The sequence below is a fragment of the Calypte anna genome, chromosome 14 (assembly GCF_003957555.1).
Source record: "Calypte anna isolate BGI_N300 chromosome 14, bCalAnn1_v1.p, whole genome shotgun sequence".
In the NCBI taxonomy this organism is placed as follows: domain Eukaryota; kingdom Metazoa; phylum Chordata; class Aves; order Apodiformes; family Trochilidae; genus Calypte; species Calypte anna.
The window spans coordinates 10,518,811-10,804,441 of NC_044260.1; the positions used below are offsets into that span (position 1 = coordinate 10,518,811).

A 285,631-nucleotide genomic window follows, 5' to 3' on the forward strand; every position below is an offset into this window, starting at 1 on the left:
GGCTTTTTAAACAAAACAGAAAAAAAAAAGAAAAGTCCCTTTTAAATGAGGAAAATGAAAAGCAACTCTATTTTCTATGTAAAACATCAAAAATAAAGGGTAACTGCCAGTGAGCTGGCAATGCATAGTGCCTTTGGAAGTGCCATGAGAACAACTCACCCACACTTCAATGGATGGGCACAAATATGCTGCTGCAGTAAAGGGAAAGAACAAATCCTGAACACGAGCATAAAGCAGAGTTGTTCTCCCAGTTGATATTTTATGCTTGCAGCTACAGACAGTATTCCTGTCTGATGGCCTGCTCAAATGTGCAGGATGTTTTCAGCTGCTGAGGACAAAGAACTCACTGTGAGCCCGTTCAGTTACTGCAGATATGACCAAAAACACTGACCTCATGCAATGATCTCCTGGTATTTGATGTTCCCAGCCCTTGACTAAACTTAATGCATTTAAAAAAAAAAAAAAGAGATTTGTCTCTCAAATGCTCTTGCTCCAAGGGAGCAGTGTGTGATGGCCTCAGAGGCCACCCACAGCTTGGACAAAGGATCACATGAACACTTCTCTCTGTCAGCAGCAAATCCCACAACTGCTGAACCCCACAGGCATCTTCAGAGAATCCTTCTGCAACCACTGCCTTGAAGAGTATCAGCTTCAGCTGAGTTTCATCTACCCAGGCAAGTCTTGGGATGCCTTGTTCCATATTCAATATTGATGGAGAGACCAGGGAACACTCTGGCTTCGTTCCCAGGTTGACCACAAGACCACTGTTTTGCATGGGTGGGCAGCTTCTACCTTTGAGACAAATTGTACAGTGCCTCTCCCTCCCCACTTCTCATAATGGACTTAAAAAAGATGCTGCCCCTCTGATTAAAGATTTTACAATGGACTATTCAACAAGCAAGCTTTCCTTCCTCTTTTGCTCCATTATTAAAGCCTGTGACTTACATAACTGCATTGCATGGTCTTCCAATACCACTTGTCACTGTAATTAACCATCCTTTTGTGCTGATTTTGCTCTTATCCATATTACCTGTGAATTTTCCACATGCCAGCATATCAAACGCTCAGAGAAACCAAGGCAAGAACTCTGCCAGATGCAACTTTTGTTCAGAGAGTTGGTCAAGTTAGGGAAGATACCGTGCTAGTCTAATATGATGTAACTTGGGTAAACTCAAGTTTCCATGCAAGCTGTTCACAACTGTTGGGCTGAGGCAAGTAAAATGAGAATCCCCCAGAGTCATCTTCTCATTACACAGTTCCTGAGAAACCTGTGATTTCACTTTTAGTTCCTCAGAGCAAGCTATTGCAGTGGGTGTGCAAACCAGGCATAGACAACCAAACAGTACTTTGGAGAATACAAATACCCTCAGTGGTTTGAGGCCAAACTTGCAATGGTGTGATAGAAATTATTCCTGAAGAATGTACAAAAATGTCAATCAGCATAAATCAGACCAGAGTTCCTAGATTAAGATTTAACCTTCAGTCTGAGCTCTTTCACAGAAAAAAAAAAAGAAAAAAGGGAGGAAAATAATAGTGTTTAACATGTCTTTCACATCAAATAACACAACAATCAGTTCCTACAAACAATAACAGAGCTACTCAGAAAGGCAGACTCTGATGTACCTGGATTAAAAGCTGTCTGGATCCTTATCAAGCTCCTGGATGCTTGGATTTGAGATGCTCTGAGATGTTCCCAAAGGTCTTGGGTTCCTGGTGGTAATTCTGTACTTCTTATCCTTCTCTGGTCTCAAAGCAGCTACAGAGTCAGTACATTGCACCTGGCAGTACAATACAACAACCAGCACACAGCAAAACTTCATCAAATTACTTAAGCAGCCTCATTATCAGCTGTGTACCTTTTTCTTGTCAGGTGAAAGTCCAGACTGATATGGCAGTGATGGGCAACACCTGCTCCTGTTTTTGCTTGGTTTCCAACCCTTTAATTTTCTCCTAGGTTTATACCCATTACATCCCATGTCCACAGCTGACCTGCTCAATTAGTTATACCCCAATCCTTGGGCTGAGAAGCACTGATTTCTCACACATCACAGCCCTCAATCAGAAAACGAGATGCAACAAATTAGCAAAGCTTGACTGATCAACTAGTGGAATCTTATTTAAAAGAAGAAAAAAACAAAACAACCAACCAAAAAAACCCACAACAAAACACCACAGCAAACCCCACAAACCTCTAGAAATTAAAACCTGTAAAACTGAGGGGAAAAAGTTAGTTTATAGCAGATAAACCAAGCTGTGTCTCCCAGAGTTTTAGCAGCGTGGATATAAGCACAGAAATCTGGATACTTGTTCTCCATGTGACCCACAACATCATCTACAGAATTTCCCTGCCTGGCCACTAAGTATCAACAGACCCTGTTTCTCAGCTACAAAATGGAAATCTCTGAGAAAGACTTCACATGTTTGTATCAAAATATCTACATAATCCATATGCATTTGGAAAGCTATCCTGCTTCCATGATGATGCCACAGGAAGTCAGGAAGTTCTTAAGACATAAAGACACACAGTCTTGCAAGAAGTCCCTTTCATGCCTACCAGTTTAAAACCCCTGAATCCCACTGCTGTACTTTTATCATTTTAGATTAGTTTTTAACAGAACAGGCATGCACAACTTTGTCCTTTTTATTTTAGGTGCTCCATGCCAATCTAGTAACAGAAAGCCTGAGAAAAAACCACAACCCAAGACACCACAAACAAGTCTTCAAATCCAAGTTTCATCATACCAATCTTTATTCAAGACAGACTGAAAAGAAAAACTTACAAGAACTTAATTTACCTGAAAATAGAACTCAGAATCCTATTTATTCAGTATTAATCATTGTGAAGCTAGATGAGCTCCACCTTATTTCAAGTATATGACTTTGAAGGCAAGAGAGGATGTATTCAGCATTTTTATCTGTGTGTATATATGCACACACACACACACACACCCCCCTTTTAGGTATATACATATATATTTTGCTGCCACCTTGTGCACAGTCTCTGAATAACGTTTAGTTCACAGGGATTCAATTCTGCCATTTTTATTCAGATTCTGTTCAGCTTAATGTCAATGTAGACCCTTTGAGGAGTTATTCAGTGTGAGAAAGGCTGGCTGAATCAGACAGTTAATGAGGAGAATTTTAAAGTGCTAAATAAAATAACTATTAGTCTCCTGGAATTTCCATGCTCTTGTGTCACAGTTTATTGCCACAAACATTATGGAAAAATACCACTAGATTCTTTCTGATAGAAATATTGCACCTTTGCATCCAAGCTGTATAGCTTTCTTCAAAACTGAATAAACTGGTGCCTGTAAAGCAAAGAATAAGAGATTAAATATATCCAATGAGATTAAATACATCCAATGCAGCATGTTTTCTGAGCGAGATTTTAGTAAGGAAGAGAAAGTATTACCTAAAAAACCCAAAACAGAACCAAGTAACACCACAAACAAACAAACACACCAAAAAAAGCCTGTATTTGTAGTCTAATCTACTCTAGAGAAAACTAAATTTATCAGCTTTGCAGAATGTTCCCATTTCCCCACAAAGGTGAGTCAAGAGAAAAAAAAAGAAGTGACATATTCCTCATATGCTACTCAAGAGAGCACAGAATTTGCATTTCACATTTCCTACCACAGCCATTTGTCTGTCAAGTTGATTCCTCAAACTCCCAGCTGTATGGATAGCACTTATTAGCTTTCTTATTTAATCAGCCTTGAATATTTAATCAAGACTTAAAACAGAAGTAAAAACTATTCAGAGAAAACCAGTTTATCACTTCACACAAATTCCAACAGATCCCATGATGTTCTAGAAAAATGAAAGCTATAACATGCAGTGTCTTCTTACATTTATCTTTGGGAAAGAACACCAAGCACCTTGTCTTCTGTTTCTCAGAGAACTGAATCCCAGTCCCTGGATAAGGAAGGTGAGCACACCACACCCCCATCCCCACTGACACTGCACTCACCTCTTCTGCATCATGCTTAAGCCCAATGTCATGGTGCTCCAGTTCATCATCCCGAAATTTCTTTATTACCTTTAAAAGTAACAGTTAATTAGCAAGTTTACTTTGCAGTGAAATAAAGGCACCCAGTATACAAAGCTATAGGCAGTTACACAGCTTTATGTGAGGCCCAGGACTCTCAGAAGCTTCTCACAGACCTGAATCTCCAGTTCAGCAAAAAGCAAATTATTCACAGAATTCTGCAAACCTGAAGGTCTTTTAATATTCTCAAAAAAGTTCTCTAAAAATTAAGCTGCTGCTTTTTCACTGTTTCAAGAAAACCAATTAGCAACAGTCACAGTAACTGATAACATTAATTAGTTCCACACATACAAACTACTTTTACAATTTAAAGAGTGAAATTAAAGTCCCTGCTTTGCCAGATAATCAGTAAGGATGTTTCCCTGTAAACCAGCAGGGCCTTGGTCTATCCTAGCATACTCCAAAGAACACTATTTTTCCAATTCTTCAACTGGGACAAAAAAGTTTCAGTCATTTTCTCCTGGGATGCCTGCAGATGACAAGGATTGCTTCATGAAGAGGCTCAGAGCTTACAGACACCCAAGCACTCTCCCTAACCCAACAGGTCTCACACTGCTTTTGGTTTCACTGCAAGTTCTCATATTGACACTGAGAATAACCTCCCTGCTTACCTTTACCTTGTGCCCTCCCAAGTGCCCCACAAGTTACAAAGGATGTGAAGGTGCTCAAAGACACCCAGAAAAGGGGAAGAAAGCTGGAAGATGGGCTTTCAATCAACAGTAGTCAAAACTAAAGCATAGTTCTCCCCATCAAAAGGGAATGCAGAGTTACTGAAAGCATGCTGAACCTAATCCAACATTTATTTTAATGTTGGTGTTTGACCAGTCCTGCTGCAGGAAAAAAAAAATCCTTTGATCCAACATAAACTCTGTGAGCACATTCTTCTAAACCACTTAATTCACATTAAATAAATCAGTGGCTACAAAAAGCACTTCTTAAGTCATAGTTCAATACCTGCAATAGTTCTTTGTACTTTTCTGGATCCTCTTCCATAAGAGTTCTGATCTGGGTGTTGTAGTGATTGGATATGCTCTCTTCCACTGCCACTGTGCAAGCCATTGCACCCTTCTTGCCAAGTAAAGCACTCCCAGCCCCTGGGGTTGTGGTACCAAAACCAAACAAACAATGAACTCTGAAGCAATAAAAGTAATTCAGACATTTGAAGGCTTCACAAAACAGTAATAGTGGCAGCACAAACTCACCTAGAACAAAACCTGCAACATTCCAAAGGGGCAGTAAAACTGTAGGTCGAACTCTGTATGCAACCATCAGCTCATTGAACTTCTTCAGATGCTCTTTTTCTTGGTTCCACATTTGCTGCAAAAGAGCCAGATGACAGTAAAGTCTAAGCCCAGGAAAGTTAAACATCTCCAATAAAATTAATAAACACAAAGAAAAGCACAGCAGCTCAGGACACTCTCTCTTCAGCTGCAGAGGTACCACTGCTCACCCCACAAACATTGCTGCAGCTGAGCACAGCTATGAACAGGCAACACAAACACATCTGCAAAATAAATGTTTGTGACAACACGACTGCAATTCTAACGCTGGTAATTCCCTTACTAAGTAACCCTACCATGCTTTCTAAACCCACGAATTTAGAAAAAGACAGCTACGTCACCTTACAGCCTCATTTGGCCACTGTTACTCAAATGCCATCTAACCAGAGACTCAGCGGTCGCTTTTTCCCCCACTGACCTGGATAACCGGTCCCACGCTCGATCTGCCCAAGACGGCCATTTGTCCCGCATAAATCCGGTTCGCCCCGTACTCCCCGGCATGGTCAACCCGGATGATGCGGTCTATGACGGGTCTGTTCATGCCTTCCAGCTCCACCCGCCCGCTGCAGAACCGGGGGGAGCCCCCGACTCCGGGCAGAGCCCATGTCCCCCGCAGACCTGCCGGAGAGACAAAGCTGACCCCAGCTCCGCCCAAACCCCGGGCGCTCTGAGGCGGCCGGCGGCGCGGGGTTCAGGCCGGAGGTTCGGAGGAGGGCTGGGTGGGGGGTTGGCTGGGTGGGCATGCCCGGGAGCCGCCCCGGGCTCCTACCCGCCCCGCAGCGGAGGGACCGCGCAGCCGGAGCCCATGCGGCCGCCATCCCTCTGACCCCGAACCTCCTCCGACGCGTCGCACATCCGTGACATCATCACCGCGGGCCGCCTCCGCCCGATTCCGATTGGCTCCCCGGTACTTCCGCACCGGAGCTGTCGGTCAGGGCCGGCGTCCCCGTTGCCATGGGAACGGGAGGAGCGCTGGTAGCAGCGCCCCCTGGCGGAGCGGAGGGAACGGAACAAGGTGTGAGGCTGCGGTTTATTGAAAGATGAAATCACTTCTGGAACGCCAAGTTCTTTAACAGGAAAAGAGAAAACATTCCCAAACTTTATATAATCAGAACGGTACCTTAAATATGGACTGACTGTGCTACCGGAAAAGGTCAAGCAATAAACACACTTCTGTACAGAAAACTCTTAAGCACAACTTTTACATAAAGTGAACAGTCGGCAGCTTACTCACAAGTCACACGAGAAGAAACCTGAGTTTGAAGGGTCGAGGCACCAAAATTCCTGAGTGCTGTACTCCCAAACTACAGCTTAACTATGAAATACTCACATTTTAGAACAGCGAGAACAGAAGTGGAAGTATTCATGTAAGAATAAAAACACAAATGTCATGACAAGTCATAATGGCTTAACACCTGTTTTTTTTTAATAATAAAAATAAGAAGGCTACTGCCCAGCAGTGAGGCTGGTCCTGGGGCAATTGGGTTCCCTGTCACAGCTGAGTGCTGCTTACTGACCTGACCAGGGGTCTCCTCCTGCTCCCAGTCTTTATTCAAAGCTCTTTTATCCATCCACTTTCTCTGAACCATTTTGTGAAGTTATCCAGTGTTCAACTGCACTTGTTATTTCAGTGCAAAATAAACAATGAGGTCTCTTTTCTAAAAATATTTTGAAAACTGCTTTCAAACCCATGCTGCCTTATCTCTTCCTGTGTGCTATTTCAAAATACCAACCTACACATCTCTCTTGTTTTGGTTTTAAAAGAGCAGCAAGTCGGAAACATGCAAAAACCCTCCCCCTCCCTCCTGACTTGTAAAAACAGCACAAAGTTTCAGTTCTGATCACATTTTACCCAAAACTGCTGAAAAAAATTGGGACTTAACAAAACCCAACAATGCTGAAATTGTAGCACCAATGAAGTGTCCTACCACACAGTTTTTGGGCAGCTCTAACACATACATGAGCTGCATTTCCAGTCTTGGAAACAAGCATCATCAAGGCAAAGACATCAGAGTCCATTCCAGATGACAGTGCCAGGGTGCCAGTCAGCCTCTCAGTTTCCTACTCTTATTTAGTGGCTCAGGGAGTTCCAGGAAGTTCTTTTGGCTTTTCAAGACTGCCTCTGAGCTTCTGTTATCTTTCTGATTAGGAACATCTTGTCACGGCTCTCCTGGCAGGACAGAATAAAAAGCACGTTCTAGATGAACAGAGACAATACAAGGTATCTATGAACAGCTCATTTTTTAATTAGAAATAAATAGGTGCACTCACCACATTGTGGCCTAATAAGTGGCTCCCAGCACACTCACAACTACCTGAGCAATTTTAAGTTTACAATATTTTTTACTTTATTTATCCCATTGTAGGTCATATATCAACAGTTCTGCATTGAGCCTAGTAAGAACATCTCACACACCTCAGAACTTTAAACCAGGCTTCTGAGAAGCCTCACAGCAGTGAACAAACACCAATAAAAAGCACAAGGATTTTCAGAATTCCTAACTGATTTGAGAACCCTTGAAAAAAGCAATCACGTTTTTGCTCCTATGCTCCCTACTCTTCAAAACTCTTTGCAGAAGTGTTTTTCTAAGAATGGTTTGTTCAATGTTGTAGCTAAAAGCAGCACACACCAACAAATGGGCTGTGTCCTGAGAAAGTGGGAAGTCTCAGTAGTGAGGCTCTGAGCAGAGCAGTCTGACAGCCCCCAGTATGGGAACAATGTCAAATGTGGCAGCAGCACTTGCTGGCCAGAAGGAAACATTTCTGCACTAGAACTGTTCTCCTAACTCTAACTAACTAGCAGGACTAGTTAGTGGTGACCTGCTCCACTTCAGGTCCCCATTGCAAGTGGAGCAATACCAGAGAGGATGCCTGTTTGTGAGGGCAGAGAATGTAAGAGAGGGGGGAGTTGTGTAAGATGGTGGAGGAGACAGGAAGAACAAGACTCAGATTCTTGTCTGGGAGAAAAAAAACCCATGCAGTTGGGTGGATTTAAGCAAGGTGACTGATGAAGAACAGGGACAGCACTTCTCAGACCCTTATCTCATGCATGTGTGTTGCTTGATATAACCAGATCTTGCTGCAGTTGCAGCTGATGCTCAAGAAAACCAGACTGAGAAACACTGTAGTGCTTCAGTTATTTTTCCTGTGTAGTCTGCAAAACATTTTTTGCTGTCTATGCAAACACCAGATATCCAGAGGACTATGAAAACTGCTTTCCTTCTGCATGTCTGATTACTGACACAAGAAAGAAAACTTCAGGGGTACAAAAAGGTGGATCAAATCTTACCAAAACCAGCTGCTCCCTCAGCTGCTCAACCACTCGTTTGTGTGCTCCAGCCAAGGCAATACAATAGAACATAATGAGGCTGCAAACAACAAACCAAGGTTATATGTCAGCATCATGCAAAACAGAACTAGTTAGAAAAAGGCTGTGGTGAGCTAGAGGAATTGTTTGTCAGCTTGTGCATTTGTTTCAGGTATGAAGTTGTTGAAGACAAAAAACCCAAACCAAACCAAAACAAACAAAACAACAAAACAAAAAAGCAAAAAAAAAAAAAATGAATAAAGAAAAAAAACACAACATACACCTGGGGTAGGGTCAGCACAGCTCTGCTTAAAAGCATCTGCTGTGATACTTGTGCTGCCAGAAGGCAGGGACTGTACGAGGGGACAGAGGCCACTTTCAGATATTGCACCTTGTGTTCCACCAGCTTTGCCTGGACTCTCAGTTCCTGCCAAGCTCTGAGTCTCAGTATGGGGGAGTTGCTTCCCAGAAATAAAGTTTGGTAAAGTTTCACAGGAATAACTCTTTGCTCCTACTGCAGTTTTTAGGTATGGCAAGCAATCACAGAGCAGTACTGCAGCTATTCCAGATGTGATCTGTGACTCAGATTATCCACAATGCATTAAATGATGAAGAGCAGCTGCAAGAACTACAATGGCACAAAAGCCTCTAATGATGTATGTTCTTTCCCAAATACTAAATAACTGAGTAGCAACCCATCTTCCACTCTGCTGAATTTTATCCTACAGAATGACTGGTATAGGTTTGTTGTTTTGCTTTTTTTTTTTTTAAACCAAGGCTTGTGGATAGGGTTTGTGATCACCATCACAGGGCTTACAATACTAATTTACAGAATGATTCACAGTTAGTGCTTTTGAGAAAGACAAGTGTGGGATATGGGACATGCAAGAGGAAACAGATTAAAACCAATCAGTGTGAATACATGGGCAAAGATGTGAGAGCTGAGGTGCTTTTTACTTAAAATGGCAAATCTGGTCTAATAGTTGTTTGGTATCAGTTCAGTAAGGAAGGCAATGAACAATGCAGCTGCCTGATGGCATCAGGTTTCCACAGTACTCACCAAATGACCATAAAAAAAGGCACTGCAAAAGCTTCTGATGCTATGCCATGAAGGACCTGCTGCAGAACTGTTGGAAACCCAAGTATTGTATCTGGAACAACTGCCCATGATGTGTTAAAACTTCTGAATGGTCCACATGCCTTGGAGGAGGGAATACTGTCAAAGAAGCCAAAAAGAAAGGACTTCTTACCAAAATGTAAAGATAAGATAATCCAGCACAAGCCCAGTACCATTTTGCAGATGGGGTAAAAGTGTCCTTTGTCTCTAAAACTGCTGATTTTTTAATAGAAGCAAAGTTTAATTTGATTTATTATACCACTATATATTTCATTCCAACTTATCATTCCAATGTTGCATGTCTGTTTTTAGGGAACTGACAACCTTAGAACAACTGTCAGCTTCACAGAAGTTAAATTTTCACTTACAGTGCTATACTGATTCCCACAGGAATAAAAGCCAAGACGAGCCCAATCAACAGCACCACCAAGAAGAAAGAATTGGAACTTGATGCTCTGATAGGCCTAGCTGCAGGTTTACACGTGTGTGTCAAACTGATCTGAAGAAGGAAAGTGAACAAGAGTGTTACCAGTATATCTATATACAGACATCCAAGTAGACTTTTCCCCTCCAGCTGAATTTTCCCCTCTCCAATATGCTACCAGCTGCCATGTAGCCATCCTTCCTTTGACAGACATGGACTGAAAATGACTCAGATAAGAACATGTTACATTCTGGTTTTAATTAATGTCTCCAGTGAAAATTTATCCAGAGGACCTCATACACTTGCACATTAACTGACACAGTCACCTGGCTTAGGATGGTGGCACAGCTTTAGTTTTGTTCTGCCACACCTTCACTGGATACATCCCTTCTTGTAAGAAATAAAATGGCAGTGAAGAGTTTGATGCACAGAAGGAGCTGTGTGGTCACAGAGCAGAGCTTCTGATATGCAGAAATCACACCCTGACATCCAACCCAGCCTGTTTTTTTTTCCATTTTGCTTCCAAATTTTAGCAGTCCAAGTTCTCAGCTGTGTTGCTAGTAAATAGATTGCTGCAGAAAGTGTTATGGACTAGCTTGATTACATAAAAAGATTTCTTTAAAACAAAACCAAACAATGTTTTTCTGTTTACCACACACTTCCATTACCTTTTTAATGTAAAAGATGATGAAGTATTTTATAGTTGCTATTGCAGGGAGAAGTGGTGAAAAGAAGGTTCCAATCCAGCAGATAGTCTGACCATAAATGATCTCCAGGACGTTGTCAGAAATTCTGAATTCCTGCAATCCACACCACTGAACTGGCTTGCAAGAGCAATGAGTAACTAGCAGCCTAAAATCAAAGAATATCATTGATTCTAAATTGAAGTTATAGAGCTTAATTGAATCCTAACACATTTGGAACACACAGATATTTAGCATTTAAGTATTACACAACAGAAAAATCTCTGAAATAAATGAAAAAAAGGCTCGAATATAAAAAACTACACAGCCACCTGAATAGAAACAAGTGCACAAATCACCAGGAATGAGTTTGTTTTACTTTCAATTTGGTATTTCATATGCCCTTTGCCAATTCCACTGAAAAGGCAGAAATACTTACTTTCTAGGAAATTCCACAAACAGAGTCGTAGCAAGAATCATAATTAAATCAAATATCATCAGTTTATACATTTCTTGCCCAACATCAGATTCCCAGCACTATAAAAACAAGTCAGAAATAACAAGATGAGGCGTGTAAATAAACAAGTGAAAAACAAATCTGTCAGTCACTAAAGTAACAAATATCTCAGTCAGCTAACACCATAAAGTTCAAATTAACTTCCATTTCTGAAATATTTAAATATTTCAGGGCTTTCATGACTATTTTTGTTCATTTTTCTTTGGGGAAATACCATTTATCTTATTGGAGTGAAAAAGGCAGTAACACAATTGTCTCCAAAACAGAGTTACCTCAAATAATTAATCTGCCACTGGAGTAATTATAATAAGAGAAGCAGAAGATGTATGTATGAACTGTACTTGTTTGCAGTGAGCAGCAAGAACCAGCATTAGGTACAACAGGAATGGCAGCCCCGGGTTTGATTCCAAATGCCTCTGGACAAGCAAGTCTCATGGAAAATAAGTCTCTATTAAGTTGAGATGATTAAAGACCAAGATAAATCTGCTTACAGGATAGAGTTCATAGTTGTATCCACAGGCCTTACACTTGTCAGAGTCACAGTAGGAGATCTGGCCCCACAGTGAGAACAAGAGAACACCAATGCTGGCCAACCGCACGAAGACACACCTGGAAGAAAGGCAAAACCCAGTCCAAAGCCTGCCAGGAAAAAAGCCATTCTAACACCTGGCTCAACTTGCACAGGAGTCCAAGGAAGGTTTGAAACACAAATGGGTGGTACAGAGCTCTAATGGAACAGCCAGCTAGGTGAGAAACACGTATCTTTCTTTGGCAGCAAGTTAAATAAGTTTTCACCTTCCCTGCTTCCAGCAAGTCCCTTCTTCCCTCAGTATTGCTCCTAGATCAGTTATTTCAGCTGCACATCTTGATGCCACAATGGGCTGGGATTCTATCAAGTACAGTTTGAGAAGCCAGCCAACAACTCTGCGTGCAGCATTTCTTTGTCAGGTAAACCCAGACCTTCAGAGGCACTTAGCCAAATCAGAAACAGAAAGCACAGAGGCTTGACAGAGTTCAGATGCTTCAGCAAAGATCATAATGCCTTAAGTTGCCAAATGCTTGTTCTTTGTGCTCTCACACTGAAATATCTTTTATGCCAAAACTTTTAACTTCTGCCTTGAGCAAAGCCATGCTTCAGTCACTGCTGTACACACACACACTTGCTCATTCAAGGAACTGCTGCACACAAAGCAGTGTGAATCAACAGCTCTGCAGCTACAACTCCTCTACTGACCATTTATTCAGGTTGTTAGGATGTTCAGATCACACAGCTAGATGGGCCTGAGAGCAAAACCTGGAAGCTGAAATGACTGCACTGTACTGTCATCAAAAGAAGAGACTGTTTCCAGATTTAAAACTAACATTTTCAACTAATGTAAGTCAAACAATACATGCTTGGCTCTCCAGGGCAGAGTCCAAGCTCTCTGCTTCTTGATATTTCAATCTTTACAATACTTATAACCTACAAAGAACAAGTTGTTGAAACATACAAGGCCACAATAAAAACACCTTTACCTCATGAGCGTCAGCCTGATTTCAAAGGCTGGTGAATAATCTTCAAATCTAATCAGAAGTGAGAAGATCTGAGGAGCAACAAAGTTGGCCAATGTGATCACCATGGAAGGCAAATACTGCACTAGGAGATTAGACTGGGAGTTCATAGTGCTGACAACCTGTACAAGAAAAGATAAAGGTTACAGAAACACACCTTCCTGACATCACACTCTCTCCAGTTACCCATGAGGTTCTCTTGCCCAGGATTCAGGCAGCATCTTTTACACTGTCTTCAATCTCCACCTACATTTGGAACTACAAGCCTGATCCCTGCTATCTATCTCTGCAATTAGCTGCTGCACACCCTTGCTTTCTCCTGCTCGCTTCACCAGTAACTCTGCCTCCAGACAGGAGTATTTCTGAGCCTCCTCAATGCTTCTGTTTGAAGCAGCTCATCTCACCAAGGCTTGTGTCTGACTACGTTGTCTAACCCAGCACTAAGACTACCAGCTTTTACACACACCTCTTTATTCCCCATTTCCTGCATCTTGCTCTGCAATCCTACCCGTTTCTAGAAGCTAACACAAACAACTCTCCCCAGCCAGGGGCTATCACATCATCAGTGAACAGAGGGGAGAGTAAAAGTGGAGTTCCTGTTCACATCAGGCTAATTCAGCCCTGGAGTGTTATGCAGAAGTAAATCACTGTTGCAAAACTGCTGAAACTGTCACCTGCTTGTTTTGTTCTGCTACTGAACTGCTCTTCCCATCTGCTTGTCCTGACCGGGGTGAGCAACTCCACCTAACCTGATTCTTTCCAATACTGATGCAAGAACTTTTTCTTCTGCAGAGCACTCTGTGTTCAAAGCCTTCCTGTTTCCCCACACAAGCCACAATACAGATCATAACCTTTACTTTCCCTTTCCCTTGCTGTTCATTTTTGCAGTTCAGCAGCAAACGAGTTCAAATGATCACTAACAAGTTTGTTTAAAACAGATCAGTTCTCTCAGCCAGTTAACTGCCCAGACATACAAGCACTTGTACCAGCACTTCAGTGAGGTGAGAACAGTTCCACGGGAGGCAAAGTGAGGGCTGCTTTTTCTGTCAGCTGCACTGGGTCCAGGGCACACAACACTGAAGCCTCCACATGGAAGGGAAATATCACTGGGGTTTTATGAACATGGTTCTCAATCTTTCTCACTCTCTCCTACTAAAAAAAAAATCTAAATCTGTAGAAAGCATTTTCAGATCCCTTCCATGCAGGGTGCTATATTAAGACACTTGACTCTTTCACAATAGTTCCTCTTGCTGTAATCTCCAGCCCCAACTGAAGTTGTCCTAATATCATGTCTGATACTTACATTAGAGTTTTCTTGAGAGAAGACTGTTGCTCTATAAATAGAGTAAAAACATCCTGATAAAACTGCAATGGCAATGATATTTATAATTATTCTCAGAGAATAGATACGGAGCTTCTCCTTAGTTGTCCTGTCAGCTATTTTTCGCCTCAGCCTTTCTTCCTCCAAGTCTGTCTACAAAGAAAAGAAAAAAGGTGTGTGGTTTTCTGGTTCAGCAGCATACAACACTTGACACCATGTCTTCTACCTCTGGGATATGTAAATCCACAGCATTTTCTAGGAGCACACTGACACAAATAGGTCCATGCAGGAACAGAAGCTCCTGTGTGCTCAGTCTCTTCATGCTAAGGGCCCTGCAGCCAAAGACAAGTGTTTCTTACTCCTCTTATCTCTCCTATATCAGTAGCATATCTCCTTGAGGACAGAAAGACAACTTGTCTGTTTATCCTGACAGACTGATCTTGGATACCTTGGCACTAAACTCTGAAACTGGTAAATGAAGCCACCCATCTCCTTACTTCTGGAGGTAAGTAACCAGTCCTTCTTGCTCTGGCTCAAACTTCTTTCTCATACTCTTTGTAAAGGAAATTGGCAGATGGCACAGAGAGAAAGAAGTACAGTCTTCAGCAGTTTCTCATGTAAACTTGTCATCTTCACCTTAGCTGATGTGAACGAAATACAGCATTGCCTGCAAAGGCAATTTAATCTGGGCAAACCCACAGACTGCTCAGGTATTTTGAGGATTTATCTTCATCAAGCAGCAATATTAAGGGGCAAGCTCATCTAAGGTGTAAGTTCTAAAGACAAAAATATTGTTACACAACAAAAAAAAGATGACTGTGAAAAGAGCAGAAAGCAACTCACTGTGACTTTTGAGTTCTGTAATTACTGATTTGTGGAAGTATCTCTTCAAAGGCAATTGTGTCACTACACAATCTCTGCTTCCAGTGTATTGAGAGCAAAAAGGAGATTCTGGTTTCACCAGACAAGACTTTCAGATTCTCTTCTCAGAGATCTTTACAATTTGGGAAATCTATTCATTGCATCAGCATTTGCATGGGTGTCAAAGACACCTAATGAAAAACCTTCACCATCTTCTTACTACAACAATGCTCTCAAACTGTATGAAGAGTACCATCTGAATTTTTTTTCCTCCCTAAACTATTGCCTACCACATAGCAGACTTCTAACCCAGAATACTCAGACTGATTCCCTACAGCACAAAGGCTTTGCCCACAGCTGAGATAGCTTTTCCTGTTGGATTATGGAGAAGCTAACACAGGAAGCAGGACTGGAGTGTGAGGAGGACAGAGATAAGACAAGCAGCCAACAGACTGGCTGCAGTCCCCAGAGGATGGGGAAAAGTCCATCAACTTCAGGATCAATCTTTCTCATACTCCACATCAATCCTAACTACCTAGAAGTCATGCAAGAGGATGTTGCCCTGCTCTCAGCATAAACTACTTCAGTGTTTCCTGTCCTTATTCCATTTTCTGCAAAATCATACACCCCTCTTTTTAAGTCTTCTAAGCTATATGAAACCAGTCATAGAAAAAAGAGATTTACTCACTTGGAGCTCGTATTGCAAGCTGCGCTGTTTCAGCCGGGCTGCGTTTGGATCTGTGATGCAGAAGTCCCAGCCTGCAAAGACTTTGTTACAGTAACTCTGAAATTGATCTTCACTATGCACCAAGTTTTGCTTAAATCCCTCCACAGACCTAGAGAAAACACAATTTCACTTCACTCACAAAGAGACGTTATATCCACAGAGAAAGAAACACAAACCCACACCTTAAGCAACCTGGCTCATCAAAGACTGAATTACCCCACCCAGGAGCAAACAGCTTCATTTGCTTTAGGTCTGCAAGTCTCTGGGAAGCTTTCAGTGAGGTTCTGCAGCAAGCACAGTCAGCTCTGGTCACCAGGACTGACACAGGTGACTTGCCTTTGCACTTAGACACAGCCACAGTTCTCTGACAATGCAAGAGCTGATTCAGAAAACTGAGATGGAAAAAAACCCCACCCAAAAAACCCACAACAAAGTCTACTACTGAGGGTTTTTTATTTGTACCTATGAATACATATAAAAAGGTATTAATTCGAGTTGATTTCTTTTTATTTATGTTTCTGGCTCACTTTCCAAACACCAAGGCTACTGTGGCACTGCATCCTTTAGCAGAAGATTCTCCAGTTCCATATAAAAGCATTCTAGAACATAGCATGTTCTACACAAGCAAGAATGCAATATAAGCTGAAACATCAGGTAATTTAATTATACCAACATCTTTACCTTTTTATTATCCATATAAGACTTAATCCAAGGTAGGCAAACGTAGCCAGCAGATATCCTAGTGGTAAGTTGTACCTCATGATACTGACCCACACAGCATCTATTGTGTAATAGCCATAAAACAAACTTGTCACTTCAAGGAACCCCTGTGAAAAGATGAAGTTTAAATAGAATTTTTAATAGTAGCAACTGCTCAGTTAAATCCAAACTGGTATTATACAATCATTTTGGAAATTTAAAATTACTATTGAGGCTCCCAGCAAGCCACAACAGTCTGTAGCTTCTAAATGCTTCCATTGCCTCTACCAAACTGTGACACAGAGGCTTTGTGCTTAAAATCCCTCCCCTCTCCAGTCACAGAGCTCTGTGACAATGCCACTGAGACCCTACACAGAGAGCACAATAGGCAGCCTGCTATAGAATATGTAATGCTTAGCAGCTGCAGGGGAGAGGCACAGGCTGCAGCACATGTCCAACCAGGCCTTGTGAATACTCAGCAAAAGTCAGTTTGAAAACTCCCCTTCTCCCAAAGGGTAAATGCTAATTTTACCTCAGTGATACACATGCTTTGTCATTTTTCAAAATTCTTAAAGCTTCATTCCCACTTAAAATGTTCTTACATTTTATCTGAGACACAAAAACTTCATTTTAAAAAATTACTTACAGTGCCACTGAGCAGATCTTTGAGGTAAGTATAGAAGTAAACGAGACCCTTATTACCACTAGGTTTATAGACTGTGCAGTGAGACCCTGTCAAAAGAAAGGCAGGAAAGTTGTTCAAATGCCCATTAAATTGCAAGATCAAGTTAATTCAAACTTTCCAGGTTCTTACCTTAAAAAAAAAACAAAAAAACCCAACAGTTCTTTGACCCAGGGGGTGGAGGAGAAGCTGACGGAAAGGGGGAATCTTACAAGAAACATAAGAGATGTTTACCTGTGTTCTCCAGAGGAATTTTAGCAATGCTACTGTTGAATATTCCATAAGTGGAAAAAATGGTGGGTAGGGTAACAAAACTGAACATCAGGATAAAAATTATAAAATTCAGCAGGACCAGAAAACGCAGGAAGGAGAAGTAGGACTGGATGCCAGTACCAAATTTCCCTGGGAATGAAAAAAACATGCCAATATTAAGATGACAAAATCATTGAAAACACAGAATAAGCACAGAATTATGAATTCAATTACATAGAGTTAACAGATGAAACATTAAAGCTAGTTTTAACTACTGCTTCTAGCAGTATAACTGAAATGTGACCTTTTAATAATTTTCCCCACTATACATCCTTCTACCCCATCATGGGTTCTGCATGAGCTATAATAAAGGAAGCAGATGTCTCTCTAAAACCTGAAACTACACTCACATATGTAAAACTACCAATAATAAGAGCAGCATGAAACAGGAGAAACTGATGTAAGACAGTAGATACCTTCTATGCTGTGAATAGCATGGCGCCAAAGCTCCAGGTTGGATGACAGCTCCCTGGCTTCACTGAGGATTTTTCTCAATGATTTACTGCTAGATCTTTTCCACTGTTTCCATACAGATAAACGTTTTGTATCAGCCTGCTGGAAGTCCCTAAAAATCAAGAAATACAGTTACTGAGCACAAGAAATACCTGTCTGCAGCTTCAGAGGCAGTGATCAGTGCTAAAGGCTGGAGGAACACGCTGGCTGTCCCTATCTGTTCCTCCTGGTAGCTGTGACAAATTAATTGAAATATATCAACTCCTCTCACAAAATCCAGTTGACAATAGCACAATGCAGAGAAAATATGTAGCTGAAATTCCCCATGGAACCTCAGGGAAGTTGCCATTAATGATTTTTTGTATTTACAAATGGCTGGAAAACTAAAAAAAAAAAATTCTCTAAGGTATCTATCTTTCCTCCTTAGTGCTACAAATGCAACTGTTCAAAATAGAAATATTTTTTTCCACAGATCTCAAAATCAGAATGAAATTACAAAATATTTTTTTTTGGGGGGGGGGGGGGAGAAGAGCTACGAAAAAGCTTAAATATTTCAATTGGATTTTATAATTTTAACTTTCTCATCACATTCCAGTACACAAAACCCCACGTTACTAAAATTATTCATTTTTATAGCATTATTTGTTATTATAGCATTTTGGAAAGATAATCAGAAAGTGCCAACTCAATCAATTTGAGAAAGTACTTCTTTGCCAGCATGTGTGGGTCTGCTTTTTCATTGCAAATAAACATCAAGGATGTGCCACAAACTGTCTATAATTCTTAAACACTTCTTGCTTATAGATATTTACACTACATGCATACATTTGCATTTGTGACAGCATCAAGGAGAAGCATAAGTGCCTCAAAGTTTGAATTTCACTTTTTAAGAAATACTAAAACCAGAGAAACATCCCACAAACACAGCTTGAAGACTGACTTGAATGCAGCAAATGCTGTTGCAGCCTCTGATGCCACAGAAATAGGGGCAACAGTTAAGAACCCATGAGGACACTGTGCTACAGTAGAAGACAAAGGTTTCAATTTTAAAAGACTTTGTACACAATCTTACTCAAGGGGGTAACTCACCATCACACCATGCCCCTGCCATGTCTGCTGTACATTGACCATTTCCATATCCTTCTCAGCTTACATTAAAATTCACACTTTGGCAGGAAGGTGAATTAAACCCCATATGCAACAACCCAACAGGCAGCAGATGAGCTATTTTTTAAGTGTAAGTATAGCTACTCTCAAAAGACTTAATTTTGTGGAAACTACAGGCTGCAGCATGTAGTGCTTGAAGCAGACACCCTGGAGAACTTTCTGGCCTGCTTGGTCTGCATATTAGATAGGGGCGTGGGCTGCACATTCAGCTGTGTTACAGAAGTTCACTGTTCAGCTTTCAGGAGATTTAGTACATCAAGCATTTTGTGTTGGCAGCTGCTGCACAGCACACAGAGGTTGCTGATCTGTAGAAGTTCCAAGAAGCCCCACCAGAATCTCACAGTGCTAAAACATGTAAACAAGCTTAAAACACCCCAACTCCATTCCTGACACACACCTTGCTACACGCCTGCAGCTATTCTTTCTTGAAGAACTGAGTTTAGATACCCAACTTCAAATAAAAGAAACAACGTGTTGAGCACTTTCCTTTACCCTAGATCTTCTAGGATACCCTAGATCCTAACCTAGATCTTCTGTTCCTTGTGTCTAGACTGCAGAGCTCAACTCAACTCCAGGGCCAGGCTGTAACCCTTTTCCCAACTGCTACTGCAAGCCAGTAACAATTGAAAAAGGGATTCTAGGGGGGGAAGAAAAAAAAAAAAAAAAATGGCGTTGCAAATTTTCTTTTTCTGAACCATACCTGAGAGAGCAGAATGTATGCTGGAAGAACTGCCGAGAAGACTCAAAAGCTGAAGTACTGGCAAAGCATAAGGGGGTTACTGATAAAAGATAACCCAGTGACCCGTGAAAATACAAAACTCTGAGGTAAAAACCCAACCAAACAAAACAAAGACAGAGAGAAATATATTTAGCTGCTGCAGGTAATCCCTCGTTTTAACTAATTCCTTCCAGTTCAACCTACTCCTCCCCGCAGCCAGCTACTCCTTCACCGAGCCCCCAGCCAGGCTCCTGCAACTGGAAGTGCCAGGGGGAGCACTCCGTACTCAGGCATGAAAACCTGGGCAATTTTGTCAAAACAACAGATCACAGCATAAACCAGACACAGGTGAACTCAGTTCCGCTTCAGCCTTCTGAGCTGAGTTTAGGAAAAATTAATAATTTCTTTTTTTTTTTTTTAATTTAAAAAGGTGTAAAGATTAACCTTAGCCTCCTCTTCTCGGCGATGCTCAGGGGGTATTCTCTAAGGGGGCAAGGAGTAGCCTCACCCCCCTCCACCTCCGTCCCGCGGGCCTCGGCAGCGCGGAACCCCTCGGAGCCCTGCGGGGCTGCCCACCGCTCCCGGGTGCCCCCGCCGGTGGCTCGCCGCCTCAGCGCCGACTGATGGCTGGGCAGGTCCTGCAGGAAATCCACAGGTGCGGCGGCGCGGGTCTCCTCAGGAACAAAGACCTCTGAGGGAGAAAGCAGAGGGGCTGCGGCGCGGGTCTCGCCACAACATGGCCCCCGGCCGCAGCCCCGCGGGCACCCCGGCACGGCCGCCCCCCGGCACCCCGCAGCACTGAGGGAGGTGAGGCGGGCCAGCGCCGCTCCCTTCTCCGCCAGCAACCGGAGCCCCGGGGGTTGCCCCCTCCCCACCTAGCCCCGCGGAGCACGGTACCTGCCTCCTCTGCGCCCTTACCGCTGCTGCCCCGCTGCCAGCTCGGCGGCTCTCCGGCGGCCCTGAGCCCATTCATGTCTGTATGGGGGCAGCTGCCGTTTCCGGGCGTCCCGAACCCGGCGGAGTTGTGGGGCGGCGGCTGCCCGAGAAACGGAGCTGCGGGCGAGCCGGGGCGAGGCTCCCCGGCGGGGCCGCCTTCCCCCAGGCGCCTGTCCCGCAGGGGGCGCCCGTAGCCTCCCCCCCACAGGCGGTGAGCGGTGAGGGGAGGAGCGGGGCGGCAGCCCGGGCTGCGTTCCCCCCTCAGGCGGGAAGGGGTGGGAGGTCCCGGCCGCTCTCTGAGGGTGCCGGCTGTCCCCGGTTTGTCGCTGGGGTCGTTGGGTGCGCAGTGTGTCCGGCGCCGCTGCGAGGGGAGCGACTGAGGCGTGCAGGGCCCGCTCCCTCCCTCACTGAGCCCCCTGTCTTTAGTCCTGGCCCCTCTCCCTCCATGGCATGGGTTTGTGTCCTTTCACTTGTAGATTTGAAATAATGGTTTCAGATTTGGGGACATCACAGTCGTCTTATTGCTCTTGCCCAGGGCTTTCTTCAAAAATACCGAGAAGAAATGCAGCAGGATGTAAGTGCTGAGCCCATCGCTGCCTTGGGATGAGGCAAGGCCCAAGCACCCCACACACAGGGTCGTGGGGTGTGCTGGGTGTCTCACAGATGTTTGGCTTAGCAACAGGCTTTGCTTTGACGTCTTTTGTTCCTGTTCAATGTCCGTGGTGGTGTTCGGTGCTGTAAAAACTTGTTGCAGACTGGTATTTTGTCTCTTAGGTCATGGCCCCATGATCCCCAGCTTGTCTGAGTGACTGGATCCAGTGACCAGGCTGCAGTGGAAACAACACAGCTTTACACTTGGATGTGAAACATGAGGTGAACTGAAGCAAACAAAGTCAGTAGATGCTTGATCTCTTTTCCACCTGACACTGAAGGTGATGATTTGTGTGTGTATGTGTGTTAAGTTGTAGTAAACGTCCCTGAGAGACTTCTTTTGGAGTTAATTCTTGCCTTTTGTGTGAAAATAACAGGCCGCGTGACAAAAAAGAAAATTAAACCACCAACGGTTTCAACAATGTTATATGTGGACAAAAAAAGCATTTCTAACTATTCTACTGCTAGTTAAATCAATAACCAAACTTTCCTGAACGTTCCTCATCCACTTTCTATGGTACTTTTAAAAATAGGTTATCATTAAGTTTCAGGATGCTGAGTCAGACACGAGTACGCACATTTCTTACCTCATCTGTGTTTCACCAGCTCAGATACGTGATTTTTTAATTGCTTTATTGTGTGGCTGCTTAGTTTTTGTAACAAAACCATAAAATGTTGTTGAGCAAAATATAATCTCTCAAAGTAATCTGGGTGTACGTGTTTATAATCAGTAAGCTGATGTATTACAGGCAGCAGAGAAAAGTGAGGAAGGGAGAGGAGTTGTGAAATACTGAGACATGGAATTAAAGCAGAGGAGCTTCCTTATTGCACAGAACAACTTAATAACAACAAACCTCTTCAGTGTTTTTGCCCTTGTGCTGGTAGATTGGTCTAGAATATAACTAATATGTTTTTTAGCTATTTTTCTGTGAGAATAAGTTAAAGCTTGCCCTCACCCTTCAGTGGGTGACTCCGAAGGCTGGTAAAATAGGACAGGAATTCAAGTCTATGCTTCTTCACTTTTCTCCAGAATGACTTCCCCTAGGTGGGATTTTTTGAGTAGCGTGACTGCTGCCCTCCCAAGAGGCTGGGCTGTGCTTCAGCTTGAGAGCATGCAGGATCAGCTTGTTTGTGACAGAGCTGGACACCTCAGTGCTTACATGAGTGGTTTTTGTTCCTTGGTTGAGCATCACATTTCATGTGCTTCATTTGAACAGCCTCCAGTTGATCATTCCTGAAAATTCAGGAGATGGAAATTGAAACCTCTCACTGGCATTCATACTAAGTGTGTGTAAGATACAAATTGCACCCCCAGAGCCTCAGTACCTGGTTTTATTGATCCCTTGAAGCCAACCAAGCATGTGCTCTCTTTGTGTTTGGCTGTACCTTAAATAGGAATACTTATGTTGTAAGACTGCCCTAATGGTGCTAAATGGGAGGCCAGTTTTGCTTTTTATTTATGTTCCTTTTCTTACCACTGAGAATGGAAAGATAAAAGGTGAGTAATATGCCTACTGATCAATGAGACTTTCTGAAACTCTGTGTTCTGGAAAAGTATAAGGTTAATGACCCCGTGAGAACAAATTTAAACAATGATTGGAGGAATTGAAACAAGAAGGACTTTCCCAGGAATTTTGTGAGAACATTCTCAATCCTCTTTTGTTTTCTTTTGTTTTCTTTTGTTGCCTTTTTTGGTTTTTTTTGTTTGATAAAACTTTTTTAGACACATGGAAATGTTTCAGTGACCTCTATGGATCACAGTGATCCCTGGTGGGAGAACAGGAAGATGGGCAGTCTGAGGAGAGAAGAGATATTTCTGCCAGAGCCCAACAGTCACACACAGGGAGTGTGGTAGGTTCCTCTCATGTGTTATTTGTCCAGTGTATCCATGCACAAAACCAGCAGTTTTCAGTCTGTGCTGAGCATGAAAGCCAGTGCCATGTACTGTTTCCCATCTTCCTGGAGACCTGTCTGTCACGTGTAGTAATACCACGTGTTTCCACAACACTTTCTCTTTCACATGGTTCCTCTTCATCCTGCCACAACTCAAAGCCTCTTCTAAACATTCAGGGAAGTTCTGAGTGACTGGTTTAATTTTGGAGAGGGGGTTCTTGTGTTCAACTATTCCCATGCCTGTGAAGCATGCAGGCAGCTCCTGGATCAGTATAAGAGATCTGCAAGACAAGTCCTCTGCAGTCATGCCAGGAATGTTGCTTTGGGCAAAATGTAATCTTAAAGTAGTAGTAGAAAACTTCACTCAAATCCTTGTTGGATGTGTCTGGTATAAGGCAGACATGTTTTACCCGGTTGAGATTGATTTTGAGGTGGAAAATCACTAAACATTTGGTGAAAGGGATCTTCAGACATTAGAACAGCATGGCTTCTAAACAAGAAACAAATTTATTATCAATTCCCCACCGACTAGTGAGAGTATCTTTAATTCAAAGGCTGAGAGGAATGGTTTATGTGTGCTTGTTTGTTTGCTTTTTAATCTTGCTGACTAGACAAGTTACTTCAGAATAGTTGCTGAAAGTTCTAAGATGTGTTTTTCTAGGGAGATAAAATATGTCAAAATGGTGTAATGAGCTGTATTAACACAAAAGTGACTGGGGTTCTACAACTCTGCAGTATTAGTCAAAAGGAAAAAAGTAATGGGCAGAGCAGAGGTCTGGGACAACAGAGCCAGTGTTGTCCTTACCCCCTTTCCTTTTTCACCTGTGCCTGTCCCAGTGCTGGCTGTTGGGCCCCATTTTCAGTGTGAGGATCCTGCTCTGCTCAGGGGACAGCACCAGCCTGGCTGTGGGTGTGCTGGGGTAACCCTGAGTCTGGCAGCAATGCAGCTGCTTCAGAGTTGTTAAGGGAATGGAGGCACCCCAGCTGAGCTGCTTTGGGACAGGAATTCCTGCAGGAAGCACCACCCCAGCACTTCATTGGCTTCTCTGTACTATACTCTGCCTGGTGCTCAGATGTAGATTTGTCCATAGCTTTGTCCATGTTTGCTTGAAAGGAAGACATGAAAAATCAGTCTCTGTCACACTAAAGTTCCTTCTGATCCCTACAGAATACAGGGCTGGTATTGATTTCCCTCTCCAAGGGCTGCTAATTACTGCTCGTAATCGTGTGAACTAATTTTTCCACCCCTGGATGAGCCTTCTGTAATACAAATAAGAATGCAAGGTCAAGATCACTCCTTATCTCTGCTCTACCAATGATTAATCCAAGGACGAGGGTGTCTGAAAACCATTTCTTTTTCTTTAATCTGCTGTGGTTGTGATCCAGGCCAAAAGCAAAACCTGTTTTAATTCTTAGTGGGAAGAATAGTGAGTATCTGGGAGGTCAAACAGAAATTCGGTGATTTCTCTTTTTCCTTCTTTTTCCTTCTTTTTCCTTCTTTTTCCTTCTTTTTCCTTCTTTTTCCTTCTTTTTCCTTCTTTTCATTTCCTTTTTTTTTCTTTAATCTCTCCGTTTCCTTTCCTCTCTTTGAGTGGAAGAGCACTCAAGCCCCCCTCTCTGGCAGGTGCAATACCGTGCAGACCCCTTTCGGGGGGAAGGGAAGGGAAGCCGGGGGAACGCGGTGGCATCACCGGCATCGGGGCCGGAGGTGGGACCAGGGGACAGGTGGAGCCGTCCCGGGGGCGGGGTGCCGGTTCCCAGGTGTGCCGGTTCCCAGGGCTCCCGGCCGTGGACACCGAGGCACCCACCTGTGGCTGTCGAACCGGGCCCTGGCCGCCCTCCCCGGTTGGCAGGTAAGGGGCCGGGGCGGGAACCCGGTGTCCCGCGGCGCTGCGGTTCGGCAGCGGTTGGTGTGACCCGGGGCTGGAGCTGAGTCTGCGCCCGCTCCCCGGCTAGAAGGCGGCTTCTCCGTGCTCCTGGCCTGGGGGAGTCACCCGAACCGGCTGGCGACTGCAGTTCATTGATTCTGGCTGTTCATTTAGAGCGATAAACGACCAGGGCTGGACCGCATGCGTGCTCAGGGATGTAATCGGCTTCTGCTGTCTGAGAGGTAAATACCCAGCGGTGCCCTCGGTACCTCTGCGTGGCACCTCACAGCTTTACCACCCCCTTCCTCACATAGTGCCTTGGACTGTCTTCTGCTGAAAGGGTTGGTCCATACGGGGTTAGCAGCCACATCCTTCCCTGTTGGTAGAGTGGCTTGGGCTGGAAGAGACTTTGAAGATCATCTAGTTCCAAACTTCCACTAGATTTATTTAGCTAGTGTGCCACACTGCAGGCTGGGAGGTGTTGCAGGGAGCAGGCTGTGAGACTTTTATGTTATAACAGATAATGGGAAGCCGGAAAAACTTCTGTATTAAATAGGTGACAAAACTCTCGGCTTTAAATAGTCATGCATTTTGTGGTTATTCTGTTACACCCTTAAAACACACAGGCTTACTCTATATTTAAATACTCTCTTCAGTATCAGCAATACTTTTTTTGCTTTACAGCCTAACCTACAAAGGTTGAAACATTTCTAGAGAAAAGATTAAATATACATCTAAACCTCAAATCTCAACTTCCAAAATTTTATGGCTAAGTCTCTGTTCCTTAGTAGTGCTCTGTTAGTTAAGCAAAGCTGCAAGCAGTCTGCAGTACTGCATGGGTGCCATGCTAACTTCTGCTTCCACTCTGGTTCCTCTCTCCTCTGCTGGTTCTGGAGCAGCAGCAGCCCAACGAGAACTCTATGTTCAAAGTGTGACAGTTCAAGTGTGGGGACCATGTCTGTCCCTGCCCTTGTGACAAAATCCTGGGATGAGATGAGAATAGCATCAGGTGGCCTGTGCTAAGCAATTAGGTTGAAATTACACCTCTTCTGAGCTGATATGTCAGTATTCTACCCAAAGCAATTGTTTTCAGGGTTTTGGTTTTGTTTTCCCTCTCCAGAGTAAGCTTGTCTGGAGGACTTTTATTCTTGCCATGAAAGTGATAAGGTGGGGTGGGGTGGCTTTATGTGCTGACATAGCAGGAACTAAAACTCTTTGGTGGTGTCCCCTTTCATATTTTTGTGAAAAAGCCTCTGATTGTTTCTTGTATTGCCCATAGCTTTTGTGTGTTCACTGAAGAACAGAACCCTAAAGTATTAACACGTTACACTGCATTTTAAAGTAGCTGCATTTTATCTGGGAAAGATGTATTTAATTTCTGTGAAATTATTTGCCCAACAATTTGAGAACTGCATATAAGGATTTTGAAGAGATAAGAAAAACCTGTGACAAAACTGGCTCTGTTCTGACTGATTCTTCTCAGCCGTTTTCTAACTGCTTAGTTGGTTTGTCAGAATATTGTGAATAGCTTTTTGGTTTTGATCAGAATTGTTTTAGTAATGAGATGACAATATCCTAGCAGGAAATTAAGCTAGAAATTAAACAAAATAACGTGCTTCTTAAATTCAACAACATTATGTATCTTCAAAACCTTGTTTATTATCTAAAATGACCATATGTGTAGTTTTCATAAGCTTTTCCAACTGAACTTGTGACTGCGACTCCTGTAACTGATACTGCTCATTAAAGTATAATTTCAAGGTTCCACTCAAAGTGGATGGGTATCTATTGCAAGTACAGAATAAGCAGAGTTTTCTTTTTAGGCAAATTGTTAGAATTATTCTAGTAAACACTGTCTTGTGTGTCTAATAGACAATCTGTTTTTTTCAGTATGAAGTTGTGTGCAACATGCTAAGTAGGACAGGGAGTAACGAATAAAAATAACTTATGAAGCCCTGCCCAGTTATACCCTATAAAACTAAAAGATATTTATAAAAATAGAGCCTTCTGAATAATTTTTCGTTCCTTCATTCAATGCTATTAAGTCAACTATAATATAGTTCTGGAACTTACTGTTTACATTAATCTTCAAAATCTGTGGAAGGAGAATTTACATTGTGTAATCCTTTTGATTGAGGGGTTACAGGTAAAGGATTTGAATGTCTAAAGTGGCTTTCCTGAAACTTGATACCAGGAAAAAGTGCTGTTTTGATTGCTTGGTTTATATTCTAACTGAGGTTTACTGTCTATAGCAGAGAATTACCTGTATGGGAAGAGATGAAACTGACCTGTAATATTTTGTCAAGGCTGTTGGTCTGTGACGTGGAGGCTGTTACTGTTCTGGGAAATGATCCAGAAGCATGAGTTTACACTGCTTGGAATTTCCTGTTCTATATCATTACAGCATATGTTGCTTGATGTTAGCAGAAAGCACCCACTCCCCACCTATCCTGTAACTTATTTACATATTGATGATTATTAAACTCACTGAACTTAGACCCTTCCATCCTCCAGATGAGGAACACAGCATTTAGTTTCTTGCTGAAATCTAAAATGTCATCCAACAAAGGGATACCATTCTGCAATGGGAAGATTTGTCAAGCCCTTGCTTTTTATCTTTCACAAATGACCTCTGTCCTAAATTTGATATTCTTAAAACAAGTGGGGAGAGGGGAAAGGAGTAGCCTCAGATGCTGGGTTCAGTGTTACACTGCCAATGTCAATGTGGATTGCCATAAAAATCCTGGCCTAAAGCACATAAAACCAAAGGAAACAAAGTGGGTAATGGTGGAACTGGCATTCATCATGGGCTTATTAGAGTGTCTTTTCTGGATATTCCAGGAAGTCCTAAAATAAGTAAGAGGGAAAAATGATGGATGTAATTTTTAAGTCAGGCTGATATGCTTCTTCTGGTTGGTTGCACTTCAGTAGGTTTATTGTTAGAGCTGGTTAATGCTTCCTGCCAGCTTGCTCCTGAGTGGTGCTACACATCCTATACGTTTCCATCAAAATATCTGTTCTCTCAACAGCTTGAATGAAGACCAGGCAAGCTGATGAGCTGTCTAGATCAGTGGTCAGCTTTCCAACTGCCTTGTTGGCAAGCTTCCCATCTTTCTGGATGGCTGAGTCTGAGTTGGGCTCCTGGGAAACCAGTTAAAAAATAGAAAAATGTAATTTTGCACATTCTTCAAAGGAGGCTGAGCATTTTCTTCCATCAAGGAAGTTATGTTTTCCTCTTTAGCTTTTCATTATCATTTGAAATGTAAAACAGTTTTATAGGGGAAATTCAGTTTTCCAAGCAACTCTACAGAAGAACATTATTGTCTTTTTGAAGAATTGTTTCCATGTTTTTTTAAAAACGAGAACAAAATGTACTAATTCCTGAAGAGTTTGTATAAAACTTGATATATATATTCAAGCTCATCAGGAGCTAAGCTATTCCTGTCAAAGGAAACCAGGGACCTCTCAGGAGATCTAAACTTCCCATGACTTTTCTGTAAGATCCTTGGATTCCTGGTGTGCTTAATGTTTTTCTTTGGAAATGGGGGAGGAGGATCTGCAAACTGCTTTTCTGAATACATGAGGATCTCACTCTGTAGATGTGAAATTGTTGCTTGAAAAAATACAAGTTCCACCTAAGGAGTACTATGTTTATAGTCTCTTGTGGGCAGTAATCACAATGTACAGAAGGGGTGGGTGATCTTATATTCAAATTGCCTGATAGGCTTTTTTTTGAGAATGTTTGCTGGAGTTGTGGGTGTCAAAACATGTTTCATCCTGCTGTCATGAAAATGTATACAGTGTTCTGATTAAATGTATCAGAACATATATATATTTGAATATAACCAACCACCGTTGTTTCTGTGCAGATCTCTTTGCATGTCAGATGCTAAAATGAAGTTTCTTTCTTTCCATTTTGTGTATGTGCATCTGTTTTATAAGTAGGTCTGATTACCTGAAGCAGTAGAGATAAAAATAAGGAAGATTTCATCCCTCAAGCCAAGGAGTTGTCATGTCTTGCCATTACAATGAAGCCTTTGAAAATCCAGACTACCACTTCTCAGAGACATTGGAAATTGATAGGCAAGTTTATTTATTTATTTTTTGTGTGTTGTGACTGTGCCATAAGAAATTAAATTCTGTGTTTATGTGCAGGAGAAACTTTCTTTGGAATTTGAATTTGTGGAATTCTTTTAATGCCTCCTATATGCTTGCATTTTTGGATGCAATTTTTAAAGCTGTTATTAGGAAGGTAACATGCAAGAGAAATGGCACATTAGCTTTTTACACATTATATTAATTTATCACTTAAAACATGTTAGGATTTATGGCATCATGTCATGGATATTTTTTTAGTTCCAGTAATTTTCACAGCGTGCTGTAAGCTTGAAAAACTGCCTGGAAAATGAGGACATCTCTGCTCAGGTAGGGTCTGAGCTAATTTCAGGTGGAGAAAAGTTTCTGTACCCTGGAGTTCTAAATACAAAATACCTCTTAGTAACTGAGTTTGTTTCATAATGTACTCAAACTTTATGATGGGAGGCATCAATTTATTAAAGACATCTATTGAGAGGTTTTTTTGGCACTCATGGTTTTCCTTTTTGTTGCTTCCACAGGAGGACTTGTCAAAAGAAACTGATCTCTTACCAACCCCCTTCTGATTCTTCACACCATGGTTCCTATGGGGAGCACCATGGAAGAGGGGAGAATCACCCCCTGGCCATCCCCATGGCCTCCATGAGTCATGGCTCTCCATACAGGGAAAGTTTACCAAGAGTTAATGTTCTAGGCAGAAGTCCACGTAGAAATTTCACAGGTATGTAATTTCTCAAATGATCAGCTTGCAGAAACACTGGAACAAATAATGGAATATCCTGTTTTGAAGGAGTCCTGCAGCTCCAGAAAGCTCAACTCAGTATATATTACTCTCTGGTGGCAGTGAGTGTTTTGGTTTGTGCTTTGTTTGGTTGGTTTGTTTTGTTGTTTGTTTTCTAGAAGTAGTCCAAATGTTAAATTAACAGACTCATGACTTGTCTGTTGTGTTAACAGGTTGGTAAAAACTGACTTGGATGTTGAATACTAGGATGTCCATAGAGTGGGACAGGAGAGTTTTGGTAATGGGATATATTGCTGTGTTTGCAGTAGAGCTGTATTTGGTCCCTAGGGCTGATATTCTGTGTGTATAAGTAATCCATAGCAATATACAGCTTTCTGTTTAATTCTGATTCCCTTCAACAGATAATCTTTCCTTTGAGGCTGAGCCAGAGCTGGCATACAGACTACCTACTGTCCTCCATCGGCCAGATCGCCCCCATACTGACAGAATTCCCAGAGAATCAGAAGGTAAGACATCAGGATTGTGCTCTGTCCAAACATTGCATGTTTGCCCTCCATAAAATAATATTTAAAAGCCTTCTGACTCATATGTAAAGGTCTTCATAATAAAAGGAATCATAAAACACGAGCTCCCTTCTACTATCCTACACTGTTGTAGCTGAATTTTTCAATATATTTCTGAAGGTGATGATTTTTCTTTCTTAGGTAATGGGAGATGTGTGCCAACCAATTTTAACCCAAACTCTTTGCATCATAGAACAAACTCTGAAGAGGCTCATTGTAGGAGGAAATAAGAGAAGGATAGGATGCATTTTTAAGATTGTCTTTAGTGAATTGCTGCCCATGTTGTCTCTGTAAATTCTAGATTGTAATAGTAATTAGATATTTATTTTCATTAAAATGCAGGGGATATAGAATAGTATAACCTGGGTTTTGTTTTAGGCTGGCATAGTAGTTTATTGTTCATGTTCTGGGAAGGAAAAGTTCTTCCTGTATTGTGTAGGTTTTTTATTACCATCAGTTTGGTTCCTGTCTGCTGCTTCTAGAATGTAATTACAAGTTGGGCTTTTTTGGATGCTACCTAAATGCATTGAAAGAAGCACCTCTCTGTGTCTTCAAAACGGGAGATTTGGTTTGTTGTTTTTTTTCTCTTTTTCACCTTTAATGATATGATATTTAAGCTGAGATCTGATTTAGCAAAATCCTTTATTTGTATTAAAAAGCAACATTTTTTTTCATGGCTGAAAATGCCTCACACCATGAGTGACCACAGAAATAGGACATTTCCAAACATGGCTTTTAATACATGTTGAGAAGGAGAGTGCATTTCCAACACCATCAACTAGAAAATAGAAGTCTGGATGCTGAAAGTTCAAGAAGTACCTCCACAAGGAGGCACAGATGCTTTCTTTCTTCTTCTAATTCTTTTTAATTGCTACAAAGGAAGTTGACTCAGTAGAAATGACATAACATCAGGGAACCTTAGATCTAAACAGTAAATACAGTGAAGGAACCTGCACCATATGCATTAAAAAAGTGTTGCACCTCTCAGTTGGGGCCTTCTGCACCAGAGGGTCAGGCTCAAAAGAGGGCTGTAGCATTTCACAGCCTGGTCATTAGCTTACTGGGAAGGCAAGGCAAGGAAAGCTGTGGCTAAACTCATCTATTTCATGGCTCAAGGTGGATACAATTAAGAAATATTGCCACTCATGTTTGAGTCATTGGATGAAAGAAGGCTGAGAGAAGAGTTGCATTCTGTACCCAAGGAAATGGAAGTCTGGTACATACAACTTATTCAGTGATTCTAAAACAATCCCTCTGAAGTCAGTGGATGGACTTTTAAAGAAAGGACCTGCTTCCTATGAAGAAAGTCTTGAATAATCAATCTGCACATTTTTGAGTGGGTTAGATGACGGTTTTCTCTGACAGCTGAAGTCTGGGCTCAGCTCCCCTTTTCCAGCATATATCTGAAAAAGGTCTATGTTTGTCAAGCATGAGCAGTAAAGTAGGTGAGAGAGTATATGTTTACATCTAAGTAGTGAAATTGAAGGGTATACTTTCAAGTTGTTTCTTTGAAAGTAAGATTTTCATTTCTTAAATCAATTTGTCAGGAGTATCTGGTCTTACTAAAGAGCATATGTTATTTAGATAGATGGAACAGGCAGCCACCTGATGAGATCTTCATGCCTTCCTCCAGCCTGTTTGAAACACCGTGTAAAGAAGGTAGGAGTTTAAGTGGTTCAGTATTAAACAACACCTTGCACAAGTGTGATGTGAGTGATACTGTTCTTTGATTATCACCAGAACTGCATGTGCAGTCTTTGGTTATAGGCACAACTTAATTTTGTGTTCATGCTAATGATGAATCTTTTATATTCTTCTGGCACACTAAAATCTAATCATGACTGAACCACAATGCAGTGGGAAATTGTGGAGAAAAAAGCTAAACTCCTTATTAGAATTTATTTGACCAGCTAATGGATTGCTTTTCAGCCACTGTGTCTGGAATTAGCATCAAATTCCAGCTATGCAAAACCAGTCTGATTGTCATTAATAAAGTTTTGTTTGTTTTATAAGTAGTGCTGACTTTGGGAAGTAATATCAACTAAAATTATTGAATAAATAAAGCTTAGCTTTTGAGTCATATAGTGTCATAGAAATGTAACCACCAAACAGTACAGAATCTTGGAGTCTGGCAGTATTTTGTTTTCCATTATGTTGTAGGTCTTTAACATTAAAAAAGTATCAGACAAGTTTTACTTACTTTTTTAACTGTCAATATTGTGCTACTTACATACATATATTAGAGTACTGATGGAGCTGAGGATATTCTGGCCAGTATTAAGAACTGTCACAACATGCTGCAACTTGGTAGCAGTGAAAATGGAGAAGATTGTAATATCCATTTCATTTTTTGTAAAAGAACTACTGTATAATTATGCCAAAATTTAATTTTTTAAATGGCTTTTTTGCAGAGGAAAAGTTAGTTGGAAGTCTTGCAAGAATGTCCACCAAGGAAAGGATTAAAGAAATTCAGAAGATGCCAACGACCATTAAAAAAAAGAGAGAGATCAGGTAAATAAAAAATGTTTATTTGCTTTGTTTTATGAACACTACTCTTTGACCAACGAGCTATCAGCTGTGGGTAGTTACCATCTATTCAGCTTTGGCTTGTCATTTTGAAAAAAACTTAAAGTACTTTTAAAAAAAGTTAATATCTTGCAAGAAAAAATAATTTCAAGGTGGTTCATTGTCTTCCTGCTGGATGAAAGCAGACCCTCATATTAATATAAAACAGACTATCAGGCACTTGAGATTGGATTATGAAAGATGATTTGTGATTTCTTTTCAAAGGTAGCTTAGGTTTGGTCATTGAAAATGGAGGAGAGACTGCATGGTCTCAACCATCCTTTTTTCTCATCACAGAATATATTTAAATTTTGTTCCCAGAGTAAGTCAGTGGGGGGGTTACAACATGATGTCATATCACAGACAAGAGCCACGGTATCATCTAGCAGAAAAAGAACCAGCAGAACTTCATGGTTTACTAACCCTGTTCATGTGTGAAACTGTATTTGCAGTAACTTCTTTGGCAGCAATCACAATCCATACTATAATGCTTATCACCTGTTGCCCTGTTTTTCCACAGGAATGAAGTTCTTAAAGAAATAACAAAAAATTCAGCAAACCACAGTGCTCAAATTTCTTGCCACACAGAGTGTCTGCAGGAACCAGCAGTGGTAAGAGTCAAACTTCTGTCAGTCACCATAGAGTGAGCTGTGTGAGCTATGGCTGCAGTGTTGTCCCTCTCTCCAGAGGTATCTTGCTTTGTTAGTTACCAAAGAACCAATTAAATGCTGCAGTGTACATTAATAATGACTTGGATTATAGTAGCACATAGGAATTGTTAAATGTCTGGTGGTGCATGCAGTGAGGGAAATCATTTTTATCATCAAAATGGAACTGTAAAAAACGTGAGGCTTTATTATGTGAGTTTGAGTCCTGTTTAAGACTGGTTGATGAGATTCATCTCTTTCTCTTCTTCTGTGTTTCAGGCATTTCGGCGATTTAGAAATAGCTTGTCAGAAAATTTTGACAACCTGAAGTTCTGGCACAGGGCACTGAAGATCATTGGTGCAGAGTTTGGAACAAGTGTTCTCTCTTATTTTGTTTTTTTGAAGTGGCTGCTAAATTTCAACATCTTCTCATTTCTCATAAACTTCAGTTTCATCACAATCCCTCAGTTTGTTGCAGCAGAACCAAACAACCTCTCATTCACAGGCCTGGAGCTGTTCACTGGAGCTGTACGTATGTAACAACAGTTTTATATCAGTGCTGTGTGCAATGGATAGAGTTTAAAAACTCATGAAATTGTAAAAAAGTATTTCTTAAGAGGAGGAGTTGGAATTTTAGTTGACTAGAAAAATTATGTAGTATATATTTGAAAAAAGAAGCTGCAACAAACATTGACTCAGAGTGAGATGAATGGAACTCAAATAATTTGTCTCCCTGCAAATGATTGCTGTGTTCAGTAATACATTGAGACTTCTAGCTGATAGAAGGAAAACAAACTTAGAAATTTAATCACACCTCTGATTCACAGAAGGGAATGGGACAGCTCTGACTTCCATAAGATGGCTTTCAAATGATAATACTTCCTCCCTATGCAGATGGTAGCAAACATTGTAAATTATTTTTATATCTTCTCAGGGTTATTTTCAACAAACAGTGCTCTACTATGGCTTTTACACCAATGCTACAATCAGTAAAATAGAGAATGGTCTATCTTACAACATGCAGCTGGCCTATATTTTCACCATTGGAATATATTTTGTCATCTGTTTTCTTATCTTGGTGGTCAGGTAAAGTAACTATACATAATTTCACTTGTGTTAAGGGAAAAACAAGAGCAAAACACCCCGCTCCAACCACCCAGCCTGTCAGAGGTTAGCAGTAATAATCACCTGACTATGTTTCTGTGATTCCTGCTTTCCAGGCTTAGAGTTTAAGTAGAAATTTCTGCTCAAAAGTCTCCAGAAATGAAACCATTATTACACAACTGCAAAATAGTAAGGGACATAGAGAGAATCCCAGTTCAAACAAATTAATACAATCTCCCTTTTATAGTTGTTGCTTCTAATATTTTCTGGTATTGATGTGGCCTTTCAGAGAATGAAGACTCTCAGCAACAACTAGGAGAAGGAAATGTGAGAGCTGTTTCTTACATTGAAGTTTATTTTCCATGTTGTCTTATGTGACATGGTTTGACATAGATCCAGGAGCCTTGAGCTGTGATAGAAAAACAGTTTCACTTCTTCCCCTGCTGTGCAGAGTCCATGTCATTTCCTCATTACACATCTCAAATTTATTTTCATTGCAGCATGGCAAAATCCTTCTGCAGAAACTTCCTTGACCCTCAGACACATACTGGAAAAGCCAGCAGACTTCTCTGCACTTGGGACTTTAATATAACTAATGAAAAAGCTGTGAAGCTGAAACAGAAGAATCTTAGCACACAAATAAAGGTACAATACACAGGAGGTATAGAAAGGTAGAAGGGTACAAAACAAGCATGCATGTGTCCCTCTGCCAGAGACTTATTTGTGCATATGAAGTTGTGTATACATACAAATCTCTGGCAGAGCAACTCAAGCATGCTAGTCCTGTTTTTGATAGACTTAAGCCTTCCTGACTGTTAAGTTTCATTTGGTTTGAACTCCTGGAGTGGCTTAGCAACTTGCTTTTCTTTTCTCCTCTCTTTAAGCTCCATAGAAATACTTGTATGCTTATGTTCTACTGAATTAATTTCTGTGACTATTAAATATTTGTCAAAACACAATACAGTTTCTTTTGGTTTTCCTTCCTGCTGTTTAGCCATTTTGTAAACAAAAGGCAGGCTTGCATTGTAATCTCTAAAATGCAGTATGACTGCCCAGACAAAAGATTTTTAGAATAGGTACACAAAGTTGTCCAGTAAATGTTCCCAGAATATTACTCTGCCCATCTTGTAGAGAAATAATCTTTCCTTCAGTCTCTCAAGTAGTTACCTGAAACAAGGTTTGGTTTATGCTGTTGGGTAAGGAATCCTTCATTTGGAATTGTTGCCTTGCAGGAAGGCCTTGCTGCAGTAAATCGAGAAGTTCAGAATTTTTCTGTAAGAGAGAGAATTGTTCATTTTGTTATTCATCTCACTTCTTGGATTGCTTCCCTGGGAACAGCAGTAGCTGCTTGTGCTGTTGTTCACTTTTTCTCCATTAATAACTTAAAGGTAAGAGGACAGATTTTGTAGCTTGGTTTTGGAGATGTGTTTTCCCACATGGCTATCTTGTGCTGACTGCAAGCAGTGCTCTGTTTGCTACAAGGACTGCAGGGAAGCAAAGCTCTTGTTTCTGCCAGTGCAAACACAAGTTCTGATGTACTGACAAAGCTGGTTTGCAAAGGCTTACGCTGCTGGGAACTATGTCAAGGGTGCAGGACCTGAGTGATCTGAGCAAAGCTGTCCTCTCAGCCCTGCAGCTGCTTGCCTGGGCTTATGGCTAGTTTAGGGGTAATGCATCTGGTGACCTTGAAATAAGCAGCAGGAAGCAGCCTCAGCAAGGCCTGCCTAGGTAGGAGCTGCGTTTAGGCTGGAGCTCCCACCCTTGGCTCTGTGTACTGTAGAATGGGAGAGGGTTGCTGTGCTGCTGGACATGGATCCATAAAACATGGTAGTTTCTGACCTGAAAACATGCAGGAGGTGTACCAGGCATCTTCCCTGTAGATACAACTTGAGGCAGCATTTTGGTTAAGGCTCTAAGTTTGGGTTCTGTTTTGTTTTTTTTTTATTTCTCTAAGCTGTTTGTGAAAGAGCATAAAAATGACCTAGAGAGCCAAGCTGCCATGTTGGTGCAACCTATTGTTGTCTCACTCCTCAACGCATTCATCCCATTCTTCTACTCATGGCTTGGACACCTGGAGAGATTTCGGACTCCTGGACATCAGATATATGTCACTATTATCAGGTATTTGTTGCTACCACCTCTTGCTCCTTTTTGCCTGAAGATGCATGACTCTTCTTTTTGATGGCAAGCTATGCCTAGGTGGTGTGGTGGGCAGTAGGGAGCTTTGGAGGAGAATTCATCTTCTCCAAAGGTTTCTGTGCACTCTTCCCTTCATGGTTTGTTTGTTTCCTGTGAGTCTTTTGGGAGTGTTAGATCTTTATATTAGGACAGAGTATGGTTTCCCCCTCAGGCTTGCTATGACACTGAGCTTGGTTTTGTTTGTAGCTTCCCAGTATGGTCCCTGGGTTGTTGACTCTCTAAAGAAAGGAAGAGAAGTGGAGAGAGAAGTGAGGAGGTCTTAAATATAGATGCCTGTAATTAATACTGCATAACCCCTGGTGCCTCTCTGACCTTCCTCCCCTGTGGAGCTCACAAACCCAACCCCAGCAGCCTGTTTAGCAGAGGTTTGTGCCAAGGTTGTCATGCACAGCTCACCTTCTGCCAGGACAATAGATTAAAGCTGCACCTTAAGCTCCAAGGAGAGCTGTGTTAGTGCTGCACTGCAGTGCAATTGTTGTAATGGGAGGTAATAAAGTGTAACCCATGGTCATCCTGCCATCATTTCCTCCAGTGAGCTGACAGACCAGCTGTCAGTGCAGTTACTGTTACTTTTTCTTTTTAGAAATATCATCCTGAAAATGTCCATTGTTGCAATACTGTGTGAATACTGGCTGAACATTGTGGCTGCATCAGAGTCAGAGGTAAAGCTTCAAAAATACAAATCTTTGACTTGAGTGCCAAGTTAGGAACCACTTTGATAAGAGTCTTGCTTTAGCAAAGTACATGTAGTGACCTTTTTTTTTTTTCTTTATTAGCATCTTTAGAGTAATGAGCTGTAGGAAAAACTAAATTGCCCAACTCCTGTCTCAGCTGGTTTGCAGCATTGTTCAGTGAGAGGTCAACTATGATTAGTCAGGCTATTAGCAAATCTTTGATCAGTAGTTCAAGTTTCAGATGCCCAGGCATTTGGGAACAATGTTAGAATAGCATGATTTCTGACTTCTAGGTATGCACTTTTTTTTTTTTTTTTCTTCTCCTTTTCAAAGTGCTGGGAAACTCTGGTTGGCCAAGATATTTATCGTCTTCTTCTGGTTGACTTTGTATTTTGTTTGCTTGGCTCTTTCTTTGGAGAGTTTTTACGAAGGTGAGTGCTTTAATAAACTTTTTTTTATTTCTTAACCAAAGACAATCTTTTTTTCCGAAGTCAGAAAAGTCCAACAGAAGCATGGCTGTGGCACCACTTCATCTGTTTTCTCTGCCAGCCACAGTCTCTATTTTCATGCCTAGTATATATTGCAGCTTTTTAGGAGGAGGCCAGAGTGTTCTGCTTTCCCATTGTGTCCTTTTTTACCTCTGGAGATGGACAGACAGGAAAGCAGGAAGACACGTTATACTGCCGTGGATCTCCTGAGTGGGGTGTCAAAGGGACCAAGTGTCTCAAGCAGAAAACCTTGCTTTTCTGCATATGCACAGTGCTGGCTTTTCTTTTTCTGGGATCCCTCTAATTTTTTCCACTTAGTTATGTTACTCTACAGAGAGCACACAAGTTTAAATCTTATTTTAATCAGCCTTATTAAGTATATAAGGTAACTCCCAAGTGTGGACTTCTGCAGTGTGCTAAGTGAGAAAGTATTTTTAACTTATTATGGATACAGCTAAGCATGTAAGCAAAAATTAATTTACTTCTGACACCTCCTGTGTGCACCTTCCTCTTGCCAAATGTTAGTTGTAACTCAGGATAGTATTCAAGAGCTGCCAGCTCCACAGAGCATTTAGAGTTCCTAATGATGTCAGAGAGACATTGTTTGCCCTTTGCACACAATGCCAACAAAACTGGTTTACAAAGTAGAACTTTGTTAACTTTAGGTTAAATTAACACGAACTACAAACAACAAATTCAACATTGTTGAATTACAACACTGAGAAGCCCTTGAAGACCTCCCTTACACAGCTCTCGCCAGCACACTTCTTTCCTCCTTGTGCTCTCCTTCAGTTCAGATGGGAAACCACCCCCAAGCTAAAGGTCACAATACTAGAACTGTGGTGCCAGCTATGGTGAAAGTCCTCCACCAAGCTGTGCAAAAGCACCAGACTTACAGCTGTGAAAGTACAATTACTCATATTTATTTGTATGCAGTCAGAGTAATACCCTGAAACGTTGATGATGGAGCTGATAAGGTGGTACCAAGACCCATGTTCAAAGTAAGATGGGGATAGTTAACTAAATCTTTATTCTGGCTACAACAGAGAAACTGAATCCCCTCAGCTCAGGAAAAATGAGGTGATAAAAAGGGATTGCTGGGATCTTGTGTACATACTCACCTGTGCATTTCTCAGCTACTTACAACCTCAGTTAGCTTGAAGTAGGTTATACTTGAGGATATATTAAAAGTCTAGAAGATTCATTTTTTGAAGCTGAAAACTCTCATGACTCAAGAATTAAAAACTTATGTTTTTGTGCTGAGTTAACTTGTCATTTCAGCTGTTTAGGCATAAGCATACTTTTCTGATACAGTTACAAATCCTTTCCTCTCCCCACCCATTTTTGTTGAGCTACATGAAAAATATCCTAGGTCTTATTTCCATGCTGTGTGTAATGGGAACTGGCTTCTGCCAAACTCTGTTTCATTTTTGATGTGCTGTCTAATGAAAGAGCCGTGGTTGCTTTGCATGACAGGTGGTTAGTGCAGTCCCTGGATAATTTGTCATTGATGCTCATACTCAGGAGGTCATTTGTAGAGGCTTCTACAAAGGGTTTTATCATTAGCAAATACAATTGTGCTGTGTTGGTTTTGTTTGTTAGCTTGTTTTTTTTCCTCACAGGATTATTGGAACTACATTCTGTATGAGCCTGGGGCTACCAGAATTTGATATCGGGCGGAATGTTTTGGATTTGATCTATTCACAGACTTTGACCTGGTGAGTGCTACATTTACAGCCAGAACTTCATATACCCTTTAAAATACCATGGAATGTTCTTATTCTGACATTTCTGGGGGCTTCCCATCATGTGGTAAAGAAGAGGATAAATGTTTGAGAGAGGTGGCATATTAAGTACCTTTGTGTAAGTGTTGTGACTTGCCAGTTCTCTTTCTAATTATGCAGGTGAGAGTCTGGGAGAAGCCCCTGAAAGGAACATTTTTATTTTTTTTTTCCTCCTCCCCAGCCAGAATGGTATTCCTGTTGAAATAGTCTCAGTATCAAACCTTGGAAAAGATCCCTTATTTCTAAGATTGAATATTGCTCCAATTATAAGAGTTCTGCAGATGTGTACAGAGATGTGTATGCTTGAAGTTGCAGATGTTTAAAGTTGAGCTTAGCATTCCAGGATTGTCCTTACAAGACAGAAAATTAGCTTTATCCTGGCCCAAACCATGACAGAGGGTCAATGTTAATATAATTACACTTTCAAATAAGCAGACACTAAATATATATGAAGTCAGTGTGATATTTTTCTGCTTTCAGTGCACTGAGAGCTGTGTGGTGAATAGTGAAAATTTAACTGTAATAAATCCTTTCCTGTAGGATCGGTATCCTGTTCTCACCTCTGCTGCCTGGTATCCAGATTATAATACTTTATATAGTATTTTTTGTGAAAAAGGTAACAAGTTTTACATGTATTCCTCATAAACCTACACCATTTAAAACCTAGGCAGAGTGTATTACATTAAAGTGCTGGTTTTGTCTGGATGCTGTGGGAATTTGCATGTAGGGGAGCCATTTGTTTTTTGCAGGAGGATTTGAATTACAAACCTGTGGAACTTGAGCGAGAGGGGAAAAGTGTGGAAGGGTTATTGGAAGGGTTAAGAGCACAATTAGGGAGGACAGAAAAAGTAGTAAAATTAAGGACAGGGGTATTAACAGTGTACAAGTGCATATGTCAGTCAGTATAGACACCCAGCCTGCAGCTGTGACTTTGGTTTCCTGCTTACTTCCCCACATCCCTTCTCCCCCCCTCAGATTATCTTAAATGTAAGCAGGGTGGTGCAGCTAAAGATCATGGTTACAATTTCTTCTTTTCAGAATTCTTCATCTCAGTATTATGACCAGATGATAGATTGTTTGTTAGGGCATGGTGTAGTTTGAAGTGTTGATTGTAAAAGAGCAAACCTACAGCTAGAAAGATTGATTCTGTGGGTCTGTGTGTGTTACTAAAGCCAACAGAGTCCAGAAGAACCCATCAGAATCTCATTTTGCCTCCTGCCATTTAAAAATTATACAAGTTTTCTAGAGCATATCTATTGAATTTATATAAAAGAAGTTCTTGTAAACTTTTGATAGATGCTATTCCAGTGATTGCTGCCAGTAATTTTGGTGAGATTGACTTATACATGTTAAACACCACTCCAAGTCAGTGTATCTTCATCTCTTGAAAGACCAGCCTGATGATGAATTGCCAACCCCCCCGCAAAGTCTGGAGAACTGCTCAAATGACAACATCCTTCATATTTCTGCTGTTTTTTCCTTCCTTCCTTGGAGTTCTCTGTGTCATTGGAATCACTGTCTGGAGGTATGGACAATCACTGGAGTTCAAGCCTACTGTGTTATGCTGTGTAACTTGATACCAGGCAGAGGAATCTCAGATTTTTCTACAAAAAAACCCAAAACCAACTTATATTGATTGCTACTGGAAGATTTCAGGTGTTCACAAGATATTCTGTATTCTGAAAACAAAGATACCCTCAGTGGGTTTGCAGGAATGTGGTTAACACAGCAACTTGTCCCATAGGAAGGTGGGAAGAGAAACGAAGTTACCTTGAAGTTTTGGGTTCTCAAATATATATCACAGCAAATTTGACTTTTTTTTCCTCCTTCAAAGATTCTGTGACCTAGTCCTAGTTCCTGGACTTACATTACAGGCCATACTGGGTCTGCAGAGGAGAAATGCCTGGGAAAACTCAACTGAGGCCAGCTTCTGGATTGTTTATGAACTTCACAGGCTGCCCTTGCAGGCAGTGCTGGCCTCAGCAATAAATGCATCTGGTTTGTTATCAGATTTTCAAGCTGCTTTGTTTATGTGCATGTTAATCTCTTCACAGTAAGGGCAGAAGCATGGATCTCTTTTCTTGGTGATTCTCAGCCACATGGTTTAAATATTTAATGAGACAGGTGGTTGCACATGAAACATGGTGGGATGAAATATTTCAGAGCAAGCATTTCCAGATGGCAAGTGGGAATCTCAGACTGTCCGAGGTGTTTCAGTTTCAAAGCAAATACCATCTCCTTATTTCAGTCTACCTGAAAATGTTAATTCCTGCCCTTCCTTTACCACATCCTGTTGTTACTGAAAATCTGTAGTGACTCATGTCCCTGAAGGCAAGGTGAAATGATGGTTCCCTTAAGCACTTCTTGTGAAACTCTGAAAAGCCACGTTCTTAATTTGCTGTAGCACACCCTACAGTGATTGACTTGTTCATTCAGGTTAAGATTCTGTTTCCAGGGCTTGGTACTGACCCATTGCAATGGGGTCTCTTATCTCTCACTGCATAGTTTGAGGTGGGCATTTTAATGGCTGCAGAGTGATCCAGGTTGAAAATGGAAGCTAGATCATGGAAGTTCCCTGAGGATCCAAAGAGAGTGGAAGGTTATTGCAAACTAACAAACATCTTGTACAAAATCACAGTGTTAACTAAGTCACTGGTTAATGGATGAAGCTTTAAGTAGCAGTTTTCTCACATTTTCAGGTTAAAGCCCTCAGAGAAATGTGGTCCTTTCAGAGGTTTGTCTTCTATGTATGCTGCAGTCTCCGAGTGGATAAAAATACTGGAAAACCACACTACCTCAAAATGGGTGGTATGGATCTACTATAACTTAATTACAAGTGAACTTTTCTTCTTCATCCTCTCTGCTTTTATTCTGTAAGTACCTGCTAATGAAAAGCACCAGTAAAGGACCTGAAGTGGAAACTGGCTATGACAGCCATTTTTCATTTAAAATTTACGAAGTACGTTTTAAAGCATCAGAAGTGGTCAATATATTGGAAATTAGGTATTTCCAATTAGGTAGAATAAAACTTATTCTTTTTATGTTAGGATGCTCTTTACAAATCAGGTTCATTCTAACCCTAGCATGCATGGCGTTGAGCTGAGTATTGATAGTTTGCTGCTGCCTGGGGTCTAAATCACTAGGAAAATAGCAAGAGACTTTGACTGACATAAAAAAATAGAAGCTTGGGAAGTAGTTGCTTTGTCTTTTTTCTGACCACTTGTCATTGGTGGAGTCATTAGAGGAGATGATACCATGTAAAGAGCTGAACTACCACAGGGAAGGCTGTGGAAGGGCCTGGTGGTTCACAAGCAATGTGTTTGTGTTCCCCATCCCATGGGGAAAGGCTCAGGAGTATCTTGCAGTCTGCTTCCTCCTCAGCTCAGGTACATCCATTTACTGCCTCCTTGGGGTGAGGTAAATTATTCTGGCAAAACCAGTATGTGCATATTAATCTTTGCCCACTAACAGGGTTTGTTGTAGCTGTGCTGCTTGATATTTCAAGCATGGGCCATGTGCACCCAAGAGTCCAAACCTCTTCTCATAAAACAGGATCCCACTCATTCTAGTGGGACCAGGAATGTCTTGGAAGCAAGAACTGCTCAGTGTTGTGATTTAAGACCCAGGCTTGTGTCTCAGCAAATATTGGATAAGAGCTTTAGGTTATTATTTGTTATCTGAATTGTATACTTGACTTTCTTTTACTGTAGCTCTCATCTTTAACACAAATCCATAAATCTTTTGGTCTTTTGGAAAAGACTGTCCTATGAAACTAGTTATGTTTGCCATGCCTTGTGTAACTATATACACACTGTTTAATATATGTGTCCACATGTGTGTATATATATAATGTGTAGATATGTATCTTTTAATTGACAAAATAAACAAGGTAGTCACTGCCTAGAGAGAAAGATAGGAGAATCCTCATGGGTATGAGTGCTTGTATGTTGAACTTTCTGGTCTTTTTTTTTTTTTTTTTTTTTTTTAGCATTATTACTTATGTTTACTGGCAAATAATAGAAGGAAGAAAGACAATGACCAAATTGCTACTTAAGCAAATTATTAATGTAAGTTGGACTTCCATTTTTATCTTTTTTTAAATTTGGCTTCCTTGTTGTTTGTGTCATTCTGCTGTTGTGGAGCTGTAATCTGCTTTTCCTATGACGGCACAAGGGAGGGTGGGAGCCTTTCCCCATGGGAATTGCAGGGAAGTTTAAATCACAAATAGAATTGTTGCAAAGTAATTTTACCTTCAAGCTGTGTTGCTGCAGCTCCCTCTGTAGACAAATTATTTTAGAATAAAAGGAGTTTTAATTATTATTCTGGTCAAGTGTTACTTGAGCCTCTCAGACATTAGTCCATTCCAGTTAATGATCTAATATGTCTTGACCATAGGAAGCAAAAGACAAAACATTTTTACTTGAAAAACTACAGAAACTGCAAAAGGGAAACCAAAACTCATCTGTACCAAGAAGACAAGACCAACAGGTGAGTTTGATAGTTCAGATACTGTTGTTATGTGCTTGGTATGGTATCACAGTGTTCCTCAAGCTTTGTAAATAGGCTGCTATTTTGGGGTGTGTCTGTATTTATAGTTACACCTAAGCTGATTGATTTCTAATTAGCTCCAGACAGCAAAAAGGATACTGTGAAAGTTGTCTAACTTGTTCTAGATTGGAATTTAACCTGGGAAGGATATAGAAAAGTTCTCATCTAGACAGTGCTTTATGTTGAACTAAGAGGTTATCCTATACATACAGAAATAATCTTAGAGTACTCTGAACAGGTACAAAAATGTTATCACAATATCTGTTGGAATACTAATACTGCCAAATCTCCTTAAGATCTGGAGAGTGGTTTTGTCACAGAAAACTGGTATCTTTTTACATACAAGATAACAGGCACATGAGGGAAACATCAACCTAAACCTACTTGTGAATTTTGTTTTCAGTATCCCTATTCTGCTGGGGTCTTGAGAGGGCCTGGCTTCCCACCAGGTAAGCAACCCAGTGCTAAACACAGAAAGCAGCTCTTAGAAGCTCAGTTCAGTGAAAGTGTTACAGTACAGACACAGCCTTTAAGAGCTTGATTCAAAAGACACACCATTCTAGTACCTTGTGTGATGGGAAAACAAGATTAGGGGTAGGGGTAAACATCTTCTGTAGGATGTGCTACTCTGTAGCTTGTGGTGGTGGTGGTCAGCCACTTCTGAAGGCTGATCACAGGCTTCTGTATACCAGAGTTGCATTACTGTGGGTAAATGACCCATTTCATCTTATGGGAGCAACCACAGGCAAGAATGTTACATTAGAGAGCTACTTCCCATCTTGGTGTGATCTCAGAAGAGGTTATTAATGATGTGGAGCCCCTAGGACATTGTACGTCTGGAACAAAAAAAGCTGCGGAAACTTCCACGGTAGCTCGAACTATTCCTGGTTTACACAAACATGTAACCTCATTCCAAATGCTTGACAGATGAGACACTAAAATAGCATGGGGCTTTTTAAAGGAGGTGGGTTTATGCCAACATCAGCACAGTTCACGTTGCTTCTTTGGTGAAAAGCAGGTTCAGAGTCATCCCAGCTCGGCAGTCGGCTGCGCACGTCCGAGGCTGTGGCGCTCGCTCTGCGTGCCAGGGCAGCAGCTCAGGGGGAAGAGGAAGGTGGTGACCAAGATCATGGCCCATGAGCAGGATGAATAAATGTCAAGTCAATGGTTTTCTGCAGAAAGCAATACCTGTTTGCATTAGTGACCGAAAGGACCATTCACACATTGTCTTTCCATGAATGGAATTAAAAAGAGAAGAAAAATTTGTTACTGCATCCTGACTGCAGTTTATTATTATGATGGCTGATGTCCTGTGTGCTTGAAGTAGTGACATTCTGGTTGCCAGTCAGCCTTCCCCAGGACTGGTTGTTACCTTGACACAGTAAGGGTTGGTCCACAGCTGGCCACTTGTTTACTAAAAATAAGGAAACTTGTGCCTAATTGTAAATAAAAGCTTTGGTCTAAAAATATTTTTATCATGTATATTGTTCAAACTGCTTTTATCTGATCTAAACCACAACAACGTATTGGCCAAATAAAAATAGAAGGGAAATAAAATGTTAATGACTGCAAAGTAACTTGGGTGAACCAAGTTAAGCTTCTATTCCACTTTTCTGAATCATTTTACAGTTCATGACAGTCACTCAACAGCAACTTTGATAAAAGCTATCAGAACTCTTTTAAGAGTGACTATCACAGCTCTCATCTGTGTAAAACCACTGCCTGTAAACCGAGTTTACACATCTCTTTTCCAGTAAGGGATTGGTTGGAAGGAAAACAATTGAGATTTTTTTATCATGTATGACTTCAAGCCACTTGCTGGAGCTTCTGTTTATTCAGAGCCACAACTTTGCCATTATAATTTTTTTTTTTAAATATTTTTAGCTCATTTTCTACTACTGCTGTCTAGGTTATTCCTCCCTTGTTGCTGGGGCCATAAAAATGCCTTAGGGAATAGGTATCTTTTCCTCCTGATCATAATTTACATTATAGATGACCCAAAATCAGACGTTGAAGGTACAGAAAAAAAGGACAAGCTTTGTAAGGTTTGCAAACCTGGATATTTAGTTTTGGTATTCTGCAGGTATAGCTGTGGAGTCTGTCTGTGAAAAATTAATATGGACCTAGTGTTTACAGTGAGGGCAGGGACTTGGCAGTGCCAGGAACTCAATCAGCCACAAAATGGACCTTTGGAGCAAGGGTCATTTGATCTTCCCCTGTCTGCTTGGGGAGCACCAGTCAAACACAGTGGTGAAGGCAGAGGCTGCAGCACTCATGAAATAGCTGAGCAGAGACAGGGTGAGGGCATAACATGCAGACTCCTTAGTTCTGTGAGGCAGAGTGAAAGAATGACATGAACTGAAGAGGCTCTCAAGAAAAAACACCTCCTTGCTCCTGTGTTTCATTGTGCTTACACATAGCTTGAGATACAAGCAAAAACCCATTAGCCCTTGCAGAAGGTAGCATAAATCTGCTGCTTATTCAGAAGTTTGGGCTTATCTTAGTTGGGACAGTTGTGTCATTCTTTCCAATGATGACTGATTTAGTGGTTTGGTTTTTTTACCTTTTGCTTCCTTTTAAGGCATTTTTTTTAATATTAGTTGGAACTAATTCTGCCTGTGAGGCATACTATCAAGAACACTTCTATCCAAAGCAAAGTACCAAAATGCATCAGATCCATGCAATCTGCTGTTCCAGATGGGATAAGTGTAGCTTTGCCCTAGCACACTGCAGTGCTCACTCCACAGGTGGTGCAGAGTGTCAGCTAACACAGCAACACCCCAACAAGGAATCAATAAATTCAGCAACAGTGATGTAGCACAAGGAACTACCTTCCTAAGCTGATTATGTATGCTAGACAAACATACACATTTGCAGCCTAAGGGATCTTGTGAGATTACATCTGAATCACCTGCAGCCAGTAACTAAACAAGAGTTCAAATTCCTCATTTCTGTTGAAATAAGTATCATATTATTTTGAAATTATTAAATTTAGTTATTTCAAGTATTAGCCATTAGGAAATTCAAGTAAAAAAGTCCAATTTTCTATTAGCTCCACAAGGACTGTCTACTCTAGCTGATCTTGTTCATCTTCTCTACCTGCCAGCTCCCTCCAAAGCAGGTTGATGGTGTCTGTGATGAGAACACCTGGGGGCTTTACTTGCTAGAAAAAACCACAAGCAATCTGCACTAATGTTGACATTAAGTATGAATCTACTGGTGCACAGATAAAGAATATGGTACCCAGGAGCTATTAGATATTTTTTATTGTAACTGCAGACTCTTAATTTCAAGTGGAATCTGGATTAGTTTCCTACATATCCTTGTGAGTGCCCTTCAGTCATGCAAAAAACAAAGTAAAAAGCCATTTCAGCTCTGCCAGAATTCAATACATAGCTTTCTTTTTAAAATAAATACATTCTGTGTCATTAGAGGAAATAACCTTTCCTCCCTTGGCTCTTCAAAAACGGGGGAGAAAAGAAGACACTCAAGTTTTAATTAATGGTCGTGGTCTTCACATTGAATGCAGAAAGCTGTCTCTTTTTTCCTTGTCCAGATGCAGCAGAGACATCTTTCATGCAGAAGGGAAAAACACCCAACCTTGATTTTGGCACCATTAGTTACAGGTTCTGTTTTTTAGAACAGCAATGTAGACGTTTAAGACGCCATCAATCAGCCTCAAGTTATTACACAATTGTAGAACAGACTGTTTAAATTAGTAAAATCAATCTGTGATTTTAAATGTTGCCACCAAAAATTGATATTGACTTGAAAACAAAAATTTAAACAAAGCAAAGGAATAGTCTGAGTTACAAAGCACCCTACACATGTAGCACGGTGCCCAGTTAGCCTGACAGATCTGATCCTTTCACACTGCAGTGCAGCCTCAGACTCTGAATGTCTGCAGCAGAGGGATCTTCTGCATTCAAGATGTGACCATACAGCAGACATAAACCACTGCTCCTCCCTTCCCCAGAACTGCTGTTAATTGCCCTGTGTGCACCACTGGATCCCCTCTCAATGGTGAATTCAGGCCTGCCTGGGTGAGCTCACTTCTTGAGGCTGCTGAGTGTCTGCAGACCACCAGGTTACAAATGAGGCTCGCAGTCTTCCACCAAGCTGTCAGTGATGTAGCTGGACTGAAGGACAGTTTCATAGTAGTTTTTTTCAGCAAATGTGTTCACTGTCCAGGCAACCACTTGAATTCCTTTTGAAGACCAGTGTTCCACGTACTGCCTGCAAGGCACAAAGACACCACCTGAGGAAGGTTGTCACTACCATACAGAAGGCAGACAGTGCTGAGGCTACAGCTGGGTTTTATTTTTACATCAGCATCACATCACCTTTTTGTGTTTTATTGCTGTAAAAAGGCAAACCCAATGGTTTTCTTCCCCTTTGAGATTAAACTTAGGATCTAACGTAAGATAAAAATACAGACTGAAAAGATAGAGGCTTAAAATAAAATAGCATCCAGTAAATAAACTATCTAAATAAATTGACACAACAATAAATGGAACATATTGATTAACATATACTATGTGAACTCCACCTTTTTATACTACTAGACTGATGTGGTCTGCTGATGCATGAGGCAGCTTTAACACTTACTGAGAAATAAAGTTTTTCTGTATGAGGAAAGCTGAAACCCCACACAAACGCCACAAGAAACTGTGCAGGCTCCAATCTAGAATGACATCCATTGCAGCATATAAGTAGTGTTTCCAGGTGCAGTTGAAACGGGGTGACCCATCTCCAAAATGACTCAGTTGCCAAGGCCTGTGTGTCAGGGCTGTTACAACATTTCTGTCCACTTGTCTCATCTAGAAGATTGAGGAGAAAAGACTAATTCACACAAAAGTCAAGCTGCATTGGACAGAAACTGGGAGTGCTTAGCTGCAAAGTGCTAGCTGGCTCTTCCAGCTCTGCCAGAATCCTTCCCTGCCTCAGCCCCCAGATCCTTTTGTAACTCCTGTAGATGGCTGTTTATGGTATTTCAATATTCTGTCTTTAAAACATACTGAATATGCAACTGCTCTGACATTAAAAAACCTCTGCATGACAGTCAGGCAGTGAGATGAAGTATACAGTAAGTGGACTTGGCAATGAGCATTAGGAAACTCTTTTAAGAATATTCACATTTGCATCAGAATATGAGGTTGATTTTAACAGGTGCCTTGCTCACTTGCACCTGGCCACATGCCAACTGTAAGAGCAACATCTTTTTTCCTACATAGCTTTGGGAGTAGAGGGAATTGCTGTAGATTCAGATGGGTATCCAGTGAGTGCAGAGTGATCTAATAACATTATACATTATGCTTCATTTGTTTTTGAGTGCCTTGGCACTTTAACAATGCAGAAGTAACATGGAATTAGGAGTTGCATCTTAATGAAATTCTCAGACAGAATTAAAAAGATCCAAAATAAACTTTAAGGAAACATCACCTTATAAACAACAGCTGGCATGAAAGAACAGACTATGCTGCTGTTATACAAATGAGGGAATTCCAGGTAGATTTTTTTCAGGGCGTCAACTGCCTGCCAATTAGAGATACACACAAATGTTATATTTATACATGTTCTCATATTTATACTGCAAAGTAATTTTAGAATCATCCCCTTTAAAAATACTTTCCTGGTTTGTGTAGCAAGATGGGAAGGGAAATAAGGGAGAAGAAAACCAGCATCCTGTTTATATCATTAATAGAAATGACATTTTGTTTTCTGCAACAGATTCTGCTTACAGCAATGAAAAACATTCTCAGTGTTTGAAATACCCTTAAATATATTGTAGATAAAGTTCTGAAGTATTACCTATGGTTCAGTACAAGGGGAAAAATTAATTTATGTCTGTATTTTGCTATGCTAAAGAAAAAAAAATATACCAATTTGCATAAAAAGTTAATAACAGATCATCTGCCTCCAGTAATGCAAATTACAAACAAGCAGGATCCCTGGTTGGAGGCTGAAGATGAGATAATAGCTCCCCTCAGGACAGGCAGGGACACTCAGGCAGGACAGGCTCGCTTTGCTTTGTTTTGTGGTGGTGCTGTGAGCTGAGCTCACAGTCATGAAAGTCTAGGAGCAATTTTAAGTTGCAGCTTCCCAGGACAATGGAATAGGACGAGGGAACAAAGCTGTCTTTGCTTTGACAGCTGGATGACACAAACAGCAGACCCAGTTTCACTCATTTTAAGGAAGTGATTTTACCACACATACCAGTTTGAGACCAACAAAAAAGCAGGTTAGAAACTCAAAGGAAGGGGGAAGGAAGGTGTCTCAGTACAGTAGATGGTACCTGATTTGCACGGCCTTTGACATCAAAGTAGATGGTAAGATTGTGATGCATTGACTCCACAACAGCTTCTCTCAGAGTTGGCACCTTTTCACCCTGGAATTCATTCCTAAAGAAATGGAGGACTCCTCACTGGAATGCAGTCAGCACATGTACATGTGCACACACATGGGCACCCACATCCCCAGCTACACAGAGCAATTTCCTAAGGATTCCTAAACACAGTTTGCTGACACACTGGTATTAGAGGTGGAACCAAACACCACTACCAGTGGCAGCAGTGCCTCTCTCACTCAGGAGAAGGCTACACACACACACGTTTATTAATAAAGTTTTTTTCCACTGTTTAAACAGCAGTTTCAGAATAGAAATAGTTAATTTACCATAGCCGATGTTTTGCAGATGGATTAAGCCTCCTAATTTCAGCAAAAGTCAGTTCACACAATCTTCCAGACCCATCAGTTGTCCTTTCTACTGTTTCATCATGCATGAGAATGGGAACACCATCTGCAGTAAATCCAAGGTCCAGCTCAACACCCGATGCTCCATTCTCAGCTGCCTTAAAAAAAAACCACAACATATACACAACAGAACAGCTTTATAGCCTTAATATAGGTACAGTTACAATTAGTTTGTATTCTAGTAAAAAAAAATACACTAAAAAACAAGTTATTTCTGTTCTTTTGAGTAAACTTGATCTGCAGAACAAAGTAGGTTTCATCCAAGTTATTTAAAGAGGCATTCATAGGGCAACTGAAAGTATATAATCCATTTCACAGATAAAACCAGTGATAATTTCTTCATTTGGGGATTGGGACTGTTTCAGGATAAAAATGCAGAAAAGAATCCTGGTATCCCCCTCTGGTCTAAGAGCTCCCAAGTCCATTATTTCTTTTTCTAAAAGAAAAAGGAAATGCCTACAGTTCAGATAATTTATAGATTAACACTTAGAAGCCAAAACCAGAGCAGGCCATCAGAACATACGATCCTTTCTAGCACAAGGAAAAGCTCCTTTTTTACATAACACATTTTCTTTAAGCATCAGATTTGCCATTTATGTGCAGTATGGCTGATTCACCATATGCAGCAGATCCAGCACTTCCCAGAAGCACTACTTGCCTTGCCTGTAGTAAGTTGCAGATGCATGTAGGCAAATCCCTGCTCTTATCTGAGGAATTCCCATATCAGAGAGCAATAAGCAGCTGGGCTGCCTTAGAACATTTCTTACATCCTGCTCTTGCTCTGCCTCTTTGCCAGAAACTACTCAGAAAAGCACCTGAGTGAAATCAAGTGTTCTGAAGGACGGAGGCTGTCCTGGGAAAGGGGCCAATCCACCAGAAAGACAAATGTCAGGTATGCACTAAAGGTTATTTTAGATCTAATCAAAACGTTCTGAATCTGCTTGGGGATGAAGGACCGAGTGGGAAGAAACTGGAGCTACTGGGGGTGAGGAGGGGATGGTGCCTGACCACCGAACATCCCCCTCAGGTTTGCATTACAGTCACCGAGTCAGCCTCCCCCCCACCAGACCCGCGGAGAGCCGGGCTGCCGGGGATCGCTCTCCCTCTACAAAGAATTCCGCAGATTTCCCTCACACTTCCAGTCACCGGGCAGGGCACGTTCCTTATCGGCTGGGCTCGGCAAACGCGCTTCCAGCGCCCCCCGGAGCCCGCCCCGCGAACCGAGCCGACCCGGACTGGGCCGAGGGAGGAGGGGCTCGGGTAGAGGCGGCGGGCACGGCCACGGCGAGGTTCCGCCGCTCTGACCTTTCTGATGGCCGCCAGCGTGTTCTCGGGCGCGTCGTGGGCGCCGCCGCGGTGGGCGATGCGTGCGACGGTGCCGCGGGGCCGCAGGATGCGCTGTGCGGTCTGAGGCGCGGCGGGCTCCAGGCTGAAGATGTGCAGCGCCAGGTAGAGGCCGGCCGTCAGCAGGCAGGCTATCGCCGGGCTGCGGCTCAGCGCCAGCACCGCCCCCAGCAGCATCGTGAGGGAGCCCAGCAGGGACTCCGTGTAACACAACATGGCGGCGGCGGCAGCGCCCACCGGGCCGCACCGGAGAGGACGCGCCCGTACCGGGCACCGGCACGGACACCGCGGCCTCCCCGCCGGGCCAGGGGAACGCCGGCACCGCCGCGCTCAGCGCCAGCCAATCAGCGCTCAGCCTCCCGCCGCCGGCAGCCAATGGGCGCTCGCCGCTCGCCCGCCTCCAGCTAACCAGCGCGAGGCAGCTGCCGCCGCCAGCCAATCCGCGCCGAGCGCTCGCGGGCTGTGGGCACCTCCCGGAGGCGCTGAGGGGCGGCCGGTGGCGGGGCCTGGGCGGGCGGCTCCGGAACACTCTGAGGTAAGAAAGTGTGGATTAGTCCAGATAAAAACTGGTGCTAATAAAAGATAAAGGGTGTTAATTGAAGAAAAGGTGTAGCTGACTCACTGAAGACTTGTTTGTCTGGAAAGCGTGTTGGTTTTGTTTTTTTCTCCGAACTACCAGATAAGTAAAAAATATCCTATTTATATTTCTTATTTTCCGATTGATTATTTTATTTCTACATACTACATTACCTATTGTATATGTTACTTAGCTAACTATCCATGCACCCCTGCTCAAAAGTGAAACCAGAGACCTGACACCCTAAGGGTTTGAGGCCCCAAGAGCCACCCCAGGGACAGCAGGAATGGGACAGCAGGAATGGGACATGAGGTGAGGGACAGCAGGAATGGGACATGAGGTAAAGGACAGCAGGAATGGGAAACGAGGTTAGGGACAGCACGAATGGGACATGAGGTGAGGGACAGCAGGAATGGGACATGAGCTGAGGGACAGCAGGAATGGGACATGAGGTAAGGGACAGCAGGTCCCTCCTGCCTAAGGGAAGAGGCTTCTGAAGCTGGAAAGGGGAGTTCACTTTTACCACTGTGTGGGACAAAAGTGTAAACAACTGGAAAACATCCAGAGGAAAGAGCAAGGCAGGGAAACCAATGGAGGCTGAACAAGTTTATGTTTAGTCTAGGAATAGAGTAGGAAAGCAGAGGAAATAGCAGTTTGTTTTAATAAAAATGGGGATTTTTTGTGTGTGTGTTCTCTGTAGGAAGGATGGGAAGAAACTGACTTTGCTCTGAGAAACTCTTGCCAACCAGAGGTGGAACAGGCACCAGGTAGTCCTCTATACTGGATTTAATTTTAATAGCTGAGAGAAATATTTGTCATATATTGTCCTAGCTAGTTCTAAGCATCTCAGATGCTCTTTAGTGTCTGTGGTTCTGTGCTTCTGCTAGGCTGAGAAAAATCAGGCATACGTATGCAGACAGCATAGAACACCTAATGAAATGTCTTATATACTTAAAAATCTTTTGATAAACAACAGCGTTTGTTAAGATTAAAGAGAAAGATTAAGAAAAACCTCAGTAATATTTAACATTTTGAAGAGGTAACAGATGGAGTTGTTTCTTTACACAAGAACGACAGCTTTAACATGTCAGAATGTACACGTGGGGCTAAACCCCATAAATGTAAATTAATTCTACCTGGGCCAAGTGCTGGCAAACAATCCAGCATTTTCCATGACCTGCCTCTGGGTGAGTGTCACCTGCTCCTCTGACCAGCAGCTGGCTGCCACCTGGGCAGGAGGGACGTGTGTCTGCCCTGGCAGAGGGATGCTGTCCCCAAAGAGCATATTAACAAGTTCTCATGTTTATTTTTCTTATCACAGTGCCTTCAGTGAAACTGATACCTGCCGGCTGCACAGCTGTGGTCCTGACAACACACGGACTGCTCAGCCATATGATATTTAATGTGATAAAGCAAAGCAGACTTCACCCGTGCTAACAGATACCTGGAGAGGCTTATGGGCGGAGATCACTGGGAGTACCAGGAGTACCGCGATGGGCTGGGTCCCACCTCATACCTCTTACAATTGGAGCCACCTTGGCCTGGGAGCTCATCCCTAAGCGTCAGTTTCCCCGCGAGGCTCAGTGGCGTGCCAGGTTTGTAAATCCAACTCGCTGCCTTTCCTCGCCCAAATCCACAGGTTTGTTTTTTTTTTTTTCCCCTCAATTTTCGGCCCAAGAGAAGGCAGCACCTCCCTCTTGCCCAAGTCCCGCCCCGAGGAGGGCGGAGCGGGGCCGCGGTGCGCGATGGGGGCTGTAGTGCTGCCCTCTCCTCCCCCCGGAGCGGGGCCGGTTGCTGGGAGGCGGCGGGCTTGGTCGCGCCGGGGCCCGGGGAACCGCAGGACTGGGCCGGGCCGTACTGCACAGCACCGGAGCTGCGAGCTCCGCGCAGGTACCCAGCGGTTCGGCGGGAGCGCCAGGGCCCTGGGGGGCTGTGCGGGGGGCAGCGGCTGCGGTGGGCGCTGCCGCCGGGCGGGGAGGGCCGGGGGTCCAAGCGTGGCCCTGCCGGAGCTACCTGCATCCTGGTGTGGGGCAGCGCTGCCCCCGGGAGAGGCCGGGCTATCGCCCCGGCCCGGGAGCCGGTTGGGCTCGGCGAGCTCGGGGCGGGCGAGAGAGCAACAGAAATGAGGCAAAGGGGAGTGCGAGGGGAACAAAAGCGTTGCCAGGCCTTGGCAGGTGGTGCTCGGCTCTGAGGTGTTGCTCCGGTGGGGATGCGCAGTGAGAGGTATGTGGGCTGTTGGGAGGAAGCGAGGCTGTAATTTCTGCTCGGGTGTTTTTTTTGGCGGCAGCATTGGCGTCTGTTCTTACTGGGGTGTCTCGAGGAGGAGACGCATGAGAGGGAGACACAAATTCCTCTCAGCCACGTAAATAAATACAGAGGCTGGGTTTGCTTAATAGCAGCTTAATTAGTATTCTTTTCTTTTTTTTTTTTTTTTTTTGGCTGCAATTTTTTTTTTTTTTTTTTTTTGCAGCTGGTAGCATCTGTCTGATAGTCATGGGAGGCCTTAAAGGTTTAGCCTCAATGCTTGTTTTCTTCTCGACATACCTATGATCACTCCTTTTAGCTCATATATGCAGATTCTGTTTTTAAATGGAGTGGGGACCAAACCAGTTTGCAGCTGTTGTTAAGGATAGGGAGAAGGGAAACTTAATTGACTTTTCTGGTGTATAAATTGTTTTCCAGAATATAGTGATAATAAATTAGTTGTGGTTTGTTTTCCTTTCATAGAAAAGGAAAGTACATAGAAGTACATGTCTTGGAAGTACATAGAAGAATGATGTTATTATTCTTTGTAGTTTGATTAAGATGAAGATGGAGGACTATGAAATATTCTGTAAGAAGCATCTTTCCAGAATCCAAGAGGAGGCACTAAAAAGAGAAACCTCTTTTGCTCTTCAGCACAAAAATACCTCTCTCATTCAATTCCATGGAGTTCCTGTACTTTCCCCTCTGGTAAGGCATCTTTTTTTCTTCTTTTTCTTTTCTTCCCTGGTGTGCTTGTTGTGCTATTGGCTCTAGCTTTGATGTTCACATGTAATGAGTCTACTGAAGGTACTGCTCAGAGGTTTTATCTGTTCTGCTGCTCGGTGTGTTCTAAGCACCAAGGGGCAAAATTCAATGTTTTTTCTCACACTGACTACATTTGCTTTCATTTCTTTAAGTTTGTTCTCTTCACAAGAGAAATGTTTGTGGTACTAAACAAACAAATGTTGTCATTGGTCTTACCTTTATGTAAAGGCTTATTCCCATTCCAGATATTATCAGTTTGTTTAAAATGGTCAGCACAAAAAGGGCAAATAGCAAATACTGAGGTAGTTAAAAAGCTTTTATGTAAATTTCTTTTTTGCCTGCTTGTAGTTTCCTCTAATGTATTTCACAGACTCATAAATTATGGTAAGTCATTCTGTGCTTAATGCAAACAGAGCCAAGCAGAGGACGGTTGGTGGTTTGTGCACTAATGCAGATGACTTCCTTGTTTCAGTGGGGGGAAGTATGAATGGGGACTAACAGCCATCCCCCCAAATTGTGATACAGACATATATTGGGGTCTAAATGATACAATGTAGTAATTTACAAATCAGTGGGTATTTTAAGGTTTAGTAGAAAAAATGCATAATTTGACTTGAGACTACTTCATTTCGTGGAACTTTGTGAAGCCATTCCTTGTCTGTGTAGTTTGTGGATCTGGTTTTGACTTTTTCCAAACTACATACTCTAAGGTGGTAATTTAGAAGATATTCAGATTGCTGAAAGGCTCCAGAAGACTGCTTGCATACATTTCTGTCTTGTTGTGTAATTCACCTCTGCTTCAAGAGAGCAAGTGTGAGCCAGTGCTTCATAGAGCACTCAAACTGGAGTTTGGGTGGGAAGATGGCTCACAGAGAGCTCTACAGGATACCCAAACCTTGTCTTATAAAGGACTGAAAAAGACCAGTCTGAGTCAGTACTGTGGCATGTAATGTTCATGCAAATTTTTAAATAAATGACCTTTTACATTCATGTTCATTTGCATGTGTGCCAAGAAGGCATTAAGTGCATCCTCAAAATAAAAAAAAAAAAAGTGTAATTGATTAAAAGGAAGCTGGCATTTAAAATGTGTGCAGATTCTCCATGTAGTGATTGTTACTTTTCTGTTGTTATTCTTTCTAATTTATTTCTGTAATTCTGTTTTTGCATTTAGTGATTTAAACCCTGTTTTTTTCACCTTCTTTTGCAGCTTAGTCTTGAAAAGAAAAAGGAAATGCAACAGTACAAGCAGAAAGCACTGGACCTAGAGACAAGGAGGCAGAACTCTCGGAAAAGAGCTTTATTGAATCGTGTCCAGGAGATTCTAGAAAACGTTCAGGTAGAGTTAATCCAAAGGCTTCCTGTAGCTTTACAGAAAACCTCTGCTTATAGACATTTTGAGAAAGTGGTGGGCTTTCAGTGTTCACCAGTATAAACATGAAATTAATAGCAGTTAACACTCTGGAATCAGCATTTGCTAGGATTTCATGCTGCAACCTAATAATCAATTATTTAATGATAATATCTGTGTTCATTTTAATGCATGGGCCTTGCTTTTCACCCCCTGATGTGGTATGTGCAAAGGATAGACCACACCAGAGGAGTGACAATTGCTTTTGTAACTGTGGCTTGAAGCAACTAGATTGTAAAACCAAATTAACAAAACTCCCAGTGTTAGGGCTAGTGGATTGCTTTATTTCCAAGCTTAGAGTTTAATCAGGAAATAATCTCTATTTGACCTATTATAGCATTAAAATTAACTTTGCAACAACTTGTAATTGTTGTGTGCTTTATAATTTTCCTGCAACTGTTTTGTTTTCTTCACTAATTCATGCTTGAAATATTTAATACATCTACCTAAGTTGTGTTATTTGTCTTTGAAACAGTTGTAATCCAGTCTTTAACCTATTGCCTAAGCACATACAGTTAATGTTGTATTTGTTGAGTTACTAAGGTGTCAAACAAAAGGTACTGGTCTGCATTGTTTACTGGGGTGTACCTGGCAACAGGCATCTGGCTTAGGGTTTGAAGAGCAGACCAGAAACATATGTTCCATACAAAAATACTTTAGTTGGGGTTTTTTTTTTCTTTTTCAAAGGTATCCCCTTGATAATTTGAGCTGCAACACACAGGATAACCTAGAGGATGATTTAAGTGTGAAAATCCTTTAAGACAAATGTTGGCTAGAAGTAACATTTAATTCTCTTAAATTGGTTAACAAACAAATTAAAAGTTGGTTAACTTAACAAATGAAAATTCACATTTAATTGTCTCTGGATTGATTAGTACAGAAATGAACTAATTATTTTGTAGCTCCACAATTTTTATTACCAACTTTGTTGATTTTTTTTTTTTCTTAATTGTCTGTAGGTTGGTCTGTATTTGGTGCTGAAGTTTTTCAGTGACATTTCTTACTTCAGATAAACACATTTTCATATTTCAAGAGGAATCTTGTAAAATAATTTGAAGCCATAGAATTATTTTAATATCTCCAGATTAGCTTATGAAGAAAGAGCATCTTTGCATTTGAATACTAATTAAATTTAAATATACTAATTAATAGTTAATTACTTTAAATAAATTTAATTTAAATACTAATTAAATTTAAATTCCAATGACTTCTGTCTCATTGCAAAGAGCTCTGTATTGATAGTAATTTGTAGGAAATCAGTAACAGTAAAAGCTTTTATGAGTTCCAAGGTGGTAGCATTTTTTTTCTTAATTCAGATAAACCTTGCAGAAATCTGAGGAGATTTCACTGAAAATGTGTATTCTTTTTTTCCAATTCTTATTTGCAGATCAGGAAAGGACCTAATGCGAGTGATGTGAATACACAGGAGGCTGAGAATAGTTGCCCTGATTCAGATGCAAGAACTTCAGCTGACTTCACAGCTCCATCAGATGTAAATTTGACATGTTGTCCACAAAAGCATGGTCCCACAGAGCTTGAAAAGACACCAGAATTTAGACCAGCAGATACTACTGTGCAGGGGACATCAAACGTGACAGTAGTTAAAGCAGCAGAAGAAAATGGTTTTTCAAAGCAAAGTGAGAGTCACCTTTCAAAAGAGGTACCTTGTCCAAGGGCTGTGTCTCCTGACAACATGCATAATAATCCTGTGCCACAGGCTTTGCAAAAGCAAGAGGGGCCAGGAGTGTCACTGTCAGATGAGGAAGTACAAGATCCATACGTCACGAGTCTTCAGAACCTGATGAAGAAATCCAGGGAGTTGCTGGAGAAAGAGCAAACCAAACGGAGCTCAAAAAGTAATTCAAAAAGGAGTATGAGTGAAAGTCATTCAGATAAGGAAAATGATGGTGTTAAGACAACTGATTCAGTGAAAGAAAGAGCAAAGCTTACAGGCAGGAGTTGCACTGCTGTGGCACTTGATAAACCCAGTCTTAATAAGTCAAATACCCTTCTCCAAGGTGCCTCTACTCATGCAAGTAACCCAAGTGTTTCGACTTCATCCAGTTTTTCTAAAGTGGACATACCTATGAGAGTTGGAACACCCCCACTGGTGGATTCAGATTCAGATGAAGAATTTAAGAAGACTTCTCTGTTTGATCGTGACAGTAGCATTGTCAGGAGCCTCACAGGTTCTTATGCCAAACTGCCAAGCCCAGAACCAAGCATGAGCCCTAAAATGCACCGAAGGCGCCCGAGGCCCTTATCAATGGGTCACATTGTTATCAATAACCCTGTGAATGCTTATGAGTTAAGTCCTAAAGGCAAGGGTAGAGCGATGGATTTAATCATGCAAGATATTGCTGACAAAAATAATGTGTCTGAATCAGTGCCAAAGTTCATGCTGGACTTTGCTATGGTTTGCCCTAGCAGAGTTCATGGTGTCAACAGGAATTTTTCAGTCCCTTGTGATGGGTCAGGGGTTGGCAAACCCAATCGCCATTCCTTTGGGCACTTGGAAAGCAAGGCAACGTTGTCAGCTACAGTGGAAGGACAGGTGGTGATGGACAGCAGGGGGACATACAAAGTAGAGAACAGTACTAACATTGTAGCTCCAAGACTGAACGAGCCACTTGCCATCAGTCAGTCTACAGTCACACAGAAGATCGTAGCTGTGAATGAAACCAAACCATCCAGTTTGCTAGAAAATACTAAATGTAATTCTCCAGTAGAACTCAATAAGTCTTATGATGTAGAAAACCCATCCCCACTACTAATGCAGAGCAAGAATATGCGACTGCAGGTAGACACTCCAAGTGTCTCCCCAGCAAATGAGCAGTTTCCAGAAAATAATTTGGAAAAGGTAAAGCGTAGACTTGATTTGGACACTGACAGCTGCCAAAAAGAAAATGGTCCCTGTGTCCTGACACTTGGAATGGAAGAACAAGAGAAGCAGTGGTTGCAAGAGCAGAAATATCCCGTGGGATCAGTTTACATTACCAAGAATATCACCCCTGATAGTATGGCAAAAGGTAAAAGATTCCCTGTAGTTAAGGGATTTTCTTAAACTTATTTCACAGTTTATAATTCTTAGAAAAAAAAATCATAATCATCAAAATAATAAAAAAATCATTGGTGGTTTTAAGTATTTGTATAGATCACAAGGCTAAGAATTTCTTTTTTTAGCAGCCTATTCTCTAATTTTGAATTAATGAAAAATTCTGAAATTCAACTGCTACATAATGGAGTAATTGCTGTCGTAGTAGTTGCTTGAAGTAAAAAAATCATACAAGAGTTATGAATAACAAATAATTGATATAAGAATTTGAGGAAACAGCAGCTAAAACACTGTGTATCAGCTGTGCATCAGAATTCTGTATTTATTCTCAAGGGTATCGTTTGACAGCACAAATACTAATTGTCCATTTGAATGTAGAAATTGGAATTTAGTTTTACTAAGAAAATGATGTGTTATTCCATGAGGTCTAAGTAATACTACTGAAAGAAAAGGCAGCCTGTGCAAATTACAAGAAAATACCTTTTAATGGGTTGCAAATGACTACATAGGTATTCCTTTCTAACTCAAGACTATTACCTCTGTATGTGTCTCAAATCCAACTGAAGTGGCATAAATAATTTTAATTTTCTCAGGCAAGTGTAGGTATGTTATTCTTTGAGGAACATTCTTTGTGTCTTTATTTTTGTGTAGACTCAGTTGCTGTTACTGATGTTCCATTCACATGCTTATCCCACAAATACCAAAATGCAAATATTTTGAAGGACTGTAGTAACTGATGAGGTTCAATACTTAATGGAAACTTGATATGGAGCTTCTTTGCAGTACTTAACAGAAACCTGATATTGAAGATATGTTGTGGTTTTTCACTGATGATGCAAGTTATTCCTTTTAAAAGCATATATGTCTGCTGAAAAAATCATAGAAATTAATGCTGTATTCTTTGTAATGTATCTTCTCAGAAGAAGTTTTTAAAACTAAGATGTTGGCCTTTGAAGAAATGAGGAGGAGACTTGAAGAGCAGCATGCACAACAGCTGTCGATTCTGATAGCTGAGCAAGAGAGAGAACAGGAGAAATTGCAGAAGGTAAAAAGAGAAATTCCAAGCAAAGGCCACGTGTGCTGGATTGCAGTTTGTCAGATTGCACTTCATCCCATTGTTGGTTTTAAAATGTGTATTCTATTGCTTTTCAGGGGAAGAAAACTTGTCTCATGGTTGATTCTTTGTTTTGTAGGAACTGGAAGAGCAGGAGAGAAAGTTGAAGGGAAAGAAGGTCACTACAACAGAAATAGAAATTTCCAAAGTGAATATCAACAGTAGGATGGAGTTGGAATGGAGGAAAAAAAGTGAAAGTGGCTTGCTGGAAAGTGTGCAGTCCCAGCTGGAGACAATCCATAATGCAAACTCTACCAGCATTGGTAAAACTGTGAGGGTAGAACATAGATTCACTGTTGTGATACATTATTTTGCTATTATAGTGCTTGACTGGAGCAGCAGCCTCACTGTAAATGAGAAATTTAGTGTTCCTGTCCTTGGCTCTTGCTGGTCAGGATATGCAGCAGCTGCTGCCTTCAGCTGTTGGCAGTATATATAAAGCATTTAGCACAGTTTCAGCCATCCTGGTGCCACTCTCTGTATTGCATTAGTGTATTAATGTTAAAGGGCAGATTTGAGGAAAACAAGCTACAAGTGAACTGATTCTGATAAGGAGATGGATTTGCATCATGACAGAAGATGTTCATCCTCCTGCCAGGTAGCTGCACAGCAGTAGGCCAAGCATTTTCTTTTGTGTAGGCAAATTAGAGGGGTCTTGACTGCAAGGAAGTACAGCTGCAGCTGATGGAGCACCTCTCACCTGTTCTAGAACATTATGAAATGTTTTGGTTTGTCTTCTGTTCAGCAAATTTTGCTAGGAAATGAATCAGAAATACTCAGCTTGCTTCTTGCCTATAATTGACCTTATAAACAGAGCTGTGTACACACACATAGTTTTATATGGTCAAAGGTGTGTTGAACTCTTTACTTTCTGCTTTGCAGGTTTTGCTCATAGTACAACACCTAACACCTTTGCTTCAACAAGTGAAACTTCATTCTATCTTTGGGGACCAACGGGTAGTGGAGTTATAAAAACCTCAGTATCTAGGCCAAGTAACAGGATCAAAACCAGGTGGAGTCAGGTAAGGAAAAAAAACAAAAGGTTTGTTTATAGCTTAAAAAGCTCTCTAGCTTTTGTAAGGCACTGGTAACTTTATAATAACAGTGCAATAATAAATCTCACAGAAGAGTTTAGTATCCCTTCCTGTGTCAACTTTGATTACACAAGAGAACTGCACTGGATATTTTTCTCATTTGTATATGCAAAATAATCATACCACAGTGTATTGCTTCTGCTAAGTTAATATTATGGTGGATATTTCTGGCCTAGCCAGAGCATTTATTATTTATTTATTAACAGCTTTTCTCTTACTTGAAAACTTAATGTCACATGATAGTTGTTATTTGAGAAATAATTCATATTTCTTGCTTTTTTTATAAAACGTTTAGAAAACACTTATTTTCATTTAAGGTTTTCAGTCCAGAGATACAAGTGAAGTTTGATAAGATCACTGCTGTGGCAAAGGGATTTCTCACTCGTAGACTCCTGCAGACTGAAAAACTGAAACATCTCAAGCAGACTGTAAAAGTAAGATCAGCACTTTTATAAGATCCAGCTTCTCCTTCTGTTTGTGTTTGGTTTTGTTCCTGTCTCCAGATGACAAATGAAATAGTGCATATTCTACTTTTAGAAGAATTTTGGAATGTGTTTCACATGAACATGTTTGAGTGTTACATCCTAGCATCATAAAATCCAATTCAAACAATGTATGTCATGTGCATTCAGTTTGTTATTATCTCTTTGTTGTGAAGGTTTATGCTTGTGCTTAATTTTATTTTCCTCTCTTCCCCAGGATACAATGGAGTTCATAAAAAATTTTCAGTCTGAAGCCCCATTAAAGAGGGGAAGTGTTTCAGCACAAGATGCATCCCTTCATGAAAGAGTAATGGCCCAGGTGACACAATTCAAACCTTTATTTTTTTTTCCTTTCCTAGCTATTCTACTTTTGTAACATAAATATCTAAAGCCTTCACTGTGACTTTGTTGAAAGTAAAATGTTTAAACTATGTCTGTGAAGAGAAGATTGTGGTTTTATGCTCACACATTCAGAGAGATTTCAGAATTATCTTTTCAAGTGTTTAGTTTTGATTGAAAGAAAGAAGAGCTTCATGGTCAAAACCATGGGAATATTTTATTAAAATTAAATTATTCTTTCCAGCTACGAGCTGCTCTGTATGACATCCATGACATCTTTTTTACAATGGAGGCATCAGAAAGAATGAATATTCTGCGTCATGATCGTGAAGTTCGTAAAGAGAAGATGCTCAGACAAATGGTGTGTTATGGTTAAGAGAATCTAAAATGCTTTAAGACATTAGATATTCTAACTAGTTTTGCTTTTAAGAGATTCTTCCCTACCCAGTAAAAAGTTTTTAAAATCTAAATTGTTGTTTAATTATGCTTCTGTAGATAAGTTCCTTAATATAAAAATAAAGTCACTGCGGTAAGAGAGTAATATGTTGAGACTTAAAATGTTTAGGTGTATAAAAAAATTAGGACAAAAAACATGGTTAAACTAATAACAAAAAGTTCACACTTTAAAAAAGAACTTGTTATAGCACACAGTCCTTTTTTTATCCAGTCATATAGGGAAGAGCCTTTAATTTTAAAAGAGAAATCCATTAATTCAGTCTGAATGTGAACTTACTACACAGTTGGTTTTATTGTTTGGGGTTTTTATTTCCAATTATATTTCTTTCAAGTAGGATCAGGTCAGACTGGATTAAGCTCAATAAGAGCAGTAACTAGTGTTATTGTTGGTTTGTTTGCTTTTTTTAGGATAAAGTAAAGAGCCCAAGAGAGAAAGTGACACTTTCAACAGCCACACAGAAGTCTCTGGACAGGAAGAAATACATGAAGTAAGTGTGGTTCTCCCGTGGGGGTGGGGGTGGGCAGTGTGCAAGAGGAGGAGTAGGAGGTATCTGGAATAGTGAAAAGAAGCTTTTGGAGTAAGAGCTTCTTTGCAAACTAACCTCTCACCCAGGAAATATGAATAAAAAGTTGTGTTCAAGTGTGTGGTGTCTTACTACTAGTAGTTAGCTCTTCTTTTGAAGAGACATCTTGTTTGCAAGGGAGAAAAATGTTTGTCCAAGTTGTGCATTTATGCTGTAATCCAATGGTGAGCAAAATGATCCATATGCACTTAGCTTATGGCTGGTTTTTGTAGATCCTAAAAGGTGCTCCAAGTTATTTTATCAGTATTTTTAAGTTGCCTAGCAATAGCAATAGTGGCAGGTTATCTCTGGCAAAGGATTTTGGGGGACAGTAGCAGGCATTATCCTGCAACAGAGTGGACTGAAGAGTTGTGTAGCACTTGCTTACGAGTCAAAAGCGATAACGTGTGATAACACTGCTCTAGCAGTATTGCATGGAGATGCAGATCCTGATGTAGGTTTTCTCTGAATGTTTCTGTGTAAGACCTAGAACCTTATTTTATGTTTTAAATATGTTTCAATACTTTTGTTTCTCTAGGGCTTCAGAGATGGGAATGCCAAGTAAAAAAATAATCATAAAACAAAAAACTCCTGAAAGCCGGTGAGTGCAGATTACTGCTACTGGGGTGCTTTTAAAGATCTATCTGAGAATGATAGATTCTTTGATATGTGTTGCTGGTTTGCCAGTATTCAGCTCAGTTCCTACCACTATTATGACAGTGATGATATCTGATTTAGTGTGATCTGAGAAAGGGGTATATTACCCCATTAAAAGTTTGAAAAGACTCTTCAGAGTCAGTTCTGAAATTTTATCTTTAGGAATTACTTATGGCTTTAAATCTCTGTGCTCATGTTCAAGATTTTTCTCTGAGATGCACTATTACTCTGAAGCTTCAGTTTGACATTTTCTTAGGAGACTTTACTTTGCAGTGTAAATGCTTATCTTTAGAAAGCTGTCAGGAAAGAAATAGCTTTCTGTCATGAGGAAAAGTTCTTGCCTCTAGTTTGTTTGTCTGCTGAAATTACAGAAATGATGGTGTTTGATACTTATTGTCCAGGAGGACAGCAGCTCTGCAGGGGACAGCAGGCCTACCTTTTTTTAGCATGAAAAGTCAGATACCTGGTGCTTCTAAAACCAGTTTTTATCCCATGCTTACCAAAAGCTTTGTAGACATGCTGGCTGCTAATGCAGTTCAGTCTTCAGTGACTAGTTTAAGTGATCAAATCCTGTTTCCCTGTGTGTCCTTATCAGTGACTGAGCAAGGCACTGTTGAGATGCATTTTTGTTGAGAGCATTTTTTTCTGTGCTTTTTTTTTTTTTTGGTGTTTTTAAATAGTGGAAGCAGTAATCCCATTCTGGAATTTTAGTTCCTTCAATTTTTGCTAGCATGTTATCTGCATCAGAGAGTCTGTTTGCCTTCCTGAAATTATTTACATGAAACATGATGCCTAATTCAGTATCTCATGAGATTTCTTGTTAAAGAAAGGGAAAGAGTGCTAATAAAAGTTTGTGTTTTAACAGCATACTTCAACCAAATCAAGGACAGAATGCCCCAGTTCACAGACTGCTTTGCAGACAAGGGTAAGGGCACAGCATGTTTATAGCCTGAAGATGAAAGTAAATGCAGAGTGCAAGAGCATAATAATTTCTGATTAATATTTACACATAGTGGTGCAGCAGTTGTTCAAAGTAAAAAGAATTACTTTTTGGGATATTTTGAGAGAGTGGTGAAGCTTTGTTTTACCTTATACTGCAAAAAAAAAATTAGTGTTCTCATCCTCTTGTGTATTGTCTCCATTTACACTGTTTCAGCATTTCTATTTGTAACATTCATTCCATGAAGCTTTGCTTCCACTTAGTGAAATATGTATGTTTTTAAATGTAGACTCTAATGCCATAGTATCTGAACTGATCAGTCTCTTAATTAGCTTTTTAAAAATCTCTTCATGGGGTGTTGTTCTGCTATTTAATGTATCTACTTAAGCCATAATAATAATATCAATAGGAATTTTACACATACTCAAGAGGAGGTTCTGTGTGACACTGTAAAAGATGTTTTAATGCCAAACACAGTAGTGTCTTTATAATTTTGGATACAGCCTTTCAACTTTGATGCAAGTGACTTATTAACTCTTTTATATTTAATTAGAACCCCTAAGACCTCAATGAAGGGGGTTGAGCAAAATAGAAAGAAGGCTCCAGAGAGCAGAGTGTCTAACAAGGCTGTTTCAGGTGTGTAGAAAACTGGTGCTTGGATCTTATAGTAAATAAGTTACTAGCATCTAGAAAAACTTAATGGGCTATACATTGCTTTCCTTTTCTTATGCACCTGCTTTGTGATGTCTTCAACCTAACCTATCCCTTTAAACAAACATGCTCTGGTAACTTTACCATCCACTTACAAATTCTATAAACACAGTGTATAGAATGTACTGCACAGCTCATTTGCTTTCACTCACCAGAAGCCCAGTCATAAAGTTTGCCATATATATTCACTGCAACTGAGAAGCTCACAGGAGTCAAAACAGACTTAGATTAGAGTCTTACAGTGATTTGATTCTTAGTTCTGTACACGTGTGATTTGTCTTCAATACAAAGAAAGGACAGGAAGGACAGTGTCTGTCTTATCTGGGTGTGCAGTCATCATATAGTCCTAAAATTATGTATACTGCTGTAGCATCTTACTGAACACCTGAGCCTTAGTGACCCAGTTTTAAAAGTGGAGTATTCTTGTATTTGCATACAGAGTTTACTACTTGGTTACCTTTAATTAAAAGGGTTTGATGATAGTACCAAAACTGTTTTCAGCCCAATCAGGCATAAAGGGAATAAAACACCAGGAAACTTCTAATACGGTTTCAGTTTTTTAAATCAGATTTTAAGTTTCTTCCATGATAGGTCTGAATTTATCAAAAGGTGATTTATAGATTTTAAAACCATTTAAGATCTTAATTAGACTTTATTCTCAAAGGAGAGCTTCATAAGTCAAGTATAAAAATTGGGAACTCTTGGGCTCAATAAGGCAAATTGTAATGTGAGTGGGATTTCAATTGGTTTTCATAATGATATGAATTATCTTCATGTATAAAGTATTAAATTTTTCCTATAAGGGAAATTATTCATTTACTGCCCTGGAGCAATACTGGCAGGGAGTATCTGCAAGCTTTTTTTCTTAGGGAAAAGGAAAAAGCGAATGTTGAGATTCCAACCAAGATTTGTTAATTTATTTTTCTGTAGCTAATTCTCCTGGCAGTGCTGTCACCACTAAAGTGGAGCAAGGCGTTTCTTCAGTTGCACTCAGTGATTCTACAGAAAAATTAGCAAAGGTAGTAGAAATATAGGAGAAAATTAAATAAGGAATGTCATTTTAGCAACCATTAAGGTTGCTAAACATAGGTAGCCATTAAAGCAAGTTTTCACCTGGGAGTTTGCAAAAATGTCTTGTATGAACTAGTAAATAGTGCTGAAGAACAGGGTCAACACAACAATCAAGACCTCTACCAGTTACCAGGTTGTAGAAGAGTAGCAGTGTTGTTGGGATGGTGAGAGTGTCAAGTTCAGCAATGACTTGAGACTTGGGCACCATCCCCAATCTTGTGTAACTCATGCTTAGCTTGTAATGATCTAGAGCAGATTTTACATTTGTGTCTGGCATCAGACACTCAGTCCAAGCATTCTCTCTTTCTCTCTCTGTTCTATCTTGGCAGTGCCTGCTGCTCTGCTAAGGAGGTCCCCGAGTTCATGCTAGATGTAATTATGGAAGTCATGACTGTTACTTGGCAATGAAAAGAATCCTTTGGGATGCATCCCTAGATTTGCATTTGCCTTTCCTTACTGCTATTTGTTGAATATCTGGAAAGCTATTTAATGCTTTCTGTACTGGCCTTCTTGGAACATCAAGCAGAGGTGTCTAACCAATTGTATGCTGCCTAGTTGTGGGGCCACACCATAACCTCATTTAGTGTTTGGATGTCACGTGTGTTCCCGTGGCATGATGCCACTGCTTCTGCTTGCTCCTTTGTGAGTAGGACAGACTGCTGTACCAAATAAACAGAAATGCATTCTGAAATGACTAGATGAGGAACACTTGTCATGAAGGAAATAATATGCACAATTTTGCAAAAAATGAAAAAGCTTCAAGTTGAATATATAAATTGAAAATATGGGAATAGAAGTTGGTTTTCTTTATATATGGGTAAATGTGAACAGTGGAAGGCTTGGTGTAGTATGTTGAATAGGGTTTTCTGTTTCTGTTGGATTTTTCTGAGTAATAAAGTATCTTTTCCAGAGAGACCCTTGGAAGTCATCTGTAGTGAGGCAACAATTTATGTCACGGACAAAGAATATATAATCTGAAGTAAATTTGAAAAGAAAATCTAAAAAGCAAATGCATCTGCTCTTATTTTAGTAGCAGTTGTGCATGTCAGAAAACATACACTTGTAGCTGTGGTGCAGGCTAGACAATCAACTGGTGATCCTAAATTTAGTTTTTGTTGTTTTGTACTGTTTCAATCCAGAGTTCTCTGCTAAATAGAAAAGTACAAACTAAAAAGTCCTTAGGATGTCTTACTTTTTGATTCTTTTTTAAAATTATTATTATAAATAGGACAGAAAGTAGCCTGAAGGCTGTACCAGGCAGGGCATTTAATGTGGTCTGGTTGTGTTAGGAAGAAGGTGGTTGAGATCAGACTGCTGCTGCAACTAAACCTATTCATCTCCTTCATTCCTGCACAGTCTGAGTAAGTGTTGTGGAAAAGACACACAGGGCACAAGGTGTGTACACAGAGTAGTAGCAGCCTCGTGGGCTTTCCTGCACACCTGTCCAGGCTGAGCAGTGTGAGATGGAGTGTGCTGCAAAGTGTGTTAGCACTCAGGCAGCACTTCAGGAAGGTGTCAGGATTGCTCTGTGTGTTCAGCAGGCCAGTTGGATGATGTAGAAACCTTGTGTAATTGCTTCCTCTGCCACTGAAAAAGGTTGGGTGGTAACTGCATTGAGAAGGACTAACTCTTTTTAATAAAATTTGGCTTCAATTTCTTTGTCTAGCTTTCTGGGTTTTTTTACACTTCCTGTATGTTCCATATATGAGTTATTTGAAAATAACTTGGGAGTTAAGAGGTAGTTTAAAGCACTAATAAAGCATTGTGCTTGTCAGCCTGGTTGGTTGTCCTACAAGATCATAGGTGAGCTGAAGAGTGTAGAGCACTGGAGAGAATGCCTTTTTGTACAGTGAGAAGCAGTGCTCTGATGTGAGGGACCCTTCTGTGCTAAGGGAGAGCCCTTGGCAAGCTGCCTTGCTCTGTGCTGAGTGTTGCCCTTGGACAGCTGTAAGTAACTGCTGCAACTCTGACAGAGTAGCTTGAAGATGCTGAAAAGGACTGGCACACACTTTGTCATATTCATTTAATTGCCTGGTAATTATTTATCTTCCATGGCTGTCTTCCATTTCCACTGCTCTGCACCTTGTATGATTTTCACTGCTTTGTGTCAATGTTTGCTCACGTTGCTGGACACTCTCTGTAACTGCCTGAACCTAATAAATGCTGAGTTGTGCTATTTTTTTTAGCAGCCTGCAGTGCAGACCTCTATTGCTGGAAGATACTTGTGCTATGCATAGTATAATATGGCTTTCTAAATACATATATGGATATATTTGTTTCATGTGGAGAGATTTATTTCTTTCTTTTCATACTTGAGCAGCTTTCATTTACAAGGGCTCTGCCTGATGACCTCTTACTTCTGGTTTTGTATATGGACATATAGAAACATACAGCTGATTCTGGGTTTATGACAGCTGGGAAAAAGGAGTTACCTTAATTACTTCACTTGCATATATTTTTAAATTTATAGTTCTTAGCAGTCATTTAATTTTTGTCTTGGTGATGTTACAGACTAATCTTTTAAGAACCTGTGAACTATAGTTGCCAGATATTTTAAAGTAGCTGAATAGAAGAAGGATTAGTTACTGAGGAAGGAAATACTATTAACTGTTGTCACTTTAAAGCATACAGGTAGTTTCTATAAGGCTTTTTTGGTGTAATGTTATAGAAACTGTCGTTTTAAAAGTAGCCACTGAATATATAATAGTGATTTTTAAAAGAAATATTTTAGACTTCTCAGCTATTTTTGTTGGACAATCCTGTTACAAAAACCAGTACTACTAATTTTAAAATGTTAATGTTTCTACATCATTTCTAGGAGCATATGCAGGAAGAACCCAAAAAAAGAAGCTAAATGTTGTGACAATTTAAGAAGACAGCACTCGCTGGGATAAAATGGCTTTGCTTTAATGATGGCATTCTCAGTACTGATTCATTAATTGCATCTTCTATAACATATATGTATATTTACAAATGATAAACATACAGGGATATGTTATCACAAGCATATTGAAGTAATAAAGGGCTATGAAGCTCTAATACTTGTGGAGAAATTGCATGTTAAAACTTTATATTCACACTACTGTGTACACATAAGATTCATAATCTTTTTTATCTATATACCACAGTAGGGCAGCATTAAGCTAAATGTGTGACTTTTTCACACTCTGTATTTCTTGCATCTGACGTATGCATTTTGCATTACTTAGAACTGCAATTTCTGTGTCTGGTTGTCACCATAAATATGTCATGTGTGTGTATTTTTAGTTTCATACCATAAAGTTAAAGCAGTTAGATAGGAAAAAACCCCATAACTTCATCAAAGTGGGGCTCTTCCGTCAGTAATTGCCAGCAGCCTTTTTGAATGTACTTTCTGGATGAATGTGATTACCTCAATTTAAATACTAATGGCCCAAATGTTTTGCTTTTCTGCTGAGCTGGATAGACAGGGATCCAGATTAACATTCCACTGTGCTGGAAGAGACCTAGGATTTTTTTTTTTCTGCTTACTTCATTTTCTTACAGAAACAACTTCTGACCAAAATGAAGAAACATCTGTTCTACAAAACTTTCAGAATGCAAGATTTTAAATGTTTTACCATTTCAGACATACAAATGATAATTGTTAATAATTTAGATATCTTAGGTTTCATTAATGACAGTTGTATTTTTTCTGGGCACTTTCTCTTCTACCATGATCCAACAGGCCCTTGTCGAGGGATTTCTGGGGGAAAAAATAAATCCCGACCTAAGCCAAACATACACACTCTTATATTTATCAAAATTTACCATTAAAAGGTCATGGTCATATTTTGCCTTGCTCTTCTTCCCTGATGGATGTTATCCTTCAGCTTTAGGGGAGCAGAATTCTGTAATTGCTGCCTTTCAAGGAATTGGAGGCATGTTAACACTCAAAGTCCAACAGAGAAAAGCTTGGCTGTGTAAGTCTGAAGTGATTACAGTTTTGCTGTCACAGCTGTAGTAGTGAACTGACTACCTGAAGGTGAAGTGGGTTATATTTGTTGCTTTTCCAGTATGCACACGATGCAGTGCTCTACCTTCAGATGCTTTTTAACATGTTGACACAGAAAACAGACTGAGAATGCAGTCAGCATGAAAGAGGAACTTTAACAGTGGGCTGAGGTCAAGTCAATTGGCTTACTTGTGGCATTAGTTGTGGCTTTTATCTACCACCAGGTCTTTGCAGCTAGTGACACTTGTTTTGAATGATGTTTTATACCATCTGTGTAAGTTACCCAAAGTGCATATTTAGGAAGAGGCAGAGATGCTGCCTAAGCCCTTCTAAGAATGACACTTGGTGACTCTCTATTGTGGCATTTATTTGAAATCTTGAGGGGCTGGGGGCTCCCCCAATGGTGTAAAAGTGAAGAGTTTACACCAATGGAGCACCAGCCTTCTATATAAATGCTATGGTTCTGTACAGTTTCAGATGTAATACAGAAGATGCCCAAGGTCTTCTTTCTTCTCACATTGGGCATCAAAGCTCTGTTTGGTACCAAACTTCCCTTAGGAGTGGAAAACATCTCGAGAGAAAAAATCTATAATGGTGAGAGTAACCTGTGTCTCAGGTGACACAATGTGCTGGTATCAGTGCTAAAGATGGATGTTTTTAAAGGATGTTTTATGTGCTATATTTATTATTAGCATAGGCAATATGTTGAAGTGAAAATAGGTTTAGCTTAAGTATTGATAAAAATGAATGCTTTCCATCTGTTCAGGTCTCATCTCTAAACCTCTCACTTTAAGCATGCTTCCATTACCTGTAATGAAACACTGTAGCACAAGTTTTTTTTAACTTTTGTGAGGCCTTTCTCTTGACAAGTGCCAGAATTTGGTTTTGTATATGTTTTGTATTTATACATATTTAATTTCACGTTTGTGTGGAGTTGTAATATCATTAAAAAGGTGTATTTATTTTGTTACTTTATTTCATTTCCACCAGTCTTGCTTTTTACTTAAAACAGACTGCGCAATAAAACTTTAAATCATTGAAAACAACTGCATTTCTTCTCTTTTTCTGGGTTAAAAGATCTAGGAAAAAGCAAACCCTGTGGTGCAAGGCCTTCCACTTGGCAACTTGCTGCACTTTGCATTGCTCCATGAGGGTCTTTTGACCCGACCGTGAACACCCCTGTCAGTGGTGGTGTCCCTGTGCAGAGTTGTCAGGGTTTAACACTGTCCTGGCAATTAAACCCAATGACAGGTGCCCTCTATTAATCCCCTTCTCCTCCCTGATAAAGAAAGGAGAGAGAATAAGGGAGAGAGACCTATGGCTTTAATGAAACAGTAATGATAAATAGGAAAAATTACAAAATATATACAAATATACAGGAAGATTGATACCATGTTTCTCCCTTCTCTCCCCCAATAACTCTCACGTCACCACCGAGGCTGCAGGGCAGCCCTGGGAAAGTCCAGGCTGGTCTCCTGGAATCGGCAGCAGTTGGGAGCTGGAGGCAGGAATACAGATATGGGCTGGCACGGATCAGGACCACAGGCAGAGGAATGGACGGAATCCTCCCAGGATGCCGAAGCAAAACAGGGACAGGTGAAGGAAGGGAAGCAGGAAGGGGTTTGGCCCTCGTGATCCCTCAAATTTATACTGAGTATGATGTGTATGGGATGGAATACACTGTTTGGTCAATTCTAGCATCTAGTCCATTCCTCCCCAAGGATGACTGCAGGTGGGACTGCTTCACTCCTTCTGGACACCCGGAGCAGAGCCTCCACGGCCGCCGGGCTGCAGCGGGCGGGCGATCACACCTGAGGCGAGGCGCGTCCCGCCGCGGGGCGGAGCGGGAAATGGCGGCGTCATGTGACGGGGAGGCAAGATGGCTGCGTTCCCCTGGTGAGGCTGTGGGGGGTTCTGGGCTCTGTGTGCTCCCGTTCGGGGATGGCGGGGGCTGGGGCGGGGGGGGGAGTTGCGTTCCTCCCGGCTCCTAAAGTGGTGCTGGGCGCGGGCAGAGCCGGGGAACGGGCCCTGAGGGGCTTGCGACTTTCTGCGGCCGTGTGAGGCGTTGAGGCAGGGGGAAGTTGCCTTGCTGCGGGGGGGGCTGTGGCGCTGAGGAAGCTTCGCCCTCAGAAAGGCAAAGCGCTCGTCGTCCCCGGAGCTGCTCCTGGCGGGGCTCGGGGCCGCTCGGCCTGAGGAGAGGCTGTAACCTTCGCGGGGGTCGTGAGGGAGCTGGGGGGCGCGGTGCTTTCAGGGGAAAGCTGGAGGTACCGCTGAGACCCTGACCCGGTGCTTGTAGTTGTGGGGGTGCCGGGGCAGGGCACGGATTTCCCCGGGGTTCGGGGGGACGGAAGGCGCTGCCCGGAGGGCCCGGGCGGGAGTCTGTGCCCTCAGGTGAGCTCCTGTTAGTTCACTCTCAGAGGTTCCTGAGGAGCAGGCACGGTGCTTAAAGGCTGCCAACTGGAGAGGCCGTGTCAGCTTCTGGAGATGTGAAATATTTCCACAGAAAAACTTGATGGACAGCTGAGGAGGCTGCAGTGTGTAGGATGTGGGAGGATAACATGGTCTGGTGTTTTTTCTGGGAAGAAAGGATGAAATAGGCACTCTTTCTGTGGCAGAGTAACAGAAAATACATTCATGGTTCACTTTTCCCCAAACCTGGCCTTGTTAACGAATGTTTTTCTGTTTTGTTTTTCTGTTTTTGGAAGGCTTGCTCTCCTGAGGCTAATGTTTTAACACACTGAATCTATCTGACTTCCTGGTATTGATGTGACTGATGGGTTGTAGCCCTGAGCAAACTAGAAATCAAACCTAATGTGGAGCCAAGAAAAGTAGTGTGCAGCAATTAGAGTCAATCAGAGCATTAGGTTGCCTAGAAGTTTTCCCCAAATATACATGGTCACACTGAAAATCATCTGTCTTGCTTTTTCGTGTTGTTAATGTGTAAGCAAACTTTTCTGTGTAAATAAAAAGTGGAAATAATTTGTGGCTTTAGGAGTTTCATTGTTAATTAAATCTGTTGAGGTTTTATGGAAACATCAGAGTTATGTTTTTTAAAAGAAATTCACAAGGGGCATTAAGTACTTTAAAACTTGAATTTATGTAACTCATGGAATCAGACTGCGTAAAATGTCTCTTAACACGTTAGTTGGGTGTTGCAGCTGTTGGTATTTTGGCTGCAGTAATTTAGGTGGAATCTCTCAGTGTGGCCAGTGACCTTGAAGAAACAGAAAGGAATAAATGTGGTTGCAGATTTTGAATTTCCAGCAGTGCTTAAACAGTGAAAAACTATGGGGACTGCAGCCCTGGAACACAGTGGTAGAGATGGTGACAAATAGATTTTTACTTAATGCAGCAGTGAGCTGGCTAATTAGTAGGTCTGGTTCTACTGATGCAGAAGTGGCCACAGAAATAATGAACTGGAGTGAAACGTTTAAATGTGTTTTTCTGTGCTCTGGAGGGCTGGTGGTTTTGCTGTGCAGGCTGTGCTGAATCTGGAGAGTGAGGGAGGCATCTGGGCTTGTTGGGTGGGATGGAAGAGCTTCAGTAACTTGGGGATAAGGAGGAAGGACAGCAGTCCAGGAAAAAAGGTTGTTTACCAGGAGGAGAGATAAAGGTTGGCAGTCTGGCAAGTGTGGAAGACAGAGTGGTGGTAATTACAGTGATGCTCATGTGTGAAAAAAGGGTGAAACCCACTTGTAAAACACCACCTGCAAACTGGGGGGTGTCTTGCAGTATGCATTGGGGATCAACCCCAGCTTGGCCTGAGTCTTATTTTTATTTACTCTCAGAAGTTGGCTGTGCTGCCATGGCCAAAGGAATGTTTAATCTCCTTTCCCTGGAGAGTAAGTGGAACAAAATATCAGAACAAATTTGAACTTGTTCCCCAGAAATGTGTATTTCTGTGATTTATTTGACTTTATGACACAGTGAATTTTCATAGGTGAGACAAGGCTTTTATACAAGGACTTACCCACAGGGCAAATATATGAGTACTGATAGGTTGTTTTTTTTAACTGATAGGCATCTGTGTAGACATGGGATGCATTTCTCTGTTTGGAAGTATGTAACTGTTATACTTTCCCTTTACTCTTGCTTTTCAAGGCATGCAAGATCAAGAAACTATGCTTCAGAATCTGAAATGTGCAGGCTGGAATGTGTGCCCTTGGATTTTGGTGATTACCATCCACTAAAGCCAATTACAGTGAGTTTCTTTTTGAACTTTTGGAAAATGAGTGTGAATTAAATCTAATTCTGTTCCTCTTCTTACCTTTATTCCTTTATAACTAAAGGGCTTCGAAGTTGGTTGTGGTACTACTGAGGTTGTTCTCTGTGTTAATCTGTTGTTTTAGAGGCATCAAAGTTTACTCTGTTTGTCCTTTACAGAAATTTGCTGTGCTCTCATGTATCAAAAGCAGTCTCCTTCTGGCAAACAGTGTTCCCACTTGTGGGTTTTCTTGGTTGCATTAAGTGCTAAATAATAGATAAGTTTAAAATCAAATTGTTGCATTACAAGTAATCTGCATAATTGCTTGATGCAAGATTTGTTTGTGGGTTAATTTCCAGTCAGCTGTATGCTTTGAAACATTTAACATTTCTTTAATGTATGAGAGGCTTTTAAAATGTGGAGGTACAAAAAAATCCTGCTTCAAAGAGATGTCATACTCTAATGAATGATAAATGCTCAGCAGCTTCTACTCAGGAAGGTCAGTAAGGAGATAAGACAGAGGCCTTAAGAATGGATTTGATGTTCCAGATTTGTACAAGAAAAGTGAAGACGAGACTGGCAGAGGAAATCAAATAGCAAGAAAGAGGTTGGAGGAGAGGGAGAAAAACAGTGAAATGGTTGCTCTTATATTTCTGTAAACCTAGAATTGGAAGGCAAAAAAAAAAAAAAAAAAAAAGTAATGGAAATGCTACTAAAGAGTCTGTCCAGATTCAGGGGGAAATGAAGTGCTTCAAATTTAATGCTGATGCTTGTTCCAGAGAGTTCATTTGGTTGGTCCTTTGGTTGGTCCTTGCTTTCATTGCAACAACACAATTTATGTAGCACATATTTTGATGATTCATTAAAGAAAGCAGGGAGAAGGCCTTTTTGTTTAATAGATTTTAACTTTTCTTTTAGGTTACTGAATCCAAGACCAAGAAAGTGAACCGGAAAGGAAGTACTTCTTCTACCTCCTCTTCTTCTAGTTCTGTGGTGGATCCATTGAGCAGTGTATTGGATGGTACTGATCCCTTGTCATTATTTGCAGCAGCTGCAGATCCTGTGACTACTACTGCTACCATGGTAAAGCTGAAGGAAAGTTGTCTTAACTGAATAAAATTTTGTAAAAAGCCCCAAAACTATGAAGCCAGCTCTGGATAAAACATATTTGTCTCACCAGATAGAAGGTTAATGCAAATAGAAACATACTCTATAAATAATGCAATATTTAAAAATTTACCTATATTTGTCCATTTTATGTTGACATTCATTTAAATATGTATTTTAAAATTTGTTTTTAATAGTGTTACTTTTGGATGGATCAGTTGGCACTTGAACCATTAAGTTGAACTTTATCAGCCTTCTCTTTTTTTCCCAGCTTTGTATTTAACATTTGCACTCATACTCTCCTCATAGGATGGTACACGAAAGAAATGGGACAAAGATGATGGCTCAGCAGTAGGAAGTGACTTTGAACCATGGTCAGGCAAACGTAGTGAAATCCTTGCTAGATACACAACAACAGAGAAGCTCTCTATTGTGAGTAGCAGCTTCTTTGGTTTTTCTTATTTGGGATGTTGCCATTTTGTAATTATTTCGTAGGTAAATACTAGTCCTCTAAATTTCAGTTTCAGTGTTGCAGAAAGCTGCACCACTGGCTCTCAGCTGTAATGGTTGTTCTGCTCTGGAGTCTAAAAGTCTGTTGATAGTTAGAAACTTCAAGGTTTTGTAGCAATACAAATAACCTCTGGTGTTATGTCTGCTCTATACAACTTAGCAGTGTAATTACCATTGCATGCTAGCCAGTACACGTTTTCTAAAAGTCTGCTTTTTCTCTTTCTTTTCACAGAATCTGTACATGGGCTCTGAGAAAGGTAAGAAGTTTCTTTGGCAGCAACAGATTCTGCTGGAGGTAGGGTGGAGTAACAGTTTGGCAGTCAAAAGTTGACTGCTCTCCCCCATTCTGACATGGTTGGCTCTCTGTTCTTTTTGTGAATAATTAATCTGCTGGATTTTTGCTTAAAATAATTACTGAGAGAAAAAAAAAAATCACTCAACCATCTTCTCTTGTTTTTCTGTAGGCTACTGAATTTGTGATTGTGTGTTGTGGAAGGAAATGTGAGCCACTGCCTTCCACTTTAGTTTAAAACTTTCTTCCATGTAAAGTGAGCAGTGATATTTTGAGGACCATGCTCCTCAACTCTTCTGCTCGCTGGAAGGGAAAGTAAACAAGTCCTTTAGGAACTTGATCAGTTATTCTCTTTACATGCAAGTGAAATAATTTCAAGTGTATGCCAAGTGTTCAAAAAAGAACCAGATGTTAAATATTTATCATGTTTTCTAGCTAAGCAAATCTGGGCAAAGTAGTCATAGCTGATTGCATAACAAATTAGAATTTTTATATATGAGTAAACATACAGCATTTCAGCTTCTGCAACAAAATGATATACTTTTTTTGGAATGAGAATGACCAGGCACTGAAACATGATATCCAGGGAGCATGAGACATCTCCATCCTATTCAGTTGACGGGATATAACCCTGTGTAACTCTTACAGCTTGAAAATTGGACTTGTTTTTGAGGAGAAGAGCTGGACACAGATGTCTGTAGGGCTTTTCTGACCTGAATTATCCTATGCTTCTTTCCTTACCATCAAAACTTTCAAGAAACTTAATTTCTATTCAGTTTTGCTTACTTGTCCATTATCTGTTCAAAGTGAATGAACTGTAGGTACATTCAAATGTATGCCTTCAGGAATAGCCATAAAATGAAACAAAGCACTTGTTTTCTGTCTTAGAAGCTGACTAGTTCTCTGAGTCTGTCAAGCCCCTTCAGGCTTGTTTCACTTCTATGTCCCAAGCTTTTAAATGTTAAAGAAACTCAAACTTATAATTCTTTACAGGGAAAGCTACAACTACTGGCTCAGCAGTTTCTGAAAAAGTGAGGACAAGGTTAGAAGAACTGGATGATCTGGAAGAGGTGAGCAGGTTTTCTGATCCAGTTGTACCATTATGAAATAAATTTGTGAAATAAAAATCTTCCAAGAAACCTTTTAAAAAGGTTCTGATTCTGCATGTGCTTATGCAGTATTTACATAAACATATACTTCCCATGGAACTCTGCCACTTAACTAACTTCAGGTTGCCTGTTGCCTGAGCCAGCACAGTTCTAGTAGTTGCATATCACAAAAAAAGGATTAGATACTTGTAGCAGAAAAATAAAAGGACCTTTTATCAAAAGGAAATATGCAACCGTTTGTGAAAGTTTCATTGGTGTTTTACCTCTTCTTCTGTGGTTGTTTCTTTTGCTGATTCTTGTTTCCAGACTCTCAGATACTGTGAAATCTATTGTTTAATGCAGCTTAATAAACTTGTTAAAAGTAGTCCTGGAGGTAGTTCTTAATGTTGCTGATGCTTCTGTTGAAGACTGTTCGAGAGGAGTATTTCTGGTCACTTTGTTCCTCTGTCAGTTTGATTCTAAAGCTTAAAAAAATATTTCTGCTTCCAGTGTTCTATTAGGGGTTTTTTTATATATAACTTTTTTATAAGGTGTTTCAGTTCTTCTGGAAAAGAGATCACAAGAATGCCTCAGTACTGAACATGAAATGAACAGAGTTTTATTTACTTACTGAGGGTGAAGCACAGCCAGATTTTTCCTTTTTCCTTTTCCCTTTTTCCCTTTTCCCTGTTTTCCCTGTTTTCCCTGTTTTCCCTGTTTTCCCTTTTTTCCCTGTTTTCCCTGTTTTCCCTGTTTTCCCTGTTTTCCCTGTTTTCCCTGTTTTCCCTTTTTTCCCTTTTTTCCCTTTTTCCCTTTTTTTCCCTTTTTTTCCCTTTTTTCCCTTTTTTCCTTTTTTTCCTCTTCCTCTTTTCCTCTTTTCCTCTTTTCCTCTTTTCCTCTTTTCCTCTTTTCCTCTTTTCCTCTTTTCCTCTTTTCCCCTTTTCCCCTTTTCCCCTTTCCCCTTTTCCCCTTTTCCCCTTTTCCCCTTTTCCCCTTTCCCCTTTTCCCCTTTCCCCCTTTTCCCCTTTTCCCCTTTTCCCCTTTTCCCCTTTTTCCCCTTTTTCCCTTTTTTCTTTTCTTCCCCTCCTTCCTTCCTTCTTTCCTTGCTTCCCCTCCTCCCCATCCCTAATACACTTGTGTTTTCTTGCCAGGGGTCACAGAAAGAGCTGTTGAATTTGACTCAGCAGGATTACATGAACCGAATTGAAGAGCTAAACCAATCTTTGAAGGATGCTTGGTCCTCTGATCAGAAAGTAAAAGCTCTCAAAATAGTTATCCAGGTCAGTTTTTGCTCTACAGACCTGGTGAGTCTGGTGGTGTGTGTTGTCTGATTTCTTCCTTGGGAAAAAAAGGCTTTCTGTGTCTGCTATTTTTCTTCTATTTTTCTGCTGATCTGTTCTTCACTGAAACCAGTTTCTTTCAGAGTTTTATGACTTCTGACAACAGTTACATTTTCTAATGTCTTGATATATATTGATTTTCACCAGGGCATGTGGGGTGGAATTTGCATTAAAGAGAGTGGCCAAATGACAGATGTGGAAATTTTACCTTGTTAAGGATAATTAGAAAAAATAACACGTAGCTATATCAACTCTTGCTAGGACATGTGGTTTCTGTTCCACCTCTTACCTCATTGCCCCCCAACCCTCATACCAGAATGGCTTTTTGAAAGTCAGTGTTTTCCCATTCCCAGACCTACTAAGGGAGCTGAATAATCTGATTGAGGACCCTAGCAAAGTAAAGAAAACACCAACAGATTTTTAAAGTTTTTGGTTGTTTTGTTTTGTTTAAAAAAAATACCTCCACAGTCTTCCTCAGGTTAATTTGGGGTGATGGGCTGTAAAAGAGGCAGGGTGGAATAGGACAATTAAATGCTCTTTGGCTTGGCCTTTAAAAAAAAAGCCAGAGGCAGAGTGCATCAGAGGACAGAGGAGATAATGACATCCATAAAAGCTGTAAAACTGATGCAATGCCACTAATCATCAAGCTGGCTTATGTAAAGTCAGGATACTTTTTTTCATGCTGGATACTCCTGTGAAAACTTTGCAGTAATTTCAGCTTAAGTTGTGTTATAGACAATAGAGCAAATGAAACATTAATGAAGGGAGGTCAGAGAATTATGTGTCCCAGGGTGACTAATGTTCTATTGTAATACTATGAATACTTTGTAATACTATGAAACCAGCACTATTATTCTTTAAAAAGGAAATCCATGTATAGCATTGTGAAGTGTGATTATCTTAGTGAAAGAGAACACAATATAAGAGATCTGGAGGTGAAAAGGGACTTGAGTCTACTCTGCTTACATGTGTGTGTATATATATATATACAGTGTATACACATATGCAGAGATAATCTATGCATTAAAACTTTCATATATTCTTTTACTAATGGTTTCACAACTGCTTTTGAAATGATGTGGTTTCTAAGTTTGGGTTTAGTGCTTTCTTCTAGGAAAGTGGTGTTAAAAATGTATATACTTGTCTCAAAAGTGTTGTCTGTGTATTGTTAACTTTGTGCTTGAACTTTATGCTGCATATATGTTCAGCATTATTGAAAGACAGAGTTAGAATGAAATAAGTGCTTGGGTAATTAAGATTAATACAAAAATCTTTCCTAAAGGAGACCATAAGTAGTTAATAATAGTTTTATGTTTATAAAGCTGGATAGGGAAGAAACCTGACTGAACTTCCCTTGTGTTTCTTCCTAGTAAATAATGTAATTTTAAGAATGTTGTAGCCTCTTGAAGAACTATGCCATTTTCTTGACATTAAGCTGTGATTATATATGTAATCTATCAGTATCACATACCAATTAGTGTACAACAGGAGGAGTATGTGACCTTTTTTATTGTTTTAAGAAAAGTATGTTTGTCGGGAAAAAAAGAGTTTTAATTCAGATGCCAGAATTATTTTATTTTAAGAACTTGAATTTAAGAATTTTGAACTTGAAATGCCAGAAGAGTTCTAAGGAAGAGTCTGAATTTATAACACGGATTTCTCAAGTGCCTCTTTACAAGATGCTTTACTTGTCAAGATGGAATAAGCTAAGCTGCTTAGACTAAGCTGAAGTAAGTTGATTATGTATGTGAGCTCTAGAGAAGTGGCAAGTGTTCATGGTGTGTCTGAAGTCCTAAACAGCTCCTGAATTACATTCATTTGAAGGCATCTGGCTTGCCAGGGAGTAGGGAGGATTCTGTTCTGGTTGTAAGGTGTGAGTGCTCTTATCTGACTCTTTGGTGCACTCTTAAGTTCATCCCTGAAGAGTAAAGTTAAAACCCTGTATGTTTCAGCATGTTCAAATGTTATGTTTTTCTTGTTTAACTAAGCAGTCTTGTAGGTTATCAGCTTGATTCCTGGACTTTTGGTTTGTAGTAAAAACTTGGAACTTTCATTCCATTGAGACTGAAGAATTGTCTCCTAGTGAGACAGAAAAGGGACCAAATTCATAGAGAATACTTGTCAAGTCTCACATAGAGACCAGAGAAGACTCCATGGTTTAAAGTTGTGTTTGCCTTCCATAGAGAGAGGAGGATTTCTCTCCCCAGTCATTTCCCCATTTCCTTCAGGTGGAACTTGGTTCTCTATGCCAAAGTTTTTGGCTCCAGTTCGATCTGCAGTCCTTGCATCATCTTGGGAAACAAAAAAAATACCATCATTCCTCACTGTATTTTGAGTTAATATAATAAATGGCTTCTGTCTGGACTTGCCTTCAACAATAGTAGAACTGTTAGGTAGTATGTTTTCAAATGTGACTTTGCTTCAGCCATCATTACAGTTTGGCTGCCACCATCATGTTGGATGACTGAGGGTGGTGACTGCTGACAGATTCCTTCCTGGAGCTGACTGGAAAATCCAGACTGTTTCCAAAATATTTGAGCTGTTTATGTGAGCAGCTCATTAGCTAAACTGAAAAAATTGTAGTTTAGTCTATATAATTTTTTGTGCTTGATATGGATGTTTAGAGAGATGGTGAGAAACTGAAAAATGCCCTTAAAACCCCCTTGATTTAGAAAAGAAATGCCTCTTCATGCTTCTGTGACTTGTCTGGACAAACACACAGATCTGCATGGTCAGCTGAAATTCTTCATTGTGGATTAATTTGTAAAAAGGAAAAACAGATCTGGGACTTGCTGAAGCAGAGCAAGTGGTGTAGTGTGATGGAGGTTCTTGTACTTTCAGCTGGATAGTTCTTCATCTTGGTTCTTTCCATCTGTTCCAGCCTGTCTGAAGTGAAAACAGGAACTTGCAATGTCTTCTAAAATGTTCCTTTATTTTTTGTTTTTCTTCCTTCTAGTGTTCTAAACTTCTTTCAGACACAACAGTGATCCAGTTTTACCCAAGTAAATTTGTTTTAATTACAGATATCCTTGATACTTTTGGTAAGTATCTAAAGTACCAGGCATACTAAATAATGTTAATAAGATGGAATTAAAAGTGTTGAAACTACTGTTTTAAAACTGAGTCTTTCCAACATGAATATTTGGACAACAGTGGTATAAATGTAGTTGCTTGCAAACTCCATGAGCTAAGTAATTTTGTAGTTCTGTGTTTTGTATGTTAGTAAAAGTCTCAAACAAAACCTTGGGCAAAGTAATGCTATCTGCATTTTGGAATTTAAAACACACTATCATTTTTATGAAAATATTTTGATTTTGGAAGCCTCTTGACTCAATATTTTATTTGAAGTCAAAGTTTTCTTTAGCTGAATAGGGACTATGAAGAGAAAAAACCATAGTTTTGTGCTAAATTTTAAATCTATCTTTATAATTTTTAAATGATTCTTGTAGTGAGATTTTCATCCACTTCATGTGATTCTCATGTTTTTCTGTCCTGTTATGGAAAGAACTTAAAACAGCAAAGTTGAAGGGTGTTTTGATGTTTAACAGGATATGCTATGACATAGATTAATTTGTTTTTTCTGGTCTCACTTCCTCTTTGTACTCTTTCCTACTTACTGAAAGTTGCTAAAGATAATGTAACATCCAGACTCAGCAGGGGAAGGACCCCAGCTCTCCTTCCCTGGCCTGGCAGAAAGCTGACCCATGTGTTGCCTCTGCGCTGAGGGCACAGATCAATCTTTTGCAATGTGTAAAAACATTAAAGCCTCACTAGAGGGCAGCATCCTTTTAGGGTTCCAGGAGATCTTTCCAGCTCATTTCAGTGTATGTCATAGTGGGAACCTTTGTATTGACATTTTGTATTTTACAGTTTATTAGTTCGTTGTGAGTGATTTTTTTTTTTTTTTTTTTTTTTTTTTTTTTTTTTTTTAAGGAAAACTGGTGTATGAAAGAATTCTGTCAATGTGTGTGGACAATCGCATCTCTTTGCCAGGTAACTTTGTTTGTTTCTACCATGATCCTGGGAAAAATTGTGACTGAACTAATATGATTAAGGTTAAATAGGACCCATGCTGCTTTGTTTCCTATGAAGAAAGTCTTGATTTGAATCTAATAATTTTTAGTTTTTAACAGTAAAATTCATTGCATGCGACTTTCACAATTCAGAGTTCAAGTTTACATTTGAACTGTGAAGAATATACAAAGTTGAGAGCCTCAGGTTTCAGTAAATAGATGGTTTTGTTGCCACATTGGAAAGCATTGATGGTTTTGCTTTAATTAGGGAACAATTTTTGAAGGAGAAACAGGCTGTCAGTGTGAACTTACTAACTAGGGCTCTTTTCATTTTTTCACTTGAAGTTCTACTTTAATGTGAAAGTTTAATTTGACATTTATGGTACAAATGGATATGGAAGTACTTCTTTTGGAAGGCAGCAAAGCATTCCACTGAAATATGGGCTTTCCCTTGCAGTTTGGAGTACATTAAGTGCATGTCCTTGAAATCTGAAACATTTTAAGTCTGTGGTTGGCAGTGCAGCAGTACCACTAGGATACAGTTAAATTCATAGGATTTGAGCCAGGAGCCTGAAACTAGCAAATACTTAAATTTGAAGTAAACTTACAGAAAATACTTAAAATAATTTGGGTTGCTTCAACTCTGATAAACTGTTCTTACAGCCAGTAATGAAGGCAGACAGTTCCCATAGCATGTCATGATTACTGGGCATAGTTACTCCTGTTCTGGGGAGCTGAGCTCATGCTGTACTGTGAGCTGCTGAGAGCATTGCTGGTGGGAGCTTCCCAATCAGCTAGAAAAGTGGGAAGGAGAGAGAAGGAAAATCTGGTCTGTGCTTGCTCTGCATGGCAGTGTCAGCCCCCAGGAATTTCAGCCCCAAACTTTGTGCTGTGGGATCCAAGTGAAACAATGAAAACCTTTTTGAATTTGAGTGCTTAAATCTCTTATATTTATTAATTTGTTATAGATTTATCTAGATGCATATGTTATAGATTGCCTATGGTTTTTTTTACAATTTCTACTTTTTAGTGAATGCAGAGGTTACATTTCCAAGTAGCAGATCTGAGATGAGTTTTGAGTGCTTGACTGCAGGTTCTGAAATGTTATTTAATGCAAACCAGCTCTCTTGTTACCTTTTCTTACTTGCTGTGTACTCAGCTCTTACTGCTGCAAGAGAGAGCTGCGAAGCAAATATATTGCCTCGTTTATGATGGGGCATCTAATTGCTTGTTAAAAGGACAGTGAACACAATTTTAAATCTAGAATGAAAAGTAACTTGTTTCCAGAAAGAATGTAACTATTTCTGCTGGGGTTCTTGTGTTTGTTGCTTTTTTTCCCTCAGATAATTTTTCTCCAGAGTGTGTTCATGATACTGCCAAAGAAACTTGCTTAAACTGGTTTTTCAAGATTGCTTCAATCAGAGAACTCATTCCCAGATTGTATCCTTTTCAAATGAGACTCTCACAGCCTGCAGGTTTTAACAGACTTTTTAAAAAATGAGCATGTGTGTTTCAATAAAACCCACAGCAATCTGATGTTTATACTGCCTTTTGTATCAAGGAGTGTGTTTTACATTTAATTTTGAGTCATGTTTCACAGCAAACTGAATCCTCAATTACTGGCTACGAGCTGTATGGCAGCAATAATGTAGAGTTGGTGTGGGAGAACTTGAGAAGCAATAAAAATCTTGTAGATAAATTCTAAAAATCAACAAAGTGTAGTGAGGTTAATTACAGAAGGCCTTGAAATACTTTGTTCAATGTCTACTTGCTGTATAAATTTGTTTTTGTAGCTTTAAATGCCATGCATCTTAGTTTTGTTCCTTAACTTGGCTTCATTTTAGTTACGTGGAAGCAGCGATACTGAAGTGCAATAAGTTCCTATCCAAAACGTAAGAGTCAATGTTAAGTGTGGGAAAGAAGTGAGGGGGCAGGTTTATACCCTAATTCAAGGAGCTAAGCATGCAAGTTCCATGAAAATTGGTGGGTAGTCTCAGTAGGTCTGAGGAAAAGCAGTATGTGCAGCTTTTGGAGTTTTTGTGAGAATGCCATGGAATAAATTCAAGGTGAACTGTGTCACAAGTTGGAATGTAATGGTGCTTGCAGTTTTGGAATATATTGTGGCAGCAGGAGTTTGCAAATTAAAAACCAAGGGATTCAATTGGTGGAGGGGAAGCACGATTGTTGAGAGGAGGATTATGGCAAAAAGATGGGTTAGACAGCTGAAAGTATTGATGTGTTATATTGCTGGAAGCTGAGTTGGAGAAGCACTTGAGGAGCTACAAACCATTATCTATTGACAGTCTTGGTATCAGCTTCATATGTCACCAAACAGTTGCTGAGCTGAAAATGTTCCTTCACATATAATTTTCCTTTTTCAGTTCTGTTTTCAAATGTGTGTTGTAAGCCAAATTGCTACTACAGGATGACTTCATTATCCCTGAAAAGCAGTTCTTTTACTGGAATTGGTGGGAATTATCTCTAGGCACTAGTACAGCTCTGTAACAAGGACCCTGTGGGAAAATGAGACACAGGAGTGTTGCGGGAAGAGCCCTTCTTGCTCCTAGGGCTGATCCTGAGGCCTTGGGGCTTAGCCCATTCCTGGACGATGTCCTAGGGCTGTTCCTGGGGCTTCCAGGATCTACCCCTTCTTGCCTGCTCCTGGGGCTCCTGAGCTGTGGGCTTCTCCATCCTTACTGAAGAGTGAGAGCTCTCTCTGTGGGTGTCAGCTGCTCTCTTATTGGCCCCGCGCTCCTGCACATGCTCAGGAGGGAGGCCAGACACAGGTGAACCCACACCCACTCATCAATAACTCAGGGCACCTGGTCCTGTCTCACTACACAGGAGTTCTAGCAGTTCTGCTTTGAGCAGATGCTTTCCACTAGAGGAGGGGTGTTTCAGTTGTGCTTGACTGTTGCAAGCCAAGCATCCAACCTGGCTACATGCACTACTCCTGTTGGCACATACTGAGATTTGAATACAGGATATGTATCATTATACACATAAAATTTTAATTCTATGTGTTGATATGCTTCATATTTGGTAGGTGTTTCTATAACTCACACTCAGTTGTCAGTCTACAACAAAGCTAGTTATCAGTAGGTGATACAATTCTGTTACTGATTGTTAAATCTCATTTTCATTTCTGAAAAATCTTTAACAGGGGGATTTCAGAATGTCTCCCACGGTTAACATCTATGATTAGAGGGATTGGAGATCCACTGGTTGCAGTCTATGCAAGAGCATACCTGTGCAGGGTAGGCTGTCATTTAACACTTCAAATCTGTCTCAAGGATTTACTGCAGCTGAAGAAAAGTTTTTTTTAACTTGTCTTTTTGTCTGAGGAAGTCAGCACCCTGGTTGTTCCTTATATCAAACAAAAAAATAAAATTCCTTTCTTGTTTTAATAATTGGGAATATTTCTTTAACTGTTTTATTATAATTTAAATATCTTTATGTGCACATAATGCTAGTTTTTCATCTTCAGATAGACCAAAATATTAGGGACATAGGTGGAAGGAGAGTTTAGACATAGAGGCTATGTGCTGATTTTCATAGCTAGTATAAGTACTTTCCATATGCTTATCTTCCCCTTATATTGCCAGAGTGTATGTGGCATACATGCAGATTTTTATATTTTTAGCCTGTGTTACTGAAAATTGTCCTCTATGGGTTAGTTTCCTGTGCAGTTCCAGCTTTACTACATGGGCCTTGTGTTTGGCATCACTTTGTATTATTTATCAATACTTTATCTACATCTGTTTATATGTTCATATATTTGAGATCCTTGGAGATCCTTGCTTAATTATCTCCATGAAATGTATACATGTGGTTTTAAGCAATTTCCAAACTTTGACTTTTAAAATGTTCACTGTCTGCTCTCTGCATACAGTGAATGTAGGCTGCTGCTGTGCAGGTTCTAGGGTAGACACTGATTCCCTCACTACTTACATGGCTATAGTAATTAGCAAGGAAATAGTTAAAAGTGTATGATTCAGTGTGATTTGTTGATGTGGTGGGTGTAACTAGTTTTACTCCAGAAAATGCATTTTTATCTTATTCTTGAGGAATTGTAGGTGATGGATGCATATTAAATCTTTTTCTTTCTTTTAATACAGGTTGGGATGGAAGTGGCACCACAGCTCAAAGAAAGCCTTAACAAAAATTTCTTTGACTTTCTTTTAACATTTAAACAAGTAAGCAAACAGGAGTTTAATTTGCAAAGTCACTCCTTAACCAAATTTGTCTCTCCTTAACCAAACTACCACATATGTTTTAAAAATTGTTGACATTCTGAAGTCTAGATTTAGAGGTGTTCCTGTACCCAGATATAGTATGGGAAATTTTATATACGTTCTGATAAGCTACAACTACTCAATCCAGAATGTTTCCTTACTTTAAATATATATGCTATGAACTGGGTATTTTTCTCCAACGTGCAAGGAATGCTTCTGAGTGTCTGTGTATCTTTGTGATGTTTTCTGTAGTGTTTTCCATTCATAAACAAATTTTGTGCAGCTCATCACAGCCCTTATTAAATTCCTTTCCATAGTAACATATTTTTGTCTTTTATTTCCACAGATTCATGGGGATACAGTTCAGAATCAGCTGGTAGTACAATGTGTGGAGATTCCTTTGTATTTGACTCTGTATTCTCCTGCTATAGACTGGATTTTACAGTGCATTGCTTACCGTGCTCCTGAGGTAAGGATGTGTGATAATGCTTCGTATCAAAGGAAGTGTTGGGGTGAAAAGTTAATTATGCCTATTAAAAATAACATTAAAAATCCCTCAGTCAGTTCTTACATGAGTGTGAGAGTGAGTATAAAAAGCCCAGATACAACTGCCTGTTTCTTTTACATAAAGCTCCAATTAGACCACTTTAGATTCATAAGCAGTATTCATGTTTAATCCTTACTGTCCTTTAGCTACTTTGATCTTTATTTCCTGTGTTCATTAGTTTCTTCTGTCATATATGAATTATTTCTATCATTTCTCATATAAATGTCATATAAAAAGTATTTGGATAAACTGCCATTTTCTAATTTTTGTAGCATAATTAAACACAATTAATCACAGTCTGTCTGTTGCATTTTCTGGCTAAGAGTTGATAACCTTCACCTTTCCTGCCAGAGGTAATTGACCTGGATATAAAATAGTAATTATTTTGAGAAATGGCATGTCTGAATGATTTAAAATCTGACTACCATAAAACGGTGTTTTTAATTAAAATCCCATTGTGCCTATTCCAGTACATGTGTGTTATGTTGTACTACACTGTTTTCTTGTGTTGTAAATACAGGATAAGATGGGTTTATTGGAATGTACTGGGCAGGTAATTAAACCAGCTTTCAGTAGGCTTCATTACAGTAAATAAAGCTGAGTTTATTTGCAGCATCTACTCACTTATTTTAATAAATAATTCTTCCAGGTTCTGCTTACTGAGATGATGGAGAGATGCAAAAAATTGGGGAACAAGTAAGTATTGCACACTGTAGAAGACAACAAGTCTGTAATGGGTACTGTGAGTCTCTGTTTCTAAAATTCTCTCTCCTTTTGAAAACATTTTTGGAGCATAGTGTAGCTTATGTTCTCCCAGTAACTTACTAAATCATGATCATGAACATCTATTTCCCAGAGATGAGTTCTAGAATAGTATGGTAGGTTACTTGTAGAGCACAAGTTAAATTAATTAAACTGGTTGCTGCATTTTGGCTCCTGAGGCAAAGTCAGGACACGTAATAGGTTTGCCATCAGCCCAGTCTCTGTTTCCTGATAGTTCTTAATTTTTCTCTGTTTTCTCCTCTGCCTTCCTGTAGCTCCACTGGCCACAGTTGGCTCATACACACATTTTACCAGGGAAGTTGTACAGCAGCTGGCACGTGTGAAGTTGGGTAATATTTAGGCCTCTACTTTTTTCAGCATTAAATTAGTATCCAGAATGTCTCCTAGAAATCTGTGTGCAGGCTAAACACCTTCAGTGAGTAGTTCAGAAAGATGGTCTGAAAGTTCTGGGTGTACTTTCTGAGCTGTGGGAATGCAATGTGGCCTACTGATGAGCTAATCTCAGTTCATTTATTGGGAAGGTAGGATGAGTTCTGAGAAGTTTCAAGTTACATATTTATTCCTGATGTGCTTTGCACAGCTGAGTTCTGCTGTGGCTAAGGAAACTAAAATATGTTTAATCACTTTAGTGAGGAATGTTAGCATTAGCATTCTGGGACTGAGCTAAGGAGTGCAAGGAGAGCATGATTGTAAAAAACATTATATGAAAATGCTGATGTATCAGATCTTGTAATGTGGGTAAAATTATCCACATAATCTACTGTATTAACTGGTTTGTGTAGGTGTTGATTTGTTTTGTGGAAATTCACCATTTAGCATTCTTGTTGAGAAGATGGGCTAGGTGCTTTTTCTTCATGCCTGTTTATTCTTGAAGGAAGAACAAAATGTTGAGTATAGCAAGGTATTGTTTTTAAAGAAATGTTTTTGGGGCATCTTTTATTGTGAAGTTGAGTAAGCTGGATTTAGATGATTTATAAAGCCATGGTAGTTTTCTTTCAAAGTGGAGTTCTGAGTTTTTGTCTTCTCATGACTGTCAGAACATTACAAAGCAAAAGGCATCAGTATATAATCTTTAATCTCAGTAATGTTCCATGAACTACATTGCAGCCATCTAAGTGAAGCAGTTGACAACCTGCTTCTCTGTATTGCAAAGCCATAAACCTAGGGATCTGGAAGTACTTGTCTAATGATAAAATGAAAATTCCAGTCCAAATTGCAATGGGACCACTAATGCTTAGTAAGAAACAGAGGATGCTGGGCTATTTTAAGCACTCCATAGAATTTCCCTCAAGGTAAACTGCCCCGTGTTTCAGACTGTCAGTTTCAGACTGGTGAAGGACATGATGTTTTATGAGGCAGCTTCACTGCCAGCTCCTGGCTGTGTCTGCCCAAAGGACTTGCCTTTTGAATGATAGTAGATGTTGGTTTTTACATTTGCATAATAGTATCAGTAAACTTGGTTTTACATTAATGCAATGAATTCATTCTTCTCTTGACGTGACAGAAATACAAATACATTTCTAAATGATTACTCATAAATGTCTAAATGTGTCATTGCCAGTTACCATATGATAGTGACTCTTTGGGTCTGTTTCAATCCTAACAATGCAGCTGCTAGCAATCTGACTTTGATAACACATATATATTGTAATTCAATGAGAAAAACAGATTTTCCCTGCCAAAGTATACTTATGAAGTGTAGTTTAGAGAGTAAGTTTCTAAACTTGTCAGCTACTGCTGGTTTACTTGATCTTTCTAGCAAACATCTGGTAAAATGATGGCTTCAAAACCCCATGTGCAATAAGTATGCTCTGGGCTGAGTTACCTTTTCCATGTCTGGTAGCTTAATGTTGTCTTGGTTTGCTTCTGCACTGTTAGTCCCATCAGTTCAAGCTTGATTTGTGAGGGTTTTTTCTTCCTTCTCCTTATTTTTAAAATTTAGAATTGCTGCTGGAGAGTTGTTAATCTAAGAAATTCAGATGGATGTAAATGAAGGGACAACAAAATGGTAGTTGATGCTCAGCTATATTGATCTGTGTTATGTTCATTGTAGTGCTTTGCTGCTGAATTCAGTGATGTCAGCATTCAGAGCAGAGTTTATTGCTGCAAGATCTATGGACTTCATTGGCATGATTAAAGACTGTGATGAATCTGGATTCCCAAAGGTAACCTTTTGTATGTAATTTTTAACAGTTCCTGTTTGCTCTCTGACCAAGATCTTCATATTCTTTGTTACTTGCAGAACTTGCACATCATTTAAATAAAAGGTAGTTTCACTCCAAAAACTCTTTCTGCGTGGTATACTTGCTAGAGCAGTTTTAGAAGGACATGCATCTTCTGCTTTTAATTTAAAGCTTCTCATTTAACTTTCAGCATCTCCTCTTTCGCTCTTTGGGATTAAACTTGGCCTTGGCTGATCCTGCTGAAAATGATCGCCTGCAAATACTAAATGAAGCCTGGAAGGTTATAACAAAGCTGAAGAACCCACAGGTGAGTTATTGTCTGTTCTGTTTCACTCCTGATTCTGGGTTTAGGGCAGAGTTGTAACCAGTTGTTCAGTAAGCAGTTGCTTAGCATGACATGGTTTCTGCTTTCCAGGTACACACAGTTGACAAAAAATATGGTACCTGGTAATATCTTTCCATGATCTCTGCTTTTCTGAGCTCTTACATACATGAGGAACTTTGGGGCTTTGTCATTAGTCTTAGATCTTTAGGTCTGCATGATCCCTATTTTAGGACTTATTCTTTCACATTATTTTTTGCAAGTCTGTTCTCCATAACCTTGTGTAAACGTTGTTAATCACACGTGTATTTCTAGGATTATATCAACTGTGCTGAAGTGTGGGTGGAGTACACATGCAGACATTTTACGGTATGTGAAATTTGCTTCATTTCATCAGGATGTGTTCTGATACAGACTAAGTGACTGTATTAGCAGATTGATATTAAAAATGGAAATACCCTATGAGTATTTGATATAGATGTGTAGGATTTATGGCACTTAGTGCCATGGTCTAGCAACCGCAATGGTGGTTCAAGGGTTGGACTTGATGATCTCTGAGGTCCCTTCCAACCCAGCCAATTCTATGATTCTATGATTCTATGACTTCAATACTGAATGAAAGTGTATTTCCTTTCATGAAAGATGAATAGGCACAAAAGATGCAGCTTTGAAGAGTCCATTCTATGATTCTTTACCTCTATGATTCACCATCATGGCAGCTGCACCAATTTAAGTAAGGATTTACTGGAGCTGTGGCTGGAGCTCTTGGTTTAACTAGAGCTCCGTAGCAAGCTGATGCTTTGGCAAATGGAAGTAAATTATCAAACTTGTTTTCAGTGACTTGATTTATGTGCCAATTTCATTACAATATTTTGTAACTTGATGTTCCTGTACACAGAAGCGGGAGGTCAATACTGTTCTGGCTGATGTTATCAAGCACATGACACCTGATCGAGCCTTTGAAGATGCTTACCCACAGGTAAAGCACTTATTTGGTGAAATCTGTAATAAATTAATGTGCATTTTCTTAGATGAAGTGATCTCTTAAAGGTTCCTGATATCTCTTACCACAAAATTATTATTTTTAAACACTGTCTATAATTTGGGAAGCCTTTTGGAACAGTGTTGTTTGTTTCTCATTTTTTCCCTGCATGCCAATGTTTTAGTCCAAAGAAATGCTAAACCAGAATGATTTATGTATTTAGAAGTAACAGTAGTTAACTCCTGAATCAACAGTTATGTTCTGCTGAAGAAAATCAGCAGTCATGGCAGGCTGTTTAAACAGAGCTGAACCATGAAATAATCCATCTCTATGTGACTTTCTTAAGGCTTCAGTGAGTTATAGTGTTCAGCTCTTCAGATTGTATGCCAGGTGAGATATGGATTCATTGAAGAGGTTCTAAAAAGTTTTTGTGGTTACTTGGAAGGTAGATCAAGTACCTGCAAAAGAAGATTTTAAAAATTGGTTTATTTTTCTGTGGCTTTTTTGGTTTCATTTTAGTCTAGAGAACTGAAGAACATGCAGACTGTAATTCAGGAAATGTGCCTAACTATAAAAAGTAAAAGAAGGAATAAAGCCTGGACACCCTGATCAGCCTCTGTTCATAAGAGTTCTGAAAACCATATTGGGAAAACATCTGTTAAGAACAGCATGGCTGCATTTGATCCTGCTTTGGGGAAAAAAATTATATTGAGGAATAGTTGGTGTCTTCCAACTCAGTTTTCTATGAATAACTGGAGAAGAATAATCTCTGGTGTGGATGGTCTTGATTTAACCCATATTACAATAATTTCCCCCCTTTTTTTCTTTTAGTTGAAGTCAATTATTCAGAAAGTCATTAGTTATATCAGTGACTTCTCTCTACTTTTTTCAGTGGTAAGTGATATTCTATTTAATAAATTTTTAGGAAGAACTATTTTGGACTGTTTCTGCAAGAGAATTTACCTGACTTGGATATTTAAATGGTTTGCAAGCTCACACAGTGAAGCAGACTTTTTATCAAGTAGATAGCAGCAGAGAGTTTGCCAAACCTTTCTGCACTTTAGTTAAATATTGGTTATTCTAATTCCAGTTTTCAATACTTTTTTCCTTAGGCTGTTGGAGACTAAATTTGTTACTAAGGCATGAATGACAATCAGTGGAAATAAAATACCATTTATTAGTGTGTGTGTGTTGGTGTAATTGCTGGTGGCTGTTTCTGTGTTGTGGTATATACTTACACGTGCTGTCAGAGAGCTTAAGTTTAACACTGAAACAAAGTGAAGATTCAGGAAGTCAGAGGCTGCAGATGAGGTAGAGAAAGGAACAAAGACAGCAGGTGTCACAGTTCTGAGACAAGGTGAAAAGTAAAATTCAAGACTGACTGTGGATTTGGAGTCAAGTCTTGTTCACAAATTGCCCAGATAATATTGAAAAGCTTACTTGGACTATATTCTTGAGATGATACAGAAACTAACTATTTCAGTATCTTAATGACCTAAACCCTTTTCTTTATAGAAAATTTTAATGTCTTGGACTTTAATAAGTTGTCCTTGATACATGCAAATGGTTGCTAGCATGTGGCCTGGTTTTGTTGGTTTTAGTATTCTACCTCCTGTTCCCATAGGTGTCTGAGTGTTGTGATCTTAATTAAGCTGTTTCAGCCACTTGATTTCCTTTAAAAAGATTTGCAACATTGGATTCAATCAGCTCTGTGTTTTGTATTTTATTCTGGATCTCTGCAATCAATAAATTGATGCATCTTTCAGCCTCTGGTGCTTTTCCATTTGTTCCATTCTTCTCTTTCATCCCTCAAGATGAAATACTGTATTTAAAAAAGATTAAAATAATTTTAACTAGAACATCTATGATTAAAAAACGTATCTATTAAATATTTATTGTTCTAATGTGTTTTTTGTAAAATACCCAATCTTACTTGTTTATGTGTTTGTACTTTCAGGAGAAATTCTTGCCATTTCTGGATATGTTCCAGAAAGAAAGTGTGAGAGTGGAGGTTTGCAAGTGCATTATGGAATCTTTTATTAAGTAAGTGGAGAATATTCAGATAAATGGACTCTGGAGGATCTGAGGAATGGATTGAAAGATTGCAAGGGAAGATGAGTCAGTGTATAGGCCACTTAGCTTGTGAAGGTGTTCCATGCTATGGGAAAAAAATGAAAATGTGTCAGTTTTGTCCATTTATTGATTGACTGAAATCTGAAATTGAAGTAATCATATTGATGCCAACTTGCTGTGCCCATTTATGTTGCCTTACTTGGTTTGTGAAATTTATTTCTTATTCCTGCTGATGTGACAGCACAGAACTGTTACCTTTGTATAATGGAGGAAGAGACAGTCTCTTGTTAAAAGCTCCATTATTTAGAACAAGAGATGTTTCACCTGTTGAAAATGAACTTAAAAGATGAGGCTTCATCTTAAAATATTGTAAAGTCAAACAGTCCTTCCCATGTCAAATAATTAGCAGGTTCCTTGGAACTCTTTTTTTTTCACCTTCCCTTCAGGTATTTATATACTCTGCTAAGGCCCCCCCAGGCCATCTCATCTCTGGGCTGAACAGTCCCAACTCTGTTGGCCTTTGCTCTAAAAGAGTTGCTTGCAGCCCCTCAGTCCTTTTAGTGGTTCTCCACTGCAGGAGTGCCTCTCTGCCTGGATGTGACATTTAACCTTCTTGTCTGTCCATCAGCAGCTGATAAACTATATTACTATATTCTTGGTAGATCTAGAGTTGCTTTGTTTTGACATTCTTAGATGGCCTCAATATATCCCATGTCTAGCTTGTTGTGTCCCTTGAGGTGTCAGATTCTGTGGCTTGGCAATAAAGCTCTGTGTGTTAAGATAATATTTCTTGACTGGCATTTGTTGGAATTGTACATCTATTAACCATGTGATCTTTGGGGTTCTGTTGGTTAAAAAATGAGTATAACATTTCTGTAGTGCCATATGAATCTAATTACTGGAATTACTCATCAAATCAATGTTATTTGATTATTTTTTAGTTTGACAGAGAGGGGTTTTTCATCACTTTTTCTAAAACCTTTTTTAGGCATCAGCAGGAATCTACAAAGGATCCTGTGATACTCAATGCTCTTCTGCATATCTGCAAGACAATGCATGATTCTGTGAAGTAAGATTAACTCTACTCATACTAATAACTATTGTTTATGCAAAGTTGGACTTCTTGGTATATGTTTTCACATTTCTGGGGCTGTTTGTTTCATGGTGGATTAAGACATGAATCCAATTAGTGGTGAGGGAAGAGCTGTGCAGTGAAATGGCAGCACATAGCATGCAGAAATCACACAGAAATCAGTGTCTGATTGAAAACTGAGCATCACAATGCTGCAGATTTTAGATCTTAAGAGCAAAAATATAGTTGTTGGGGTTTTTTTCTGAGGCCAGACCCTCTTAGTGTGGCAGTAACTGTAAAAGGAACTTGTAACTTTCTCAGCCTTGATACACTGTGAATCCAAAACTGATTGCCAATAAAGAAATCAGGTTTGGCATCTAATTCCAATTTATACCAGCTAGAGTGCTTTATTCTGGGTTAGGGCACTTTATTTGGGTTAAAGCACTTTATTTGGCTGTGTATTGAACTAAAAGTCACTCCAAGCTTCAAACAAAACAATATATTGAAGCTAAACAAGCTTATTAACAAAAAAAAAAATTAAGCAGTTTGTGGTGATCAATATTTGGTACTTTTTCTGGTGTTCTGCCAAAACAATTCTAATAGTTTGCTGTGATTTTTAAAATCCCTTAAACCTGCAAAGTTTTTAGCTGAGATAAGATAGTATGCATCTCCAGCTTGGTTCTGTTGTGTCATCTCTTACTGGCAAATCATCATAAATTCTAACTGTCCTAAAATAACTCCTGCATCTATTTTTGCATCCTGGTTGAGGAAACTCCCAACCCATTGTGTAGGTCTCACTGACACCCATAGCAGCTGTCAGAGGATAACAGCCTCTAGGCTGGTAGGGGTCTGATGCAGAATTGAACTAGAAACCTGCAGCTGACCCAGAGATCTCATTATAGGTCTTCTGAGCCTTTCAGAGCCCATCAATTGACTCTTTTGATCAGCAATGCACTAATGAGCTAATCATGCTGAGGTTTTCTTGCCTCCTTTACTGAATTCGTATAATAAATCTATTTTCTTCCCATCTGGTGTCTGAGCTAGGAAATTGGTAACTGATATACTAAAGGTCAAAGCTAGAGCCAAGTATATACTAGTAAAAGGATTAAATTGTATTAGTTAATTGTAATTTAACTTTTTGTTCATGCATTTTCAGTGAAACAGATTTGATGTGTTGGATTTTCATATGATGTAAATTTATTTCATATCAGTTTTGGACTCTTGCTGTAGAGTTGGTATCTCTGATAATCATGAAAATAAACTTTTTAGTTCAGGTTGGTTCAGTTCTGACTGAAGCATCAAAAAGGAGCTCTGCAATAAGTTGATTTTAATGATGTTTTAAAATGATGTGGCCAGGTTGGTTTAAAAAAAAAAACAACTCTTCCCCAGGCTCCCCAGAAAACAACAAAAAAAATAAGCTAATCTTGTTTCTAAAATAAATGCATGAACTATTACATATACTATTTAAAATTTATTTTAAAAGCTTTTCTCCTTTAGTAGGATAACTTTCTGCCAAAAATATGTTTACTAATTTCTTTAAGTTTTTATAATCAGTTCCTACTGTAGTTCTCATGTTGTAACATAAGAGCGAAGCCATTTGCTTGCTGCAAAGAACATCAGCTTAGCTTACTTCTCCATATGCAAACTGTGATTTTATTTAAAGTCTAAAAACACTATTAACAATTTTCCCATTTAAAAAAGTTTGAAGTTTAGTTTGGTGCATTGCTGACTTTGTGATATTCATATTAAAATTAGTTTCTTGCTTCATAACTAAAGTTATGAACTTAGAGTTCTTAGTGTACAATGAGTATTTTTATAATGATGTTACATTATATAAATTAAATTATCATTTGAACCTTTGCAGATAAATGAGTGATATTCTAAAATTCACAGTGTAAATTTTCTCTTACAGTGCCCTAACACTTGAGGATGAGAAAAGAATGTTAGCAGCTTTGATAAATGGATTCATAAAAATGGTGAGTGACAGTTGTGGGCAACTGTTGGGGTGGACTTTATAGCTCAGATTTTCATTAGATCTCCATGAGAAACAGGTGCCTGCCTTGCTGAATCAGACATTCTGTGTCTGACTTGCTTAAGATCCCTGAAGCCCTGACTGGAGTGTTTCAGTGAGAGAGGTCTGCATGTGTTGAAGGGAATGTCATACAGTGTTGAAGCTGACATGGTGCAATGTGAGACTTTCAAGTAGGCATGTTGTTTATTTAATCGTATTTTCTGTTAGTTTTTTTAATATCACCTGAAAGATAGTAAATATTGACAAACTAAACAGCAATTTAAACATTTTAAATCTTAAAAGTCTTGCCTGTTGTAGCATCAGAGATGTCACTGATTTATGTGAATGCAGTTCCACCCCCCAGTTATAAATAGGATCAACACAAAATAGATATAACCTGTATGTTCTTATCTGTTTATCTTAATTTATAATTAAGATAATTTGTATCATCATATTAGTAGTCCCACAGAAACTTCAGTTGTTTTGTCTTTAAATTAATTTTTAATCCTTCCCTCTTATCCTGGCAATATCTTTTGTTCTTGTCTGTTGTGTTTGGAATGTCCTGTTGTTTTAGAGGGGTGTTCTCAAGCTTTTCTTTATTCTCAACACTTGGCTTTTCTTTCACATAGTCAGAGCTGACAGGCTTTGTCTCTGCTTGTCCTCTTTGTTCTTTGTTGCAATTCTATGGATTTATTTTTAGATGGTTGCTTTCTCTTCTGTTATAATTTGCTGTTAAGTATGTTTTTAATACAGTTTTGATTTATATGGAATCCAGTTTCCTTTAGGAGGATTTTCCATATTGAATAATATTTGGTGTGGCATTAGAGTCTTAGTTTAAAGGGGGGAAGAATCCATAGCAGGAAAATGACTCATGAAGAATTTTAAACCAGCACATGTTAAAACATGGAGGGAAAAGCACAACAGTTATTCTTACAGTCAGTCTTTTTTGTGGAAAAACTTGTATTTTTAGAGAAGCTTTGTTGAGACAAGGACTCAAGAATCAGCAGTTGTACAAACACAGGAAAGCCAAAGACAGTTGTCTTGAGTGTAAGAAGCCATCCATTGTGTTCTGGTGCAGTTCCTTTGATCTTTCACTGCATGGATTAAATGTAATTTTAATTTTAATTCTATAAAAAATTCTTCTGCATGTGGCTTGAGAAATAATAACAACAACATCAATTAATAATAACAGTAACAATAATAATGCAATCTTTACTTCTGTTAAAAAAACATTCCATTTGAATACATTAGTGTAGACTTCCTGGAGACTGTTTCTCTTGCTAGGCTTTTAATTGACAGCTGAGACACTCCAGCTGACAGCACCTGGGTTTTTGAAATCTGGAGGGCTGGAAGTACAGTATTCTCACACAAGGACTGGTTTAGACCACACGTCTTTCCAACCAACATGCAAGGTTGCAGGCTTTTGACATACTGTATAAGCATGTATTTATTAACCAAACTTGAGAACAACCTCATTTTCTTACACGTCTCACTAGAAAAATGCTGATTTCTCTTGGAGGCACTGTAGTTAGTGGAAACTACAGGAATCTGAATACAGATTCACCATCTATTCCTATTTTTCTGTGGGTTTTTTTTTGTTTTGTTTTCCTTTTTAATGTATGAACTGTACCAAGCCTTTGTCCCTGTTTCATAAAGAGAGTTCTGCTAGTTTTGAAAACACTTCACAAACCTAGGATTTAAATTTTGCTTTCATTGTATTAAATACTTGGTCTGTAAAGTAGAAGGACAAAGATTCTCTGGGTGCTATATTGTTGTTAATGTGTTGGGTTTTTTCTTACCAGATAAGGGTATTTTGACTTTTGAATATCTGTGGCCTAGCTGCATGAGGGTTTTATATTTCTTAAAGTTAATGCCCTACAATGGTAAAAATTTAGGGGGTTTTGTCTGTTTGTTTTGTTGTGTTTTTAAATTTTATTTTATAGGTTTCATTTGGCCGTGACTTTGAACAACAGCTGAGTTTCTATGTTGAAGCTAGGTCAATGTTTTGCAATCTGGAGCCTGTTCTAGTCCAGTTGATTCATGTAAGCTACAGTTTATCTACATTATCTTAATAAGTGGGGATACATTTGCAGTTCTCCCATTCTCTGCCCAGATGATTGGTCTGTCAAAATTAGTCTGAAGTCTTTTTATCAGGTGTTTTTAAAGCAGACTTTGATCTCCCCTTTCGTTTTATCACCCCAAACTCTCTCAGGTTCTTTTTTGACAGGTTTGCATGATATCATTGTAACAAAGAAAGTGGCTACCTTGCAAGAGATTTCATATTGAATAAAATAGATGTCACTTTAGTGCATGCAGAATTTGGATTCTCTCCTCTGTAATCCTCCATCCAGGAGAGATTAGACTGTGGCTCACTGCAGATATAGGCAGGGTCCTGCTGTGATAGGGAAGATTAATCTCTTTTTTAGTTGAGTCACATGTCAGGTGAGTATTAGTTGCATGTGATTCCTTTTCATCATTGTATTTTTTCTTAAATCATTTTATTACTTTGTTGTTGCTGTTTTTTTAATAATTGTGTTAGCTAGAAATGATGATTTTTACTCTAGGAAGGAAGAGATGACAGCACTGGGATAGCTGGGAAGCAAGGGATTGAAAGTGTTAAATAAGTCAGTAAATCTGCCTTTACAAGCCTCTAGAGTCATATTTGCTTTAAGGAACAGTCACTAAAATTCTCCAAGGAAAAACTAAATAGTACAATGAGGGGGCACCATACCAGGGACCCTTTTGACAGTCCCTGTCCTCTAAGTGAATGCTGTAAAACATGCAGTTTGTTATTTGCTGCTGAACTAATAAATCTTTACATTTTTCTTAATTGTTTTCTTCTGGTTTTTATGTGTAGTCTGTGAACCAGCTAGCAATGGAAACAAGAAAGGTGATGAAAGGAAATCATTCCAGAAAGACTGCAGCATTTGTCAGGGTAGGTCTGACTCTAATAAACCTTCTTAGCAGATAATATTCTCTGCTGGCACTCACATTTATAATTTTTACAAAACCAGTGTTAGTATTTTTGACCCTGTTTGTAGTCTCATTTTCTCTGACTACCATTTTACTCTCTAGAGCCAGATGCTGCCATTTGAGGGGAAAAAAAAAAAAAATAGACCCAAAGTATCAAATAGCAGCTTTGTGTTAAAAAAGAGCAGTAGGATCAAATCCCTCTCCAGAGGAAGGTTCATTTGAGAGGTGCTTTTGTGAATTCTAGAGAGCTCAGCTTTTCAAATTATATTTGAAATAGAATACTTAGTTTCTATGTAACTCAATCACAGGGAGAATAGGAGAGAGTGGGAAAAGAATATGTTCAGATTTCTGTCTCATAACATCAGTGTTGATATGCTGAAATCAGTATCTGAATTTCAAATGAATTGCTCCTTTTGGCTTTAGTGAGTCTGTATACAGTCAAAGGAGCTTTGCTCATTATGCACAGACTGTGCAAGTTGCTTGTGTTCCCCTCTTCTCACCTGAAGCGTAGCAACAAAGATGTCTTCTTAATCTTCATGAGTTTTGGAGGTGTTTGTATATAATACCATTAATAAATGGATTCATGTTCATGGCCCCTGTGCATCATATCCTGGACAGAGGGTCACCAGGGTGACAGAAGCCAACTTCTGTAGACCTGGGAGCCACTCACTCCATCTGGGTGCCTGGGCTGCCCCCGTGGGTTTGTTTCTCAACTAGCTGCAGTTTGTTTCTCTAGATCTGTTTCCTCCCAAATGCACAGAGTGCTCCTGCCTGGGCCAGCTGGGTTGATGGATTGCACCTGGGGACCAGCAGTCTGCTTCTCTGGTTAGATTTTGGTCTTGAGCTGCAAGGTGGTTACTTGAGGGGACAGGAACTTCCTTGAGCTAGAGTCATAGAGTAAATTTTGAGCTAAGCTGCTCATAATAACAATAATTAATAAAATAGTCAATATTGTGGTCAGTAATGAAATAACAAGAAATTGAAATTTGCTGGTTTTGGACATCACATCATATTTGCTTTTTATTGAAAGCCTTTCCCAAAACTGATTTACAGATTTTGATCCCTAATCATGTATAAAGTCAGTAATGACTACAATAACTCTCAGTTAGGTATTCTCTTCAGTTTCATTTTTTTATTTGCTTCAGGCTTGTGTTGCCTTCTGCTTCATTACAATTCCATCTCTGAGCAGTATCTTCACACGTCTTAATCTGTACCTACACTCTGGACAGGTTGCTCTGGCTAATCAGTGCCTTTCACAAGGTAAGGAACAAATTTGTCTGCTTAAAGAAAGGTTCTCTGATTTTAGTAATATTCCCAGCTGTGAGTAAACTTGATTGAAATCATGTCATGTAAGTATAATATGGGGTAATTAAAATACAACCCTGCACCAAGCACTGTTAAAGTGAAAACTTCTGATATTAAAACAACTCTTCAATTTTAACCCTAATCCTGTGATCTAAATAATCAAGACAGCTGACTCCAGTTGACATAGTCATGGCTATGAGGTTGGTTGCCCTAAATTTCTTAGAAATTATGGAATTTTCTGCTGCATAATTATGCAAGCACTCTGATCACAAATGATGTGCTTTATTGTAACTGTGGAAGAAGAAACAGTTGTACCTGTGTAGTAGCTCACACGGTGACAAAAGCCTGCAACAAGCTGAAAAATAATTAAAACTTATGTCAGTGCTACCAGAAACCTGCTATTAAAACATGTGTGATAAATGCTTAGCTAAGAAAGCTACCACTATATTAGAGAGAAACAATGGAGTAATACCAGACAATATGAAGAAAATAAATTTTTTTCTTTTTTTGAATTATTGTTTGAACCAGGGCCTGAATGCAGGACCTATTTTTTTTGTTATTCTGTTAGTTCAGTCTTAAGTAACTGGAAATTCTGACAAAAGTAATTTTGGGAAATTTTTTAGAGCTACTCTGGGACCAGAATGAGCATTAAGTCAGTATCACCTTTTAATATGATCTTGCTCCTGTTCATGTCAAATAGAAGACAGTTAACTTTTCTGAAAGTCTTCTTGTGCTTTTAACTGTTTGCAGTATCTTTCTTTTCATTTTTGAAGTTCTGTCATTACACTTTGTTTTGCAGTTTTAGTATTGACTTAAAAGTCTGCTTCCCAATGGTAAATGTTTTTCATTTACATGTTTTCAGTCGAGCTGTGGGACTAATAAATTGCATTACTTTGCAACATCTTTTGTTGTAGCTATTGATTCTTTGGTTTTGCTGTGTGGTTCTTCACCAGAGCTTGTTTTCCAAGCTCTGCATTTACCAGTAAGTTCCAGCTGCACAAACAAGCTGACTTAGGATGCTGATTAAAACCTTTTAGTACAGGGTGACTGCTGTATTTTTTTGTTCTGAAGCTGATGCTGCCTATATAGCAAAGCAGAGGGATTTAGAGTAAAGCTGGCTGTTGTGTCCAAGTATGTTTTGCAAATAAAAGATCTGCAATCTGTTGTTGTGCAATTAGTTCTGTGCAGTTTCTGTGTAGGTAACAGTTTACCAAAAATTAACTCATTTTTATTTCAGCTTACCTTATCTCTTGTAACAATTTTTGTTATTTTTCCTGTGCTGTAGTGCATCTCTTGTTGGAAGCAAATCCAAAGCAGTTTTTGTGTAAATACAGAGTCTTTGATAACTATGCCCTGCCATGCTGGGAACAGCTCTGTGGTTTAATAATCTTTCAGTTTATGAATTATTTTCCCACTAGTTTTGTCATCCAAGTCTTCTCTGAGTGAGACTCCTGGGCCCCAACAATTGTCTAGATTTTTCAGTGTAAGAATTTCTAAGTGTGCACAGCTGTTTTTTGACATGTGAACACAGTGCTCTCACTGAATAGGATTCCCATTCTGAAACCTTTTAAAGTAGCAGGTAGATGTAAAGTGTTATGTACTCAAGTGTCTGAAATAGATATTTATTAATCACTTTCCTGAGTTTGGACCCACAAGCCAGAGAGAGGAGTATGTGGTCCTTCTTAGCTTCTGTTGACTTAAGGCGTGTACAAAACTCTTTTATTCAGTAACTCATTTAATTTACCAAGGTTTTATTGTCGTACACTTCTTTTCTTACTTAAATATGCTATTTTGGGCATAGTTTGTGTTCAGAGACTTGTGTGAATAATTTATCATGTGTTAAGCAGTTAGGTAAAAGTGCTACCAGTCTTGGGATAGTTTTTGTGAACTATGTCTGCATCTTCTGGTATATTGTAGTCAGATGACCTGTCCTTGGAAGTTACTTTTAGCACAGTTTAATCCATATCTCAAGTGAATGCATTCCATGTGTGTAAGGAGTACTGATTAATTCATAACAGCAAATTCAAATCCAGTCAGCTGAGTTAACTGATGCCAATTAGATTCTGATCTAATAAAACCAATGCAGCATGAAGTGAAGTTTTAAGAGTGTGCAATTAATGATACCATTAGGCTGGGAAGTGAAATTGTCCCTTGTGTGTAACCTTTATTTCATGCTGATTGGAATTACCTTAATCAGTTTAAAATTGGGAAGAGAAATAAATCTGAAAGGTAATGTACCTGATCTGATGGGTCACTCAGTGCATGCCATTTCTCTGTAAAGATTCCAGCTGTTGTTTTTAGTAAGTTAAATTCTTGAAATCTTTTAAATTTTAAGTTCCTACAGGGAGTCTGGCTATTTCAGTAAGCTGAGTTTTCACTTAAGCATGTAACAAAATTGGAATTGCACAGGGTAGACTTCTGTTGGCAATAGGATGACTGATCTAAATCACTGATATATCTAAGTTGAAAAAAGGAGTAAAATTATCTATTGGGGTAGGTAAGGCAAGTTTAAGATTGTTTTTTTCCCTAAAGAAAAAGATTCCAATTCTGAAGTATACAGTGCTTAATGTACTTCTAGATATTTGTTCTGTTCTTCAAATGTAGCTGTAACACAGTTTCACTAGTAGATTGCAAGAGGAATTTCTTTTTCTACTTCAGAAAACATCACTTTTTCATGAATGTTCTCTAAATGTCACAGGCTTCAGCCACACTTTGGAGAACGTATGGAATGGAATATTTAATTAGGAATTTTTAATCATATTCTAATAATGTTTGATGTATTTTCTTGGTTAGAATCAGATAACAATTTGTAGTGATCCTTCCTAATCTTCTGATATCTTTATAGATCTGAAGAATATAAATGGAGAAAATTTGAGATTAACAATTAAGGAAAATAAGAAAAACTTGAACAAAATGATGACTTGTTCTGTTAGTTGGGCTTTCTGCAGCTCAAATCTTCTCCCAGTCAATTAACTTTTTCTTGTGCCTCTCTTTATGCCAGCCAATAGTTTTTCCATATGATTTGAGAGAGATGACATTTCTGTAAGCTTTTCAGACAACATTTCATATCAGTTTGGCAGTTCTTCAAGCCTGTCTAGCCCATGACCTGTTTTTGAAAGTGTCTGGTAGCTTGTATTAAGGGAAGATAAAGGAAACAATAATGTAGAATGATGCTTCCTAGCTTTCAGCTGGGGGTAGTCTAAATACATCCTCTACCAAAGGTTGCATATGGACCATGGCATCTAATAAAACAGATGGACAAATCCTTAGGAATTTAATTGTTTTAGCAATGTTTGATTTTTGGCCTTTGTAAATACAAACATGCTGGTTCTTTGGAAAACTTGAGAGACTTCTGAGTAATGTTTTCTCTCTGCAAAACCTTTATTGGCTCTTCATTGTTATATTATGTTTTTCTGTGTGTCTGCTTGTTTGGTTTTGTTTTTTTTTTTTTTGGTCACCCTGTTTTAACCAGAAGAAAATACAGAATTTAACTCTAGAATTTAGTAGTTGGAAGTTTTCAGTATTACTAAGGGACTTCTCTTTAAAGACTGATGATGATGTTTTATCTCAGAGTCTTTAGGGATTACATAGAATTCAGAGAGGCATGCTGAAATGTTGGGGTTTTTCTGAGGAGTGGTGTGTGTTGCATTTACGGATTACAGCCTAAGAATAAAATATCTTTTATCCAGTGTTCTTGTTCATATTCTATCAATCTTCCCTTCCAGTTATGCCTCTGTATGACTTTGTTTGGAAAGTACTCAGGCTGTGCTCACAATCTGTAATCAAGCAATTCATAAGATGAGCACTAGCAAGCTCCATCCACATAATTCCCTTTTAATCTGCAGCTAATTTCTAGCATATGATCAAATGAGTTAACACAGTACATTCCAGTTCACCGAGCAGCAGTGCATTCATTTTCTTATTTTATCTTTGTTACTTCAAATAATTCTTTTTAGTTTCTGGATTGAAAGTGATGTATATGGTTGGAGGTTGTTCAATAGCTCAAGGGAAAAACATGTTTCAACAATGTGATGAAACTCTCACGGTGACCTCACCAATGAGAGGAAGAGCTCCAAATGTTTGCAATACTTGGTTGTCAAAACAGAAATGTGTTAATTATTTAACAAAAAAGAAAAAAACACAAGAAGCCTTATGCTTGCTTCCCATTAATATTTTGCATGGGAGCACAAGGCTTTGTTACATTTCAGCATCTGTTGGATGTGCAAGCAAAATCCTTGCAGTACTAAGATAAACTTGAACGTGTTGTGGCACACGAAGGTGTTGTGGAACACAGAAGATGGCGTATGGTCCCTGGTTTTGTCCTTTGCATGGGCTCAGCCTTGTGTAATTGTATCCATGACTAAAAATAGTTTCTGTAGATATGTCAAACTCACTCCCTTTTGCTCTTTGAAGATGGACTTAAGGAGCTTAATTCTTCTCCTGTCTCTAATGGCTTTGTTCCTTCTTGGGTTTTGCCTGCCTGAAGTATTAAATTAATGCAGTTTAATTGACCATCATAGATTCAGCACATACACTGTAAGCTAAATTTTTGTATGTAGAGATATTGCTATACAGAAACATGTGGAGGTATATATATACATATATATATATTTGTGTCTATGTACAACTAAGTGTATGTGTTCAGGTGCCAGCATGAATATCTGCAATAGCAAAACATTCAACACCAATTTCACTTTTTTTTCCTGTAGTAGAGTATTACTGGAAGTGCTGACTTGGATATCTGAGATTGTTAGTTTTTGTATCTTGAAGGTCAGCATGTAAGCTCAGGGGAAAGATTTATAGGATTTTGGTCAACCAATATGAAGGAGCTGCTGTGAAAGGATGAATTTAGTGAAGCATGAAGTATGTCATGTTCAGAGCACTGCACAAGATATTAACAGCTGTCTGGGAAGACTTTATCATGATGATTTCTTGTAATGCACAGGCAGTTTTCCTCTTATCCAACCTAATGGTGACTTCTTTTAAGAGTATTGTACTTTAGCAAATAAGAAAACAGCATCCTTCACCAGAAGAAGACTTTTAAAATCTTTTTATTTGTAATCAAACAAAACTGTTGGCCTTTTTAACTGGTTCCTTATACTTTTTGGAAGACAGAAGTAATGGGTGTATGGTTTTCTCTTGAAACATCTCTACAGTATTAGCTTTATAAATTGACTTTTAAAAGATCTAGAGAAAGCTGTCTGTGCACCTGCTGGTAATGGCAGGTCCAGGGAGGGAGCTGATGTCTCTGGAGGTGCTCAGCCAGGTGAGCTCTGCTGCTGCTCGGGTTTGCAGGAGCGGCAGGAGGGCAAGAAGAGTAAATTGAAGCAAATTGAAGTTATTCCTAGTGCAGATAAGAGGGTTGGGTTTTGTGCTAAGGCAGAAGTTGAGAGGACAATGTCTAGAATTGTGATTGCAGGAGAATGGGCAGTAAATTGAGGTGAGGTACCTTGCAGCTCTTCTCTTTCATTTAGGAGAGTGATTGCTGAATGGCTCATTCCTGTCCTGTTCACAAAATAACGTGAGAAGGCTGGAGTGTTCTCTGCACAGACATGTGTATTTTGGTATGCAGACTATTTTCTGAGACATGTCTTTTCATTTGTCTGCTCACATGTTTTGATTGTATGGTGATGTGGGGCATGCTCTTTTTTTTTTTTCTACTGAGACAACTGTGGAAGTGACAGCAGTTCATTTACTTGTGCTAGAATGAACATCTGCTGTTTCCTTCCTCTAAAAAAGCTCAGAGAAAGATTACTTGCCTTCCTTTGAGTTATTTGTGTAAACTTATATGTCGCTTGAAATAAATAAAAAACATTCTGCCACTATAAAATAAAAGTGCAGAATTAAAGGAAGTGTGAAGTTTGACTGAAGGGGGGGTCTCTGTTCTGAGCACTGAAAAGTTCAGAAGGGCTTGAGCACTCATGCTGAAAAGAAATGAGTCAAAAGAATTACAGTTTTTCCAAAGCACGTTTCTCTGGTATTCCTCATAAGCTTAAATTAGCTATCAGTTGGTACTATATTTAGCAAATTTGCTTGGAGTCTCATGTGCTCAAATGAATTTTTCCAGAGCAAGCTGTGCTCTGGGAAATGCCCATGCATGCCTGTCAGTGCTATCTTCATTGCAGCCATTAACACCTCTTGGCTTTCACCAAGAATTCCCTTTTTCTCTTTGCTAAAATTTGATTTCATGACCTTAGTCTCTGTTCCTGTAAAATGGAGATACAGTAATAATGCTAAAGGAAGCTTTGAAGTATATGGCTAAACAACTTGAATGGGTTTTGGATATTTCAAAATGTGCAAAAGAAGGCTGTTCTCAGAGCATTTTTTTCTGTGAACTCTTAGCATACATGTACATAAGAGATCTTCTAGGGTAAGAGGGATAATATTGTTTGTAATTTGTAATATTAATAAACTGAGGAATAGATGTTCTAATATTTTGTTAGTTTTTTGGGGTTTTATTTAAAGATTGAAGACATAACAAAGAGTATGACAAACCTCCTAAATAGCTGTCTTGCCAAGGCCGTATCAGTGAATTTTTTCTCTAATTCCTGTGTTGTGATTCTAGGAAAGAATCATTTTTATCTAAGTAACCATCAATACCTCAGGTTCTAGTACTAAATTTCTGGTTTACTTTTAGTGACTGTAAATACTTGGAGAAATGAAATTGTCTGTACTTCCTTATAACTGTTACACCCATTTGTTAATGAAGTTGTGAACCAGTTAGCATGATCTACTACTCTTTTTTTCACCTGCTTGGGATTCCCTGTTGTCCCAGCACAAGCATTTCTTCAGATAAATCAATTTTTAACTGTGTGCTTTTATTTTTTAATTACATATGCAAACTATTTGAAACAACGCTGTCCTCTTGTTATGCAAAGGAGAAGAATTCTAATTTCAGAAGTCTTGAGTGATGTGGAAACTTGTTTTGGAAAAGCAGTATCACTTGAATTAGCACAAGTTTTGACTGCTGCATCTCAAGTTTCTTTGCAGTCAAGCATACCCTGGTTTTCTGTTGTCTGTTTGAAACTGGAAGCAATCAGGGGATCACAGCCATGACTGCCATCAGCAGCAGGAGTGATAATACAGCAACTATGTTTTTATTTTGTAGCTGATGCTTTTTTCAAAGCTGCAGTGAGCCTTGTTCCTGAAGTGCCAAAAATGATCAGTGTAGACGGCAAGATGCGACCTTCTGATGTCTTCCTCTTTGAATTCCTTTGTAATTTTTTCTCCACGTTATTGGTTGTTCCGGTAAGTTCTCTGTGTGTGTGAATACCACGTAGGCTACTCTGGCTATAGCACATGGACTAGTTTGACTCTCCTGTTTAAAAATTAAGAGTACACTGAGCTTTTGGGAGTGGTAGATGCAGTGGTTAGTTTTCCATGGGCAAGATGAACCAATTGTCTCATTGGCTGCAAAGTCCCTCACTCCCATGCAAAACAGGGAGACAGAGCAATTGTTCAGAGGGGGAGGTACAGCATTGCCCCTCTCAGTAGCACCATGCACTCAGCTGCATTTGGGGTAGAGTGAAATCTCACCATCATTTAACTGTGTAAACTTCATTTACTGTTTAATAGATCCTTGCATACAACTGGTATTTCAGCTGAGCTCTCAGAATCTTGTACTTGAGGGGGGAACAAAGATAGAGCTCTAGTTTCTATTAATTTTAGGTAATGCCTTTGTTACAGATTGTCTAATCCTTAAAGTGAAAACAATAATGAGAAGATGAACCTTTTGATGTTTATTGATTTATTTTTGGAGGAAGTAAGTGACAGGTGGTTTGTTGTCACTGAAACATTTAGTCCTGTTTCCTCCTTCCTTTTTTCTTTGACTACATTCAGTGCAGCAGCACACAGTATAGGGCTGTCCAGATCCTCATGATCAGAGCAGTGTATTTACCCTTTTTCCAGTGGCAGGGTTCTCCCAAGCCATGCCTGCTCAGCAGCATGGAGGTGCTCTGTTGTTAGAAGGGAAAGTCAAGCTGCCACTCTGTTCTTGCTGTCCACTGACTGCAGAATCATAGAATCATAGAATAGGCTGGGTTGGAAGGGACCTCAGAGATCATCGAGTCCAACCCTTGATCAGCTACCGCCACAGTCACTAGACCATGGCACTGAGTGCCATAACGAGTCGCTTTTTAAATGTCTCCAGGGACGAAGAGTCCACCACCTCCCCAGGCAGCCCGTTCCAATGTCTGATCACCCTTTCCGTGAAAAAATTCTTTCTAATAGCCAATCTGAACTTCCCCCGGCACAATTTAAGACCATGCCCTCTTGTCTTTTTGAGAGTTGCCTGGGAAAAGAGACCAACCCCTGCCTGGCTCCATCCTCCTTTCAGGTAGTTGTAGAGAGCAATGAGGTCTCCCCTGAGCCTCCTCTTCCTCAGGCTGAACAGCCCCAGCTCCCTCAGCCTCTCCTCATAGGATCTGTGTTCGAGTCCCTTCACCAGCTTGGTTGCCCTCCTTTGGACCTGTTCAAGGACCTCGATATCCTTCTTGAACTGAGGGGCCCAAAACTGAACACAGTACTCAAGGTGTGGCCTTACCAGGGCTGAGTATAGGGGCAGAATCACCTCCTTGGACCTGCTGGTGACGCTGTTTCTGATACATGCCAGGATGCCATTGGCCTTCTTGGCCACCTGGGCACACTGCTGGCTCATGTTCAGCTTCCTGTCAATCCAGTGACTGTCAGAACTGAATGCTTCTCAGAGAAATGACTCAGATAATGAACAGATGATTGAAGGAGGGAGGTCCATCCTCTCAGATTCAGTAATGAAGAAGGACTTGCAATCTAGGATTCAGAAATTAGCTTCCATAATTTTTCCTCCTATTGACTTTTCAGGATACATGACCAGAAGGAAGTGTCCTCCTCAGTGGGATGTGGTTTGTCCTGTATAGATTTGCATTATTGCACCAACTGCCTTCACAGCTTATGTAAAGCAGATGTCTCTAAAATTTTATTCCTTTCATATTAAAAGATTGTTGATTGTTTGCAACTTTGACTTCCCAGAGTAGGTGTTCTTCTGAAACTCATCATTATATGAGTAATATACTTATTTCTATAGCTTACTGGTATTATTTTAATTTTAAAAAATTCTACCCAGTGTGTTTAATTTAGAAGCCTAGCTGTTAAGAAGCTGACTTATAATTTTGTACTACTCCCCCATTACTGGAAAACAAAGCATTTCAAAGTTTGTCTGTGGAGGCTTCATGGATCAAGCTTGTGATTATGGACTGAATGAGTATTTTAGAAAGAAACTGGAATGAAATTTTAAAAGCATTTGTAGGAACTTACTTCAGAAAATTGATCATCTTTAATTATATTGTAGTTTTTGCCTTTATACAGCTAATATTGTCACTCTAAACCCTTGAATGACCACAAATAATCTCATTTTTGTTTGGGGTGCTTGTGTTCTTGTTTTTGATTTATCCCTTTTCTTTTTTGTAGGACCATCCAGAACAAGGAGTGTTGTTTCTTGTGCGAGGATTACTGAATGTGATCCAGGATTATACTTGGGAGGATAACAGTGATGACAAAGTCAGGATTTATACTCATGTTTTACATCTGCTGTCTGCAATGACTCAAGAAGCATACATCTACCATGTAGATAAAGGTAATAGCCAAGGGTGGCTCTGGGTCTTTGCATTCCACCATGGAATTTGTAGTACTGTGTTAACACCTTTTGTACTGAATTACAGAATCATAGAATGGTTTGGGTTGGAGGGGACCTTAAAAATCATCGAGTTCCACCCTCCTGTATGGGCAGGAACACCTCCACCTATGTCACTTTTCTCAAACTCCCATCCAACCTGGCCTTGGATGTCAAAATGAGCAATGACAGTCTATCCTACAGAATGGATTCCTTCCCTTTGCAGGTTCAGTTATTGTAATTTAAAATAATCACAAGAGATGGCTGCCAAATGGATGTACAGTCTGTTCTTTAAATCATAGAATCATAGAATTGGCTGGGTTGGAAGGGACCTCAGAGATCATCGAGTCCAACCCTTTTACCACCGTTGCGGTTGCTAGACCATGGCACTGAGTGCCACGTCCAGTCTCTTTTTAAATATCTCCAGGGATGGAGAATCCACTACTTCCCTGGGCAACCCATTCCAATGGCTGATCACTCTCTCCGTAAAGAAATTCTTTCTAATATCCAACCTAAACCTCCCCTGGCACAACTTGAGACCCTGCCCTCTTGTCTTGTTGAAAGTCGTTTGGCGAAAGAGCCCAACCCCCCCCTGGCTCCAACCTCCTTTCAAGGAGTTGTAGAGAGCGATGAGGTCTCCCCTGAGCCGCCTCTTCTCCAGGCTGAACAACCTAGGCTCCCTCAGCCTCTCCTCATAGGGTCTGTGCTCGAGTCCCTTCACCAGCCTGGTTGCCCTCCTTTGGACCTGCTCCAGGACCTCGATATCCTTCCTGAACTGGGGGGCCCAGAACTGGACACAGTACTCGAGGTGTGGCCTCACCAGGGCTGAGTACAGGGGCAGTGAACCCATGCAGAGTGGTTTCCTTAGTTTGTTCCAGATAGTGTTGATTCAAATACATAAAACTATGAACTGGTGGGAGCAGGGACTCTGTGGAAGAACTGAAAATTGACTGGATATGTTGCTTGGCATTTAATGTGATCCAGTCTCACAGATTTTTGAATGTGGCTGTATCCAGGAATATAGTGATTAGTGTTAAGCTAGAAGATTCTTTTCAGTGTTTTGTTCCTAAAACCAAGAGGACATAGTAAGCAACCAAATGGTAGGCACTCAAACAAGATGGGTTTGTTTGTGTTTCGTGGAGGAGGGACACTTGCTAACTTGAAAAAGGTGGTCTTCTATAAATAGCTGTTGCTTTCAGTATCAAACAAATTCATAGCTCTTTAGTCAGACCTAATCTTGAATTCATCTCTGCAGTTGATTCCAATGATACCCTCTATGGTGGAGATGCTAAGTTCCTGGCTGAAATTAATAAACTTTGTGAAACAGTGATAGCACAGATCCTGGATCATCTGAAAACCCTTGGAAAAGAAGAGGTATGTTCTTACTCTGCTTAATTACTTTTGAGCTGAATAAACACACCACCTTTTTTACCAGCACTGGTCTTTTACTGAGCTCCAGGAACCTTAAACAAGAGGAAATTGGGTAATTTTGTTTCAAAAGTGAGTCAATCCCATAGGCAGACTTGTGGTGGAAAGGCCTAATGATATGAAAGAGATCATGTAGCAGTTATTATAAATTTTAAGGTGCAGTCTAAAGTTAACTTCTTAGTTTTATGCTGTACATGGAGTGTCAGCTGTGACTGAGCACCACAGGATGTGATTGTTCTGCAGTGCAGAATGATGGTTTCAGAGCAGCATAGTGAGGTAGGAGTTAGCTTTAAATTAACTGGCTTGAGTCCTGGTGTGGTCTGGTTATGGAAATACAATGCTCAGTGTGGTATAACTTTTTTGTTTACAGGAGTGTCTGCCTGTAATGAGCTCCACAATGCTGGTATTGCAGTTACTGGCCTAAGATAAAAAATTGGAGACAGTGCCACAGTCACTCCTTCAGTTGCAGTACAGTTGTGCCTAAAATCTGTTCCGTGTCCTTCTTGCTTTTTCTTCCTGTCAGCTTTCTCTCTCTGTAAATGAACAGTATTTTATTGATATGTTGATTATTTTATTGACAGCCAAGTTCACAGTACCCTGAAATGTCCAGTTCTTTAATGGGCACAGTGAGAATTGATGGTTAGCCTTTTACTAACAAAGTAAATACAATAAACACAATGGGTAAAATACAATGGAAACCACCTTTAATTGCTAAAAATTTTGCATCCCAGACTCTGGGATGAAGTCAGGAGGGAGGTGGAGAGGCAGATGAAAGGCATTTTGGTTTTACTTTGGTTTTAGTACAGATTTATATTTGTTCAATATGCAGTAAAGAAAAGTCTAGGCAGGTTATTGGATTTTTCAGTTGGAGTTCAGAGGCTCTGAGAGATCAAATACAGCTTAATGGATTCTGTGTGAAAGGCAGGTGACTGATGTTTTCAGTATTACTGAAATAATGAGACCTTACTGTTCTGCTCATGTACCTCTTTCTGAGATTGAACCCCTCTGCAGCTTCCTAATCACCCCTTGCCAATCTGCTGTGTAATGATAGAAATCTTGAGGTTTGTAGGCTGCAAGGGGGAGGGCAAGGGATGATTCATTTGATGGAGTTTTTGATAGCCTGTTTGCACAGTAGCCTGTAGTGTCTGCCAATACAGAATGTGTTAAGTGATATGAATTTGGAGGACACTATTCTAAGTTCAGCCTTTTTTCTTCTTTTATTATCCTGTTTATTTTTCCATAAGCAATTGTAGAGATGTAAAATCAACTAATCCTTTGCTCAAATGCCTCTGCATCATTGTACACATCACCACACTGAACAGCAGTTCTTTTCCAGAGCAGTAATAACATAAACCAACCATTCTTGCACAGAATGCTCAAATGGGTATCGGAAAGAGATTTTTAACAGTTTTCAGAACTGTGGGTTCTATACAGAGGATTTTTTGCATCTGACTCCTGTATATGGAGCATGTGGGTGGGGATGTTTGTAGGGCTTGAAATCCGTGGTTTCTGAAAGGCCTTTTTTTTTTTTTTTCTGCTTTCAAGCTTAATACTTTGAGTGATGAGATCCTGTGTTCTTTCACTGAAGCAGTTATTTCATTGAAAACTGGATTTAAAGCTAAGCAGCATGGATATAGGTCCTTGCCCTGTCTCTGTGGCCTTGGATTTGCTCCTCCATCCATCCCTATTTACAAAGAAGGGGAACATTTATTTTGCTTTGTTGAATAAAAGTCCTTGAGAGATTTAGATTAAAATTGTTTTGTAATAGCTTTTTTGAGGAAGCTGCTGTTACTGAGAAAAGAAGTGATGAGAATTCTGTCTGAGACTTCCATTTGTGCTTAAGTAGAACTGATCATAAAATCACTGTGGTATTTGGATTGCTTCAGTGTCTGTGACCTTTCATTATTAATCTGCTTGGCTGCTCATTTAAATGAACAAGCCTTTGATGATACTGGATTTTTATTGGTTCCTTTCCTTTAAAAGCTATAAGGGAAAATAAATTTTTCTTACAATAAAATGCTTTCACCAAAATGGCAATTTGGAAGGGAACAATGCATCTTGTGTTATCACAGGGGGGTCTTTTCAGAGTCTTAGAGAATGCTTCATTTATGTTACAGTGCTTGAATGGAAATTTTCAGTTCTGGACAGTTCTGTAGAGTTCAAGCTGTTTCTTGTCATGAGAGAGGGAGCATCAGTGAATCCTCTCTGCATTGGTGTGGGTGGAAGACCAATCATGCTCCAAGTTTCTTAGAAACAGAAATACTTTGTCTCTTGCTAATCAGTGGTAGGTGTCCAGATGGAGTGTGTTTTATTCAAACACTGCTTTTGATCCAAAACATCAAGAGCATCTTGTTGTGTCCTTGGCAGTGCCATGTGGGGATGGCAGTCTTCCCATGTCACAGGTACAGGTATCAAGAATGAAGCAGTAGAAACATATTCCTGGTCACACTATTGAGGCTTCTCTTAATACATCTGATCTTTAGTTTTCTATAAACTTATAAAAAGTTCAGTTGATTTCATATATGTTTGAAAACTGAACTACAAGCAGAGCTGGACATAGTTCTCTGTTTGTATCTGGGTGTGTTTTAAATTAAGAAGCTGCAGCTTGGTTCCTGGTGTTTTCTCAAATCATTATTTCCTTGTATTATAAATGAAGCCATTTGAGCTGTTGTTAGTGTTGGCTTCTTCATTGTTACCATGTTGGGACAGGAGTGTAATGAGAATGGAAAACCTGGTCTTTGCCAGGCAGCTCATGATCTTTTTCAGTCAACTAACAGATGTTAAAAGGTTCCCAAAGGGCTTCATAGGAGAGACTTTAAGGAAAAGCAAGGCTGCCTGTCATGGCTTTCTTTAGGAATATCTAGACTTTGATCACCAGGATGTAACCACCAGCATCATAGTGATGCTGGAATTAATTTCAGGCTAGGTAGTTCAGGTAGTACTAACAAACAGCTGCTATATCAGCATGAAGACTTGGCCTAGACTGGTATATTTAGTACCTTGGAGGAGCCTTACAGCCCATGCTGAGGTCTGTGCTGCCACAGATGGGACTCTTAACAAGTGTCAGAGTCAGTTATTTTAAAGCTGTACCTGGGAGCAGCAGCAGGTGAGCATCACCTTCAGAGGAGCAACATACATTTCCAACAGAAAGCTCAAGGTACCCTTCTGACATACATGTCTGGCAAAAGTCACAGAAAGACAGGAAGGAATATTTTTAATTGCTAGCTAGAATTTTGGGAAATAGAAAATTACATGGTACATTATATGAAAGATCCTGGGGTTTTTCTGTTAGGCTTTATGAAGTTTGCTCTGTACTTTGGTGGAAGGGCTGAGACAAAAGGGGGTCACATTTTGGGTTGATGTAGTTTGTTCTTTGTCTCATTGTCATCAGCATTACTCCAGAGATTATGGAAACAGAGCTGCCTAGAAAGCTGGCAGTTCTTTTTGGTGTGGGAATTACAAGTCCCATAATGTAGGTGCCTGCCAAATAGCTGAGCTGTTGCTTTCCCCTTGCTGCCTGTGCATACATCCTGTGAGTTGGAGTGTCACCCACAGTTCTGCCTTAGCCATGGCAGCAGGTTTGGCAGCATGCTGGCACAGATGTCTCCCTTGGGTTGAAGGTCAGTGCCATGTTACACAAACATTCTGCTCATCATCAGGTGAAGCCTTGTCTGACTCCTGTTCATTTTCAGACCTGGTGAGATTTACTGCATACCTGAGCCTGCCTTTCACCTCACTTTGCTTTGTGTAACTGATGAGTAGATGGTCAAATCCTATCTGTTGTATCTACCCCAAAACAATGAGAATCAGTGTGCATCTCATTCTTCCAGCTTTTTAATGAGCTTTTTCCAGCTTTTTTTTTTTTCTAGATCCTTTCTAGAGTAGATGTGTTTCAAATTAGTCAAAATGTCATTTTTATTTCAAAGAATGGATTCCATATTTCCATTGATACTGCCTGGAAAACCTTGCTAGTTGATATTTAGAGCTGAGTACTGCTGCTTTTCCACCCAGCCCAATAATTTGACTGCCTTGTGAGGAAACTTCCATGCAGTTCCTGGAAGCCTCTCTGTAGTTTGTGTTCAGCAGAAGACACACAGCCATTAGCTGGTCAGTGGGAAAAAGAATTGTAGGCAACACCTTATTTTGCTAATACAGGATGGCTTCCTGGTGGAAGGCTGTATGCCTGGTGAATAACACCACAAAGCATGGGCTAGCTGGCTGTATCCTGTGTCTGATCTTCCCTGAAGGATGTTAGTCCTACAAGAGAATGCTACAATAATATTGGAGCATTTATGCTTAACTGGTTTGCCTTTTATGGTCTTTTAAAGTTTTATTTCTCAGTTTGTGTTAGTGCCACTGGACTGGGCTGATCAATTGTATTTCTCTGGCAGGGAGTACAGCTGAAGGCTCCCAAATGCTGGCAGTAGTGTTAGCCTGTGTAAGGTTCTGGAGCTACTGGGGTGGAAATTGCTAATACAGATAACTGTTACAGGAAGAGCTGTCTTCCTGGTAGTTTCATGTAATTAATTTAGTGCTTCTGGGGCCCTGAGCAGCTCTGGGCATTGCGTATGTCTATGCGCATGCACACGGTTTCTGATGTGTCAGGTTTGTTCTGCATACACAAATGTACTCTGTGTGTCACATGTACAGGCTGATGCTTCTAGTTTGGGGCATGCTGTGTCCTCTTTTCTAGTTAGCCAATTCTCTGATGGCATGGTGTTTTCTGTGTTTATCTGGAGGACTCAGTGTGTGCCATTTCTTTGATTAATAGCCTCTGACCTCTCCTGCTGGCAGTGAGAAGGAAAATTAATTTACTTTTGGTCCCTTAGGGAAAGGGCAAAGGCTCCCTGTCTGCATTGGTGTCATGTCAGGAGAACACAAGTCACGGAGTTTACTTACTCCACTACTTAACTGCACTCCTGTTACCCAAATCTCTACCTCATTGCTTTTGTATCTGCACACTGTATATTAGGTATCCTAATGTGTATTGAACTGAGAGGGGCTGGAGCAAAGCATTCAGTTCATTAATGGAGGTGCTCAGCTGACAGTTTTAACTCCTGCTGCTCTGGTTTCTGTGTAAGATGCTTCTATCAATGGTCTTTCTTGAGCAGAAACCCAACAGCTGCAGCCAAGCAGTATAAACGAATACTACATCTCAGATGCATCCAATAATAATTCATCTGTTTAGCCTTTAAAAACTCGTTTTGTAGGAAGAGGCAGGATCTAAAATGGCATTTTAATTACTTCTGTTTTCCACTCACCCCATATCAGGGTGGTAGCACCTTGTAAGCTTACTACAGGATTGTCTGTGCCCCAGAACAACTCCACAGAGGCTCCTCCGTGGTAGTTTTACCATGAAGCAGGGGTCTTCCTCAGGGTCCCTCCTCAGCAATTTTAGGGAAAGTAGCTGCAAATATGGAGCAAATATGTTGGTATCATGAAAGTTTCAGTGAAAGAACAGCAGGGGGAAAATGTCTTTGGTTCAATAAATTAAAGTAGAACAGACTGCTGAAAAAGCCTGAAGTTGCACTCACCTAGATTGATAATCATGGTCTCTCTAAAAAATTACAGCCCTGGTGATATAAGTGCAGGGTTGGTTGGTGGGAGGGTGATTCCTATGCAATTGTAGGGAGTCTTTAGTTAAAAATGTGTCAGAGCTACATACTGTGCTGTACCAAAGTGGTATGAGATGTGGGAGTCTTGTGTAATTGCTTCATTTACAGCAGCTTAGGTTGATTCATGTTATCACTACTTGTTGCATTTTGAACAAAACATGGAAACTGTGCCCATATTCTTGTGTCTGTAATGATTGCTGTGTGTGTGATTGCTGCCCTTGCCCATCTGAGAGTTAGAGAACCCAGAGGGGTTATGCTGGATGTTTTGGAATGACTATATGGTAATACCAGAATTTTTTTCATTTATAGACTCTAAAACGACAGAGCCAGTTGGCTCTCTATTTCTTTAACACTATTTTAGCTCACGGGGATCTACGAAACAACAAACTCAACCAGCTTTCAGTCAATCTCTGGAATCTTGCTCAGAAACATGGCTTTGCTGACACCAAGACTATGGTAAGGAAAACAGCTAGCACAGATGACTCCTAGTTTTTAAGGCTTTTTTCAACTCATTTGGGAAGAGGTAGATTTTTCTTGATCTGAATAAGCCTAATCTCTTTACAAGTTGCTCTGAAAAAAAATTACATTAGCTTAAAGAAAACCCAATTTTTTAAATGCTACTTTATGAATAAGAAGCTCCTCTTATTTCAAGTGGTTTCTGCCTTTCTAGCACTTTTAAAAATATGTCACAAATTAAAGAACCTGGAAATGTTGGGTGTTGTGATTTCTATTCAGTACAGAAAGCTATCTTTAAGAGAAATACAGCATTTTTATATAGTGGAGGAATTGAATGGTGTATGGAAAGCAGGCAGTCCAGAGCCTTTTAGAAAGATACACAAGATAGTGAGCTCTGGAGTAAGAAATGCAAGTGCTCGTGTAGTCTGTGAAAACTAGGGAAGAATCATGAGTGTCTTTTAGAACACGTTCACCTTTTCACACTAAAAATTCTCAAAATGCCTTTCTTTTCATACCCAGGTGAAAATGCTAGAATACATCAAGAGGAGAAGCAACCAACCTGAAATGAGTCACTTCTCAGACGTGGCCCTGAGGCTTTCTCTGCAGTCCAGGACCTGATGAGTGCCTCTTTTCCAAAGAGCCTTCTGTACAAGAGAACATGGAGTGGAAGCCAAAAATCACCTATTCAGATTTTGCCTGGAGGAGTGAGTTGTATTATTTACTTAGTGTGACAAATTTACTTGGACACAAGTAAAACTTCTGTGCAGTAATTTAACCTGAATTTCTGTGTCTGGTTTTCCACTACCTTCTTATTTTAAGTGCTGATTTAGAGTCAGTAAGGGGTATTTAAGAATGTCTGTGCTTGCAAAAGCCCTTCCAAATCTAATCCATTGTCATTTTAGCTAGAAAGGAAGAAAATAATCTGCACAGATCAATTCACAGCCTCCAAACTTTATCCCACTTGCAGAATAGTCTTTCTCCTGTGTAGAAAGCAGCTTTTCAGTATAACAACCCTACTGAGTCTTACTCTTTCTGCTTTGGGATGCAGCCAACATTTGATTGGTCAGTTACACTAAGTGAGAAAAATGGCCAGAGTGTTACTGTTCTAATTTCTAAAATACATTTTCACAGACATGTTTATACTTTCATTTTAGCTCAGTGGTGTTTTGTAAAATTGAAGGAATCTTTAAGTGCTGTCTGCACAGGAAAATGGAAATGTATGCAAAGGACTCTGTATTTGCCAAGTACATTGTATCACTGATTAAAACAATTTGCAGTTCATCAGTTTGTTCTGGGGAAGTTTCTTTGTGTATACAAATTTTTTACCTCACCCTCATGGAATTTAGTTGTATGTACTGCTATTACACCTAATATTTTTCACCACTTCTGTACGATGGTAAGGAACTTGTGTTGGGACTTTGCATCTATTGCTGCTTCTGCTTAGTGGTAAGTATCTTAATGTGCTAAGCCCTTGTATGGATAGGAAGATACATTTTTGCACAAAAATACTTTCTGTTAAGGCTAAACAAGTAATCAGTTTTGCCAGAACCGTATACTTAAGGAGTTAGCATATTGTTATTAAAACCACCTAAATTATTAAATCATTCTGGTTGCTTTTTTTTCATCTCCTCGGTGGTTATTGAAGGAGGGTGCATCTAAAATATGTATTTTTTGTTAAGGTTGTAAAGAACTGAACTAGGACCCTGGTACAGACTCTATATGTAAGTGGAGTAAAACTGCAGGAATGTCAGATATTTATGAAGTGGTATCAACTTGGTATAGAACCTTTCCAACCTTTAGTACACAGATACTTTAGTTACACTGAGTTTCCTTAAATAATTCTATATAAAGCACAGCAACTAATGCAATGATAGTAAAGCATGTTATGGTGTCCCACTTTAAGTTTCCTTCTTGCTGCAACTGCACAAAACAGCTCTGAACAGCATGTAGAGGATTCTTCTTGTTGGGTTTGGAAACGTAAACCACAAACTGGGCAAGTGGGATTAAAACCTGAGCTCCCTAAACCACCAAGTGTGTCACACAAAGCAGCTGTGGTATGGCAGGAATTGCCCTCTAGGGGCAAATGTTCTGCTCCAAGACTTCTGTGGAGCTGTTGCAGATTTTGCAAAATGGAAACTCTTATGGCAGGCTTACAAATGCCCCAGCCCTTCCTCTGCCCCATGCAGCCACCAAGTTTTGCCTGCTAAGCACAGCATTAACATCAGTTTATTGAAGACTGCCATCAGAAATATTTTAAAATGTTTTATTACTGTTACTATTAGTGCAAAAATAGCTCAACAACAGGCAGAAAGCTCTGGTTAGTTATTGGGAGCAAAATCTAAACATCTATATTAGAAGCTAACAGCCATTCTAATAAACTTCTTTTGACTTACTTCTGTGTTAGAGCAGAATTAAGTTCAGTTAAAGCACTCTACTTATTACAGACCTCCTCTTTCTCTGTATATAGCAAACAGATACACCAGACCAAGTCTGACTGCTTGAAAAGAGCAGTCAGTTTTTTCCCCAGGCATGTGTCTTGTTTTTCAAACTTGACATTTTCTCATGCACAGTGCTAGCAAGAGCAAGGTGCCAGGCCATCCACAAAGCTATAGTCAAGCAACACACTGGTATACATTATGGAATTGGAGGTGTGCAAAGTCCTTCTACAAAGAGGAAGCCAGGACTAATACCACCTTCAGCATCCTTGTCAGTGCAAGATCAGTCACTACCCATCCAAGACTGCAGCAGAAAGCAAGTACATGCTGTCCCTCTCCTCCTAAATTAAGTCCCTAGTTGATATTTTCCTACCTGTTCCTTTATTTTTTTTCAGGACACTAGTGAGGGCCTGAATTCACCATTTGTCTTCAATCAGAAGAGTAAACAGAACCTCCACTACCTGAATTTAAATAAAGCAACAGCTGAAGCTGAGAAGAGCTGGCTGAAGCCAGTTGCTGAGCTTTGAGAACCCTGGTAGAAATGTGACTCACCCTGAGGTAGTTTTAAATAACACTTTAAAGGAGATGGTTTCTTCAAAGCAAAGTTCAGACCCTGCAGGAAAAGGTTAAGTATCTCCCTTTTTCCAGGTAGGGAACAGATTCATGGCAACCCCTTAAGCTGGAGCCTCTGCATAATTTTCACTTTCATTCATGAGTTGCCCAAAATGCACTGGAATCAACTTAAGTCTATTTTGTCCTGAAGGCAACTGCTTTCAGGTGGAGTGGTCCACTGGAAAAGACTAGGAAAGTGAGATTGCCTTAAAAAAGCAATAAATTTAGTAGATCAGTTGGCATGACCTTATAAAAAAGCACAGGCACAGGCAGATTGGCAGAAAAACAATGAGCTGGCTCAGTAGAAATAATAACCTCATTCTGGGGGCCTGGGGTTCCCCTAAAAGTTGACCACTGTAACACTACAGCAGACATGGACATATGAGATGGTCACACTGCTCTGCTAAAGAACCAGAGCTATGGTGGAACTTAACACTGACAATTTAACAAATGGCACAGCCAATAATAAAATACATGACAGTTTTTCACTGTATTTTTGTAGCTTCAAACAAGACTGCTTTGGACCATTGAATTCTGAACACGTGTAGTCTCATTTTTTTTACTATAAAGTGAAAGTGCAGGTTGTCTGAAAATCCAAAGATTGGAAATTTCATTCAGACTAATGTACAGTGAACCAAATAAGCACATTATTAAATTACCTTGCTTTCTATAATTTAGGAAGTCTTGATCCATATATTTGGTGCTGCTATCCAGCAAGTATTTCATTTATAGGGAACAGCTGCTGCTTGAAACCCAACTGCCAGAGCATAGTTAAAATACAGAGGATGTTCCACACCATTATTGTAATGAAGATGCTAATATTTAAGAAATTTCTGAGTTGTCATCTCATCAGATTTGTGAGTATATTAGTAGTGTTTCTTCAAAGTTAAATACCAAGGCTTTCTCTTTGTCTTGCAGAGAACACTGTCTAGGTTTCAAAAACATACAGTTCAGATGAAATAAGTACCCAGCTCCACATAATCTGGTGTATGCATTTGAAAACTTGTACTAAAAGTGCCTGATAACTCAAATTTCTTAAACATTTTGCATTTCAAGTTAAAAGATGTGGAAAGTGAAAAGAAATTTGCCTGTTGAATTTTCATTCCTTTTATTACCTCAGCGTTTTAATCCTCAAACTTTATAGATCTAGATGTATATTTGTCTATGTATACTTTTTTGTTGGCAGCAGGCTGAAATCCAAGACCAATCCCTCTGTGTTGCTTCAAGTCCATTGCTTTATCAAATTCCATCTTCAGAGCCTGCTGTAACTTCTCCTCCCCTTCCCTGTTCAGAGCCATGTTTGGTTTGTTCGTAGTTGCTGCGAGATTTTCCATAGGCACAGATCCCTTTTTAAAGCCACCCATCAGTCTCAAAAACTTCATTTTTTCCTCAGAACTTTGAAAAGCAGCTGTGCTCCACTGGCCAAAATTTGTATCCTGTGAAACAAAACACTGAGATTAAACACCAAGACCAAGGAAGCCAATTTCTGGCTGTGTACCATGAGAACAGAACCAGTTACAAAAACCCCAACCAGGGTTGGCCAAGGTGAGAAGCAGTCATTCCATGGGTAGCACCTTTTGAAGGATGTGATAAAGAATGACAGAATGATTTACACCTGATTTACAGAGTTGATGAACTTTTGGCTTACCTAAGAACAAGCTTCATTTTCCAAGGATCTTATTTATCTCCTGAGCTATAGCTAGGAGCTATGCAGTAATTTTTAGCTATTTTGGGCAGGACTGTTACCCCAAATTTTTTCTTCAAAATTGGGGGTGATAGTAAATGGAAGATTGTTTGGTCTTTAATTAAACAGACTGAGCTGAGTACACCAAAGGAAAAAATGTGAATTTTGTGGTGTGTTTATATAAGCCCCAACTGAACAGCTGTAGCTTCCATGAAACAGCCATTGTCTGCTAGACAGGCAACGTGACACACAGCATGCTACACAGTATTGCAGGCAAGCTGCAGTTGGTTTTTAAGTTAAAAAAAGCCACAAGGCTGGAGTATCATTCACTATCACAGCCCAGAATACCTGCTATTAAAAGAAATCTATCCAGGATACTTCAGTATTTTTCCCTTACTTAAATACAAGTTCTGTGTGAGCCCAGGTGTGTGACACAGACACAGATACGTGTTCTTCCTTTGGAATGGGAGATGTCTGCATGGATGCAAAAATAATTATGGTTTGTCAAACCCTATAATTTTTTTCAAGTGAATTGTTGGCAGGCACTACCCATAGCTTTTGTTACAGCAGTTCCAGCTCACTCTTTTGTGAAGCTGATGAGTTAGTTTTCATAGCTTCTGTTCTTCTGCATACTACTAAATAGATCAGCACCAAAGAGCTGAGATTCCCTGCCAAGCATGTCATTTTCCTCAGTGCTTTCAGAGTCTATTAGTTGCAGTTCCAGAGCTATTGTAGTCTGCCTCCCACTATGTAAAAACCTAAAAGAGTTGTTTCTGGCAGTTGTTTGAGGTATATTCCAACTTCCCAGGCAGACTGGCAGTCTTGAAAAACAACCAAGAATCCTGAATTACTCGCAAAGCTTTCTCTCCTCCTGAATCTCATTACCACTGCTGAACAGGGGAGTACTGTAACCATCTCCTCTAGCTTACTGTAAACCTGTCAGGATGCAAAAGCAAAGAATAAAGGCTGATCTTTCAAAGAGGTGGAGGAAAGATGTAGCAGTCAGGAGAGAGCTGACTCTATGTACACACATGCCTTATCAATTCTCATCCCTTTTACTTGTGCACCCTTCTTTCTGAATGTCTGCAAAGTCTTCCAGATAACAATGGAGTGACTGCTATATTCATAGCCTAGAATTATTTATATTTCAGAGTAAGCAGAAAATGCTTCTGCAGCAATTTGTCGTGGCTCATTCTCCAGAGGAACCAGAGAAAATGTTGCTTTTGAGGCCTGATGATGGGGAATTAGAGCTGTGTACAATGCCAGCTGCTTGTTAGAGTTCATTGGTCAGCTCCCAGACTCTCTTGGGATTGTACTAACATGTTCTATACCATGACCTTAAATTTACAGTCTCATGGAAGACAGTTGTGCCAAGCCATGCACCTAAGCCAAATACAAAAAAAGAATGCAGTGCTTTTTTTCAGAATCTTGCACTGAGACACAGTGTTTCCATCAGATCAAGGTCTAAATTCATACATACCTGTTCCACTTTGAGACTGAAAGCCTTAGTTTTGCCAGATTCTCTATCAATTTCTTCTTGCAGAGCCTGTCGCCTCACCTAGCATGCAGAAAAAAACAGCACAAGATACTATCTTCTCTGTGTTAAATCACAGCTCATTTGATTCACAGTGAAAAGGGAAGAGTAAAATAATTAGTTATTTTCAGAACTTTGCAACCTGAGAACTATGATTTTCCAGAAATATTTTAAATTAACATCTTGCTGTATCAGATGTGTGTAATCCCTTAACTGCAAGTAACAGCTACACTTGAACTGCCAGCATTGACAAGAGACAAAGAAATCTGTATTTAAACTAGTGAGCTACTTAGAAGCTTCTGACATTGACCAGAGATGGACATTTTTGGACTTAACACATGGAACATAAAGCACATTTTAAGCAGGGCTCTATTTGGAGAAATCTTGGCATAGATAGGCAGTCAAGCAGGTTTTTTCTGTGCATATGTTAAATGCTGACTTGCTTTAAGTCTTACATGGTTAAAACAAAGCATACCTTGTCTATGCTAACTTCATCACAGTTTCCTTTCTTTTCCTGCACAATAGTTATATCGTCCCCATGTTCCTGTAAAACAGGAAAAAGCTTGCATTAATATCTTCATCCATTCTGGTGAATTAGAATTTACACAGCTCTAACCACAAAAAGAGTACAAACCCAGTAACACTATTTTAGGGAAAGAAGAAATAATCAGACCTAAGCTAGAAATGCCAATTAAATTTAGGCATTTCTTTGGAAAGACCTTCTCCCCAACGCTTGCATAACAGAAACTTCAGGAGTTGTTTTTTTTTTTAGCAAAGAGGATAAGAAATTATTTTTTTTTAATTCATACATTAAACTGGACCTGACAGCATCACTGGTACATACAGTAATGTTGACAGTGTCATTTCCACTTAAACAGTTTCATAAAAGTTAAAATTTATAGTGGAAATGAGGGACAGAAAGAGTGAAATAAGAAAATAAAATTTTAAAATGGTGTTATGATGATGGCCCCTCTGAATGCACAAAACAAGCTTGAAGAATGTTTATTACAACAGCCACTTAAAAACAAATAAAAAGACAAGCTAGAAGCAGCTGCATTGTTTTCTGTCCTGTACAAATGTAGGGTAGATGATGGTCTCCATGGAACTTTGAGGTCTGGAAAGAGCAGGAGAAGGTGTGACACATACACCAAGTGTCTCCTACAGTGGCAGCAAACAGCACTTTAGTTCCACGTTTGAAAGCAAGGAACAGGGAGCTGACTGAAGAGACAGAGCAGCTATGGCTGGAATGGATGGGCAGGATGGCAGGAGGTAGATCAGTGGCAGAGGCCACAAGTACTCTCTCTGCCACCAAGTGCAGCCCTTAAGCAGCTTTTGCTCCCATTGTCTGAGGTCTCTAGATCATTGCTCTCAGACTTTCATTTCCAAATTTGTAATAAAGACTTTGGGGCATCCGGTGGAACAGGATAAGTAATAAGTCCAGGACAGTGGTAAATTAGAGCCATAAGCTTTAGACCAGCCTGGAAATGTGGCCAAAGGGAAGATCTATTGATAACAGCTAATGTAACAATCCAAGCATGAAATAGCCAGGGAACACTAAGACAAGGGAAAGATTTGTAAGGTACTTCTGTCAGCAGAAGCTGCTGTTACTTTTTTTAGGGTTTATAGTTTTATTTAAAGCCTTGAATGATTTACCTCATTTTCCCAAACTACTTTTTATACATTGATTTCACACACACACACGAGTACATGCACCATTAGAAATGTGAAAATACTGCAATAAGGACAGCTCATTCTCTTGGCTGAAAAGAAAAAACCCAAACAACAAAGCCCAAACTCAAGTTTACTTCTAGATGGCCTGGTCCTGTCTTTTCAGATTTATTAAAACAAGCAGGAAAGCTGTTATGGCTGTTATGACAGGATTCTGCAAACAGCTGCAACATTTTTTTTTTTTTTTTTTTTTTAGCTGTAAGGTGAAGAGGCAGATGGGGAAGGAAGGAAGGAAGGAGGAATCACCCATGCTGATTCACAGCATGCCACTGACCTGCTGAGGGCTACTGCAGAGCAAACACTACAGGCTCGGAGGTGTGACAGTCTTCCCCCAGCTCCAAGGAAGGGGAGCACATTCACACATGGTAGGATTATGCTATCTGCAGGCAAATTATTTCAAAAAAGCAAACCAAGGCCTTGCTCCTCCTCACTCTGCCCACATTGACTGTAATGGCATTTAATGGGAAACATCAATTAAGTATCACTGATATTAATATCACTCCACATTTTTTTTATAATCTTACTCCTTTGCATGCTGCTCAAGCCCACCCAACAGGGGTTTTTCAAGGCATGCAGCAGTGTGTGTGACACACTGCAGACTATAAATGGTTTGGGACTATGGCACAGTAAAATGCCAGATTGAGTTTATCAGCCATTTATTTCAGCAGTGCCTTTTGTCCTAGCAGGAACTCAAGTTTCTCTAAAACTGATTTACCCAGACTTCTCAATCTTCAGGAGAATTCACCCAATCTACTTTTTATTATTTAAGGACAGAGCTTAATATGGCAGAGGAACAAAAGATGCATCACCCTACAACCTCCTCCTGAACAGTTTGCAAGGTATTTGCTGTTTTCCATTGTAATTGGTCATGCAAGTTTACCTGTCATTGTCAGGCTTATCTTGCCTCCACAGACTGTGAGCAGCCCAAATAATGTCTAACAGTCTCAAGAAGGGAATGTCAATTTAATTAGAAAATATATCCCAGCAATAAAACCACCTTGTCCTTTGACAGGTGAAAAGGAGAAACCTAAGTAAAAAGCCCTAAACATCTACTCACCCAAAGACTGATAAGGCTTTTAAACAAGCCACGCATTCACAAGAACCAACAGGAGTGCAGTTTCCCATCACCTATGAAAATTTTTAAAAAAAGCTCCTAATGACTTGCTGGTTTTTAAGTTGTTTAAGCAGCTAAAAATACAGATACTTAATGGATTTCTTAGCACCTCACAGCTTAATTCCCAGTGATAACAACAAAGGTTATGCATGTAGCTACTAACTTTAGGAAATTACATAGCTTTAAAATATGACCCCAATCAGAGAAAAAAAGAAGAGAGGTTCAAGCAATAAACCCAGATCTTAATTGTCTATTTTGGAAAGAAAATCAAAGAACAAACCTCTGAATTTCAAATCTTTCATCAGTTCCTCTTCATGTTTGTTTCATCTCAGAAAAGTCAGTATTGCAAAACTCTGAGATGGAATTTCCTCTGCCAGTCAATCTGGCTACAACTACAGTTACCTTCAGTTATAATTAACACAGCTCTTACATGTATTTATTTTCTTGCATTGATTTATTTTTCAATGAAGAATTTGTGTTTAGGTTGTTCACTAGTATATTTCAAGCTGAATTTATAGTTCAATACTCTAGGCCTAGTCTTAACTTCGGGTTCTTAGGATTTTCTCTGAAGTTTTGTCCAAAATAGAAGTTTTGGCTAGATTTCCCCCTTGTTTCTAATGCTACACAGCTGCACTCAAGGCTGCCAGTGTTACAAGCAACAAATGACATGGTATTAAAATCCTGTTCTGTAAAAGAGTTGCCACTTTGTTACAAGCAACTGAAGGACGGACAGAAAAACATTCAGGGATGTTCATACTAACTTTTCTTTTTGTGCCAATACTTATTGCTCATCCTAAAATTTATATTTTCACACTCAAAGACTAGAGTAGTAGACATTAAAAGTTACACTTTCCTGTGTTTCACAACGATTTCCTGCTGAAATCAATAGATCCTGCTCCTCAAAACCCAGAGGAGGCCTCTGTCTACCTAAAAAGCTTCCAGTTGGTTTGCAGGAGGGTACACAGGTACCATTTTCTTTACAACTTACCTCACTGCCCAGCCCTTCACTTTTTCTCTCTTTCTTGTTTCCTTTTGAACCTGGTTCTTCAGCAAGCTCCTGGGGTGCTTCTTTTTTCCTTCTTCTCTGTTTTCTGTCACAGAGCATATGATTACTATTACATAATACCCTATCTACAATGTCCCCTCTGACACATTCAGCTCTCTTCATTTCACTCTCTTTGTTCTTTTTATTGCTTTCTAATAGTGTTATTTTTTCACTTTTAGATGCACTGTCAATGTATACAGAAACTTTTGAATATCTTATTTCCTCCTTGTTTTTCTGTATCTTCTTTTTCTTTTTCTTCTTGATGACTTCATTATTATCCTTTATATTCTTCTTGCCTTTTTTTCCAGAAAGCTCTTCTACCTCAGACTCAACTTCTTGCTGTGCTGGGAAATCCTTATCAGGACCTCTGTGACTGTAGTCTGTATTATCTTCATTTGTTAAGAAAGAAGTATCGTTTTTTTTCTTCTTCCTCTTGGTCTCTCTGATCCTTCCAGAGTTTGCAGTGGTGTCCTCATCCTCTCTATATGACAATGGAAATTCCTGGGAACTCATTCTTTGCATTTTTCTGAAGTCACTTAATGCAGTGGGGCTACCAGGAATTCCATACATGTTGTGCTTATTATCTAACAGTGGTAAAAAGGAGTCAGACTTCTCTTTATTCTTCTTCCTCTTCTTTCTTCTCACATTACTCTCTCCATCATTCTGGATACTTTCTGTCTCCTGGTTTTCCCTCATGAAAGCTTTTTCTTGTGAAATACATTTGTGTGGCTTTTTACAAACTTGTTCAGACTGTTTATGTTCACCATCCTGCATGTCCTCTTTCTTCCTTTTTTTCTTAATTACTTCACCATCCAACTCCAAATTCAAAGCAGTATTCTTTCTGCTTTTTTTTGAAGCAAATTCATTTTCCTTAGTACCATCTGTATGATGATTTGAAAGGCCCACATCACTTCTCTGATTGTTCTCCAATGGTAAGGAAGAATGACACTGGAGTTTTCTTTTCTTCTTCTTGAGAATTTTTATTTGTTTCTCTAATTCTTCTTCAGGTTCTGCACCCAGATGGTGTTTTACATTCACATAGCTGTCTGAACATTCTACTTCCCATAATTCAGAGACAACTTTCTTTTTCTTGTTTTTCTTCTTCTTCTTCTTCTTTTTCAGTTTGAATTTGTCTAAATGTTCATTACCTTCTAAATCTTCCTTTTTCTTTATCTTTGTTTGTGATTCAAGCTGGCCATCAACCTCAGTCTTAATGACAGTTTGAACATCTTCCTCAATTTTAATGATAGTCTGGCTCCAACTACTTTTCACCTTTTTCTTTTTCTGTACAGGTTCCTCATGAGCTTTTCTCTTTTTCTTTATTATCATTCTAAAAAACAAAATGAAGATGTTAGTGCACTGCTTCAGTAAGATGATGTAAGTCCTGGTCTATTTGGTCTTCCTTTATTATATGCCTCATTATCCCTGACAACCTTTTTAAAATTTCACAACCTGGTTTCTGTGATGCAGGGCACCAGAATTGCATGCAGCACTGAAAATATGGTCTGATGGAGTGGTCACAGGGTGATTTTTTTGTCTTGTTTTTGTCTTGTTTACTCTACCCTAGTTAGTTTGTAACCTTCTATTTGTCTTTTTGACAGCTGCCAAGCATGACATTTTCACTGAAACATCTACTCTAAAAATCTCTCCTAAATGACAAAACATCTGTATAAATCCATACGTATGGATAAGGTGGTATTCCACACATGTACAATTTTTCACATATTGAACACTGATTTTCACATCACTTTACTGCCCACTTAGCACTCCAAAATCCTCAAGGCATCTTAGTTACTACCTGGAATTTGCTCGTTGTGATTTCTCGTCCCCACTCCCCAATTCCTTTCCCGGGACACTGATGCCACTGAGCAGGTGACAGCACTGAACCCTTTGGTACCCACCCGGGGACACTCAGGGCCTTGGCTGAAAAAAACTTTTTATTCCTACTTGTTCTCCGGTCCTTTAATCAATAACTAATCCACATTGCTTTCATTGCCTCTTGTCAAGCACCTCCCAAAGGCCCTTAACGCCCCCCCCCCCCCCCCCCCCCCCAGTCCCCACACCCCTTGCCCTCCAGGGCTCTCAGGGAGCGGGGAGACCACCCCTGCCCCTCGCTGCGGCCGCTGCCAGACCCTGCTCCCCGGGGGCAGGGCTGACGGGACCGGGGCCGCCCTGGGAAGAAACCGAACCCCCGACTGACCCCAGCCCGACCTCAGGGGAGGTGTGTGTGTGTGTGGGGCGGGGAACCCCACGTCCCGCTCCGGTTCTGCCACCGTGAGATGGACGGAGCGGAACGCGGGGGCAACACCGGGTTCCGGGCCGCCCGGACACCTCCTCGAGAGGAGCCCCGAGAGTGACTCCGAGGGGAAAGCCCCGCTCAGCCCGGGCCCCGCCGCCCCCTTACCTGCCACGGCCACGTGCAGCGGGCCGCCCCGCCGACCCGGAAGGGGAATGGGAACGCTCGGTGCCCGCCTCGCAGGGGGGTTCGGCCCGATGGTTGCCGTGACAACGCGGTTCGAAATGGCGGAGGGCGGGAGGGACCCGAGCCTCTGGGAGAGGGTGTGCGCAGGTGGGAGAGCCTGCCCGCCGCTGCCGGGCCTCCGGGAGAACCCCTCCAGGAGAACCCCTCCTGAGGGGGCTGCGGGCACCGTGAGGGCGGCCCTGGCCCCAGCCCCGCTCCGCACCTTGTGAGGAGGGAACCCCTCACCCCTCACAAGGACTTCTCGCTGCCACCCGGGCTGTGGAGGCGGGAAGCCGGCCCTGCGGAGGGGTTGGGTGCACCCGCCTCAATAAGGGTGCTAAAAACCACCCCTCAGAGCAAGACCACAAGCGTTTGTGTTCCTGAGCGTTGTGTTGTGTTATATTTTATTTTATTGTTGTCATCTTCTGACATAAACAGCGGTGTTTCTGTAACGTAGTCAGAGCAGGCCCGGGAGGATCCCGGTGATTGTTCGCCCTGAGGTAACCTGTGCCCTGCAGGAGAGCAGCCTGGGGCCGGGTCCTGGTCCTGGTCAGGGATTTGGGCCGTGTCCTTGGGATGGTGTAGGGGTGACAATGTTGTTGCTGTTACACACGTTCAATTAGTATAGAACTTGTGTTATCAGTCTGGTTCTAACAGCAGAAATCTTGGACTTTGTTCCCAGAAGTCCAAGAGCCCTGAGGGACAGCGTGATAACCAGCGTGATAGTTCTGTGCTGCTGGGGTGCTCCTTTCTTAGTCTTTTGTAGGAATTAGCCTTAGCTTTCTTAGCCTTAATGTAGGAATTTTGTGTTAAAATGGGAATTTTAAATGTACGAATAAAGTTGCATATTGTAATGAGGCTCAGCTGAGGCATCTGTACTCTAGAAGAAATGGTGATACCAGAAATGTAACTTATGGCAGGATGGGGAAGCTGCAGGGCTTAGCTGTAAGTGTTCTGTACTGTGTAGCTTGTAAGGGTTTCTTCCATATCAGGTCCATTGTCCTCTTCATCTTTAAATGTATTTATTTTTCTTAACCTGATTCATTACTGCTTTTTATTTAATTTTTTTTTTTAATTATTTTTCCAAAGTGGAGACAGTAATACTTAGCAGTGTCCTGGGGATTTAATGGTTTGTAGGGGAATTCAAGCTGAAAAGCACTACTATATAGTAAAAGCAATGGTTAATTCTGTGCAAGCATTTGTATTTTACTTGAAGTATTTAAAATCATTGTTTGGTTAAAAGTCTTTACCTCAGTAAAGGGTTCTTCTCTCACTGGGAACCTTGAGCTTGACTTAAAGCCAAGACAGGAGGCTCTGAAGTTCTCATTTGTTTAAAAACATTAGATTTCATATGGAACACATATTTGTTGTAATGTTTATTATTTCAAATCAGAATAATTGTCTTTAGAAAGTAATGTTTAAGAGAAAAATAAGTAAGAGAAATAAGAGAGAAAAATAAGTATCATCACAGCACAAATGCTATACTACTTTTTACTTCTAGAGTATGAAGCAGAGCAGCCTAAGTTTCCTGGTGTTCCTAAACCAAAACATGGATCTGTGAGTACAATTCAAGTAAAAACTCTGCATAGGCCTGGTTTTAAAAGATTTTAAATAACTAAATGGGAAAATTAGCTACCCAGAGAGCAGCCTCATGCACGAAATGAAAACAAAACTACATCTTGCAAACAATTTTTGTGAATCAACAAATGTAATAATCCAAATCATCGCTTCTATTTAAAGCAGCTTGGTTTGTGCTCTCCTAAAATTAGCGTGGCAGCTGTGTTTGGTTTGCACATCTCGCTGCCTTTCCTCGGTTGCTGTGGGCTGGGCTGGGAGCACTCCCGAGGCTTCCTCTGGGGGTGGTGCGAGCAGGGTGAGTGCAGTGAGGGAGTTACACATAAATAAATGGTCATTTAGATGTGGCCGTTGAAATTAGTGACATTAAACACGATCAAAATCGCTTGAAGTCTAATTTGGTCTTTACAAATTCAGTCTTGGAAGATTTAAAAAAAAAACAAAACAGAATTGAAGAAGGACAGACCTAGGAGCAACAACATTTATTGTCTTGGGCACCACATGCAGCATTAGCTTTCATATAAATTGGGCATTTTGGTAGACATTTTATCTTAATATTCTGTGTTTGGGTTACTTGGTTATTTTAAAACTATTTTGAGATATAGTTACATTGTCTGGCAGTTGGTCTCTTTGCACATATCCTGTTGCCCAAAATTTATCTGTATTCGTTTGCGTTACTGAATTGGAATAGTGAGCTCTGCTTGGGGCATTAGGCTGGGCATAATATATTGATGTATTTGAGCATTAAAATAAAATAATTTACTTTTTTATGTTGATGCACTTTTTATTTTCTAATGGATAGAATCTTGGTAATACGTTAATAGAGGGTTTCTTTGCACTCATTGGCATATTATGAGGGAAGTGGTCTGATCCTACCTCATGTTTTTCAGTAGCTCATAAATCCAACTGAATTTTGAAGTGAAACTTTTCAGTTTATATTGTTTTCATAGCAAACTGTCATGTGGACATTTTGGAGTTAAAAGATGTATCTGCCTTTCTTTGACAATACTTAGAAAATGCTGCCAGTTTTAATTTTCAAAGAATTATTTCTTACATGGCTGAAATATTTCTTAAGTTGTGATATCTCACCATATTCTCTTAAAAGCAGTCATATACCCTCTGTAAGGCTTGGATGTTTTCATTCTGCTGAAAACTGTGGAACTTTTAAAAGTGATTATTTATTTTAAAGTTCTCAGACAATACTGTAATAAATTAATATTAGAATTAGAAATTATAATTCTGTATATTTAAACTTAAAATTTTTCCAGTTGAATTGGCTTCTGAATTATTCTTTTTCAAGTGTGATTGGGGTATTTCTATAGGTTGCATTTATCTTGAACAGGTGTCTCTGGAAGCAGGACTATTTCAGCCACCACATATTGAACAATTTGGCTCAGCTTCTGCAGCTGATACTGTTGTCAAAGAGTTGTTCCCCACACCTGAGGCAGCCTCTGTTACAGAACCACCTGATCCAAAAACATGTGAGTAGGACTATATTATCTTGAATCTTACTGTGACTGGGTTTTTTGCAGTTGCCAAGGGTTTGTCATTTGTTGAATTCAAAGTGTTAACAGCTGCAACACCTTCTCCTGAGTTAAATTTTCATGATCACTCCCCTTGCCTGCAAACAGAGAGCCAGCATTGCCTCTTGGTCAGTGGAAGAAAGCTTAAATGGTGCATTGCAAATCAGTAGCATTGTCTGTCTGTTAAGGTAGGGCTGTTCTCTTCTGAATAAGTAACTTTTTATCTAGCCACTTAAATCTGAGAAAGGGAAGCATTTCTTCCTCTAATGTAATAATGCAAAACTAGGATCAATAGACTAAATAGATAATAGATTTGAAAACTGCTTTCAAGTATTATCTTTGCCTCTGATTACAAATTAGAATAGAAACAGCTGTAAAGTTTGGTTCTTCCATTTCATCAATTGCTGTCCTTTATAAAATTTACCGAATAGCAATGTATTTTTATTATGCATTTTAGCTCTCCTTTTTGACTTTTCTTCCACTTATTCTTGTTCATTAGTAATTCCTGTTGCTAATCAGGAGCAGTGTTACCCTTGGCTTTTCTATATATACATATATGTAGAGAAAGAGTGTCTTCCAACTAAGAACATTTTCTGGCAGTGTATGAACCAATTGAATTTATAAAGCAGAGAATAAATTCAGTGTTCCAGCTGTGTTGCCAAAAGAGAACACTTCTATGACTTACTCTTTACTGACTACACCAAAACCTGAACACTTACTGAATGGTCTTGCTTTAAATCCAGGACAGCACCTGAGCCACTCTTGCTCGTTTAGGGTTGGGTTTGTACCTTTCTGAGGCAAGTGCTCTTGTGGCTCCATGAAGGGTTGTCCTCCCTTGAGACTCAGCTGAGCAAGCAAGCAGCCATCAGGCCACACACAGAGCATGGGCAATAGCACTGCTGGATTTTGGTGATGCTAATAACTGCAGCTTTTCTTTCTGTCAGGGTAAATCAGCCCCCACTGCTTTTTCATGTATGTGGCTAAGCTGCTTCTGGCATCTCTGAGGCACATTGTAGTTTGTAGTGCTGATGCCTCTTTAGTTTGAAATTTACTCCACTTTATGTTGTTTTGGCTGAAGAGACCTGAAGACACACCTGTGGGTGTACCTGAACTGACTGAATCTGTTTAGTTCAAGCTGTGGTGGTGTTGATAAAATGACTGATACTTAGTTTATGATAACTGATGTGTGGGCTTTTTGTGAAATCTGAGTGCTTACCTGTAAGTGAAGGCTGTACTGTTTTGCACAGGTTCTGCTAAAGAGTACATAGAGCATTACATATTTCCAGTACTCTTACCTGGAATAGCTGAACTTCTGCACCACGTAATGAAGAGGAAGTATCATGAGGTTAGTTTTTACTTCAATGTTCAGTTCAAATAATTGGCAGAAAATCACAGCCTTTTATTTCACAGGCAGTATTTCATTATTTAGTCTTTTTTGAGAAAACCAACCACAACATGAAATAACATATCATGAGTTGTTTTGGATCTGGTCTTGAATGTTGTTTTCTCCAGTAATTCAGAACAGGTTGCATACTACACACACTTAATCATTATGACAGTCTCTAACTCACAACAAATCCTCTTAAATATCCAGTTCTAAGTTGTATCTAGCCTAAATAGTGTTGTATTTTAGAGAAACAGGCTTCCTCTCAGGTTAATGTACATCACTCATTTGAGGGTGATGTAAAGAACTTGAATTTTGCTTCATTACTCAAGTGTTTTTGCTGGTCTGTCATCCTAGTACAAGTACATTTTGTATTTTGCTTTTTAAGATTCTGTGTAAACTCCATTTAATTGCAAAGCAGGTTATTCAGCATTAATGATCTTATAAAAATTGTACACTTAAAAAGTCACTGTTTGCTATATGTACATTTATACTCTTTTTTTCAGTGTATCTGTGCATAAGAATATCTAGAGAGACATTCCTCATGGTGTACAGGGAGTGCTGTAAAAAACATTATAACTGGTGCATTGTAAAGCTTGCTGCATCACCATAGCCTAACTCTCAGATGCCCAACAATATATTATGTACAGGGGGGGTGGGGTCTTTCATAATTTCTAATGTTTTCTCCATCCATGGAATTGATTTTTTTCTTTCTTTCTGACTTTCTGCCTGTTATCCATGCTTTTCAATGTAAAATGTTTCTTTTTTTTTTATGCCTGCAGCTGAGCTTAGTTGCAGCTTCATATTATGAAGAGCAATTATTTTAAAGTGAAAATATCTCACTTTTTCTACATAATACACATCTGAGGAATTTAGACTATGCTCTTGGGGTTATAGATTAAAATTATAGCAAAGTGAAGTAGACTTTGTATTGCTGGTGGGTCATTAATCTTGTTAGGTCTTGATCTACCTCCACTCCACCTCCTGACCCTGACTTCCTGCTACAGACGTGTGTGTATATTTAGTGACAGATATTGTGGAACAATTTGTAAAAATTACATGTTCTGTTTGCCACTGATGTACCCATGCCTGGCACAGCCAAAAAGACACAACACTTACCATGCTTGAATAGACACTCCAAACTTGCATTTCAGTTCCAAGTCTGTACATTTAATAACAGAATTATAGAATTTTTTTCTCAGTCTTCACATGATTTTTGTGTGTCTATAACTGATTGATATATAGATGTGTGTATTTGTAATCTGTGATTAATACAGGGAAAATGGTTCATTTACATGCTGTTATGGCATGACATCTTTGTTCATCATTCCTGCCATCACTTTTACATTACTTAACCCAAAACACTCTGAACATATATATTATTTATCAGACTCATAATGAAATCTGTATTGATTCATGTCTTTTAAAGGAAGCACATAACCTTTACAGGAAAAAAGCTTAAAATACAGTCCTTGATAGATGTTACGTATTTTGGAAGGCAGTAAAACAGCACTTAATTTAAAAAATATGAATTCATAGAAATAATTGTGTTTCAAACTTGGGACATATCTAAGGGTACTTTGTCTATTTTTAATCTGAGAAATTTTGCAGAGCTTCAGTGGTATATAGATTGGAAACTGTCTCCTGAAAATGGATCTGGGTCTGTGCTTTATAGTAAACTAATAAACCAATCATTTGCTAACGCATAGAAACTTCATAAAAATGAGCACATCAAAAAGACAAAGTGATTTTTGTTATACCAAGAGGTATCCTGCTATTGGGAAGGAAGTTGAGGAAAGCAAGCTTATGTCAAAATGATCATTTTCCACTGTGACATCATTACTTTTTCCTTTTGAACAATAACTAGTAAAACAATAGCTCTTTATGCTTGCCACATGACTGAATACTCTTGGGGTTTTTTTCACTACTGTACAGGTGCTTGTACTGGGGCATTCTGTTCCCTTATCTGACTTACATACATGATTTCTAATTATACTTTTGTTTCTTAATTAGATTAGATCTATTAATCTTTAGATTAGATCTATTCATGCAATAGATCTATTCATGCGATAACTGGAACTGATTTTTAGGATCAAAAACAGAGCCCTTAGAAACCCAGAGAAAGGCAGGGACAAGGAAAAAGGATCATGTGGTAAACACACCAGAAGGCAGCTTAAAAAATGGGAGGCAAACAAAGAGTAAAAGATGAATGGAATTTGTAAGAGAGCATGAGAGGAACATTTTGTTATTAAACTAACTGGAATCATGAAGGATGGGAAGAGAATACTGGGTCTGAATTTTGGCTAGACATGAGCATTAAAGCCTGTAAAGGGCAGCTCCAATAGAATAAAGTGGTGGGAAATAAATGGAAGAAGCACTGGAGGAAAAAGGAGGGGTAATCAGACTGACTGTGGTCAATGTGGATTGAACATGAGAATTGCAGGGGAGAATGAAGAGTGGAGTTTTGATGAGAGGGATTTTTGTGTTCTCAAGGGGAATTGAGACAAATGAGAATGAAAAGTCCTTAATTTATTTAAATAGAATAAGCAGGAGAGTTGCTTAGCAATTGAAATAGGGGAAAGGGAGTTCAGATCATTGGACCAAGAGGAATTTAAGGAAGTGATAAGGAAAGATGCATCCATGTCTGCAAAGGAAGAACTGTAGAATCAAATGGAAAAATCAGGAAAGGGAGAAGATTATTCTGGAAGCAGTCATTTGCATAGGAAAGAAATCTGCAAGGTCTTGTTTGGAAAGTGATGTAGGAACATATTTTAAACAAAATGTTTAAGTAACTGGGCTCTATGGAGCACATATGAAAAATCTGAAAAGCATAATCTTAAATCACCAGCTCCTAGATATATTTGCAGACTTCAAATTGACATAAATATCAGAACAGTCTGCAGAAGATCTGTTTTTAAATTAGATGAAAGATTGCCAAGGGTATTCCCTTGCTGACTTTTTTTTCCCCTACCAAAAGTTCTCCTAAACCTTATCCTGTCTGCTGTCAAACAGCTCTATGGGGAAGACTATTTAGGTAAATCTTGTCTCTCATGAACACTTGAACATTTGTTTATCAGCTGTAAAATTGAGCAATGTTTAAATGTTTTTATTAGCAGAACTCTCTTTTTTGTTGTTAGAAGCCACAGAAAGAGGGTGGCATATCAGACTCTCTAATGGAATACTTTATATTTAAAAGTATGATAGATCAGGGAAAGTGAATGAAAGAATGTTTCCTAATGACTTTGCCATCTTCTGATCACCAGTGTTTTTGCATTATTACCAGCTACATTGTATTTAAATGGAAAAAAAATGGAGAATTCTGAATATAAATAGTTTATAAATGCAGGTTAACAATGCACATTGTACAGATATTTCCTGTGTTTATCCCAATTCATGCAGCACAGGAGGAATGTGTCACAGGCAGGTCAATTTATGGGTTTTTTCCCCTTCTATACATGTTCATTGTTGGGCAACTTAGGTTTTAATTCATTAGCAAAGTGAACTGTTTCCTGGCAAAAAAAACCCAACCATACCCAACATTAAAAGGTACTCAGCTTGACTGAACTCCTCCCTGATAAATTCACTGGATCTAAGAAGGACAAAAGATGAATTTTCATTCCTTTGGTGATGACTGTTTTGACAAGACTGTTCTGATAATTTTTTTTCATGTTGCTAGGGAAAAGCAAGTTACTTAAAACAGATTAAATTACAGCTGCTGGATTAAATTGAATTTTGTTGTCACAGTATAGAATTTATTCTTTGAAACAATTCAGCAGGGACCCAGTTTCATGCTGTGATTGAGAATAACTGAACCATTTGACTCTGCTATTTGTTTTCAGATCCTGTTCAAGTCAAAATTTTTCCATTTAACATCTAAAGTGACCTGTAGAAAGCTCTCCAGTGAAGGTGTTGGTCTCTAAAAGCTTCTAGGAACAGTAGCTGTTTTTCACCTGTTTCTCTGTAATGTCCATGGTACCCAGGGGTGTGAGTAGACATTGGCCTTGTTTCCCCTTCCTTTCTCAACTGCCCCACAGAAGATTTTTCCTGAGCAGCCATAAAATGCTCTGTTGTCTGTGTCTGAAGTGCTCACACTGCCTTCAAGCTGGAAGGAGGAAACAATATTCCATCAATGTTTTATCTGTGCCTTGTAAGCAATGTAGTATTTTAAGTATAATAATAGAGCTTTGAACAAAATTGCAAATAATTCACAACACATTTTCATATATGAGATCTGTTAATTTCTTTGCAATGAAAATGCCACTTAAAAAGATCACATCACATTTCAGAGGTGTTTGTCATGGCAGCAAATATGAAGAAAGTATATGTAGAATTTTTTACTCATTTTCTGACTTGACTTGAAAGCATTCCACAAAAATTCTAAAATTTTGACTGAGCCATTGACTGTTGGCAGTAGCAACACTGAAGTAGACAGAATAATATACTCTATATTTAATTTAACAACCTCAGTCAATTTAGCTTCTGTTCTTCTCTAGTAGTAAAAATGTGTAACAGATCCAAAGATAATAAATAATTTTAAACTATCTTCTATCTTTAGAGAAAAAGGACCAGTTTTAATGCTTGTGATTTCCTAATCGAGTGGTTATACAAGTAAGTTTATCAAGACTTTTACTATTAATTATGCTCAGTGATTCAAAGGCATTAATTTCCTAATAGAATAGCTGACATTTAAATTAATATTTTTTGTTTTCTTCTTTTTCTTACTACCAGCAACGACCCGAAAAGGAAGGATAAGCCATTCACAGAATTCTTTTCCATTCCTTTTGTTAAGGACTGGCTAAAGGACCAGTAAGTTATTGCAGTACTTGAAGTAATCTTTACTCCTTTTATTCTTTTCCCCTGTGTTACAACTGAGCACTCTAAATGCCCTTTACTGCATGCAACAAAGAACTATGGTATGCTTTCTAATTTGGTAGTATATTTGTGGGACTGTCTTTTGTACCAGAATTGTTCCCAGAGAAATTAGTTTAGAAATCCTAAAAATGTTAGTTGCAGAGTGCAGGGCATTCATACAGGCTGGTAGTGTTATTAATATCTTTGTACTAAGAAGCAGAAGAGTGTTTCCAATGCATCTTCCTACAATGGAAATCTCTGAGGTTATGTAGTCTAAAATCCTTCCTCTAACTGTAAGCAGCTGTTTTAAAAATACCTGAAGCAATCTTTGGTGTCAGGATGCATTTCTGCAGATGTTTGTATGAATGTCTGAGAAATGAACACTTCTTTTGGCAGTCTTGGTTGTGTATTCCTCATTGTTCCTGTAGAACCCAGGTAGACAGTAGTCTTTAAAAAAGTGTTACTATCCTTGAGACTGTGTTTTGTTTTAAAATGTAGCTATTGTATGAGAGCAGAAGTAAAGTAATAGTTCACAGTATGAAAATGAGAAACCAGAGAAAATTAGAATTAGAGGTCTTAGATAGATGTGGTCAAAGTTGTGTAGGGAGTTTCTGCAGTGACAGAGCTGCACATCTTTGGAGAGTGACCCATTTCATCTCAACTCTGATACCTTCAGGTATCTGCTACTGCATCATCCTGTCCAGCCACTGTTGTTCAAACTTACCAGTGCTGGGACACTGCTAACAGTTTCCTTCAGTAGAACACTTGGTCTTGCCAATAAGATTCCTGTTTAAGGCACTGAATTTTGTAGTTTGGAAACTGCTTATGAACTGCAGTGAGGTTTTCATACTTACTTTTTAAGAATACTGAAGAGCCATCAATTAGTATGGCAGTTCTGATGGCACTGACTTGTGAGGATGAGTATTTTTTCCTAGGATTAAAATCTTGTATCAGAGTTTTAACAAATGTTTCTCTTAGAAGTGATTTTCCCTGCTCTCTCCTCTTCTTCACCCCAACCTGCTTGTAGACAACTTTGTATCACTTTGTCAGTTTGGCAGGATGCTGGGTTATTCTGATCAGGGATATACTCTTGAGTTAGAAATCTTTCTTCCATAATGTGGAAGGAGGGATTGTGTAGCTATTTAAATGATAGATCATTTTTTCCAATCTGGTTCAGCCTGACAAACCTTTGTATTGGCACAAATGAAAGATTCAAATGAAGGGCTCAAGGCAAGGTGAAGAGAATAAATGAGCTGTTAAGATACAGAGGTGGTGGTAGCAGGAATTGCTTAAGTCAGCTTTGCCAACAAGAGAAATACTCTGTGGAGTCACAGCCAGAATGACTCATAGCTTCTGTTGGTACTTGTGCTCCTAAATAATGTAGTGACAGCTCCACAAGGGCACTGATGTGTCCAAGTCCTGCTTAAATTGATACACACTTGATCTGAAATCCTCTAAAAAATAGGCCTTTAAAAATATAATTTTTAAATAATTAATAAAAACAACCTTTTTGTGGACTTAATCTGAAAATTACAGATTTCTTAGCAAATATTGCTTATGAAGTAAGCATTGTTGGAGCAACATGAAAGAATGAAATATTAACTAAGAATAAAAATAGAGAATTTTATTATTATGTCCCTCTGGGTATGTCATAAATAATTTATTATTTATTCTTCCAGATACCACATTTAATATGTAATTGATTTTATGCTTTTTATTGTCTTTTCTGTTTTTGTTTTTAAGGGAGTTTTCATCTTTTAATAGGATTTATGAATATGTGAAAGAGAATATGCTAAAAAGTGATGGTCAGATTTTTTGGGATGATCCTTATCCCAACTATTTAGGTGCTATAGTTAAGAGGAAGTAAAAAGCATTGCTGCAAATTTTGGGGAAAACTCCTGTGTTACTTTTTCAGTTAGTTTTCTTAATTTGAAAAGCATTCTATGAAGTCTGTTTGCTAGGAATGGATTTCTGTACCATTTCAAAATAGGGTTTGCCAGAGTAAGGAAGTCTTCATGCTTAAAAACTAAAACCAAACCAAAATAAAAAACCAAGAGGGATTAATTTTTCTTGTATCAGAGATTCTGCTTTTTTAATATAAGCCATACTTGAATAGGACTTTTTTGGCTCTCCTCCAGTGCCTCCAGTTTTTTCTTTGAAGCTCTGTTGTTCTTAATAGTCAAAGCCACAGTCTTATGATCCTCACTCTTTGTATGATGTGTTTCTAAATGAGATCTTGCAGCTTACTTTCCTTTATAAGGAGACCCAAACGCTGCACCAGTTCCCAGAATTTTAAATGCAAACATTGTACCTTCAAAAGCTGGTTCCTGTAGGTGAAAGAGTTTATAAAATTTGAATTTGTTCCTAGCTTTAGTATGTGCAGCATTTGTTACGACATAAGTAAAGAAAAGCCTCAGTATCTTTCCCTTGTCTTCCACTGGATTCTGTAGGTTCCCAGCAGCACTGACAAAATATTATATCCCTTGGGGATTCTTGATTCCCAAAGTAGATTTCAAAAGCAATAGGAAGAGCAGCCTCACCTCTGGTAATCTACATTTCATGTCCATGAGCACACAAAACCTTGCTGTTGTCTTAAAGGGCTGTTGAACCTTTCAGAGGGCCAGAAACTGGAGATTATCAAGCAACTAACAAAAGTTTTTGGAAACCTCCTGAGTGTATGTCCCTGTTTCTACATTCAAGACTGCTGATATAGCCAAGTGAAGTAAACAGAATTAGAGCCTTGAATGTTTTGTACTCCTATAAATATGCTAATGAGCAACACACTTGCCTTTTGTCAGCATTTTCCAGTGGTGTTTCTGGCTGAATAGCAGGAGCAGCAAGTATCCAAGCTGTATGTAGTAAACTGGGGGCAGAGAAGGAGAGTGATCTCTGTTTATGCCCTGATCTCCCTTAAATTTTTGCTTTTCTGTCACAGTTTGAATCTTTATTGCGAATATCATGGCAGTATTATTACCCAACCTTATTTGGCATATTAATAAAAGACCTATGATGAAACCAATGAAAAAGAGTTCCACTGCTTTGAAAAATACTGATACTATAAAAATTTACTGTCACTTGAATTTAATAATATGACACAATTGTTCAAGTTCACTTTCAACCCTTATATTCAGTGAAAGAGAATGGTGTATGGATCCAGGCCAGGAATAAGCCTAAGTATTTCCCTGGCTGTTGAAGATTAGTCTTTGTGTGCAATGTTTTATATGGGTTACAAGAACTGAAGGTGTATTTTATAAATAGAAGTTAATTCACAAGATATTTTTTTATCTGTATTTTCTCATTCTCTGTATAGAGGTATTTACTTGATACTCAGTTCAGAAGAACACATTTCTTGGTTTGTCTGTGTGTACCAACACAAATGTGCAGATACAGAGAAAATGAATTTATCATGGCTTTAATGAAGTGGACAGCTAAGATAAATTTATATGTCTATAAATTATTACTTAATCTGAAGTAGTGGCTTTTTGCCAAATATCAGTATCTGCATACCTATCAAATACACATTGATTTTATTTTATGGCCCACAATATTCTAATTATGTGAAGTCTGCTGGTCTCAGCTGCCTTTACAGTTGACTTCTTTGTCAGCCCTCAGATGGCTAGTAGGGATAATTTTGCATGGCTGACTGATTTCTTTCTTTCCATAATATGTCCAGTTCCTACAGGCTTTGATTTCTGCACACTGCTGTATTTCAGTGATTTGTCTCTAAACCAGCCACATTTACAGTGTGTTTGACTTGCATTATGTTTTTTCTTTCATTTCCTTAAATAATTTGATCTTGAGGGTTTTGTTGTTGCTGTGTTTTGGGGTTTTTTGGGATGCTTGTATGGTGAGCAGCACATTTAGTTGTAATAACAGAAAAGTAAAAAAAAAAAAAAAAAAAAAGTCTGTATGGATGTTATTCTATGTAGATCCAAGTAAAGAACTGCCATTCCAGTAGCATCACAGAATTAAAGGAAACAAAGGAAAAATTACTTAAAAACCAACAGCTTTGTGTGGAAAAATTTCATGAAGTCTCTGTATAAAGAAACTTACCATGCTGTGTCACAATGTTTTATGAAGTTTTATGGCTACAAATCCTGATGCAGTGATGAAACTTGCTTTAATATATATAAAGATCATCAAAATGGCAATAAGAGAACTGAAAATGTATTGGTGGTTTGTGACATCTTCCTGTTAGAGGACTAACTAGGGATTGTTTTGGTTGCTGTGGTTTTTATGTTAACAGGATACCATTTCTGATCTAAAGTACCCAAACAGTGATGTAAATTTCCCTATGGACATGAGTGGACTTCTGAGTAGGTCCACATTTGGTTTCCTTCAGGCCAGGGCCACAAACAGAATACCTAAATATTGGTCTCACAAAAAAGGAAACTGAGGCAACACATTGTGACAAAACATGTAGCAAATAGGCAAGCTCAGGAGGACTGAGTGTTATCATTAAAATAATGGTACTCCACAGGTAGAGAGCATGTTAAAGGGCAAGAAAGGCAGTAGAATTCTCAGAGCTTAAGACAAAAGATTCTTACTCTGTTAATGTTCTGGTATGTTCTTGCTCTTAAGACTTCTTGCTGTGCTTTCTGTAATTCCTCCCACATTCTTGTTATCTCTGCTGCCACATTCTCCTGTCCCTTATATGACTATGCCTCTCCACTTGCTGACTTTCTCATTTTAGTTCCACACTATCTTTTATTTTTACCATGCCTTTTCTTCATTACAAAAAGGTGAATAGTAAACAAATAGTTTGTGTATGTTAACAGTTGTATGCATAGTACCACTATGGCCACTTTGTATTTTTATAGTTTTTATTATGCTGCAATCTTTTGCATCTTCTGTGTGTATGTGGCTTTTTGTTGTTAGAATTGTGTCTGAGACAGAAATGAAATAGGAGATTTAGAAGTGAAATGTTTTGTCTGTTCACAAGCTATAATCTTTATATGCCATAATATTTAAAGTACAGAAGTGTATTCCAAAGACCAGCAAACACTTTTTTTTTAAAATAAGGATTGTAAGGATTTTTTACTCCTTTTTTTTTTACAAGTTACGTAGATCACTGGTCATTTACTTGTATCTTACATATAGCACTGTCCTTTGGTCTGTTCCCTTGTCTTTTGCATTGTGAATATTGCAGGGACTTGGCTGTTGCCTGTGTTCATGCGTGACAGAAATATTCAAGAGCAATAATCATCCCAGTCAAATGAAAGGTGAAGTGGCTGTGGGTTGTGGCTCCTTAGGATGGCAGAGCCTCTCCTATTGAAACTTACAGGCCTCCAGAAGGTCTGATTCTTGTAGCTGGGGCTGCTTCAGTATTTCTGGACTCGAGCTTTCTAAAACCAGATAGAAACCCTGATAGGTCATGGCCTGCTCCTGGCTGTTCCCCTGTCACCTGTGTGCCATCTGCCCCAGGCACTGATGCTCTCTGAGCTGGAACTGTGGTCCTGCAGGCAGCTGGCTGTAAGGCTGGTGGTTAAACTTGATGGTTGTCTCTTACTGTTAGGGAACAAATTTGAATTAAAAGAGAAATTGCAAAATCCTGAATTACACATGGTGAAAATTTTGCCTGAATAAGTTTTCTTCTTACATTTCCCTTTTGAGAAGGGAATGAGACATATTTGTAGGATGGATTTGGGATTTAATGAGAATTGGGGTTTCTGGACATGGCTGTGTAAAAATGCTGTCCGTGTACAGTGTCTGTCAGTGTGACTTTAAACCCCCGTAGGTCAGCTTGGTGACAAGATAAGGGAGGCTCTTTTTCTCCCTCCTTGAGTATCCACTGAGAAACCCTTCTGTCCCCAAGGAACTCAGATATGCATCTTAAATAACAACATTTCTCAGTACCTCATGTATTTGTTTAATCCAAGTCTGGTTTATATCTTGTGGGTGCCAAATTCTACCTACTAATTAAATATAATTTCATAATTAAATAATTAAATATAATTTAATTAGTATCTCACATTTTCAAGATCTGTACAAGTTTGTTCAGAAAGCAAGAAATGTGTTTCTAGAATTTAACTTTCCTCTGGTCAGGGTCTGCTTTATTCAGATTTGGTAAAATATAATACTAAAGGAAAAACATTTTATTGATTCTCTTTTACAGGTGCAACTTACATTAAACAATATATCATCTGCACATATCCAAAAAGATATCAATACATTTAGCAGTCATGCATAACCAAATACTAAATAAGCAGAATGTAGTTATTGTATGTTTTACTGTCAGTTTTGATCTTCTTGGAGGGATACAGCTGTCTTTTGCCACAAATGACATATTCCCTTTTCCTAGCTCACTGCTGAGGGGTGATTGCCTCTGCTCAGATTCTATTTTTATTTGACATGAAGCCAATTGCCTATATTCTCTCAGACAAAACTCAACCTGGCATGACTTCTGTTCTTTAAAGCTGCCATGTTGAAATGATTGATGTTTGCCAGTGACTGTCATACTGAAAATTATGTCCTGTTCCTTCTCGATTTTATATTGGTTCCTAAAATGTAATGCTGGATTATAAAGTAGAGATTTTTGTAATCTGAGAATGAAAGCAAGTGCATGTTAGAGCTGGCCTTGCAGGCTGTGAGAAATCTGAGGTTGTTCTTTAAAGATGTACTCCTTTGGAAAGAAAGTTCAATGTCTTTGATATAACTGCTGTAAAATATGTAGGTCTTTCTGCAGTATTCCCACTCTTAAGTTTTGGTTTTCAGAAAGATCAAAAATAGAACAGAGGATGAAAGCTTGTCAACTGAACCAGCACAGTCCAACTTCATGTTTTTAAGTCTGATTGTAAGAAGCAGTTAACTCCAGGAGCCTTCCTTGTCCAGCACTTACCATTTTTCTTGAGCAGTTGCAATGTTAATTAACGTTTACTGGGCTAAACGAGTTTAACTTCATGGAGAGATTGCTTGTTATTTTTGCCTTATTTCTACTCTTCAGAGCAAGGTTTTCTTTGACACTGAAATACATGTATGCCAAAACCCAGCTGCCATGAGGATGAGATCAGTTTAGCTGAGTACACAGACCAAAATGGTGCAGCTGGGGCAGTGTTAGTTAATAGTTTAGATTGTGCCCTGTGTTGAAATTCTCTTTTAGTGAAGACAAGCCCTAAGAGAAGGATGTCAGGGAGTATTGGAAGCTTACTAGGGCAGAGACTAATATGAATGAAATTAAGTGAAAGGAAAATACAAGCTGTCAAAGCTTTTAACTTGAGCTGTAATATTCTATAAAACAAATTTCCAAAAGGAATTGCAGAAGTAATGTTTTAGCCAGAAAGTGTAAAACTGCATAAATGACTTGCTAATGGATGATCTTTGCAGTGTGAGAGTCTTTACAGCATAAATACTGTAAATATGTGCCTGCATGGGTTGCTTGTGTCTATAGATGATTGCTGCATCCAAGCTCCTAATGTCATGGTCTTCCAAGTCAAAGCTGTGTTCAATCTGTGTTCAGTCTGTGTTCAATCTGTGAGGAGAGTGCCTCATAGCAGTTATTCTAACACTGCGCCAAGTCCACTGTTTTTAACTGGTATTTTTATGAGTCACAGCAATGTTACTCTGTAGTTCATTAGCTATAAGTTACATTTGTTATAAAATAAGCTATATAAGTGGTTTTTGTCTTGTCCTTTCCAATGGACAGTTTCTGATCATTGTGTGTGAGAAATTAACGCCCATAGAAAATGGCTTTTGGGAAGCAGGATTTGATACAGTGATTGGAGTTCTTGTTGGTGATGGCTGAATTGTAATTACAGTTTAGATTGTTTCCCATTAAAATGGGTCGCAACAGAACCCCCAAATATGCTTTCAAATTACTGTATATTTTGATTGCAAAATGTTAATTTCACAAATGTATTACTTTTTATCACCAAACAGTGTATAAATTATATACGAAGTAAAATTTCAGCCATTTAAGAATTATTTTAGGCATTTCTAAAGATGGATCTGTGCCTATGCGGATATAAAAATTGTTTTTCATTACACTTTAAGTGAAATCATAACACAAATTATGTGCTAAAATATATTTACATTGAGTGTTTCATAATAAATAAATTCTTATAAACATTTGTGTTGTCTGTTCATTGCTCCATGCACACTAAAACCCCCCCTGCTTCCCAAATGACAAGCCCACTTCTCTCACCCACCTCCTACTGCCACCTCAAACCTCACCATAATAGTGAAAATGTTTAATCCCTGTAGGAGAATGAGAAGGGGCACTGCAGCTGATGTGCCATTTGTATGCTGCTGTTTTAAAGAAATTATTGTAGTGTGCATATTGCAGAACAGATTTTTAAAAGGAGATATTGTTTACACCTCTTATCTTTGGAGCAATAAGAAATTGTATCTTTTAAGCTCCTGACCAACCTTTCTCTTTTTTATAAAATATAGTTTTAGGGAATTAAGTATTTTATATTTACAGGCTGTTTACAAAACACTACTTTTTTTTTTTAAGTCCTAGGCGACCGGTTCCACTATCTCTCCGTCTTTCAGAAGAAGCAGCAAGCATCATAATTCAGTCCTTCTGGAGAGGTTATCGGGTAAGAGGAATCTATAATTATTTTGCTTGATGTTGAAAACTGTGAAGGCCTGAGGGAAAATCCTTACATAAATTTTAAGTAGGAGGTACTATAAATAGCTCCCGAGACCCCCATGGTTCATTGGCTTTGGATGTTCCTCTGCCTTATGCCCAGTGACTCCAATTTTTTCACAGGAATCTATGCTGATGTGATCTCACTGTTTTCATCAGCAACAGAAAATTCACAGAAATTTGTTTTTCAAAAGTACAATTAACACTGAACAATTTGGGAGATTTTTTGTTTGTGTTGTTTTTTTGTTGTTTGTTTGTTATCTAGCTACAGAGATAAAGTGTTGTTTTGCTTCAGGCAGGGATAGGTGAGTGAATGTGGAGATGCAGAGAGAGGCCTGGTGAGGGCTGTTAAAAAATGAAAGCATACAAAGGAGAAAAAATTGAGACCAAGAATGAGACAGGAGATTTAGGGGAAGCATAAAGGGTGTTGCTGAAGGAAAGGGGAAACAGAATGGCAAGCAGATGTTGCAAGTTGTACAAGTAATTCAACACTAACACAATACCAATTTAAGGCAGAAAAGCAAGGCTCATAAAACAAATACAAATAAAAGTGCTGTTGCTATTATTTTGGCTGAGCTTAGGGTATGAAATAAATTATTTTGAAAATCCTGAGCAGATTCTGTCAAATACTTCTTTCAGAGGGTCTAGCACCTTCACACCTTGGGAAGAAGTGAACTTGAAATTTGTGAGACTTTGGTGACAAACTCTTTGCCTTCCTTGAAGTTAAATCTTGTAAATAACCTTCAGATATATCAGTAATTTTGTTGTGATGGAAGGTGAGATAGCTGAGCACATCAGGTGTTGTTTAAATAACATATAGTGTAAAATACTCTGTTAAGTTCTTCTGTACTCCTTTTATAACAAGCATGTATATATGAGTGGCTGCTATAATGAGTGCCATGCAGCCAAAGATTATGAAAAACCTTGAAATGATCATCTCGACTGATAGATTTTTGTGATGCTTTTCTTTACTTTTCCTTTTTTAAGCAGAGATAGCATTGACACTAACATTAATTAGCACTGACAGTATCCCTGCAGGCATCCTTCCACTGGAGGGGCAAGGCAAATGTTAGCCACTAACAGGGAGAGGCAAACCCAGGAGCTCACAGATGTATTCCCTGTTCTTTACAGCAAGTGTAGATTTAATCCAAGTGGCTTGGAACTCTCTTTTCAAAGTTTTCTCCAGTGTTTCATGCATTGCTGGTCTGCAGGAGATTCACATCTCTTGTTTAGACAAAGATTCTTGATACTTTGATTATTTGCCTGGTGATTTTGCTGCCAAGTTGTGGCTTTTTATTCATGGTAGAATCTCACTCTGATTACAAAATAGAGACTACTTTCTGAGAAATTATCACAGCTATACTAAATTCATAATAATTAAAATTAATAATCTGTTTAGTGTATTTGGGACGTATATTGATAGTATTTTGTTCAGTTTCTGTTACCTGTTTTACTGCAGGTGTTGTATCTGTGTTTCTTTTTCTCTTTCACTTGTCTAAAAATTTTTTTTTTGTGGGAGCTCACATTCACTGCTTGGATTTAATGTTGGACTTTGGAGTATTTGATTATCTGACCATGCTTTAATCTCAGAGCCCTGTATTTTGCTGTGTCTTTCCCTATTCTTTCACTGGCTTATTTATTATACTTGTCTTTTATCTGTTAACAGTTAAAAGTTGTCTTAATTTTCAATATTTAGAGATAACTGTGATCCTGTCATGGGCCAAAATACAGGTCTGGCATAGCTGCAGTTGTAAATCAACACTTCATTTTTTCAAAAATATTACATTTAGACATAGAGGTAGTAATTTATCTTCCTGCCTCTTTCTGTTGCTGTCATTTATGTGTACCATAAGCACTTCCTTGACCCTTCCTGTGCAGATAAACTGCAACTCCATGTAATAGGAAATGATGGATTTTATATAAGCATACGTGACACTATAGAGGAAAAAAATGCTCTTGCAACCAAAAGAAACTATCCCATGCTTAGTATTATATTTTGTTTTTGAAAATAATATTTGATGGATTTAATAGAAAATAGTTTGGGGTTTTTTTTATGGAGCTGGAAAACAGATCACTAGTAACAGTAACTTTTAAATATTTTTTAATTTTCATATCAGCCTTGTAAGAACTTCATAAAAGTTGTATAGGAGGCAATACAGAACTATATTGGTATAATGGGATATTATTAGACACCTAAGAAGTATCTGAAGTCAAGTCACTGAATAAAAGTCTTGCCTGTCTTTATTGATCATGGAGCCTTTTACTCTCTTTCTGCTGTGCCAGTGCACTATCTGAAATACAGCAAGTTATCTTCTAAGTGGATTGAAAAGTGCTGTGTGAGTTCAGCTGCTGTCCATTGCATTCTTAGCTGTACCACAAAGGAGAAATTCTGGGTGGAAAAGAATACTTTTGATAAATAATTCATGTTGTTTTCTTTAAAGTTTGAGTGTTTGGGGGTTTGATTTGTTTTGTTGGGGTTTGTTTGTTGTTTTTTTTTTTTAAAATGTGTCCAGTAGAAACCAGACTTATTGCTTCTTTGTTCTACTGTGTTGTTCAACTTTAGCCTGAATTACTAGGGCATCAAGTCCCAGAACAAAGACATGTTGTATCTGTAACATTTAGAAAAAAGCAGAACCTGCATTTTTAAATAAATATAATAATTTGAGTATGACACTAAGAGAGTAATCACTTACCAATGTCTAAGCTAAAACTAGCATGTCCCCTTCCCACTGCTGTCAGAGGGTCAGTCTCTCTCTTGGATTTTTGCTCTAGAAGTGGAGGCAGTAATTCTGTGAGTGCTGAGGTAGACAACTGACAACCTAATTAACCAAATCCTGCTTAGAACAAATCTAAGTAGCAGAATGGTAAAAGCTGTTGATGCAAAGCTACCTCTTTCTTATATTAGTAGGATCTACACCAGTGCAACAGCAGTAATAGAAGAATTCAACTTACATCTTAAATGGAGTTAAGGCCTGGGGCTATTGTCATTTCATATGGAAGCAGAATTACACTGTTCATAGGGGTGATTGACAAAGATAAATATAATGTAATGCATTCCAATTTCTTCAAATAACAGATTAATGGCTCTCCTGTTGGTGAAAATTGTACAGCTGGGGTTGTCAGTAAGCCTATTTGCAGCTGGTAGCAGGTGTGAATCAGTTTGCTGGAATAAATTTCCTGCTGTATGACCCTTCATGCTCTCCTCTGCTCTATTATGTTGGTCAATGGGTTGTTTTTATAGTGATCTGGTTTTCTAAAGGCACTAATACCCTTCAGCATAATGCTTTAAATCTTAATTAACTTAGAGAATAAGCATCTCACTGCAGCACATTCTCATGAGTCCTTGCTAATCAAAATGATCCCTTAATTGGCATTTATTTTCAATGGGGTTTGACAATTACGTGGTTTTTATTTCTTTTTAAGTTAAAAACTGTAGACCTCTGAGGTTGGGCTTTTATATCAGGCCCTGAAAAGAGGATGGATGTCATGTATTTGACCAGCCTCAGCTCCACAAAAAGAATTGTCTTATTGTCTTGGGTACATGGATATACATAATTTTAATTTTTAAATTACATAATTTTAATTACATAATTTTAACTTAATTACATAAGTTTAATTTTTAAACTAAGATTTTTTCCCTTTCTCAGGTCCGTTGCAATGATGAAATACAAGAGTTACGTCAGTGGCAAAAGCAGCTGAGAGAGAAGAACAACATCCGTGAAACAGTGAAGCAGTTCTGGGCTAAGCAGGAAGCCAAAGGTAGGTGAATTAAACTGTATATTGTAATGATTTTTCTTTTTACATGAAGTGGTCAATTTTTATGTTTTGAGTTGTATTAAGAAATAGGACACACACTAAGACACAAATCACAGGTGAGAAGGCAGTGTCTGTTGGAAATGCCTGGCTGCTTCTGTACAGTCACTGCTAACTCTAAGTTAGTTGCTTAGTGGCAACCAAAAAGATAGGACTGGGTCAAAGCTCAGTAATTTGAGGGGACTACGACTGTGCTGGCATAGTATATCCTAAGGCAGGATCAGACCTCTACTGGCTAAATAACATCTAAACACTGATTTTAACCAGGAGAGTTGTACAGTTTCTTTGAACTGGGGGATTTCTATCTGGTAAATGTTCTAGTGGCATTTTCCTGCAGTTATTTATAGCAGAAGTTGGCTTGTACAATGTAAAAATAGAAAACAAACCCAAACAACACAGTATGATTGCCAAGGGAAATGAGTCAAGATTGCTTTAAGAACTGATGCAGGATTATGTTTCCTTTTCACCCTGACTGTGGATTAGGCATTACTGACAGGGCCAAAGTTATCATTCACTGCCTCAGGCACAGTGGTGTAATAATGATTATTTCCCAGCCTCTCTGTCTGCTAATGCAGGAGGATTCAGTAGCTCCTTGATCATCTATATTTTGTCAGTCTCTATGGGTTAAACTTAAATATGACACATGTAGGGATGGGAACTCCATGCCAATAGGTAGAGGTGAGAAGAGGTTCAGCTGTATTGTTCAAGTGTTGAAGAGGGAAGATTCTGTTGTACCAGGCACCACTGGTGGCACTGGTGGAGATCTATTCTCAGATGAATGATCTTTGTCCTGAACCCCATAACACCATTCAGGGTGCAGTTTCACAGTCAGTTGGATCAAACTGGGAGCTTCCAAAAGGGTTGGGCCCACTCTGTAGCTCTTGCATCAATTTTTGTAACTAGTTTGGGTCAGTGAGGGGCTTTATTATGGGACAGGTTAGTTTTTCACCATGTTGTTACCACACGCTGTATCTAACCCACAGCTTGGTTAAATTGAGCAGAATGTGAGGTGGCATTGTGTCTGAGGATGTGCCAATCTGTTTAAAAGGAGTTAAAAGCTGGGGTCAAGTCATGGCTTAGACCTCTTCACCTGAGTACACAAAAGCACATGTATCCATGCTCTCATTCTAAGCCTTGTTTTTATGGGACTTCACTGAAAAAAGAATGAGTTAGTCTTGAATCCCTGCAGTGTGAGTGAGTATAGAGTCAGGTTTCTGTGAAAGGTTTTAAAATGCTGAATCCTGGTCAGTTAGACACCTACTATCCAGAAAAATCTACAACTCTGGGTTTCAAGTGACAGAAAATTGCTGATGTGGAAGCTGGAATTAGGCAGCTTCATCACAATGGGAGGTTTCTATCCTCTGTGTTCCCTAATGACCTAGGCAGCTTTCACTAGGCATTGAATGTAAGTGGGTCACCATTTGGAGATTTCCTCTATGCTGTCTCTATAGACCATGCCATTGTTTCAGTGGTTCACCTTCAGGTGCCCAGTTTCTACATATTTAAAGTCTAAGCTGCAACATGGAATATTTCCTATTGGATCCTCCTCCAAATGCTTTTTTTTCTTTCCTTGTTTGCTATGCAGCTTAAGTGTTCTTTTTAATTAACTGGAGTTACTGTACTTGTGCACAGATCTGAGAGAGGGTATTCTGGAGCTGTTTGACATCTTCACAGTATACTTCATGTTGACTGTAGTTTTTAAAATATCCATACAAAATAATACTTATCATCCATGCTGTTGCAATGGCAGTTTATGACTAGAGTGTTGCAGTTCTTTGATGACTTCAGTCTTCATGATGGAAGCAGTACTTGAACACAATTCTGTCAGCTGCAAGCTTAGAGCTAGAAGATGAAACAAAATACTAACAAGTAGCAGCATACAAAAATTAGAAGATCTGCAATCAGTTGATTCAAATTTACTATCATAAAATTAATCACATTATAAATTTAAAAAATAAAAGTCAAACTCTTCTCCTTGTAATATGTCTATAGTTCTGTCAGTGTTAATTGCTGAAAAATTGCATTCCTGAAAGTGATGATAGAAGATGACTTAGCAGGCTTCCTAATTCATTTTATATTATTGCAGTTTAATCTTGGTAGGTTTGGCTCTTTGCTTTCAATTTATTATCTTTCACATCATTTCATCAAGCCATGTTTTTTCACATATTCCATTGTCCTTCATGCAGAGTTGCAAATGCAAACTTTTCTCATTTATTTCTATGAAGTAAAACTTGTAAAGGTGGAAAAGGATGTGTATGCTCTTAGATGATTACACACTTTTTTTTATAGTCTTTATATGTGTGAAATCTTAAAGGTGAAAATGACCAGTGCATTTTTAGAGGGCAGGATTAAACCATTTTTGAAATGTTGCAAGTAAGAAAAGTGGGGGCTGAGAGATGTGTGGACTGTGTCATTTGACATTTGAATTGATTTAATGAAAACCTGTCTCTGAAGAAGTTTACTCTTTTTATTAGTTGATATTTATGTTGTTTTGGAAAGTAATGTGGTGCTAAGATTTCTTTTGCCTTCTTTGCCAATTGTTTCAAGAGGAAAAACATATTTCCTTTTAATCACTCTCATGGAGCTTTTCTGTCACCAAATCAATTATTTTAGGACTCCAGGACATGCAGCTGTTTCATCACTTCAAAGAAGGTTGTAAAACTGCCCCTTCTCAATTTTTTTCATAAGCTAGTGCAGGTTCATATTGCTTATTTCGTGTTAGCTTTCAATATTACCACAATGTTTCTGTAATTCCTTAACTGGGCTCTGCTAAATTAAGAGTATCCATACATAAAATTCCCTTGGGGCCCAGACAGATGGCTATTTGGAAACAGCTGTACTACTTTGAAAGTTACTGTCCAGGGGTCTTCATTATCAGTCTCAGTTATGATGCCATCATTAATTTTGTTAGTGCTCCAGCTGCTCTTATTTCTGCTATTATTATTCTGCTGTTTATTAATGTCACGAAACCCTATTTCACTGTGAAGTCAGCTAGAGCCATTTAAACTGCTTTTATTCAAGCTAACCCAGCTGACTTTTTGCACTGAAGTGGATTGTGAACTCTCATACAATGATGAATAGCATAATGCAACTACTTCTTAGCCTTGTCTTTCTGTGCATTTGGTTTGATCAAATTAATTAATTCAGTTAATTCAATTAATCCCCTTTAATTAAACTGCTGAGCTCTTCACATCGAGCAGGACAAAGCATTTATTGTTGCTATAAACTCAGAAGTCACAAATGAAGCATTAAGATTCATGATCAAAAGAAAAATAAGAAAAACATTTTTAAATAGATACAACAATTCATTATAAAGTTAACTATGTTAAGAACAGTAATGAAGTATCTCTTCAATTTGTACATGACTTTAACCCTGTTTATTAGATGTTGTAAACAGTGGTGAATCTAACTGTAGGGGATGAATGGTGAGCTGCCAAATAGCTTTTAGAAAATGCTGACTGGAGCAGTAATGTGATTCTATTGACACTACTAGAAAGATCAGCATACCTTCCATGAAAATATCAGCCAGAGACTCAGTTAGTGTGAGCTAACAGTCAGATCCTGCTTTGTTGTGGCTTTCAGCACAATGCTTTGTAAACCTTATTTCACAGATGCATTTTAGGCAAAGATATATAATTTTATGGAAGTATGTTTGTCTATTCTTGACCAGTGTGATATTAAAAAAGGATATTAAGAGGAAATTAGGAGTGTAAACTGATCATAATTAAAAAATCCAAAGGCATACCTAATTGATTTTTCTGGTTTCAGAAAGTGTTAAAACATCCTCTTTGTTATTGAAGCAAACAGTGAAGTTTTAGTTTTCTTTAAAACACAGTCAGAATGAAACACTTCCAAGGATTGTTTCCATAGAGACCAGCAGTATATTTATGGGGCAGTAAAGGTGATCCAACAACTTCTCATTAAAAAGTCAGTCTGGTCCTTACTTGACCAAAGTTTCTGCCATCCTTTCTTTTTCTTGATGTAGCAATGATGGCTTCAGGGTGAGTTGGTTCAGCTGGCAGACCTGACTAACAACTGCTCTTCAGTTCTGCTCTGCTGTGCTTTGAGCTTGTTTTCTGCTGGATCAGCCTGGCAGACTGACTTGCCTGTTAATGACACATCCATACATCCAACATAAGGGAAGAGGTGGAACAGTAACAGAGGGAAGGAAACCTGCCTGGCTGCGAGGGCCACTCGCTTTTGGATCATCTCATCTGTCCTGTGCCCTCTGTGTCATGTGAAACCATCCCCTACATGGTCTGTCTGCTTGGTTTGGTCAGCCAGGCTGTAACCTAGCCTCATATAATCCACTGATTCTCCCCCTGCCTCACAGCATGTTTAAAGCATCTCTTTTTATTTTGGGTGACCTCTTTAATTCAAATTCTCACTGGTGCAAAGAAAAAGGTGTCTTCTTACAGCTTTCAGCTTTTACCTAGGATCACAGAGCTACAGCATTCTAAGCTGATGTTGTTTGATATGCAACTCCACTGCTGCAATATGACATTCCACCAAATGGTCTGGATTTGAGGTGTAATAGCCCTTACTTTTAAGAGTTTTTGCTTTCAGACCAAAAATGGAGAGAGGAGCACAGTGCTGAAGACTCAGTTTAGTATCTTACAGCTTTAGACAAGTAAGGAGGAAGAGAATTCTTTCCATTATTGCACAACTGATAGGATAAATTTATTCCAGAGTATTTTATAGATTTTTTTAAAAAGATAACCTTCTACAAAAAATACAACTAATAAAAAGACAACCTAGTGACTAGCAGATGGGCAAGGGCTTTTTTTTTTTTCTTGTTTTTTTAAGATTATGTCCTTTCTGATTTTGTTATTCCGATGTGCTGAAATGTATTGAAATTGGTGATTTAATAACCTGCATGTTACCATGCATGAGATCATGTTTGGCAGGATGTGACACAGTGGCATACACACAGCAAGCCCTGATTTTGGTTTCATGAGGCTGATCATCTACCATGACATTGTCTGTGCAGGAGAACTTCTTTTCCCAGTGTTCATTTATCTAGGGCTGTCCCATGTTGATTTTGTCACTATCTGCAGCCTAAAATATCCATTTCAAACTGAAACTAGTTGCTACATCTTCTTGTTATCTAACTGGTATTCTACCTGCTCCAGCTGTATTTTTGTTTTAATAATCCCAGAAAGAAATCAGACCTTTGTTTTTTGGTTAATTTTATTTGTGTCCCCATGCAGTGGACAAACCCCATCCAGTTATGATTCTGAGCAGTGTGTTAGGCAGGTGCAGTACTGATAAAATGTCACTGGATATGAAAAATATCTGGCCCACAATGAAAGGAACTTGAAAATATTTCACCTTTTTAGTGAAAATGCCTGAATCTTCATTCATTACTAAATAAAACACTCTTTTGCTACTGTAACAATGGTAATTTCTCTGCTGATGAGCTATTGGAAAGACAATTGGTTCTGTATACAGTGTTAGTGCTTTCAGCTATTTTATTACCTAAGGGCTTTCTTTTCTTCTTACCTGCATAACATTTGTAAAATTTTATTTTAATAACTGGTGTTGTTAGGGAAAATAGTAAAAGAAAATAATAATCCTGGTTTTATGGCAAAGCCAACTGTGACACTATTAGCTGGTAGTTCAGAAAGATCAACCATAGTCTGGGCTTTGCAAGATACTTCTGTAACATTGAATGCACAAAGTGTGTGGAAAATCTAGTTTAAACTGAGACAGAAAATTATCTTCACAGCAGGTGGGGGGGTTCATTTCCAGATAGAGGAGGGAATACTCCTTTACATTCCATTCAGTTTGCCAGCTGTATTTCTCCTTTGTCAGTAGAAATTATTACTCACCTGTGCTGAGAGATTGAAAGTACTTCTTTCATAGAAGGAATCTTTTCATTTGGGAAGATGCAGCCAGCAAAATGCTGAAGAGCTGAAAATGTAGGTGTTCTGTCACTGGAAAATCCTTGAAAATATGAATGAGCTTCTAGATAAAGAGGAGAACATCTGTATTTATTAGCACTAGAGCAGGAACAGATGCACGGAGTGGAGAAGCAAGGAAATGCAGTAACTCATACAGCTGTGATCTGTCTCCACCTGAATTAGGAGGAAGGAGTCAAAAGCAAAACGTGGTTACCCTAGGTAAGCTGAATAGGGAAAGTCTAATCTGCAGGCTATTGAAGGATGGCTGCATGTAATCATATCAACATAAATAACCATATCACATCAAAGCAGAATGGATTGAGGAAAGGAAAAATGTTCAGTACCAAGAAAAAAAGCTATGCTGAAACTGACTAGAATTAATTCCATAACAAATGAACATAATATTCATGTGCTCTAATGGATCCTCATTAATGGAGGAAATGAAATTAAATTCACATACGTGTTTGCAGGACTGCATATTTCCCAAGGAAAGACTGAAAATGTGATACATATATATATAAATGGAATGTCTTACATGAGGCTTAAATTAAAATATACTGTGGGTAGTAATGCTGGATTAGGGAAAGACATAGTCCACATGTAGGATTTCTTAAAGACTGCACCTGTCTGGTTTATTTAGGAAAATTCAGCTCAGTAAACTGAGCTTGCTTGCTTCCTTTCTTTGTGTCTTTTTTCCACTTCTACCAAAGGGTTGAAATGTAGTAATTTTTGAGGAAAATTTTAAATAAAAGATTTTGTCTGTAATTTCATCTTCCATCATTCTACTGTAGCTTTAATTCTTTAATATAATTATGGATTTCTTTTAAGTGGTGACCTCCCTGTATCCAAGGGTTTTACACTTTTAATATATATTATATTATATAACATATATGCATACACATCTCTATTAATGTCTGACATTCTGTAGGTAAGATTTATTTTAAACTAAGCTATATAGAACAGTTTAAAGTGGAAGGGTACTTGGCAGAAGGACACTGCAGTTAATTTAACTTTGTTTCTTTAAGGGAAGTTACTTTATTTACATGTAGTCAGTTATTTCTTTCTGAAAACAAAAGTGTTGCAGTCAAAATGATTGAAAATGAGTCATATGTGTGATTGCTTCTGATTTAAAAGCACATGTGTAAGTTTTCAGTTACACAAAAGACCTTAACATTTATTAAAAAAAAAATAATCCAAGAACAAAGCCATGCTGATAGCTGAGTATGTGGTGGTTTTCATCAAGCCCAATTCAAGATGCTTGAGATGTTTCTGAAAGTTTAATCTTGGCACTAACAGCTGAGAATGTAGTGATAAAAGTCATAAGACTCATGATGCAGATTCCACTTTATTCATCCACACCCCGGACTCAGACATCTTTGAAAAGATTACAGTAACATTTAATTTCTGAAACTACGTTGGGAATGTTTGGGGGAAAAAAAAAGTTAGATGATCATTTACAAAAGCTACAAAATACGTGAGCTTCTGAACTGTGCTTGTACAGACACAGCAGTGCATCTGTTAGCACAAGTCTGAAGTAATCCTCCAGTTCCAAAGCTGTATTTTTACCAATCAGTCTGCACTTGTTAATAATGTTTTGTAACAAAAGACAGACAATTGCACTTTGTCATTTCTGTGATTATTTAAACGTAAATCTTTTAGTTTGCTTCTGTAAAGGAGAGGAGAAATTCTTCATGGGTTTTGCAGGTTTTTTTCTTCTGTGTTCAATATACTCATGAAAAAATGGGAGCATTTTTGCTGACTAATTCTGGTGTTTTTTGTAATCATTTAGGTGTGCAAAACCAAAATGGCTATTTAAATCTAAGAGATTAGTTAAAAACCTCAAGAAAAGGGTGTCACTAGTTAAAATGTAAAACCTACAAAGAGTTCTGCAGCAAAACTAAGCTTAAATTAAAAAAAAAAAAAAAAAGGAGGTGAGGAAGGAATGAAAAGACCATGAACTGTTATTATCTGAAAATATGATTCAGAGATTAGCAAAGAAGTGGGCAATAGACTGCAGAACATACAAGCCACCTGCCCCAGGCTCTTCTTTAAACCTAGACTGCAGTATTAGTCACTCAGTCTTTTTCAATATAGTTGGTTTTTTTTTTTACTTGATTATTTTTTTTAATGTGTGTAGGAGTTTAAATTTGGTGACCTTACAGAACCTTTCATATTTTCCAAGTAGGAAGCATTCCAGAAACAAGAAGGGCTGATGGGTGCAAATGCTGTTTTCATGAAGCTGCCCAGCAAATCTGGCATTCTGGTCTTCTGCCTATGTTGATTTCTCCTTGTAAATCCCAAAATGCTTTTTGCAGAGGATTTCCCACTCTAAAGGATTTCTCTCCTTTTCTGGTCAGTTCTTTCTATTTTCACTGTTCTCTTTCTCTCTTGTGACTATGGACATGGAAAAACCCTGCATCAGTCAGATGCACTGAAGATGGACTGGTTGCCTTCATTCTCTGCTCTGCTCTAATTCCTGATCTGTCTGTGAAAATATTAGGAGAGCCTCGTGCATTGCACAAATTCAGCTGGAGCTGTTTCAGTCCTTTTTTCCCATCTCCATTACTGGATGCTCTTGTTTGGGAGTCTCCTGTATGTCAGTTCTTGCTTCTCAATCTAATCCTGAGTGATTTAAATGCCTTGAAATTGTTTGTTCTCTAAAGTCATAGAGGCAAGATGAAAAGTTTTGCAAATTCTGTTGCTAATTTGGAGAAGTAGGTTTCTCCTGTCACTTCTGTACATTCATTTTGCAGAAGCCTCTCTGATGAGTGGTCCTCTGACAGTTCCATTTCAGATTCATGAGTAGCAGGCATGTCTAGGGGTATAAAATTTTTGCCTTATTTTTGGGGTTGTTGGTTTTTTTTTAACGTATCTTTTCCAATACATCCTTTTCCTCTCACTAGTGGCTGAAGATTTCCTGAAGTGAAAAGTGAAAAGTTTCACTAATAATTGCCTACATTTCTACATCCAATAGTAAAAGGCTAAAATTAAACATGCTTTATTAAGGAACTGTCTCTTTAAAAGTCAGGTCTTATTTCAGACAGATTGCTGGTGACTCCAGTTTCATGTTCAGGCTTCTTTGGCATTTCATTGGGAGGCTAGGGTGAAACTCCTTTCTATATATATTTTTTACTCTAAGCCCCTGGTAATAAGTTATTCCAATAGATTTTCTTTAATGGATTTTCATCTTCTTAGGGTCTGAGTCGATGATATTTTTCATTACTGATTTCAAATGTTTAAATTACCAAATGTAATTCTCAGACTTCCTATTTAAGCAGCATAAAGAGTGTGGGTGTATCAACCTTTCATAAGCTACTGTCACAAACCAGTTGTATCATACAGTGTTGTATAAAGTAGGTCATAGTTTGTTCAGTGTTCTGCTGAAACAACCAAGTCTCAAACCAGAATGTCAGTCCTGATTCTTTATTAGAGCATTAAGATGAGAAAATTGCCTTTGTTATTCAAAATAGATGGTAAAGACATTTGAACTCAGTAGATGTATAACTAGGACAAAGGCCAATCCTTTGATGTCTAATAGGACTTTAGCAGATTTATGAGTATTCCACTCCCAGAATCTGACCAAAACAGTAAATCCAGATAGATTCAAAGCTAGTGCTTCCTGTAGCTATCATCTGTGCCTCAGCATTGCAACACATACATGATAAACTCTGTCAGATGAGCTGCATTGCCAAGGATCATGACAAGGCAATAGGTAACATTATTATACTCAGAGTAGCAAGTTAAAAATAATAGTTAAGAGTTGTGTTATAACCTCTTCAAAGCAACCCCCACCTCACTTCCAAGGAAATCCTATCACAGTCTCCACTATTGCTTATTCCTGAAATAATGGTCATGGTGTCCTAGGAGTTAGAACGTGTGTGAGTGAAGCACAGTCTAATCAGGTTTGCTCTGTATTAAAAAAAACAAGGCTAATGAGACTGAAACATGAAACAAATGCAACTGTCCTGACAGTGGAAGCCACATGACCTGTATCAATAGAAGCCATACTGGGAGTGAGATATGGGATGTTTTTTTTAAAACTTAACACTATCACAGCACTTACAGGCCTCACTTGCTCTGTGTATTAGGACTTAAACCAGCAGCTGATATTTTAAACCTGTATGAAATACTGTGATGATGCAACCAGTGATCATAATTATATTAATTCTATTTAGATCTTGCATTGCACCCCCTTAAATTAGTGATGAGGCATTCTCTGTAGATAATTTGCCTGCATTCTGTTACACAAACATCTTGGGAGTTCAGGTACTTGTAATTTTCATGGGAGCTGAATCCAGGCTCCTGTGAGAACAGTTATCTTGGCACTGCCCTGAGACAGACAGCACTGCACAGCTGCAGTTGCCACTGAGTAGCTGGCATCCTTGGGCAGTTTGTTCTGCCTGGTTATGTCCATACACCTTTCCCCAGCATGCAGGAAATCTCTGTAAAGAAAAAGAGATGGTGTCTGTGGCAGTAAAATCCTAGTTCATCAATGGCAGGAATCTGTCAGCATAACCACACTGGGAGCAGGGACATGGAGAGTTAAAATGGGAACTGTGATGTTCAAGTGCAACTTGTATTATTTTTGTAAATGCACCTGAAATGAGAGATGAGTCTGTCTCTTACTGTTGGATGAATGACAGGATTCTGAAGTGGTTAAAATTCAGCATATAAATGGTAAGGCTGTTGTTCAGTTTGACATTTACAGTTACCATTGCTTTTAGATGTTGTCTGAAAGAAATGGGCTGGATTATCAGCCAGTATAAATTATTCTAAACTTCATGGGAGCTACGCTGATAAAGAAACTAAACATCTTCCTTGGGCTTTAGATGTTCAGTTTGGGGTGTCACAGCCTGAAAAATACATTTTTTCAATGGAAATTTCTAGTGAAAAGACTTAGCCAGGCAGCTTATTTCCCCATCTTTCCAGCTTCTCTGAATCCTAGGGACATCTTGCTTTTTTTATCTGCATAGGAAGCAAGTATATGTCAAAAACTATTTAAATAACTGCCTGAAACCCAGATTTATGCTGACAACCTGTGCTTCCTGGTTAGTGTGATGTGATTTGAAATTGTTATGCTTAAGTAACACAGGTTATGATAAGACATGGATGCCCCAAACTAAAAGCACTGCTGGCAGCTGCCTAGAACACCTGCTCATTTTAATGCATGCAATCCCTGGGTTTTTTGAACTTGTTGCAGTTTTTGTGAAATACTTGCAAAGGCCAGCCCTGTCTCATCAAGGCATAGCAGGTAAAATTCAATGCAATAATTGGTATTTTGTATATGGGAAATTCATAGTCACATGGGATATTTAATCCACTCTGATTTTTCTCCTAACCAGATGTACAATCAAAAGCCCTAAAATCCAGCAGGGTCTTGTGCCAGCAAGGCACTGGACATGTATTGCCTTGACCATTGTAGAACAGAGGGCACATCCTGCACCTGCAATCAAATCTTGGCTTTCTAAGGTATTGTCTGTGCAGGACAATCATCATCATCCATCACTTTCCTGTATCTTGTCTGTAGGCTGAGCTTCTCCAGGCTGGTAGGGCTTTGAGCCTCTTAAAATTAGCTCGTGGGCCTGTTGCAGCCCAGTGTCCTGGGGAGGTACCAAGGGAATTCTGTTTGCTGGTTTTCAGTTGTATGCCTTGGCAGGGTAACTAAGCTCTCCCAAAACTGTATGCACAAAAGGGGATTTTCTGGGTTTATGGGGCCTTCTTTTTTATGTATAAAACTCCCAACAAACTTGGTTGATGTGAAAGGTGTAGGGTGCAGGTGCATCTCCTGAAGTGCAAGAATTAGAAAACCAGATTTCTGTCTTCATTGACAAAAGAGATTTTGTCTTAAAAGACAAATCATAAAATATTAAGAATGAAATATGACAGCTGAAATAACAGAAGTAGACTGAGGAACCAGACTGTTGTATCAGCAAAAGAAAACATTAGGTTAATCTGTATTACAGTACTCGGAAAGAATACAGAGCTTTGAAAATAGCTTTTGCTAGGGGGTGGGACGTTGTACTTTTATGTAGAGCTTTTGTTCATTTAGAATTGTTTACTCCAGCAAGCAACCCTCTGCTCTTTGTTTGACTTGATTTTTCCCATTTGGCAGACCCTTTGCAATCACATGTATAACATTCTTCTTTCCACTGAGACACAGAAAAACTATTCTTCCTTGACCTTGCTTGTTGTCCTAATGACAAAAATATATTTATATACTAGGTGAACTGTATGACTTCATCACTGACTTTTAATTGAAAAGTCTTCAAAGGAAAAACCTCAAAGAGCTCCTTTTATTTTTTTTTTAACACTCCAGTAGCTTCTTACTAGCAAACAGCTCTGCCCTCAGCTACTTGTGCAGCTCCCACAGATGGCCCTGAGAATTGTGCACAAGTATCTGAGTGCTGAAGCTGTGTCAAAACAAAAAAATGACATGCAGAGAAGAAATAGGTCTTTTGGGTTAGGTGGGGCTGTTCTCTTTATTTATTTATTGAATAACAGACATGCTGTGCAAGTATGGATGTTTACTTTTTTGTTTCTGTGAGGGTTTTGGAGAGTTAAATATACAATATTTTATTTTGTCTGGTTGCAGTGGGAAGCAAAATGGAAGACTCAGGCGAGCAGACACGAGACAGTTCAGCATCTCCATTTTAACCATTTTAACATCTCCATTTCTAACCCTAAGATTTCTCCTCAAAATGACAAAACACAGAGCTCAGGAACTGAAGTTTGTGTTAGAAACACTCTTAGCGGTGTAGCTTAAATTTTTTGTGTTGTAAATCAAAGACAGGTTATTTAAGTACACAACAAGCCAAGACAAAATTCAGTCCTGGTATAAGTTAAAACAGATGGAATTGAACACATGTAGCCTAAAATTTTGCATCTGTGTTTATTTTGTGTACTTGAACACACACATGCATGCTTTTCTGACAGGGACAAAAGTTGGACAAGCTAAAGGGGGTCACACACACATGTAGGCAAGTGTTAAACTAAGGCAGAAATTTTAATTTGGTATAAGTTGGAGTAACTTCACTGACTTCTGCAGACCTGTGACAATTACACACATCCAGGCTCTGTTCATAACTGTCTGATTTTCAGAAACACTGAGCCTCTGCAATTCCAACTGAAGGCAATGAGGGCTAGGATTGCTCTGCACTTCTCCAGGGGGAAAAAAGTCAAAGGCTCTTTTGTTACCACTTATCACATGTGCTGGGAATGTGTAAAATGAAGATCACAGTGATAGCATTTTCAGCAATTTTGTGTGCATGTACTTACGTAAGGTGCAGGCAGAATAAAAACCAGATTAGGTCTTCTGCTAAGGATCCCTTATTACTTTTTAACTCAGTCTTGTCAAGCATAGCCCTATTTAGGCTTCTGTAATCTCACAGAGAAGATATTTGCAGCTCTACTACTAATTCCAGGCAAGTCCATTCCAGGCAACTCCATTCAGCCTCTAGGAGCCAGTTTCCTTTAGTTTAACTTAGTTTAGGTTAACTTTAGTTTAACTTAGCTTATAGTGCACCCACGTTATCAGCATAGGACAGGGCAAAGTTTTAGATGGATTTTAATACCAAATTAACACAAACATTGTAAGTAAATAGTAAAGCCTTTATTCTTGTTAAGAACAGCATTTTGAAAATAAAACATTTGCCCATGCTTTACAACCTTTGTAGTTTTGTATATTTATGTACAGTCATCATGGTACAGATTGATTGTCTTCAAAATCCTTTCAAGATGTACTTAAGATACCAGTATGCAACAATCAGAGGAAAAAAGGGTACGTTATAAAACACACATTAATACATTTAATAAATATATATTATCTATCAAAAATGAGCTTTAGCTCTCATCAATTAATAAAAAGCACCTGCTTTGTAATTCTGTAAGTTGGTAAATAGTCCAATTGTTTTATTATAAAAGCTACAATGCTCCCTTTTGCATGGCCTCTGGTTAGACCCATGGCATCAAGCTCAAACAAAGCCAACCAAGATGCCTGTGTTTCATCTAAGAACAGAATCATCTTGTTCTAGAATATTTCATGTACCTTGTTGACAGACACTGTATGCATTGAGAGTGTTCTTATGATGATGTTACATATTTGCTGGGAAGTGTCAGACACCCTCAACTCTTCTGAATTCAGGACAGGATCTGTAAAGTCTGGCTTTGAACTTTTTTCCAGCCCTTGATCAAAAGCCACTATTTTAAGTCTTATTTCAGTAATAGTTTTTTTCAGATGCTTTTTTGTTTCCCTTTTCTGCATGGAAACACTATGAGCACATAACCATCAAGGGACAACATAGTAGCTTTTATAGTATAAAAGCTAATTATGATTAACTGAACTGTGAAAGGCTTGTGCTTACTTACTTACTATGTTGTTCACAGATGCTCTACATTCTAGATAACTTTCATAAAAGGCAAAAGCAAACAATTTGTTTATTGTAACAAAAATATAAGTTAACATAAAGGTGCCTTTCTTCAATTAGTTTTATTTAGGGCACTTTACATCACAGACTAGGGACCTAAAAAAGAAGTTGCTTATTTCTAGTGGTATAAAGTTGGAAAATAAAGACCCTCCTAATCTATTGCCACACCTTCACCACCACAAATTAAACCCAATCCTGCTAGTTTTTAATTTTGTGAATAGTCCACATGACTAACCCCATGAGTCTAGTCATGGGAGTAGCAGTTTCTAGGATCTGGCCATATCTTTGCATAAGACCTCAAATTCCAAACAACGTCATCAGGAGCAGGATTGGGAACTCTACTTATCAATTCAGTCACATCTAGAAAAAGAAAAAAATGTTTCTTAAGATAACTGTCTTGTACACATTTTGTCCAAGGTCTGTTAAAGGGTTTATTATAAGTCACAAATCTTGGTTGTAGCATGTTATACTTTTTAAAAGAAAGCTGTCCTACCATTTCTGCCATGGTCATCTTATATGTTTTTATAATAGCATTTTAGGAGGATGTCTTTAAAAGCAAAATTCTGCAGGCAAGTGATGGTGAGGTCTTTTATGGTTCCAAATGATGCATCTTCCAGGTAAGTATCATAATCTTAAATACAATCCTATTTGATCAAAGGTTTGCTTAAAGTAAGTCACTGGATAGCATGCAATATCCACCCCTACCCTACTTGGTTACTAAGGCCATTGAGTTACTTACAAAATAAACTAAGCAATCCCTAAGCAAGCACATGCTTCCTTTGCCTCCAGGAGGGAAGGGCAGGGGGGAGCTAACATACTCCTTTACTCATGCATGAAAGAAAAACATTGCTTCTGGAAGAGAAGGGCTTTGAAATAATACCCTATAAGATGATCATGGCAAGAATGGCCATATATATTTTTTTTCCATATATATAGATATATACACATATATTTCTGTGTGCAACACTTAGGGACTGGTCTTGCAGCCTCTGTACCTGTATGTAGGCCTACTGGTGTCGATGGAACTACTCGTGGGAGTACAGGTCTGCAGGACCTAGGTTCCTAATTCAGTAGAAATGGAGGTACATGAAGAATCAGGAAGACTCTTGAAAAATAAAAAGCTTGTCTTTCTTTTGCAGTATACAGCAAGTAACTTCTTTCTGTGAAGCTACTTAAGCTATTCAGTTATTTGTACATTATATTTTTTTTAGTTTGAAAATATCTATTTTTTATTACAGCATATGCAAAGTTTAATTGTTACATATTTCCTATGCCCTCAAGTAGAAACAGTTAGCTTTTAGTACTGAGGAAAGCTAAGATTAAGATTGGCCAAACAGTGAGGATACAATGATGCTTTCAATGTCCGATATGTATTAAATGTTAAATAAAGGAATGATTGCTTCAACATAATGAGAAACCATGGCACAAACAATGGGCAATGAGAGCCTTTTAAATTACCTGGAGAAAACAAAGATAAAAAGCTTTGAGAAAATCTGCCTTATATCAACTCAAAAGAGTGGAGAGGAGGGGGAGGGGTAGGAAAGAAACCACCTTAAAAAAAAAAACAAAAAACAACAAACCAAACCCACCAACAAACCACCTCCAGCATGGAGATTCTACTAGCTAGGCACTAAAATGCACAACCACATTTAAATGCACAAACAACTGCAGTCAAGGGCACTACTTTTATGAACAGGGACTAAAAGGGAGGTCTTGACCCTGTGTGCTGCCACCTTTCTCCCAAGGGGTGGTCAGAGCTTCCCAGCTGCCACTGCCACCCCCCTTGACAATCCTGGCCCAGCAGGATGCTGCCTTGGTCACCTCCCATCCACCATCACAACAAATGAACTCCTGGCAAACTCGAGTCACGTTCTCTCCCCAGCTAAGTCTTTCCAAAAGTAAATCCCACACTTTGACTTTGTGCCTTCTCCTGTTGGAGAGGTGACAGCGTGTGGCTCTTTGCTTCCACCCGGGGCTGTGGCTTGAAGAACAGGGAATGGATCCCACCAGGCTGAGGAGAGCTGCCTCTGTGCCAGACCTGTGCTTTTCCTCTCTGCCTCTAAAAAGCTCCATAACTCACATGTAACACAAGGAGCCCTTTCATCCCTTCAGAACTGCATTTCCTACACCAGCTTTTTAAAGACTCTCAGCCTGCAGTGTGTGGTGATCTGCCTGCCACAGAGTGACAAGGTTTGACTGCACGTAACCACCTGACTGCACAGTACAGGGAGATAACGAAGCCAACAAGGTACTCTTCATGATGTTTGAAATGAAGGGAAAAGGAGCAAAATGGAAAGAAATCCTGCATGTTTTCATCCTGTAGTGGCAATCTCTTGTGGCAACACGGATTCGGTTTAGGTAAGAGGAGGATATTTTGTGAGCAACTGGCAACCAACAAAACCAGGCTTGCTTCAGACACTAGTTACAGACAAGAGAATATCTTACACTTCAGGATACAATATCCCCCTCTTCCAATTTAAGGTGTGCCTACTTCTATTTCAGATTAGATTTAGCTTCAGTTTTATTTTGTTTTTTGCAATTATCAGTCCAATGATGTTCACATTTTGACAAAATCCTATGTAGGATTTTGAAAGCTCCCGGATGTTTTCTTGCTTTGTTCTGGTACTGTTATGGATTCCTCCCTCAAAGACACACTCCCAGGGAACAACATCTGCAACAAGGATTCTTATTCTCTACAGCCTACAGCCTTTCACCAGAGGTGTCGTCCAGTGTAACTTGGCGGAGCGGTTGGTATCTGGAAATAAGGATAATAAACCCATAACTGAGAGATCTACTCTGTGCAAAAATCAGTGTTGTCATGCTGCATGTACACAACAGCTTTCCAGACAGAAGTTCCAGAGCAAAGTGATAAAAAAACCCCCTCATCTTACACCCATACAGTGCATTTACCTCTCTGTAAAAGCCAGGACCATATTTGTGCATTAATCTCTTGCTTTACTATCTCATGTTCTCCATTAATCTCTGTATCCATCCCAAAACAAAGCAAAACAATTGAACAAAAATCCTCAAACAAATTTTCTAGGTTTTCATCCTTAAACTGTCTTGTCTCTGAGCTGCACATTCTGGTATCAGAAAACACAGCATGGATGAATCCAAGCATCAGAAGGACGCTATTCATTACTGACAGCAAAGCACAAGCCTTTTAATTTCATCAAAGTTTATTTTTCCACTGTCTTACCCACACAGGAGAATCTTTGTATCTAGTGCTTGTTGTTCCCTACAATCAATCAAAACTTATTTTAAAACAAAAAATGACCTGCATCAGCCTAGGTTACTTGGGTTTTTAAATGCAGAGGTTGAGTTATGGAATCAGCTCATGATTCAAAATAAAGAAAACCCAACTCACATGAGTATAAGCTGTCTCATGGGTAGATTTTTAAGAAGCATGTAGGTATGCATGAAAAATATGGAGATGAAAATTCTTCTTTTCCAACTATTCCTGCTATGCCTTCAAGTGAGAATTACACATCACGTGAAAAACATTTAGAAAGTCTCTGGCATCAGATAACTGAGGCATCCTTACAACAACCAGGCTGCAGAAAAACAAGTGTACCTAAGAACTGCATGTCAAACTCTTGTCTAAGAAAGAAAAATCAATGCTATTAACATTAAAATGTTCTGTATTCCTCTTTTGTGAACCCCTTTGCCAGGCATGTACACATTTGTAACATACTTCTAAAGGATCACATAAATTTTAAAAGGATAATTTCAAAAGCATCGTTATCTGCAGGAATGATTCTTTTTTAAAGTAATGCACTGGCCTCTAAACATTTGTGTGACTTACATCATCTTGAAAAAAAATCAGGTTAGAAATTGTGTCACTTAATGGTTATGTTAAATACCTTAACATGGATTTAATTTGAATTTTAATCTCACCAAGGAACTTGGTTCACTCAAGCTATGCTGCAAAATGTGAATGGCCAAGTCAAGAAATGCAGACTGCTTTGTAATTACATCTTTTCTAGAGGGAAGGGGAGCATCACATGCACACGTGCTGCCTGAATTTTCATTTATAGCTTGAAGAAGCTAAAAGCAGGTTTTTCATGTAGTAGGGGTTGTATATCTCAGTGCATATCAAAGATTTCTTAATCATCACATTTTAATACTTACAGTCCCACCATTTAGCACAACTGCCATCTCAGTTGGCTGATAAACATTGCTTCTAAAAGGAGCACTAGGTCGGCTTCCCAGACTCCCATTTCGAAATCCTGCTGTTCTTAGTGCTGTGGTTAAAAAAGAGAGATGGGTCTTAGGAACACAGTCAGTGCTGCCTGTCTGCTCTGCAATCACACAAGTATCTTCTCCAAGTGTATTTAGTGGGAACGTTGCCACTGATTTTAACTTTCATGCTGCCATACCAGTTTTCACTTTGCTGTTGAACAGCAGCTTTTCTTACAGAATGGGTCTCAGAAGAAGCAGTTTTGTGGTAAATTAACTGTTTGCTGTGAAATGGGAAACAGTATATCAGAAGGAAATTTTTTTTTAGTATCGTATCAATAGGAGTTGAGTGTCTTCAGTTACAGAACCTTTGATGTATCTTGTGCAATGTGTCTTGCAAAGCGTTTACTGTGCTGGTCTGGAGACTGTGGGGTTAAGCAAAATGATTTTACGTTTTGCTTTCTATCAAATTCAGAGTCTAGGGATCCAAAACATTGCTCGAGCCAGTAAGCATGCTCACAACCCCCCTGAGCATTACTTCAGCATGACTAGCATAGAAAGATTTTCCAGATGTTTCAGATTTACTCTGAGAAACTGGAAATACAAAGTAAATATTGCTTTTGAATAGCTTAAACTTAGCAAATGACTGAAGCAAAAGAGAAGATACTGATTGTCCTGAATGTTTAGACCAGAAACACATCAGTCTCTCCACTGATTTTAGCCCAAGTTTGGATTCAAGATGTATATTCTGCATGACAGATTTGTACAGTTATGGATATGCTGCTTTCTCTCTAAAGCAGACCAGGGACTGGCACATACAAACTCTCTTTTTACTTTGGGGGTGAATAACATTCACTGAATTCAGATGTGGCCAGGGAACAGAGCTCATTTATCCCTGTGACTTGTGTGGTTACAATGGGCAATACTCATCTGTGAGCTGGTAAATAGAAACATGCTGAGTTCAGGCACCTGGGGCAAGAATTTCCCTTAGATTTAATTCAAATTACAATTCTACACTGTCTGAAATTGTAAGTGAGATGAAGTTTACAAGAATTTCAGCACAGACTTTAATGAAGCCAGGATTTAATATAGTTGCACTGTGTGGAACAAGATTTAAATGGATCCTAGTGCCATATGCTGTCCTCTTTCCACTGCTACTCCTTTTTCTGGGGAGCTGAAGAGATGAATAGTACTGATTTAGCACAGATATTTAGAAACCTATCCCCACAAACACTCAGTTGCTGACTTCAGGTACACACAGACCCTCGTTTGCTCTATATTATAAATCAGGTATTTTTGCAGAACACTGGGAGAACAAAAGATGAAAATGCCTCTACTAGAATAATGTAACTTTATAATGTAATTTCACATTTAACCATCTTAATAGTATTTTTTCTCTGCACTTTGGCTTCTTACTGTGTGATAAACACAAATGACAGAACTGGTATTTGCTAGTACACATAAAGAAAATGATCTTTTTATAAAGAATACTATCATTAAAGTGTTTACACAAAATGTTTACATAAAATTTCCATGGTGATTTCAAACTTATCTTAAAGAGCCAGAAAATTAAATTTCCTATTGCAAAATTGCCCTTCCTTATTATTGCAATAATTTTAGAAGTCTTTTAACATGGGAATCAGAGACAAAGCTTGTGGACAAAATACTCATTTTGGAATTCTTTCTTATAGGAGTTTTACGATTTTTCCTCCTAATTTTTTCCATTACTATTAAATACATCTACTTGCATATAGAAAGTATACATAAAAAAATAGTGCCAAGAAGATCTGAGCAAATGTAACTTCAAAGTCTCCTTTTTCATGTATTATAAATTTTGTTAAGTTTGGTTTTAGGCACTGGCTCTGAAGGTGACTTGTAGTACTAAAAGTTATTAAACGAAACTCATTAATGATGAACTCTTGAATTGAGGTAAATTAAATGAATAAAAGAAGAGAACATTCTCCACATACCTGCAGAGAGCCAGCTGCTAATAGATTCCAGGTGCTCAGCCACTGACAACCATCCCTACAGTGATCTGACTTCCATTAACACTTCAGCAACCATAGGATGTGACTTGAATGTTAGTACCTCTGTCTACCATACTAGCAAGTTTTGTCTCCAGAACCCTGTTGTCACACGTCTTTACTTAAAGAACCAGTGCAAAGAAGTAACAGCTCTGTTTTTCTTTACTAAAAACACATCTATCCTTTTCCCACATGCCACAGGACTAGGAATGACACACATGTATTATGATGGATATTAATAAGGGCATCAGATAAGGAAATCTGTTTTGTATTGTACTGCATAAGATTCAGATCAAAGCAGAACTGCAAACGAAAATAGATTAAAACAAAACTGCACTATAATAGATACTATAATGATTTTATAGCTATCATACCTCTATCCATTTCACTACAATACTTAATCACTCAATGATTATATCAAAATGGAGTTTCTGGTTCCTTTAAAAAATGGCACAAATGGGTATAATACAGAGGGAAATAACCAATTTTGTTCTTAGACCTGCCTTAGTCAGAAATAGCTCCACCAAAGTCACTACAATTACCTTACTATGAAATTAATTTAATGGGGGGTGGAAGATAGTAAAATATAGAAAAAGAGGAGTGCTTTTACTGTCCATCAGGAAGCTACCTCTGCAGCTCTAGAACATTAGGAATAAAGAACCATTATTTTATTCATATGATTTTTTGTTTGTTTCACCATTGCACTTGATATCACAGGATCTTAAATCTTTTTTGGTCAAAGCTTTCATAGTAGGAGACCTTTAAAGTTCCTGCTAAAATGATTAGAGGAAATACACCTTCCTGACTTGACACTGTGACAAACATGAGTGGTGTCTTCCTCCACGTCTGATCTATATCCAGAGGAAACATCAAACCCAGAGGAAATCAAAGTACATAAAGATGAACAGGAAGGTGAAGTGCTGGGACAACATGTCCCAAGCCTTCTTTCAGGAGCTGCTAAAGCAAAATGGCAACAACTGATTGGGATTCCCAAGTCAATTCTCAGGGAATAACAAACAGTTTGATCAGTACTGAAATCTTTGACACACCTATGGGATGGCAACAGACTTCAACCTGCACTACAGAACATCACTGGTCAGATAAGCAGCCCTAAATATTTTCTGATGAGGGTGAAATGCTCAGCAATGGTTTGGATCTCTAAAGTGAATGGTTGTTGCTGGCCCTTGCAGTAACCACTTAAAAACATTTTCATTTCAAATTTTAATGATGTGTCATCACATATTGTTCCATGTCACCAAACAGCTATGACAAGGAAAGCAACCATTACCTGGAAACCTCTATGTATGCATATCTGTGCTGATGTTAAAGCTGTCAGAAGAGAGACTGTCTTTGAACTTCTCTGGATGCCACTTTGCATTCCCCTCAGTGTCACATAAAAGTGGCACTAACTCACATTTTAATTGAAATATAATTAATATTAATTATTTTGCTGCTCAAGAGGCTTAATATTTTGTAACATGGAGTACTTAATTTTTTTCTTGGGTTTTCTGAAAATATTTCACATTAAATGTTGTTAACTGGTAATGACAAAAAATGTCATTTAAACTACTTTAAAATAGAGGCTGTTTTTTCTACAGTGAATTTTTATGCTCGGTGTTGCCTTTGCATTTTAAACTCTTCACCTTTTAAATGAAAAAATAATGTGCAGAAGAATAATTTTAACCAAAGGGGTATTTTCTAACCCTAACCCTAACCCACTGTGTGATACCTTAATGCAAACTGTAAAAGGAACAATATGTAGTGGGAAAAATATGCCATTTGTAATGACCCTTATTTCAAACACCTGAAAACCATCTCATACAGATGATTTTCTTGGCTTCTGTAGAATAGTCCTCTGTGGTCAATTCTTACCTGCATTATGCTCATCCATGGAAAACCCTTTATTTTCCATGTAGCTCCTGGGAAGCTGTATATCTTCCTCAAAAGCAGTTTCACGCATCCTCGGCTGCGACGTATCAAAATAATTGGGAGTGTTTTCCTGCTGTGAGGGAAGGATGGTACAGTGGACCTCCGGGATGGCATGGAAAATAATAAACACCCAACCACTGGACACCAGTGCGATAGCCAGAGTGGGATCACTCCATTTGTCTCTTCTCTTTAGCTCAGCATTACCAAAGAGGTACATAGTCATCCAGGCTACCCAAATCAGAATGGAAAAAAAAAGTGTTATAATGAGGCATACTCCGTTTTTCTTCCATTTCTTAAACTTCCCACAGAGAGTGAAAAGAGAAAATCCCATGGTAAAGACCATCAGGAACATAACGTAAATCAAAGCCATAGCAAAATCCATGGGTTCGTAGCTGCAGGCCCGCTTGTTATCTCTGACAATGGTCAGTATTAACCACTCGGTTGCAATAATGACCTGAACGAGCATCAGGCAGATGGCCACCCCAGCTAGATGCCAGCCAGAGGGACTCTTCCCATGTCGAACCAGTCTGCGAAGTCTCCAGGCTTGAGCTAGCAAGCAGGAGAAGCACAAAGCAAAGATAACTCCCCAGAGGAACCTTCGGGCAGAGCACACCGTCTCATCTTCCTGGATGATGAAAGCAAACGTCAGCCCAAACAGTCCCAGAGTCCCCAAGAGAAAGAGGAAGTGCATTCCCAGGGGGCTTTTCTTCTCCTTGTCCTTGATGAAGGGCAGCCTGACCAGCAAAATCAGCATCAGCAGCAACGTTGTCAGCACACCTGCCCCTGCAACAGCCTCCACAACGATTCCCCAGATGGCATCCAGGTCACACAGGTAAACGTACTGAGGGAGAAGATCCAGTCCACATCCTCTGGATGTACTTGAGTTTTCAGAGGAGCCATAGCTGATCACGAAGAGGAGGCAGAAACCAATGGCTGGGTAGGTTTTCATTTTTCTGTCTGGGACAACAAAATATTTGTTTATTTAGCTGCAGTTCACTATGGAGTATTTCACAGCAATTGGGAGCACAGCGTGTTCCAGTAGCCCATGTTTACTGGTTTTTAGCACTGGATGTGCAGCTGGCACAGCCTACCCGGGCTCCCCTTTGCTGCCCTCCCAGAAACTTGCTTTTCCCTTCTGTACTCAGAATGCAAACTGATTCCCTTCCTGTTTGCATAAATGGAAAACAATGTTTCCAAACACTGCCCCTATTGAACATGGTAAACGCAGCCAGGAGAAACACTGCATCCTGTTGCAAAATTGTACATTATCTACAGTACTGGATTTTTCAAATTCAGGTGCTTAAAGTATGTGTAAATTGCAGCAGGCCTGATGCAATTGTAAGTTGTATTAGAATTACACTATTTCACAGCCTTGCTCCTTCTACAGGAATAACAGCACAGTCAAACCCACTTTTTTTGGGTTGGTTGGTTTGGGGTTTTTTGGGGTTGTTTCGTTTTGTTTTGTTTTTAAGGATAGAACAGTCCCAGGAAAAGACATTATGCTTTTTTTAAAAAAGAAAAATGTTGTTTTCATGCTCAGTCAATAGGCAGTCATAACATTCACTCCTTTCATCCTCATCCAAAGCTCAGGTATCATTTGCATTTGCAAATGGCACTGGCTGGCTCAGGAGATCCCATATTCTGAAACAATGGTGCACACATGCAGTATCATCAGTCAACTAATCAAAAATGAATGACCCACTGTGCTTCTTAAAAAGTTGAAAGCCATTCAAAAGAAACAAACAACAAGAAACAGAGCATCACTTTCCCTGACCCAGTGTGAGCAATGGTGAACTCTCTAGGAACACAACACATCCCACTGTACCATCAGGACCAAAAACCTGGACAAATTCCAACTTAGTTTTAGGGAGAACACAGATTAGGTCTATTGGGAAGATAATCTGTTATGGCATTTGATTTTATTAAGCAAAGCTGGGCAAAAACTGTTAAAAGCACAACGTTTAAATGAACAGCCTGCAATAGCTGCCCTGTAAGGACAGTCTGCAGCAAACACCATATGCACCAGATATGAAACCTGACACTGTTAACCTTCACTTCCAAAGTCAGTGCTGCAGGTTCCAGCAGGATTCTGCTCATTGATGTGAGCAATATGCCCAGGTGAAAACGTTCAGAGTAATACTTCCATTTCTATGGTATTGCCACATGGGTGAAAAGCACCATATAAACAGACAGTAATGTTAGTCACACAGCTCAGGTGATGTGTTTGCGATATAAAGCAGGAAGCAGAGAAACTATTGGTAGCTCTCTTATAAATGAGACAAAGTCCTAAATGATTAACCATCTGAAGATATTTCATAAATCAGAAATTTGTTTAATGAAAACATTGAAACTTTAATGAGAGTTGAAAATGGTTTAATATAATGGTGCAGTGTTGTTGTACTGAACATGAACAGTGATAACCAATACAAAAAGCTTTAACACAGACTGTCTGAAACTGTACAGTCTGTAACACCTGAGAGCTATGGGTTTTCTCTGTGTCCTTTACAGTCCTGTAATGATCCAAGTTAAATGTTGAGGGTCTCAAACAAATGTTCATTCACCTCTCACTGAGTAGTGGCCAGTGCCCATTTTCAGCCTCTCCCAGGAGAGAGATGATAGAAATTTGTTTCCTATCAGGTGCACCAAAACAGCAAATGTGCTTATATAAATGTGTAATGACTTTAGGGTCTTCATTCATACAATAGACAAAAAACCCTACTGCAAAACTTCATCTCAGAAGTGAAGCTGTGACAATAATGTGATCTGAGAGTGAATAAACAGGAAATGGGGGTTATCAATGCTCTTTGCCTGGCCATAGAAATTACAGTCTCCTCACACTGTTTAAAGGGCTAAAATGCTCTAATGATGCAATGACCTGCAGCTAATGACTAATGATTTTTTTTCTATCTAGCTGTAATTTACTCTATGGTGAATTGGTAGAATCTTTACATGTTTGTATTTGGTTTGTATAACAGGTTTTTCAATGACTCTCCCACAACACTCACTTTAAAAACAGACTTTACAGACAGAAAATTAATCATCAATGGACTGCATTAATTCTCTTTATTCAGTATGGCTACACTCAATGAATCTCCTTGCCTTAAGAGTAAATAATTACCTGGAAGAAAACATTTGGAAGGTAATTTTGTAATTCCTTCTATGGACAGGTGGTTCCTACTTCAACTGGTTCATTTCCTCTTTAGAATAAAATAACCTAAAAAGTGTTAAATCAGTGCCTGCTGACACAAAGGGAGGAGATCCACTAGGATCTATAAAGGCAACAGTACAGACCATTGGTACCAATTTCAAGAAGCATGAGGCCATGTGGAAAATAATCTGAAATTCATTCTAAATGCCTCCTAAACTGTTTACAATAAACAGCTCTTAAGTGAGGATCATGTCAATTTTCCACTATCCTATCACTTACAAATTGCTATATGCCCATACTGAGGATTGGCTTTGTTTATTAGCTATACTCCAAAGGCCTTGGGGGGTAATGAATTAAGTGCAAATATCTCCAGTTCTAAGATACTGTCCAGTTTTCTGGTTACTTTATTCATGTCATGTAACCCTCATGTGATTGAGCTATTCTAGGACAGACTGTTTCCATGGAGATTGTGCTGCATGGGTAAGCAGTCATATTGTCAGTCCATCATTTGTTTCCTCTTCCTATTTGGAAGTGTTTGGGAGGGGGGAAGGGAGAGTTGATGACTTTTGAGGATGAAGAAGTAGTTTATTTTGGAAGGGGAAATTAAGCTCTGTCAAAATATATTGAGAATTCAGACAAAATACATATTCAGAACTGCTCAGATGTTAAGAGGAGTTAACCTAGGTTACTTCCATTTGTGAAATTACTTTTGGGAGAGCTGATGGAAATAAACAGTGATTCTCTTAGAAATCTCCTAGATAGCTGGAGTATTGACCAAGAAATCTCTATAACTGCTGACAGGTATTCTTGGCATGAAATCATACTCCCACCAAATGTCAGCAAGTCTCACTAAACAGTAGGTCCTGTGCACACCAAACCTTGCAAATAGAGCTTGAAATCTCCATTTCTTCCTCTCTACTACTATCAACATAGCCAACGTGTTTACTAAGTATTTCTGCCTGACCAAGTGAAAACTGGCAATGTTAATAATCAACCCCTGTGATGCTACCAGCCAAAACCCCCCTCCTAGGACTGATACTCAGCACTGAACTCACACCATTGCATAGAGAAGGGAAAACACTGCATTACAACAGAGAGCTTTGGCAAGGCAGTAACCACACCTTTACCTGAAACCATAGATTCAATAAATACAAGGGAAAACTAGAAACTTTGTCAAAAACATTGTTTTGGAAAAGACAAGTTGTATATAAATGTGGCTTTGCTGTTAAAATAGTGTCTTTCCCAAGCCTGTGCTGTCAGTAGAATGGCAGAGTTCTGTCTCTCAAAATTCTGCAGTAAAGTCTTCTGTCTGCACATGATCCCCAGTAGCTCCCTAAATCAGTAACTGTAGAGGAACAGCATTTTTACCTGTCTAGATTACCTCTTAGCAAAGTTATGCAACCTCACAGTAGTAACAATAGTGCTCTATTTGACTGGCACTTCACTTTACAGTTACCAGAGAGCTGCAGCGATAGTAATTCAGAAATGTCACAGAAACATTCCCACACAGATACAGTAAGTGATGCTGATATTTCCCCTGCAAAGCTGAATGGAACCATTCTTACAGAAGGAAATCAACTTGAGACTATTTTTTTTTCTTCCCAGATCCCCCTCCAAAACTGTATTTCATTACAAGTAGTTAAGCCAACATACCTGAACCCAGAGCAATCACGAGCACCCAGAATGAATCACCAATAAGCTTTACACATTAAAGGCAACATCAGCAAACAGCTTGCAAATCCAGTTCTCAATTTCTGGTTCAAAATATGCTCACAATGACAATAGTAATAACTCCACTGTTTTCATCAGAGTGCAGTTCTCTACAGGAGCTGGTGTAGAATCACTACAGAAATAGCAGAGACAAAGCTGCCCCAGCGGGTATGAAGTACAATTACAAGCAACTAAGCAGAAACTGAAAATCTCTCAGTTGTCATCAAAAAGTTTTCACAGCTAAAAAATATCAATGAGGCTTTCAAAAGCTAAAGTCTTCGGACCAAAGATTACAAATATCTGGTAGAAAAGATATTGCTGCATGCTCTAGGGAGTAGGTATTAAAAATAAACCTCTAACCATGCAAAGATTTAAGGTTAGTCTGTTCATGGGTAAACTTGTCCTTTTTAGAGTCCTAATGTTAATCAACTGATACAGTAAAATGCATCCAATCACAAAGTAGAAAAACAATCTAGTAAATAAAAGCAATAGTAGCACAAAAAGTAACCTGCTCTGCCACACACTGACAGAAGACTGGTTCACTGTATGATTTCTGAAATAAAACCACCCCCACCATGAAGCATTGTGGAGAGATGCTAGTGAGGAATTAAATCTCTGCCAGCTCCTTTTGATCAGATCTGAAGAATGAGCTTCAGGACTGATAACAGAGTAGCAACAACCAAGCCGAGATCTGACTGCTGAGGAGTTGTATTTCCAGAATAATAATTAATAGTGCAATTGTGCTTTGTATGCAAAAATGCAGCAGTGGTTTAGACATCCCCTGCATTGGAATAATACACATCATGCTATGTACAGCCTCATGTTACAGAAAGCAAGACCCTATTCCAAAAACAGCACACAGAAAAAGTACTGTTTTAATTTAGAAATGCTTTGCAATGCTGAATATAATAGGAAATTATAATGTCCTAGAATCTCACAATTCCTTTTGGTTAGATCCTGTGTAATACCTGTGCCTAGATACTTCTGATTATAATGCCCGATATTCATTAGCCTACTGATAGCAATCAATGCTTTGCTTTTCTTTCCTGTTTCTCAGGCTGTTTCTGTTCATATCACAGCCTCATGACAGATGGGTTTCCTTCACCTGATTTCTTCTGATGCACCCAGAGAACACCTCAACACCGATGCTCACTGCTGGTAAGTGGCAAGCACATTCGCGACACACAGACACTCAGTACGAGAGCGATGATAACCAACCTCGGTGTTTAGGTTCAGCACGCAGGAAATCCTTTTAGCCTTGGGATAAACATTAGGTCAGGTGTAAACAAAGGGTTCACCTAAGTGCTAAATCCTATAGCTCTCTGGCTTCGGGGAGGGGTAATACAGAGACGGGGCTTTTAATTAACTAGAGAGAAAACTGGTAACGCGGGGCTGCTCTGCACCCTCGGCTCCTGATGGCTCTCCGGGTGGCTCAGACCCCACCACCGCTGCCCTGGAGCTCGAGAGGCGAGGGGGGACCCGCGGGCTGCCCGGTTCTGCTGCACCGACCCCGGCCCCCCGTACCAGCCGAGCAGCCCCCTCCGTGCAGGCCGGGGGGCACCCACCTCCGCTCCGGTCTCCCCTTAATCCGCTTGCAACCCCTCCTCCCGTACGATGTCTGACCTGATCCAGCCTCCTATCTTTTGTCCCTTCGCTCATTTCTCCCTTTGGCTTCTTTCTCCAGGCTCTTCCTCCCCCGCCTGACCCCGCTTTCCTTCCCCATCCTATCTCACAACTCCTCTACCCTCCTCGCCAGTCCTCCCCGCTCTCCGCCGCGGTGCGCAGCCCCCTGACTGCCCCAGCCCCCCCGCCCTGCCCTTTATCCCGTCTAATCCCCCCCGCCCCCGACTCCTCCATTCAGCCCGTTGTCTGCTGGCGGCCACCGGGCTAATTCTGCGGGCGGCGCAGGGAGCGGAACCGAGCAAGGAGCTGCCCGCTCCGCCAGGCCCGGGGGCTGCCCCGGGGGGCGCGGTGGGGAACGGGGCAGCCCCGCGGAGCCGGGACCGGGGGCCACTGCACACACACACGTCCCCCCCCTCCTTCCCCGCTCCGTCACTCACCCCTTGGCCGCTGCGGCCGAGGGCGGCGGGGCAGCTCTGTCCGCCACCCGCCGCAAGTCACATCCCGGCACCGGCGGCGCGGCGGCTCTGCGGCGGGCAGCGAGCGCAGCCACCGGCCCCCCCGGGACGGCGGCGGCTCATGGGGCGCCTGGACCCGGCGTGCGGAACCGTCCCGAGCCGTGCGGAGCCCTCCGCGTTCTGCGCCCGCCGCCCCGCTGCACTACGGCCCCGCTGCCAGCCCCCTCCCACCGCCCCGCCCCGGCTCGGCTCCGCACGGCTCGGGCAGGCGGGCGGGGGGACCCCGGCGGCACCCCGGTCCCGGCACCAAGGGAGAGGGGTGTCGGCACTGCAAGGGTGCGCACACACGGACAGACAGACAGCAGAGCTGCGAGTGCAGCCTGGCACGTATACGCCGCTATAAGCGTTGATCTGCACAGTCGGACAGACGTATGATCGCAGCTCTGCCTGTTCCTACAAGGTGACGGGAAGGAAGGCGTGAGCGGACACACGGGCATTCCCCGGTGCCGCGCAAGGGAGTCAGGGAGAAACCGGGCAGTGTGGGTTAGGAAAACTCCGCTCGGGCGGCTGAGCTGCGTATGCACAGCTGAGGCCAACTTGACGATTTCAGGTGAGAAGTTTTGCAGCCCTGTGACAGTGGGGATTTTGTAAAGAGCTGGATACGTTCAGCAAATCTGCCCCAAATGCATGTGTCCCACGTGCTAAACATTTGGACAAGTGAAAGGTTAAATAGCTCTTTACTGTGCAAGTGACATTTTACAGTCTGCTTATGCAGCAAAATCCAAGAGCAGGCCCTGGGAGCACATGAGGCCCTGCAAAGGTGATATTAGGAACCACCCAGTATCTGCCTCCCAACATGCAGCTAACCTCCTGCTTTCCAGCTTCTCAGTTCAGTTCTGTGCAGGTGTAACACCTACACACGGAACAGAGTGTCCTACAACTCCAGGAGGAATTACCAGCCTCAGCCTATCATGCTGATGAACAGCAGAAATTTGCTTGCCTTTCCAGCTGGTTAGAGTACATCTGCATGATGCCCCTGTGACTGGCAGCTCCACTGTATCCTGCATCCATGGCTTTATGCTTTCACTTAAACCACTAATGAGAACCTGGGCAGCTACAGCTGACACTGGGATACCGGGGGGAGCGACTGACGCCTGCCCTTCCTGAGCACAGGCAGCACGCTGCCCTGCTTGCCAGGTTTCCGTATCCAGAGCCTTCCAAAGGGAAATGTCTGGTCTGAAACCTGCTTTCCCCATCACAGAAGAACCGTAACCTTTAAACAGACTCATCCTAACCTGCGTGGGTTTCTTCAGATGTCACTTGTTATGCCTTAGGGGGTTACCTGAACTTCTCAGCTGACATGGAGTGAATCCGATGGTGCGGTTGAGCTGTAATTGCCCCTGTTTAGGCAGGGCAGCAAGGGGAGAGCAGCTGAAGCAGAGGAACAATTTCACATTTCTTCTTTTCTCTCTGAATTTTTCTGCCTTGCTGGTTCTCGATTGTAGGCATTGGCTGTATTTGAGTCACTTGTAAGCAATAATACCCTGCCCTTGGATCAGTCGATACCCATGTGCTATTCAAAGCAAAACAGGATAATTTTACAGAAACTGAGGTGGTGAGAGGTGAAGCAGCTGTAGACTGCCCAAGGTCACTCCACAGTCTGGCAGGAGTGTAAAAAATACCATTTCACCAACTCAGTCTGTACAGCCCGTGGCTTGGGAGCCTGAGCCAGACACTCAAATATGATTGCAACAAGCAAAGACCTTTCTGTGTATAAAAAAACCACATAGAGTTCTCTGCATCATGCTGAATACAGAGAGGTAGACCAGAGGGAAGGATGAATCACATTCATGTGCTGAAGGTCTTGGCCAGTTCACAAGGGAGAAATGTACTGAGCCCTTCAGCAAATGCAAATCTTGGTCATTGTTTCCTCCTTTCTGTTTGTCTCGGACTGGGAGAAAAGGAAATGTCCTCCCCCAATTGTCTTTTACTGATACAACAGGGAAGATAATGCCCCTCTCAACCATTACTAGTGAATCATCAGTGAGTATGGCTGACTTCTGTCCTGCTAAAGCAGTTTATAGTATTAGCTACCATGAATATCAGTAGGACAGAACACAGAATCACCAAAGAAATTACAGGAGGACTTCGTGGTGTAGCTGGACTAAATTACAGCTCCCACTGCATTACTTTCCTTAGTAGTTAACTTAAAAAATAAGCTCGTAAAAATAAGGTTTTTTTAAGGAGAAAAGTATTTACATCAGTCAACCACTAACTCACTAACAGCTTCAGCATTTCCTCATCTTGAGAGATCTGGTAAAAGAATGGAGTAGGTGCTATAACCCAGGTGGACTGTGAATTCTCTGATTTTACATGGTGCTCCCACCTCCTGCAACACTTTCTGTGACCTGCAGTGGCTGCAGCCAACAACTGCCAGCACTCGTTCACTGCTTAGAGAAGTCTGGCAAAGGGGCAAGGGGTGCGAGGCCAAAGTAAGGGTCAAATTGAGAGAACTCTTGTTATGCTATGCAGTACTTCCCATAGCCAGTGACTTAAAAAGATGTAAGCTCAAGGCTTTTGTTCATCTCTGAAAGATTGAAGAATATACATATTATCAGTTTGACTTATTTTACACCGGGCATATAGTATGCTCTACTTTAAAAAACCCTCCACTTTCCAGTGATTTTACTCTATTTGCTGCAACACATATTTGATCATTTAACTCTTTTTAAACTTTCTCCTTTTTCTCAGTATTTGATTTTCTGCTTCTGACAAACAATGCCTGTATGATGCTGCATGGCTGCAGTTTTGTCTCGTCTTGCAGCAGCACTCCTGGCAGGATTTGACAGCAGGGAGTGTGTTACGGCAGCACTGACTGGATAGCACTCACCTATCAACAAGTGGCAAATCCATATTGCCTCAGACTGTCATCCTCATTTCAGAACTTCTTCTGGATTGTAACCTGTGATTAAGGCAATTCCCATCCTCTGTTCTCTCCTGTCCCTTCAGGATGCCAGGAAGGCGTCACGCTTACTGCAGAAGCAGGAATTAAAACAGCCAAACAGCATCTCACCAGCATCTTTCCTGTTGTACAGAAGGTCCCACAGAACCTTTCCACATGGTAGACTGATTTTGTGACTCCTGCCAGCATGGAACTGCCTGCACAATTGAAACAGAATATTTCATGAAGAGAGCAACTTTGCACATGCAAATGACAGCACTTGTTAAGTCTGCATTGCTGCTGGTTGCACCAGGGAGCACAGAGAGGCCTGGGCAGAGGCAGATAAAGCCAACTCTCTTGCATGCAGAGCTGTCTATAAACCAGATTGCTTTCCAGCAGTCTCTGAAACAGTAGCTGGAGACAAACCATCTGCCTTAACCAGGCTGTGGTGTTGCTTCCTGGATGTTCAGGTGTCCCAATACTGAGCGTGGCAAAAGAAAATAAAGAGCTACCGGATGGATTTGCCTCAACCAATGGCGTGTGATTGGTTTGCACCATTTCTGACCCACAAGCAGAGGTACTTTTCATTACACAAATCCCTGCAGCATGATTAGTTTGCCTAATACTTGCCCTGCTTTTCCTCAGGGCAGGATACAAATCCTGGTGCTCCCATTGGTTGGCAGCACCAAGGAGATGGTGAGATTTGTGTGACCACTGCAAGATGATTTCTCTGTAACTGCAGAGGGTTTCACACATTGCTCCTTGCACTGCCAAAGGCAGAGTCCTCTCTCCACAGTGCTGTTAAATGGGTCTGAGTGGCCAAATGTGGTTAGTGAGAAGAGTGGAAGGGGAAATGAAAGAAAGGAAGAAAGAGTTTTAAAATCAATATGAAGCAAAAAGATGGATGGCAAGAAGGAGATGGATACATGGAGGAGAGAGAAAGGAAGCATTATTGAAAAATTAAGGAGAAATGTAATCCAGAAGACTTTATCTCCACTGGATAAAAGAAAGGTGCTTTCAGGATGAATAGTGTGGGTAAATGGCCATAGTGTTGGATGTCATGTCTGTGTTCAGATCCAAAGTATATATGTTTTTCAAACTGGGTAAGACAAACCAAAGTAAGAAGACACCTTTTGTAGCACTGCAGCTACTATAAACTCTCTGAGTGATAATAAATACAACCTGTCCTGTGGTTCAGCCCATCACTTGCCTTGACATATGCTGTATGGAAAGGCAATGAGTCTTTTCCACACATCATTCAGCTCTTAACACCATGACAAGAGAGGAGCAATGCAGGCAAGATTTACAATGCAGTCACTGTGAATTACTTTGTTTTCTCAACACATTTCTTTATCACACTAGTATAGCACATAAATGCTTACTTCAAACAGGGAGATAGAGAAACATGGGTAAGTTTTAAGATTTAATGCAGCTGGTAGAATTAGATTATAACATTATTTGGATCAAGATGGTCTGTGACACCAGGAACATGTAGTTAAAATGTTTATGGTTGGGAGTTTGTACACCTTCAAATCATCATTTCACAAGGAAAACTGCCAGAAAGATATTTAAATCAGCGTATCTCTGGTATATTGAATTATTATTATATGCTTTCTGAAGCTCTAGTTAGTTAGATACCATTTAAACTGGTGACATACTTTTAATTTTAAAAAGCTATACTTGGCCTTTGATCAGGCAAAGTCTCAATTGTGTTAAAATAAATTTGACCAGGTAAATGATTTGTGGCTTTCTGTTTCTGGCATGAGACATTTCCCTAAAGCTGCACGTGCTGGGGACTGAGTGAACCTTGCCAAAACTGGTGACTTCTGCTTGAAAACCTAGAGCTTCTTTCTAGTGATCAGTTGAGGATGACAGTGGGTGCACTGAGGTTTCCTAGAGTGACAGCTCCACAGTAGGGAAATCCTCCATCTACTCTCTGTGGGTTTTCATTTTTCCCTTACATCACATATCCTGGTTCTGACTGAGCCACTTGAGCAGTTCTTGTGTTCCTTTAGATTTTAAAGAAGATGCAGCCATACCAGTAAATAATATATGTGGCTAAACGAACAAGGGAATATTTTCCTAACTTTTGCTACAAAGGCCACCTTGGTCAGCAGTCCTGCCTTAAGCACTTGCCCATGTCCACAGGAGGTGATTTTGCTCCAAGCTGTTCACACAGCCCTGCCTGGTGCTGCTGCAAGGAAAATGCTGCAATCACCTCAATGCACATATAGATTTTCTACATCCTGTTCCCTCCTGGAAACGCTAAAGGTATCACCTGGTGTAGCTGCTCCATGCTTCAATGTACTTATGTTTCAAATGGGCTCAGTCTGTAAGTATTTTATTTGGATTTGCTAGTTTCACACTTGCACTGAAATGTAAAAGTCTTTTTCTGAATGCTGCTAGAATCATGCTGGTACCTCTTGAGCACAGTATCATTAATGCCCTCATCTTCTTAGGGAACCACCTTCAGGAATTTTGCCGGACTTCCTCGTCACTGGCATGTTTGGTGAAAAGTATAGTGGATTGTCTATGTGTCTAAAACCAAATAAATAACATGGACATCATAGCAAATACTGAACAAAACCCCTCTGCCTGAGCTGCCCAAATTTTTCTGTTGCTGAGACTGTCACCTACTGGCCGTGGAGAAGCTCACCAGGATCTCGGGAACAAAGAGTCTCATGAATCAACTCTTCAGCGTTGTCGTTAGTAATTAAATGTTAATTCTGTAAATGAAGCTAGAGCAAGAATTCAGAAAGTTTCTTCGTTTATAGAATGTCCAGATTTCATGGAGTTCTAGAGCAAAAGAAAGCAGGATCTCACCACGATGGAGACACGGGGTAAAATGCCAGTTCCAGTAAACATCATGGGAGCAAAATGTGCTATAACCAACCCCCCCTAGGAAAAAAAAAAAAGAACAACTATTCTGTCTGTGGTGGTGTTAGATCATGGATAGAACACGACCTTAAGAGAGGGCTACATCTTAGTATTGACAGCAGAGCTCAACAGGAATCAAAGGATTTTTAGTGAAGATCTACATTACAGCTTTATACAGGAAAGGAGAATTGCCCTAAAATGCTGCTTTGCTGTTTTAGCTCTGTCCTTGTCCTCACCTTGCATCTGTTGTCACTGCTAGCTCATTTTCTGCCAGTTTTTGGGCCAGAACCTGCACCAGTGTGTACAAGAAAGAGTATAAATTCATAGCTAGAAGATGGAACTGAGGGGTACTTTACTCTCCCTGTTTTGAGGAGTGGTCCCCCTGTTGAGAGGGGTTTAGTGAGAGCTGGTAATGTTCTGCCTGAAGTGCTCTGCTCAGATGGGATTTTTTTCTGTTTAGGACACAGAAATGAGTTGCTGAGCTGGGCAATAGGTGTTGAACTTCAAAGCTGCATCTTTACTTTATTCCAATGAAGCATCATACTCTACAGCTCTTCCTAAAATCTCTATATATTTCATGTATGTTTAATTGAGCTGTGCCACTGGCATTCTGCAGGGCTGCTGATAGGGAAGGAAAGCTCCTGCCATAGAGGCTGTTTCATGACAAGTATCCTTAACTCACTTGGTGTTTCACAAGGGTATTGCTGCCTGAAAGCACATCTAAAGCAACCCTCAAGCTCACTGCCATATGTTGTACTGAAACTTTAAAGAGGAGAGTGGGTTTTTAAAGGATGTTTTTCATATGCCTCTTAATTCACATCTGTGAAAAATAGATTCCCTGTACTTTAGAAATACTTTTTCAGTGAGTCTAGAGCAAATCCTAGCACTGAATTTGTGCAAAGTGGCCATATTTTTATTTCTTAGTAGAATTTTTGTGTGTGTGTGTGTGAAATGGGTACATTATTTATCTGTGTTTCCCTTCACTTCATTCCTGTGGACATTTATAAGCCTTAATTGTTATCAGAGAAGACTGGGTGCCTGGATGTCTCTCTTTTGAAAGCAAGGGGCAGGTTAAAAAAAAATCAGTGAGATTAGAATCTGCATGAAATGCCACTAAATTTGGTGAAAAGGTAATTTCAAAAAATCTGGGGTGCATAGGGTGGCTTTGGTCTGGTGGGTTCAGACAGGATGCTCAGTTGTAGAGGAAGGATGATGGTATTTACCTCACTACTCATTTCTTGTGCATTGTTGTAAAAGAGCAAAACCTCCAAGGCCATCCAATGTCAAGAGGACTTGGAAGCCTCTGGCTCATGACCAAGAAGACCCTGGGGCCCACTCGTGCAAACATCAGTGGTGATAAACCATGGCCTTTGCCTGATAACGTTCTCTGTTCAAATTTGTGAATGCAAAACTAGAAAAAAATCCCCCCTGGCTTCCTTCTCTCTTCTCAGTAAGTCATTTCCTTGGAGCTGGTGGGGTCTTTATTCAGACAGGAGCTGGCTGAGGAGTGTTGCCTCTGTGTGCACCGTGGAGGCTTGGGAGCACTGGCTGGTTCTTCAGTCCCATTTATCAGTTTACTTATCACATGGAGATATTCTGTCCTATTAAAACTGCTTTTTTTTTTCTTTTTTTGGTAGATTTACTTTTCACTGAGACATAACATGAGTTAATATTGTTTTTGAGGGTAAATAAAGGGCAATGAAGATTCCAGTCTAAAAAATGTAGCCTATGAATTTCATCCCTGCACTGTGCATTCGTTTTAATGGTCCTTGCTGTGTGTTTTATTGAAGGCTGAGTCATAAGCAGATGCTTTGGAAGGAAGGAAATGGAGTTTGGGCAAAAAAAATTATGTGTCTCAAATGGATCCATCAGAGACTGCTCAAGCTGTGAGATACAATGATGTATCTCAGCAAAAGGGAGAATTGAAGGTCAAAACCAAATTCCTTGTACTGTTTTAGAGTTTTCATCACCTGCAACTTGTCTGGACTCGTTGGTATTTCTGGTGACAGGTCCATCACAGTGAGAAGAGCAGGTCCTGCTCTTGTCCCTCCCCTCAAAAAAACAGTCCTGTAGTTAACAGGACTCCTCCCTGGGTTTCGTGTTTATGATGATGAACTCTTGGTCACTGCCTGGGGCTGACACTGTTGTGGGACTTGGTCAGGGCAAAGTATTTTCAACTGAGGTTGTTGAGGAAAGAGAGAGAAGCTCTTGTGTTAAGGCAACACCTCTGCAGGATGTAGGCTGGGACCTTTGCAGATGTCCTGAGATGCGTTGCCTTGGGCTGAGGAGGAGCAGGAGGAGCCACTGTCTACTTAGGAGTGTGCAGCAAAACATCCAGACAGTCATTAGAAGTCACCTCCATCTGACATCATGAGTGGGACTGCAGAAGACCTGAGATTCAAAGGGGGATTTTTCCTGCCCTTTATGACCAGCAATATTTTTTTCTTCACTTTTTTCTTGCAGTTACATTTCTGTTTTTTAGGGTAGGGGCTGGATCAGGTGTTACCCCTGGAAGCAGAAACCTTTTCTCCAAGGTGCTGCTGGGCAAGTTTGGGGGGAAGATCTGAGACCTGGGTAGGGAACTGAAGGTGTGGAACACAGCCCAAGAGCAGGAGAAGCTTGAGCACAGAGATCAAGAAACTGCAGAGGATTGGGCAGAAGGCAGCCAGGCTCAGGGCTCCCCAGGGATCCACTTGGACAGACACAGCTGGCTGCAGCTCAAAAAGTCACTGACTTGCAGCCAAGCCTTGAAATAGGGTAGGGAGGGAGCTGCATGTTCAGTCACTGACAGTTTGACTTTGAATTTGTTTAGAAAGTTAACTGTCTTGATTTTTTTTCAGGTAGAGCCTGGCTATTTGAGGTCAGAAGCTTTTTGATCTTTAGGGAGAACACCACAAAGGAGAGGTTTAGGTGTACCTAATTCAAAGCCCTGGACCTTCCACCCTCTTTCTTTGGTGCTGTCACACTGCTGTCACACTGTTAGGGGCAGTTAAAGGCCAGACCTTGATTTGGCAGGATGCCTTTATAGGAACCACAGTCCTGCTGACAAGGGGCAGCCCAAGAGCCCCTCCTGACTCCTGGGCAGGACTCTCTGGTCCTTCTTCTGCCTCCCCTGGAGTTATGGTAGGACAGGTTGTTCTCTGATGCAGTCAGTCTGTAAAGTGAAGGCTTGCAAGCAGACAGCAGCTTTTGAGGGGTCACTTGGGACTTCTAGATATGGCCAGACTGGTGAGGCTATTTATTAAATTATTATTAGCAAAACTACCTGTCAAATACAGCTGTGAAAATATGGTCTTTTCCTCCCCCTTCCTGCTGGTGTTCCTCCTACATGGTACAAGGGAAATTTATTTTGTTAAGGTTCAGGCTCAGGCTGCACATCTGGCTGAAACTCAAAGGGCTTCTGGAGAATACCTGAAGTCTCTGAGAGTCCTGGCCACTGAGAGCCCTATTTCTCCAGGTACCTTCTAGTTTCTAGCCTCCTTTAGGTTCTGTGTTGCAGTAGGGAAGAATGAAAGGCCCTTTTCATCCTCAGGATGCAAGATGAAGGAACTGAACAGGAAGAAAGTTATAAACTTAGTTATAGAAATATTAGTGGTTGAGTTTCATTAAGTCTTGTCCTTAAGGAATGATATCCAAATAGCTGTTTCATATGCAGAAAGTCTCTGGATGTGTGCATAGTGACAGTCTGTAGGATCCCTGGAAGGGAGGCATTTGTCTGCCTGTGTAGCCCAAAGGCTGCTTACAGCTAGCAGGAAGGACTGGGAGCAGCAAACCAGTAGATCAGCATCTTTAAGTGCATTTAAGATACCTTGATTTTGCAAATATTTCTGCAAGTAACATTGGTTTTAGTTAGCAAGCTCCTCAGGTGTCATGGCACTTCAAATATTTTCCAGCTCTGACTTTGTATCCTGGTACACTGAAGAATCCCATTCCTGATGGTGAGCAAGGGGCCTCCAGCTGGTCCTGTGGTACAAACACTGCCCCAGGTGCTGCAGTCTGCTGTGTACAGGAATAATATTTATACTTTTCTAATCTGGCACCTGGATTTGTATACCCATATAGAAAAACACAACATCCTCCCCATTCTGTTTGGGTTTGGGAGGATATTTTCATTTGCCTATTGTTTGTCGTTGTAATCTCAGAAGATAAAGGTCTTTAGCCAACAGGATGAAGTGTTGCTTTGTTTGACTATTTACAGTGTTACATTTGTCTGGAGAATGTGATGCTGTAAGCGTGAAAAAGCATGCAAATAACTTGTTTATCCTCAGAGATGGATGCTTTGTGCTGTAACAAGCTGTGCTGTCGGCTTGACCCAGCTTTACTTTCCCAGAACTGGGGAAGCTGACAGAGCTTGCTGAGGAAGGCTTCAAACCAGCTGGCTTTTGATTTCACAGAAGTGCAGCTCCATAAAGCATCACAATGCTTTGATCTAATGGTATTGGTTACATGAGAAATGAAAGGAAGGTGAGAAATAAAGATATTAAAATAAAATACTCAAATGCAGATTTAAAGATCCCACAGAAAGATTTAGTAGTAGAGTTGAATAAACAGGTGAGGACTGTGGAGTAAATGGAGAAGCTGATGACTGCAAAAGATAGTTTGTTAAAATATTTGGGGTTTTTTTGTGTGTTCAACCTAATGAGACTTTTTCATACTGAAATACATAAAAGTGGTGTGAGTTAAATATTTTAACCTTAAAAAAATGCTCAGTACCTTTTTGCTTGCTGCTTGGCAAGCTCTGAACAAGGCACTTTGCACCTCTGCTCCTTGTCTTCCTTTGTGAAATAAAACTCTTGATGCTCTCCACCAGAGCTGGTTGTGAGCCTTAACCTTGTCCTTATAAACTTCATTACAGCAGGTCCCACACGAGCAAGATTACAATATAAGAATTATTCAGTTGGTTAGAAACTCCTCCTGTGGTGGGGTGAGAAATAATTAATCTCTTAAATAGTATCCCCTCTGAAAAGAGTCCTCTCTGGTAGAAAAAGAGTTTCAGTGCTTTGCCATGCTAATATGTCACCAGATGTCCTTAGGGAGGACTTAGAGCTGGGTCACTGTGTCCATGAACCTGTGCTGCTGGGCTCCCTAGGGCAAGTGAAGAGAGACCCAGATCTGAGACCAGAGCTTGCAGCTCGTACCTGGTGGCCAGGATTGTTGTGCTTCAGGAGGACATGGAAAACAACTCACTTCTCTGCTGTTTGAAACTGAGACCTGCTTTCTCTTGTATGAGCAACTCTGTGCTTTATTCATGTATTTATTTTCTGTAGATATGGCAGGGTAAGCACATCTATCTGCTTGTGTGGTCCTACCTACTGCGCAGTGCTCCTGCATTTATTCCATGGCATCCCTGTGCGTTGGAGCAGGGATGGGGAGGATCTGTGGGAAGTCAGGAGCCCTTCTAGAGAAGCAGGATTTAGTTTAAATTTTGGTTTGTGTGCACGGTATTGCATTTCCCAGTGCTTGTTTTGCTTTAAAACAGTTGCTAGCAAATTATGTCTTTGGAAAACGTAAAAGAAAATGATATGCAGTGCCTTCTCTCATTGCTGACAGAAGGAGGATATGCTCAAATCAGTGCTTAGCCTGCCGGTGCTTCAGAATAAGGAACTCTCTACAGAGAGTTTAACTTTTTAAGCAAAATAACTTTGTCAGCATTATCCTGTCAGGCAAACTCACTGCTGGGCCTGAGCAATGAGCTCCCAAAGCTTCTGGCAACTTCCTCACCTCAGACCCCTGACTCGTTGCAGAGATGTCCCGGTGCAATACTGGGAAGCTCAGCTCCACCTTCCTCCCCAGGAGGGAGCTTCTGGCACTGACACAAACCCTGCGCTTTCCCGCGCTTTCCCGCCCTTCCCGCTGCTGCCGCGCGAGGGTCTGCAGCCTCCTCCTGCCGGCAGCCATTTTGCGGCCTCAGGCTCCTCCCCAGACACCTGACTGCTCTGCAACTGGGAGAAAAGTGATCCAAAAATCCCTTACTTCCCTCACAGCGAGCATTTGAAGCGTGTGAGAAGCTTAATTAATCGCATACAAGGCAGTGAACTCCCCTGAGGAAAAAAAAAAGCTGTGAGGGGGTGTGGAGGTGACAGCCGAGAGCAGTTTGTGGGGATGTCTGAGTTTTCATGAGAGGTGGCTGAAAACTTTATGTCAGAATGTGCATCTTTAGGAGCCAGGGCCAGGATTCAGCATTCCTCTGACATTTCCAAAGAAGGGGATTATTGTCATGTCTGCATGGTAAGGAGCAGCTGCAGGTGCCAACCCGAGCGTCCACGTGTCTGAGGTAGGAAGTTGAAGATGTGGTTGACTGAGTTTTTTCAAAGGAACACAATGATTCTGTGCCAATGTGGTGAGTTCGCTAGCATGGACAATCTAAATTGTTTTGACTTAGTTCTACCCAAATCACATCCTTTAAATTTAAAAATTGAAAATAGCAAAGCAAAACATCTCTGCAGGGAACAGTGGGTCTCTTGTGTGCAAATTCCCCACTTTCCTGGAATTTCTGCTGGTGTAAGTGGGAATCTCCACTGGCCTGGATGGTGCTTCAGGGGCTGACACTCTGCTGATGTCCAAGCCTGGCCAAAGCCCAGCTCTACCAAGATCCAGGCAGGAGAAAGTGACTGTCATTTCTGTGCCAGCAGGATTGCTGGGCTGGAAAAACCATTTCTTTAGGTAAATAATTAGTAACTGGTCTCTATCTGCTCACTCCATGGTCACCGTGGTTGTACTCCATGGTCTTGGAGGTCTTTTCCAGCTGTGACAATTCTGTGATTCTGCAATAACCCTGACACTATCTGTGATCATAGCCCAAGAGAAAAGTAAAACAATTTCCTTCCAAAAAGGCCATAATTAGCTGGACTGATGTCAGCACAGCCTTACAATTCCAAGGCTTTCACACTATCTCATAAATTAGGAAGATTTTCAGGCCAGACAACGCTTTATTAGTCTATGTGGGCATTGAAGGGCTGTTGTAATGAGCCTTGTAAAATAAAGTGCTGACTATAAAAAGGAGGAAACAACTAGTTGCCTTCAGCATTCAAGAACATGTATGGGACTAAAATCACCCTAACAGATGTTACCAGCTCCCTGCTGCTTTTTTGCATGTATCTGGAGTGAGTAGCTTTGCAGTAACTGATGGCAGGAGTGAGAAGGGACTTCTGCCCAGGATGCAGGGTAAGTGGTAGCTGAGTTAACCAACAAAGAGAAGAAGAAAATACAAAGTTTTGCTGTCAGAGTGAAGTAATGTTGCAAAGACTAATCAAGTGGAATAAGCACCAATTTGCTTTGCAAACAAACCTTAGTTTGTGGTCATGACCTTATTTATCTAGGAGCTGATCTTGCTTTCCTGAAGTCAGTGCCAAAGTGCTCCTTGCCTTCACCACTGCACAACAGACTTAAGCCTTTTTGTCTGTGAGTGACAAAACATTTGCCCCTTGCAAATGATCCGTGTGAGCTGAGTGGTGAGCAAGTCAATAGTGTTCCCTGTGCCTGTGATAAAGCTGATCTCATGGGAACTTTTTGTGCCAGTGCTTTTAGCCAGTAAACTTTTGCAGTCATGCAAATGTTTGGATTCATTTACCTATGTAAGTAGCCCAGGAAAATCAATGGAATCACTTAGATGATTAAAATTACTTTGCCCAAAATGTGTCTAGCCTCTGTACAGGTCATTGGTATGTGTGGATGGCTTGTTACAGATCTGTGCACTTGAAAAGATTAAAAAAATAATTTTTCATTAAGAGAATGTACTCTGCTTGAATGCAGAGAAGGTGGCTATGAGAAAAGCAAGTTATTTTCCCACTGGCATGCGTTGCTTCCATGTCTTTTTGAGCTGTAATATGCTGTCTATGAGAGATGTGGAAAACTGTCATACCAAGCTCAGTGAGTCCCTGATGCTTGCAAGTGTGTTTTCTTTATTTTTAGTATTTCCTGGAGAAGGGTTGAATCCATCCATGTGCAAAATATTGCAGTTGACAGCGGGGGGAGGCATGCATGTGTTCCAAGACATGTGCCTGGGGTGGCTGTGGTTATATAAGGGCTCTTCTGACATGGCCAATTACATAAAATGGTAACAGTGGATAGAAGGCAGTAAATGAATGCAGAGAAGGACTCTGTGTCATCACAGGTGACAGGAATGAAGTGAAAGAAGGGTCCCCAGGTTCACTGTGGTTCTGCTGGTCCAGTAATCCTCAGGTGCTGCTGACCTTGAGCAAGTGAAGCAGGAATCCTCAGCTGCAGCCCCCACATGGGATGGACATTGGCAACCTATGGTCATGCCTCTGCAGGCACTGGGGAGGAATGAGGACACAAAGCATTCCAGTTAATAAGATCCAGTCCTTGCAAAGCTGTTTCCTTCACTCCATTTTTAACAAAAATGTCCTCCCTGAGCTGCAGGACGTGTGGCACAGCCAGTTCTGCCACTGCAGCTGTAGGACAGAGAGAATACTGATGCTTGTTCAGTGATGCTGCGTGTGCAGGAGGATGTACACAGGGATGCCCAGTGAAGCATGTGCTCTGGCTGTGGGAGCTGAGCCCCCAGGGTAGGATCCACAGCTCTGAAATCCCCAAAGCTGGCACATAAGATTGTGAAAGGTTTTTCTCCATGAAAATGAAATTCGTACTTGCCTAGGCAGACACTGAGTGATCAGCCCAAATCCAAATGTAGACTCAGCGTACAAGGAGGGCTCCTCTTGCTCCAGGAGCATCACCACTGTCTCAGTGGTGCAGTGGGACTCATGTCTGTGTCAGGAACAAAGAGAGGAGGGAGGTTTGTGTCACTTGGCCTGTGCTGTTTTGCATGCAAGAAATCAGAGATCCCCCATGAGAAAGCCATAATGCATTTATACTTAATGTGTTTTAACCTGTATCAACCGCTCCAGTCCAGCACTGTGACCAAGCACAGGGCCACAAAGGGATAATTTTTGTCCCTAGAGCAAATATATCATTTGTGCAGTTTCCAGTGAGCCATTCTGTCTGTGTAGCTGAGAGCATGGATTTAGGGCATAGTGACCTCTCTGTGACACAGCTCTTCTTCAGGGGACTCCTCAGGGCCATGTTTATGCCTTTGCATCGTGCAGTCACCAGGCTCAGGAGGGGAAAAGAGCACCCCAGTGTGGGGTGGATGTCACATTTGGCTTCAAGAGGTTGCCTTCCCCGGGAAAACACACCTGGAACAGCTTTTGGTTGGTAACCCCGGGGGTGAACTGGGGCATTGGGGCTTTTCTCCTAAACTGCCACTCACACGTGTGTGATACGGCTGTGGCTCAGCATCAGCTGGGGAGTTGGAGTGCAAGCTGGCCGATGGCAGTGCATTGCCAGCAGATGGTGTTGCAATGCCACCCAAAGCCACCTGCCTGCATGGAGGGGAAGTTTTGGAGGCAGTTCCCTACCACCCACACTTTCCCCCACGGTTTTCCAGTTGAATTGCAGTGTTTGTGTTTTCCCCCCAGCAATCTGCACAGACTGTCCCTGCCATCAGTGTTTATCCCTCACAGCCCAGCAGGCAGGACCCAGCCTGCAGATCTCCCACCTTTCTGGTCACTCCGTTTATTCCACCTGCTGCTGCAGAGGAGCTGCCACTCATCACCCCCTCACAGCAAGCTCTGTGTGGACATCACTGCTGCAAAAAATCCAGTGCTGCAGGAGCAGCTCTGTGATGTGTCACCAGTGTTGGGGCTTCAGCTAGCCCCTTGCCACACTGCATGGCTGTGTTCTGGTGTTGGCCACTTCTCCTTCCATCTGAATGTTTTTTGTGGTGGTGTTCTTGTGGCAATATGATAGTGGCAGAGGTTTTGGTGTCTCCAGGCTTTGAAAACTACTGGGTTTTAGGGTTGTCAGCAGTGGAGTCTTCATGTCAAGCTGTGGTGAGTTTCTGTGGGTAAGTTGTTTTGGCAAAGGAGACATCCTTGCTGGCATGGTTTGGCTCATAGAGGGACATTACTTATGTCTTTTTTTTTTTTTTTTAATTCCTGATCCATTTAAATCTTCTGCCCACCTGCATGTACTGGAGAGGTGATAAGATCCTGTGGCATGGACCTTTCCCAGGAGACATTTCTCTAGCTCAGTAGTTGCTGGGGAACAATAAAGGTCAGGTACCATCTGCAGCCTGTGTGAAGACTGATTCTCCTACCAGCTGCTTTTCAGGGCCTGGGGATTATAAGAGGGTTGAGTTGGCCCTGACCAGCCTCACCTGGGGCCTTCCCATCCCCCAGACGTGGGCTGGGAGCTCTATTTAAGCTCAGACCAGAGGGCTTAGTACCTTCCTGAGTTGTGTTGTAGGGGTGGTAGTCTTTAGCTCTTCCATAGCAATACCCTGCCTGGCTAAGGAGCTGTTTTCATCGTTGTGAACTTGCCTGCTAATCTCAAGTCTTGCTGGAACCTTCCCACAGGCTCTGCACCTACCTTGTTCACCATGTTCAGGTACTGGGGAGTGATCCCTCTGTCCTGCCAGCTCTTACCGTGTTGGTCCTGAGGGTGCTTGTGCTCTGGTTCTGAATCCAAGTGATGATGCCAATGCTTTTGGCAAGGGAAGAAGCTGTTTTTACGGGGAGAAGGTGGTTTGTTTTCATTAGTGCTTGGGGAGGGGGAGCCTTGGGGAAGCCTCCACATGTGCTATTAGTTTCTACCTGCCTGCTCCCTGTTGTTACTCATAAGCAGCTCTATGTCTGCTTGCTTTTGGCCTTGTTGGAGGTTCAGGGTGCCTGCCTGGTGCTACACACTCTGAACCTGCTCCTGTTTTGTGGTTTTAGAAATGTAGCTTCTCTCTGATCTGACAAAACTGTGCCAGGGAGCAACGCTCACAAAGTATTTGTAAGTGGTGAAGAGCTTCCCTCTTGAAAGGGGGGGAATTGCTTCTGGGATTTGCTCTGGGATGAGCACCCAGCACTGTGCCAAGCAGTTGCTGGGGCCCCAAATGAAAACTTGGGTGTGATACCAGCTGTTCATGATTTTGAGAGATTGTTGGGGTCAGTGTGTAAGTTTGATTCGTATGTTCTTCATTCAAAACTGATATTCTTTTATACCTTTTCTCCTGAAAGATTTTATACTTGCAAAGCACTTCATAAATAAGTAGTTTTTAGGGGCTGCAAAGAATGAGCCTGGGCAAGTGAACTGAAATAGAGCTTTTTGATAAGGACTGGAGACTCTGCTTCTTGCCTCAGTCTCAGCAAGCACACAGGTAAAGCCAGCAGTGCTTTCTATTGCTGTGTAACTTTTCTACAGCTTTGGCCAGGACTTTGATCTAAATGAGCACCCCATCTTTCAGATCCATCTTTGTTATCTCGCCAAAAAATGAAATTTCCCTTTTGTATCTGAAGGATATGAAATTAAGTGATTTGTTTTTAGGTCATACACTCTTGAAAAGCAGAAACCCAGGGGAAACCTTGGGTAAATGTACACTCAAGTGACTGGTTTTCATGATTAATGTTGACAGTAAAATTTGATCCCCATGTTCATGTAGAGGAAATGATACTGAAATCAATTCATGCTAATTTAATTGATATTACCTTGGATGTACATGTGGTTGCACTTTTGGAATTTTAAGTCTATTTTGGCAGTACCCTTGCATGAATATTCCCCAGTGGATGCAGTCTCATTGCCTTCAGAAAAAAATGCTTTTGAATACTGTATCCCTTTAAATAAATGACTGTTAAAATTGTCTTTAATTTCTTGGGCTGAAGTGCAGCCCTGGAGGGTGATTCCTGGTAGTGGGGATGGGGTTTTATTGTATATTTTTGTGGCAGGTGAAAAACTCAGCAAGGCAGCCACTCTCTTTTATTCTTCTGCCTTTGAGCTCCAGCTTACATCACGATGAGACCCAAGGAAAATACCTGCATCAAGAGCCGGCCTGTCCCGTTGCAGGGCTGGTGGCACTAGGTGGCACCATTGAATTAGGATCGAGGAGATGGGCTGTGCGGGGCAAACAGTGGTCTCCCAGGGAGAGCTGCTCAGGCATATGTTCTTCTGGGATACCTTCTGCCACAGCTTTAGTCTGTGCACCTTTTCCTAGTTCTGAGAGTATGTGTAACTCTTGTGCTCAGAAAAACTGAACACCAGAGCTGCCTTTTCACCCTCACCTTGCTGTGCTGGCCCTTGGAGCTTCACCCCTCTTCCCTGCCAAGCAGTGTGGGGACAGGTCACATCATGGCTGGAGGAGTGGTTGGTTCATCTGAGTAAAACAGCTGAATATTGCTGCTTCCTCTTCATCCCTTACCTGCAGCCCTGTGGTCCTGCTGAGTAATTATCTCTTCTGTGTACCAGTGGCAAGGAAAGGTTTTTCCTTTTACCTCTTTACCATCTTTCAATTTCTGCCCTTCTATCTAGTTCCTTTCCAGCATTACAGGGTCTTTGCTACTACTAGTGCTTTGCTCAAAGCCTGTACTGAGGGAACTTGCTGTGGGCATACTGACACTGATACAAACTGCTGCAGGCAGAGCTACTCCAGAAAGTTCGGGTTTTTTTTCCTACAAGATTTGTACTAAAATATCATTTTAATCAAAACATTCACTGGTACATGTAGGGTTTGAAATTGGAAACCGATACTTTCTTGGGAGTATTTTGGTTGTAAATATTTAATGCCCCACTTCTGCTGCAGAACCCAAGCGTAAAGTAATGGAAAAATAGTGCTGGGAAGCAATGATAGAATACATGCAGAAAATTTGAGACTAATTATCAAAACTAATTAAAATAACTAGTTGTTATAACTGAATAGTGATTGATTAAAAATTGCTATTAGGTTATGAGAACAAACATACATAAAACATTCTTTTATTGCCAAAAAATACAAATATTATTGTTGCCCTCTTGTTCCCCTTTGCACTGTGATCAGGAGCAAACCCAGTGGAGCAGGGTCCTGGCTGCAGGCAGAATGAGGCTTGTGTTTCTGGAGGATGCAGGGGCTAGAGTTAGTGAGGCTCCTTTGGGCTGGTGGAAGCAGCAGTGTGTGGGGCAATGTGGCCTCGCAGTCCTGCACACTGATGAGTGTTCTTACTTGGGAGTCAGCTGCAGCTTTTGGTGTTCTACACATCTTAAAAACGTTGCTCTTCACAGCTGGCTCATCAGAGGTTGTGCTGGTGAAGGTCCTGTTGGGTGGTGGGGATCAGTGTCCTCTGCTGTGTACTGGTGGAGACTTAAGAACAACTTTCTAGGTCTGGGTATAATCCCAGCCTCAGAAGGCAGCTTGTGCAGGGGCTGACAGCCAGCAAGTCTGTCCTGCTCTTGCTCTGTTTGCACTCAAGCTTGGGAGTGCTCATGGACTGACCCAAAGGTAAGAGGTGGCTTCCAAACTAGTGAGTACATGAGTGCCCCTGGAGTTCAGATGAGCTCTACATAGACAGCCCAAGTTGAAGTGAGCTGCAGAGTTCAGTGCTGAGTCTTTCCCAGAGTCTGAGTTTGTCCAAGTCAGTGTTCTGGTTTGGATGAGAATCAAACCCTCAGGCAGGTGGCTGTGTTGTAGCAAGTATTGCTGTTGATCTGCCCAGTGTGCTCCACCTAACAGAGCCTGGTGTTAAATGTGCAGTGCTGGTGGCCAGTGTCACAGCACCTGCTGGACTCTCTCAGCTGGCAATAGTTTCCTTACAATGAATATTGAGAGCTTCTAAGTCCTGGGGAGTTTGCCAGCTGTTCCTAGTGTCTTAGTGACAAAGGGCATCCCCTGAAGCTGTGTGACTGACAGGAGGGCAGTGATGGCAGGATCAGGGGTTTCCATGGTGGATCTAGAAAACTGTATTTGTGCTTTGCTGCCCCCATAGAGACTCTGAAGCCTCAAGGTGGCCTGGATGGGGGGACTGTACCCATCTTTCCTGCTATGCTTCAGGCTTCAGTCAGTCAGACTGTCCCTGTCTGACTTGGGACAGTCCCAGATCTGCCAAGGAAGGACCTCGGGATGATGCCAAAGAATGCAGTGTGAAAGCCCTATACTTACTGCTAAGGTGGCTATTATATTTATTATATAAATACATTAGCCTATTACCCATTATAATACTTTAAGTATATACTGATAGTATATTACATGCTTGGGTAAGCTTTTCTGCTTCTGATTCAAGCTTGTGCCTCTATGGAAAATAACTCCAAACTCTTTCCTCTTGGTCTGCCTGCTGTCTGCTCCTGTGTGCCCACCACCAACCCCAGCCTTGCCTGACTCCCATCCTGCTTTCTCTCCCTTGGAAGGGCACCAGCTGAAATACAGCAGAAAACAAAATCATTTCCTCCTAAAATACAAAACATGACAGTGATTTAGAGCAGTTGCTGCTGTTGACGACAGTGCATGATTATTTAGGTTAAAATGTGTTCAGATTTTTTACTTCCCATTCAGAAAATGTGCAACAGGGAATAATAATGGATGAGTAAGCACAAGTTTTGGCAGTTGGAGTTAAAGATGTTGCCTGAGATTTGGCATCCGGAGCTTTTTTAAAAAAATGTATGTTAGCTCTTTAATGCCAGGAAGCATCAGTTAATTCAGTGAACAGACTGTCATATAGGGTACCAGGACCATGATTAGATAGTTTCTCAGAAAGAAATCCTATCAGCAGAAAGGTATGCTTTTGGCATCTCTTCCAAAATAGTTCACTTTGTTTTGGTGAGAGACAGATAAATGTTTCCACTGATTAGATGGACTTCAGAAACCAAGTGGCAGCAGTGATAAAAAGTAATGCATGATGTTGGGGAAAAATTCTAGAAGGGGCAAGAGCTAGAGAATTCTGGTGGAGATAGAGAGAATCTGAAATGAGCTGAAAAAAACTAATTGGCACTGTTTGTTCATCTTTTTTTCCCATTTTGCTCTTTGCCTAACCCCTAGCTGATTAGACAGACTGAGCCATTCTTATACCAGTAGGCTATTTAATCTAAGAAATTCAGAAGAGACACTGAAATCAGAACTGGTGTCAGTGACACTGGCTGATGAGTCTGTGATCATAACACTGCTTTCTGTAGCTGCTGCTTCCCAAGGGAATTTCATTTGGCTGTTGCCTATGCCTGAGCAATGCTGTCTGCTGTGCAGTTCCCCTTGAATGTCACTCCTAAGAAGCCAGTGTACAGCAGTGGACAGTTTTTTATTGCTGGAGAGGTGCAGTGGGGTACACCTTGAGTTAAAGAAGCTGATCCTGAGGTCCCTGGGGACTTGTTTGGGGGTGGGTTGACATCAGATGATACTTGACCAAAGCACCAGGCACTTGTCCCAGTGTGGCAACGGAGGCTCTAAGGAGAGCACAAATGGCTCAGCTTCCCTATGGAGTGGTGGTGTTGGTGTCCAGCATGAGCCTCAGCAGGATGTTGCACAGCATGTATGTTCCAGAGTTTTAGGCTAAAAGAGAAAAAAGTGATCTTGTCAAGCTCCCTGTCTCAAACATCCAGTTTTGCTCTACTAAGGCTCTGGTGCACTGAAACTGATAGTTCAGGAGCCACCTTGATCTACCCACAAACAGGCTGTGCTGCTGAAAGCCTCTCCAATCTCAATCCATCTCATTTTATGGAAACGTTCTCCATTCTCTTCAATAAGATGCTCTCCTATTTTTACCTCTTTTCCTTTCAAATAGTGCCTGTTTTCAGATCAGAAAGATAGGGAATGGGTCAAAAGACCTTGAACTGTAAATGCTGGACTAAGGGCCTCTCAGTCTGGTTAGAACCAGGATGAATCTTCTGTGCTTTACGTGTGATGAGCTGCCTGGTTTTGGGAGTATGTTCCTCTACTGAGACCTTGTACCTAACGTTGTTGTCATATGATTGACACCCCTCACCTTTTCTAATCGAGCTCAGACATTTTATAGTGCATACCAATTTAAGTATTGTTCTGTTTTGTACCAGACCATCATTAGATTAGCATTAACTAGAGTATTTCCTTTTTTTTCTTTTAATCCACCGAGATATTCCTTATAGGATGCTTCAGTGCAAGGGGTTTGTGCTTTTTAAAATTCAGCCCTGAGCCTCTGTTCAGAAGTCAGTGGAAGCTTTGTTGCCCCAAGCCAATGTATATGTGCAAGAAATATTCCAAATGAGAGCACTTTTCAATACTGCCTGGTGTGGTTTCAATACAGAGAATGACATCCTCATGTGTTTGTTCCTTCTTTGATTATGGGCCAATAACTCAGTCTTCCCTGTAGCTGTGTTAACCTGCCCCTTTTCTACAAATCTGGGGTCAAATGTGGTGCTTCCAGGTTACCCTGTGCTGCCAGGAAATGTTTTCAGAGAATAAATGGTGGTTGTTGCAGCCTTATGGGCCTTCCCCCATAGTACCTAATGGTGTTTTCCTCAATCTTCATTCAGATGGGTGTTTTATTCAGAGCTAGTAACAAACTATGAACTTGCCTAAAAATGACAATGAGTAGAACAGTGGTGAGGAAATATCTAGGTGGAGGATAGCAAAAGAATTGCTGTTGAAGAGATTGTGATCTGGAAGGCAGTCGCTGGCAAAAATTATTCAAGGCTGATTCTGATGGCATTGAATCATTTGTTAATGAAGTGGTGGAATGTTAAGGTAATGAAGTTTCTTGATGGAAAAAAGAAATTGCAGCCTTCTGGAAAGGGTAGGGACACACCCACACATGCGCTGCCCTGGACTGACCTCCTGCAGACAGACAAGTCAAAGTCAGTATGTGCCTTAGCTCTAGGAAGAGAATCCAAATCCCTTGTTATGAGCTCTGCAACCCAGCTCTAGCCCAGCTATGCAGCCATGTAACCCTGCTGCTGTTTTCTCTGCTAAGTTACAAATGGAAGAGGTAAATGGGGACCTGGCCCTGAATGGGTGGACAGAGCCATGGCAGTGCAACTGCTGGTCCTGAGGCAAATCACTGCTGGCTGCCCAGGAGGAAGGCAGAGGGGAGGCAGTCTGTAGAGTCCATCTGCACTCTGCTGGAGATGCACAAATGTGTTCAGCTCTTCCTATTGCATGCAGGTCACCTCCTTCATGCCTCCACCTGCCTCTGCACCCTGTAAGCTGCACTTTGTTATCAATCCTGCTCTCTGTATCCTAAATAAGACCACTTGCCACAGGCTTTGGGGCTGCTGGAGGCCTTTTGGCAGTGGTTTTGCTTTCCCTCCCCTCTGAGGGCTATAGGCTGCCCTCCCCACTCTGCCTCTTCTCTGCTCACTTTGGGCCATTGTATCGCAAGGGGATGAGGGAGGCTGAGTCCTGTTTGCAAGTGGCCCACAAAGCCAGACTGAGGTGTTTATGTGTGGTTTGGAAGGGGACTAACCTTTGGACAGCAGGTTTGAGCTTTATTAAAACAGTTGGAGCTATTCTGACTATATCTTCCCAGGCACTGGAGGCAGATAAAAGCAGTATGTGCTGCTAATTGCAGATTCTCACCTTGCCAGTATCTTTTAAGGGATCAAGCCACTCCACTGTCTTCAACACAGGCAGAGCATGGCAGGTCACTATAAGCAGGAGGTTTCTGCATCCCTATTCTCCTTGCTTAGCAAAAAGTGCTGGAGAAGCTTTGGCTGTTTGCAGTTGTAATTATTATAGGAAAAGTTCAGTACAGATGTAGACAGGGTTTGGATCCTTCTGATGCTGTGACTGGGCCACTCACAGAGATGCTGGGCAGAAGTTCAGCTCCATGTTCTGATGTTTTGAAACCCTGGGGAGATGTAGATCTGGTGGCTGTGCTGCCACATCAGAGAGGTGTGGGTTTGCCTTGTAGAGGAATAGGAAAAAATAGGGAGTGCAAAAGCTGCTGAAGCATTAATGAACTTGGGTGTTTCCTTTGAATTTTCTGTGTATGCTTTGCTATGCTGATCCCCAAGTGTAAATACAAATAAAATATAAGTACTTATTCACTACTTATTCCTTATTTTGCCTACCCAAACTCACCCTGCTGTGGTGTGAACCCCATCATGTTGTTAATTAGGAATGGACTCGTCTGTCTCCATCATTAAAATTCTTCCTACTTCTTTTAACTAACTACAGTGTCTTTGGCCTTGTGCCAGCTTCAGTTTTAAACCTTTGAAAAATCTCTAATCTGCACAGTGCAGACCAGCCAATTAGTTTATAAACAGTAAATGTCAATTGAAAATAGAACTTTTTGTTGCTGATGAGGATGATGCTTAAAATGAAATTCACTTTTCCCCCCATATCTTGCTAGGGTGACAAACACTTAGGAGATTCACTTCTATCAGCCTTCTACTAAATGAGTGGGAGAAAAGGTGGTAGAAAAACTGCTGTTCAAGACAGGCCTTTAGACTGAATGCATCCATGATGGACATTTTTAGTGCATTCATACTAGAATAATTTATCTGGAGAGGTCAGATGTGCTGCATTGTTTTTATGTTAATACTGGAAATACAGAGCAGGGCTGTGACTTTTTCCAGATGGGTGTCTTTGTCTGAGCCTGATCCTGGGTCAGATGTAAAGCATGACATCTCAAAAAGAGAACTCTGTGGGCACCCAACATTTGCTGCCTTATTGGGTGGGGTTTGGGTTCACTGTAAGTCTGTAAGAGCTTAACCATTTCAGGTAAAAGTTTTTCATGTCATCTTTGCATTCAGAGAAAGGTATAAATTTTTGCATGGAGGAGAAAGAACTGAGATTGAAGTAAAATTGTGCCTATCTGGACAAGCCACCTGATGGGTATCTCACATCACCTTTAAACTACAGTATGTACTGCAGGTACTGTTGGTTCCTAACATAGTCTTTCAGAATGTTATTTTCTTAGCTGAAAAGGCAATTTTTGTTCTCTTGTATTTTCTTATGTAAGCAAGGCTGACCTCATTACTTCAGATTTGTTCTTATTTTATTCTTAGGAGTTTTGTGCCATAGCAAAACATTGATTGGGGAGTAGATTCATACAGATAATGAACAAGAAAGCTCAGGTAACCCAGAGGAAGGAGCAGTGTTGACCTGTGGAAAGGTATTTTTAAGCTGTTCTTGCTTTGTAATATGTATGACTGAGAAGCATTGACCTAGTGAAAGTCCTGAGGCTGGATTCAAGAAAGCTTTGGTGATGCTTCCCAAAACTGGTGCTGGGTGCTCAAAACGTCTTCCTGAAAATCTCTGGCTTTATTTTTCCCTTTGAATATGTAAAATTTCACCACAAAACTGCAGTCTAGACTGTCTTACCCACTTAAGATAAAGCTAACCTCAAGAAAATGCATTGTCATCTGTTAAATAAGAACAGTAAAGAGGCAGCTGAAGGAGGAATAAAATTCCTGCTCTTCCTACCTTCTTTGAAACTAATTGCACTTTATGCTTTTCTCCAGATCTGCCACAGGACAGTAGCTCTAACAAGAGTGTCAGTCAAAGCACTTTGCTGCAACAAATAAGAACTTCTTTTATCTTTCCATCTGACAGCAGGATTTAGGAGGCTTAAAACTTTTCCAGAGGAGTAGGTAAGATGAGAAAGTTCAACCAGAGCTAGTACAGTCTCCTGTCTTGCTGATGTGATGAATCAGGATGGTGGGTCTGAGGACAGATCAACACAGGTGCTCAGTGGGTCCTGAGCCCCAAAAGGTGCCCTTGTTGATGTTAACATCATGTGTGATAAAGCATCAGGACTCAGTTCACAGATATTTGTTCCATGTGAACATCCACACAAACAGTCAAATCCTTCCCTGAAGTGAAGTCATCTGAGGAAACTGAAAAGACACAATTAACAAGGTGACTTTAGTCTTAGTAGATTAAAAATAGGTCTGAAAATGCTTTTAAGGACCTGGGAAGACTTATGTCATCTCACTGGGGCACTGTGGGCTGTGTAGGGGAGAAAGCTATATGAAAAGGTAAAGCAGGAAAGTAAAATGGAGGACAGTTCTTATTTAGCTGTTAGTGGTTGTTTTAAGTGTTTTGGGGTCAGCAGAGATCCAGGTTTTTTTGCTGATTATAGCACTGAGCAGGTGGTTAATCATGCAGATGAGAACCTTGTGATGCTTTAAAATAAACAATATATACAATTTAATGTTTGTGGCTTGTAAGCACTGTACTTTGTTACTGTCTTTAGAGCATGGATGTGTGGTTTAGAGATTGGTGCCAGTGGTGCTCTTAACTCAATGGGAGTTGTGCTAATGAAACCTAAATGCTCCTGTGGCATCAGGGCTGTTCTCCCTAGGAACAAATTGTGATGGCCTCCTAGCTCTTCAGAAGCCCTCTGTAAAGCCCTGGAGAAGTTCAGGTTCATATTTAAAGGTGTTGGGACCCAACTGCTTTGATAATGACACCTTAATTATGTTGTTTCTCAGCATATGCTTTTGAGGGGTAAACTTGCTATGCAAGTGATCACAGGTGGTTTCTTTGGTACCAAAGGACAATTTTCATACAGTTTGATATGTGATATGCAGGTAAAGTACAGACATGGAACTTGTGGTGTGTTGTGTGTGCTCCATATGCAACCTAAGACTGTGCATCTTCTGTGTGATTACATGTTCACCATCACATGGAAAACATTGAATATATTCAATTTAGTGTGTTGGTGTGTCAGCTTGTTCAAGGTAGCCACTTTCAGCTTGGAGAGAGCCATGTAATTAGAGGGGAGAAGCAGAGGGTTGGATGTTGGGTGAGTGGATCTGCAGGTATCTCACTGTAATGTTTCCTGTCCTATGCATTAGTTGCCCTTAAACCTGGGGACATCAAGGATTCTGACCTTGCTAATACTTTCTGTTTTGTGATCTGTGGCCACCTGCTCCTCCCATCCCCTCCTCTCTCCAGTACCCCTGTTGTTTAGGATATCAGCAGGAACCAGCTCACACAGCTATAAATTGAGATGACCTTGCCAGAGACCTGTTTCTCATCTGGCTTTTCCAAACTTAACTGCTTTTCTCTGAAGAATTTTACTTTCCCTTCTCTTCTGGCATTCAATACAATTCTCTAAGATGAGAGGTGGGCTTTTTTTATTCTGGCAACTGGAGCCAAAGTACTTAGAGAACTGATATTAGTATTTTTGTCCCAGGCTTGTTGTAGCTCCTCTGTGTTCATGTTTTCCCATCAGCTTCAGTGGCTCTGCAGGTTAAGATGAACTTCTGGTCAGGCCTGTGGGCAGGGGCAGAGCTGCAGGGGACTTGTGCACATCACATGACCATCATAAAAGGAGGAATTTATGGAGCTGAGGATGGTGTTACACAAAGTTTGGGTCCACTTCTGTCTCTTGGTCAATCCTGTCCCTGCTGAGAGCAGAAGGGGTATCTGATCTGACCTCCTGCACTACGGTGCCCTCTGCTGTCATCCAGCCTGTGCTGGAACAGCAGCATCACTGTGAGGCTGGTTGTACTGCTGAGGTGCTGACTCTGGGTGGTGAAGGATTTCTTAAGCCAGTCACTCAGTTTTTCTTTGCTGCTAGTCAATGATACTCTGCTCTGTCTTTAGCTCACTGAAGTCTTTCTTGCAGGCCAGATCACAGAATTACTCAGGCTGGAAAAGACCTTCAAGATCATCAAGTCCAACCTCATCCTAACCCTATTACCCTATTTCTGATGACCCATGACTAAACCATGTCCCCAGGCACCACATCCAAATGATTTTTAAACACATTGAGGGATGGAGACTCAACCACCTCGCTGGGGAGCCTGTTCCAATGTTTAACAACCCTTTCTGTAAAGAAATTTCTCCTGATATCCAACCTAAATTTCCCCTGATGCAACTTGAAGCCATTTCCCCTTGTCCTGTCATCAGAGAAGAGACCAACCCCACTCTCACTACAACCTCCTTTCAGGTATCTGTAGAGTGATAAGGTCTCCCCTCAGCTTCTGTTCCTCCAGATTATAGAGCCCCAACATCCATCCTAAGCTGCTCCTCAGAAGGGATGTTTTCTAAACCCTTCATTAGGTTTGTTGCCCTTCCTTGGATTTGTCCTTTTTGTATTGAGGTGCCCAGAACTGAACACAGTACTCGAGGTGGGGCCTCACCAGTGCTGAGTACAGGGGCAGGATTAATTCCCTAGTCCTGCTAGCCACACAATTTCTGTTACAAGCCAGAATGCCATTGGCCTTCTCAGCCACCTGGGCACATTGCTGGCTCATATTCATCTGACTGTCAATCAGTACACCCAAGTCCTTTTCTGCCAGGCAGCTTTCCAGCCACTCTTCTTCAAGCCTGTAGAGTTGCCTGGGGTTGTTATGGACCTGACAGTGCTGGTGGCAGGAATGTGGCTCAGGAGTCTGGGCACAGACACTTGCATCCTGAGCTCTGTGACAAACACTGTGTGGTGGTAATGCCACTGAATGAGTTGGCTGGAGAGCTGGGCAGGTTGACAGTAATTTCCCAAGCCAATAACAGGCAGCTGTGGCAGGAGTCTGTAACAAATTAGATGAGTCTCTCCTCTTTCCTTCCCCCTTCAGGCCCTTTTACAGTAGTTTGTAATTTATATTGAAGACCAGAGCCTTTCACCTTGTGCCCTGTGGGGAGGTCTTTGCCCAGAATGAATGGTACCCTGGGTGCTTTGTTGCCTTTTTGCTTTTCCTGTATGAAACAGACAGTGAGAATGGGAAGATATTCCAGCACAATGTTCAGTTTTCACAGAGAAATGGAAACTAGCAAATGAGACAGCAAAATGTGCTTCCTATCAGCATAAAGAGAGTAGAATGGAGCAAAAAGCCCCATAACAATAAAATAAGGTGGTAGGCAGAAGTAGGAGAGGAAATCAAAAGTTAAGCGAAACTCAACCCCTCCCTAATGATTTAGGCTAATGCAGGCCTTATTTAAAACAATGAATGGTCTGATTTCTGGGTCCTCATTCCCCTAGGATCAGGTAGTGGGTGGCTAGGACTGTCTGGGAAGGGCCAGAGCAGGTCCCAGTATCCCCTAAGAGCAGTGGTGCTACTGACAGGTGTGTAAGGTAGGAACTGAGCTGGGACCAGAAATGCCTCCTGACTTCTGTTCCCCCAGCACTGCAGGGAGTACAACCCAGGGGTTGCAGGAGAAGCCTTGTCTGATGGCAGCAGTCTGTGTCTTATTCCCAGTCCCACAGAGTCACCCAAGCCCCACTTCTCCACTTTAAACTTTTTCAGGGCTAAACACAGAAACAGGAAACAATTTTTCAAGCCCACATTCTGGTGCCAAGTCCTTCCTCTACCTTTTGGGTTTTATCCTTTCCTATTTGTTATCCTTGCCTTAACCACTTGCTGCAGCTGCCAGTAAATGAGTGCTCTCAGTGCCTAACTGTGCCAAATAAGCATTTTATTGCTAAAATGATTTTAAAACATAATTTAGTTTACTCTCCATCAAAGAAAAATATCCTCCTTGGTAAGGAGGACACAATAAATTTGGGGATGAAGAAATTGTACAAAGGAAGGCAGAAGCTTTGAGTTTCCTGGTGAGTAATGTCCCTCAAGAGCCAGTCCAGTGCTCTATTTCTGCTGTGTGACCACAGGACCAGCAGCCAGTCTGAATCCCATGTTACCTTGTTCTTTTGTCTAGGCATCAGTTCACTGTGTCTTCTCTTGAGCTGGTTTCCTTTGATCTAGGGTATTTCCCCTATTCTAAGCTGTGAATTAATGAGATGAGCCTGGAGGACTCCTGGTTTGCAGGGTTTTAAGAGAGCTGAATTCTGCCTCCTGTGCTCAGCTGTCTCTGCCAGGTCCTTTGAGTGGGTTAACAGCTGGAATGCACAATGTCACCCTGTAAAGATTCCCTGGGCAATGAGGTGGGCTCCCTAAAGTCTAAAGGTGTGAATCACCTCCTCAGATCTCTAAAGAGCTACTGCAGTGCTGGGAACCATCACTATGAAGGTGGAAACCTGAGGACTTCACCCCTGGAATACCAGGACAAAAAACTTCCTGGATTTTTATCTAATCATCTTACCATCCCACAACTAGTTTTTGCTCAGCTGATAAACAGGCAGAACATATGAATAAATGGGAAGCAACCATCTTTTAGGGTTTTTGCCTTTCTTTGTCAGTGAAATCTTCCATCAAAGTTGTCCTGTCTTATTCCATTAAAGTTGTAAGAAACCTGACCCTGCATTTTGTCTCCCTAGAACAGAACTGCAAACTGGGAGCATGTGGCTGAATTAACTTCCTGCACAGAATCACAGGATAACTTTTCCTTGGAAACAATGGCTAGGAAATGCTACTAGCAACTTGTGAAAAGTACTTTAATTAATCGGACAAAATCTGAGCTTTAACTATTCTCTGTTCTAATTAATAATTAAGGTTAATATTGGTTATGGCACATTTTTGCATGCTCCAAAGTACCTGTGGCAGGGTGGTTCTAGAAATTTCTCTGACACATTTATAAACTTTAGGCTGCAGGGACCTTTATGATCCACTTGTGCCATCCTGTATAAATAACCAGTCCTATATGATGAGTGAACTGAGATATTTAGCATAGCATAGAGCAGTCAGGTGTGTGGAGTGTGTTGTTACGCAAGGTGTAGTAAATCTGGTGGGGCAGATGCTACAGCTGCTTCACAAGCTATTTCTACTGTTCAGCCAATCTGTTACGCAGTGAAAGTGCAAGCTCTCCTAAGTTCCATTTATCACCCTTTAGAGTGCTGCAAACCTCCTGCAAAATATAGGCCAGAGGGTGCTGTCTGGTGATTTTTTAATTTATTTTCTTTAATCCACCTTGAGCTACAGGCTATTTTCCAGAAACATTTGATTACAAGTCAGTGTCAGTGCTTGTGGAGGCTGGGTGGCAGCAGGTGTGTTTCCCCATGGTTTGTAGTGGCTGTGCTTTTCCTCAATGAAGAAAATAAGCACTTCTCTCAGCTTTCTGTTTCACATGGACGGTTTGAAAGTGCTTCTCCTGTGGGTTCCTGTCTTGTGTTAATGCTTCCTTCAGAATGTACCTAGGAAATTAGATTATGTGAAGATGTACCTAAAGCTGATGGGTGCTCAGAAGTTAGAAGCGGGTCTGTAGCACTGGGGGTTGTAAGGAGAAAGGATGGTTAGGAAACCCATGGGCAAAGCTGGTGGCCTGGCAAGGAAAAGCACTTAGAAAATGGCAGATTTTATTTCTAAGACCTCTACTTCAGAGCTCTGATGGTGCATAGTTGGGCTGATTGATATTAATGACAGTGAAGTGTATTTGATGGCTGTGTTTTGTCTGGAACTCTTGATGGATGCATGGGAGCCTGAGAGGAAGCAGTCTTTTTTTTTGAAAAAAAAAAAAAAGATAAACCAAGTGGAAAAATATCAGTCCTAGGGTATTTAGAAACTCAAGAGGTGAGGACTGTACTTCTGGTTGCCCAAGGCTGGATGGAGCTGAGGGGATGGAAACTGGGAGAGTTTCTGTGCTGCAGTGCAAGGGGCTGACAGAGGAAGGGATATGTTGTCCCCTTTGACCTGCAGTGTGACAATACCTCTCCCAAAATATAGGCTTAGGTCTGACCAGCTGAGGGGATTGTAGAAATACTCCTGCACCTCTTCAGCAGGCTGTCCCCCACATGGAACATGCCTTGCTTATATTTGCTGTGCTTTCAAATCAGTCCATGCAATGAAACTGGTATATGGCACAGAGGTTAAAGGATGGGAGATGTAAGCTGAAGCCATCATCTACTAAATAGACTTCCAGGATGAGTGGTCTTTCTAAAGGAAGCCATTCTTATTTATGCAGGAAAATGGCAGAGATGAACTGTGCTGAGAACAGTTGTTTTCAAAGGCCTTTTTGTCTTCAGGTGCTTGTGAAGTCTTGTATTGCATTAATCCAGTGAGGAACATTTTATTTGGAAACATACCTAGGAATAGCTCAACTCTGTTTCTGGCTTCCCAGGAGTATCTTCAAAAATTGCAGTAATCTTGGATAATTCCTTACCTATTCCTCCAACCTTCAAGTTTCCTTCCTGTTTGTACTGCTTCTCTGTTCCTTGAATGGTTGAAAAGGAGTCCTCCCAAGTTGGTAGAAAGTGAGAGTTGAGTCTGCAACTGCAGACATTAATTTTGGGATGGTGATTGGGTTGTTATTTAGTCAGGGAGCAAACCACAGTTGAGATACTTGTCAAATCTAAACTGTGCACCAAGGAATTGAATTTCAAATCTCAAATGCTTGCATCCCAGAGCTAATAAACAAGTTATGGATCAGGAATTAGTCACCAAAACCATTGTGACTAATTTTAAATAAATTAGATATGAGGAGGAGAAAAATCTACTCAGAGATCATTTGCAAGCTGAAGAAAATAGTCTAAAAATTATTCATCAAGCATTATTCTTGAGTAATGTTGTGTCATCACTAGCAGGTGGTGGGAGAAATGGCAGAGCATACCATAATTAGTAATAGCTGTGTATTTTTGATACTGGTTTATCTGTGTGATTTATGTCCAGATGGTTTTGAAAATGGAATCAAGATAAAATACAACTTCCTGGATCAGAATTTGCTTTCTTGTTAATGAGTTAATTCAAAGCTCATTATTGCTTAAAAAATTATTCTAGATTACTCAAGAATAGTATTAAATGTTGGGATCATTCCAACATTATAATTGGTTTTATTTTCTAGATTAATATTGCACAGGGGCATCAACATCTTACTGTGTGCCTGCATACAGAAATGTATCTGCTTGGTGCAGATGCTCACCATGTAGCCTTGCCAAATCTTACCTGCTAACCCTCAAAACTTACCATGTAACTGCATGACCTGTGATAGGAAGTTCTATCAGCCTTGGTCCAAAGGATGCTTAAATAGCTATTATCCCAGGCAGGATTGCTGGATAACACAGTATTCAACTGGAAACAGCAGGAACTTCCTTGGGGTCCAGCCCTCATGTAAAGAAACTGCTTATTCATGGTGTATGTTTGCTGGGTCGAAGCTTTTGCTAGTACAGTTTGGCTTTGAGAAGCCTTTGGTTTCAGTGAACATCTCCAAGCTTTGTCTGAGTCTCTTGACCTGGCATACTGTGGCATCTTTTGCAGCAGAAATGCTCTGTATTCTAGGAAATCTCCAAGTAATTACTTCTTTCCCTTTTCATCCCTAGGGGCAAGACTATATAGTCTTGCTGACAGACATCACAGTGGTATTTGCAGACAGCATAAATGGGCAGAATTTAGTCACTGTTCTAGCTGAAGAACAATGGATTTCATATCACCCTAAGTTTAGGCATCTGATAAGTTTAGGATAGTCATCTACACTGCTATAGCCAGGACAGCAACCACTCCAGATCCATCATACCCTGAGAGCAGTGTCTGAATTGCAGCTGCTTGCTTAGGTTGTGATAACTATTTGCCACTTGAAGTTAGATAAAATGAATTTCATCCTAGATTTCCAGGTGATCCCAGTCCGTGACTAGTTAATATCTAAACATGAATCTTACATATTTTTTAAAAAGCAGACCTGGCTCTGTTTTGAGCTTTGAGTTTATATTGGAATCTAATGATGCTTTGCTTTGGGGGGCTACAGGAATGGAAAGGGAAATTCTGTGTTATCTGGTGTTCTCTGTTTCTCTGTGCCAGCCAGCAAAGGTAAGGAAACCTTGGAGATCTGGATGTTTGTCACGAAGTGCTTGTTACTGGGAGACAAATCCTCTCTTGGTGCAGCTGAAGAATATTGTGTCTCTTTCAGTGCTGGCAGTAAGGAAACACTGAGGAGCACTCTAAATAGACCGGACTCTTCAGACATTGTCCTTGAAAGCAGGCTGCTTGTTAGAGTCTATCTTAACAATCAGAGCTCTGTGTTGTCAGAGTGACTGCACATTTATTTCAGCAATTGGTAGCTTAGCTAGTTTGGAAATCCCTAAGACTGAAGTGGGTTCTGAGTGTGAGAAATGCTTTTGAATTTGAGATTGGGAATAGCTTTTCAGCTAGAGTAGGGATGTCAGAATGATGTTCCTATGTGTTTCCTGAAATTGGTGTAATATACTCTTAATCTCCCTTTAATGCCCTAAATAATATCAACTGGTCATGTGAGGCATGGGGCCTCTTGCCAAGGAGCCTGCTGAGAGTTGCAGTGGGTTGGTTCTGGTGCTGACCTCCTTTTCTATGCTGAGACCTGCTGAGACCTACTTTCTGGTCCTTCTCAGTGTGTGCAGCACCCATCTCTACTACCCAAGGTAGCTGGTTCTTTGGAATAAAATCAGAATAGCTTCACGTTTAAAAAAATAATGTATAAGAAGTTATGATGTCCTGGAGGAGGATCAGTAAAAAAAGAAGTAACCTATAAGAGTGCTTAAAAACAGTTGGGAGACAAAAATACCAGACTATGTATGTCTTATGCTGCAAAAGGAATCCAAGTGAAAAAGTTTTACAGTGAGTGGTCAGATTTATGGGAGTTGTGTAAGTTGGCATCCTTACTCTGCCAAGAAAAGGAAGGTTATGCTTACATCAGGCATCCCTTAAGATGGGGACCAGGACCACTCTGGTGCCGTTGCTCAGTTCAGAGCAGAAGAGGGATGTGTACTGAAAGATGTGGCTTTGCAACCCCTTGAGGTTTTCTTTCTACCTCCCATAAAAGAGATGAAGTAATGAATGTGTGTCCTTTTCCAAATGAGCTCAGTAAAGTTTGTTCACAGGAATTCAAACCTCAGGTGAATAACTCTTGTTCTGCCCAGGAATGAACAAAGCAAAAATAACCCAGGGAATGTGTCCTCCTGGAACACAGGAGAGGGAGCAGCTTCCCTGGGAACCACTGTCCTTGTAGCAAAGAAGGTTTTACTTTCTGGTTTTCAACAGGGACAGCAAATGCCAGCTTGCAACACATTTCAGTGGGCAGGGTGAAAAATGCCTGCATCAGATGGAACTGTGGTTCTGGGGATTTGTTTAATCATGTTTCTATTTCCAGTGATTCTAATGCAAGAAATGTTATTTTCTAGAAGCATGAGTTGGATGTGTTAAACCTGAACTTGGTGGAGAGGGGCAGGTCACCAGGGAGAAGTAAATGAGAAGAATTTATTTATCAGAAAGTGGAGGGTGTGAGGGAAATCCCTGTATCTCTGGACTAAATTTTGAAAGACACAAACCTCAGCTCATCCTGAAGCTTTTTTCAGTACCAGTTACTTTCAGCAGAGCTGTTTGTCAGAAATGGAAATGGATTAGTACAATTTAAAATAGATATGCCACAAGTCTCTGTAAAACATCTGCCTTGTGTTTACATCATGAATTAGCAAAGATGAGCTTGAAAGAAATGTAATAAATTATTAAAAAAACTCCTATGCTTTTGAAATGCTAACAAGTCAAATCCTTTGAGACTTCTTGATCAGATAATGGTGTATCATGGAGTAAATCTAATTGGTTGTGTCCAGTCCTGAATTACCAGATTTACTGGTTTGGCCAAAATAACTTAAATAGGGCAGATAACATGAATGCTATATATAAGTGAAATCATGCCCAATTATATTTAATTAAAACAAATTTTACAGAACACAGAACTCTACCCAAATTCTTTGCAGTTTGGGAGCTGGGTAGCTTTTTTTTTTTTTTAACCAGACATCTGCTCAGCAGCAGTGCTCATAGTTTCCTTCTCACATTTTGAGTGCCCATCTTGATACTGTAAGTGCCCCAATTTATTGAGTTGGTGCCTAGGACTTTCTGAGAGCCAGATTTCTTTTAGCACAAATACACAGTGGCAATACAGACTAAAAATTCAAATGGAGTTGAATTTGTTTCTAACCTAAGTATTAGCATGATACATGTGCTAAGTACTTGGCTTCAGCAACATTGTGTGGGGGAGAAATAAGCTTGGTGTGGGACCCATATACCTTAGAATCTACATACATTGGTTAGGACAGATCCTTCAGCATTCTCACTGGCCCGTGAATCATGTTCTTCATAATGGAACAGTACTTGTATGTGTATGTTCTTTACTGAGGAGAGCTGACTTCACTGAGTTACAGACCAAAGCAGCAGCAGAAGTCCTGCTCTGCACTACATGGGTTCTGTCTTCTCTTCAGCAGCCACTTCAGGGTGCAGCTTCCAGCCAAAGCTCCTCATGAAGGAGAAGGCTGTGAGTAGTGCTGCTGGGGAAATCCACAACCATGGGTTTTCAAGGAATTTGTGTATGCTGCACGAGGCCCACAACGATATTTGTTTTCCCTGGAATATTTTCCCTGCTGAGAAGGATGTGTAAGACAGGGTGATTGTTTCCAGAGCTGTTGGATTGCTCAGCAGGCTTCCTTCAAAATCTTGAGCTGTGTGGGTGGTCTGAAGCCAGCAGAGCCTGGCAAAGGCATTCCTGGCACTGTTCAGCACTTGGTTCTTTCTCATTTAGTGCCTTTTTCTTCCCATCTCTTTCCCAAACCTTTGGGACAGACAGAGATGAAAGAGCACCCAGGTCTTAGCTGGGGCACAAATGTTGGGTAGGTGACCCTGTTGTGGTTTCTGTCCCCAGGACAGGCTGAGCAGTGGATGGGCAGGTGAGCTTGGGCTGCAGGGAGGGAAATGGGGGGCTCAGCAGACCCACCCTCTCTGCTAGGACAATTATTACTGCTTACTTTCTCTAGGCATCCCAGGGGGAAGCTTTAGTTCTTTCTCTTCTAAAGCAAATAGCAATGAACAATGCTTAAGAGCCCCTTCTATGCTTGTGAATACTCTTTATGGGATCCTCTGACTATCTCTGTGCAAAGAAATAATAAAGCTTGAACAGTAAAACCATTCCCCTTTGGAAATGTTTCCCAAAGCTTGACCTGTATTGGTTTGCTATACATTTACCAAGTGAACAAATTCTGTTACCAGGTGTAGCAATCCCACTGACAACTGCACTTGTTATTTGGGAGCCCATTGCTCTTTTCTCACTGCTTGGTGAAGGGGAAGGATGAATAGCCCAGACTTGTCTGGAAGGCAAACATTCAGTGTTGGAGAACAAGAGCCAAGGAGAAGTTGCTGTCCTTTTCCCAGACTGGCCACCCTGCTGGGGACAGAGGTCAGGACTTTTTAGTGTCTTGGGAACAGAGGTGGGGGAAATACCACAGCTACACCCAGAAACTCTGCTTTCCTCCCTTACCTTGTCCAGGCCCTTTGGCAGAGGTCGCATTGCTCTTGTCAACAATAGAGAAATTAGGATTAAAAACTGAATTACAGAGGAGCCTTTGGACGTTCAGAAAGCTTTGTTTAAATGAGTACTTGGTGCTAAATTACCAACTCCTTAAAAAGCTTTGATATGAGGAATAGGATGTTGGGAGGAAATGGGGTTTTGGTGTAGAGACAAGTTTCCACTGGCAGTGCCCATCGCTGGGGGAGGTGTGGCAGTCCAATAGCCAGTTTATCTGGCTGTGAAGCTTTGCCAGCTCTGACAAAGATGGCAGAGCCAGGCTGTCCCTCTGCCTCTGGTGTTAAGCCCTCATCTTCAGGTGCAGTAGAGTCCCTCCAGGATCTGGATGCTGTTTCTGAGCTCCTGCTGTGGTGTCTTAGCCTGAAGTTAAAACCTTGGAACTGGTGTAATCCAAGGGTGGTAAAGTTAATTGCTGCTGGGTTAGTGTACAGTTGGTGTGGTAAGAGCATCTTGGCCTGGATAAGTCCTTTCTTGGCAGATGATAGGGCAGTGCCTGATCTTGTATGCAAAAAGGAGAGGGTATATAAACCAGGAGCAATTTCTATGGTATGTCTCAGTCCCCAGGGAAGAGGCTCTGCAAAGACAGCAGTGAGCAGCACGGAGAACTAACAGCTTGTGTGTAAACAGAGTAATGTGTAATGAGACAGGCAGAGAGAGGCACAGCTGGAGTGGTTTAAGACAGGCCAGGGTGTTAAAGGCAAATATTGTGATGAGTGCTAATGGAGCACAGGGAGTGCTCCAGCACAGCCCATGCTTAGGAGCAAACACAGACCTATGGAGTGGTCTGAAGTTCCTCCTGAGGTTTTGGAGACAGGTTTGGACAACTAGAGAGGAACAAACCAACTGGTATGCTGCCCTGAGGTGGGTATGTTCAAAGGTGGTGTGCAGTCCTCAGAGGTCCCTGTAGCTCTGCTGCCCAGTGCTGTGTGGATTTGATGGGGACACTGGGTGAGTGTGAAGGGAATGCAGCCTGAACCCTTGGTTTGCTCTGGGTAAAAGGCTTGTTCTGAGTGCAGCAATGTGTTTGTGGATGCACCAGGGCCAGACCTGCCACTGAGGCAACCTCCTGCTGCTTCCTCCTGTGGCTGTGAGCCATGGGGCCCAGGTTCTGACCTGTAATATACTGGTGTTCAGCACATGGACTGGTTTGTTGCCATAAAATGAGTTGTTAGGGTTTTTTTGTTATTTCTTTTTTTAATGTGGCTAGAGACAAATTTGGTATTTGGACACAGCTGGAAGGAGAGGAATAAAAAGGCCACACCTGAAGCCCTCCCTGAGGGAGGAACAGAGAAGGTAGATGCCAAAATTGACCAGAGTGTTCTACCCCATACACATCATACTCAGTATAAATTTGAGGGATCACAAGGGTCAAACCCCTTCCTGCTTCCCTTCCTTCACCTGTCCCTTTTTTGCTTCGGCATCCTGGGAGGATTCCGTCCATTCCTCTGCCTGTGGTCCTGATCCGTGCCAACCCATATCTGTGTGTTCCTGCTTCCAGCTCCCCAACTGCTGCTGACTACAGGAGACCAGCCTGGACTTTCCCAGGGCTGCCCTGCAGCCTCGGTGGTGATGTGAGAGTTATTGGGGGAGAGAAGGGAGGAACATGGTATCAATCTTCCTGTATATTTGTATATATTTTGTAATTTTTTCCTTTTTATCATTCCTGTTTCATTAAAGTTGTGTAGTTTAGTTTCCAACCCATAAGTCTCTCTCCCTTATTCTCTCTCCTTTCTTTATCAGGGAGGGCGATTAATAGAGAGCATCTGTTATTGGGTTTAATTGCAGGGTCAGTGTTAAACCCTGACACTTCTGATAAAGCATGAATGCTTACAGGGATATCTAATGATGCACAGCACGGGAGAAAATGGGCTTGGGTGTGTTTCAGTGGTGTCTTTCACATGTCAACCAAAGACAAAAAGCTGGTCCCCTGCCTCCCCAGCAAGTCATGGTTAAACGTTGGCCATCTGCAAGGGAATCGCAGGCTAGTGAGTACTGGCAGATGTTTATTAAGTTTTTTGATTCTGCCCTTTCCACTTAATTAAAAATCTGCCAGGTTGCAAACCTCTGCTGCTCCTTTTGTGCTTCTGTTGGGGAGATGTTTGTGTTTTGCCATATTGAATTCTCAGAGTGTAGAGTAATGCTTCAGTCTGGGGTGTGATGGACTATTGAAGTTTTGAATTAGTGACTGAATATTACATTAAACTGGCCTAGTAGAGCTGAATATTCCCACTCCTTTGGGTGGAGATGTTGGCCAGTAAGAATTGCTTGTAGATACACTTTTGCTTTGTCTGTGAAAAAGATTGTGAAACATTTTTATCTAAGGGCAAGAGAGCCCTTTTGCAGGGAGTTGGAGTGGCTGCAGAAAGCTTGAGGTGCTGCAGAAGGATGTGATGGCCATTTCGTAGTGGAAGGTCTCCAATAGTTGTCTGTGGGGTGCTTTAGGCTGGGGTTAAACCTCTGTGGGCAATTGGACAGATCTTCTTTGAATATTGATGGGATTGATCTAACTTCAAAGAAACCTGGCAGAAGTGCTGGAGATCAGTAGTAAGGTGACATGGAGCTGACCTCTGGGGACATGGCTGAAGTGCCAACTGCAGCATTTCTGAATGCAGCTCCTCCTAAGCAAGAGGTGGTTTTGTTTTACAGCCCTGGGTGGTGTGAGAACCTGGTGTCAGTGGTGATTTGCTGCTGCCTGGGTTTTTAACTACTCAAAATTGCAGATGTGGCAGATCTTACTTTGCATGTGGTGTGAAAAGAATTAAAAATATTCAGGCTTCTAATGGGAAAAGATGCTGGTCCAAACCTTTCACCTAAGTGCAAATCAGTGCAGTCTTTGGCAATCTTAACTTCATAGTATAGTTATCTTTACTAGCTGACTAATCCACAAACAGAAAAACTCTGGAAGATAAGGCATTAGTCACTGGCAGAGTATTAGTTCACCAAAGCCACTTCCAAACCACATTGCAGTCTTTCATAAGTTACCTCATCGTTTCAGTAAGGTTCACTCAGGCACACACAGAGCAAATGAAACTTTTTGCTTGTTGCAATGAATGGAAGGGCAGGTCTCTCTGGGGTGATACCTATGGAAAAATTGCTGAACGCATTGCAGTAAACCATAAAATGTGTAATTCTTTAATGGTCTAAATTAATGCTCAAAATGGAATTGCCCACCCTTCTCCCACATCAGAGATATTCAGAAATATTTAAATCACTGCTGGTGATTTAAAAGAAAAACTATTGGAATTTTGTAGACTTGAATTTTCAACAGTAGATGCCACTCCAAGTGCTAAAGATTATAACTGTGTGTGTAGTGGGTTATCTTGAATGTGTATGGATATTCCTGAAAACCTGTCTGGCCCCATCTTGGAGTTGCAATTTTTACTTACCTCTCATTTTTGTATGGCTATGGAACCATACCAGAAATCCACCTGTCGTGACCTATTCCAGGCAGTGATTAGCAGGTAGGTAAGAGTCATTAGCTGCTGCTTTTGTTGCTTGTATTGCCAAGGAATGGATTACCAAATCCATCCACTATCAGCAAATGAAGGCAGTGTTTCTCTTTAAAGCTCTGTGGTGATTGCTGAGGCATTACACATTCAGTGCTCTTTGGAAAGGTGCATTTGCAGGAGTGAACTTTCCCATCTTTATCAGTTTTTGCTGTTTTCCACTGGAATCCAGTGCTTGGATCCTCTCTACATGTAGGTGCAGCCATGGAAGGAGCTTTGTGTATGCATATATGCAGTAAATATGCTTTTTTCCCTGTGTCTATTCATTTTGCATATAGCCACATAACCACACTGCTGTCATTTTGCTGTTCCATATTATATTTCATTTTTCCCCAGATCCTGGCAAAAATTCATTTGGGATTTTTTTCTCATTTGTTTCCTCCTTCAGACACAGTAATTTTCTCTTGTCCCAGGATCTATATTATTGATCTAGCGTGGTCCACTTCACTCTGGCAAATGTTTCTATTCCAGTTCCAATTGGATTGACTTTGGTTTGCTGGCCAATTTGAGAGCTGGCAAGCTCCTAAGTGACTCCTGGTGTCTGTGCAATACAGTGAAAAGCCAGATTCAGCTGTAATGATTCTGAAGGGGGCTGTTTATTAAGACCACTTTGTGTTCAGAGAATCTTGTATTACTCTCTGACTTTCTAACCCTCAGGCAAATTGAATTTTTGGCTATTGTCAGTCTCCCATAGTTTCCTTTGCCTGATATGGGTCCTGGGCACTCCTTAGGTTACACAACCTTTTTTGTGTCCTTAGAGCAAGAGCTTAGACAGAAAATCAGGAAAAAACTTTGACTATAACTGTATAAAGCAATTTTGAAATTGTTACATAAGGTCCATTTGTACCAATAAAGTATTTCCTACACAAAATATTTGCCCTTTTCTATTAAGAATGGTATTGCACTTAGTGGTGCTCATAGCAATGGTGGTGTGGTTGGTCCCTTCCCAGGTCAGCCAGCACTGCAGAGCAGGAACAGGACAAAGCAGTTCTCAGCACACCACTGAGAAACAGCCCTGTGCTTTGAGCCACTGAGTAGCCTTAATTTCTGCTCCCAAGTTGCCTTTTTGGGGTTTTCCCTCTGAATTTCCACTCTTTTTAGCTTAACTGGTAGTGTGTTTCCTTTACAGAATGGAAAACCTGACTTTGTTTCCCTATCCTGAAGATGTGCAGCTCTGTTGCAGGAGCTACATCCAGGCACCATCATCCCTAAGAACCTGCAAGTAGGGTCCATTGAACTTGTCTGTGTGTGTTTTCAAGGAGAGGCACCAAGATCAAAGTCTCAGAAACCATTTGATCTTTCAGCTGTAAACAACTATTAAAAGAGAACATGTGCTATATTTAATTACTATCAGTTGAGGTACTTGTATCCAAACTCTGACAAGCTGGTTGAGTTTGCCCATTTCTTAAGGGGGAAGGAAAGGAGATGGGCATTGTGAAAAAAGACCAGTGAAAAAGGTAGGAGAGTTTAAGCAAATTTATCCTTTAGCCCTTTTAGTTTTCTGGTTGAACTACTAGAGGACAGCTGGGGTGTTGGTTTTGCTGTGGGAGTGTACCTACAGGTGCTGACTCCCCCATTCTCATACCCACTGTCTGTCAAAAATTGACATCCAGGAGGCTGTTGTCAGCGACTCCTTTTTCTGAGAAGTTTGCTTTGAAATGCACCCTTCCCACAATAAAGCAGTCAGATGGCTAAATCTGAGCAGCAGTCCTCAGTTTTATAGTTAAGTATCAAAAAGACCTTGCTTTGCTTCCCTACTCCCCACTCAAAACTTGAAGAAGATGAACTGGTGATCTGATCTCACCAATACTGCAGGAGGCTTTGCAGTGAAGGTGGCATCAGGCAGGCCTAGAAGAGCTTCTGTTTTTGTTGAATTATCAGCATATCAATCCTTGACTTTTATGGAATTATCTGTATGCTGAAGCTCACATCTGCATGTACATTTTAGAGCATTTCTCAGATACTAAAATTCAGTAGAAAGCACTAGATTTGTGTGAAATATTGAGTCATTACTGTAGTGAAGAGTAATTATCTCCGTTACTGGGTAACTGATCAATCTGGAATATTTCCGGTAGCTGGGAGCATTGAAAAAAAATACAGGCAACCAGATAAAGATCCAAAACAATGAATGCTCTTATTTCTCATCAGGAGAGGTGCTGGGTTATTCACTGGGTTTATATCAACTAAATTTACAAGACTCAAGTTTGGCAAATTCTGCCTCTGTTTGGTAGTCTTGAAAAGTAAGTAGTTGGGGTAAATTACATCCTTAGAAAACTCTTTCATTTCCCCCCCTCCAAAACTACTTAGATATGACTTTGTTCCAAAGCAATGATGCATAACCATGAAATGGCTTTGTCCTTTATCACTCCAGCATAGGAGAAGATAAACTGAACAGACCTGTTTATTCATTTTGGAGGAAAAACAAAATTAAAAGGCTTCTGTGTATTGTGGTAATGTAATTCTTAATCAGTGACAGTGGGTTAAGCAGAGATTTATGGGTTTTTAACTTGTAAGATTAATGGCTACATACATTGATGTTGTCAAAATGACAGTATTATGGTCACGTACCTCATGGAACAGATAGTAACCTCCTGCCAGACACATCCTTAAGGAAATGCAATTATTGCTGCACGTTTTACAGTGCTTAACTTTTTTTCTCTTGGTAAGTGGCAAGAGAATAGGTTTTGAGCATAAATTAATCTTTCTAGATGAGCTGTTAACCCTTCATGCTTTGCAGCCAGTGTTATTAACTCAATGCCTGCATACAGTTTTCTGGGGTGGCTCTGGCAAATAAAATAAAGCTGTGCCAGAGGTACCATCTGGCTGCTCTCTGGAGCACTCTGCTCCAACAGCCACACAGAGGATCAGATCTTCAATGTGACTGTCTCAGATTGGACTTTATTACCCTAGCAGTCACTGACATTGTACTTGGCAACACAACTTTCAGATATTTATATATGTGCACACTGAAGCTTGCACTTATATGTGCACAAATGCATAGGTAAAGCATAGGGGTAAGCTTCTGCCTCTGCAGTGTAGTTCCAGTAGGTAGCCAGCAGATGCAGATTTGGGGGAATCTATGCTCTAGCTGTGGCTATTTCAAGGACAGCAAAGTTATGGTGACATCTGGTTATGTGAGATTACAAGATTATCTGACTGCCTGTGTCCCAAGAGCTGGGTGAGGTGCCAGGTCTGGGACGTGGTCCAGGCTGAGAGCTGCCATCAGTGTCACTGGTCTGCTGGTGGATAGCTGAGATGTCCCATGCTCACTTCTGGATCTCTCACCTTGTGCTGGGCTGCAAGGCATGCTGCCAGCACAGTCTCTTCTCAAGGCTGAAATTTGATTAATTTTGTAAATTGTATGTGAAATGTGGTGAAGGGACATGATGAAGTTTTAGTGGAGGTTTAGATATCCCAAGTGATACCTTAAAGGTCAGCCAGAGAACAAGAGGGCATTCAGGAAGCTGAACATGAGCCAGCAGTGTGCCCAGGTGGCCAAGAAAGCCAATGGCATCCTGGCATGTATCCGGAACAGCGTCGCCAGCAGGTCCAAGGAAGTGATTCTGCCCCTGTACTCAGCCCTCGTGAGGCCACACCTCGAGTACTGTGTCCAGTTCTGGGCCCCCCAGTTCAGGAAGGATATCGAGGTCCTGGAGCAGGTCCAAAGGAGGGCAACCAGGCTGGTGAAGGGACTCAAGCACAGACCCTATGAGGAGAGGCTGAGAGCTGGGGCTGTTCAGCCTGGAGAAGAGGAGGCTCAGGGGAGACCTCATCGCTGTCTACAACTCCCTGAAAGGAGGTTGTAACCGGGTGGATGTTGGTCTCTTTTGCCAGACGACTTTCAACAAGACAGGAGGGCATGGTCTTAAGTTGTGCCAGGGAAAATTTAGGTGAAATATTAGAAAGAATTTCTTTACGGAGAGAGTGATCAGGCATTGGAATGGGCTACCCAGGGAAGTAGTGGATTCTCCGTCCCTGGAGATATTTAAAAAGAGACTGGATGTGGCACTCAGTGCCATAGTCTAGCAACTGCAACGGTGGTAAAAGGGTTGGACTCGATGATCTCTGAGGTCCATTCCAACCCAGCCAATTCTATGATTCTATGATCCAGTGCTAATGCCAGAGTTCTTGGTCCCTGATGCTGATGAGGACCACTATGCTGTCCTCTGTTTCTGAGCTGATTTAACCTTCTCATGTTTCTGCTTCTCCTGTTGCTATAACTCCTGAATACTTGAAGTGCATCACTTTCTTTTCAGGCCATTTATTTTTGGGGGAATGATCAAATTCATTTCAGCAGGCATTAAAGTATTTCCAAATAATAGCCTGGTACTGGCAAAGGAAATGTAATGAGAAATAAGAGTGTGCTTGTCCAGAAGAATTTCCAGCTGGTGTTAGTTGAAATTTTTTAATATTTATATATCTCATCAGCAGTCTGTCAGCAAGTTCCCATGTTGGGTACTAGACTCTACTCCATAAGTAGGTCATCAAAATGTTATAACTTATGGGGAAATCTGCTGAGAAAACACAGCCAAAAATGTCAGGGATAAGTACTGGAATGCCTTAAAGGTTCTGTGGAGCCAGGAAGCAAAGCCACTGATGATTGAGAGACTTAATTAGCATAACTTCCTGCCTCTTTTTCATGTCTATGGTACTTACCTCTCAGAAGTGAAATACTTGTGTGTGAAGGAAACAGTAGTGTCCTAAAAATCCCTCTAACAGGTAAGAAGCGTGTTCAAGGTTACCTGAGGAGTCAATGGAAGTGCTGGGAACTGTGAGGAACAAAATCCTCATGGGACCATTAAGCTGCTATTCCTTCATCATTTTACATGTAGGAATTTGCAGAAATCCTACAGGGATTTTGCTGTAGTTACTGACACCTGCCAAACTCCCTGCAGAAAGCACCTTTTTGCTGTGTGAATTGTTCTCCACATGAACTCAGTACCAACTAAGGTGAAACAGTTGTTCTTGGGCCTGAACAAACTCATGCTGTGCCCAGAAACAGAATGGTTTTTGTAAAGCAAGAGTGGGAATCGAATACTCAGTCAGCTGTGTTTGGATGGTGGACAGTTCCCTAGGGACAAGAGATCTCCTGCAATCTTTGTTGCCTTTGGTGAGGTGAGGGGAGGGGGAGAATACAGCATGCTCAGTGTTCTTACATGATATGAAAACTTAGGGCTACTTTTTAATGCATTTGAGGTTTTGAAATTACACCCTGAACTTGTTGAAGCTGCAATTGGTCTCCTTGAGTCTCCTTATACACAAATAAGCAATTTCCTTGTAAGCAATGCTTTAAGATGGCAAGAAATTATGTATTTTTTGTGCTTGAATGTTGTGTTTGTTCAGCACCCTGTCCTCCCAGGTATTTCAGTAGTGTGGGAACTCTTTACCAGTCTGTTAATAGCTATTTTGGAAAAGTCCATCAAGTCCTGGTTTGGGTTTTTGCAGCCCTGACTCCATTTTCCCAGACTCTACTCATGTCTCATTTGTAACTCCTCTATGTGTTTCATATTCCTCTTTCACATGCATCCAGCACAAAAAGCAAAGTATAAAGTCTTTGACTTTTCTCAGTTAATGACCTGCTTTGAGGCAGATTGAGGCCCTGTCCTCTGGAGCCAGCTGCTTGTTTCAGAGCAGAAGACAGGAAGGTAACAAGGCCAGCATGACCTACATTGCTGCCCTGGATGCTGGTATGTGTTCCCTGGAAATACACAGACTGCTTTTTCCTGAATCTTTCAACGATTGGGAAAAGAGCAACTTCTTCCTCTACAGCTGGACTACAGAGTCAAGTGTGCTTGCTACAGAAACATGTCCCAGATGTGGTGCTAGCAGCCTCTTGTGTTGATGGAGCCATGGTCACCTGGGTCCAGCTTTGTCAGGTGCCCCTGCATTCAGGGCACACATTGTGGTTTCCTGAGGGTGGGCAGGGGTCTTCTGGAAACTGTGCATTGGCTTTGAAGTGGCTGTTCAATATTGGATCCTCTATTTGCTGTAATACTTCCAGCAGGTTTCTGCAGCAGTCCAATTCTCAAAGCAAAGTATTTATATTAAAAAAAAAAAAAAAAATCAAGGTGGTGCTCCTGGGTCATATCCCTGCAGTCCTGGAAGGCAGCTGTCTATCCTAACCCCAGGTCTTGAAGCAAAGCTCTGTACCTGCTGAGAAGCTACCCTGGCCAGCAAAATCTTACTAGTGTGCACAGTTCATTATAAACTCTATTCACAAACTGTTGGTGTGCCTGTAGAGATCATCACATCCTTTGAACTTAACTCAGCCTTCATCTCCTGCTTCTTTATTTACAGGAAGGAAAGGCTGGGGTTTAGGAGTTGTAAAACTGAGGTGTCTTGGTGAGGACAGTGATTTTAAAGGCTGTTATAGATGGGTTGCTTCTGAAATATCATTTTGGTGGGTAGATATTCTGATCATCCATTGCTTGGCTGGGAGTTCACTGGACATGAGCAGCTCAGATTCCTGAGCCCCTTGAATGTCCGAACTGGGTCATGAACTTCACCAATGAGCATCTCATGGCTGGTGGCAGTTTAGTGCTGAGTGAGAAGATGGGGCTTTGCAGGTGCAGGAAACAGCATTGCCAGGAGGCAAGGTTGAGGTGGTGACACTTACAACCATCAGGAGGATGGTGCACCAGTGCTCATTTCTCCACCTGCAAGAGCTGTGCTTGAAACTACCAACTTCTCATAACCGACCAGGTTCATGTTGAGTCAGTCAGTTTGCTACAAAAGGCTGACGTGGTTCCAGGTAAGGGTGGTAGCTGCCTATGAGGGTGCTGAATATACAAATCAAATCTTAAGGACAAGGTTAGAAAGTTAGAATATCTTCTGTAAGACTTCAAAAACTGAATTTTCCTTATATAGTACTTATTGCCATAAGCAGTTGATAAAAGCAAAAGGGTTTGTGTTCCTTCTCAGGCACCACTGATACATTGGAGAAATGTGAAGAGAATGTGCTACAGCCCCAGTCTGACTGAAGGAGTGTGGCTTGTGAATCAAAAAGGGTGTCTGAAGGCAGCAGACATGGCAGGAATATATGGTGGAAACTAAGGGCACACTGAGCTTTGCTTGTTAGACAAAGGGAGGTATAGCAAAGTCTTAACTTTATTAGTTTGTTTTCCAGAAAATTACTAGAAAATTTATGTAGTGTAAGCTCTAGATGCTCAGTCTCTTGTGAGCATGTAAGGATGAGTTTTGTTGAAGCCACTTAGTTGTTAATACTTTCATCTCTTGGAACATTTACAGTGTTAAACTGCTATCAGACCTTGTAAATGCTAGGACAGAAGGAGAAAAACTGCTTTATTTTCAAACTCAACTTGCAGTTTCATCTTTGGAAAGGAATTATTCTCCTGAACATATTCAACACAGAAAAAGAGAAAAATGGTCATAACTCAGTGCAGCCCTGGTCCCTGGTGTTAGAAGCCCAGATGCTAGGAGACATTGTCACACACTTGGTGTAAACACTGAGCCCTTTCACAGTGATGTGTACAGTAGATGATTTGTCTACATTTTTTTTTTTTCTGCAAGGTTTTGTAATTATGTCTGTTGCTTGATGGCAGCTACAAAATCAAGGCTGTGCTCACCTCCTTACTGTGCTGGTGCCCTGCACTGCTGCTCAAGGGTCCCATCAAAGGAGTACCCAGAAACTTGATGTAGGTCTGGGCCCACACCAGTTTGTAGGTTGGGTGAGTGCATCTGCTGAGTCTGAAAAGATGAGCTTTGGCAGTCTGCACATGAAGTACTGGTGTGCTAGGACAGGGGCATGGATTTCAGAAGTGTATAGACCTGATGTGAACAAGGTCTAAAGATAGAAAATCCATTATTTGAAGGTTTTGTATACATTTTTTTCCATGAAAGAAGCATTAAAATTCTCCAGCTTCCCCTCAGTCTAGCCATTATATATGACTGATTTCTTAGAGGCACCCAAGCATGAGGGGCTGAAGAAGCAATTTCCCTTTGCAATTTGGTTTATGAATGTTTCTGGTAGAGTGAAGAACCATCAGGCCCAGACTCAGAGGTGGCTCCTTGCTGAGTCAGCATTTCTACCCTGTCTGAACGCAAGAAGAGGGACTCATCTGCTTTTGGCAAGCCCTGGACACATGGTGGCAATCAGACCTTTCACTGAATCTCTGTCCTTCATGGTGCTTTTCTCCTGCTCTGGCCCTGATGAGGAAAAGCCTGTCCCAGCAGCTGAGGTAGGTTGTGGGGCAGCCCCTGAAGTGGAGAGCTCCTTCTGCATGATCTGCATTGCCCTTTGCCTCTCTGGGGGTCTGGTAAGACCTTTCCAAATTGGTGATTCTGCTGCTCTGGACTGTGGTTGGACTTGATGACATTAAGGGTATTTTTCAACCTAAATGATTCTGTGGTGGCCTAACTCTTGCCCTTGTGCCTTCTGGATTCCTGCCTCTAGAGTCCCACTGATGCCTTTAAGATTCAGGTTTCTTTTATGTATGCTGTTACACTCCTGTATTAGGTGATATCTTAGCAAAATGGCCACTGCCTTCTGCTTGTGGACTCCCCTGTGTTGTTTCTCTGTTTTCTCCACTTTTACAATTCCTAGTAGTTTAATTAAACTGCAAATTTCATCCCTTCCCTATTCATTCTCCTCTCTGAATCACTGGTGCAGTTGCTCACATAGAGCATGGTGGGCTTGCATGTTAAGCAGGTCTCTTCAGCTCATCTGCAGATGTGTATCCTTATCCTCACCCCATGAGCACTGCTACACTCAGTGCTTGTGGATGCAAACAAAGTGCTGCTTTCCTCCTTGGTGTACTCTGGGTTTGGCTGTGAGCAGGAGATTGCCAGGCAGGAGCCTCCCCCCATGCAGCTGCTGAGCTTTAGTGCTGCTGATTGCTGGAGTTTCACATACCCACTCCTGGAAGAGGTCACACCAGTGCAACACTGGCTGAAATGAAAATTGGTTTATTATGCATGTGGCTCACCCTGCAGGCAGCTAATTAAGCAACCAGCTGTGGCCAGATGTCTGCTGGAGATCCTCTGGGATGCAGGCAGCTTTATAACTCTGTTTGGGTGGCTTGTAGTTGAGTCTCTGTGTGTGCTCAGTAGGACTTGTGGTTCTTCTTCGCCCTCTCAGTGCTGCTTCTCCATGCCCACAGGGCTGCCTATCACACCTGCTGCTGGGCTGCAGAGCATCAGGAGGGGAGGAACCACCTCTGATTCACTTGTTGGAGTGCATGGGGTGTTCTGGGTACTGAAGGAGACTCAGTTCAAATGCTTTCATTTACCTGGATGTATCAGGAGCAAAAGACTGGGAAGAACTTGATTGTCTTTATGTAGGCTGTACTCTTCTAACCTGAGGCAGTGTAACCTATAAACCAGCTTTCAATTATTTTTCCCCGAATAATCTCTATTAACAGTTGTCATAAACAACAATAGATGCTTTTTTTTTTTAAGGGACTAACCAGAAAAATGTATTCATGTGATTCATCTGACATCTATAATTTAAAAAATAGTAGCCTTCTGGTCTTGGTTTTTGCACTCCATGACTCTGGGTAGAGCTTTGCGCTTTCCAGTTTAGAGACAAGGGGCTGGAGCAGGGCTTGGAGCTCAAAATGATCAGGAGCTGCTGGGTTAACCAGGGCATTCTGTACTTACAGCTCAACATCACCATGGACTTGTAGACCTGAAGACAAGGAGGGCACTGATCATTTGACATGGCTCGATACTACTTTGGTAGAGCCTGTTTAGGATTCATGGCATGACCCAGGGTTGGGTTGTTTCAGTTTAAACTGAGCCCCCCAGGGGTACAGCTACTGAACCATCCCTCCACTGAGCTCCTGTGTTATTTGGCGTAATTATCTCTTCCTTGAAACTGCCTGCAGTTCAATTAGGTAATTTTTTTGTGGAATTCTTAAGTAGCTAGAAGAAAGGAAAAAAGGAAAAACTCCACAGTGCTTCTTTTTCATAAATAAAAGGTTTGGGGGAGGGGAGGTCCCTTAAAAAACATATAGGAGAAAATCAGGGAAAGATCTCTGCTGAAGGCTGTTTTGAACAATGTCGTCTACAAAGCATGATTTGGTTTGGCTGCATCCCTGTCATGTGTTGTCCCAGATACCCCAAAACTGATGCATGGTAGTCAGCCAGAGGCACTGATGGATTTCCACATGAACACCACAAATGAGATTTGGACTTTTATTTTACTTTTTTTTTTTTTTTTTTTCTCAAAACAGCAACACTGGTGAAGGGACAGAAAACTGTTGTGAGCTGGATCACTTCCACTTGCCAAGATGAGTGTGACATGGCTGGACAGGTACTGCTGGGAACCCCTGCCTGTCACAGGGTTCATGGCAATACTGAACTCCTGAGGCTGGATGTCTCCACTGCTGTTGCTGGGAGGCCTGGCTGTCCTGGGGGCTGCAAGCTTGGTTGTGAAGTGCAGCAGGGAAAAGCTTTGACTCAGCTAAATTCTGCCCACTTTTCCAAGTGGACAGCTGGTGCAAGCAGGGCTTGTTTGCCCTCATTTCTGCAATGCCAGGCAGCCACTCCTGAGTCCCAGGGCTGTGGCACACAACTGTTTTGGGCTTTTCCTGTGGCCCAGATGAATTTCCCTCTGCTGGTGGGGATGAGCAGCTGGTGGGGAGCTGTCTGCCTAATAGGCATCTCCATCTGGCAAGGAGAAACACTGCCTGAGAGGCACATTTTTGGGGATGGCAAGAGGAACAGGCTCTTCTCCCATGTGTGGGCTGCCTTGCTGTGCTGAGACCCTGTGAGGGTGGGAAGTTGGTGATGTTTTCAATCCCTGAAGTTGATCCATCCCATGACACTCAGTCCCACTGATGCTTTCTGATTGAGGGTGCAAATGTGATCACTCCTCCCCAGTGCTGTGCCCACACCTGTGGGTCACTGCTCCATTAGGAGCTGAGCTCCAGTTGCAGAACCTGTCCCAGGGTTTCTTTCTGTCCCTTCCATGTTATTTTATTGCCTTTCCCATTATCTTTTTCCAGGCTTAGCCTGCACCTGATGGGCCTTCTGGAGCAGCAGGCTGTCTGCCTGGATGTTGTGTCCCTGCAGAGCCCTCAGGCCTGGGGCTGTTTCATTGTGCTGCTGTACAGCAACAGACAGGTTCCCTGAAGGCCTTAAGCACTGCTGTGATAGAGCAAATGTATCTTTTAACTATAATATTCAATATCATACTTTTGCCCACAGGTTGTCTTGTTCGCTTGGTCTGCTAAAAGAAGGTGCTGAGTGAGAAAGAGGTGGAGCTGGGCTTCTAGCCTGTCGGTGAGGCAGGAAAAATGAACCTTTAATTTTTCTGACACAATTTTGTAATTGTAAATAAATATTTATGTATCTTTGGTCTCATGTAGCAAGCTAATAGTAAATTAATTTGTAATGCCTATCTATTACAAAAGGCTGGAGCCTTTCAACCTCCTTGTTGTGTCTGGCAACTCCCTGTGATTAATTGCATACTGTCAGAAAGGCAAATCTCACAAATCCAGCCCCAGCCTGCCAATAGTGGGATTATTATTTAACAGCTCAAGACTGCATGAGGCTGTTTTTTATTCTACTTTCCTTGGTGGGTTTAAAGAGCTTTTCAAAGAACGGAACAGCTGAGGTAGAAGCCAGTGTCAGTTCAACAGGGAATGCATTAGCAGTGGTCCCGTCTGTAGCATCCTTGCCAAGTGCTGCCAATCTGATTATAGCTGCACACAGGAGTAATTTTGAACAGCTCCCAGGACCCTGTTCTTGGCCATCACCCTCCAAGCAGCCCCTGTAGGGTAAGCAAGCTTGGGGGACATCCCTGCTGTCCTTTGAGCTGAGTTGGGGATCTTCTGAACTGCTTAGGGTTGTGGGGGAATACACAGTCCCAGTTTATTTTGCTGCCTGCCTCATCTCATTGTCTTGTTTGTGAACCTCCTGAGCTCAGTTTAAAGCCACTGGAGATCTGGGCTGCTGGAAAGACTTTGGCTGAGCCTCCCTGCTTTGGTAGTCAGAGACTGTCCTCTAACTTCCAGGGTACAATTACCTGAGGAAAGTTTGTAACTGCTCTTCTTGTTCCAGCTTCAGTTCTTTATCAAGTTCTGCTCTAATTGTTGTTTACCCCTTGAGATAGATGTATGTATATATATATATATATATATGCATATGGCACATGAAGTCCTGCAAAATGCAATTAATTGTATGCTGTATCTTTAGAAATGACTGTGATTAAATTCTGGGATTCTTCTTTGCTGCTTTCTGTTGGTGACTCATTATCATTCAAGCCCAGCTGGCACAACTGGGTTCTCAGTGGTTTCTGACTGCTGAGTTTTATTGCAAATGTATTGTTACAGGCAGACAAGTGGAGAGTCTCATGTTTATTACTGTTGAATTCATCCCATTTTTATGACTTGATTCTTCAAGGTCATTGGGTTCTTACATGCAATACCTTTCTTTAAGTTCTCCTGGCAGTACAATGCCTTTCTTAATAATCTGTACACCTCATCAGTACTTCCCATGCCATAGCTGTTAATGAAGGTACGGAGGCAGATCCCAGGCTCCCTCCATAAGGAACAACCCTGATAAGCTCCAGCAAATATGACACTGTCCCTTTCAGCCCTGCCCCATTCCCTCTTATTTCTCTTGGAAGCTGCCCTTAAATCTATTCCCAAGCCTTCCACATGAGTGAGATCTGGTGACTGGGTCAGGCACTACCTGGATCACCCTTTTCTTTTGTGTTAAGCCTTGCATTTCTTGATCTCCAAAACACTGGACTCTTCCAATCAGGAGTTTCTTCTCTATTCCATACTCTGCTTGCTTGTAATAATTAATGACCTCTTGCTGCTCCAGGGGAGCTAGGGGCTTGATCCCACAAAATGTTACATTTGACTGGGGTATGAATTATGCATAGCCTTAGTATTTTTCATTTGAAGAAAAGTTGGGCTTCTTCCACTTGCAGTCCTCTGAGGTCCTGAATCCATTTTCTACCCTCTAGTATTTTGCATTTTCTCATGATGTGTTTGTTTTTAATTTGCTATTTCTGATGACAAGTATACTTTATTTATAATGTTCACATACTTAACAGTATATGGATTTGTAAGTTCAGTCTTTCATGGGGGAACCTTATCTTTACAACAGATTAAATGCATAGGAAATGTAACCTGAAATCCAAAACATCTGGGACCAGCTGCTGGAGCAGGGGCTCTGGATGCTCACCTACAGACAAATGTTATGTCAGAATTCTGGTCCCCTTCTTTCTTTGCAAAATGCCAGGATGGAAGGGACCAGCCTGTGAAAGATGTGGACCTGTGCATCCACAGGGAGAGCAGATTGGGAGGATTTGCTTTTTAATGCTCCATTTTGTTCTCAAATTTGAATCAAACTGCCCCTTGTCTCATTTGTGCCGGTTCCTGTGTAAAACCTATTTGCAGAGAAACTTAGGCCTTAGTTCTATCACTGGTGGGAACTGGGGTTGTGTTTTCCTTTCCTGGGCCTGCCTGGGTATCTCCTCACTTGCAGTGACCAGAACAGCACCCATTTTCCTGGCCTCACACTTGCTTTGGATGGGTGTAAATTGTCTCAGGTTCAACTGTGCACCAGTATTAGGATTTAGGGGTTAGGGATTCATAGACTTTAACAGCTAAACTTAACTTACACAGTTGAGACTGTTTCAAAATTAATTGAGCTGGTAATAATTTAAACATTTTGTATTTCAGATATTTTTTTGCAACAAATCAATTAATATCCATAATCCAAGGCCCAGTTTTACTGATTAAGAGTTGCCAAGAACTAGTCTGGTTTATAGTGTATCATAAATACCTGTAAATCAAAAGTACATAATAAGAATCAATGAATCAAGCATAGCTCCAAACACAATGGTAAGTTATGCACCATGTCATAATTTATTATAATACAAACAAGTCTTTCAAACACAAGATATTGTCTACTTATGAAAATATTGATATTCACAATTTAAATAAGTAATAGGTTCCATAATTTTCTATACCAGCAATTAACCTAAAAAGTATTTTGTTCCTAGCTGTGGTCTTCAAGGACATATACCTATCAGTAACTGTAAAACTGTCCACAGCTTGTTTTTCCTAATTGTAGATATTTGAAATACAGAGTACAAAAGGCCATCTCCACAACAGAGAGATGGGTTTGTCTCTAGGATCCTTTTTCCCTAATTAATAACACTATGTGCACAGTTTAGTTTTTACTAAGAGAAAATTAGGAGATGTGAATAATACAGCAAGACATTGGCTAGTTAGCAACAGTCATTGCAAGATGCTTCACATAATCAAAAATAAGGCAAGTATTATCAACAGCAGCTCCCATATGGCAGGCTAAAAAGTCAAGGCTTTATCATCCAAACTGGACTCTAAGAAGGCTTCAAATACTGTTAACCAAGATACAACTTGATCCAAAGCCCTCCTAAGTTGATGAGGATTGGAAAAAACAATCACAAAACCCATAAGCAACTTTGTTTGACTTTGAGGGGCTGTGAAAGTAAGCTCTTAAAGCCCTAAATTATCAGAGATGAAATGATCAATTTGCTGTACATGAAAATTGTACCTTGTCATTTCTAAAATGATATGGAATAGAATTGTGGGGTTTTTTCAAATGAAGTCACAACAAATAAATGGGTTATTTTTAGTGGGAAATAAAATATTAATGCAGGAAGATTTTGTTTAAGTATGGTAATTTACAAAAATACATCATCAGGACAGGAAGGATCAGATCACACTGCTAGTTTGCAGGATAAATATGTTACAAAAACTAATGACTCACACCATGTGAATGGCAGCATATGCCATGCACTTAATTGAAATTTTTAAATAAATAAGCCCCCTAAGCATTCACTATTTTATGTAAGGTTACTATTATATTAAGTAGAATAGTGAATTTCTTGTATAAATAATTTTCTCAATAGATACATTCTCAAAAATGAACCACTTATCTATACAGATATTGCACTTCCAACTCATTCACATGTAGCTCAGACAAGCATTCTTCATAACAAATTTAGAATAAAAATAAGTTATAAATACAGTATTTTTCCCAAATAAAACATACAGTACCTTTTTCATAAGGTAACTTTGGTTCCTATCAACCAACTACGACCAGAGGGAGGTTTCTGAGGAGAGTAGAAGGCATGGCCACAAAACAATTTCTGTAAAACACTGCTAATAGGAGAAATAATTTTACTCTTGCCATGGCACATAGCAAGGGTGAGCATCCCTTTTATGCTTTTATTGCAAGACACTGTGAAGTTTTGCTGAGATCAGAGGGACAAAGGGCCTATGGGATGAGGGGCAGCTCCTTTCCTTTAAATCTGTGTGGCTTTAGGTGGGTAGCACCTCCTCAAGTGGGTGAGGTAGGGAAGGGTCAGCTTTTGCCCTCAGCTCTGCCTTTCCCCAGGTGTGCCCCTCTCCTGGCTGTAACCAGTGTGGTCCCTAAGGTGCTCCAGCACCTTGCAGAGAAGAGCCAAGCAGCTTTCCCACTTGATGCACCAGTGGGAGAGGACTGGGCTGTGTGTGCTGCCCAAGGCACTGGGCAGTCCCATCTCTGTGCTCCTGACTGACCTGCGTGGTCTTGGTCCCTCCTGAGAAAGCATCTTTCCCCCAGGTCCTGCTCTTCATGTGCCTCTTGCTCTGATCCCTCCTGAGGGAACTGTCCTTGGCCTTGGCATGGGCTTTGCTCTTGCAGGTCACCAGTCAATGGGCAGATGGGGACCAGGCTGGTACCCTCAGCAGGACTTATGCAGACTTGGTGTTTCTTAGGGGTTATGCACCAAAACTGAGCCATTCATGAGTTTTGGATGCTTTCAGCCATCAGATCCCACTAAAGTGGGACTGACTAGATCCCTTCTCAAGGGACCTTGCAATGTTAGGTCACCACAAGGTCCCCAGTAGCCATGGGGATGGGCACAAATGCAGTGCTAGCACCAGGCTGCTCTGTATCTGCAAGAAGCTGCTGTGTCCACTGACCACATTGTGCTTGTGTTCACCAGGTAAGGAATCTGCTGTCATGTTCACTAAGGCTGCTTTAAGGGTCCAATATAAAAATGAAAGGCTGTGGTATGTGGCTCTCACATGCCAAGATCTGAAAAGGAGAGAAATTAAAATACAGGCCTTTTCAGGTGTCCAGTAAATGTCTTTTCATTTCCTACCCTTAGCATTGCTGAGATGCTGGTTTTAAAGTGTGAAAAAAGAGAACATAAGCTACATTAAGGTAAATACTTTAAAGCCTCAGTTGAAGCTGATCTGTTTTTGCTTCTGTTGGGTACTTAATGGACTTAATTGTTGAGTACAATTTCTTTGATAAATAGTTTTTTGATAACTAAATGGCAAATCTACAATAGCATGGCATAATCTGTCAGGAATAAAATCTTAGGTTGAGGTTTTATATATTAATCCTTAAAGACCTGAACATGGAGGATAAATCAATCTTTATTGATTAAGGAGGAAGGCTGTAATCACACTGAAGGCTGTAATCACTCCAAACCTCACAGGAGCTGCTTCAGTGGGAGCTCTGCATCAGGCAGAATTTGGGAGTCTTTAAACACCATAACTGAAATTGCTGGGAAAAGATGCTGCTTTTGTTCTTGGCTCTAGAAACCTCCCTCCCTCCCTCAAGCTCCCTGTCTTGGTCACATTCTTAAGTAACAAGTTGAAACACATGAATATTGGCAGCTCGCAGGATTGTTTTCCGTGCCGATGCTGCAACAGGTACTACAGCAGTCCTCAAGCCTTGTTCAGATGAGCCAAACAGGGCTTTTCACAGTTCATGTCTTGCAGGCTGCCTCCTGCAACAAGGTCTTGACAGCAAGATGTGTGTCAGTATTCTGCATCAGAAACAACACATCAGTTTTGGCAAGTGGAAACACCAGAAATGGCAGCTTCCACAGTAGATAAAAGTGTCCATTTGCTCTGTCGATAGTAACCTGCATGGTCAAGCAAGGTTTTGTTGGTTTTGAAAGGTTGTAATTAAACACTGTTGTGGCTTCCCCTTTCCAATGACTTTGGACTGCACTGATGCTAGGGTGCCAATCATTTGAGTGTGACTGAACACTAAGACTTGAACTCTGAGGCATATTCAAGATGCTACATGAGAGACAGAGGCGTTTGCCTTCTTGCTTTTGCTCCTAAAATCGAGTGCTCCTCTTCCCTCCTCACAGTCTGATCTACCCTCAGTCTCCCAGGGAAATGAAATCAAATGACCACTCTTGAAAACAGCCATTTCAGCAAATTACATCCTGAAGATGTAACCACTTGAAAAGAACTTGCACCCAGGAACTCCACCTATTGCCCTTTTCATGGTGATATTTTTATAGGTTTTCCATTCTTATCATACTGGTAAACAAGCATTTTGATGCAGTGAGAGTTGGCTGGAGAAATCCATGGGCTGCTTGTTATGGAAAAGTTATGGTTTGTATAGAATTGCACAGGCTGCTTCTGACACTTAAAGGAGGCTTTCAGCGTGGCAGCTGCCATTGTGCGAAACCTTTTGCTAATAAAACAGTAGAGGAAGAAATTAATTGCAGTGTTCAGCAGGGCCAGCATATTGGCGATGTCTGACACAATATGTACCACCCAGCTGTTGCTTATAGGGGATACGTAGAGGTGATAGAGTATCATGATTATTCTTGGTGCCCAAAGTATGGCAAAAATAGAAGTTATAGTAAACAAAATGGCTGTTGTTTTCCCTGTGGAGTACCCTCGCAGGCGGAAATTGCTCTTTCGTCGCAGCTTGTAGACGATGATGGAATTGAGGATGAAGAAGATGGAGCAGGGCACTAAGTAAACAGTAAAGCAGTGGATCCAGATCAGGACATGATGTATAGATGTGCTTATGTAGTCTTCAATCCAAATATTGGGCCACCAGTAGTAGGGAATGCTGGTCAAAAAGCAGGTGATGTAGACACTTACAATGACTTTTCGAGTACGAGCAGGGTAGGAGACTGTGTGATACTTGAGGGGGTGGCACACTGCTATGTATCTGTCAATTGTCAGTGGAACCGTAATCCAAATGGAGGTGTGGATGGAAGAAAACTCCAAGACCTCAATTACTTTGTCCGGTACCTGAGGCATCTGTTTGTTTAAGATGAAGTCTTCCATGAGGAAGTCAACAAAGACAATGAAAAAGAGAACCAGGATGTCAGCAGCAGCTAGAGCTAGAAGATAGTTATAGGAGGACTTCTGCCTGCGAGCTACGAGCTGGGAAAGGATGATGACTGTCAAGATGTTTGCTGTGGAGACAGAAACAGAGAGTTAGCCTGTTTTGTTCCTCATCCCAGCTTGTGGTGCCTGTCAGAGTTTTGAACTCCATTTAAAAAAAGCTGAAATCAAAGCCACCTGGATTAGGTAATTGACCAAGTGGGATCTCAGCTGAGAGAAGGCCTCCCAGGGAAATACATGTCCAGCTCCTCCCAAGAGCTGGAGGTCCTTTTCAGCATTCAAAGTTTTCAGCTCTGCCCAGGATGAGTCTCCTGTAACACAGTCCTGCCTGTCTGACCCACTCTTCTGCAGATGGGCTCTGGAGTAACATCCCTGTTCCCACCACTGAACCAGTCTATTCCACAAAGAATTCCTGCTTGTTTATCCAGAGCTGCTCCTTGGAAGTCCTTCAACTGGAAAGCATTTTTCCTCTGGAGGGATACAGATGAGCCTCTAAGGAAATTCTACTGGCCTCATCAGACATGATGGATGTTCTGTTTCAGACTAAGTGTAAACATCCCCAGGTTTCCTGAAAAAGCATCCACTTGCAACTCTCTGGCTGCAATGCAGACCCATGACCCATGTCATTGCATGACACTCAGTATTCTAGTGAAGTGCTCAAGTGTCTTCTCTCTGCTGCTTCACTGACTGGTTTGTTTCAGTCTTCTAAAGCTGTGATTAAACTTAGATACACTTTAGTGTCTCTAAGGTGTATTTAGGGTGCTTGAACCAGTGTTGTAAGGGATACTATAGGAAGGGCCAAGGAAGCCCTTGGCCAGGCAGAGCTCCTCATCAAGGATGCAAACAGTCCTTGCAGCCATTGACAGCTTTCCTGAAGCACTAAGGTATAGCCAGAATTTAACAACTTGCTTTACTATTAGAACTTATTGTGTAGTCTTAGATTGGGAAAAAAACCTATTATTCTTACCAGCAGTACAGCTGGCATGAGAGGTGAGATTGTCATCAGAAGTTTTTATAACTTGGCTAGAATACCTGAAGTAGTGCTTAAAAATCAGAGGTCTGGCTTACTGTATAAGAGACTGCCAAATGTTTGTATTTGACATTTCTGTAAGTGCTCTATAAATCATCACGTCTGTGCATTCAGTGCTTCAAACATTTCTCCTGGCTTTGATGTATTTCCCAAAACAAATCAACAATAATTGTAAGGATTCGTTTATATCAGAGAGAAAGGATGTTGCTGACATTGAGGCAATGACAGCTGAGGACATATGTCCTAACAGCTGAAAATGCTCATTTTTTGTACCTGTTTTACTTGGCACTGGAAAAAGCTACCTTTTAAATGCCTTCAAAGCCTGCTGTCTGGGAGCAGACTTCTGCTGCTGGGGAAACATACTGTAGCAGAGCAAGTGATCCTGAGTAATAGTCTTCATCAGTCTCACCTATTTCTTGTATTATCTTAATATATTAGTTTTGGATCTTAGAACAAAACTAGGCATGGCACTTGACTGACACCTTCCCTAAAAACCAAAACAAAACCAAAGAAGCCCAAAACAAACAAAAAACCCGTGGTCTTTTTTATAGTACTGTCTCAAATCACCTCCAGAGGAGTTTTCCTGATTTCTCCATTAACATCATGCAACTGCACTGCTTTCAGCTCAGAGCAGATGTGGGAGACAAGGGGTGATCCTAGTCAGAGCTGCTGTCATTTTTCACTTGCTTGCTTACAAAATGCCTCTGAGGTGCCTGCTGATGAGCCCGAGAGGTACAGTGAGGGATGCACTGTCAAGGAAATCCTCGAGCTGGAGCATTTATCATGACTCTGCAGTCACTGCTGGTTTTGGCCAGCCAGGCTGAGTGGCTAAGCTTCACAGATATTGGATGTGACCTGTGGAGTTCATCTTCTCTTTAAATCCTCTAGATTTGACTCATTCCAGTGACAGCAGCTGGAGGCAGTGTGCAGCATGGGGGATGCTTGAGGATGTGGTGGTAACTCTGGCCTGACCAGCAGAGCAGCTCCCGCAGAGATGCTGGAGCCACACCGTGTCCAGGTGCAGCAGCCTTGCTCCCCCCACCCTTTCTGCACATTGTGGGGGTCCTGCTGTTTGATTCTAACCCCACTCCTATTTTCCTTCAGAAGGAGATTTACGAGCAGTCCTTTCTTCTGTACCCTCTCTCCCTGCCTTTCTCAGGGTTCCCAGCAACAGCAGTAATGGTGTGTACTGAAATGCAAGTTATTCGTCTAATGTCAGCGAGCTTTGCTTGGTGAACTGGATTAGAAAATTGATCTGATAAAGTACATGCAAGCTCTGTCCAATTTTTTTTCTGCAAGGGTTACAGTATTGTGTATTGGAAATACTAGGGCTTTTTCTGGCTGAATTATATGAAATATGCTAGTATAATTTGCTTTGTAAAAAGAATAAATAGTGGGAGTGCAGCAGGAAGCTGACAGTGTGACAGTGTCTTAACAGAGGGTTTGGGAGTATTTTTCCTGCTGCATGCTGTACAGGGAGAGAAAAGATGAGCTATGGCTAAATCTCAGTCCTTCACCCAGTTCCTAGCCAGTGTTATGTTGGTCCTTGGTGTGTCCTCAAGCACTATCTAAAACTTAGTAAAATGGGAAATGAGGAACAGAGCTCTGTGTGAATGTGTCCTTGTGCCAGCATCACAGTGACTCCTGGGTGGCTACTCAGTGCTCTGTGAGCTCTCCCTTGGGCAAAAATTGCCTGCTGCATCTGGAAGGTGATGATGAGCATTGCATTTGCAACCACATTTTAGCCTTGTTTACCCTAATTATTCCACTAACATTGTATTTAGTGATGGCAGTGATTATGATGGAGACATAAAAATATGTCTGTACTGTAACATACGTAGAGCTACAGCTGCTGGATACGTCAGTGCCCCTAAATTTACTGGATGGTACACTGCCCATTTCTTCCAGTGTTTTTTGTAGATACAAAGTAAAGATAATCTGAATTTGAAAAAGCTTGGTCACCAAGCTGGGAGTTCTTAAGGGATGACAGATGGGAATTTATGCCAGCGTTGCTTGCTGCAGTGCAGTATTCTGAATTTATAAATATCTGGTTGAGAACTGGGGCTTGATTAGGGACCTAGCTGGCTGGGCCCTTGAGATGCCACTAGCAGATGATGAGAAGCAACTGTCAGAAATGGCAGTCTCAACTCTTTCCCTTTGGTCATGAGAATGCTCTTGAGACAGGGTATCTGAAGCTCTCTGACACCCAAAAGCCATCAGTCCACACTGCTCAAAATACAGCAGCCTTCTAACTCAGCCAGGGTTCATCATGGGACACTTACATCTCTCCTTGCACATTTCCTCTGACTTTATCAACTTCTGAGTATAAACTGTAGCACTGAAATTCATGCCACTGGAGGTTCCACGTATCTGAGACGGAACAGCCTTTAGGAGTGACCTTGGTTCTCGTGTGGATTTGGATTTGCTTGCTGTACCAAAACCATACTACCTTGTGTGTAGAGGCCAGGCAGTTGTCTGGGCCCTCTCCAAGGAGTGCATGACCTCCAGGCATGCTTTTCCCCACTCAAGCAGTGTCTAACCAAGGTCTTCACAGGGCATTCTCAGAGCTCCTTCCACCGACTGTTTACCACCCCCTGTGTGCCTAAGCAGGAACAATTCTATCTGCCTACCAAAGAAACAGGCAAGTTTCTGGGTTTTGGGTTTTTTTTTTTTGAGTATTTTGCACGTACACAGCAGCTCATGCAGCGAAGTAGCCTTCTTAGTGGTAGTGTGGCTGTGTTGGGAGTACATCCTGCTGTGTGGTTCAGCAGTTCAGCATCATAAACTACCTAAATGAAGGAGCCCTGAGTGTCACTTACTGAGTGGGATACACATTGGTCACTGAATATAATGGGCACTTTTTACCCAGTACAGTTGTTGCTAGGATCCCTAGAAATTATCATGCAATATAGGAAACGACTGTGCAGGCCTTGCATTAGGCACCTGACAGGCACAGGGAGAGACCATTTACAAATGGAATATTTTAAATTGCTTTGGAAAACCCGAAGAAGAAGCTTCTTCTTAGATTTGGAAGCTCTGAGACTTAGGTACAATATGCTACAAATACATGGCAAAAAAAAGTTGTGTTTTGGCTTAATGGGAAGAGATGATTTTCTCTAAGCCAGGTGGCAATATTAAAATGTAAACAGGCACTGTGTCAAGCAGCCAGGTCTGACCATGGTTACTAACACAGCCAATAGTTACCAGACTGGAGATGAGGATGGTGCTCAGCCTTTACTCAGTGTGGGGAGCTCTCTGGAGAGGATGACAATGGGGGATTTCTGGGGGATTTCTGATGGAGGGACATAATTATTTTTTTAAAAATTGCTGTGGCAAAGTAAACATGTTTATTAATGATGTTCTCTACAGCTGGTTATATGATCTTTTAAAATTATCCTGTCTGTCATTATAAAAGATAAAGCAGTTCCATGCTTTTCTCTTACAGCTGGAATGGGTTGAACTCAACATTACAGCAGGGAGGGAGAACCTTTGAGACCAGTGCCTGCTTGAGGCTAATGGAATTTATTATCATATCCTGAGGTCCTTCCTTAAACTGGTGCAAAGCATAAAGAGGTACTTTAAAGAATATGTTTTTCCTTCCCTGAGAGTTTGTGAGGATTGCTTTGTAAAATACATTGATTTATTTTCCTGAGCACTGCTGAATGGCAAGAACCCACTCATCCTAAGGAGGGAAGGGCCCTTGACTTGGTGCCTGCATCTCCCAGGGAAAGAGGAATCTAATCCAGAAAATGAGCATCACAAAAACTATGTCAGGCATGGGTGCAGGTCTGCCACTGGAAGAGGTTTCACACCTTGCAAGGAGACTCTCATGTTGTTTGTGCTTAGAAATCCCACGTGTAGGGAAAGACTATGCCAGTTCTGAAGGCAAAAGTGGAGGTAGAGGATCATCAAGCTCCTGCCCTAGAGAACTAAACTCCCCTCTATAAAATGGGAGATTGGGTTAGTGACTGGCAGAGAAAACATGGCTTGGCTTTGTGCTCACAAATCACAGGTGAATGAATCAGGTGGTGCCAGACTCTGATGATGAAATCTGGCCTCTGGGGCCCTTTTTCTCCCTGACAGCATTTATTAGCTGAGGCATCTCTGAGGAAGGATGCTGTGAATGAAGTACTCTGCTCTGTGGCTGGCACTGACTGGTTATGGAGGCCAGAGAAGGATTTTAATCCAGCCAGAAGCGCTTCCTTGCTGTTGGAGGGCCCAGGCATGGTAATGACATGGAGACACTGATGGCTGGGCATTCACTCTGAGCCTTGCCAACTGCTCAGGCTTAAGTGCAGTAACTTGTCTGGCAGACAGATGTAATTACATTGTATTGCTTTCAGCTTTCCTAGACCGTTGGAGTATGTGTTTTTCCTTGGTTTTCATAAAATAGGGCTATTTTTGCAATCTGAAAACAGCCCAGAAGGAATGCTAGGCTAAGATGCAGGAAGGCCTGGTACATTCTCACTGGTGACACAAGTGCACTATGTGACAGAGATCTGGTTCTTCTCTTCCTGTCTTCACCCTTCTCATCCATCTTTCCTGAGCTGAGCCTGCAGTGTAGAAAGCCTCTAATGACTCTGACATTCCCCCCTTCAGTCTTTCTTAGAGGTACCAACATGAGAATAAAAATGTCTAAAACTTGCATCCCAAAATTAGCCTCACATCTTGCTACCAGACTAATTAAGCTTCCTGATGGAAATTGGGGCTGGGTGGAGAGAAAGCAATCTGCAAGATAATGCAGAAATCATAAAAAGGATTTGGTTATGCAGGCAATGTATCTAGACAGAGAATTTGAAAGCAATTTGGGTGTCTCATTTGGCAGGTGTCTGTGGCTTCTAAACGTGGGCTGTTGGTGAAGTTTAGGAGGTCTCAAGCTGAGTAACATGAGCTCAAGGATGACAAAACCCTTCCACCCTTCCAACATCAAATGCCAAAGCACTGAGACAGGTGCTAAAGGTATTTGATGGGACTACTAGGATGGAGGCAGGATGTGATTTCATAAGGCCACTAGCATGAATTCTTTACTGAACATAAATAATTAAGAGGATTTTACCATTGATTGTGGTTTTGCTAAAAAACAAAGGTTTTATGTCTTCCTAAAGCATTAGCTAATGCAACAGGAGCTCATGCTTGCAAGCCTCATGGCCAAGCTTTCTTGGAGGCTATGACAATTTTACACAATATGCAGGAAATTACAGACTATGTAAAACTACCATAATTTGGCTTTATTTCCCCCACAGATAATATAATGCATCCACACTAAAAATAGCACACTTTGGTGTGCCAGTCTGGACACTGAAGACAAAAACACCTGGAATGAAAAAAATGTTTGTGAAATATTCTAGTCTGATGTAACTGAATGACAGGTAATTTGTCTTGAAACCAAAAGCAACCTCTAGTGCACCTCTGCACAGTCAGTGCACCATATGATTTAAAAGATGGAGAAGTTCAATGACACCACATTCCAGGGACTGTTTCAAGTGGCAGACCAGGGCAATTTCAGTGGAAAAGATGCATCCAGTGTTCCAATAAGAAGGCTTCTCTCTTCTTTGAATAAAAGGACAGAACTCCTTTTAGTCATCTTCTGTATGGCTAATTCTGGTCCTAGTTGGTTGACTCTACTTCATTCCCTCTGCACAGCCATGCTGGGGTCCTGGGGCAACTCGGCACCATCTTCTCTATCAGGTCAGCCCAGAATGGCACTAACAGTGCTCTGGACATTTGGGTTCAGAATCCTTATATAGGTACGTGTCTTCATTCTGCAGAATGAAAATGGAATTCTGTGCAAGGTCTCCTTGTACTTAAAGAGTTAATTTTGGCTTTGTTTCCTTTTCTGGTGTCTCAAAGTTAATGGGAAAAGAGATTAAAGGCTCAAAAAGACCACTTGAATAAAAAGGTGAATGCTTTGGAGGCCAGGGATTGCTTTGCCCTTGCCATGTAAAAGCAGAGAGCAGCACCAGGTCAGGACATCTCCCTGTTGTTTGTTTGTCTACAGCAAATTGTGTTGACATATGTGGATGAAAGCCTTCTCCTGCTGGCTTGTTTCTGCTGATTCACCCCCATTTTATGGAGGGGAGCAGAGAGAAGAGGAGAAGGAGAAAACCTAAGTAAGGGGAGGATGAAGAACAGCAGGGTGTTAAGACTGCCTAGTGCTTCTGAATGCCTTAGCTTCTTAACAACCAGGGGCTCTGCATTACCCACCTACCGTGAAAACTGGCTGTGCTCTCTCTTTTGAGTCATTGTCATTTCAAGGAAAAATCTCCTTTGGAGTTTTTCCTTCCCAATCCATTTCAGCAGCCTGCCGTGGAAGGTTGTGCACTTCATAGGCTACTGGGCCTCCCAAATATTGCACGGTTATCACTACAGTCCTGACAGTGTTGTTCTCTACTGGTGTGGGAGAAAAAAATCCAAAGTTAGCAGTTGTTCTGCATGGTGGTGTTCAGAAATATGCAATCAGGTCCTCTTCTGTGTTAGCTCAGATTCAGCCACAGCCTGCAAGGCTTTAATGACCACAGTCTCCAGACATACTGACCAAACTAAATTGCTCCCATCTGCATGTCTTGCTGTCACTATTTCTGTGCAGGAACACTGTAATGAATCTTTTTCATACTGATTCTTCTTTTCTTAAAGAAAAAGCATTCATTTTACAATAGGAAGAGCCTCATTTTAAGCATGTTAGCAGCAGTTTTGCTCCCCTCTGTCCAGTAGTGCTACTATAATGTGCTGCAGTGCCCTTCAGTTGCTCAGATAGCTGATCTAAAGTTCTGCCAATTTATTTGTCCTTCTTTAAGCAGGATGCAATGTACTGACTTTGCATCCAATTCAGATTTTAAGTCAGAGAAAGTGTGGTCTTTGAATAAAAGCGGGGTTGAATCAGGCCTCAGGAAGCCTCAGTTCTTACTCATTGTGTGAACTCTAATGAGCGACAGCTGAAGAGTGCTGTTTTTTCAAGGTCATAACTCTACATGTAACAATTCTCCCTTGTATTTTCAGATCTTCCCTTAGAACTTCTATTGTTCAGGTATGCTGTTATGAGAGAGGATATTTACTGAAGTGTTGGAAATGTTCTCTTTAATCAGAAGCCTGTACATTGATTGCAGAAGAAAATACTAGGTAGGAGATGGCAGGAATCCAAAATGGGTCAGACACGCTTCTTTACTGCTGTGTGCTGTATGTACACCTACCTTCTGCCAGCTTTGGTATTTACTGGATGTGACATGTGAGTCATCAACAAACAGTGCTACCTGTCCCCCTTCCTACATTTAGTACTAACCAGGTTGTGGCTGTAAGCACAAGGATGACAATGTCTTATTCCCTCTGCAGGTCCAGGGTGTAGAGGGAGCACAGCTGGACTGTTGCATGGGGGTGGTCTCTTGTATCAGGAATGCTCAGCCAACAGCCCACCTGCCTTGCCAGGACAATGACCCTGGCTTGCACACCTCCTGAGCAGCCTCTTTATTCCAAGAGGCATCCAGGGAGAAGCCTCCAGAAGGACCTGTTCTCCATTTCAGTTTGCCTGTGACTGGACTGCAATTTGCACAGGCACAGTACAAATGTTAGGTACCTGTGTGTCAGCCCAACACCCTGGGAAGGAGCTGACTTGCTGTGTGAGGACAGAAGGTCTCACCTGTTACAGGAAGATCCATAACATGTAGCTCTCCCTTGACAGCATGTTTAATAGGTTAGGCACCCCTGCTGAGTTTACATGTTCCTCTAGGTCAGGGCTCCAGCTTCTCTACATGAAGCCCACCAGTGTGACCTGTTTGTAGCCAGGCTTTGAATGACCTGGGTTGTCTCCATCTCTACAACACCTTGTTCTGTAACGGGTCTGACACAAAAGCAGTGTTTGCACCCTGCAGCTGGGAACACCCAGGTGTGTCCAGGCTCTTTTCCCAAACTTGTAAAGTCCTCAATCTGTTTAAATCAGCGTGGTGGATTTTTAAGCAGAAACCTAAAGCATGAATAGAAGAATCATTTGTAGACCAGGCTCTCAGAGTTTGGAGTGTCTTCCCTGGGGCACTGCTGTGAGTCTGTTTTCTCCTGGGGATGCTATGAGGGTGCTGGGTATGTGCCTGTACTTTGTCACTGGGATGTGACAACCTCTGATTCTGAGTTGCTCCCCAGGGAGGTCACTGACTGGGGAAGAAAGTGGAACCAGCAATCGTGCAGTAAGACAGATTTTACTCTGCCTTTCCCCATGGTGTTAGGAGCAGGAGACCTCTGGAACCATGGTTCAGGCCAAGGCTGGTCTAGGAAATGCTGTGACACGTCCTTTCAGCAGCAGGGTGCTGTGCCCCTGACAGGGAAGGTGTTGCATGTAAGGCAACTCAGTTGCCACTGCACCTTCTGGTGAAGGAGGAACCAGGGTCAAAGCCAGGTATTTGCAGCAAACATTGCTGCCTCTCTGCCTGACCCTCCTGGTTGTGTTTGGTGGCTGTGCTATAGCAGGAGCTCCCTGGTGTGGCTGTTCTGTGCAGCTCTCCCTGGCAAGGCGATGGACTGAGAATTGGTACCTTACCTTACCAGCCCCCTCCTCAATTGAATCAGAGCAATTTCTTTCCTTCCCTGTATCTAAAATTACCTCTCCTCTGGCATTTTCTCTCACTAAAGCAAGAAACACTTCCACTAAAGCCTTCCTACAGCCACCCCAGTGCGTGGTACATCCTGCAGCAATGGCGCCTCTGTGGTTGTACCTCTTTGCAGGGCACAGCCTGGCATTTCCCCTGTCTACAACTGCTGCAGCAGGGGTGAAGGGATTTCACTTCCCTCTCAGTTGTCTCTGCCCTTCTCAGACTTTCTGGTGCCTGGTTGAACAGGGAGGAAGAAAGAGTCACTGATGAGAACAGGATCTGCTGAGATGCCTGGGTTATACAGGGAAGGGAAAGGATGCTTTCTCTGCATGCAGTCAGGCCTGGCATCGCTTGGCCTCAAAGTGGAGATGTTGAGTTAGTGAAATTTTCTTTAGACACTACAGTAGAAAAGGCAGAAACAGTTAACTGGTTTCCCCTCTCATCATCCTTTCTCCAAAATTTGTGGCAAGGAGTTAGCCATTTCTATTTCAGCAGAACACTGCACTAGTGCTGTATTTTAGGACAAATCCTAGATGACATTTCTCTTAAATTCTTGGCACCACAGAAAACTAATTACTAGGATCTCACAGACTTAAGGGTTCTTTTCCTAACATGTAATAAGTGTGCTACCTTTACAATTTTCTACTGCTAGAAAACTGAAGAGCAGCTTCAAATGAAAACATGAAAAGCTCTTTTTAGCACTGCTCTTGCCCTGAACCACATCCTTGATGAAGCTTGGCTGTGTGAATCTTCCCCTTAATGTATCCAACTTGTTCTCATCTCTCTCTTAGGGTGAGACTCATAAATTTCTCATGCACTCAGCACAGTGTGCACGTGCAGTGTTTTTAGGTGGCAGTGCCAGTGTTATCTGCAGATGACATGTACTGAGCAAGCTGATGCATCCATACCTGACATCAGTGCTCTGACCTCAGCAGTGGCACCACCAAATGCTTTGGCTCCTTCTGTTAAGCTGTCGTTGGTACCTCTGCTCTAATCAACTGATGCCTGATGCCTTGAGAGAGAAATGAGTGTCACCATTGCTAACTTTGATCACGCACTGATTTTAGCCATGTTCTTAGAATGACAGTGTTAGGTCTGTAATTACAATGCAATATCCCTAGGGAGATGGTGCAAGTATGTGCAGAACACTCATTAAGTGATTTTTCTTGTCTGTGCATGTGAAGCTTTTCCCAATTTCAGAGAGGTACAGAGGCACACTTAGCTAGAGACTACTTTGTAACAACTTCTGATAATCTTGAGAGGGTCTTGGTCAGTTCCTAGGGGACAGGTGTTGAAATCAGAGCTTGTCATTACTATGGAGATCTAAGCAGCTCATAAGGGATTAATGAAGAGGAAACTACCTCCTCATCCCTGCTGGCTGGGTCTCTTCAGGTCAGGGTCAAAACTCATAAATGCTGTACAGAGAGACAGTTGCCTATGCCCTCCAGCCTCTGTGGGTAAATACAGGACTTAAATTTCCAGTTCTCTGAACTATTATATTAAACTGAATTATTAGCCAATCTTCAAATTTTAATTACAAGACAGGGAGGAAAAAAAACCCCAAACACCACCATGAAGATCATCAATTCATATGCAGAGTGGTAATTGCATGTGTGCATGTGCTCTTCATGTCTGATTAAAAAACTGTCTTTGAATTAATTGCCTGGAGAAGAAATGAAAGTGAACAAAACATTTAGACATTGTAGACTATTAAGTATCACTGCTGCTTGCCATTTTACCTGGCACTTTAAATGTGTAGTCTTACACAGACACAATTGAACTCTGTTGTCTTGTATCTTTAAATACTGATTCTACCTTGATGCATCACATTGCTCTAGCTTTTCCCCGACTCATTCAGCCTGTCCTTGGGATTGCTGAAAGTTACCCTGCAGCTGAAGGTGTCAATCCAGGGAGCAAGCCATGGTGCTTGCCTACCCACACTGTGCTGGGGTGGCCGCTCTGCCTGCTGAAGCCCAGACTGTCACTGCAGAAGTGGGGCTGCACGAGCAGTTCCTGTGTGCCAAGGCATCTGGCTGACAGCCTGCTCTGGGAGGAGAGACCTGCTCTGTCCTCTGGGTTTGGCTGAGACAGTCATGTTGATGTGATGCTTGTGTGGCATCCGTGCCTTTTGAGATGTGGATACCTGTGTGCTGGATAGTGCCTCACAGGTGTTCACACCAAACCTGAAACATCCTTTCCTTTCCCATTTGGGGTCTCTCTTGCTTTTCTCAGATTTGTTCCCATTTAAAATAGGAAATTGCACTGAATGTTATATGGGCTGGTGCCCGTGAGCTGGGACTTTCTTGCAAGACCTGTACCTGCACTTGGGGATCTCAGAGTCAGCGTTGCCATTGCCTTCAGAGGGTGCTGACCCTAAGTCTGGACTATCCTGTTCCATCAGCTGCAGGGACGGGCTTTAGAGTACAACTATCTGCTAACCCCGGGATAGCATTCTCCTTCCCCAGCCAAATTCCTTACCCAGGGGCATATTGCTCCTAGAGCCACTCCGGCCCCGGGGAGACAAGCAGAGATTTGCATCACACAAACTCCCCGCTACACCTTTGGTCACTGCCAGCCCGACATGCGGGCGACAGGGGACAGACCCGGTGCACCCCCGTCCTCAGCACCGCTCCGTCTTCAAATGGGAAGATTGATTAGGCCAGAAACTTCGCGACGGGCTGAGACTTTGCCTGTCAAGTTCAAAGTCAGAGCGTCCGAGCGCGGGTGGGAAAGCGACCGCAGCGGTGCGAGGGCAGGGAGGGACAAACCAGGGCACGGAGAAGGCGGCGGGACAGCAGCGTGTCAGGCAGCGGAGATGCTGTCCAAGAAGCGCCCGTGCTGATCCCCTTTGAGAAGGGGAAAAACCGCGTTCCCGGTGCCCTCGGCAGCCCGCTCGCCCTGCTCCGCACCGCAGGAGAGGCGGGAACCCCGCAGCTGCCCTCCCCGCCGGCTCCGCACTCACCCGGCAGCCCGAGGCAGAGCAGGAGGCTGTAGTAGACGACAGGTGCATATCCCAAGCCGCAGCCATAGCGGTGGTGCGCCAGGAGGGAGCCGTTGTGGAGGTGGAGGTGGTTGTGCTCCATGGACCCGCTCTCCCCGCGGCCGCGCTGCTGGCGCTCGCTCCGCCGCCCCGGCCGAGCCGCCCGCCCGCCCCTCGCACGCTCAGCGGCGGCGGCGAACGCGGCGCGGGCCCCGCGGCGGGCGGTGGCACATGGCGCGGCCCCGGCCGGGAGGGGCTGGGCTGGGCTGGGCTGGGCCGGGCGGGGCGGGATCAGCCCGGTTCCCGACGGAGGGACCGCCCCCGCCGCCTTTTCGATGGGGCTGTCTGCTCGGGGACCCTCCGGTCGGCGGAGGCGGGTGCGGGGCAGCTGAGGTGAGGCCGGGGGTACGAGGAGACCTTGTCTCGGTGCTGCCCCTCGGGATCCCCTTCCCTCAGCCCCAGGCAGCACGGGGTAGCCCGGCTTTTACCCCTCGCTGTCACCGGGACTGGCTGGTGGCGTGGATGACCCTCCACGGGTAACCTACCACTTCCCAGTTAGCAGCGATCTCACTCCACGGTGAAGGGCAGGAAAGGGCATTTTGTCTGCAAGCTGCCACACGAGTCAGTAGGATAAGAGCAAAGCGGATGCATTTCGGAGTGATGCACCTGCCTAGCCGCCCAGGGTTGTGCTTTGAAACAGGCTGGGAAGGAAGTAATAAATCCAGAAATGGGAATTTCTGTCTGCAAAAGTGAAATGCAAACGTAGAGTTAATTGTTCTGTAACTGTTCTTCCTGAAGTGCTGCGGGGTAAGGACTGAGGTGGCCAGCAGTGAAATATGATGTGACCCCCCCCCAGGAACAGCAGACGGGGATGTTATGTATGTAATTCCCACCAGACAAAGCAGAAGGGAAATAGAGATTTTGAAAACCATTTCCATGTATTCCCTAACATTTGTGTATTTCAGTACATAGTCCTAGATGTCATTGTTATATTAAGGTGGTGGAGTCCAGTGCTCTGTGCTACTAAGCAGTGGGCTGGTCAGACTGACAGCACATAGGTATATTCAGGAGGGTTGTGGTTTAGTGATAAAATAGATGTTTGATCGCAGTGCCCTTCCACTGAGCAGAAAGCAGGTCTTTTTTTCACCTGAAGCATGTGGGGTTGAGCCCATAGCCTGGCACTGTGTGGGAAGAATCCTCTAGATTTGTGTGTCCTGCAAGGACTTGAGTAGATTACTTCGCTGGGAGACCCAGTGAAATTATTGCCATGCCAAAATGTTTAATGGAAGAGGTCTTTTTTAACTGCTTGTCAGGCTTCCCAAATTAAACGTGCTGGAAAATCGTTTTCCCCCTTCTTTTTCAGTTGACATCTTTGTAATGTAGTCTTAAAGATGGTTAGAGTCTGCTAGTACACTGCCTTTCAGTGGATGTTTTCCTTAAAAAAAGTCTTTTTAAACTGTTTCTTCAAATAGCCTATAGAATTATGTGCAGCAGTGGACTGTGTGTGATTGTACAGTGTGAAGCACTGTGAATTCAACTCTGCCTGTATTTTCCCTAAATATTTAACCTACAGTCTTTTCTTCTTATTGTTTAAAAGAATGTTGTTTCTTTATATATTTCTGCAACAGACCTGATGAGAAAAGAGATCTTTTATTGCCTCCTGAAAGAGAAGTGGTGATTCCTGGAACCTTTTCTTGAGCAGAGTAAGTGGATCAGCCTGGCTAAAAGCATGACTCGCTGTTTTGAAGCCAAGTGAAGTTCTCAGCAAAGCAACACACAAAAGAAGGAAATGGTAGTGGAGCAGTAGCTTAGCAAGCAACAGTTAAAAAGCCTCACATACAGTTTGCAGTGCTTTGGGATTAACAGTAGTGAAATCCCACTGAAGCTGGAGGCTAAGGAAGCTCCTCTGCCATCTATTTTCTGTTGTGCTGCTGACACTATTCTGTCTGGCCTAGATTTAAACATCCTGAGCAATAGGAGTCCCCTGGAGAGGTGTCTATAATAGTAGCATTCATTTCCTTGGAGTTAGAATTGTCTCCAGGGCACAGTTCAGGTTGCTGCTACTGTGATGAGAAGAGCTGTTGGTCATAAGAGAAACAATCTTTTCCCATCTTTCCACCTTGGATTCTCACTAGGGCCTCACAAGTGACTCTGCAGTTCCTGTTGTACAAGGGGAAAACATGGAAAATTTGGTCAGGTTCACTAAACACTTCCTCTGGCCTGCCCTGCAAATGGAGAGGCCAGAGAAAAGGAATCTGTTCCTGGTACCTCAGTTGGTGTGATTACAGCTGGTTGAGGAAATTTTCTGCCTCACTGCACTAAGAACTTCTAAGGCAAGATGGGAAGGACTTCCAGGCCTGATTTGTTTTTATTTCACTAAAGTCAAAGTGATAAAATAGGTGGTAATACATCAGAATTAAAGGTCTAAAGTGATGTGAAGTTTTGCTCTTGTGTTCAGTGCATAAAAGACGTTTTGAGGGGGTTTTGTCCTTCAAATGAGTTTTTGACCTAAGCAAAATGATTTTGGTTATTCTGCTATCTGAATTTTGCAGTAACAGAACCTGAGACATAAGCAAATTTCAAAAAAGTAATTTTACAACTAACCACAATGCTTGTTTCCACTTCAGGCTGTTTATTGTAAAACTTCTTGCCGTTTTCTAGGTGCTTTCTAAAGGGATGACATTTGCCTGTAACATTAGGCCTGCAATGAGAAGAGCTGTGGTCTGCTCCTGAATTAACAGTGAAGGCAGAATGCCTCTAGAGCTTTGGCAAGGAGGGTTTCTGAATCTCTTCCCATAAACAGCTCCATACTCAGACAGTGAATTACATTTATTCGTTTCCAAAGAGCAACTTATCCTTTGTATGGCATGCTACATGAGAGGTGGATGTAGTTTGCTTTTTAAATTCCAGAATCACTTCAGCTTAGTTAGATTTCTGGTTTTCTGAGCCTTCCAATAAATGTCTAGGCAGTGATCCTGAGGGCAGGAAGATTGAGTGACATGTTAGTCACACACCCCCCCCAATCCATTTGGGTCATGGAGCAGAGCAATGCTGACTTAAGAGAAAGACTCATTGACTCTGGGAGTCTGGAAGAACTAAATGTCATGATGTTGAAAGACACTGGCATGACTAACGTGCCTGGAAGACAGCAAAAGTGAAACTGTAAGACTGATGGATGGAGGGGTTGGGAGAGGCTTTGTGAAAGGTGGAAGTATTTCTTCTCTCCAAGGAGAGAGATGGTTTGGCAAAAAAAGTGGGGTTAACAGTTGCAAGAGGCAAGGGACATTGGCAAAAGAACTGACTTAAAGCCTGATCAAGGTTGTCTTACCTCTGTAGCAGAGTTGGAGGTATTAATCTCAGAGCTGCTGCAGAGAAAATTATACCTGTAAGAATGACAAGTCCTAGATTATACTTCATTAGATGCTTCTATATAATTTTGTTGCACTGAAACCCTTCTTTTTAAAGCAATATTTTAATCTTTCCTTACTGTTAGCCTACAGCATTACTGAGTCACATTCTATTCCTTCTGAGTTAAAGGACTGTCTTTGTCAATACCAACCTGCAGGTCTTTCCAGGCTTGCAAGGGGAAGGAGACCTTTCTGCATTCTCATAAAAGCTGTTAGGATAAAAATGTGATTATGAAAGTTCTTTATTGGAGCCTCCTCAGTGCCTCTGAATAGACAGGCTCCAGTTTTACAAGAGAACAGTGAAGATTTGTTCATGTTTTAGTTGAGGTATTTTTCTAGTGCTGAGGACTGGGGCAGGCTGCAGGTCCAGAATGCCAATGGTGTTGGGGCTTCTCCAGCCCATGCTGCAGGTTCCTAGCCAGCAAGCTGAGGCTCTATACCCAGGTAGACTTCTCTTCATCTCTTTTTCCTTTGGCCTCATATCACCTTGGAGACCTCATGAAGGTTACAGTGGGTCTCATATGGTGGCTGTAATGGAGCTTTGCCTATCTGAACCATCTGGAAACCTGTTTAAAGCTTTTAAACACCTATTTTTTCCCCCTAGTATTAAATGTTTATTTCCTGAACTCCCTCTTAGGTTTCAACTGACAAATCTCATTGTAATTCATTTGAGCACTATTGCGAGAATACTTTCCAAGGGAACAGAAAACAGATGTGATAAATGCCTGAACATGAGATTTAACTTAGCACCTGTTGTTTTAAAGAATTGTTACAGAACAAAGGAGGATAACCATGTTTTGTTTGTGTTTATTTGGTAGGTGATATGCCTGATTTTCCATAGTACTCTTTTAAGGTTACATTTAAAAAAAAAACGTGTACATTGAGATAAACTTTTGACCTGTCCAGTTTTGCTGGGGTTATGATGAATTTTTACTGTTTTCTCAGTAGTCAGCATATCTGAGATGTTTCAAATAAAATTAATCCACCACTCACTGAACTCTTTCTGCAAGGTAAAGAAGTGAAGAAAATCCATCAGAGCTTGTATGATGTACTTGTATGATGCTTAACTGTAGAGTTAATGGGCTAATTCATGTGTTTAGCATAAGCATATGCTTAAGTGCTTTGCTGGATTTAGGCATAAATAAATTAGGATTAAATTGTAACTACGTGACAAATACTTCCTAAGACTGAGGCTAATGTATCCTCTCCCCAAGGTGAAAAGAAAACACATGAGATTCATGTAAAGTGATTCTCTGTGTTTCTTCTATTGGGATTTTAAAAAGTTGAATAATAAGGTACTTGAATATGTATTTATCTTTTCACTTGGACTAGAAATTCCGTGTGGGTTTAACTGTAGCTAAGGTAGGGTGTGCATAGTGCTTGAAGAGGAATGATGACAAACAGAGGTGAAACTTTCGTAGGCCATTGCTGAGAAGAAATTAAGCCCAGCCTATGAATGCCAGGGAAAAGGGGGAAAACAGATTGCATTATCTCTTATTTTAAAATAATTCCTCCAAATATTTTTATTAATTATTGCAAAAATTATTATTACTTCAACTTAACAAAGCATTCACATTTGTCATGCTTACCCTCAATAGACCTCGTCTTAGGATCAAGTCACAGCCTTTGTAACTTATTCTGTAATTTTGGGTTTCCCATGCAAATGCCATGTTTAGCTCGTTTGATTAATCCCTCTCTGCACATTTCAAAATAAGGCTATGTGATTTTCATACAGATTGGAGCTTTCCTTCACTTTAAGACAACATACAATCCTTCCCCAGATTTACTCGTGTGGGTGCCTTTGCGCTACTGGACCGTAACGAGTGCCAGCGAGCGAGATCAATACAGCTCTTCATGGGGGCCAGGAACAGTTCCTATATGGAGCAGTCGTCACTGGGTGGTGACGAGGTCCTACAGAGGGAGTCTTGTCAGCGGTGGTGGCTCTGCCATCAGCGTGCTTGTCACGGGCATGCACAGTGGCAGTCCCTGCAGCTGCAGGAGCCTGAGTGCTGGAGGCGGCTTTTTGACCCACCCGCTCACGTGTGGCTTATTTCTTACAGGCTGGTGGGACTGCAGGAAAGTCTTGCAGCATCACCTTCATTTTCCATGGGGAGGGACAGGAGGCATTAAGGAGTGTGGCTGCATGGACAGAAGGCTGTGTGGACTCGGATCTTGTGGCCAACTAAATAAATTGCAAGGCCCCTTGGTAGCTTCTGCCTCTCTACCAAGTGAGCAGCCAGCCTGAGCAGATTACGTTCTCATTTTACATAAGGACATGCTATCCTCCCCATTAATTAACTAAATTAAAGGTTCTGGCTTCTTTGGCTGGTCTTTTCTTGTCTGATACACTTTGAATTAGATGTAACCCATTACAAAATGTTTCAGAAGCAAAAGACTAATTTTTCTCCCTTTCTGGGTATTGTGGGTGTTTTTAGGTCCTACATTTAACAGATACAGCAAAAATACCTTCCTGCAGGTGGACATTTAAAGTGGCCATAAAAGCCACTGTTAACCTGGTTTTATTTCCTTGATGTAAAAATCTTATTTTGAATTTTCAGTAAGAGTAATTTGTCTGTCAGTGGACATATATTTTCTGGCTTTGGGCTTCTCTTTGTTGTTATTGCTCTAGATAAAAAGAGTTAGTGCTTATTCTAAGAGTAGTGCCAGTAAAAATTTTAATGAGCTTTGTACCCCGTGTCACTGCCTTTGTAGTCCCACTGACTGCCACGATTTCTTTTGATTTACCTTGATGTAAGTGAGGCATAGGTAGAATCTGGCTCAGGTTAGCCACAGCTTTGCTGCAATTCAGAAGGCTGATGGGAGCACAAAAAGAAGGAAGCTCTACACAATCACACAATCAGAAATCAAGTAATGCAGTCTCCCTACACCTCTGCTTAGTTGCTTGCTGGGGATATCAAACATATGTCCAAGCCTATGCTGAAGGCACAACAAGCAGTTGCCAAGGGGAAGAGCAACAAGACCAGTCTAAGCCCTGAGACTAAAAATGGGTTTGATTAAAGTCATGTTATTTTACAGGCAGGTGCAGCTCTCTGATATTCCTGTGTTTATTTCACAGCTCACCTAGCTCTGTGTATGACAGAAGGAAAAGAGGTTGGAATACATCGTTGAAGAAAGGGGAAAGAAAAAAAAAAAGGAAAAAAAACCCCAAACAAATCAAAAATTGAACTTGTAGGTATTAGCAGGGAGAGGGATGTAAGTGAAACTCAGTGATGAAGTTCAGCTTGAGAGAGACAGTAGAGCAATTCTCTGTGCAGTGGCAGAGCTTGAGTATGCCTCTCCTCTAGGTAGAAACCAGTTTCATTAACTTCAGTAAGATTGCTTCACTGAGCAGGATGAGCTGGATTTGACTTTCAGAAAACTTCAGAGAAAAGTATTGCAGGGTTTTCAGATTTTTTTCCCCCCTCTGTTTAAATTGGCTCAGCAGGCCTTGCAAAAATTCCTGTGGGTTTCAACAAAAAATGATTTGCAGTTTCCTAGTGGCCGACAACTGTTTCTCCTCTAATCAGATATTGCCCTGGAGGGAGCTTTGGTCTCCCTGTGGATCAGGCAGCAGTAATCTAAAGTTACTTACATGGGTCTAAACCCTGCTTGCCAGCCTGTTTTAAAGAGGGTTAGTAGTTTATTTTACACCTAAGTCCACAAAGGCTCTGGACGATATACAGAGTGTGGTAGCATGGCAAAAGTGTCTGTCCTTGACAATATTAGTTCTTGGGCACACTTTTGACAAGGACATATGGCTGTGATTTTCCTACCTTGAACTTGAAAGAGAAGTCAGGATTTAATTTTATGTCAGCACCCGGAGCCTCTTTATTTCTTGCCTTTGCTCTTTATTGCTCCCACACCACAAAAACATACACCAAACTGAAGCCTCTAATAATACAGTCTATGGAAATCACAAATGCAAGGTCACAACACAGTGTTTGCTATAGGCCCCTGAAGTCCAACTTGGCCACTGCTATAAAAGCAGAGACTCTTCTGCTATTGACTCCTCTTTTCCACTGCTGTTGGCCTGGGAACACTACAGCATTTTCCAGACTACAGAGCTTTTCTTCCAGCTACGTCACTCACAGAACAGTGTTTTCCAGTGGGGCCACTGATTTTCACCTGGAGTCAGTGGTAGCTGTTGGTGGTCAACATTTCCAGTATGAAGCCTCAAGTTAATAGTTGTGTGTCTGGTCATGATGGTTGATGTGCAAAGGCTTTGTTGAATCAATGGCAGAATGAAATTCCAGAGTCAGACTTCGCTTGAATATTTTTGCAGTAGATTTGAGTTTAAGTAAGAGGGCAAAGGCAATCCATCAGGGAGACTTCATCCCTTCCCTTTTCTTCTCTTTATGCTGCCAATGCTCCTTGGCCAGATGCAGGTGGCTTCCCTGTTAATTTTGTTCAGTTCCCTCAGATGCATGCAAGCATTGATGGAATACTGTGCTAGCAACAAGGTGCCTGCAGCTGTGGATTGGATACTCTCACCTTTTAGTCTTCAAAAGAACCTGCATATTTCTGAACTTCACTTGTCTTGCATGGTACTGGTGGTTGATCTTAAAATATGCCTCAGATCAGCCAGCCAAGTGTTTTCTCATTGTCAGGGATTTGTTCTGGTTTGTGATGGTTGTGAAATGATGGATGAAGTAAGCATTTGTTTTTCAGTTTGAGGTAGCTAATGGATTTCAAAGCTATTTGCTTTTGTAATTTTTTGCCTAATTGTTTTCTCTCTGTAACTGTATGCTTTCACTTCCAGGATTTACTCTTATGTTTCCATGTAGTTAGATTGATGCAGATTCTGTGTTCTTCCACAAAATGAGACTGTTCAATAGCCATCAGGGACACAGACAGAGGAAACAGGCTGCAAGATTATTTACATCTGCCACTCCAAATGTAATTTCCTACCTGCTTTTGGAAAAAATTGCACCCCAATCTCAGAAAGTGGGTAAGGTAGCAAATTATGTGGCAGTCATTTAAAACTGTTGGACAGCTGACTAATGAAAGAGACAAACAAGCTGTACATGAGTCAAATTTCTGACTCAGTTTTACAAAGGCAGTTTTTAGCTCAGGCATCAATTGATAACCCAGGTGCTTTTTGAAATGCTTGGTTTGGTATGGCACGTGGGAAGGTTCTTGTAGATCAGCACCAACGTCTAACATTAGGGTGGTATCTAGTTTCTGTAAATATTGATTTCTCTTTAAACAGGTTGACTTTAATTTGTTTTTAATTTGTAATGGCAGATGTTCAGCTGGAAGAACATCTAGGGATCATTATTCTAATAATGTCCTATTAGCTTTTAAACCTTCCTCTTAATGTAAATGTGTAATTAGAGTGCTCTGCCTATCTGCTGTATCCTACTACAAATTCTGTCTGTAAGCCAATACACTGGGATGCCAAAAAGCTGCAGGGATTGTAAATTGTGTCTTATGACTCTGGGTTTCGGGTAATTGCTCTCTGAGGACAGAGCCGAGCAACGCAGCACAATGAGCAGCAGCTCCAACCTTCTCCCAGTCCATAGGAAGAATATGTGCTTGGTGGAGGATGCTTTGACAGCAAGGGAGGACTGGAGAGGTGGGGCAGTGACTATAGTCATTGTGTCCCAAGGCCACAAACAAAATCCAGAATGCAGAACAGCCCTTGGGCTCAATGGCAGTGTGTCCTGCAGCCCTGCCTGCTCCTCTTTGCAAGGGTGATGGTTTATCCTCTGAGTTTGGCCAAGGATCTGTGAGAATGAAGACTGCTTCATAAAGCTCCCTGGCTGTGTGGCTGAGATAACTTGTGGTGGGTGTCTGGGCAGGCTTCCCCCCTGCTGGAAGCTTCTCGCTTTGTGTATATTTAGAGAAAGGTTTCTCCCCTAGGTCACTGTTTCACTGCCTCACATGTGATCAGTTCCCAACACAACAGCTCTAACTGGGAGTTTCCTTAAAGAGGTGTTATGTCAGCCCACCTTCGGTGACTCTACCCAAGCCATTCCAGCACCTAACTGGTATAAACCATCAACGGGTCAGGCCCTGGGGTGTGTCTGTAAGCACACTTGCATAGAATTCAGCTGGTTTATTTGTTTTATCCCTCTGACTTGTCTTACATACACAAACCAGCCCATTTCATTCACTGCCCTCTGGTGGCATATTAACTTTTCCTCATATTAATCCTTCTCATGTGTAAATGTATCATCCATTTCATCTGTGGATCCCAAAGGAGAAGTTAATGTCATTATTTGCACATGGTGCAAACCAGCTCTGCAGAGACCTTGTCAGTTGCCTACAGTAACATCATCAGCATCCAGACCTTCAGTGGCCCCAGGGGTTTAGGAGCAGATCTGCAGTCCTTGTCTCCCATCCTGACTGCTGGGAGAGGTGCTCTTCAGCCTGTTACTCACAAAACACTAATCCCATTCACATTTTTGGTTGCAGTAGAAAATGTTAGTTCTTGCCATGAGATAGGAGGGCATATGTGACTGTGTCTATATATTTGATGTTTCCCTTGAGAAAGAGGTGTCATTAAACTCCTTCTGTGTTGAGCCTTAGCCATGTACCCACGTTGAAATAAAATTACATTCTAAAAAGCTCACTAGTATAAATCTGCCTGTCTGTGAATGACTTATTTCTAGTCCTGCAGTAACAAAAACTTCTCTGCAAAGATTTCCTTTCTTCCTCTTTGCTCATCCTGTTCACTTTATCTTTCTGTTCATGCTAGCACAGTTCTTAGCTCCTGGTTTCATTTAAAATAAATAAATAATGCTCTAAGGTATCCATCAGACTCTTTTCCCAACCACTCTTGAAAGGTCACTCCATGCTCACATGGCATGGCAAAGTTACCAGGGCCTGCCCCCCTGTTTCTCTTATTTATCTTACAGCCTTCACCCTGGAGGTGTCAGCCTTCAGTGATCACATCATCTGCACAAGTGGAGTCAACAGGCTGCAGAGTTTATGCTGATGTAGGACAAGAACCAGGTTCCATATCTTTCTTTTTATTTCTTCTACAAGACAAAGATACCTGATATCCCTGCAAGCCAGGAGGGCTGTTTGTAGAGACAGAGTGCAAATTGCCATCCATATGTCCAGTTTATTTCCTTTAAATCCATACCCTGCTCTCTTCCAGCACACCTTATTCAAAGGCTATCTTGTATGTTACCTCTTGCTGGTTTAGGGAAGAAACTATTATGGTTCTTTTTTTAATTACCTTGTATTTCTCAGTATTTAACTTCATTCTTTCATTCAGGCTGTGCTTGAAGCATATCCTGCCTGATGTGACTAAGCTGTTGACTCACTTTTTTTATGGCTGTAATAAAACTACATCTAATGACCAATGTCTGGGTATCAACCACCACCACCATTTGCAAAAAAAATCCAAGTGGTTCCGTCTCAAGTTTGTGTGTCCTGGTATAACATTTGTTTAATTTAAAATTCTAAATGAACATGGCCCAGTTGTAATCACAGTTTTGTTTTCTTCTCTTCTAGAGATTATCTGCTTGGCTTTAGTTTTATCCCTCCAGTTCTGACAGTTTTAAATAGTGTTCTTTTGGAATCTGTCCCTGCAACCATTAGTGTTGGTAATTGCACTCAAAGACTTAATGCAGACAACTGATCTTGCACTGGGCCCTTGGGATTTCACAATTTTATGGATTTGCAGCTTGCCTCAATTTTACTGTCCTGTGGTGTAATGTGGGGGCCTCTCAGCTCCTGCTCTCATCTCAGGTAGGCTGTGACCTGTGATTCCAACATGTCTGTGCCCCCCAGGGATGTCATTTTTCTTAGCAGATTGACCCCAGAAAGTTTGTGCAACATAAGGAAGGCTGCAGTGTGCATCCACATCAAAGTGTGACCCTTGCACTTCTCCTCATGTGTGTGCTGAGTGTAGGGGGAATTTTGTGTATGGGAATGTGGTGTGAGAGAATCCATTTTCTGTATGTCCTTGGTAGTTTCCTTGCCAGTGGCAAAAGAGTGGACTATTAAATGTAGTACAGGGCATGCTTAGGAAGAAGAATCAGGGACCTGGGATTGATTGCCTGGAGCCTTCACCATCTGCTGTGCTGAGGAAAGCCCACAGTAATTCTACACATTCAATCCAGGCTCAGGGAAATGAGGGATTTTAGCCCTAAGAAATCTGCAATTGCATGTCTTCCAAATTGAGATTGTATCACAATATTTGATGCTGGAGTCATTCAATTACTTAAGATTCTCAGTTTCAGTTAAAAGAAAAAATAAGTTTCTGTACTTCAGAGCACCAAAGATTAGATAGCGCAGATGAGCTAAGAGACTAAGACAGACTCACAGTCCTGCCAGAATCTGACATCTGTTGTTTAACATCTCATGAGTTTAGAATCCATCTCCCATTAAAGCCAATCTCACAAGGGGAAGTTGCTTTCAGTGGATGCTAAGTTTTACTATTTTAAAAAAGCCCCAAAACTCAACAAAGGCAATTTCAGCAGATCTGAAGCCTTCTGTGAATTCTGATGATATTTAGCAAATACTCTGGGAGAGAAACTGGAGAAACTTGTCTTGGAAAAGCTGAATTATTTTTTTCTCAAGCACTCTAGCTTTTGCTTTGACATGATGTTTACATTCCAGAATTGAGCTGTTATTAAAAAAAAAAAAAAGTAAATTAAACAAAGAAGATAAATGAAACAATAGGGGATGATTAAAAAAATTTGGAAGGTGCAGACGTTTTGCATTGACAAATATATACCCATTGTATGCACAGCTTTTAATTTGGAGATCTGGCTGGTAAGCTTTTGGTCTGGTGGGGATGAATGCTGTAGGGAAGGCTGCCTAGGAAAAATAAATTGAAGCTGGACTTCATACAGGCAGCACTGGTTTGTGCCCTCAGTACCAATGGAGAAAACTCCAGCACTCCTCAGAATCTGGCCTTCCCCTTCCTAAAGGCAGCAGAAGCTTTTTTGGCAAGTGCAAGTATTTAGGACTTTCTTTCCTTTTGCTTTCTTATATGGCCACAAACTGAGTTCACATGAACACCTCACCTTCCTGAGTGTAGTCAGCAGGGCATCAAAATACACATGTAAGCCTTGGTTCAAAAGAAAATTTGAGGTCATACTGAATCACTTTGTCAAGCCCAGCAATGCTGACCTGGGGTCTGGCTCTTCTTCCAGCTCCTGCTTCTTGCTTCTCCTGTGCTTTCCCTTGGGCTGTCAGCCCCTGCAGGCTTCAGCCTGGGTTGTACTGGGAGGGATGGGACACACACTGGTCTGTGGCCCCTTTCTGCAGCACAGCCAGTGCTCCTCAGCCTGGGGTAGGGGAGAGAGCAGAGCACTGCCAGGATGGCATCCATAGGCCTCATCCTGCCAGCTGGCAGGAGAGGGGACAGCTCTGATATGTGTGAGTTGTGTGTCTGGGAGAAAAGGTTTTCTTTTTTTTTTGGCCATGATGTTATAGAGTAGAAGGTCTTTGGGGCAGGGTTGGTCAGTTTTCTTTTTGTACAGTGCCCAGTACAAGCTGAGGACTTCAGACCTCATAGCTGACAACTGGTGACATCATTGTTATGAATGAGATAGTGGGGATGGTTCCAGTTCTCATACCAGTATACATTGCTTTAACTGTTACCCCAGGCTTTCTGGAAATGCCTGACCCTAAAGAAAGTTACCCATGCACTAAACCTGTTTGGAGAACACCTGTCCTTTATCTGCATTATTCTGTGCAAAGTTCAGCCTCTGAGATTCCTTACAGGAACAAAATGCCAGAGAGAAAAGCAGTCTTGAAAGTTTGTGGGAGGAAATAGCACCCACTGATAAAAGCAAGCCATGGTCCCAGGGAGACATCTGAGGATCTGAACCCACTTAGGGAATTCTTCCTGAGAAACCTCAGGGTCTGGGCTTATTTTTCTGCAGTTCTCAGAGGGTCCAGGATTCCTAAAAAACCCACAGACTTTTCAGTGGAACTGAGTGAGAAGTTTTTCTGCTCCTCTCTAACAGCAGCACTGGCTTTTGATGAGTGGTTGAGTGGTTTTAAACAATGAAAAATTAAAACAATCATTCAATTAAATGGGAGCAGATGCCCTGAAGTGAACTGGTGTGGCTAACTTTACAGTTTTATTGATGATAAGGCTTGGAAGTATTTGATCATTCTTATTTCATGACTCTCTCTTGCTTAGTATTATCCTTTTTTATAGCTGAGGTGGTTTTAAAACCTGGGATAAATTTTTGAAGCAGCAATACATTTTCTGAAAAATTAAATGCAAATCTCTAGTAACAGCCTAGTTAGAATATACTGAGCCAGAGGGAGTTTTACTCAATATTTATTTAGAGCAAAAATGTAAAGGATATTTAGGTGTCTATAGAGGAGACTAAAACTGGGGTTTTCAGAATCATTTAGTAACAGTCTCCATGAATATTTTTTGATAATGGGCCTTTATTTCAAATGGAGACAAGATTCCCTATTAATAAAGCAGCCACAGTCTCTGTTTCCCTGAGGGCAGGAGCTGCTCCATCTTATCACCTGCAGGGTTTATCATTGCATGAAAACAGGATCTAAACCCCTTTCAAAGAAAAATGCTCCTTTTAGAAAATAAATATTTTATTTGCCCATTCTTTTGTAAAAACTGAATTCTTCCCCTTTAGCAGACACCATCCATAACTGTTTTGAATGTCCTATATTAACTGATACCCAAATAACTTTGAAAGGCTGGGTTTCTTATTTTCATTTGTTTTTAAACTCTTGTAAGCTTTCTGAGTTAAGGGGAAATGATGGGAAAAAGCTGCAGCCTGAGGATCCCTCAAGATACTGCATTCAGAAGAGGGAATATATTCCTGTACTCTGGATCCTAATGAAGATCTTAATGAGGGAGGAATCCCCAGCTATGAGGAGCTGCCCTGTTTCAACCTCTTACAGAAGTGGAAACAGCTTCAAAGTCCACATTTTTGTTAATTTAGTTTCCATCAATTCTACTGTAGACTTTTCCTCCTGGCTGGGTTCCTTCCAGCCCAGCAGAGCTGTGGCCTTAAGCAGGTCCCAGTCACCTCAGGTGGATGCAGCCCCAGGAACACCCCCAGCAGCTCTCTGCCTGCCCTGGAGTTGGTACCCACAGGGCACCAGAGACACTGAAGGATCAGAGGGTGGCTGACTTGACTCTTCAGTGCCCAAGCTGGACACCAGGGAGGTGACATATCTCAAAAGCAGTTTGTCTTGTCAATGGGGTTGAACCTTTGCTTGCCTCTGCCCATTGGGTCATTTTCAGGAGTGTTTCTTCTTTGTTTTTGGCTATACCCCACAGAGTGGTTGTGCTGCCTTTCTGAATAACCCAGGCAGAAGCTTCACGGCCACTGCAAATGAGGGTGATGCAAGTACTGAAAAGCAGGAGGAGTGCAAATAATGACTTCCTTGGAAAAGCAAAATGTATTTACCTCATTACAGTAAACTAATTAAAGCTGGACTCAAATCTTATCCTTTGGGCTACACATTGACACCTTGTGATAATACAGCTAAGTCAAGGGGAAATAAGACCTTATTTGTATTCATATAGCAGAATGAGCTTTCTGCCTTCCTTCTGGGTTTCTCAGACTGACTGAACAATCAGGGGGAAAACAGTGCTCCAATGCTTCTATCTGACCTTTGAGAGTAGCTCATGGAAGCATGAAGTCAGGAAATACATAGTTCTGAAGAAGAATTTAGTCTTCAGGAGGCAAAGCCCACAAGGATACTGCCCACTAAAGGCCTGCTCAGGCTTTACCTCTCTCTGAAGCTACCTCACACCCCAAACTGCTCTGCATTGCTCCCTTAAACTAGGTTGTCCTAAAGAGGTTCACATTTTCCTTCACCAGCAGGTGAGAAGATGACAGTAGAGGTCCTGGTAGAAGCAACTTCCAGTCTCTTTCTTGGTTTTCTGCCTTCTTTTCCCAAAACAAGACCGTAAATATTTCAGAGAATCTTCAACAAGTTCCCTGCAGAAGTTGCACCTGTATTCTTGGGTAGCAATTACTCATTATACTTCCTTCTCTCTTGTCTCTTGGTTTCAGTGGATTTTGCACTGAACCACTCCCTAATTACCTGTGTCCATACTGCAGCAGTTGTGGCTTTGGATCCCAAAGGGATTTTCTAATCTGGAATGCAATTGCTCATTATTTACAGTTAATAAGCTAGAAAGAACTCACCTGTCTGCAAGTGTAGGAAAATTAATGATGAAGAATGCCAATGAAGCCAGCCAGCAGGTCGCATTCTTGAGAACTGCAGGGAGTATTAAATTTAGTTCTAGCCTGAGCAGAAAGAGCAGGGTGAACAGCTCTTACATTCCCAGAAGTGTCATTTTAAAGGTGCCACTGATAATACTGGCTTCTTAACCATGCCACTGCTTAGCAACTGCACATTAAAATGTCCAAAAACTCTGTGTTAAGTGGAAAGAGGAGAAACAGAGATAACTTCAAGACATCAGTGCTGTGGGCATCAGTCTGAAAACCCAAGGAGAAGGACTTCATGTGGTACTCCAGTCATCCAGGGCCAAGTGATCAAGGCAGCAACCACCTCACCTATGCTGGGTTCTAAGCAGATGGAAAAGACAAACCCACCTGTAAACTGGCTGAAAAATATTTGCTGCTGCAGTTGTCCCTGGTGTGGTGTCAGCTGGGACTCTGGAAAGCTGTCCTCAGGGATGGCAGACACTGATGAGTTCTGAGCCAGGAGAAAATTAACCCAAGAAAAAGAGGAGCCAAAATGTCAGTGCACGGGCTGTCTGCTGCAGGCTTGCTTGGGCTTTGTGCTGCTCCTCTGAAGGCCACTGAGTAACAGGTGAACTGGAAATCCCTTGCTCTGTTCTCAACATGTTTTCCCAAGAGATCTGCATAGGTAATTATTTGGTTACCATTTGTCATAGAAACACGTAATAGTATCACAGAGGACATGAAGAACATGGTGCTGAGTGGCTGTTTTCAGAATTATAGAGGAACATTCTTAACACCACTTGGGATCTCTGAAACAGTCCTCTAGGGCAAAAGGAAAAAGTCAATATGAGGTGCAGAGTTTAAAATTACCTATTCTGATTTGGGTTTTGCACTCTTAAATCCTTTGAAAACATCAGTCAGAATTTTGATTTTTGACAGAGCATTATTCAGTATAAAACTGTTGAACAAATTAAATTAGGAGTGTTTTGCTTAAATAATTCTTTTCAGAGCTGTCTGAAGCAGAGGAATACCTACAACCTCTGCTAACGTGGTCTTTGTAGGTCTAAGAGTTATATATTTCAAGTTATTTTCTCAAAGGCTTTTAAAGTGAAGGACCATACACTGAACAAGAAAAGTGTGGAATTTGTTCAGTGAGTAAAAGCAATGTCTGCAGAGGGAAAGTGTGCTTTCATCACAGCAAAAACTATTTGTCAAAAAGGGTGGTAGTTTTGAATTACATCATGGTAAATTGGAAATGTCTGAAAATACTCTGTGTGTGGAGGTTGGGTGGTAAAAAACCTGCCAAATGGCAGACAGGGAAAATTTAAGGTGGAGAGGTGAGCGTTGCAGAGTGCACTAGGTGTAAACCAGCTCTTTTTTTCCAATTTGAAATACTCCAGTTGAATAAAATTAAGTAACATCACTTGTCTGAATGAGATTCTGGAAAAGGTTATAAGAAGAAATGTTTTGAAAATGCTCATAAGCCACAGAGGAATGTAAATCCCTCTTGAGTTTTACAAGCTGAGACACTCAGTTTGGACTCATATTTTTGTGAATATCTTTGGATGTATTTTCATAGTGTCCCATATTTTGTTCTCCTTTTCTGGAATGGTAGCACTGATTTCCATGTTCAACAGAACAGATTTTAAATAATATTTCAGTGGATAAGAAGCTGTACTCGAGCTATTCTGAAAAAAAGTTCTTTCTCAGTCCAAGACATTTTACTGCAGGAGGGAATGATGTGGGGACTTGAGAGGAGTCAGAGGAAAACTGAAGTCTGCTCCCGTCCCTGTGATGCATTGCATGTAATTAACAGGAATGATGAAGAGACTGGAGGCAGAATCCTCCTGAGCAGAATGTAAGGTGAAATGGTCTCTGTGTACTTATTGAATCTAATAATTTACATCTCATTGAATCCAATCAAGTTAGCAGTTTATCACATTAAGATTGCATTAAGTTGGCTGTCTCCAGCGAGGCTGAATTATTGCTGGAGGAGACCCTACAGTTCTGAGCTGGGGGCTTTTATATTCCCCATGTAAAAGGTCTGACTTTGGCAGGGAGCAGCAAGGAGGAAAAAAAAAAGCCTTTCCAGAGGCAACCTCGCCTGAGGTACATCCATGTCTTAATCAGTAGTGATGGAAGAAAGCTGTGTGCCATGCAAAGGAGACAGCTCCACACTGGTGTCCTCAGTCACTGAAATCAGCAGCTTTGTTTTGAATTTCCTTCCTTGCAGCTGAGGTCTGATCAAGTCCTTTAAATGTGGTTTTATGGTAGGAGGCTCTTGTTAGCCAGGAGTGTAGGTGGATGACAGCAATAGGAGTTGTGTAATACCACTGTACCTTCACCTATTGAGGCTATGGAGTGATTTGTTTGTTATCAGTGTATTTTGAAATGTAGAGCCATGAGCTGATCCAGCTATGATCAGAAAAATAAAACCCAAAGTGTCCAGTTTCCACTTGATTCAGTAATGGCCCAGCCACAGAAACCTACAGCAGAAGCAAAGGACAGAGTTAATCTTAGCCCTGAGGAATAGAAGTTAGAAAATGAGATATTTTGTGTAGCCCAGTTACAATCTCCCAGATTGTACTAAAAATACTAAGTATTTTTGTAACTCTTGCTTATGAGGCAAAACCAAACTACTGTGCTCTTTTTTTATCTATAAGTACCCAGCCTGTAAACTGGAATAAGCTTGAAAAGGGCTCTGTAGAGACGACTTGGGCTCCATATAGATTTTCATGGAGAATTTTGTCTCTGTACTGGAACTGTGTTGGGCAATTTTACAGTTCTGGGGAAGGATTATGGCTATTTTTTCAAGAGCCTCATATAGACCCCTGGGTCCTGCTGGTGCTGCCTGCTCCTCAGCACACATAGGAAAGAGGGAGGCAGCACCCCAAGGAGTAGATGGGGCCTGGCCACACTGGGTGGGTACCACTGAGGTTTGGTGCAGAGTCTCTTGGCTTCCTGGGGTTTTTTTGTCTTGTGCAAGGATTGTCTTCTGTGCTATCAGTGGTGTCTGACCTCACAGAACTAATGGTGCTGTCTTGACCTAATCACTGCAGGTTATAGCCAAGCCTGTTGCCTCTCAGGGAGTCTGAGCTCAACCATCCAGGGTCCACTTCAGAGCCACTTTTCCCATTCTAGGAAAACATGAATTGAAGGGAGATGTGTTCCTGCTGAGCTGAAACCTCAACATCTCAACCACAAGGGAAAAAAATAAAGGAAGAATATAGTGTGAGAAAGGTAGTTACTGTGTACAGCTTACAGGTGTAAAGACAGATGTTTTAATTGGACTGTTAAATAGCTTTTTCTTCTACATTTTGGCTGCAGTGTCATAAAGCCTGTTGGTCTGATTCTCCATTTTCTCTCTGCTCTGCAGTTTTCCCCCTGCTTTGCAGCCTGCTCACATTCTGCTGAATAGTGTACAGAGAAGGGTTTTTAATATTTTTTTTTAAACAGCTTGTGGGCAATTGATCTCAGATTACCAGTATCCTGCAAATTGGTTGTCATTATTTAAACATCAGATAGAGAATTTTTTGCCCTAGGGCCTGGGCCAAATAAATATGGTATTGCTGGAAAATGGTTTTATAATAATAATTTGAACATGAGCTGAGAAGAGGGGAAGGCCTTCAGCTCCCTGCCCATATCTCATTACAATTTACCCCAGTGCAGTAATATGGGAATCATTGGAAGGCAGCTCAATTTCTATCAAAGATACAAGGTTGTTTTTCTTGAGCTTTGCAGTAGCTGTAAACTGCCAAGGTTTGTTTTGGAATAGGCTGGGCAAAGCAGGCTTCCCCTGAAGCTAGATAAAAATCCAGTTATTCCTAAATGATAATTCTGGAATTACTAGAAGGGCATTTAGATATGTACTGCATTTTCAGAACAGGAGTTGTTTTTTTAGGTAATTTCCTGTTTTACTTCTGGACCTGTTAAAAGTCATTGGAGTTGCCTTTTAATAGTGACCTGGAGTTCAGGTCTGCATTTAGCCCAGGTGCTGTATCTGACCTCAATTTCTAGAGCCCTCTGGACAACTGGACTGCCTTTCAGGTCCTACAATCCTTAAATTAGCTAGTTTGTTGTTTTTTTTCCTCAACTGCCATATTACTTGTAATCAAGGAATACTTTTAGTCCTTGCAAAGACCTTGCAAGTTATGGGAAGGGTTCACACCTACTTTAATCCAGCCAGACACTGGTGCAGAACAGGGGCTGCAGGGACATGTGTATGCTGAAGCTTGGCTGGTTTAACAAAGGTGACTTTGAAACTCCCACTGTGCTCCAGTAATTGTGAGATTGGTGAGCAGGAAACTGGGAGGGAAACCATCTGGGCATGATACCTTTTCTTTACCATCATGTACATGTTTCTGAGATAAGACCCCATTAATGCCTCCAGATGACTTTATGAGAAGACTCATCAAGTGGCTGCATTAGTCTTGCTATTTTGAAGTCTGACTTTCACCATCACAAAGAGATTTAATGCTGTAATGAGGGCAGTCACTATGTTTAAGATTTGGCCAATGAACAGAAAAGACTTCAAGTAAAGACATCACATAGGTAAAGATGTTTTTCCTGGGCTATTTTTGCCGAGTATTGCAGTATTATCATTTGCAGTATTATTATTTGCAGTGTATTGAGTTTATGCAACATTGAACACAATTAATTTGGTGGCTATATTCCAAATCATCTACGTGTTACTCACAGTGAAATAATACGAAATACTCAAAATTGTTGTTTCAGTGATTTCTCTTGATGAACAGTTTAAAATGGCTGTTGCATTTGGACTAGATGGAAAAATCAAATTTCCAAGGCCAGGAAAACGTTTTTTTAAATTGGGCATGTTTATTAAACTCATAAAAGTTAATGGAAACAACAAAAAGCCAATTCTGTGGAAGAAATAGCAAGGTTTCTCTCCTTAATAAAACTACCTGTGCCTGGGATGGCATCTCTGGTTCCTCTCTGCAGGGGACCAGGGGTAGGAAGGCTGAGTCAGTGGCAGGGCTGGCAGGTGCCCTTCAGGACAGAACAACCCTGAAAAACCTCTCAGAAGCTGTGAGCAGCTGCTTACCCACAATGTCAGGGACTGGCAGAGGAGCTGGGAAAGCAGCTTTCTGCAGGAGAGCCCCGTGCCCAGCTCTCAGAACGCTCCTCTGTGTGTCACCTGTGTTGCCTTTGCTGGAGCCCCATGCTAAGGATGGGATTAACCCATGAACAGAGAGCAGACCAAAGTTTTAGCCTGTTCCCAACACTGAAATGGTATTTTATGCATCTCTGATTCTGCTGAAGCACTGGGCTTCAGGAGAGGTTAACAAGTACAACTCCCACTTACTTTTGAACCTGCAGTAGAGGGAACAGTTTGCTGGTTTTATTTACTCTGTTTGGTTTTAGGGTTTTCTTTCTTACAGTCAGTACCTGGCTTGGCAAATGACCCCAGAACCAAAACCTGTTGGAGCCATGCTCTGGTAGCAAAGGAGATAGCAGAGGGAAGGCTCCATCAACTGGACCAGAGCCAGGTTATGTCACAGAAACCAGGACTCCTGTAAAACAGAACTTATTCTTTGCAGAGTAAGCATTAGTTTAAATTACAAGGAGGAAGCCCAGTTTCTCTTGGGCTTATAAAGAAGACATTATTAACCATTTGGGTCATGAGAAGCAAGGAAAGGGATGCATTTAATGACTATGTTAGAGCTGTAGAAGATTAATAGATTCCTAGGAAATATCTGGCATTTGGGCTAGCACATCCTTGCACAAAGAGCCCAGCTGTGACCCTGTTTCTCTGCAGGGCTATTCTCATTTCCAGGTGCCTGCCCCCAGTGAGAGAGCAGTGAGTGCTGGGCTGGAGGAGAAGATGCTGAGTGAGCCCCCATGGTTAGGAGAATATACAGCTCTATTCCTTTTCAATTAATGTCATCATGTATAAATCTGCTGTGGGACTCCAGTGATAAAGAAAACTGACGTGCACCACTCCAGTGCAATAAATCTTTAGGCTCTGGCTGTGGGGATGCCAAATCCACTCATCAGCTTGATAGCCCTGAGCCCAGCAATTGTGTGGCAATTGTTGCTGCAGAGGCTGAGCTCTACATCTGCAACTGGAAAAACCTTTTAAGTGTGGAGCTTGGGTTTTGCTTTTCTACACATTCTCAGTTTTCTGTACTAGAACAAGTCCCCTTAATAATTTTAAGAGCCTGTAATTCACTTTTCTGCCCTGTCTTCAGAGTGGACAATTTTCAGTTCTCAACTCGTGCTTGTGCATCTCCGTGGGATGCTTCATGGGTTCACTCAGAAAACTTTCCAGCCTGAAGGACTAATTTACACTGGGATGGTTTTGCACCAGCATTTCTGGTTTTGGAATCCAGGCAGAACAGATTCAGGTATTTCAGTAGCACCTGCTCCATGAAGGATTTGTTCTCAGCTGGGGCTCCTGGGTATGCCCAGGCTACAGGTAAGAACAATTTGAATTAATCCATTTTTATATCCAGGTACAGGTTGTAGGGGTGAAATCTCTCAGCCTTGGGTTCAAAGATGTCCTCTGTTCTGAAGGTCTCTGACATGAGAGAAGTTGAACATTATCTTTCTTTAAATAAATCACTTTATTTTGCCCGAGACCTCAGTATTTTTTCCACCTAGTGTCAGGTTTCATCCAGCACATCAGGCTGGCTGACCAAACTATTTGCAAAAGCCATGCAGTTCCTAGTGATGGACCATTTGGGGCTTATTCTCATTACAAGCTTTTTTATCATTATTCTTAAAGTAGAAGCCTGCCACAAATAATGTATGTAGTGTCCAGCGTGAGCTAATGGCCTGCTGGCAGGGTGGCTATTTTGCTGCCTACACTACTTTGTTCTTGAATATTCTAGTGGGATGGGAATTGTGTAATGCTAACTGTAGTAATGATGGGCTGCCTGCACAGTCCTATGTATATGGCCAGCAAAACCTCTCCCTTTGGTATTCATTTGTTCTTTAAGTACCTGATACTACATGGGCTATAGTAACAACACAATTTAATGTTAGAAAATTTGGGGGATATGAGAAAAAAACCCTGAAAACCGAAGTAAAATAAAATTTAAAAAATCAAATGCATAAAATAGCACTTAAATCGTGTTACTCTGTTTTTCAGAACCAACTTTCTTTTTTCAAGAGGGGGCCAGGGACTGTGTGAACTGAAATTTCCTTTCCAAGTAATCCTCATAATTATTTATATGACATCATGACAGCAGTGCCACTGAGGGATGCTCTCTTTATGGGGGTTGTATAGTGGCATGAAAGATGGTGAACTGTTTGTTGCAGGAGAGCTGTGACAATATATTACAGTACCTGGAGAACTGGCAAAATTAATTGGATTTTGGAAGTTTGTGAAAATTATGTGGAAGGGAAAATACCAAGGGAAAAAATATTTTAGAAGAAATCTTTTTGTCCATTTCTGTGCTGTCTATTTAGATTTTTTAAAATAAGTTGTGTGCTCAAAATTTCAACCAACTATGTGGCTGAACAAACAGCTCCAAAATGTTGAGAACACTGTGTCATTAAGATGTTGGATCTTCACCTTTTCCTCCATTAGCCATGAAAGTGAGAAACCCTGCAGCCTTTCTTAAAGCCTGACAAAATTTGAGCAGCTGCAGTTTGGTAAGAGTTGGGTTGAAATCACCCATTGCTATTTCTATGTGATTATCATTAGGTTCCATAATGTATTTCTAAAGGTAAAAGGGAGAAGTTACATGATTTTTTAGCAAGGGTATATGATTGTAACATAACCATATGTTTATGATTATGTTTATATTCTGTACTTGAATTATAATTCACGGATTTTGATTTTTTTTTGTGTTGAAACAAAAACTGAATAGCAAGTTAGCAGAGCTGACTGTGTCTTTTTTCACCAATCTATCAGAGAATCACTTTTCTTTTTCCACCTATATAATCCAAAGTTAAAAGCAAAATGCTTCAGAAGCTCCCACCACTGTGTGATGTAGCAGAGGACTGGGGCTGTTAATGTTCTTGCTGCACTAAGATCAAATTGAAACAACAGAGTATTTTCCATTTTTTGCTTAATTACCTGAGTCACTTCTTAATAAATTAGGAAGTTGTTTCACTTCTTGCAGACATGTCTGTTTGCATGAAGCTCCTTTTTAACTCAAGGGAACCTGTCAAACCATCTTTCTTGCTTGAATGTTGGATGTCACTTTTTATCGATGTCAGGATCATGGAATTTAAATTGGTGATTGAAAAAGACACCCTTAAGGGTCTCTTTTGCTTTTAGGAACACTGAAAATACAAGTGGTTCAATTCAGACTTTGCCAGTTAAGACAAAGTTGTTACAGATTCTGGAAGTGTGAGTGGAATGTGTCTGCTCTCTGATATCATGGACGTGAGTAACAGTTGTTCAGAAATGCCCTGAAAATGCTCCCTTGGTAAGATACTCAACAGGCAGGAGAGGCAGAAAAAGAGCAGACACCATTTTGGACATATTTGATTTTCAGTCTTATTTTTCCTTCTTTTCAGCTGTTGTTTACTCTTGGCCATTATAATAATTCCATCCTTAATAAGCACCTAGATAACCAAATACATACATAAACAGAGATAAATAAAATACTGGTGTTATCTGGACATGCTGTGCTCCTGCAGCAATGAAGTAAACTATTTATACTGCTCTGAAGAATAGGGCAAATTATAGATCAGGTAATTATACTGTGTGACTATGGGAAATAATAGGATGAAACTTAAACAAAACAAACCAGATGTGTAGAGGAAGCAGCCGTATGCCCTGTGCTAGCTGTAGATGGCAATAACTGTGAGATAAAGGGAAAGGTTCAGGTTTTGTTGATGCCAGATGTGCAAATAATATTTGTTGTCTGGTCTGCATCTAATCATAGCTGGTGATGAGAGCCTGTGGTTTGAATGCTACCCAGACCAGCAGATTTAAGGAGAAGTTATGGTCCAGGAATATTAATTCAACCACCTCTAGGTTTCTAGAAAGTTGAAAAAAGGAATAATAGTTTTACTTTTCCACATGGAGATTTCACTCACAATTCTGAATATATATTTTTTTTATTAACATGGATATGGTCTTTTAAAACTACAAATTGCCTTTTGGCAATAGTGTAATGTAAACTTTCTTGTATTTGATTACTGTATTGGCAGGTTTTAAGTAAAGGTGAGCTTCAGAGTCTTGCCAAGGTAGGGCATTACAGATTTTTCCTCCTTGGCCTTAAATGACCAACTTTCCCAAATGTCTGAGAGAAAAGATGAGAGTTACAGTGTGCCAAGAAAATCTGGCAGAAAAAGGAGAAAGGCATTCTCCAGGGTAAAGTGTTTTTCCTTATCACTGAATATTCCTTATCATCAAATATTCCTTATCACTGTTACACCAAAGCAGCTCCTGTTTGGATCTCAGCTGCAGTGATGCAGATGTGCTCTGGTGGCTCCCAAAAGCTGAACCCTTCTCCTGGCTTCATTGGCTCAGAGCTGAGCTCTCTGGAGGGAGGAAGGGCCACGTCTCCAGCACCCAGGTCCCAAACCACTGCCAGTTCAGAGCACTGGTGGTGCTGTTACCTGCAGATGGGAAGGATCCAGCACCTCAGCTTCTTGGTACAAGGTTTTCTCTAATTTGTACTTCAGAGTTATGACCAGCATTTGGTAACTGATAATAATTATCTTGTCTGCAAGATGCCAAGGGGCTGGGAAGGCTGAAAGAGTGAAACTCTTTGAAGTGGTAATGCAGATGCTCATTAAATGCCCATGTTGGGTTTTCGTCCTTCCTCTGGACCTCTGTCTGCTACTGCTCAATTGTTTCCATTGCTTCCAGACTCCCTATTTCATTACGATGCCTCCTGGATTAGATAGAAGAGCAATAATAACTTTAATTGTTTAATCATTGATGAGGTTAGGCTAAATTAGACATGAATTCAGTTATGTAATTCTGAATATAATATTTTGCGATTGAACTGAAAACAGAGCTGGTCCAAAGCTCAGGCAAAGGAGGCAGGAGCTGGGCCTGGAGGGGTGCAGAGGACACATCTCAGCCAGGGGGAATGGGATGTAGAGAGGGATGGGAAGAGCTCAGCCCTGCTCCCAGATCCCACAGCCCTCTGTTCTCACTGATGCTGGCAGACCTGGCTTCATCCCTTTACTCATCCTCCCTGGTAGCAGGAACAGAAGTCTTTATGGTTTTGTCCCCTCCTGACTGGGCCTTTACAACCTCCCCCCTAGAGATTTCATTAATTTGATTCATAGGAATGTTTTGGTTTCTGCTCCCCATTTTTTGTTGGCTCTTGTATGTATTTACATGCTTGAGTTTGCTTTTGCTATGAAGGAAAAATGATAAAATATGAACCTGAAGGTATTTTCATTGTTTGTTATCACTGAGCAAGACTGGTTATTAGAAAGCCTGGCTGCAGAGCAATGTTACCTGAAGCATGTAAGATCCTTTTCCAAACAGCATAGTAAATACAGAGTAGTCATACAGACACAGCCTGGCATTAATGAACATAATAAAAAGCTAAGAATCTGGTCTACAATTCAGTGTAGACAGCTTTGATGATTTACAGTGCAACTTTTGAAATAATTGAGTCATGATCTGGGACATTTTTCTCAGGAGCCTTTTATTCAGCAGTTTTACAGCCATAAGTTATGGTGGTGAGTTGATGCATCAGCTGGTGCAGCTCAGGACAGCTCCACAAAAATGACTGAAATAATTCCTGTGTTACAGTAGCCTGGTTACTTGTAGAAATTAATGCTTGATTCACTCTGTGAAGATCTAAGTTTAAGTTAAGGGCCTTAATGTACCACAAAAATACCCTGGTAGGTTTGCATTGACCAAGTAACAGAGATTCTTACAGACACGTTTATGTCTTGAATGTTGATATATTTACCTTTTCAGTCAGGGTGGTTGGTGGTAGTTAGGGTGCTAAATATTAGAAGATTAAGAAGTAAATCACGTTATTAAATCTTTGTGAGAATGAGTAAACCAACATGTAAATATGGATATATTCTTCTACCACTATCTAGGAGTGGAGTCTAATTTAATTGGAAAACCTCTCTAGACAGAGAACCCAACATGCACTGATGTGAACTGTGATGATTTCCTGGATTAAGGTAGCACCAGAGATTAAATTCAAGCTCATTTTGTGCTATACAACAAAAGTGGCTGTGTTTTTTGGAATTGCCTATGTCTGCAGCTCTCAGGTGTAGTTCTATACTATATAGTTATGTATATAGGTATGTACAGCATAAGAAGAAATGAATCACATCCAAAGAACACTTAGTTGTATACTCTTTGGGGGGCCCATGGAGTTGTAGCTTTCCCCTTGGCACAGAGCACTTTGAAGCATTCTGCATGTTGTGACATGGGGAAGGCTGCACAGTCCCTGCCAGGATCACAGCTGTATCAGAACTTTTCCTAATCCCATCAGTAAGTTATGAAGACCTTTAAAAAATTTGAACTCAATTGTCCTTGCATCACCCCTGAAGTAATATTATATCCATTTTACAAATGGGAAGCTGAAGCACAGAGAAACCAGATGACTAGCCTCATCTTCAGTCAATGAGTATCAAATTAACTTAATGTTCATCCAAGTGCTCAGATTTGTCTAGAAGAAAGTGTGATCACCACCAAATAATGTCATTCACTTGTTCTTGCAGTCAGAACGACACGACAGCATAAAGGTTGCTGCTTGTCCTGAGAGCCCTCTCACTCCAGTTGTGTATTTCAGTGTTCAAGACTCACCCTACAAGTGATCAGGTTGTAATCAGGTTCAGCTCCCCAGTTTTCAGCTGAGGACATAATCTGCTGTCTCTGCTCCCCTCATTAGGTGCTATTAACACAGTTTAATATAAGATGACTCTCTTTTAAATGATAAATGCTATTTGCTGTAAAGCAGCAGGCAGGCTCCCCAGTTCTTATATCCTGTATGACAGATAAGTAAATGCTGTCACTCCCAGAAGGTCACCTCTGGTGAATGCATGACTTTGTCTGCTGGGACAAGGACTGGTGTGTGTTCTAATAAAAGGAACAATGAAATGAGAAGAAAAATTAATTTTCCAATCAGAGGTTCTGGCTACAAAGCAATTATTCTACATGTTTGTAGAAAAGTATCTCCCTACAGACTGTGATTTCTTGCAGGACTTCGGAACACAGAGACAATGCCAGGATCACAGTTTTGTGTTATCTCTACTACTGCACCTAAACCAGGTTGTTGTTGCTTTTAATTCTGAGTCCTCTAAAATGTACAAATGTTGTGGTTCCAAATGGGAAAATATGAGGGAGAACAAATCCCAACCTGATGGATCTGTGTAAGTGTGACCAGGGGAACAGCAGGCAAAGGATAGTAAAGAGGTATTGGGTATTGCTGTCCTCAAAATGTAGATGAGTGCTTTTTTAGAGAGTATTTTAGGACTTCTTCTACTTGAGGGCTCTGTTCTTTGGTATCTATGTATATTATTATCTCTTCATAGAGCTGTATGTTTGATAATCCTTTCATCAACATCCAAGGCATGCCCTGCAGTAGGTTTGTGATCCCAGTGAAGTGAGTGGAAGGCAGCATAACCTCTTCACCTCAGTCTTGGTGAATCATTTGAAGTTAGTGATCCCTGAGAAGACACCTTCCCACTGCTACCTGGTGGCTCTGAAATCCTTATTAAATGTAGGCCAGATTAAATGTAGGTGCAGAAGTCTGTAACTTCTCATTCCTTGTGTTGTTTTGCTGTAATTAGGTTCTCCCTAGCATCCATATAGGGCAGGCAGGTCTCAGTTTACCTTGTTCAGGAACATGTTATGATCTCAGTCAAGCCCTTAGTGTGGTGAAAAAATTGTATCCTGTTTTGGACTATAGTGAATAGACTGTGTGGCTGTGTAGCCAGGGATTTGTGGCTTTCATTCTCTTCATCACTGGAGTGTAACCTCGGCTACTTGATATCTGCAGCCAGATCTAGTGTAGTTCTCCATCTCCTGAAGTTTGTTGCCTTCTTCCTATCCTCTTGCTGGCTTGCTTTCACCCCAGTAAAACCAGGATTGAGTATTGGTGTGTGCAGGCACACAGATGGCTGAGGGTGCTGGGCTGGTGTCAGCTGGATGACAGCTGGCTGTCTTGAGGCTGTCGCTCTCACTGGGTTTCAGATGGCTGTGAAACTCCAGAAGGTGAGGAGCTTCACTTCAGAGCTGCAAACTGTCCTCAGGGAGCCTGGGGAATAGCACAGGTATCTCCTGGCCTGCAGGAGGGGACTGTGTGCTGCTTTGTCTTTGACCCAGAGTAGTGGGTCTGAACGAGATTCAAATCTACAAAGTTTGAATACCTACAGAGAGAGTCCCTCTCTCCTTAGGACAGCCCTAGTGATGAGCAGAAGGAGGAGCATTTTGTAATTATCAGATACCAGTCTAATATTATGATAAGCACAAGGAAACTGTGCTGATGAGATTAGAGAACCTTCTAATTCTGGGATTCCTGATCAAGGACAGAAGAAGTAAAGATCAGTGCTAAGATGTGAAGTACAAGATTTGAATGAATACCACAGACATTCACTAAGATGGAAATTAAATCTAGCAAAGCAGGGAGCAATATATAACTTCAAATAAATAAAAGACTGCATTTTGACAGAGTTCCATTCTGATCTCTGTATTTATTTTGCCAAATAACAGTTGAAGTACACAAACAAACCTGAGACAGAATAGCTGAAGAATTTTCAAGTGGAATAAGGATTGCTGCAGATGTGTCTTGTAATTGCTGTTACAATTCAGCTTGGGTTTCTCTGCATTGAGACATATGTGTAAAGATCTGAAAGGGCTGCAGTGACATCTGGGTGGTGTTTTGGTGGTATAATGGGCTGGATAATAATAATGTTATTGAAAGTGAGGAGTATTGCTCTGCATAACTTCTTTTTTTTCTCTTTTTCTGTGATTTCACTCTAGTAGTAGCTTTCCAACATTGCTAAAATAAAGGTATTGAATTAATGCTCCATCCAGGTTCTTATATCAGATTTGCAGTGGGGTTCTCATGGGTAAAATTCATTAATAACTAGTATTTCTTCTATGAAGTTTCCTAAACTAAAGTCTGATGGACATAGTGGAATCCTAAATCCTGAGCAAGAGTACTGCTACTCCTCACAGAGAATTTGTAGTCTTGATGATATATTGCTACCTGTCAGGGAGAGTTTCAAAGCTAGAAAAATCTGAGAAGCAAAAATGTGGAAGCATTCCCTACTAATGAGAAGATGACAAAATCAATCATCACTGTCCTGCTGTCTGGAATTATAATGTGGGGATTAAACTGAGCACATGTACTGACTGCTACAGCCAGTGCTCCAGTGGTGCAAACCAGCACCTCCCACTGCAGTCACTGGAGTTGTACCAATTTACAGTAGATGAGAGCTGGGTCCTGTATTTCAGCAGACAGTAAATATCTTGCTTGCAGAAACAGAAAACACAGAACATTGTTGTGATGCCCTGCATGATCTTCAGCCCTTCATCTACATCATCAAGCAGAAATAATAGGAACTGCCTAATCCTGACACCTTCACTGTTTCTCTCCTTGGGAGAGTGCTCACTTTCTCAGAGATCCCTGTATTAATGAATTATTAGCAATATGACTAAAGTGGAAAAAGCATATAACAGTGAGTTTCCTATTTTCAAGTGTTTTCACATAATGTGAAGCTAATCCCAGGTATGCTCTTGTCTCCAAATGCTCCACTGCATCATTTTGTTAGCATTCTGCTGAGATGCATTTCCTTTGTAATCCAGGACTGCTTTATATTTTCTGACAGTGGAAGGAGTTTAAAGAAAAAAAAAACAAACAAAAAACCCACAAGATACAGGAACAGTACCATAATCTATTTAGAAAGCAGTGAGTTAAATCAAGTCTTGAATAAAGGAAACTCCACAGGCTCAAGTTAATTTCTTTATGTATTTTCATCTATTCCTTACAGCACTGCAATGCAAAGGGCAGTGTTTCTTTCCCCTGTAGTTAAAGTAGACCTTGACTCCAATACAATTGTTTTTCTGTTCTAGTTCTGACTCAAATCAAGAGCCAACCACTGCAGCTGAGGTCCTCCACATGGAGCTTTGAAGAGATTTTTTTTCTTCATAATTTTTATTTATTCTGCTTCAAGACCCTGGCACCAAAAGAAAGGTAGGAGCAGCTCTTTCAGGTACTGCTAAGTGTGGGCATAGCCAGTGCTATTCCAAAAACTTTATGGAA

At 40.9% G+C, this 285,631-nt stretch overlaps 10 protein-coding genes and 1 long non-coding RNA gene across 34 annotated transcripts; 5 read left to right on the forward strand and 6 right to left on the reverse strand.

The window, feature by feature from the left end:
• Positions 1-2,730: 2,730 nt before the first annotated feature.
• Positions 2,731-6,177, reverse strand: COQ7 (coenzyme Q7, hydroxylase). The gene is made up of 6 exons (XM_030459740.1): positions 6,101-6,177; positions 5,750-5,949; positions 5,254-5,368; positions 5,006-5,145; positions 3,974-4,042; positions 2,731-3,311 (listed from the first exon to the last, which is right to left on the reverse strand). The coding sequence occupies exons 1-6, from the start codon at positions 6,147-6,149 to the stop codon at positions 3,234-3,236; spliced, it is 651 nt and encodes a 216-aa protein (XP_030315600.1). The 5' UTR covers positions 6,150-6,177; the 3' UTR covers positions 2,731-3,233.
• Positions 6,178-7,164: 987 nt separating this feature from the next.
• Positions 7,165-20,964, reverse strand: TMC7 (transmembrane channel like 7). Its single transcript, XM_030460005.1, has 16 exons — positions 20,789-20,964; positions 20,315-20,561; positions 17,949-18,097; positions 17,455-17,622; positions 17,185-17,270; positions 16,521-16,666; positions 15,801-15,948; positions 14,234-14,404; positions 12,895-13,052; positions 11,871-11,988; positions 11,302-11,399; positions 10,848-11,031; positions 10,124-10,254; positions 9,699-9,854; positions 8,621-8,699; positions 7,165-7,501 (listed from the first exon to the last, which is right to left on the reverse strand). The coding sequence occupies exons 1-16, from the start codon at positions 20,841-20,843 to the stop codon at positions 7,442-7,444; spliced, it is 2,154 nt and encodes a 717-aa protein (XP_030315865.1). The 5' UTR covers positions 20,844-20,964; the 3' UTR covers positions 7,165-7,441.
• TMC5 (transmembrane channel like 5) lies at positions 20,442-45,984 on the forward strand. Of its 16 annotated transcripts, none has more exons than XM_030459998.1 (23): positions 20,442-20,525; positions 21,581-21,738; positions 29,164-29,301; positions 29,835-30,034; positions 30,457-30,561; positions 32,203-32,277; positions 33,030-33,129; positions 33,704-33,794; positions 34,110-34,358; positions 34,765-34,916; positions 35,435-35,579; positions 36,167-36,322; positions 36,889-37,055; positions 37,717-37,795; positions 38,141-38,238; positions 39,918-40,013; positions 40,620-40,695; positions 41,471-41,604; positions 42,779-42,952; positions 44,068-44,146; positions 44,475-44,567; positions 45,031-45,076; positions 45,643-45,984. In XM_030459998.1, exons 3-23 carry the CDS (start codon positions 29,231-29,233, stop codon positions 45,765-45,767), a joined length of 2,511 nt encoding a protein of 836 aa, XP_030315858.1. In that variant the 5' UTR covers positions 20,442-20,525; positions 21,581-21,738; positions 29,164-29,230; the 3' UTR covers positions 45,768-45,984. The 16 variants fall into 16 exon arrangements, with proteins under 16 accessions (XP_030315858.1, XP_030315857.1, XP_030315856.1 ...); XM_030459997.1 differs by lacking the exon at positions 20,442-20,525 and adding an exon at positions 20,632-20,677; XM_030459996.1 differs by lacking the exon at positions 20,442-20,525 and adding an exon at positions 20,716-20,763.
• A 1,894-nt stretch (positions 45,985-47,878) lies between these two features.
• On the reverse strand, positions 47,879-53,050 carry GDE1 (glycerophosphodiester phosphodiesterase 1). Of its 2 annotated transcripts, none has more exons than XM_008503054.2 (6): positions 52,686-53,050; positions 51,303-51,478; positions 50,923-51,028; positions 50,070-50,162; positions 49,236-49,447; positions 47,879-48,863 (listed from the first exon to the last, which is right to left on the reverse strand). In XM_008503054.2, exons 1-6 carry the CDS (start codon positions 52,938-52,940, stop codon positions 48,716-48,718), a joined length of 990 nt encoding a protein of 329 aa, XP_008501276.2. In that variant the 5' UTR covers positions 52,941-53,050; the 3' UTR covers positions 47,879-48,715. The 2 variants fall into 2 exon arrangements, with proteins under 2 accessions (XP_008501276.2, XP_030315886.1); XM_030460026.1 differs by having other exon boundaries at positions 51,303-51,474; positions 52,686-52,762.
• Positions 53,051-54,508: 1,458 nt separating this feature from the next.
• On the forward strand, positions 54,509-73,210 carry CCP110 (centriolar coiled-coil protein 110). Of its 7 annotated transcripts, none has more exons than XM_030460055.1 (15): positions 54,509-54,896; positions 56,097-56,253; positions 57,518-57,646; positions 59,106-60,747; positions 61,694-61,818; positions 61,967-62,150; positions 62,770-62,909; positions 63,299-63,415; positions 63,681-63,782; positions 64,047-64,163; positions 64,667-64,746; positions 65,360-65,422; positions 66,344-66,403; positions 66,972-67,054; positions 71,019-73,210. In XM_030460055.1, exons 2-15 carry the CDS (start codon positions 56,107-56,109, stop codon positions 71,069-71,071), a joined length of 3,042 nt encoding a protein of 1,013 aa, XP_030315915.1. In that variant the 5' UTR covers positions 54,509-54,896; positions 56,097-56,106; the 3' UTR covers positions 71,072-73,210. The 7 variants fall into 7 exon arrangements, with proteins under 7 accessions (XP_030315915.1, XP_030315917.1, XP_030315919.1 ...); XM_008503053.2 differs by lacking the exon at positions 54,509-54,896 and adding an exon at positions 55,144-55,191 and having other exon boundaries at positions 71,019-73,194; XM_030460053.1 differs by lacking the exon at positions 54,509-54,896 and adding an exon at positions 55,447-55,524 and having other exon boundaries at positions 71,019-73,194.
• Positions 73,211-74,018: 808 nt separating this feature from the next.
• Positions 74,019-121,642, forward strand: VPS35L (VPS35 endosomal protein sorting factor like). 2 transcript variants are annotated; one of them, XM_030459925.1, is made up of 31 exons: positions 74,019-74,069; positions 76,275-76,374; positions 77,296-77,460; positions 77,794-77,916; positions 78,227-78,251; positions 79,280-79,356; positions 80,526-80,654; positions 83,671-83,755; positions 84,648-84,707; positions 86,071-86,167; positions 86,572-86,619; positions 87,891-87,984; positions 88,846-88,923; positions 89,309-89,431; positions 90,159-90,205; positions 92,346-92,457; positions 92,666-92,782; positions 93,113-93,166; positions 93,696-93,776; positions 94,611-94,673; positions 95,737-95,822; positions 96,841-96,921; positions 98,837-98,900; positions 100,879-100,977; positions 101,793-101,870; positions 103,054-103,168; positions 110,322-110,461; positions 112,658-112,823; positions 114,115-114,233; positions 120,212-120,358; positions 120,878-121,642. In XM_030459925.1, exons 1-31 carry the CDS (start codon positions 74,053-74,055, stop codon positions 120,974-120,976), a joined length of 2,889 nt encoding a protein of 962 aa, XP_030315785.1. In that variant the 5' UTR covers positions 74,019-74,052; the 3' UTR covers positions 120,977-121,642. The 2 variants fall into 2 exon arrangements, with proteins under 2 accessions (XP_030315785.1, XP_030315786.1); XM_030459926.1 differs by lacking the exon at positions 74,019-74,069 and adding an exon at positions 74,543-74,564 and having other exon boundaries at positions 120,878-121,107.
• A 1,689-nt stretch (positions 121,643-123,331) lies between these two features.
• Positions 123,332-132,996, reverse strand: KNOP1 (lysine rich nucleolar protein 1). Its single transcript, XM_030460210.1, has 5 exons — positions 132,915-132,996; positions 130,454-131,840; positions 127,099-127,167; positions 126,570-126,647; positions 123,332-124,841 (listed from the first exon to the last, which is right to left on the reverse strand). Exons 2-5 carry the CDS (start codon positions 131,837-131,839, stop codon positions 124,530-124,532), a joined length of 1,845 nt encoding a protein of 614 aa, XP_030316070.1. The 5' UTR covers position 131,840; positions 132,915-132,996; the 3' UTR covers positions 123,332-124,529.
• IQCK (IQ motif containing K) lies at positions 132,803-169,129 on the forward strand. Its single transcript, XM_030460212.1, has 9 exons — positions 132,803-133,079; positions 134,473-134,528; positions 135,889-136,027; positions 137,317-137,414; positions 142,009-142,061; positions 142,182-142,259; positions 150,757-150,841; positions 154,539-154,650; positions 167,200-169,129. Exons 1-9 carry the CDS (start codon positions 132,962-132,964, stop codon positions 167,259-167,261), a joined length of 801 nt encoding a protein of 266 aa, XP_030316072.1. The 5' UTR covers positions 132,803-132,961; the 3' UTR covers positions 167,262-169,129.
• Positions 169,130-169,551: 422 nt separating this feature from the next.
• Positions 169,552-184,288, reverse strand: GPRC5B (G protein-coupled receptor class C group 5 member B). Its single transcript, XM_030460211.1, has 4 exons — positions 184,081-184,288; positions 177,106-178,119; positions 173,162-173,274; positions 169,552-171,785 (listed from the first exon to the last, which is right to left on the reverse strand). Exons 2-4 carry the CDS (start codon positions 178,109-178,111, stop codon positions 171,741-171,743), a joined length of 1,164 nt encoding a protein of 387 aa, XP_030316071.1. The 5' UTR covers positions 178,112-178,119; positions 184,081-184,288; the 3' UTR covers positions 169,552-171,740.
• Positions 184,289-184,388: 100 nt separating this feature from the next.
• On the forward strand, positions 184,389-187,535 carry LOC115599189. Its single transcript, XR_003988197.1, has 2 exons — positions 184,389-184,708; positions 186,850-187,535. It is a non-coding gene; the product is annotated as an uncharacterized LOC115599189 (long non-coding RNA).
• Positions 187,536-241,491: 53,956 nt separating this feature from the next.
• On the reverse strand, positions 241,492-255,041 carry GPR139 (G protein-coupled receptor 139). The gene is made up of 2 exons (XM_030459932.1): positions 254,921-255,041; positions 241,492-242,426 (listed from the first exon to the last, which is right to left on the reverse strand). The coding sequence occupies exons 1-2, from the start codon at positions 255,039-255,041 to the stop codon at positions 241,492-241,494; spliced, it is 1,056 nt and encodes a 351-aa protein (XP_030315792.1).
• Positions 255,042-285,631: the final 30,590 nt, after the last annotated feature.

Coding starts and splice junctions, on each gene's coding strand:
- GPR139 (XM_030459932.1), bottom strand. CDS start 255,041: ATGGAGCACAACCACCTCCACCTCCACAACGGCTCCCTCCTGGCGCAC. Junction 242,427..254,920: donor GCTCTGCCTCGGGCTGCCGG/GTGAGTGCGGAG, acceptor CTGTCTCCACAG/CAAACATCTTGACAGTCATC.
- COQ7 (XM_030459740.1), bottom strand. CDS start 6,149: ATGGCGGCCGCATGGGCTCCGGCTGCGCGGTCCCTCCGCTGCGGGGCG. Junction 5,146..5,253: donor TGTTGCAGGTTTTGTTCTAG/GTGAGTTTGTGC, acceptor CCACAACCCCAG/GGGCTGGGAGTGCTTTACTT. Junction 3,312..3,973: donor TTAAGCATGATGCAGAAGAG/GTGAGTGCAGTG, acceptor TTTGCTTTACAG/GCACCAGTTTATTCAGTTTT.
- GPRC5B (XM_030460211.1), bottom strand. CDS start 178,111: ATGAAAACCTACCCAGCCATTGGTTTCTGCCTCCTCTTCGTGATCAGC. Junction 173,275..177,105: donor CATGGATGAGCATAATGCAG/GTAAGAATTGAC, acceptor TTTTAACCACAG/CACTAAGAACAGCAGGATTT. Junction 171,786..173,161: donor TTGTGCTAAATGGTGGGACT/GTAAGTATTAAA, acceptor CCTTATTTCCAG/ATACCAACCGCTCCGCCAAG.
- VPS35L (XM_030459925.1), top strand. Junction 79,357..80,525: donor AACTGGATGATCTGGAAGAG/GTGAGCAGGTTT, acceptor TTTTCTTGCCAG/GGGTCACAGAAAGAGCTGTT. Junction 110,462..112,657: donor CCACGTTATTGGTTGTTCCG/GTAAGTTCTCTG, acceptor TCTTTTTTGTAG/GACCATCCAGAACAAGGAGT.
- TMC5 (XM_030459998.1), top strand. CDS start 29,231: ATGTCTTGCCATTACAATGAAGCCTTTGAAAATCCAGACTACCACTTC. Junction 36,323..36,888: donor TCTCCATTAATAACTTAAAG/GTAAGAGGACAG, acceptor TATTTCTCTAAG/CTGTTTGTGAAAGAGCATAA. Junction 37,056..37,716: donor ATATATGTCACTATTATCAG/GTATTTGTTGCT, acceptor TTTTCTTTTTAG/AAATATCATCCTGAAAATGT.
- KNOP1 (XM_030460210.1), bottom strand. CDS start 131,839: ATGATAATAAAGAAAAAGAGAAAAGCTCATGAGGAACCTGTACAGAAA. Junction 127,168..130,453: donor GTGAAGGGCTGGGCAGTGAG/GTAAGTTGTAAA, acceptor CCTGTTTTACAG/GAACATGGGGACGATATAAC. Junction 126,648..127,098: donor ATGAAGTTAGCATAGACAAG/GTATGCTTTGTT, acceptor TCTGCATGCTAG/GTGAGGCGACAGGCTCTGCA.
- GDE1 (XM_008503054.2), bottom strand. CDS start 52,940: ATGTTGTGTTACACGGAGTCCCTGCTGGGCTCCCTCACGATGCTGCTG. Junction 49,448..50,069: donor TGCCAGCTGTTGTTTATAAG/GTGATGTTTCCT, acceptor TCAATCTTCTAG/ATGAGACAAGTGGACAGAAA. Junction 48,864..49,235: donor CAGAAAAACTTTATTTCTCA/GTAAGTGTTAAA, acceptor TGTGCCTTGCAG/GCAGTACGTGGAACACTGGT.
- IQCK (XM_030460212.1), top strand. CDS start 132,962: ATGGGAACGCTCGGTGCCCGCCTCGCAGGGGGGTTCGGCCCGATGGTT. Junction 133,080..134,472: donor CTGGGAGAGGGTGTGCGCAG/GTGGGAGAGCCT, acceptor TTTTACTTCTAG/AGTATGAAGCAGAGCAGCCT. Junction 142,062..142,181: donor CTAATCGAGTGGTTATACAA/GTAAGTTTATCA, acceptor TCTTACTACCAG/CAACGACCCGAAAAGGAAGG.
- CCP110 (XM_030460053.1), top strand. Junction 60,748..61,693: donor CCCTGATAGTATGGCAAAAG/GTAAAAGATTCC, acceptor GTATCTTCTCAG/AAGAAGTTTTTAAAACTAAG. Junction 62,910..63,298: donor TCAAAACCAGGTGGAGTCAG/GTAAGGAAAAAA, acceptor TTTTCATTTAAG/GTTTTCAGTCCAGAGATACA.
- TMC7 (XM_030460005.1), bottom strand. CDS start 20,843: ATGAATGGGCTCAGGGCCGCCGGAGAGCCGCCGAGCTGGCAGCGGGGC. Junction 11,989..12,894: donor ATCAGGCTGACGCTCATGAG/GTAAAGGTGTTT, acceptor CCTTTCTTCCAG/GTGTGTCTTCGTGCGGTTGG. Junction 10,255..10,847: donor TCATCTTTTACATTAAAAAG/GTAATGGAAGTG, acceptor TTCCTTCTTCAG/ATCAGTTTGACACACACGTG.